General features: G+C 56.3%; 11 protein-coding genes and 1 non-coding gene across 17 annotated transcripts; 3 read left to right on the top strand and 9 right to left on the bottom strand.

Moving 5' to 3' along the window:
* TRNAG-CCC lies at nt 1,365-1,436 on the bottom strand. Its single transcript has one exon. It is a non-coding gene; the product is annotated as a tRNA-Gly (tRNA).
* Nucleotides 40,152-46,450, bottom strand: LIF (leukemia inhibitory factor). The gene is made up of 3 exons (XM_005691625.3): nt 46,283-46,450; nt 44,401-44,579; nt 40,152-43,657 (listed from the first exon to the last, which is right to left on the bottom strand). The coding sequence occupies exons 1-3, from the start codon at nt 46,299-46,301 to the stop codon at nt 43,247-43,249; spliced, it is 609 nt and encodes a 202-aa protein (XP_005691682.2). The 5' UTR covers nt 46,302-46,450; the 3' UTR covers nt 40,152-43,246.
* On the bottom strand, nt 61,683-65,640 carry OSM (oncostatin M). Its single transcript, XM_005691626.3, has 3 exons — nt 65,563-65,640; nt 63,797-63,930; nt 61,683-63,268 (listed from the first exon to the last, which is right to left on the bottom strand). The coding sequence occupies exons 1-3, from the start codon at nt 65,594-65,596 to the stop codon at nt 62,717-62,719; spliced, it is 720 nt and encodes a 239-aa protein (XP_005691683.2). The 5' UTR covers nt 65,597-65,640; the 3' UTR covers nt 61,683-62,716.
* GATSL3 (GATS protein like 3) lies at nt 80,166-84,820 on the bottom strand. The gene is made up of 9 exons (XM_018060993.1): nt 84,553-84,820; nt 83,917-83,987; nt 82,394-82,581; nt 82,153-82,285; nt 81,759-81,885; nt 81,203-81,316; nt 80,956-81,038; nt 80,759-80,853; nt 80,166-80,670 (listed from the first exon to the last, which is right to left on the bottom strand). The coding sequence occupies exons 1-9, from the start codon at nt 84,663-84,665 to the stop codon at nt 80,602-80,604; spliced, it is 993 nt and encodes a 330-aa protein (XP_017916482.1). The 5' UTR covers nt 84,666-84,820; the 3' UTR covers nt 80,166-80,601.
* On the bottom strand, nt 87,047-115,720 carry TBC1D10A (TBC1 domain family member 10A). The gene is made up of 9 exons (XM_018060992.1): nt 115,435-115,720; nt 97,760-97,859; nt 93,599-93,706; nt 90,169-90,275; nt 89,480-89,594; nt 89,343-89,408; nt 88,574-88,763; nt 88,297-88,451; nt 87,047-87,852 (listed from the first exon to the last, which is right to left on the bottom strand). Exons 1-9 carry the CDS (start codon nt 115,641-115,643, stop codon nt 87,406-87,408), a joined length of 1,497 nt encoding a protein of 498 aa, XP_017916481.1. The 5' UTR covers nt 115,644-115,720; the 3' UTR covers nt 87,047-87,405.
* Nucleotides 125,788-144,427, bottom strand: SF3A1 (splicing factor 3a subunit 1). Its single transcript, XM_018060984.1, has 16 exons — nt 144,216-144,427; nt 140,508-140,629; nt 136,295-136,502; nt 134,936-135,193; nt 133,848-133,922; nt 132,674-132,824; nt 132,113-132,306; nt 131,155-131,272; nt 130,706-130,891; nt 129,886-130,007; nt 129,545-129,790; nt 128,825-129,032; nt 128,163-128,317; nt 127,129-127,230; nt 126,946-127,017; nt 125,788-126,294 (listed from the first exon to the last, which is right to left on the bottom strand). The coding sequence occupies exons 1-16, from the start codon at nt 144,276-144,278 to the stop codon at nt 126,193-126,195; spliced, it is 2,382 nt and encodes a 793-aa protein (XP_017916473.1). The 5' UTR covers nt 144,279-144,427; the 3' UTR covers nt 125,788-126,192.
* CCDC157 (coiled-coil domain containing 157) lies at nt 144,470-158,313 on the top strand. 4 transcript variants are annotated; one of them, XM_018060987.1, is made up of 12 exons: nt 144,501-144,608; nt 147,546-147,677; nt 148,681-148,939; nt 150,625-150,796; nt 151,684-152,308; nt 152,948-153,034; nt 153,405-153,595; nt 153,947-154,123; nt 154,205-154,373; nt 155,440-155,579; nt 156,005-156,093; nt 156,189-156,522. In XM_018060987.1, the coding sequence occupies exons 3-12, from the start codon at nt 148,692-148,694 to the stop codon at nt 156,436-156,438; spliced, it is 2,148 nt and encodes a 715-aa protein (XP_017916476.1). In that variant the 5' UTR covers nt 144,501-144,608; nt 147,546-147,677; nt 148,681-148,691; the 3' UTR covers nt 156,439-156,522. The 4 variants fall into 4 exon arrangements, with proteins under 4 accessions (XP_017916478.1, XP_017916477.1, XP_017916475.1 ...); XM_018060989.1 differs by lacking the exons at nt 147,546-147,677; nt 156,189-156,522 and adding an exon at nt 157,654-158,313 and having other exon boundaries at nt 144,470-144,608; XM_018060988.1 differs by lacking the exon at nt 147,546-147,677 and having other exon boundaries at nt 144,470-144,608; nt 152,948-153,013.
* RNF215 (ring finger protein 215) lies at nt 158,369-162,467 on the bottom strand. 2 transcript variants are annotated; one of them, XM_018060990.1, is made up of 9 exons: nt 162,127-162,467; nt 161,742-161,885; nt 161,153-161,224; nt 160,987-161,072; nt 160,394-160,550; nt 159,871-159,990; nt 159,634-159,777; nt 159,290-159,392; nt 158,369-159,200 (listed from the first exon to the last, which is right to left on the bottom strand). In XM_018060990.1, the coding sequence occupies exons 1-9, from the start codon at nt 162,415-162,417 to the stop codon at nt 159,178-159,180; spliced, it is 1,140 nt and encodes a 379-aa protein (XP_017916479.1). In that variant the 5' UTR covers nt 162,418-162,467; the 3' UTR covers nt 158,369-159,177. The 2 variants fall into 2 exon arrangements, with proteins under 2 accessions (XP_017916479.1, XP_017916480.1); XM_018060991.1 differs by having other exon boundaries at nt 159,634-159,990; nt 161,992-162,218.
* Nucleotides 177,244-201,193, top strand: SEC14L2 (SEC14 like lipid binding 2). Its single transcript, XM_018060983.1, has 12 exons — nt 177,244-177,455; nt 179,586-179,661; nt 184,454-184,497; nt 184,844-184,903; nt 185,440-185,628; nt 188,804-188,899; nt 189,037-189,097; nt 189,506-189,589; nt 193,450-193,556; nt 193,644-193,783; nt 193,931-194,100; nt 199,570-201,193. Exons 1-12 carry the CDS (start codon nt 177,402-177,404, stop codon nt 199,698-199,700), a joined length of 1,212 nt encoding a protein of 403 aa, XP_017916472.1. The 5' UTR covers nt 177,244-177,401; the 3' UTR covers nt 199,701-201,193.
* On the top strand, nt 202,951-206,206 carry MTFP1 (mitochondrial fission process 1). 2 transcript variants are annotated; one of them, XM_018060982.1, is made up of 4 exons: nt 202,951-203,156; nt 203,928-204,055; nt 204,417-204,649; nt 205,596-206,206. In XM_018060982.1, exons 1-4 carry the CDS (start codon nt 203,090-203,092, stop codon nt 205,666-205,668), a joined length of 501 nt encoding a protein of 166 aa, XP_017916471.1. In that variant the 5' UTR covers nt 202,951-203,089; the 3' UTR covers nt 205,669-206,206. The 2 variants fall into 2 exon arrangements, with proteins under 2 accessions (XP_017916471.1, XP_017916470.1); XM_018060981.1 differs by having other exon boundaries at nt 204,414-204,649.
* SEC14L3 (SEC14 like lipid binding 3) lies at nt 210,764-220,426 on the bottom strand. The gene is made up of 12 exons (XM_005691630.2): nt 220,293-220,426; nt 219,350-219,425; nt 219,040-219,083; nt 218,871-218,930; nt 217,455-217,643; nt 216,486-216,581; nt 215,554-215,614; nt 214,252-214,335; nt 213,319-213,425; nt 212,787-212,926; nt 212,515-212,684; nt 210,764-211,649 (listed from the first exon to the last, which is right to left on the bottom strand). The coding sequence occupies exons 1-12, from the start codon at nt 220,344-220,346 to the stop codon at nt 211,528-211,530; spliced, it is 1,203 nt and encodes a 400-aa protein (XP_005691687.2). The 5' UTR covers nt 220,347-220,426; the 3' UTR covers nt 210,764-211,527.
* LOC102169408 (SEC14-like protein 4) lies at nt 232,975-245,420 on the bottom strand. Its single transcript, XM_018060980.1, has 12 exons — nt 245,297-245,420; nt 243,610-243,685; nt 239,600-239,643; nt 239,254-239,313; nt 238,938-239,126; nt 237,281-237,376; nt 236,897-236,957; nt 235,919-236,002; nt 235,491-235,597; nt 235,277-235,416; nt 235,008-235,177; nt 232,975-233,294 (listed from the first exon to the last, which is right to left on the bottom strand). Exons 1-12 carry the CDS (start codon nt 245,348-245,350, stop codon nt 233,155-233,157), a joined length of 1,221 nt encoding a protein of 406 aa, XP_017916469.1. The 5' UTR covers nt 245,351-245,420; the 3' UTR covers nt 232,975-233,154.

Raw genomic sequence — 245,861 nt, 5'->3', positions numbered from 1 at the left:
CTGACTGCTGCCATGAAGCTCTGCATTGGCACCAGCTCTCGCCTCAGCCTGACACCTGCTCAGGGGGCAACAAGGGTCCTGAGGTCCTGGAGGCTCACAAGGATCTTGTGAAACAAGGGAGGGAAAAGGGGGGGCTGGAAAGAAACTCCAGAAATGGTCACAGTGGTCTTGAGCTCACATGAAGCGATAGCCAGGGAAAGCGCCAAGTTGGGAAACTCTATGTGGGTCCTTTCATTGAGAACTGCGGTAGCTTTGTAGTGTCCTAGGAATACGGATGAAGGTGGTGAAGGCAGGAGTGAAGATCCCTGAAAATGGGCTTCCTCCTCATCTCTGAAAGTCCAATCACAGAGAACTTATAAGAAAGGCCCGGGTCTCCTTGATGGCTCAGCGGTAAAGGAATCCACCCGGCACTGCACGAGACCCGGGTTTGATCCCTGGTTGGGGAAGATCCCACATGCAGTGAACAACTAAGCTGTGAGTCACAACTAATGAGCCTGTACACCTGGGGCCCGGGAGCCGCAACTCCTGAGCCCACGTGCCCCAGAGCCCATGCTCTGCAGCAAGAGAAGTCACCGCGATGGAAAGCCCATGCAGCGTTGAAGACCCAACACAGCTAAAATAAAGAAATAAAAGTGTTTAAGGGAGGTGGTGGGCAAAGCCTGAAATCCACATAAGTCCTTGTTGATAGCTGGGAGCCCAAATTCCATTCTTAGTGGGAAAAAGGGATGTAAATTGCCTTGAGCAAGAAGAGAGTGAGGTAGGAGGGGGAAAGGAAGAGGGGAGAGGTCAGGGCTGACCCAGGGGTGAGTTTTCTCTCTCTGCCTGGAGTTCACATGGTGGTCGTAACCATCGGGCAATTTCCCAAATATTTGGGGAAGTTACTCATGAAGGAGAAGCCACCTCCAGACAGCCAGTTGGGAAATGTGGAGAGTCAGCCGCCTGGGTGGTTTTCATACTAATCCCAGATTTGTTAAGGTCAGAAAGCAAGCAGCAGAAAGGGTTTGATAATCAGAGCCGTCAGTGTTTCGATAGAAAGGAAAATTTCTCTCTGGTCTGAGGGAGTTGGCCGTCTCAAAGGGCTGGGACGAGGGAGGGCTCCTTTAGTGACTGGAGGGGCAGAATCGCTCCCTTCTAAGCTCCCTCCCCTGAAGGGTACAAGGCATTCCATTGCAGTTGAGAGGGAGTGGACTCGAAGATCTGAAACAGCTAACTCCCCCTCACCCCAACCTGGTCCCCAAGTATGGTGTGACCCAACATCAGCACCTTCACCAGATTCTTTTTTAAAATATCTACTTTTATCTATTTGACTGCATGGGGTCTTAGCTGCACCATGCAAACTCTTAGTTGAGGCATGTGGGATCTAGTTCCCTGACCAGGGATCGAACCTGGGCCCCTGTGTTGGGAACTCAGAGTCTTAGCCACTGGACCACCAGGGAGGCTCCCCTCTACCGGATTCTGATGCTGCTGCTGTTTGGGGTGGGGGGCGGGGGCAGTTTAAACAGGAGGATTTCATTTTATAACATTGACTTTTTATTCCAAAGTTATATGGAAATTAAATTGTTTTAGATCTATAAAGGTAGTTCAAGAAACCCGACTGGAAATCTTTTTGTAAATCTGTTTCTGAAAGGCGGAAAGTATTTTGCATGTGGCTCTGATTTTTGATTCATCTCCTTTGCCTGTGCAACATTCGGGATGTTTTAAGTGTTGTATTTGGACCATCTGTGTCATGACCTAATCTTGATTTCCCAGACTGTTACATCAACCAGGTTGGTTTCCCTTAGTTGATGATCCAGTAAGTCTATAGCTTCCTTGGGATTTTACAAGATACTGCATTTTTATTCTTAAAAAAATTTTTTTTCACACACTGGAAGACCACACCACCTGGCTCTAGAGCACAGCTTAGGCTGAAGTTCCAATAAAGGGCTAATGAGTAGGCATAAACGGAAGCTGGCTTTCAGTGGTCAACTCAAGCCATACACCTTGTTGGGAGAGGGCTTGGTGTGAGGCCAGGCTGAGCATCATGAGAGGAAGATCCGAAAGTCTGCCCAGGTGGCAGCAACAAGCCCCAAGGAGGGATGTGGTTAACGAATTCCACGAGGACCCAGAGCACAGAGAGACCTGGAATGCGGAGGGGCCCCCTTCCAGCTAGATCTGGAAAGGAGGTCAGGGTTTAGCTACTCAGAGCCGGACAGGAAAAAACTTTCCTACAGAGGTGTGAGGATAGCGGTGTTACATTTGAGGACAGACAATAGACACATGTGGCAGGGTTTCCAGGAAGGTTAGATCCTGGAAACGATACAAAAGAAATTAAGAATTAAAGGTTTGCAAACACTTATGAGAGAACAGTAATTGTTAGGAATCACTAAGCATGGATTCACTAAGAACGAGTCATTTCCTGTTTTTTCTAGGATCACCAGACTGGTAAACTAGAGGGTGTTGTCAAGGAGATTCTTGCCATTGGCTGGAAGTCTCTGTCGTCCTGGGCAGGAGTGGAACAGGAGGCCCTGAGTTCTAATGTGTATCTCATTTCAGCAGGGCACTTGACACAGCCAGGCTGAGTGAGATGCTTATCAAGAGTGGGGTTTGCATGAGAAAACATTCATTCCCAAAGGCAGCTGGTGCCAGACTGACGGCTGGATGGAGCACAGGCTGCAGTATGGACAGGGGCTTCACATTTGACCCCTTTTCCCCGTCTCCATCAGTGTCTTCCAACAGCAATAAGGAAACACACACAGGCTGATCCATCAGGAAAAATAAATGTATTAACTGATATATCAAAGAAAGGTTTTGGGGACTAGAGCAACGTTTAAAACAAGCAGCAGAAATACAATAGGTATTCAGCATAAAATGCTGGATCTGTGGCCCAAAAGTCAACTTCTTAAGAAGCAGACGGAGAAATATGTCTTAGGAAGAGTTGCTGCAAGAAGAGACACGGGGCTCTTAGTTCACGGCAAGTGAGACCAGTGTGACGTGCTTGGAAGACTATATTCAGGAAGCATCCAGTGTCTATATGGGGCTACCTTGATGGCGTGGCTAGTAAAGAATCTGTCTGCAATGCAGGACACACATGAGACGAGGGTTCGATCCCTGGGTCGGGCAGACACCCTGGAGGAGGAAATGGGCAACGCATTCAATATTCTTGCCTGAAGAATCCCATGGACAGAGGAGCCTGGTGGGCTACAGTCCAAAGGGTTGCAAAGAGTCAGACACCACTGAACGACTAAGCACGCAGTGTCTAGATAATCTCTGGTTCAGCAAATCCTTATTTAGCCATGTAGTTTGTGTGTCAGGCACTGACTGAGTTGGGCAGTAAGCACACCAGAGGACCGTTCAGGTGGGGTACCTACCCGCACGTGGTCTATAGTTTTCTAGGGCAAAGCAGCAAATGCCCAGACTTGCTGAAACTTGTGACGGGGCCTAGGAGGAAGGGGGCCCATAAACGAAGGCTGGAAAGAGTGTGATGAGGGATGTACTTTTCCTGGGGTGGCCAGGCCAGGCCGCTATGGGAAAGCGGCATTGAAGCCAAGGCCATATGAAGGGGAAAGGGAGACAGGGAGATGGAATATTCCAGGCAGGACAAGGGGTGCATTGGCGGTGACCTGGAAGGAGCTTGCTGTCTTTCCAGAACTGAAAGCCCAGTGAGGCTTGTCCATATTCGTGGCTGCCAATGTCCTTTCTCCCGTTCTTCCCTGGGGATGGTACCACCTTTCCCAGCCTCCTCTGCAGCTGAGTACCTTGGGCTGAGTTCTCAGCAGTGAGATGCTAAGAGGTGGTCTGTGTTGGGAGCTGGGGTCCTTACGAGGTGGACACACCTCCTCACTCTCTGGGTTTCCTCCTGGTTGCATCTGGGACCCGGCAGCCAGGCAGCCTGACCCCATAGACAGCGTCGCTCCAGCTGGAAGGGGCCTGGGTTCCTGAATGACTGCAGAGGACCGGGTCACTTGCCAATACCAGGATCGCTCACCTCACCCAGGTACTCAAGACAGAGAAAAAACATCCTATATTCTTTAAGTCACTGAGTTGCTGTCGCATCTCTTACCTGACCTGTTACAGAAACACAGGAGGCGCACCCACGGGTGCACATTTAGAACACTGCATTTGGTTCAAAGTCTCACTGTTTTTTCTTAAGGGACATTGACCATCTGAAGCACGTAAAGCACAACAACATTTAGGAATCCAAAAAGCAAGTCAACGAAAATCTGTTTAAGACACCACAGTTGTTTAGACTGGAAAAGAGGTTTCTCAGGGGTGGCGCGTCTTCAGGCACTGCGAAAGAGGAATGAAGCTGAAATGGAGTGACTGCTACAGGGGCGATGGGTGGTTCGGATTTACTCCACGAGGCAGGTTCTGAATCAACAGAGGGGAGACGTTCCTAATGATCAGGGATGATTCGGAAAAGGCCAGATGGCTTCAGGATCCGAGGTTTCTCCCTGCTGCTGTGTCCCAGCAGGGACTGGCTGCCCACCTGTGAGGAGGTGTTTGCAGGACTGATTCTGGCATCACTGGATTTCACAGCCCACACTGGTCATTTGATGCTTGCACCAGCATCGAAGTAGCCATTTAAGGAAAGCCGAGAGTAAAGAATTCAGATTTTCATGACTTTATTCTTGAGATAATCCAAAAAATATTTGGGGACTAGCATTTTTTTTTAACTTATCTTCAGAGATGAATGATCTATTTAGCCCAAGGAACTCAAAGTACTTTACACCCTTGTCTCATTCAGGCTTGTCACATATCTGAGCTGCTGTGTCAGGGGCAAGACCATCAAACCCCCTCTCTCAGATAAGGAGAAGGACTCACAAAGAGGGCCAGTGAGTTGTCCAAGGTCACGGTGAGTCACGGGCACGGTGCTAGGGCAGGCTCCTCACCCGAGGTCTCCCACGCTGCCATGAGCCCACGCAAAGGGGACCCTCAGCTAAGAAAGTCTCCCATGGACAGGAGGAACCAACCTAAACCAACAGTCTTTCCAGAGTTGGAAATGACTGGAGACATTTCAAGTTCAATCAATTTCATTTCGCAGGTGAGGAAACTGAGGCTTACATGAGGTCACCTGGACTAAGGCAGAGCGAGGACTTAAATCCAGTGCCCAGGATCACATCCTGCCTACTCACAAATGGCCCGGGAACAGCCCCCTACACAATTACCTGGAGTCAACTGGGTCATCACCATTAGCTCTGCTGTCTGGAAATCTAAAGGCTTGTATTGGCTTTGGCCACCAAAGAGAGGAAACAGTCTGCAGTGCTCGAAGACTCAGCGGAGGGGGGCGGGGAGCATCATTTGTGCCTTGTATTACAAAGTCCAAAGGCAAAACATATGTTTCCCATTTGTCCTGGGATGGGAAAGAAAAACTTTTCCTTTCGCTTAATCTTGGTTTAAACAAACAGAGAGACTGCCCTTTTTGTAAACTCACCCAACGTCAAATATTGTTCACTCGCCCAGCATCGGCTTACTAAGCCACTACACAGCGCCTTTGCCTCATGTAATCCCCTTATGAGAAGGCACTTCAGCTCGAAGAGGGGGCAAGTAAGACAAGACACGTTTCCTCTGATGAAATGAACAAGAGTCAGCTGATGGGAGTCAGGTTTCCAAATCTAGAACCTCTGGTTTCAGCCAGAGATCCGAGGCAATCCGGCTTCAGTTGTGACTCAGGGTTTGGGTAGTGAAAGCAAGCACGTCAAGTGATGTAAGAAAAATCCCCCCCATTCCCCCATCCCCCTGGCATCCTCCTCCCCCAGGGAGCTGGCGGGGCGGGGGGCGGGGGGGGGGTTCAGTCTGGGAGCCTCCGGGACAGCTGCAGCCCAGGCACTGGGTCCCATCCCCACTGTAGTGGCAAAGGAAGTACTCAGTTACAATTACTTTCCTGTTGGCCTATGAGCTCGGATAATTGCTTTGCGGTGTGTGTGTGTGTGTGTGTGTGTGTGTGTGTGAGAGAGAGCAAGCGAGCCTCATAAAGTAAACCAAGAAACAGAAGGGCCAGGTCTGGCCTAAAGAGAAGTGTCAGGAGAGGGAGGGAGGCTGGTGATGCAAGCCTGCCTTTGAAGTCACTTTGTTTGTGAAAAGTCTGCTGTGCGCCTCTCTTAAGGAAACTCCACTGGAATGAGGTTCCTGTGCATGTGGGGTTTAGGGCTATTGTTTTTGGCTCCGATGTTCACCTCAAGCCCTAGCTAGGACATGTATAAATCTCATAACAACAGCCTGACATGAAATTGCTCACCCTCGCATTGCATCAGGGGACTTTTACTCAGGCGGAGTTTGAATGGCTCATTGTTTAATGGGACAGGAAGTTTACTCTTGATGCAAATGAAGAATCTTTTTTTTTTTCTCCTTACCTCCTTGGAAGATTTTCACAGAGGCCTGTCCTGCCATCCCTCGCTCTTTCCATGGGAGCAGCTGTACCCAATTTCCTTCTCAGAGTCGGGTTTTCTTAGGACCGGAGGGCCAGTGTGAGGCAGGCTTCTCCGTCCGTGAAGGGAACACTGGGAGATGGGCCAAGGGCCCCCAGGAACACAGAAGGGTGGGTCTTCTGAAAAGGGCTGGATGTTTCTCTTCTCAGTTTCTTTCATCCTGATCTCAACCTCGGTTGGTTTCTTCTACATACAGAGAGGGAAGCCCCATCCCCAAACCTTTTCAGGTTTTTTTTTTTTTTTCTCTTAAGCTTAAGCACCTGGTGACCAGCTCACACTGGGGTCATGGGGCTAGGACTCTGGCATCCACAAGAAGATGCCTCATTCAGAACCATGACCCTCACCTTCCACTGGAGCAAATCCTTAAGATAGAAACTTCTAGAGAAAGCCTTTGGGGGTTCCCCATCTGTGCATACTCTCTAGGCAAATTCTCCAAAAGGCATTAGAGGATCCCTCTTAACCTTCTGCTGATGCCCCCTGACCAAGAGACCAGCCAAGAGAGACCCCCACAGAAAGAAAGGGTTCACTACTTTCAGTCAAAGGGAACCAGATCAGGATCAGGATGGGTGAATGGCAGGAACGCTGACCCAAAGCCCTAATTTACTCGGTTCCGTATTTTCAGAATCTGGTTTTGAAAGGTACATCCTATACATCCAAAAAGAAATCGTTCATGGGAAGGAAGGAGGAAAGAAAGGAGAGAGGAGGAAAAAAAGAAAGAACTCGCAGGCTACATAGGCGACGGAAGCTACGGGGGGGAATAGCCTAAGGTTGCAATTTCACTGCAATTGTCTTCAGCCCCAAATTCATCAGCGCGTTCCCCAAAGTCACAATGCTACCTGATAACATATATGCTAGATTTTGTTTGCTTAAGATGACAGGGTTTTTCCATGTCTATATGCACGTATGCGGGTGTGTTTTCACTGTACCACATCAAGTGCAATTAAGCAAGAAGGAACCACCTCACTCCTGGCCAAGCTCTGTTCTTGCTGGCTCTCCCCTTGGTGTCCCCTGCAGATCCTGATTTAATCAGGCAGTGCTGCGACCTGGAAGCAGATTTGTTTTTTAAGCTCTCAGGTCACTGCCAGGTGCATCCAGGGTGACCATCCACTGCCCGCGGCCAGCCCCCGCGCGGCCTCCCTGCACGGGCCCATAGTCAGCCACACGCCTTGCACAACTTCCCTCTTACTCAGGCACTGGCACTTCTCTCTGTGGTCCTCACCCTGGCTTCACCCCATCTGGGATCTGGCATCCCCTGTGACCATCAACCAAGGCAAAAAAAAAAGTTCTGGAAATGCCCGCGAGCATAATTTCACATTCGAAGTTACTCCTTCACACTCAATAAAAACGACTGTGTTTGTAACACATCTGGTCATTCTCACATGAGGAGGTGGGAAACACCAAGCCATGTTCGGTGGCACTTAACAGCCTGGCTGCACCCTTCCTTGGCAAGTGCGTGCCCCAGCGTCCTCGGGGGGCAGTGAGAATCCATCCCGTGTAAGGCACACATCACGATCTGTCGCCAACCTTCTGGGCTCAGGGCCTGGCACATCAAAGAGGCTCAGCAAACTTCTGATGAAACAGAGACGACTGAGTCTGCAGATTCTGGGTGCTTCCCCAACCTAATTTAGGTCTGGAAACTCAAACAACTGGGTTGAGAAAAAGATGTCCTGGTGATTACAAAACCCCATCTCTGAGAGCACAGCAATGGGTAGAACCAGCCAGGGAAATGCAGCAATGATCAGCAGATATGCAGAGATTTCACCCTCCCTGCTCTCTCCCCCTTTCCAGCTCTTTCGGGGGGGTGGGGGGTGGGAGGAAGAGCCTCTCCTGTCTTCACAAGGCCTTCTTCCCCATGAGCGCATCTGCACATCTCCAGAGCTTTTTGTAAGGATGCCAGTCACTGAATCTGGGGCCCACCCTACCCTAATATGGGTTTCCCTGGTGGCTCAGACGGTAAAGAATCCATCTGCAACACAGGAGACCTGGGTTCGATCCCTGGGTCCGGAAGATCACCTGGAGAAGGAAAAGGCAGCCCACTCCAGTATTCTTGCCCAGGAAATCCCATGGACAGTGGCACGTGGTAAGCTACAGTCCATGGCGTCACAAACAGTTGGACCAACTGCGTGACTAACACTACTCCAACGTGGCCATCTTGACTGGATGACATCTGCAAAACCCCCTACAAAGTCACACTTACAGGTGCCAGGGGTTAGGGCTTTAACCTCCTACGACATCCAGTATGCTGGTCTCTGATCAGGCTACACCTAGAATTCTGGGTCCAGCTCATGAGGCATATTTTAAGATGTCCAGTGGAAAAACTGCTTACATTTGTGTGATATGAGGAGCAGTTATGGGATCTATATTCAGCTTAGATCCAGGAAGCATTAAGAGTAGTACGTGTCTAGAAAACCATAATTCGAAAAGATACAGGCACCCCAGTGTTCACTGCAGCATCATTTCCAATAGCCAGGACACGAAAGCAACCTAAATGTCCACTGACAGAGGAATGGATACAGAATTCGTGGTATATAATGGAATATTACGCAGTCATGAAAAGAACAATCAAATGCCATCAGCAGCAACATGGATGGACCTAGAAATTGTCATACTGAATGAAGTCAAAGACAAATATCATATGGTGCTGCTTATATGTGCAATTTGTTAAAATAGTAGAAATGAACGTATCTAAAGAACAGAGATGGAATTACAGATGCAGAAAATTTATGGTTGCCAAAGGGTAACAGGTGGCGGGGGGATAAATTGGGAAATTACTACTATATATATAGTAGGTAACTTGTAACAACCTACTGTGTAACACAGGGAACTCTACCCAATACTAATGGCCTATATGAGAAAAGAATGTTAAAAAGAGTGTGTGTATGTATGTATAACTGATTCATTTTGCTGTGCACCAGAAACTAACACTGTAAATCAACTGTACTCCAACAAAACTTTTAAAAAGAAAGAAAAATAAAAGAGGAGTAAATGTGATCAAACCAGTCAATCCTAAAAGAAATCAACCTTGACTATTCACTGGAAGGATCAAAGCTGAAGCTCCAATACTCTGATCACTTCATGCAAAGAGCTGACTCATTGGAAAAGACCCCGATGCTGGGAAAGATTGAAGGCAAAAGAAGAGAGCCACAGAGGGTGAGATGGTTGGATGGCATCACTGACTCAACGGACTTTAGTTCAAGCAAACTCCAGGAGATAGTGGAGGACAGAGGAGCCTGGTGTGCTGCAGTCCATGGGGTTGCAAAGAGCCGAACTTAACGACTCAAGAGTATGCTTGCCTTCATTTAGTTATGGCTTTTGTGGTACACCTAATCTGCATTGATTGAGGGAAACATATTTTGGCTCAATAGAATTTTCTCAAATATCCCAATGATCTTTGGATGAAGGCCATCTACCAAGGGCTGTCTACCCAGCAGTGAGTTACCGCAGCCTTCATTCATCCGATAAACTTGTACCAAAGCCCATTATGCAGCCACGCAGCAGGCTCCTGGCCAGACGTCTGGGGCAGCGACAGGTCTTGCTCTCAGTAGTCTTACCGACTAGCGACTCCAAAATGGTCCAGGCCACCTGGGTGGGCAGATGCTTAGGGCGTTACCCAGGAGGTTCTCCGCGGAGAGGGTGTGGACCACCGCATCCCCTCAGAGCTAAGGCACTGCACTCTTTATGATCCCTGAGAGGCGAAATAGAGAGGAAATTGGAGGTTTGGAGCCGGAGTGCAGGGGCAGAATGATTGAAGGAAAACATTTTAAAGGGTTTCAGTGAGCCCAGAGCGGTTTTCCCTGGTGGAACACGTGCAGAGAAGCGGGTTCCCTCGCACCATCACGCAGAGGAGGGTTTTTATCTCACAAGCCGGAGGCTCCCTCTCTCCACCCACCCTTAGGAGCAGACACTCAACAAACAGCCCAAATCCACCAGGGCTGCTAGAGCTCAGCAATGGAGAAACGGAACCCCTCTCCCCACTCTCAGCAGACAAAACATCCCAGGCCCTAGGTGCTTCCCTCTGCCGGGACTCCCAGCCCCGAGGAGCAGAGCGAGAAGCTCTAAATCAAGTGTTTTTCAGCAAAACCAGGAACCCGGGGTAGAAGGGAGAGGCCTGCACTCTCTGTGGCTGCTCCTCCATAATGAGCCTAAACAAAGCCGGTGCCAGGGAAGTTAATCTGCGCTGAGATAGGCGAGCCACGCCCGAGGTGGAGCGGGAGCCCGGGCCCGGGCACGGCGAGCTCAGGAAGCTGGGCCCACAGAGTCCAGCCGCTGGCAAAGGTAAACCTTCCTCTGCGATGCCCAGGGTGGGCGGGCCCAGCCCTCCAGGAAGAGAAACCCCCTCTTTGCCTGCATGCTGTCCTTTGACCACGTGAGAAGATAAATACATTTTTTAAAAAAAAGAAAAGGAAAAAAAGATCTGTCCTCGGTGCTGGGAAGCGCCTGGTACAAAACACCAAGGAGGTCTCGCAAAACAAGGAAACCATCTGGTCGCCATTACAGCGCTCCGCCCCGCACTGTCCATCCGCGCCCAGCTCTACACGCATGCGCAGACGTCCTCACGTGCGTGCGCAGCCGCACTCGGGAGCACACGTCCTCACACGTGTATGCATACGTACACACGGGCGCGCACCAGCCTGCCAGCGTTCACCTTGTTCCACCCTGGCACACACACTGCCACACATATTCTCACACATACAGGCACATGCCTTCACACAGATATGCATACACACCCACACGGGTGTACACACCCACCCTCACACAGGACACACGTGTGCACGCACATCTTCGAACACAAGGCAAAGTGGCCTCACCATGCACAGTGTTCTCACACACCTGCATCCACAAACATCCACTGTGCACACACACACAGACCCTCAGTCTTCATGCATGTCTGCCCACTTGCATTGCAAACACACCCTCACACATACATGCACCTTTACACAGAAACACACATGTGGGTACACATTTTCATACCACAACATGTCCTCACATGCAGCAAAGGTTCACACCCATATGCGCTTCCCCAGACACACACACACACACCCTAATATAAACACACATCCTCTATTGTACAGTACAGAGAACTCTGCTCAGTGTCACTGGGCAGCCTGGATGGGAGGGGAGTCGGGGAGAACGGACACATGTGTATGTATGGCCGAGTCCCTCTGCAGTGCACCTGAAACCATCACAATGCAGTTAATCAGTTATGCGTCATGCTCAGTCACTCAGTCGTGTGTGACTGTGACCCCATGGACTGGAGCCCACTGGGCTCCTCTGTCCATGGGATTTCCCAGGCAAGAATACTGGAGTGGGTTGCCATGCCCTTCTCCAGGGGATCTTTCCTATCCAAGGATCATACCCATGTCTCCTGCATTGGCAGGCGGATTCTTTACCACTGAGCAACCTGGGAAGCCTGTAATCCGCTATTCTCCAATACAGAACAAAAAGTTTAAGAAGAAAAAAAAGAGAAGTAACTAATAAAGCGTGAAACAAGTTAACAAAAACAAAACACACCCTCACACCTGGACGCACACTCACCCTCATGTGCACGCACCTGTCCTTTGCTGCTGCTTCCCGGGCCTCCAGCACATCCAGGGGAGGACCAATGAAATGCTAGTACTGAAAGCCGGTCATGCTGTTGCTGGTAAAAGGGGCATTTTACGAGGTATCTGGCTATCCTTCCCGGGAGGGCCCTCCCTTTGTGAAGTCTGGCCAGTTGGAGGAAAGAGAAGCTGCAGGAAAGGAGAGCCAAAGGAGCGGGACCTGAAAGAGCTCCACAGCTGCTGCCTGAAACATCTGGAAGTACGGGAACGGGCATGAGGAAGACAGCCCGGCGCCAAGCCACCTCCTGGCAGGGGCGCCAAGAGCCGCCCTGGGAGCTGGAGCTCCTCTCTGAAGCCGCCCGGTGCAGGGGCTGAAACACCGAATTGTGCTCTGAATTCTCTTCCCACCAACCAACACCGCCTGGCCTGTTTCTCGGTCTCTAAGGCGAGAGGCTCGCAGGGACAATGACCAAGCCCATACTTCTGGGGAAAACATTGGAATAGCGTGAGTGCCAGGCACCCCGCTGTGCTCTGCACTCACATCATCTGGTGGTTATTAGCATGCCCATTTTACAGGTAGGATAACTGCTCAGAGAGGGTGTCCGCCTTGCCAAAGATCACAGAGCTGGCGAGGGGACAGAGTGAGGATTCAAACCCTGAGCCACTTGTCGCCTAACCTCCGTGCTCTCCTGCCAAACAGGCACAAGTGTTCATCTGGCCGGCTCTCTGCCGCCCACGGGGGCCAGGAAACCCGAGGACTGAGCCGCCGGAAATGGATGACCTCAGCCAGCCTCCTGTTTCACAGACAATGGGGAAAGTGGAAAGGGCCAGGGACTGGCCCAAGGTCTCGTCCTGCGTCCCATCCTCATTCCCGGACTTCACTCTCCCCGGCAGCCCCCGGAAGGAGCTGGGGAAAAAACCTTCAGAGACATCCCTGGGGAAGACAGCTGGAAGGCAGGGCGCGCCAGCGCTGTAATGGTGTGGTGATGAGGTGGTGACGATGGGACTGCTTCCCCCTTTTGAGAAATGCTCTGGCGTCAGACAAGTCCTGGGGGGCGGAGGTAAGAGGAATTTGGCAGGATCTGGTTGGAAGGCATCTGGAGGCCGTGAGTACTAGAAAAGCCTCTGCGGGGCCAGTGTGGGCTCATTCCTGAGCATGTGCACAGCCCTCTGCTCCTGGAGGCTCTGCGGGGACAGGGGAGAGTCAGAGAGTGGTGGCTCTACCCACAATCCCAGGCCAAGCAGGGACATTCTCCCCACCTGTCTTGCAGCCTTTGTCCTGGAGGGCCAAGCGGGGCCCCACTGCACACTTGCCTGCCCACCTGGGAACAATCTCCCGTCATTGCCTCGAAGGGGTGGGGCGGGGGTGGTCCTAGCGCAAGTCACTATTGTTAGGCAATTCTGTGCCGCGACTGTGACCCGAGTCTTACCCACATTCTTGCTTCATCCTCACCACCGCGCGTCGGAGGTGGAACCAGTACTGCCCTCCCACCACCACCCCATTCCCCCTCCAGGGCCCTGAGACCCAGAGAGGTTTCATGAGGCCTCCCAAAGTGATAACGATGGAGCCAGAACTCAAATCCTGAGGTTGCTGAGGTCCCGGCCAGAGTTCCTGGCCACGACGTCGCGCTGCACCTGTTTCACTATTTCCTGGCGCCTCGAGGGACACCTGAGCATCCCTTAAGCCAAAAAAAAGCTTGAATCCGGGCCATCGCCCCTCCCCACCCCAGCCCCGCTTTCCCTTCTGAAGGGAGGGGGCCTGGTGAGAGGCAGACCCCAGGAGATTCCACCCGTCCCCCCGCGTTGGCCTCGCTCACCCACGGATGAGTCAGCTGGAATTTTTGGACACCTCGGGCTCACAGCCGCGGTACCAGGAGCTGTCAGGGGGCTGGAATGCACGGAACGCGGCTCCCTGGGCTGCCGCGTGCCCCCCGCCCCGCCCCGCCCCGCCCCGCCCCCAGGTTGGGAAGGTGAATGACACAGTGTTTGTCAAGGGCTTGGGATGACAGGTGCACGCGAACATGAGGACAAAGACCGATTCTTTTCTGCGGGGCTGCAGCCACAGTTTCACGTCCCTCCCACGCACGTCCGCGTTCCAGGCCCGGATGCTCCGCGCCCCGGGCTCCGGCGAAGGGCAAGAAGCCACTGATTAGGCAGCAAAAAGGAAAAGGAAAAAAAAAAACACGTCCCGGCTTCTCGAAGGACTGAATGTTCGACCTCTGCCTAAGTCTGCCTCGGCCCTGCAACGCCACCAAATACACGACTTGGAGTTTGTCGCCTACCTGCTCACAGGGCTCGGCGCGCGCCTTAAGGTGGTGGAGAAGGCGGCCCAGCCCTTCCCTCTCCAGCTTGCTTTCTAGAGGCAGGTTGAGAGAAGAAACGTGTGAGCGTGTAATTACAGAATGGAATCAGGTGAGGAAGGAGGCAGACCAGGTGCAGGGTGGAAAGGGGCAGGCGGTTCCTTTAAAATGAAATCTAACCCTTCAGGGCCGCGTAGGGCTGGCTAAATTTGTCACCTGTGTCTGAGGCCTTAACTCCTGCCAGCCACCCAGAGCCCGTGGCCTGCCTGTCACTTTGCCGGGTGGATCCTGGCTCACCTTCTGAACTCTCTGCCTGCCTGGTGAGCCCCTTGGGAGCCAGGAAGCCTGGTCATATCTCACACTCTGGAGACTCATGGGACTTCCGTCTAACACATGTGGCCCAGATCCCTTTGATTTCGAGGCCAGGCACTGGGGAGACACATAAAGAATAATTCTCGAGCGGATGGGCGTCCCCACACTCCAGCTGACTGTAGGAAGGACAGGAGGGAGAGGGGCTGTGAGCAAAGGAATCGTGTTCAAGAAACTCTCCGTGCCGGAAGTCAGCCCCGGAACCCCACTGGACTCAGAAAGGCCACGTCACACACACAGGCTGGTTAAGAGAGACGAAGGGTTGAGGACAAAAACCTGACTGATCAGCCTCTCCTCCAGAAGTTCAGGCCCACAGATGTTGCCTCGATTACCTATCGCAAGGAAGAAATGCCAGAATTCACCCAGGCCCTTGCTGACGCAGGGCACTGGAGAGAGAGAAACCGCTGGGCTGATTATCTTGGCTTTATCCTCCACATCTGTTTCAGCTCAGCATCTCTGCTTCTCGTCTTTAAAGAGATGGCTGCAAGGCTAGAGAATCTCAGAGCTGGAAAGGGTCTGAGAGACCTCACATCTCACCTCCTTCTTTTGGAGATAAGAGCCGTGTCACTTGAGAGGCCGTGACTCACTCAAGGCCACACGGCGTGGAGGGTGGGGGCTGGGGAGCTGGGATTGCAGCTCTCCCTTCCCAGGCCAGAGCTTTTCCCGGTTCTCCAAGCTGTCTCTCGGATCCCGCCAAGTCGTTCCCACGCTGGCCTGGTTTAGGCCTCATTAGTAAGAAAAGCTGGCTATGGTCCTTTCTCATTCCCCTCTCACTGCCTCTCGAAAAAGGAAGGAGATGCTCTTCCGGAAAAGAGCCAGTATGGTTTTGCTTGTCATCTGATGTCTGGGAGTGCCCATGCCAGGCTCCACTCCAGGGGTGCAGCCCCTTGCCCTCACATGGTGTCATGGAAGGATTCACCCTCCTGCCAACCTTGAGCATAGGAGGCCGTTTCTCAGCTGGGAATCAAGCCACCTCGAGGGCCAAGACATCAGACAGGCTGTGCTCGGCTCTTACCAGCTGTGTGCTCCTTGGCCACGGCCTCGCCTTGAAAGGCAGGTGCTCCCCAAGGGGTCCCAACCCCATTTCCTGGCCAGTCACCTCCACCCAAGCCAAGTCGAGAGTCTCTCTGGAAGGTGCTCCACATCCATTCTGGAAGGGAGGATTAGTCCCACCTCCAGTCCTTTTTTTATTTCCGGCCACACTTCCAGTAGTCATGTACGGATATGAAAGTTGGACTGTAAAGAAAGCTGAGCGCCGAAGAATTGATGCTTTTGAACTGTGGTGCTGGAGAAGACTCTTGAGAGTCCCTTGGACTGCAAGGCGATCCAACCAGTCCACCCTAGAGGAAATCAGTCCTGAATATTCATTGGAAGGACTGATGCTAAAGCTAAAACTCCAGTACTTTGGCTGCTTGATGTGAAGAACTGACTCCTTGGGAAAGACCCTGATGCTGGGAAAAATTGAAGGTGGGAGGAGAAGGGGACGACAGAGGGTAAGATGGTTGGATGGCATCACCCACTCAAAGGACATGAGTTTGAGTGAGCTCTGGGAGTTGGTGATGGGGAGGAAGGCCTGGCGTGCTGCAGTCCTTGGGGTCCCAAAGAGTCAGACACGGCTGAGCGACTGGACTAACTGACACTGCATGGCTTATGGGGTCTTAGTTCCCCTGTGTGCGTGCTGAGTCGCTCCAGTTGGTTGACTCTGCGACCCTATGGACCATTGCCCGCCAGGCTTCTCCATCCAAGGGATTCTCCATCCATGGGATTCTCCAGGCAACAATACTGGAGTGAGTTGCTATGCCCTCCTCCGGGGACTTTTCCCACTCAGGGATGGAACTCCCATCTCTTGCGTCTCCTGCATTGGCAGGTGGATTCTTTACCACTAGCGTCACCTGGGAAGCCCCTTAGTTCCCCTACCAGGGGTCAAACCCAGGCCCTTGGCAGTGAAAGCACTAACCACCGGAACACCAGGGAACTCCCCCTCCCTATTTTTTTTTTAACAGATGTGGCAATCCAGGTTCAGAGAGGTTAAGTTACCTGCCCATGGTCACCCAGCTAGTGAGGGGCAGAGTCAGAATTTGAACTCTGGTTCAAGCCCATCTCTTTCTGTGGCAGCCCTCCACATGCCCCAGAGGAGCTCGAGGCATCTCAAGACACCCTTCTGGTGCTCAGAAGTAGTCCCCCCTGGCTTGCCTGGATGCCTGAAACACCCCCCCACCACTACAGTCATCTGCTGCTGACCCCAGCCTTTTAAGCAGGAAAGGCCAGGGATGGAGAGGGAGAGGTTATACAAAGGTTTGATAGTGGTTGGACCAATCTGGGCCCCCAGGGCTGAGGACTTGGTGGGGCAGGGGAAGTGGCCCAGGGGAGAAAAGGCTGACTGAGGGGCCAGGGCCCAGAGGCTGGCAGGACAGGGCATGAGGGAGCACCAGTGGGGATGAGGGAGGCTCCCTCCAAATCCCACAGGGCCGGCTCTGGGGCAGGGACTGGCTTTCGGGTGGAAGGGCCCAGCATGACTGGGAGGCATTAGTCAGCGGTGGAGGTTTATGAAAGGAGGAATTGTCCAGAGCCTCCTTACTCACCAAGCCAACTGGGCTGTCCCCAGAGACCGGGAGCAGCGCCGGTATCAGAAGGGGACCGGGAACTCCAAGCTGCTCACTGCCCAGGTTGAATGGCCCCAGACATCGGGGGGCCACGCGTGGGGGCCCTGCCCGGCCTCACAGCTTGTGAGTCACAGCCCTTGGCTGGCAGGCTGAGTATCTTCATTGTCCTCTCGGCCAGGGGACAGTGGGGCCTGACTCCCTCCTCCTAGGAGAAAGGACACTGATTCACCAGTTTATCACCCTGCTGCCCCCTCAGTCCGAGGCCCCCAGCTATTCACCTACCGTCCCTTCTTCAGTCTTTCGTGCAGCCATTCTTTTTCTTATTGTTGTTTTGGGTCAGTCTTCATTTTTCCAGTTTGCAAAAGTAATCTATTGACTGTTACTCAGCCTTAAAAGGGAATGAAGTACTGACCTATGCTACAGCACGGATGAACCTCGAGGACACTATGCTAAGTGGATAAGCTGGCTGCAAAGGACAAATTCTGTATGAGCCCATGCATGTGAGGCTCCTAGAATAGTCAAAATCTTCAGGACAGCAGTTAGAGTAGAGGCTGACAGGGTCAAGGGGAAAAGGCACCCGACTTTGTGCTTTAAAGGTGCAGAGTTTGAGTTAGGCAAGGTGGAAAGCATTCTGGAGATGGACAGTGTTGATGGTTGCAAAACAGAACTGATGTACTGAGATCATGTGTGTTCATTTTTAAGTGAACATACACTTTAAAATGTCTAAAACCATAGAAGTTTATATTTTGTATATTTTTATCACAAAAGCAAAAATAATCTATTGTTCAAAAGATACAGAGAAGTAGAAAAAGTAGAGACTTCCCTGTTGGCTAAGACCAAGCTCCCAATGCAGGGGGCCTGGGTTCAATCCCTCGTCAGGGAACTAGATCCCACGTGCTGCAACCAGGAGTCTGCCTGCTGCAGCGAAGACTGAAGGTCCTGAGTGCCGAGACTAAGACCTGGCTCAGCCAAATAAGCACATGAATTAAATTTTTTTTTAATGTTTTTAAAGTAAAAGGTAAATGTCCTCACCCCAGCCTCTGGAATATTTCAGACTTACTTCTGTTCCTGTACAATCATAGATGTGACTTTAACAAAAAGTCAGTGTGCAATGGGAAGGGTGCCCGCCACACTCCTGGTCTCTCTCCCTTTGAAGGACACACGCGTCTCACTAACCCCAGGTGCCAGCCCAGGGCCAGGTGGCAAGGTCGATAACCACCGTCTGGCAAGAGCTCAGCAGTGTCTCCTGTGGGACTTAAACCCTCACTTAAACTCACTTCATCCTTCCGCCATCGTGGTGAGGAAGGGGTCGTTCATGCCCTCCTCAAAGCCCCTGTTCATAAATGAAGACTCAGAGGCTTTCAGAGTTGAGGGATGTGCCCAGATCGCATCGCTAGAAGGAGGCAGAGCAGGAGGTACTTCCCCCGTGAGCCATTAGGTTGTACTGCAGACAGAGATGGGCCACGAGCAGAGTGATCATTTATAGCAGGGGTCCCCAGCCTCCAGGATGAACTGGGGTGGGGCTGAGGTCATGACAACAGAAAGAAAGTGCGCGGTAAACGTAAGGTACCTGAATCACCCCGAAACCTTCCTTCTCCCCACCCCGAGTACAAATTGTCTTCCACGAAACCGGTCCCTGGTGCCAAAAAGGCTGGGGCCGGCGGGTTTACAGCACATTTGCTCACTTCATAGTAATCCCTTAATTTCTGGCTTCCCTGGGGTAGGGCTCCTGTGGTCTCACTAGCTAATTGGCCCTCCTCAAGCCCTGGAACACAGTAGGTGTTCAACAAATATTTGCAGAGAGACTAGTTCTCATTCGTGTCTCTGTCTGATCATCCCCCACAGCCCTGTGAAGTAGATAATTAGGAAATCTGATGGCTGCCGGTCTTACTCATCCGGCTAGCCTGCGAGATGGTCACACGGCTGGGCTGGGCCGCTAAGGTGCAGCCCCGGTCCTCTGGCTCCCTTCCCAGGCCTTTCCAATTCGGCTGTCAAGGCCTGGGCCCCTGATGTTACAGAACAAGGATAATTAATTGGGAGCAGGAACCCTCTGAGTCATAACCAGCAATAATAATAATAATTGCAGTCATACTCATTGTAATCTTTAACTCGTGTAAACCTGTATCAATAGCACTATTGATGAGGCACTAATGTTATCTCAGGGCTTCAGTTAGGCCTGGAAGTTCAATGATAAGTGCCTCAACATCACACACAGCTCAGAGGCGGCAGAGCTGGGATTCAGGCTCCATCCGGCTCCAGGGCCCAGAGGCCACACACCACTAAACACTTGAGGACCGATTAGCATCGTCAGCTGGACCCATGGCGCAGCCATGCTGAACCTTGGAGAGAGAGAGGGCCGAATCCCACCCTCATTCATTCTATTGGTCGGCAAGCCTGTGCTGAGCCACACCCGTGAGCTCGACCAAGTGTCTGTCCCCAGGACTTGACCTGACCGGGATGGAGGCTCGCCCCACCTCAGCAGAGCCTTTGGCCTGGTGAGAGAGGCCGATGTCATAATTACACGGCTAGTTGTTTCATTAGAGCAAAGATGAGTACCACTCAAAGGGTTTGGGTTCTGCCAGCCTCCTAGGGCACAGGCCTGGCCTGGGGACTGGGAACGGCTGCCCTGGGGGAGCTGACATCTCTGCTGAAATTTGAAGGGTGGGTCGGGATCAGGTGAGCAGAGTGGGAGAGCTTTCCAAGCAGAGAGGGCAGTGGCGTGGCTCTGAGTGGAACGAGACCGTTGTGTCTGGAGCTGGTGAGAGGATGGGAAAGTAGGGGGTTGGGGTTTTGGGAGTGTGGGGGCCAGCACCTGAGTCCTCCCCTAGCGACTCGGGCTCCTGCAATCAGCTCACTGGCGCTGTCATCCTTAAAGAGCAAGTGTGAAAGGGAACATTAAAGATTCCCATTCCTCAGGTCTTCCCTGGCAGTGCAGTTAAGACTCTGCACGTCCACTGCGGGGGGCGCAGGATCGATGCCTGGTCAGGGAACTAAGATCTCACCAAAAAAAAAAAAAAAAGTTGCATTCCTCCCCAGTTGGTGGGGCTGGATGCGTCCTCCCATAAGCCTTGACTCCACTCCCCACCACAGGTCCACACAGCTGTTTGCACTGGACACTGTGCTTTTGGTCCTGTTCGACCCTCGTGAGCACGTGGAGAAAGCAAAGTTGAGCAGGGGTCATTCCCCATGCCACCCCCACACAGACAGGAAGAAGGGCCGTGCCTCTGGGTGGGCGAGGCAGGGGAAGCCCCGGGGGGATGAAATCTGAGCTACACTTGGACCAAAGCTTGGCCCTCGGGAAGGGAGAGCAGGTTGAGGACTTCGAGGGGACACCTCAGATGGTTAGGTGGGTGTCCCCCGGGGGCTGGACCGACGGAGCTGAGGCTGACACGTTAGTGAGGGGATGGTGAGCGGGTGTGCAGGGGGATTGGGCCTAAGGACCACTGCCTGGACGATCACGGTCAACATAGCCACGACAGACACACGCCACATCCTTCAGTGAGCCCAGTGGAGCAGATCCTTGTGACGATAGCGTTTGTTTGGAATTCTGTTCTAATTATACACACAAATGATGTACAATGTGGGAAAGAGCGGACGCAAACACACACCGCGGGGAAAGTGTCCAAATCATTTGTAGCACACACCCCCCACCCCCACCCACCCGGATAGCCCTGGTCATCCCAGCAGAGCACATCCTCCGAGCCTGCTGTTTGTAGGCCGAGTGCTGGGAGGGGGAAGCCTGGGGAGGTGACGGGCCTGGGGCCAGACTCCGGGATGGCTTTGGGAAGAGGGTGAGGTTCAGATGGGCCCTGTAGGAGGGGCAGGGTCTGGAAAGACCAGAGGGCTTCCAGGCCAGGGGACAGCACTGCTGAAGCACCGGGCTGGGTAAAGCGCGTGAATAAATGGCACCTTCTCGCGTGCTGGCCTCTGCTCTCACGAGAATCACGTGTGATCTCACTGGATCTTCTCACACCCCGTGGGGAGCGAGACAAGAGAAGCCCCATTTTTAGGGCAAGCAAATGGAGATGTGGCCGTGGTCCTGACCCGGGGCTGGCTTGGTCTCGAGCCCAAGGAGCCAGGAAGGGGGTTGGGGGTTTGCTGCGGGAAGAGATCCCCCTGAGCTCCGCGCCTGGGACCCTGGGGTGCTGGCTCTCCTCACGGGGAAGGCAAGGGAGCTTAAGCACCCGGGGCAGTCGAGGCCAGCAAAGGCAGGGGCGGGAGGCGCCCTTGGGTTGTCCGGTCCCATGCTGCGGCGGCTTTATCAGGGCGCTGCAGGCCCTGATTATCACCCTGCCCATCTACAGTCCGGCTTCCCGAGCAGGGCCTGCGACCCTGGAGGTGATAAGGCAGCCCTGATCACGGGGCTCTAACCGTCAAAGCCACTGCAGAACCGAAGGCCGGCTGGAAGGGAAGCCCTTCCAGGGTCTTCTGACCGCCTACCCAAGCGACCTCCCCCGACCCTTCCGCAGGGACCGGGGCAGAACCCGAGGAGGAAAACTGTAGTAAGAAGGATCCTCCAAACCCCTGCTGAGTGTGCCTTTTGGTTCAGAAAGCGCTTCTACATCCCATTCTCAGCACGAAACAGAAGGGTAGGGCCTGGGAGCCGAGCTGGGGTGATCCAGGCCTCAGTTCACCCCTTTGCTGGCCTGTGACCACCAGACCTCACCTCTCTGAGCCTCAGTTTCCTCCTCTGCCCAGTGAAGGCAGCAACGCCATTTCTCCCTTCCCGCGGCTCATGGCTGCGTGTCCAGCCAGCCTGTGGCTGCCTCGCTCCTGGCCCTGCTGCCTCCTTCCCCCCTGCCAGGGTGCTGCCTTGCACCACACCAGACACCCAGCCTTTGCCAGGCGGGGAGCTGACTCAGACCTCGGTCCAGCAACGTGCTGCCGGGGTGGACGGGCCCAGACAGCCAGGGGATTCTTGTCCCGACTCCCCTCCGGCAGCCAGGCAGCGTTTGGCAGGCCCGGCTGGGGCCTGGGTGAGAAAGAGGCAGGCAGGGAGAGGAGCCCCCAATGGGAAGGCTCGGATTTAGCCAGCGCAGGCTTTTGTGTTCTGAAATGCCAGGCCAGGGCAGTGAGCTCTGCCAACGAGGAGACTGGCCTCCAACAATAATGTTTTTCCCTGGGTTTCCAGAAAGCATCAGCTGCTTTCTAATTCAAACCATCAGGAGGAGGTTCACATGTGCTGAGTCTCAAAAGCCCGGAGAAAGAACACGGCTCCCCCTTGCCAGACAAGAGCTGACCTGGATGGGACGGGGGAGTGGAGGTAGGGTGGGCATGGCCAAGGGGTTCCTGGATGCGAGACTGAGCACCTCCCTGGGCCCCGTGTGTCCAGCTCAGACCAGCAGCTGGGATCTCCCCAGGGCTAGCTTGTCACTGGCCACTCTGCCCACGTCCACAGGGGTCACTCCCCCTTGTGCCAGAAACTGCCCCGCATTGGAGTGGTCACTGTAGCTGTCCACCAGCATTTGTGCCCCCTGCTCTCCAGCCTCAGTCTCTGGGCCACCTGATATTATTCCATTCTACGGACTAGAAAGATGTTAGTCTCAGCCAGGTGAAGTTCCCCAGCAGAAGTGAAGAGCCGGGCTTCCAGCCCTGGGTCTGCCTCCAGCGCTCCCCTGCCAGGCCTTGCTGCTCGGCACATAAAAGATGTAAGACTCACCACTTCACAACTACTAGGTTGGCAAGAATCAGAAAGTCAGATAATAACAAGTGACGGCCAAGATGTGGAGAAATCCACCACTGCACGCTGCTGGTGGGAATGGAAAATGGTTCAGCCACTTTGGATCACAGTCTGGCGGTTCCTCAAACAACTAAACATAGAGTTACCATATGACCCAGCAATGCCACTCCTGGGTATCTACCCAGGAGAAACCAAAACACATGTCCACACAAAGACTCTTATGGGAAGACTCATAGCAGCGTTATTCATAAAAGCCAAAATGTGGAAACAAGCCAAAGGGATAAACACACTGTGGTCTGTCCGTACAATGGAATATTATTCAGCCATACAAAGGATGAGGTGCTGATACACATTACAACATGGATGAACCTTGAAAACATTGTGCTGAGTGAAAGGATCCAGTCATAAGTCCACATGTTGCATGATTCCATTCCTATGAAATACCTACACTAGGGAAATCCACAGAGACACACAGGAGGTTAGTGTTTGCTCAGTGTCAGGGATTGGGGGTTGGGGGGACCATGCGGGGTGGGTGAGACAGCCAAAAGGTCCAGGCTCTATTTTTTTGGGGGGGGGAGTGGGTGATGATCAAAATGTCTTAGAATGGACTGTTATGGTGGTTGCCCAGCTCTGTGAATAAACTAAAAATCATTTCAACGGGGTAATTGCATGGTGTGTAAATTCCATCTCAGTAAAAATGTTTAAGAAAGAAAGGATTTAAGGTGTAGCCTTTAAGGAGCTCACAGATGAGAGAGGAAAGCAATGAGAGAAACGCCGGCAATTCCACTCATGACCCTAGAAAGCACAGGTCATTCCGTCTGAGACCTTGAGGACACAGTGCTATGGGGAGAACGGAGGAAGGTCTCTCAGCCCAGGGGGCTGGAGCACACGGGGAGGCAATCCAGGGACGCTTCCTGGAGTAGGCGACACTGGACTGCCTCTTGAAGAATGAGTCGGACAAGAAAGTGACGGGGTGGGAAACGAAGTCCCAGGTGAGGGGGGCAGAAGCATCCCCAGAAAGTGTCCCGCGGGGCGGCAGTGAGGGGCGAGCTGAGACAGGGTGTGGGCCTGGCACGGAGGGAAAGGCAGGGGACTCCCACCCACCCCCTACTCGTCCAGCGTTGCCCCAGACAAGCCCTTGTCTGTCCCTGGGCCTGGATTCCAACAGACACGCTCCTGTCTGAAGCTGTGAGTGGGTCTCAGAGCCGGAGATGGAAGAGGGCAGACTGATGGGGAGTCAGAGGGAGAGGAGGTGGCCGAATATCAGGACCTGGAACAGGGGGCCCACGGTTCCCAGCCTGATGGGTGGCTGTCCGCAGGCCCCAGCCCCTGCCCCGCCCTGACCTCCCCAGGAAACCCGAGAAACAGGAGGCCTGAGGGGAACTCGAAACAGAAACGCAGGTGTCTCTTCCTGGGCAGATTCCAAGAAAGAAAAGAAAAGTGGCTGGTGAAGGAGAGAATCTGTGAGCTTTGACGTGAGGAAGGAAGCAGGCCTGGAGAGGAAGCGGAAGAGGAGGGGGCGTGTGAAGGAGGGGCAGGTGCCCTGGGCACGGATGCCCTCCACCCCGCGCAGGTGAACCCGGGCTCCGGGCAGCTTCAGAGGGAAAGCGAGCGGTGGGAGGGAGTGCTTCCCAGAGCTGGCGCCCGCAGCCCGCGACTTCCACGCCGCCCTCGGCCGCTGGCTCTGCCCCTCCTGGTGCTGAACTCGGCCCGAGGCCAGATAACAGGGCTGCGTTTTTTAATTGAGATATAGCTGATGTGGGAGATTGTGCAAGTTTCCGGTGTACAACACAGCGATTCACAACGTTTAAAGGTTACACTGCATTTGTAGTCATTAAACTATGGGCCATACTCCTCGTGTTGAACAATATAGCCTCATAGCTTAATTTATTTTTCAATCTCTTTATTTATCTGGTTGTGCCGGGTCTCAGATGCGGCCTTCAGGAGGAGAGCTGAAGCATGTGGGCTCTAGGTCCTCAACCAGGCATGGAACCCAGGTCCCCTGCACAGGGATCTCGGAGTCTTAGCCACTGGGCCGCCAGGGAAGTCCCCACTGTAGCTTCTGTTCTATATGGCAGCTTGTACTTTATCTCCTACACCTATCTTGCCCTTCCTCCCTTTTGTCTCTCCACTGGTTACCACTAACTTATTCTCTGTGAGCCTGTTTCGTTTCGCTATATTCGCTAGTTTATTTTTTAGGGTCCACATAGAAGTGATATCATAGAGTATGTATCCTCATCTGACTTATTTTGCTTAGTGTAACACCCTCTAAGCCCACCCATGTTTTTGCAAATGGCAAGTTTTCACTGTTTATGGCTGATTATTGAACAGTATCCCACCGTAGGGCTCTACTGCTTCTTCTGTGTCCATTCATCTGCTGATGGACACTTAGGTTCCTGCCGGGTCTTAGCTGCAGTCTCTGCCCCCTCAGTTTACTGCTGTGTGAAATGGGATGATGACGGCGGCTCTTCCTCTGCTATCAGGGAATAGGAAGACCGTCACATACGTGAAAATACCCGGCCCACAGTGGTAACCTCTTATCCTGTTCTGTGCAGAGTCTTCTCCTTTCTAAATCTTCCCACCTACTGTCGCCATTGAGCATCGGGGCACTAAGCGAAAAAAGGCCAGGCTGTCTTCCTACCCACTTGACAGGAGACAAGACTGAGGCTCAGAGAAGCCACATGACCAAGAGCATCAAGTGGCAGCAGGAGAGCCCAGGGACATAGGGCTCCTCGGGTCTGACCTCACCACCAGCGGGCCCCGCTCTCTGCCAGCCCCTCTGGCTCCCGAGCTGGGGTGCTGAGATCCTTCCGCTTTTCATAGAGATAGGAGACCACCCCACAGCCCAGGTCAAGCCTCGTGATCACGCGGAGGGGCCTGAAACAGGGAAGATTCACAAACATTTGAAGGCGTGTCAAGCTGATGCTCACTTCCCAGGTGGCTCAGTGATGAAGAATGCACCTGTCAAGCAGGACACCCGCGCTCGATCCCTCGGGAAGATCCCCTGGAGAAGGGAATGGCTACCCACTCCAGTATTCTTGCCTGGGAAATCCCATGGACAGAGGGGCCTGGCGGGGTACAGTCCATGGGGTCACAAAAAAATCAGACACGACTGAGCGACTGATTCAGCAGCAGCAAGCCGATGCCTGGTTTGGGCTAGCTCTGAGGTGGGAGCTAGAAAAATGCTTGCAGGTTAAAGGAACGTGAGAAGGGATTTCAAATCATGGTGGAAAGGAACTCTGCAAATACACTGAGCTTACGGATAGGAACAGGCTCCCTGGCGGTAATGAGCTCCCCGCCCCTGGGGGTGCTCAAGTGCAGGCCTGACAGTCAGTTGGTGGAGCTGGTTCAGAGAGCAGGGAATTTTGAGGGAGGTGGGCTTAAAGCCGGGCTTCTCAACCTTGGCGCGGTTGACATTTCTTTGAGGTGAGGGCTGTCCTTAGCACGTGTACAGTGTTCAGCAACATCTCTGCCCTTCATCCCTAATGCCAGCAGCATCGCCCTCCCCAATTTTTGTGACAATCCAAAATGTCTCCAGACATTGCCAAATGTCCTCTGGGGCAAAATCATGCCCCATTGCCCCCCCTTCCTGGTTGAGACACGTTGGCTTAATTATTTTTACTTTTTTTTTTGGCCACACCATGCAGCATGTGGGACCTTATTTCCCCTGCCAGGGACTGAACTCATACCCCTGCAGCAGAAGGGTAGAGTCTTAACCACGGGACCACCAGGCATGTTCTCTGAGAAGCACTGGCTTAGATGACCTTTAAGATCTCCCGAGAGCCCATGATTCCGTCATTCTGGACAAGGAGCCGCAAGAGTCACTCATTTTCAGGGCCCCCTGCGGCTGCATTGTGAGTGTCTTACACGCCTCGCCGTATTGTAAGCAGCCGTGGTCATCCTGTTTTCTTACGTCATCCTCCCCCGCTCCTCTGCCTGGCTGACTCCCGTTCCTCCCAGATTCAACGTCACTCTCCCTGGAGTCCCTCCCTGTCCCCTCATCTCATCTATGTCCCTCTTCAGTGTTTCAGTCCAGCTCCCCACGGCTCCCCTAAATAGCATCCGAGCGCCTCCACCTCTGTCTTCCCTCTGGACAGGGGGCTCCTGGAGGGTCACTGAGTCTTGCTCACCTCTGAGACCCCACATGGCATGGGCTCCACACACTCACACACACACCCCTAGGGAGAGAGGCTGAGTGTTAACTCGGTGCCTCACTCAGCCGCTCCCGCCAGTGGTCAGTGGGGCTCCTGGGACCACCCTGTGCTGCTCTCGGGAGCCCCGAACTCCCACTCAGGACACTAGCAGGCCCTTTCCTTCAAAGCTGGAGGGAGGTCCGTCTGGGACACCCAGGGAAGCCAAGCTGAGTCCCATCCGGGGGTGGGCAGGGCAGGGCAGGTTACCACTGTGGGCCGGGTATTTTCACATATGTGACGGTCTTCCTATTCCCTGGTAGCAGAGGGGGAGCCGCCCTCATTCCCGATTAGGTGGGCATCGGGGTGCAGGATGGTGGGAAGCCCACTGCCCTTCATGGGCTTAGGCCAGACCTGGGGGTCCAGTGATCAGACTGCAGGTGGCCAGGTGGCCTCAGCAAAGGTGCTTAGGGCCCCAGAGGTGTCCTTTGTCAAGTGAGGAAGATTTGAACTATGTTGGTGGTTTCTGACCTTTTACGGGTGGTTTCATTTTGTTTTTAGCAAAAGAAGCCCCCCTCCCTAAGGAAAAAAATCTCACATAATGGCCCGATAGATAAGACCCTGAGCTCTGCCTTCTCAGTGCGCCCAGTGCCCCCCTCCCCCCGAAACAGCCCTGGGTCACTTCCCTGCCCCACCAGGGCTTCTCGGGGCCCAGTTTGAAACCCACCAGGGTTTCTCTGAGGTCCTTCTAGCTCCCGTGGTCTGTTATAGAACAACTGGCCCCACCAAATGGTGAAACGCAACCAAATGTGCCAGGGACGGGGGTGGGGGGGAACGTGGATGTGATGGCTCCTCGGGGTGTCTCGGGGCCCAGAGGATGGCCTGGGACCGGCGCTATCCTCCAACATGCTGAGATGGAAAATTCCGGTCATCCGAGTATGGTGTTTACTTCTGTGGGTCTCGGGATAAACAGGAACGCACAGTACCCAGCAAGATAAACGTATGGAACTCATTACCCCAGAGAGGGTGACAGGCCGAGGACGTGAGCACACCCAGGCAGGCCCCGCTGTCTCTGGATGACAGACACCCAGGGCTGGCCCAGCCGGGGCAGCAGCCACGGTCCCCAGACAACAGCTGTCAGGGGGCCAGGAGGCCGCAACTCCCTGCGAGAGGCTGCGCTAGCAGTTTCTCAGCCCTTTGAGGTTTGCTGCACTCTCCCCACCCCCCATCTTTTTAACTGATTAAGAAACCAAGGTTCAGGGAAGTAGCATCGCTCGCAAGCGGCTGAAGCCAGAGTTCTCACCTCCTTGCCTGGAGGAGGTCGAGGGCCTCCTCCAAGCGCCCCGGAGCAAACCCGGGCTCAGTCTTCTAACCCGGACGCTGTGGGGTGTTTGACGGGAAGGCGTTTGGCTTCCCATGAGCACAAGGGATTGCTCAGGCGTGGGGACTGAGTGAGGCGCTAATGACAGAGAAATGAACAGACGTGGCCCCTGCCTCATCAGAAGGAGGAGGGGCTGAGGCTTTACTGTGCCAGGCAGCAGGGGCGCGGGGTGCGCGTTCGGAGAAGGTTTCATGAAGACGGGGAGGCGGGGTTTGAGCTCATCGAGACGCTGAGTAGTCAAGCGGCGGATGGAGACGGTCGGGACAGTATGCCCCCACCGGGCCGCCACGGAAGTCCCATAAGGCGAGTGTTTCTTAGCACAACCCAGATACTGTTCAATCTCGTACATCTGTAGAAGAGGGGAGAAGCACGGAGAGGTCCAGGAACTTGCCCAAAGCCACACAGCCAGTCTGTGGTCCTACACTCCCCTGCCGGGGACGCCATGTGTCTCCTGTTACACATTTGTGAGTGCCGGCCTTGGAACAGTCCTGTGTGGAGCTCTGATAACGCCAGGATAGAAGGGGGCCTCAGAGACACACATGAGTGTTGGGGAGGGCTTCCCTGGTGGCTCAGTGGGAAAGAATCCCCAATGCAGGAGACACGGGTTCAATCCCTGATCCGGGAAGACCCCACGTGCTGCAGCGTAGCGAAGCCCTGCGCCACACCTACTGAAGCCCACGCGCCGTAGAGGCCGTGCTCCGCAACCGGAGAGCAGCCCCCGCCCACAGCTGGAGAACAGCCCACGCACAGCACCACCAAAGACAAATAAGTAAATAAAAATTGGAAAATAGAATGTTGGGGAGACACCAGCTTGGGGGTACAGGAGAAATGCTCACAGGAGAAGAGGCCCAAGTAGGAGTCCCAGTCAGGGGGAATGACATCATAGAGAGATAAATGAACTCGAAGGATGCTCCAGGCATGGAGCACAGAATGCTGCACGCACGGAGACAGGGAAGCAGGGATAAGCACGGTGGGTCCTGGAAGCACAGGCGATGTGGTCTTGCTGGAGCGTGAAGCAGGTGATGGGGACTGAGGCTTGGGGTGGGCGGTGCACAAGCTGAGGCCGCGGACTTGATCCTGAGGGTACCGGGGAGCCACCGAGGGCTTTAAGCAGAAGGCGCATGGGCCAGTTCGTGTTTCAGAAAGGTTACTGGGGCCCCAGCCTTGATTCAGGGCCCCGGGGCCAGGCCTGGTGCGTCTGGGGGCATCTCTACAGGGACCCTTCGCAAGGGCACCATGAGCCTGCCCCGAAGGTCAGCTCCGGTCCCTGGCTTAGCAGGAGGGAGACCAAACTGAGGTTTGGGGCAGAAGGACCTGTGCCTGGTTGGCTCCCCTCTGTCTCTCTGTTCAGGAAGCCCAGGTCTTGCGGGATGTTTGGGAAAGTGGAAGAGAAGAGGCTGCAGACAGAATTCATGTGGGGTAGGCAGGCGGAAGCCTCCAGGAAAGATGCCTTACAGGATGCTCAAGGAAGTGGGCAGCTCAGTGCTCCCCAGACTGTGTCCATGGAATACGGTTCTAGAAGATCTATGGAATGGTGCACACTCCCCTCTCACCCGACCTAAAGGCTCTGATGAGTCCTGTGACAGTCGTCTTTTCCATTTTGTTTAATACAGTGTTTCCCAAACAGTGTTTGATGTGATGTCTTTTCATTCTCTGAACATCAGTGCGCTTCCCCTGAGGGTGAAGAGCAGGAGATTTCGCCCGTCCTCCTCCTCCCCGGGGCCGCGCTGGTGCCTTGCAGGGACACCCGCCACATCTCTGAGCCTCCACTGCCTCCTCACCGTCCCCTTTTGAGCAGCTGTCTTCTGTGTCATGGGCTTCCCGGGTGCCGCTAGTGGTAAAGAAGGCGCCCGCCAATGCAGGAGACGAGAGATACGTGGGCTCCATCCCTGAGTCGGGAACATCCCTGGAGAAGGGCACGGCAACTCACTCCAGTGTTCTTGCCTGGAGAATCCCGTGGACAGAGGAGCCTGGCGGGCTACAGTCCATGGGGTCGCACAGAATCAGACATGACTAAAGGGACTCAGCACACGTGCACGCTTCTCTATCACGGTGTATGGTATATCTTCTGTACTACATGGCCTCCTTTTAAAAGGGATCTTGTTTGTATTTATTTAGTTTTCAGTATTTGTTTGTTTATTTGCTGCAGTGGGGCTTAGGTGCGGGATGTAGGCTCCAACTCCCCAACCGGGGATCGAACCCGGGCCCCCTGCATTGGGAGCTCGGAGTCCCAGCCCCTGGACCACCAGGGGAGTCCCTAAAAGGGATCCTGTGTTTTCACCCCCGCCTCCCCACCCCACCCCCGGGGTTCTAGTACCCGGCACAGAGCCAGGCATTGAATAAATACATGAATGAGAGTCTCAAATGAGACCTGACTCTTCAATCGGGCTATTAGGAAATTAAGCAAATGAATGCCTATGAGATGAGTTCTACATTAGTAAACTTTATAGCCCTGCTCACCTGTAAGGAACTAGTTTTTCATACACACTGTAATCCAAGGGTCTTACCCCCTACAGACTTGCCATGTGTCTAAAATTCCACCATTAGTCACTCATTTGCCTTAGGGCGCCACAGACCCCAATTAAACTGTAAATGTGTGACTTAGAGGTGTCTCCTCTGAGCTGCCAGCACCCCTTGGCACAGCATCGTGCCATCATCATTAGTAACTCGTGCATCAGATCGATCCAGCAGAAAACCAATCCAAGTGAAAGAATTCAGAACTGAGAGGCTCCTCAATGGAAAAGGGAATAAAGCCATGTTGCCGGAGATTCCAGGGGCGCAGGGAGCACGGGTGGGGCTCATGGCAGGTCTGATGGCTGTCACACACCCTCGTCAACTACTGCTCCCCTCCAGACAGGGATGGGCGGGGTTCCTGACATCCTAGGGTGTCCAGGCCAGGCCTTCGGAGGGGGACAAGCCAAGGCTGGGAGGAGCCTCTGGCCCACTCTGCCTGGGGCTGCGGGTCAGCCCAGGGGGTCTGAGCTACACTCTGCAGGAAGCCCCAGTGAAGCCCTGCTGGTCCCCTGGCCTGGCCACAGGGCTGAGCCCAGCTTGGCCAGCTACAGGCTCAGGACAGGACACTCCTGGGAATGGGCGCAGGAAACCAGGAAGAGGGTAGCTGCTGGCCACGATCAGAATTCGGGCCTTCCTCCATTCCCCCAATCCCCGCCTCACCCCACTCCCTTGAGGGAGCAGCCCTGCTGGCCAGCAGCTTCTCTCCAGACCAGAGGAGAATGTGACAGGTCCCCCTCTTAGGGTTCTGATGCAAAGGGGCTTAAGAAAACGTTGGCTCTTGGCCAGAGTCGATCCCTTCCTGCCCTCAGTGGCCCCCAGGAGGCAGCAGGTGGGGAAATCGGGGGCTCCTCCCCCATCACGGTCTCCACTCACGCATCTCTTCCCATCCCCAGGTCTGCCGCCGCTTCCTCGTCCTCACCGCTCCTGCTGACACCAGCCTGCGGACACGTGGGTCTGATTATCCTCTCTTACCCCCGGAAGAGCAGGGACGCGGGTCCAGCGGCATCTGTACACGTAGGCGGTTCATGTTTAATGACCATCCGTAGAGCAAATGAAGGAAGTAAGAACTGGGCCCAGTGGGGCTGCCCTGGCAGTCCAGTGGTCAGGACTCCGAGCTTCCAAGGCAAGGGGGCAGGGGTTCGCCCACTGGTTGGGAAACCAACATCCCGCAAGCCGTGAGGCTTGGGCCTGGGCCCAGAGCAAGGAAGGGCCTTTGCCAAGGTCACTTGAAAGTCAGCAGAGGGCCAGGTACAGAACCCTGGCCTCTGTTCCCTGAGGCCAAGGCACTTTCTGATTTCTTGCAGGCTGTGGCCACAGGGTAAATGTAAGGGCCCACCTTCCTCTGCATGCACCTTCCCACACTGCCCAGAAAGGGGAGCAGCTCCTTCATGGGCTCTAGACACACTCCCACTGCCCTGAAGCAATCATTCCCCAACTTAGGCCAGGGTTCAGCATGCTTTTCCCTTAAAGGGTCAGATACTATTTTAGGCTTTGCAGACCATTCAGGTTTCCGACTCTTGTTATAGCACAAAAAGCAGCCCGAGACGATGTGTCAATGAACAGGCAAAGCTGTGTCCCAATAAAGCTTTATTTGCAAAAGCAGGCAGCGGGCCAGAGTTAGCAAATAAAAATACAGGACATCCGGTTAAGTTTGAATTTCAGTGTGCTGGATTTTATCTGCAACCCCAAGCTGCTGGGTTGCAGCGTGCCGGCCCTGGCAGAGATTCTGGGTTGGCATGAACCTCATAAGTGACAAAGGGCGCCATCAAGAAGTGCCTGCCACAAGGCAGCAATGGGCTGGGAGGCGCCTTCTGTGTACCATCTCCTTTCATCTTCCCAGCAGCCCTCTGAGACAGGATGTGGGGTCCCCACTTTACATACGAGGAAATGGGACTCAGAAGAAAAGTAATGAGCCCAGGTTCCCGTAGCTGGCGAGGAAGAGAGCCAGGATCCGATCTCACGGCAGTCTGGCTGAAAGCCTGCGCTCCCTAAGCCAATCTCTCTGATGCAAAAACCAAGGCTCAGAGAGGAAAGGGGGCAGGTCTGGGGCACACAGAACCAGGACGAAGGCCTCCTGGCCCCCCATCCTCGCAGCTGCCCAGCACTTCTGTGTGAACTAACCTTGTTGTTGCCCTCTCGGATCACTTCCTGTGTGTTTGCCTACCTGCATGTGCTCACACAACACAAGGCCTGAAGCCACGGTCAGTTTTGGGGGGCTGCATCTTGTCCAGGAGCAGATTAGATGCCGAGAGATGAGGGGTTTGTTTGATGGAGTCATTTTAAACTGGTCTGAGCCTCTGCGCGTTTGACACTGGGGCCCACGAGTCCTGAAAGGGGGGCCATCCTGTGGTTTATAGGATGTTTAGCCACAAACCTGGCCTCTACTCTCTCGATGCCAGTAAGGGGCACACCCACCCAGCTCTGTGTGACAACCAGCAATGTCTCCAGGTGTTGCCGAACGTTCTGGGGCCGTGGGGAGGGGAGGGTTGGGATGAAATCATCCCAGCTGAGAACTACTGATCTTGACTAACTCTGAGATACACATGTGTGTGCTAAGTCGCTTCAGTAATTGCATCAGACTCTGTGATCCCATGGACTGTAGTCTGCCAGGCTCCTCTGTCCGTGGGATTCTCCAGGCAAGAATACTGGAGTACGTTGCCATTTCCTCCCCCAGAGGATCTTTCTGGCCCAGGGATCGAGCCCACGTCTCTCGCATCTCTTGCGTCAGCAGGTGGATTCTTTACCACTAGCGCCACCTGGGAAGCTCCAACTCTGAGATTTGAACCTCCTCGAAAGTCTCCTGAGGTTCCCCGTGCTCACCCATCCTCCAGAGGTCCACGAACCCCCCAGGCCTTTGGCAGAAACATTCTGGCTATCCAGACCAGTGTGGTGGGGAAACCTTAAAAATCGGGAAGAAGACTTTATCTTGGCCAAGCTGTGGACACAGAATCAGCCCAGCCAATGCAGGCCAGGTTTTGGAGGCAGCAAATGATGCCTGGAGCTGGAGGCTCTGAGCCCTGTCTGTGCCCTGAGCACCCTAAGCTTGTTCAAAGGCCCACTCTGGGCCTGTCTGCATGGACCCACTCAGATGCTGAAAGGTGGTCTGGAAGGGCGTCTGTCCCGTGTTTCCACTCGACTCACCCAGGTCCATGCCTCCAACAGGTGTTTGGGAGCCGCTCCTGCGGGCCCCTTGGAGGGCAGGGAGTGGAGGGAGTTGGGAGCCCAGGGCTGCCTAGGAAGGAGGCCTGGATGGGGGACTCCAGGATGGGGGTTGTGGGAACCCTGCCACGTGGGTGGTGCTTCTCTGCCTTGGGCTGGTCTGGTGGAGAGAATGACCTCACCTGCTTGGAAGAGGCCTCGCTGGTTGCTTGGATCTGGGGTCGGGGAGGGGTCCTCAGGGTGAGACGGAGAGGAGCTGGGGGGCTGAGAACGCCTCCCCCACCCCTGGCAGTGGCCCAGCGTGGCTGCCTGTGGTCTGGCCCTGGAGCAGGGACAGACCTCCGCCAGGGCTGGCACCCACTCAGCGGCCTCTTCCAGGGAAAGTGAGAGGGGCTGACGTGGGGGCTGACCTCATGCCCAGCCCCCACCACCCCTCCAGTGCTTCCCTGGGGGTTCACTGCTGCTAGGAAGCGAGACCTCCCCAGGGGAGGGTGTCCTTGGGGGAGGGGCGGTGACTAGAGGACGCAGCAGGCTGAACTGAGTGGGGGCTCCTGGGGTCCCTAGCCCAGGCCAGGGGTAGGAGGGGGAAGATGAAAAGGCCCCCTTTGCACCCCAGTACCACTTCTGCAGCCTCCAGGACAGCCGAGGTTTCCCGCAGGAGGGTCGCCATGGCGGGGGGCTTTCGGAAGGTCTGGAAATCAATCCAGAATAGACAGTCCTTGTGGTCAGGATAGGAGGAGGCAGCTAGGACTCAGATAATCAGATGCTACCTGACTGGCCCACCCTGTGGGCTGAGCATTATGGCCTCTGTTCCTCGCAAAGGCTGTCAGAGAGTCACGAGACAGAGGAGGAAAGTGAGGCCCAGCGGATGGCAGAAACTTGCCCGAGGTCCCCCAGCTGGAAAGGGCTGAGCCAGGATTCAAACGCAGTGTGTCAGAGTCCTGGCCCCGTGCTGGGCGCTGCAGGTCAGCCCTTCTCAGACTCCAGTGAGTGGGATCCTCAGAGACCTGCACGGAATGCCGCTTCCAGCGGGCTTGTCCGAGGTGGAGCCATGACTCTGTGTGGTGGCCATTCATTCGGCTGCGCGGGGTCTTACTTGCGGCACGCAGCATCCCTAGTTGCCACGTGTGGGATCTAGTTCCCTGACCAGGGATCGATCCTGGGCCGCCTGCATTGGGAGTGCGGAGTCTCAGCCATTGGGCCGCCAGGGAAGTTCCAAGATTCTGTATTTCTTAGCTCCCAAGAGCTGTGGACATGGCTGGCCTCACTTTACATAGTGTAACATGGTTAAGTGCCCAGCATGGGCCTATTATTTTTATTATCCATGTAAAGTGCCTACTGCGTGCTCTGTGCATAGTAGGTGCACAACCAACAGTAGGTATCATTATCCTTGTGAAACATGATCATATAAAGGAAGAGTCTGGTGAATTCTGGAGCCCTGTGTGAATATACGGTTGGAGCTAAAACGGACTTAGGACCGTCAAACTGAAGGAGTCAAGGAAGACTTCATGGAAGAGGTGATATTTGAGCTGGGCCTTGGAGGACCGGAATTTCCCACGTAGCAAAGGAGGAAGGGCGTTCTCGACAAAGGCAAGAGCCAGAGCAAAGGTGTCGTGTGGTGATCAGACGGGACCTTTAACAGACCACCACGCCACGCGGCCAGAGGGAGGGAGGCGGCCGCGTCGGGGAGGTCAGCGGAGAAGGTGAAGTCGGGCAGGGCCGGAAGCGTGATTTGCAAAATGAAAACGCAAGGCTCCTTCGAGGGGGTAGGCGGGTGTGTGAGTGTGCTGGGGCGGCTGTAACATTCCCACAAACTGGGTGGTTTGAACAGTTTCCTCTCTCACAGCTCTGGAGGCTGAAAGTCCTAAATCAAGGGTTGGCAAGCCTGAGCTCCCTCTCGAGGCTCCAGCGGAGGATCCGCCCCGCCTCCTCCAGCTTCTGGTGGCCCCAGGCATTCCTTGGCGTGTGGCTGCATCTGCCTTCGCCTGGGTCTCCTCTCCTGTCCTCTGTGTGTCTCTTATAAGATCGCTTGTCCTTGCGCTGCGGGCTCACTTGAAAAGTCCCGAGATGAGCTCACCTCGAGATATCCCTAACTCAGTGACATCCGCGAAGATTCTTTTCCCAAATACGGACACGACTGCCCAGGTTCCAGGGATTCTGACGTGGACGTGTGTTCCCGGGGGTGCGGGGGGGCACCGGTAAACCCCTGCCGTGGGTGATGTCCCCTCTCCAAGGCAGGTGGAGATGGAGGGCTGCCAGCATCTGCTCTTGGCCAGTGAATCACTCCTCTTTGAAGAGCTGTCCTCCTGGGGAGCTGGAGTATTCCAGCTGGCCTGGTGGGGCTGGAGAGGTGGGGCCCTGGTGAGCAGTGGGGCCAGGAGAAAACCTGCTGACAGGTAGGGGCCCCTCCGGGCTTTGATTCATTGACCGTCTGGGCAGGAGCTGGACGGAGCCTCTTGGAATTGCAAGAATGCCTCACACATATTTTCCTCCCAGCCAGCGGTTTTGTTCTCAGCCAGCGGAGAGGGCCTGTCTGCTCAGCCTCTCATTCCCTCTCCCGTCTGCGGCTCCCCCCGCATGCCGCCCACCGCTCCCGCCGGGGACATCCTCTCCTCGCCGCCGTCACTGAGGCTGGAGTGGGCAGGGCCTGACCGCGTCCTCATAATTGAAATATTTGGCCCCTGAAGCCCGGCCAGGGCAGGGCGGTGCTTCCCCCAAGTCAAAGTGACAGATTCAAGCTGGGCTCTGCTGGGGCCGGAGGGTGCAGGAGAAGTGTCCTGGATGCTGAGTCCGGGGGCCTTGGGAGGAAGTGGGGAGAGAGGCTTGAGGCCCACGGACCCCCCAAACGCCCGTCTTCATCACAGCGTCTCCATCCCACCCCGTCTCCTCATGCACAGCTGGCATCACTCTGGCCTCACAGAATCCTCCAGGAGGAAGGAACTCATCTGAGGTCCCTTAGATGATGTAGGCATGTGATACAATAAAATGTTTTCAGGAATTCTGGGGATGGGGGAACTTCTGAGGCACGCTCGGCACTCTTGGGACCCAGCAGTTCACTCCTGGGGTCAGGTCAGGGCCGTGGTCTGTAACTGTGTCGTCCGGAACTCTCACTGAACCGCATCACTGGATTAGTAGTAGATACTGAGCCTTTGCTTTTGCAAAGACCAATGCAGAAACAGCCCCCAGGAATTCACTTGCTGCAGGTGGGACCCATCACATCACCCACTACACCTGTGGGGCTCCAGGGAGGAAGCCCCTTCAGAACACAGTCCCAGGATAGGCTGTTTCCCGTGAGGCTCAAAAAACCTCCTCCTTTGTAACGATGAGAATTGCATAACAGATCACGTTTCCCTTTTTCCTTCCGCTGCCAGGAATCTCAGAGCCAGCTCTGAGACTCGGCCATGGCCATTATGCAGCCCCTTGTGATGGGAAACATGTATTTTCTTTGTCTCTGCAGACTTCGTTTTCTCTCTCTGTCTACTCCGACGTTGATCCTCTCTGTCAGTATTTTTATGACGTGCTTTCTGGTGTAAGATGCTTTCTGTGCTCTTTAGGACAAAGAGGACTATAAATAAGGAAATAAATATTAACTGTTTCCATTATGACATTAATTTTACGACTGAAAATGTGGTTGCTTAGCATGATAACATGGGTCCCTTACCGCCTAGTCTGAATTTAGGGCAGAGGTGACTGGGGAAAGCCTTTTTCTTTTTTTATTGTGGTAAAAGTCACAGAATATGAAACATACTATATTAACCATATTTAACTGAACAATTCAGTGGCCCTGAGTCCATTCACATTGTCGTGCAGCCGTCACCATCATCCGTCTGGCCTGGGAAAGTCTTCCACCCCTAACCCTCGATCTCCTTGGGTATATAGCCCTGGCCTGTAGAGTCTTCACCAGGTGAGTGGACAGATGGTGATCATAAGGATGAGCAAATATAAAAAGCCTCTCTCAACAAGCTGTCTTCTCTGTCCCTTTGCCTCCTGGGGCCTCAGTTTCCCCATCTGTAAAATGGACTTGTTATCTAGTCCCATCCTCAGAATGGTTGGGAGGATCTCCTGACGGGTAAGAAAATGCACTGTAAGCTGTGAAGTGCAGGGCCATCACAGAGCTTGTGGGACTGCGCCTCCAGCAGCCTCTCGGGATGAGAGGAGAGGGTCTCTCCTGTTGACCTCCTGAGAGCCAGGATGGGAGAAAGCTCAGCTGGGCACCCAGGCTGCCCTGGCTCCTCTCTGGGCAGGTCTTCTCCAGGCCTGTGGCTCAGGGTAGCATCGGAGGACCGATCCCACGAAAGTTTGTCTGCCCTGCTCCCCCCACTTCCTCAACCTGGTCCCCAGCCTGGGACTCAGCGTTATCACTCACTCCTGCCCTCCCTGGGGCGAGGACCCCCCTCTCCCCAGCAGAGATGGCCCCAGGGTCTGAGCTGGGTTCTCTTTTCTCCATCTCCTCCCACGGCTTCATCAGATTCATCACAGCGCCTCTAGCTCCCTGCCCACGGGTGCCTTTCGGCAGCCTGCAAAGTCGATCGAGAGACGATTCACAGATAAGAGAGCTGAGCACATGCGGGAGGTCACAGGACCTGCACGCACGGCAGCAGCACCACGAGGACCCGGGCCTCAGGGCACGGCCTTCCCAGCAGAGCGGGGGGCAGAGGAGGGTGCTTTCTTTCTCCCCTCCATCAGCTGTTTCATCTTTCACGGGAGGGTCACTGATGACCAGTTAACCATCTTTGGTTCCTCTGGCCAGGATGGGGCACGGCAGGGCAGAGAACAGAAAACCTGCCCTCTCCTGGGGTGAGAACTCCCCTCAGAGGCGAGGACAGACCCCGGGGCTGGGCCCAGCCAGCCCCCAAGACGGCACTGAGGGCCTGATGCCCCTGCGCCTCCCTCCTGTCCGGGCTCTGGCGTTCACTGCGTTTCTCTCTAGTAAAGGTTTCTTTCCAAAAGCTTCAACCTTGTCTCCTGCAAGAGACGGAGAGCTGCGGGATGCAGAGGGCTGTGGCCTGGGGAGGGGGTTCAGCCAATCCCCTCGCCCCTACCAGAACTTTTAAGAGGAAAACCCACAAACAGCCCGGGTTTGGGGGCTCTCAGGGGGCCCCGTCCTCTCCCTTCTGGGCAGACCCCTCCCTGTGGCCCTGGGAGGCTCACACTTGGCATCTTGGTGTCCTGGCAGGCTCAGGAGGAGGGAGAGGTTGAGGAGGGGAGGACAGCCCTTCCTGGTCTTTAAGGTGCACTCGATCACCTGGGCTCTTCTTCAAGGGCAGATTTCAATTCGGCAAGAATCTGCACCCTCCCTACCCAGATGTGCCAAATTGAAACCTGCCCTTTAACAAGGAGCGGAGACGAGGCCTTCGGGATCCCCGCCAGGTGAGGCCAGTGCGGCTGCGAGTCCGGGCCCTTCACTGCCCGGAGAGCAGCAGGGAGCAGAGCAGTGCTGGGCAGCGCGGGCGTCTCCACCTTGCTCAGGGGCTTCTCTGTGCCGTTTCCATCAGTGAGCGCGCGCGCGCGCGCACACACACAGTCACTGTCCCACTGGCCTGGGAGCACACACAGACACACGCACGCACACACTCAGTCACTGTCCCACTGGCCTGGGAGCTTCCAGAGGCATGAACTCTGTACTACGCACCTTTGGAAACCTACCCGTGACCTGCCGTTGACAAACATCCCTAGAAAGCGGCCCACATCCCTAAAGGAATCTCAGCTGAGGGAGCCCTGGACCCAAACCCCAGAGCAAAGGACCAAGAGACACCTGGAGACTTCTCTGGAGCCCCCAAATCTGTAGCCATCCGGTTCCAGACTCTCTTGTTCCCCAAGGAAGGGGTCCCAGGTGGCTGGGAAGGTTACAGGGAAAGGGAGTCCCCAGGTGTGAGGCAGAAACAGGGGTGCCAGTGGGAGAGCTGGACAAGGCCTCCTGGCAACACCCACTTTGTCCTGACTGTGCCCGCTATCTGCCTACCCTGCCCCCACCCATGCGGACACCCTGGCTCAGTGGAAGCACCCCCTCTTCCCACCGGCCAGTCCAGCCCCGTCTCCCCACAAGAATACAATCCAGAAAGCTTGCCAAGAGCAGATTCTTTATTAATTTCTCTTTTTTTCTTTAAAAAAAAAGTATTCCTTCAGTATAAAAAATAAATATTTTAAATATGGACATTGAATAAATAAAAATAATCTGTCAGTATGAAACATTCCCACAGGGTACATTCATCAAAGAGGAATTTGTCCCCCAAGGCCAAGTCCTTTCCAGCAGAAAGGAGGGAGGGAAGCAGGGAAGGACACGCAGAGCTCACTGTGTGGATGGGAGCGATGCCCAGGTATGGGGTCGGGGGGCGGGGATGTGGGGAGGTGGGGGGGATCCAGAAGTAAAAGGCATCTGTACCATCTGAAGGGAAGCTAATTTCTCGCTTGATTCTGGCCTCCAGCCCCACGCGCAATGTCTATTGTGGAGAGCCCCAGGGTAGAGCTGGACTTCTATCTGGGGGCACGTCCCCAGGGAGGGGACAAGAAGAGGGGGACAAAGGCAAGGAGGAGGAGGGACAAATAAATAGTGGTGCTTTCTCATTTTAAATTTCTTTTTTAAATAAATAAGGTCCCCAATACCATTCTTTCAGTCAACTGCAAAAAAAAAAAAAAAAAAAAAATGACAGTCCCACCTGCTGCCCTCTCCTCTGCGGGCTGGGGTCGTGACCCAGGATACAGGTGCAGGGCAAAACCAGCAGATGAAATAAAGGAGGAAGTGGACAGCTTCCTGCCCTGCCAAGCTTTTCCCATACAAAGGCTCCAAAATTCAGAGATGCTGTGCAAAGTGGGTGCCCATCTGCTAGATGGGGTCTGCAAAGAACACTGAGGCTGGGGTGGGGGCAGGTGAGAGGCAGAGCCGGGGCCGGGCCTGGGGAGGGGTGGGAGTGGGGTGAATTGCTGGTCCCCGGAGCCTCAGAGGCTGCCCGGCGCCGGGAGTCTGTGTCCAGGGGTGATGAGATGACGGGAGGCCAGGTGGCCCCAAGCCGTTCGAACAACATTCACAGGAGGAGCAGAGTGATAGGGGGGACAACAGGCTGAGATCCTGGACAAGGCTGGAGGTGACCCTCGTTAAAACGGTGTTGGAAAACACGTGGTCTGCTCTGCCACCCGCCGCAAAAGTCTTGCCAGTGGGACGGGCAACTCCCACCTCCAACCCCAACCCCAACCCCGGGTCTTGGGTCCTGCCTGCCGCCTGCCCACCTTGCCATCCCGAGGGGCACTGGGCACAGGTAAAGTGCTTAGAGGTGACAGAGAGGTGCAAAGTGAGTGCAAAAGTACCATAATCGCGCTGGCTGAACGGCAAGGCTTGCCGCCCCACTCAGGGTTTGAGAAGAAGCCAGAACCCTGATCTTAGCAGCTGCCCCAGCTCCCAGACCGGAGGGCGTTGCTCAGCGCGCCTGGCCCCGGCACAAAGGAACAGGATCGGGTTCCCTGCCTGGGAACCCAGACATGGGTGGGGGTGTGGGGGGAGGTGGGGCAGGAGGGACCACAGCTTCCTGGTCTGCGTCCCGGGGCCTCCTCGTCCTCCTCCCCTGAGCAGGGGCCTCCTCCCCGGGGCCGCCCCGGCTTCCCGAGAGGCAGCCAGGCCCCCTCGCCCTCTGCGGGTGTTCCGGCCACCAGAGAAGGCGCCTCTCACTGGGTGCTGGTCAGGACGGTTCTGGGGCCGCTCGACTGCTGGTCTAGAGGTGGCCAGGGCAAAAGAAACAGCGGCAGCTTGTCTTGCCCAGGGCTTTGTCTCCGCCGTGAAGGTTGCCTCCAGCAGCACAGTCCCAGGAGCACCGAGAACGCAGTGTTAAATGAGCCCCTTGGAGCCAAGGAACATGACGGCCCCCAGAGCCAGTCACAGTTGCAGTGGGGGTTGCCGTCGGGTCCCCTGCCCGCCACCCACCCAGACTGACCAGTGCTCTCAGCTCCTAACCCTTCTCTGAGCTTCACCCGTAAGGCTCACCCTACCTTGTAACATCTTTGACTTCCAGACCAGGTCCTGCGAAGGCCTGGCCCCCAGCTCCCATAGGAGGAGCCGTCATAGTATTTCCGTTGGAGAAAGGGGAGCAGGGAAAGGGGGGTGAAATTTTGCCATCTGAAGCACCAATAAGTTAATATAAATAGGGCATCAAAATAAATAGACAATCATGCTGAGTCAGGCACATGGCGCTCTCGGCTCTCAGGCTTCCTGAGACCCTGACCCCAACTGCCACCATCCCCCTGCCCCAGGGACCAGTGACGGATGGCCTCTGGTGCCCCTGGCATACCTCTATGTGACCTCACGGGGCCTCAGTGGGCCTCAGATGGGAGCTGCCACTCTGACTTACTCCATCCGCACACCCTCGCCCACAAGACTCTGGATCCCCTCAGAACCTCCTCGCCTGACTTTCCAACCTGCCCGCCCCCACACACCCCACCTCCAGGTCCAGGCCCTAAACCCCGCAGCCAGCAAGGATGGCAGGACAGACTTTGGGCTCAAGGAAGGGGAGCCCGCCAAGCCTTTCAAGGGCCTCTCTTCCTTCCCTGGCCTGCATGTGGCCTCTCTCTGCCTTCCCAAGAGCCTGGAGGGCCAAGTGGCCTCCTTCTGGAACCTTCCACCTGAGAGCTGTAGGCCTGAATTCCCCAGTCTCACCCAAGTAAGGCAGCATCTCAAACCACAGCTCCCGTTCCAACTCACCATACCTGTAGGAGCCAAGGGTCCTTCCGGATCCCAGCCCCTCCGGGCTGCCTGAGCTCCAACCAGACCGTTTAAGGTCAGCCAAGGCACTGATGGTGGTCATTCTGCTTGTGTGTAGGGGGATGCGGGTTAGTGCCCCCAACCCCTGCTGTCTTGTCCCGTGGTCAGGGTCGCCAAAGACAACTTGTGCAGTTTGCTCACAAAGACCCTGGCCGAGGGGACAAGTCGGGGGCCAAAACCCAGCCCGTGCCTGGCTGCAGTCTCCCAGAAGAAGGGGCACCTTCCTTTCTAGTTGGCACCACATATAGACTCTGCCTCTGGGAGTTCTAGCTCTGCTCGGCATCGTGGCGGCCCACCCTGGAGGGGAGTGGACCGGCCAGGAACCCCCCCTGGGGTCTGCCAGGGGCCCCCACTCAGGTCTGGCGGTGCTCTGGGCCACGGCCACAGTTGGAGAGTCCCCTACTATCTAAGACCTCCCGTCTAGAAGGCCTGAGCCAGCACGGCAATGACCTGCTTGTACTTCCCCAGGAGCTGACAGCCCAGCTTCTTCTTCTGGAAGATGTCCTTGCCCGAGGTGTCAGGGCCGTAGGTCACATCCACATGGCTCACGTGGTACTTGCTGCACAAGCGGCAGAGCACGTTGCTGAGCAGGCCCCGCAGGACATCAGCCGTGGCGTTCAGCTTGCTGTGCAGGCCGTGGGCGTAGGGGTTGAGGACCTTCTGGTCCCGCGTGATGTTGCCCAGGGAGGCGCCCAGGTACGCGATGATGCGATACAGCTCCACCAGCCGGGCCTTCTCCGTGCCGTTGGCGTGGAAGGGCGGGAAGTCGGTCACGTTGGGGCTGCACAGCTTGTCCAGGTTGTTGGGGAAGGGCTCCCCCTGGGCCGTGTACTGAGGAGCAGAGGGGCAGAGGGGCGGTGAAGTGGGAGGCAGGGACGGCTGCTCCAGCCCTGCCGCCCAGCCTGTGGTCAGCCCTTGGGCGTCAGTGTCGACCCCCCCCATACACACACACACACACACACACACACACACACACACACACACACAGGCTTGAGAACCCAATCACTTGCCCTGCAGGCATCTCGGGACTGTCCCAAGAGCCAGAAGTAGCAGTGGGCGTGAATGCAGTTGGTAAAGCATCCAGCCTCTGTCCCACGCAAGGAGGCACCCTCCTCCTCACCCTCATCAGGACCACAAGGGAGAGGAGGGAAACACCCGGTCTCACCTCCAGCCGTGTGCACCACATACACTTGCCCTTTCACCCACCGCGCTCACCCTCTTCCTGGGCGGCTCCGCCATCTCTTTCAACAGCACCTCCCAGTCCCTTCCACCGCCTCCCTCTCTGTCTCTCATCTGCCTCCCTCCACCAGGTGGACCAATCCCAAAGCTACAAGTGCCAGCCCTGCCTGCCGCCTCTTCTCCAGGCGCCTCTGGCCCCCCATCTACCTTGGCACCCGGGGAAAGAGGCCGGGCCTCGGCCGAGGGATGGGGAGAAAGCTGGGGGGGATCTGGGTGCGGTGGGACAAAACCCCACACCCTTCCCTTCTCTGACCAGCCGCACCAGCCAAGGTCCCTGCTTGCAGACCCCAGCCCCTCCCTGCCTTGTTCCTCGGCACCCTGAGGGGGAGACTTACATAGAGGATAAAGAGGCTGTTGGCACTGCTGTTGAGTTGTCCCAGCTGGTTTCTGATCTGGTTCATGAGGTTGCTGGGACAGGGATGGCGGGTGGCGCAGGTGGCATTGACCGGGGTGATGGGAAGGGGGCTCCCAGCCCCGTGTTTCCAGTGCAGAACCAGCAGCAGGGGCACGACTCCTGCGGACAAGAGGTGGAGAGCCATGAGCAGGGAGCGGGGGGGTGGCGGGCAGCGGTGGGCAAGCCAGCTTGGGGGAGAGGCTGCAACTCTGGTCCTGCGGAGATCTTCCCCTCTCAGGCTCCAGCTCTCTCTTCTCCAGACCTGGTGGTTTCTGATTTTGGTGATGTCCCTGCATTTACCTCCCCAGATTGCTAAATCTCCCCATTTATCGCTCCCTGCTGTCTCCTGAGGGGACAGGACATGCACTGTCCCTATCAGCTGGGAACCGGGTTCAGAGTGATACCAACCATCCAGGCCTCCGCCAGGAGGGGACAACACCCCAGGTCTCAAGGAAAAGATCAGTCCTTATCTCCCCAGGAAGGTCCAGACTCCTGTGTTACTCCATGCTCTTGTCTCCCAGTGCGGGCTCCCACCAAGCCCACAGGGAGCGGGAGTTTCTGCTGACCCTCATCTCCCAAACTTGTCTCGGTGATGTGGGCTCACTGGGCCCTTTCCCCCCCCTCCCCATCCTGTCACCTTTCCCCGACTTCTCTGTGGTCCTCCTCCAGATACGGCCAGTCTCCTATCTGGGACCCTGGACTCCACCCCAGGGCTGCAACTCTGCCCCCTCCTCCAGCGCCAGGGCATCCTTCAGAGCCTCCCTTCCTGGCTGCCCGCTGCTCCTGGCCTCCGCGCTCCACCCCCCGCCCCCACCCCCACACTCTTGTTCACTGGTCCCCGTCCCAGGTTGCGCGTTAGGACAAGGAGAATCCTGGGCTTCCACAGACGCCCCCAGAGCCTTCGAGAGGGAGAGGGAATGGAGCAACCAGGAAAGAAAAAGAAGGGAAAAGGGCGCAGGCAGCCAGGTGGGCGGGGGAGGGAGGGGAGTGAAAGGTGAGAGGGAGAGGGGAGAGCTGTCCAGGAGTGTCCAGGAGCGCCCCTCCCCGCCAAGGAGGGCAGGGGGCCCCTGCTTGCCACCCACCCCCCTCTGTGTTCCTGATGATCCTGCGGCAAGGGCTGGGGTCGGGGGACCTGTGAGAGCTGGAGAAGCCAGGAGACTGGAGGAAGGGGAGGCGCTCTGGAGCCCGTTCCTCGGCTGGGACAGTGCAGCCTCGACTTCACTTCTGGGTCCCCTGTGCCTCCTAGCATCTCCAGGCAGGGCTCAGGCCCCAGGATGGCTGGCAGGGGGGCGAGGGTGCCCCACACCCCGGCCTCACCTAGCGCAGACCACAGCTTTCCGGGCTCTAGCAGATGGAGGCGGCACCTGCTCCCGTGCCGGGCCGGAGTTTGCGAGCTGCTCGGGCGGCCGGCGCCCCTCCCAGGGAGCAGCCGGGGACGCGGTTGGAAAAGAAAGCGGAAAGAAAGAAAAAGAAAGAAAAGAGGGAGGGTGAATCCCGAAGAAAGCTGAGCGGGAAGAGCAGCGGCGGGGAGGAAGAGGAGGAAGGCAGCGGCGCCCCCTGCCTGGCCCGCCAACCTGCGGGGCCCCGGGCGGGCTGGGCGCGCGGTGCGGGGACCATGTGCCCGCGCTCGCCCCCGGCGGCCGCCGCTACTCGGCGCCTCCGGCGGCCCCGGGCTCCCGGCTGCGCGGGCGCCCCAAGTGTCCGTGTGTCTGCGGCTGGTGGGTGTCCCGTTCGCGTTCGCCAGGGGCCCCAAGTTTGCCGCGGCGCCCGCGGCCGGGGCTCCCGGCGGAAGCCAGCCCGGGGCGGGGGGCGGGTGGATTTACCTGCCGCCAAGACCTTCATTATGGGCTGCACTCCAGAGGGCCTTGAAGGAGACCTTAGATGCCGGCAGTTTTCAGAGGTTCATGCTCAAATGGGGAATTTGCCTGATTTATATACTGGAGCCTGTGTTGTAAGACAGAGAGAGAAACAGCTATATTTAGCAGGGATCCCCGGTCCAGGAAGTTGTTTGAGGTGCATCATAGGAAATTATGAATGGAAGAAAGTGAGAGTGAAGGGGGGGGCAGTGAGGGGGGAGGGTGGGGAGAGCAGACTTTTTCCCTCTTCTAAGAATTTGATTGATAAAATTATAATGAACTCTTCAACAAAACACCCTGCGGTTTTCCTGAGCGGCTTGCCCTGGGACTTGTTTGAAGATGGGGAGGGGAGGGAGGGTCCCCGAGTCATCAGGGTCCCCCCTCCCCCGGGGAAGTGGGCGCCCCAGACAACCCTGACTCACCTGGGTTTGGGGAGGTGGCTTGAAACTAGGCAAGGAGATGGGAGCTGACACCTGCAGCCCCCTGGTCAAGGGGTTTGGAGGGGGGCAGTGGGGAGGAGGCAGGCTGGGGCTTGGCTGAGAAGGAGGTTCCAGGAAGAGGGGCTGGGGCCCTGGCGTGGACTTTAGACGGCAATAAAGCGAAACTGAACGTGGGCCCTGGAAGCCTCCGCGGGGATGGCCTCCTCCATCCTGCCCGCTGCCACCGGGCAAAGCGGGGCTCCCAAGGGGACAGGTTGCCCAGGGTCCCACACAGTCAGGCCTCCTGAGCGCCATCAGCAAGCAGGCGCTGCTGACCACCGGTGGGGCCCAGGAGGGGCTGGCAAGATGAAAGCTGAGGGGCTACTGTGACTGCCTTCTCTGGGGAGACCCTGGGGAGGAGCTTCAGGGAAAGTGTGGTGTGTCTGGCGTTTGCCTAACCTCTCGGCTCCCTTCCGGGGAGGGTGGTCCTGTATTTCCATATTGAAAGGACATTTGAGGCAGAGACTTAGCCAACTGAACCCGGGCTTGCTCCTCGGGATGCAGAGAGATGGTAGGGGAGAACAGAAGCAGCTTGGAGGGCCCTTGGGGCCAGAGCAGGGTGATGGCCCCCTAAAGGCGCTTCCGGAGCCTCTTAGGCAGAGTCACAGATTCTTGTGTCTTTGGTGGCTGGTAGGTTCGGAAATGAATGAGGGGCAGGAAGGAATGGTGAGGACTAGGGAGAATGAGCATGGCAACCCCTCCCCATTAAAAAGCATTCAAAGCAGAAAAAACAGAGGTCAGGGAGTGCCAGCCAGGCACACATCTGGGGCCACACTGTCCCAAAAATTGCCAGGGGCGCCCCCATCCCAGGAGATTCTCCTGCCCCTGGGATCCACCACAGCCCTCCCACCTGACCCTGAGCAGCGAGCGTGGCGGGAGGGTTGGTTCTCCAAGGCCGGGGAGCCCTGCAGCCTTTCCTTGGCTCCCAGTTCCCTCAACCAACCCCCCCAACCCCCAGCCCGGTGCCCCCAGCTCCCGCCTCTTGCCACATCCCGGACCTGCCCAGCCACGCGTTCCTTCCTCCCGCTTCGTGCCAGGACGAGCCCTCCTGCGGCTGCCATGCCCCCTCCCCCCACACACGCCCTGCCCTCTCCAGACTGCTTCCTCCCGCTCCCTCTCCCAGCAGGGCCTGGACGTGGGGCTGATAAAACTGCCCGTCCCAGCGGGCACTTCCCAGCAGGGGGAGGAGGCCGGCAGGGCCCACACTGGCCTTCCTTCCCCTCCCTGTCCGCTCTGCACCTTGTGTCTCCCCTGGGGGCCGCAGGAGGCCCCGCCTGGCACTTAACCCCACTCCGACACCTGCTTTGGGGTGCGTGTACACCCCAGGACATCCCAGGTCACCTCCCTCTCATCACCGCCCCACCCCGAGTCTCTCCTGCACAGGGGCCTAACCACTCAGGATCACATGCACCACCCCCATCTCCCAGACCCCTGTCGTCTGACTCTGCCTGACTCTTTGGATGGGGACCCCCAAATGCATTTGAGGCCCCCATCTCTGGATCTTCTAGTTCCCCAAGTCTCTCACTAGGTGCCCTGAGTCTCCTTCCTGCCCCACTGCCTTCTGGGCCCTGTCCCTCCAACCTCCTTCCCAGTGGACTCTGGCTACCCAGACCTCCCCCTCTCAGCCCTCTAAAACACCCCCCACCGAACGCCATGTCATCTCAGCCCCACCCTACAGGAAACAGGAAGTGGGGCCGAGTCTGCAAGACACTTCACCACCACCCCCACGCCCTGACGGGCCCCCTCCCCCTGCCTCAGTTTCCCCTGTCACGGTACCTGACTTGGTCCGTGCTCCCCAAGTGTTCCGGGCCCCTCGGCACCCCAGGCCCAGCCTCCCTCTCCCGTCCATGTCCGGCCACCACCTGCGCCGGGCCTCTCGGGACGAAGGCCGAGCAGGGTCTCGGAGCCGCCTGCAACGTGGCCGCGGTCCCCGGGAATCGGCAGCCCAGGCCGCGCTCCAGGCGGCTTGGTCTCCTGGAGTTTGTTTTCTTCCCTCCCTCTCTGCGCTGCTGTGTGTGTGTCTCCCCCCCACCCCAGCTCCCTCACGGAAGGCAGCCTCCCTTCTTGGCCGCCTGCTCCCAGGGTCGTGACCCCAGGCCCCACCCTGGAGTGGCAGCCCCAGCCCGGCCCCTTCCAGCTGTGACTTCATCCCCAGCCTGTCCTGCTCCTGCACCACTGGGCCTGCTGGGGATCTGACCGGCCTTGGGTGAGGGGGACACTCGAGCCCACACGGCTGGGGCTGGGGGATGCTCCTCTGGGCGGCCGCGCCATCCACCTGCTCATCTCCTTTCTCCGGGAACCAAGTCCAGGGCTGGCCTGGGGCCTCCCAGGGCCCCTCGGAGCAGTTTCTCTCCCACTCGCTTTAGCCACCAGCCCCTTCCTTTTCTGTTGATTCTCACTCACCAGCCACAAGCCTTAGAATGTCAGATGTCTTATTTTTCCGACAGGGAAACTGAGGCTCAGAGAGGTGAAGGCACTCGCCCGGAGCTGCACAGAGAACCGGGCCTGGGCCCCCAGCCTCTGGCCCGAAAGAGGGCCGCATGGATGTTGGCAGCCCCTCACACTGAGAGGGGAGTGAGGACTGGTGGGCTGCACTTGGGCCGCTTCTTCCAGGAAGCCTCCCCTGGCCTCTCATAGCCCAGACTGGCTGAATCTGCCTCATCCTGCCCGTTCTCCTTTCAAATGGGAACAAGACTCATTCCTCGCTGTTTGAGTGCGTGGATAGGATCTGATCCACCATTTGGACTCCTGAAGGCACCTGGCTCGGGGTTACATCAGAGTAGATGCTAAGTATTTTTTAAAAGCATTTTAGTTTCCAAAAGCTATCTGTGCCAAGTCTCTTGTGCCGAAAAGACGTGAAGTCTGTGGGTTGGCAGCGTGGACTTCAGCCTCAGTCACACTCGGGTTAGAGGTTTGGCTCTGCCAGTGTTGAGTTTAGAGACTTTGAGGAAGCGACCACCTCCTGGCCTCAGTTTATTCATCTGTAAAGTGGGTACAATGGCATCTATGCTGTGGGTTTGCTCTGTAGGCTCAGGCTCACTGCAGGTCTGGCCACCCAGCAAGCCCCTTTACTTGTCAGCATCATTCCTCCTTATTGCCTCCCTGTTCTTGTCCCCATTTTACAGATGAGGAAACTCAGGCATGCTCCAGGGCTAAAGCGGGAATGCGGGACAGGAGAGGAGCCTGTTGATTCTCTCCTGATGGATAACAGAAGCAAAACAAACCTGAGCCTCCAGCTTCCGGGATGCCCGAAGAAGATCAGATGGGTTGTTGGGCAAGGGGTGGCATGGCAGTGGGCTCTCTCTCCCTATAGCCCATCCTGGCCCCTGACCACCCCCATCCCAGGCCTGAGCTGAAGAAACAGCAGCTGACCCGGCCTCACCGCCCCCAGGAGCTGATTCACCCCCCGGCCCCATCCGAGAAGGAAGGAGACATAGCTCAGCTCAGAGGGGCTTGAATCACCAGCCGCCCCCTGCAGAGCCCTGGGGAGGGGGGAGTTGCGGGGGCGGGGGACAGCACCCTGCCTGTCTGTCTCTTTCCTGGGCCCCGGGGCATTCAGGGGAGAGGGCAGCGTGGCAGTGGCCATTGGCAGGGGGTGGCAGGGAGGTACCCTTGCAGCCAGGCATCCTGTGTGGGCAGCCAGCAGCAGTTACTCACCAGGTAAGCAGCTCGCTGGGCACCGGGGAATTCCCCGAGACTAGTGACCCAGAAACTGAGTCCTCTGGGCCACCTCCACCCCCCAGGCCAGCCCCCCTCCTCCCTTCCCATATCTCTTCCCTGTCCCCAGCTCAGATCTCAGTTCTCTGAAACCCAGCAGCTGCTGTCAGCATCAGCGCACGCCCCGCTCCTCGCCCTGATGCTCCCACCTGGGAAACGAGCACAGGGCAGTCAGATGGGCCCAGGCGAGGAAGCTGGGGGTCAGAGGGAGTGACCTGGGACCAGGGCTGGCGAGGGCAGCCAGAGGAGACAGGAGAAGTCCAGGGATTCCTGGCACAGCCCTGGCAGTTGGGTTTCCTGTCCCCAAAGGCAAAAGCACCTCGTTATTTGGCACTTGAGAAAGGAGGACGTATTAGTAACTACACCTGCGGGGCCGCCCGCCTCCACCGTCCACAGACTCTCACGTAAGCTCTCAGGTACTTGCCCGTGGCTTCTGGCTCAGTTTTACAAGTCACCTTGGGCCCTCTGGGGCCCCGGGTGGTTCTGGTACCCATGGTAAGGGTGTGGCTTAGAGCCAGGCAAGCTTGTATTTGAACCCTGCCCACACTGCAGGTCACTGTGTGACCTGGGGCGACTGGCTTTCTCTGAGTCTCCGTTCCCCCGCTGGGAGTGGGAATGCTGTAATACTGGGCTCATGGGTCGGTCATGGGGATGTTAAGTGGGAAACACACGGCGCCTGCCACGTGGCAGCTTTTCTCACCAGAGTTCTGCAATGGACACAGGAGGGGCTCAAACCCCAGCCTGAGTCAGGGGCTTGGATTGTGCCTGGGTCCGGGGATCAGTGTACCACCTGTGGTCTGAGAGTTAAGCCAAGGAGGGCTCATGGGACCTCTCAGTACATGGAGCGTGGCATGGATCCTTGGGGGAACAGGCAACCTCCCAGAGCCTCCACGGGGGGACAGGAATACTTCCCGCCTTGGGGATAAGCGGTACTTCCCTTCCAGCTGTCTTTGGGGCACTTGAGGTCCAGCACCAGGGCCTCTAGTCTGCTCTTCTCACCCTCATCCCATCAAGTCTTGGTCAGGGGCCAGCCACGTACCCTCGGGAGCTGAGCAGGAGCTAGAAACCACCCCGGTCTCCTGCCAACTGCCCCCAGCATCACCCTGACATTTCCTGACTGGTTCTGCGTCAGGAATCACCCCCCTGGAGGTGAATCAGAGTGACTGCATTTTTTTTTTCTTCAATTCTGATAGAAATTGCAAGGGAAGCAGCAGCCCACAGAGCTCTGATCATCAGCGGGGTCAGAGCCTTGCCTCTGGGGTCCACGCCAAGTTGCACGGGGCCTAACTGTGCTTGGGGCCCTGTCCTCCTTGTGTCCATCTGGAGAATGGGTGTCTCTCTTCCCAGATTGTTCTTGTATCAGCCCTTCATGGATGTGGTATGCTAGCCTCTGCAAGCACTTTGGCCTCCCCCAGGTTCTCCCTGAGTTTCAAACTAGCTTGAGACCGTCACAGGCAGAGAGAAAGAACAGTATTTCCCCACTGTAGATCTCTGCCTCTTAGTAGATGATGGATTCAATCTACAGAGTTGGCGCCAGCACTTTTAGAAGAAAATGGAATAGCGAAGTCACTGGGCATCGCCCAGAGCAAGGGCAAGCGCTGCTCTGTGAAACTTTTCTCCCCGTTGCCTGTGTGTGTCATAGCGTGCATCACCTCTGGTTGCAAGGTGCAGTGTTTCTAACTGTGGGTCGCAGTCAAAAACGTTTGCAAGCCACTGGTACCGATGATGAAAGCCAGGCCCTGAAGGGCTGAGGAGTGACTTGCCCATGGTCACTAGGCAGCTGGCAGCATGGGGCCCCAGACTTACTCCTCCACAGCCGTCCCTTGAGGACCAGGAGTGGCAGGAGGTGCCGCAGGTAGGGTGGGGTTGGGCGGGTGATCAAGGTGGGGGGGTGGGTGGAGGCCTGGCATCACCGGTGCTGGTGCAGGGACAAAGGCCCTCTCCTCTCACCATCCGCTCCCTTCCGCAGCCTCACACCCCCGGGCTCCCTGCCCTGCCCCGCCCCGCCCTGCCCCGCCCCGCCCGTGTGGGGCCCCGGAACAGTCACAGGCCCCTCCTCGTCAGCCGCAGAGCCCTTCATCCTTTGCTTCAGGCAGCGGGAGGGGCAGGCAGCGGGAGGGGCACGCAGCCGGTCTGAATCCAGGGCAGCCCTCAGGGGCTACCGTCAGCCCTCAAACAGTAAGGAATCTGCCTGCCACGCAGGAGACCAGGGTTTGAACCCTGGGTCGCGAGGATCCCCTGGAGAAGGAAATGGCGACCCACTCCAGTACTGTTGCCTGGAGAATGCCATGGGCAGAGGAGCCTGGCAGGTTACGGACGATGGGGTCATAAAGAGTGGATAGTGTGGCCCCCAGCCCCAGAGGCCCAGCCTGTGTCTGGGAGTGCCCGCCGGGCTCCGCGTGGGTCTGTGTCTCCCGGCCTGGGTGGGCATTCGCAGGCACGTGGGTGTGTGTGTGTCTGGTGAGACCCCTTGTGCGTCTGCACCTCTGCCTCGGGCTGCGTCTGGCCCTGTGTGTGTGAGGGGGGCTGGGAGGGAGCTGGGGTGGGCCCACCACCCACCCCTGGCTGAGCCCCTGTGTGATTCCGCTCGTGTGTGTGTCGCCGTGTGCCCGGGGCCTGTATGAGTCTGTGCGGGTCTGTGCGTGGCAGGGGTCTCTGGACACGAGTGGGGCGGCTCTGGACACGAGTGGGGCGTGCGTGCGCGCACCCCCGAGCGCGTCTCCAGCGCCCCTGCTCCGCACCCGCCAGCCCCCGCCCCTGGGAACCTTGCGGCGGCCTCGCGTCACGTCACGGGGCCACCAGCAGCTGTTTCCTCCCCACCCCGCCCCAGCGCCGCCCCCTGCCCCGGCCACCCTGACTCTTGGCTCAGGGACAAAGCTGAGGTCAGAGCTGAGCTGACAGCTTCCTTTTCCCACTGGATTTTCCAAAAGAGAGAGAGAGACCACAGCTCGGCTCCTATTAAATAATCGCGGGGCCGAGGTTGGGGGGCAGGGTGGGGTCGGGGGTGGGGGGCTGAGGATATTTCGCTCAGTGATTTCCTGAACTCGCAGGCCATAAACAGGACAGGAAGCCGTTCCGCAGACCCACTCGGCCTGAAACGGCCGCCCTGAGGTGGAGCCCCGCCTCCCTCCCCCAGCCGAGCTCCAGCTCGCTGGGCCACCCTGACCCGACCCCAGAGATGATGTCAGGGAATCGGCCGGGCCCTCTCCCCGAACCGTCCCTGGGCGCCTGTGGGGACTGAGGAAGCGTCCAGAGGATGGTGGGTGGGAGGTGATGTGAGACTCGGGCCGGGTGATAAGATGGAAAGAGCAGAGAAGCCCAGTCCCAGCGGGCGGGGAGGACGGAGGGGACGAGGCCCAGCTGGGCCCGAACTGCTCTCCTGGAGAGAGAAGAGGAGACGCGCTCCCTGAAGTCAGGGGAGGGCGGCCGGGACCAGGTAGGGGAGGGCCAGGCCGCCTCCTGCATCCTTCCGCAACCGCCAGCCAGCCGGCACCGTCCCCCAGCCCGCCCCGCACACGTGGGCTACTCTAGCTCCGCTTCCTCCGCTTTCTGGGGCCCGTGGCTGGCCCAGTGCAGACCCCACAAGCCTTCATGAGCATCCGTCCCACTGCCTCCCCCAAGCAAGCAAAGCGCCCACAAAACTCTCTGGTTATCTACAGCCCGGACCCCTATTCCCACGGGAGACCTTTGAACCCTGATTTTACATACATGGAAACTGAGGCTCAGAGAGGGATTTGCCTGAGGTCACCCAGGGTGTGATGGAGATAGCTCTCCACCCCAAGACCCCCCACAACCTCCCTCAAACTGGAGCAGGAGGCCAGCTGTGGTCTAGGGCTCACAGGCAGCAAGGGGCCAGGGGGTCCCTAGGATGAGTCTCAGCCCCACCCCCACCCCGGGGAGCCCTTCCTTCTGTCTGAACCGCCGCTCAGCTGCTTATCAGCTGCAGGACTCCATGACACAATCCAGCTCTGATCTCCTGCCCAACCGGGCCTCCTCCACCCCCGCCCCGCCCCAGACCCTGTTTCCGCTTCCTCCCTTTCTGGGTGGGACCGAGCCTGCCCCCGGATCACAGTGAACTGTCTACAGAGCCAGAATCCTACAAGCCCCTCCCTCAGTTGGCTGTGGTCTCCCCAGAGCCCACTCTGGCCAGCAGGGTGACAGCAGGGGACCCTCAGAAGGAAGATGGTGGCCTGTAGATCCCCACCCTTAGGGTCCCCTCCAAGAGCCCACCTGCCTCCTAAAGCGCCATTAGCCTGGGGAGCTTAAGGACCGTCCTGGCTTCCTCTTCCTCTGCGCCCTCACTTGTAAAGGGAAAAGGTTGGAACGATGAGGCTGCAAGGGTGTGAGGTTGGTGGTCTCTGTGATCAGCCAGGCCGAAGTGCAGTCCTAGCTCGGCCACTCATGACCTCAGGCAGGTGACCTCATTGCTCAGACCCCAGTTCCAAGAGCATAAGGACAAAGTAGGACAAAGTGAAGTCGCTCAGTCATGTCTGACTCTTTGCGACCCCATGGACTGCAGCCTACCAGGCTCCTCTGCCCATTGGATTGTCCCAGCGTAAATCAGGACAACTGTCAACCTGTGAGGTTAGCAATTGCCCTCTGGAAAACCTGAGCAGGCACCAAAGACAGGCCTGAGTGACTGACATGATTACTATCGGAGCTGTTAAAGGTGCTTCCCAGGTGGCGCTAGTGAAGAACCCACTGCCAATTCAGGCGACATAAGGGTTGCATCTCAGGGTTGGGAAGATCCCCTGCAGGTGGGTATGGCAATCCACTCCAGTATTCTTGCCTGGAGAATCCCATGGACAGAGGAGTCTGGCAGGCTACAGTCTCCATGGGGTCACGAAGAGTTGAACACAACTGAAATGACTTAGCATGCATGAGTTAAGATGTCACAGGTGGGACCCAGAGAGGGGAAGTGACTTTTTCAAGGCCACACAGCAAGTTAGTGACACATCCCCAACAGCCAGGTGAGCTGCTTGCTTCCCTCGGGTCCCAGACAAGGAGTCCAGAAGCCTGGGTTTTAGTCCTGATTAGCTGTGAGGGTTCCAGAAAGGTTTTAGGAGTCTCAGTTTCCCCATCTGTAAAACCGGTCTAAGAAGAAGGCCATCGGTCTCAAAGGCGCTGGAAAGGCTCTCTGAGGCGTGGACTACAAGGTGGGGTGGTGGAGGGTAGAGAAATCCTCCCAGGAGTCCTGCAAAGCCGGGCCCAGCGCCGGTGAGGGCCAAGTCCCCAGCTCACCGCCCCGAGGTCTCCAGCACTCAGTCGCAGAGCTCAGCTCCAAGCCGCGGGCTGCAGCGCCCCCCACTGACCAGCGGGCAGCAGGCACCGTGGCCGAGGCACCATCAGTCCCAGGTCCGCCTGACTGGGTCAGTACCTCCCCGAGGGCTGGGCAGGGCGGGATTTGGGGATTGAGGAAGTGGGCAGAGATGCGGGGGGCTGGGAACGGAGGGTAGGCCGAAGAGGCCGTCAGCCCTGGCGCGGGAGGTGGCAGGCAGGGGGCTCCTGGAGGGGCGCGCGCCCTGCTGAGCACCTGGGATGGCGGGGGCGCGGGCCACAAGGGGGCGCCAAAGACCACATTCAGCTTGGGGAGGGGGCTTGGAGAGGGGGCTTCTGTGCCTCCCTGCAGCTGGAGCTCTGGGGATGAGGGTGGCGGGGAGGGGAGGTGAGAGACTGCTGCCCCTTCCCACCCACCTCAGGCCCAGGACTACCTACCTAGTCCGCACCCAGGACCGGCCGGGAACAGTGTCTCCGCCCCCCCTAGCTGCCACCCCTGCAAACCTCTTCCCAGTCCTGGGGAACCGCTGATGGCAAAATTGGGGTCCAGCCCCTTGTCCAGTTATTTATGCCAAGGGGCCCTCCCCACCTGGTGCCAAGCTCTGTGCAGACTACTTTTCTCCTTCCACCCCTACGTGGCCCCAGGATCTGCGGCCCCCACACCACAGTTAAGCCCATCTTACAGAGTGAGCAAAGCACACAGAGGTCGAGTCCTCTGTGGGTCAAGGTCAAAAGCACAGGGGCCATGACCTTGACAGACCACACACTCCACAGCCTCCCATCAGAGACTTCACTTTAGCAAAGATTCTCTCTCTTCTCCCCAAAGCAGAGGCAGGCAGGGGGCCACCACGTGACCCACTGCAGCCCCTTCTGGGAAGGACAGGGACCCTCTGCCAGCCAGGTCTCCATCCCAAGGGAAGCTAGGCCATCATGGGCTCAGACCCCTTCACTGTTCTGGGGAAAAGGGAACTTGAGGGCCCTTTGGGAATCCTGGAATCCACACCCCCACACCAGAGGGGTGACCCCTTCGGAATGACACAAAGCCAGCGTCCCGGCCTCCCCATCCAGTGCTCTCTCCTCTGCCCTTTAACCCCCCAGGTGTCTGCATGAATGACACTTTCACATCTGATCCAAACTACCTCCCTGGGCTGAGAGAGCTTTGCAGGCACGTCTTACCATGCCCATTATGCAGATGGGGAGACTAAGGCCTGGAGAGCCGGGTGGGCCACCAGGTACCCCCGACACAAGGGGACGGGTGAAGCCTACCTGTGCTGAGGATAAATTGGGGGGAGCCTACCGTGGTGCAGGGTGCGCTGGACCCTTGGCTGTCTGGCGGGGTGCTGGCTGGGTCTTCAGTGGAGCACCATCGACGTGCGGCCCGGCCCTCTGCTGCTTCCCTCGCCCGCTGAACCTTCTCTGGAGACGTCTCCTCACTCCGCCCCCGACTTGACTTCCCGTCCAGGGCCGGGTGGCCCGGAGGCTCCCCCCACTTCCACCCCCCCCCACTCCCCCCCACCAGCTGAAGGGCTGGGGGCCACGGGGGCCGGGCGGCCCAGGTTCCTGGCCAGACTGCCCCTGACACAGGTGGGCCAGGCTCTTCAGGCCCGCCGAGGAGAGAAGAGCAGCCAGGGCTGGGGAGGGGGCGACCCTGTGCCCGGGCGGCCCCTGCCCTGTGCTGCGTGGCGAGGCCGCCGGGGCCTGACTCACAGCTGACTGGGCCGCGCCCAGCCTGCCAGGGTGATCCGGGCCGGCATAAGGCGATGACTGGGCAGCCCTCCGCATGACCAGCCGGGGTCGGCCTTAGGTGTTTTGACTCAGACCTGCCACGGGCCGTGTGCACTGGGGCCACGTCCCCTCGTCCCCATTGCTGGAGGAGTCACAGGGCTGCAGCCAGCCCCCAGCCCCGGACACGGTGCCCCTCGAGCCACCTCTCCCTGCCCCGGCACCCACCTCGGCGCCCCAGCCCGCCTGGCCCGTCTTCCTCCACGGGCAAGGGGCCCCACCTGCCCAACCCCACCCCCTCCCGAGACCTTCGCCCCTCCCCGAGCCGGCGGAGCCCCAGGCCGGCAGCTGCGCCGGTGAGCCCGGGGCCTCCCCACTCTGACCGTGGACTGTGACCCTTTCCTCGGCGTGGAAAAGGCGTTCTGTGGGCACTCCGGGTCCCAGGCCTGGCGTGGGCAGGGGGGAGAGGCGGGCGGGGAGCGGGGGGCCACGGGGACAGAGAGAGAAGGAGAGCTGCGAAGAAAGAAAAGCAGCAAGGAAAAGGGAAGAAGAGGGAGAGAAAAGAAAGGAGACTTGCCCGGGCACCTGCTTGATGATAGCCTCGCAGGCCCCGTGTTCCACTGTCGGGGAAAATGTCTGCCCGGTCGGGAGGCGGCCTGGAAACTGAGTCAACCGAGCTGCCGGGGAGGCCGAGGCTCAGCCGGAGGGTGCACAGACCCCAGGGCGGGGGCGTGAGGCCGCTCTGCCGGCCCTCCGCATCCTCTCCCATCCCGAGAGAGAGAGAGAGACGGCGCGGCCCGGCGAAGATGGCAGGCGGCGAGGGTGTGCAGGCGTGGGGCCCAGCTCTGCCCCGAGCCCGCCGGGAGTCTCTTCTGGAGACAGACTAAGTGCCGGGCCCCCCTCCCTGCCGTTTCCCAGGGAACTTTCCATCCGTGTGTGTGTGTGTGTGTGTGTGTCACGTGCAGGGTTGACTGAGGGGCTGTGACCGTCACCCTGAAAAGCTTGAGGCAGGAAAGAAAACCCGGCTCCCAGTCGATTCCAGCAGCAGAGCTGCCAGAGGCTTCCTCTCTCTACCTGACCCTGGGCTAGCGGGCCCGTGGACGGCAGCCCATCACACAAGCCTCCACCACGGGGAGCTTGCGCTGTGTGCGGGCCCGTGGGGCACTGGGAGTCCACGCACGCTGAGGTGCAAAAGCTTTCCTGGGGCCGCCGCGCTGAACCCCAACCTCACACAGCTGTGGCCACAGGGAGCGGGGAGGGGAGCTGAGAGGGCTTCTGATTCCAGGCACAGACGACAGAAATGACCCTCAGACGGAGGCTGCAGGCTGCGGGAGGTGCGAGGTACGCTGGGCTGCTGGAGCACGTGGCACGTGGGGAATGGGAAGGTGCAGGCCTGGGGCTGAACACGGCCTTGAGGCATCCACAGGGCACCCGGCCGACGTTCTGGCAGCCGGGTCTGTGGCTCTGGGACCGAGCTGGAGATGGTGGCACCTGCAGCTTGGGGCCTCCTCGGGAGACAGCGTCATGGAGGTGACATGTCCTCACTGACGGACCCCTGAGGTCCCCACCCCAGCATCTGGGGGCTCCCTGATCTGCTTCCTGCCTGGTAGGTGCCGCTCCGCTTCAAAGGCAACCCCAGACGCCTTTCCAGGGGCCTAACCACAGAGTGGAGGTGGCTGGCAGGGGGGCCAGGCAGGGCGGAGAGCTGCCACCCTGGGCTTGCCAGCTCGCTTGCCAGCTCTTCCTCGCCCAGAACCTCTTCGGCCCACTCTGCAGGCAGCTGCAGAGCTTGATCCCTTTCCGCTCAGGGAGACTGCAGGTGCCTGGCTCTCCGGATCTGCCCACCTCCCACCCACAGCTTCTCAGCAGCCTGGTCCGAGAAAAGACCACCCCCACCAGCACCACACGCTGGAGCAGGGTCGCAAAGAGCGAGGCCGGCCGTCTGCCGTCAAGGGCACCTGGGGAGCACCAGACCAGGCTGGGCTCCCTGCACGGCTCCTCACTGCTGCGTGCTTGGGCTGAGCAGAGAAGACAGAGGTGGTCTCTGTCCTCGGAGGCTCCAGGCTAGCAGGGGAGGCGGACAGGCAGTGAAAATGTCACACGAGCTGAGGCCCCCGCCGCCCTGTTTTGAGACACTTTTGAGAAAAGTTACCACGTTGCCGGACCCAGCCAAGGATGAGCTAACCAGAAGGAGCATAGCAGTGCAGTCACAAGAGCACCAGCAGGGGCCTTGTGGTGGGAGGTCCCCTGGGATCCAAAAGTGGCTGGTATGGCAGGAAGCCCAACAGCCAGAGGGAGCCCCAGTGGGGCCAGTGGGCAGGGGGCGGGGGGCAGGCAACGGAGAGCCTTCACTAGGTACTTTGTAAACAGCCTGGAATACAGAGGGTGTGCCCTGGCTGGGCGTAAGAGACCTGGAGTTCTAGGCCCAGCCCTGCACTGCCTTGCTCTGTAACCTTGAGCAAGAGGCTGTCCCCCTCTGGGCCCTTTTGATAAATCAGCAATACCCTCACTCATTACACCCTGATCCTTGAATGCTCAGAGCATTCTTTGCCCCAGCCCTTCCCGCCACCTAGAGGCTCCACCCCTCCTCCTGTGCGTCATTCAGGCTGCAGAGTAGAAGTCACCTCTTCCAGGCGCCCCGCTGACCACTCACGTCTCCAGACTCTCACTCTTGTTTCATCGCCGCTTTGTTCTTGCCGAGCTCAAGCTTGCACTGCAGCCTCAGGTGCCCCTGTCGTTCTTTTGCTTGTCCGTCGTCTGTCTGCCCCCCTCTTCTGGGAGCTCTGTGCCCCGGGGGACTCGTGAACTTGTCAGCAGAGTTACAGAGGTTGAAAGGTGATGGGAGGATGCTCCCGCCCTGACATCCAATGGACCGGAGTTTGAAACGTGCTCACCCCCGGGAAATTGGCTCTGAGGACCTGGGCAGGTCACTCAAACTCTCTGAGCCTCAGCCTTATCATCAAAGTGGATCATATCTATCCCAGCATGTCCCACACAGAGTTATCATCACCCCGTGTTAAGTCTTGTTCCCACCAGAAATGGGGGTGGCCAGGGACTGATCTAGGTCAAGTTCACCTGATTCTGTGAGCCCTTCCTTTGTGGCTGCCACTTCGCATGTCACTGATCTATAGATGACCTTCCGGGGGTGAGGCCCTGAGCATCAGGGGGCAGCCAGGTGGAATCCCTACCCGACCTGGGGCCCTTCAGGAAGCAGTTTCAAACACCTACCAGGTTGTAGGCCATGTCTGAGACAAGATCTATTACTGTCTTGCCTGTTTCACACAACACACCGGGGGCTTCCCTGGTGGCTCAGATGATAAAGAAACTGCCTGCAATGCAGAAGACCTGGATTCTATCCCTGGATCCGGAAGATCCTCTGGAGAAGGAAATGGCTACCCACTCCAGTATTCCTGCTTGGGAAATCCGACGGACAGAGGAGCCTGGTGGGCTACAGTCCATGGGGTCGCAAGAGCTGGACATGACTTAGTTAGTGACTTCCCTGATAGCTCAGTTGGTGAAGAATCCGCCTGCAATGCAGGAGACCCCGGGTTGATTCCTAGGTCGGGAAGATCCGCTGGAGAAGGGATAAGCTACCCACTCCAGTACTGGGCTTCCCTTATGGCTCAGTTGGTAAAGAATCTGCCTGCAATGTGGGAGACCTGGGTTTAAACCCTGGGTTGGGAAGATTCCCTGGAGAAGGAAAAGGCTACCCACTCCAGTATTCTGGCCTGGAGAATTCCATGGACCGTATAGTCCAGGGGGGTTGCAAAGAGTCGGACACGACCGAGTGACTTTCACTTCACTTTGCTGTTTCACACAACACCCACAGCACACATACCCCCAGCCACTCACCCACGAAGACCGAGAGCAACCCACATCCTCCATCTTTCCCCTGTCCCCTCTGGTTCCCAAACCTCTGGTCCCCAGCTTCTCAAGGGAGACCCACTCAGAGAAAATGGGCACCTTCTCTGAGATGCCCCCACAGTCAGAGCCCGCAGCTGATGGGGGTGTGCGGCTTCCCTTCCCGGATAGAGCAAGGACCCCCAGCCCAGCCCTCCAGTGGTGGATGCTTGTGGCCTTGCCACCTAGGGACCACCCCCATCTCCAAGAGGCTTCCGCAACCCCCCCGCCCCAAAATGCAACAGAGACACACAGGGGCTTTAGAAACCACACAAATTTTAAATATATGTTTGCACAATATTAACATTAAATACACATCATAAATAAGCCTTATAAATAGAAAACAGATTTTTAAAAAACTGATTTAAAAAAAAATCTATAAATTAGTCCTGTCCCTCCAAGGAATTGGCCCAGAAGCTTCTGGGACCGCCCCCTCCAGGAGGGCGATGATTTCAGCACGAAAAAATACCATGATGCACCACCAGGGGGCGCAGCGGCAGCCGAGACCCAAGACCAGGCGCTCCCAGGCAGTAGGTCTCCAGAGAGCGGAGCCAGTGCCCAGGGGCGGTCTGCACCGGGTGTCCCTATGTATGGAGAGAATCTGATATCCACCCTGTGTCACAGAGTCCCAGCAACTGACAACAGAGAGGGCTGCACGTGGTCCCCAAGCCCTTCGAATCACAAAGAGAAAACTGCGGTCCTGAGAAGCAAGGTGGCCTTGATGAGGTCACATAGCGAGTTGGAGGCCAACCTCGGACCGACCCCCCAACACCGCCAGTGCTCCTTCCAGCGCCCTCTGCTCCATCACAGCTGCCTAAAATGAGGCCTCCCAGGCACCCAGGGATCTGGCCCCAGGCACGATGAGGCATAGTCGGCCAACTCAGGCCCTGACCCCCACCGCCTTGGAGCCGGGCCACTGGGGTAAGGAGGAAGTACGGGGGCAAGAGCTATGCAGTCATGAGGGGACAGTCCGGCTGGTCTCCGGGGAGCAGAGCGGGGGTGGGGGGGCGGCCAGTCTGGCCATGAGTCAGCCTATGTCATCCGACCCCTGAATCAATGGAAAGTTGGCCCCGTATGGACCTGGCCCGGCCACCCCCCGAGAGCCAAGGAACCCAGGGCTGGTGGCGCTTCACAGCCTGACCGCTCCCCTGCAGCCCAGCCTTGGGGAAGCTAGACGGGGCTGCCCGGCTCACACCCCTTAAAGTGCACTTCGGAGAGGTGGGGAGCAGAGAGGAGATGGGTGGCGGCGGCCTGCCATCCTGCATGCCACCTGCTGACCTTTCACCTGGCAGGGGCGCCCCAAAGGCTACCGGGGCAGCTGGCCCCTGGGCGAGAGTCTCCTGACCTCCAGGAAGGGCCGTGTCCTGCGGGCCCCCCTCTGCAGGGCCCGGTGGGGGCTGTGTCTGCGGCTGCGGCCCTGTCTTTCCCCCCAGCCCCAGAGGACCTGCCTGGCTGCACGCATGAAGCGGTGGTAGCCTCGCAGGAACCTGCAGTTCCTGAGCTTGCGCTGGAAGGTGCTGGAGGGCATGGGCGGCAGCAGTGGCGGCAACGTGGGCCCTGGGCCCGGCTGGGTGGGCTCAGCGGCCTCTGGGTCCGAGGAGCCGCGCAGCAGCTGGGCCATGCAGTGGATGTTGTTCCCGAACCCGCGGACATTCATCTCCGCCTGTTGCTGGGCTGCTTCTGGGAGGTCCTGCTGCAGGGCACCCAGCATTCGAAGGACGAGGCCCAGCGTGACGTTGAGGGTCCGCAGGAAGTCCTGCCTGCTGAGCCTCCACAGGGCGTCCTCGCTGGGGAAGTCTCCCGGGTGCTCCCTGCAGTGTTCCTGCAGTTTGGGACTCTCCAGGCCTTGGAAGCGGATCTGGGGAGAGGGAAAAGGACAGTCCAGAGGTGAGCCCTGGAGCCCTGACCACACACGCACACACACCTGCTCAGCCTTGAGCTGCTGGACCGTGTGCACCCTTCCACGATCCAACCCTCCCATTGTACAGAACAAGAAACTGAGGCCCCAGAAGGGAGAGGACTCCCAGGTCACTGCAGGCGGGGCTGACCACACAGGGGGTGATGGTGGCGTGAGGTGTGTCGTTGTGGACTGTTCACTGCGACGACCCGGTGCCTAGAACAAGGACCGTGGTAGGTGTGCAATGAGCATGTTGGGCAAACACGAATGAGGTATTGGAGTCAGGGTTCACCCTCCAGGCCCACCCACTGGTTCCTTGGCATCTCAGGGTTAGACCCGGGACAGTCACTGTGGCCCTGGAATAATGTGGAGTCTCAGTTTCCCCACCAGCCCCAGGCTGAGCGGGTCCTCTCTGGGGACCGCTCCAGCCCCAGCTCCACCGACAGTTCTCTGAGACGCAGGTGCCCCCCAGGGGGGCTGGGCACTCACATAGGGATCCACGAGTGTGCTGGTGTCCTGCATGAGGTCCGCCTGGCGCTGGAGCTGCAGGAGAAGCTCGTGGTACTTGCCCGAGCACTTGCCCGTGGCCACTGTGCACAGGAACAGAAGTCTGAGGACCAGACCTGGGACAGAGGGAAGATGAGGAACCGGCTTCAGTCTCTGCCGGTGGGCGCCCTGCAGAGGGGAGGGCGCTCACGCGGGCCTCAGAGGGCACAGCCCATCCCTCATCCACATGGAGCCCGGGGCTGGACACTGCGCGTGCCCAGGGATACCTACGGCGGCCACCACCACCGCCCAGAGAGCCGCTGCCCTGCACCTGAAACAGTGGCTGCGAGCCTTCTGAGAAGGCTCAACAGGCAAGCATTTTGAGAAGAGGTGGTGGGGCCCAGCCGGAGTCTAGGCTCCCAATCTCGGGAGCTGACCTGTGGGGGCCCAGATGGGGCCCACGAGACCTCTGGGCTAAGGATCTGCCGTTACTGCAGGCCTCAATACCCCCAACCCCACAGGGGGCCTCCAGAGGGGTTTGCAGCCCCGGCCCTGAGCTCCATCTGCAGAACCAGGAGGGGCTGCCTTTCCACCTGGAGAGGATGCATGAGATCAGCTCATCCACGCCCCTGTCTGACCCACAGGAGAGCCAAGGCGCCAAAGGAGAAGGGCTTGTTCAGGTCATCCAAGGCCACCCCCTGCCCCCATCTCTCGGCCCTCCCTCCTCCGGAAACTGCCACTTCTTTCAGGCGACCCCCCCCTCCACCCACCCACCCCCACCCCCCGCCAGAGATGCAGTGAGCCAGAGCGCCCCCCGGTGGGCGGGCACCGTCACGGCTCCCCCCCACACCGCCTCCCGCCACCCACCCACCGGGCACCGCCAGCCACGTGGTCGGAAGGGCCTGTGGTGCAATGGCCCGGAAGGCAGTGACACCACCTTCCCTTCCTAGGAACCGTGGCCCCTTGGGGAAGACGCCGCAGCCGGGGCCCAAGGGGCTGGGTGCCCGGGAAATGTAGCCACAGGGCACTCCCTGCCGCCCCCCCAGGTACCTGCTGCTGGGCTCCGCAGGTGGGGGCTGGGGTGAGCCCCGAGCACGTGGGGCCAGGGAGCCTGTGTGGGTGTGTGTCTGGGTCTGTGCAAGGCCCAAGGGAACGGCCGCCAAACACGGCCGGCCGTTGTGACCCATCGGCCACAGGGGCCCCAGGCTGCGTGCAGGGCTTCCCAGATGGCTGAGACCAAGGGCACCGGATGACGTCACGCGGCTCTGTGTGCCTGTCACCCTGTGGGTGTGGCTATGGGTGCTGTATGATTGTGTGGGCTCCTGGGCCCCCAGACCCGGCTGAGAGTGCCCATCCATCCCAGGGCCTGCGAATCCGGGCCAAAAAAAGGAGGCACCCCACCGCCCTTCCAGACATCACGCCGCGATCCCACTCAGTGTCCCCGGCCTCCTCCTCAGCCCCAGCACATCTCCCGCCTCCCTCCTGCTTCTCTGGCGTCTCCTGCAGTGGTGATCTCCTTCCCTCACTCCCTTGCTCCCAGAGTCCACGAGTCTGCATCACCTCCACCTGGAAGCCCTCCGGGAATACCCTTCTCCTCCTGTGAAGATGCTGTGTTCTCAGTGGATCCCTCTCTTTGCCTGCCCCCCTGGCTCTCTCCCCTTCTCAGCATCCTTCTGCCCAGTTCCCAGAGGGCAAAGGGTGGCCCTGCTCCCCGCCAGTGCCCATGAGCCCGGCAGGCAGTTGCCAGCGGGGAGGAAGGAAGTACTCACTGGGCAGTGTTCTCTGCATACGCTGTGCCCGCATGCTGGGTGACCGAGCTCCGGCCTGCGCCCGCTGGGGGTGACACCTCCCTGCCTGGAGCCCTGAGGGCTGGCAGCCACTTTATGCCCGTCGGGGTGATTGGCCAACACCTCGTGAGGTGGGTGGGGAGGGGGTGGGGGAGGGGAGGCCTTCTGGGAACATGACCCTAAAAAAAACCAAAGTTTCTGCCGGCGGCCAATGGGCGCCCAGTGCGGTGGCATGCCCGCGCCTCCTCCTGTTTTCTTCGAATTCATTCTTCGAGGTCAGCCCCCCACGCCCAAGGATGATGCAAACCACAGCCTCAGCCTTCCTGGGGTGAGCGGGGAAGCGAGGGTGTCCGTGCCCGCTGCAGGGGGGCTGCGTCCGAGATGGATGGGAGGGTTTGCCAGCCGGGCCCCTGGAGGGCCCATAGCCGGGTCCCTGCCCAGGAGCCGTCGGCCTTCAGGCCACTGTGGTTTGGGGGTGAGGGGAGCGAGACATCTTCCTTCTCGGGTGCCCTTCCCGCCCTCCCGCGGGGCTGTTGGGACATCTGTGAGCGGAAACCACGGGGCTCCGGGCACAGAGCCAGACCCAGGCTGGCAGCCCCGAGATTGTGATTCTGGCCCCAAGACCTGCATCCCTCAGTGGGGCTCCCCGCCATCTCCTCTCCCCCATGAGGCACCCCTCATTTAACCAGTGTTCCCCATCCCAGGCCCCTCGAACCAGGCGCCTGGGGCAAGAGAAAAGGGAGATCGGAGCTCAAGCCCACTGACGTGCTGTGTGACCCAAGGCAAGTCACTTCGCATCTCTGGGCCATGGAGGCCCTCATCACCTGTAAAATGAGGATTTGGAAAGTATCTCGCAGCTACCTCACCTGGCTGCTGCCGTCATGGACACAAAAGGCAAATGCCCTTGGAAGGAAAAAGGAGCAATGAAGCAGTCTGATTCCAAGTACTGGCTGTCAGGGAGGCGGGGTAGGGGGGCGGAGGAGATGGGGAAGCTGTGAGCTCAGAGGGGAAGCTGGAGGGGGAGTCGCTGGTGACGGGTGGGGGCCAGGTTTCACTTTCTCTGAAAGATAGTGATCTCGAGTAGGTTCTCTGCTTCTCAAAGAAACGAGAGGAGGGGCCCCGGAGACAGCGCCTCCTGAGGCAACCTGCTGCTTCCCCACAGGATGGACGGTCACCTCGTGAGAGCGCAGTCAGAGGCGCGCTGGCCCGCACGCCATGCCTGGCCACCTCAGCACCTCCAGCAGACGGGCTGGGGGTCCTTGGCCTGCACCCTGAGGATTGCCGTGGGGAGGAGGGGTGTCAAAGGCTGAGGAGTGGGGATGGGGTCCCTGAGGGGGGCGTGGGACCAGGGAGGCCTGAGCTGCTTGGGCCCCGTGGAGCCTGGAACAGGAACGCCAAGGTGGCCAGAAGGAGGAAGGCTGGGCACCCACCCCAGCACCCATCAATACCCCCAAGGCCATTCCCAGCAGCCCGCCCCTTGCAGACACGCCCGTCTCGCTCATTTATGCAGTCAGCAAACATCTTTTCCAAGTGCTGAGGAACTAGCAATGGGCAACACCAGGGGCACCCCACCACCGTAAGCCCCAGAGGCTTCTCCTTACCCCCTGCCTACTCCCTGGTCCCCATCACACCCTCACCACCCCCAAGGCCCAGTTCTGGAGTCTCCTCCTGGGAACGTCACTTCTGCTCGATTCCCCCTCCCGGCGCCCACTTCCAGGAGGCGGCTTCCTGGGCCCAGGCCAGGCCCAGATCCTCGTTCATTTCACATCTCTGATCTCATCTCGCTGCAGCCCTGGGAGGGACACCGGCCAGGCAGGCGTGCCTCAGCTCCCTTTTTAAAATAGTCGTTTGCTTTTTTATATATATATTTTAAAAAAATGTACTTATTTGGCCGTGTTGGGTTTTAGTTGCAGAACGCGGAATCTTTTGTTGCGGTGAGTGGGTTTCGAGTGTGGTGCCTGGGCTTAGTTGCCCTGTGGCTTGTGGGATCTTAGTTCCCCAACCAGGGATCAAACCTGCATCCCCTGCATTGGAAGGGGGATTCTTAACCACTGGACCACCAGGAAAGTTCCCCGGCTCCTGGTAATGAGAGAAAAACCGAACCTTGGAGAAGCTCAGGGCTGGGCTCCAGGTGGGAGAGTCATGTCTGGCCAGAGAGCCTCATGCCCCTCTCACGGGCTTCTTGCTAAGCAGCCGCCACGCTCAGGGGACAGCCCAGTGTTTTCACCCCTTGGTCCAGAAGCAGTAGGGTCTCCTTGGTTTGAAGAGACCTCCAAGACCCAGAGATGTTGAGATCGCCCCACCTGCGGTGTGCCTTTTATAAAAACATTTAGGAGGAGGGTGCCTTCACATCTGAAAGAGCTGGCTCTGAGCACGGAGCTTTAAACTTACATATGAGTTTGCTGGAGCTGCCGTAACCAGATACCACAGACAGAAATGATCCAAAGGTCCTCACAGTCCTGGAGCTGAAAGTCTGAGCCCAAGGCGCTGGCTTCATCCTGAGGCCGCCCTCCTCGGCTTGCAGACGGCTGGCTTCTTACCATCTCCTCCCACGGCTGCCCTGCTGTGTCTGTCTGTGCCCAGATCTCTTCTCCTTTTTTGAAAACTTATTTGGGGCCGGGCTGGGTCTTCACTGCCGCACGGGCTTTTCTCGAGTTGCGATGCACGGGCTTCCCTCACTGCAGCGGCTTCCCTGGTTGCAGAGGACCTGGGCTTGCGGGCTTCCGTAGCTGCGGCTTGCGGGCTTTTGAGCACAGGCTCAGTAGCTGTGGCGCACGGGCTTCGCTGCTCCCCAGCACGTGGGGTCCTCCCGGACCAGGGACCAAGCTCACGTCCCCTGCAGTGGCAGGTGGCTTCGTTACCACTGAGCCGCACCAGGGAGGCCCCGATCTCCTCTTCTTCTACGGACGCCTGTCACATTGCAGTGGGGCCCACCCAACAGCCCCACTTTACCCCGATTACCCCTTTCCAGGCCCTGGCTCTGTGCACACTCACATGCTGAGGTGCTGGGGGTCATGACCTCAGTGCACGCACTGGGGGCTGCAGGGAGCGGGGACACTGGGGAGAAGCCGGGAGCTGGGCGGGAGGAGGCCGAGGTGAGGCGGCCCCACAGCCCATCCAAGCGAAGTGTAAGGGGAAGATGCGTCAGCGTTTCTGGTGAGGTCAGCGCCTGGTGACGTCCCTCCTGCCAGCAGGAAAGGCTTGCGACATGGCCCCCGCCGGTATAAATAGGCTCCACGACCACAGGGGCCGGGCTGTCCCCGCTTCCCGGGCCACGTCAGCCAGGTCCGCGTGATCCGGAGGGGAAGAGAGGGCCCGCTTGGTTCCTCAGAACTGCTGTTTCCTCGCCGTTCCGATTTACCCTCCAGCTGGGGAGCTCCCCCGCCCCCCCCCCCACCTTTAAACACAAGGATAGTATTTGGTGTGACCTGAGGGGCAGGTCAACAGTGGACGCAGGAGGCCCCTGGGTGCAGAGGCCTGCAGGCTATAGGCAAAGACCAACCCAAGTTCCGGTCTCCATCTGCTTGTGGGCCCAGAATTCTTGGCCCAGTCACACCCCCCTTTTCTGAACCTCAGTTTCCCCTCTTATAACCGCAGTGCCACAGTTTAACAATAGAGAAGACAAACCACCCCATTTTTTAAATTAAAAAACAATTTTTTTTTGACGTGGGCCGTTTTTAAGTCTCTATTGAATTTGTTACAATACAGCTTCTGTTTTGTTTGTTTTTTTTTGGCTGCGAGGCATGTGGGGTCTTTGCTGCCCGACCAGGGGTTGAACCCACACCCTCTGCATTGGAAGGAGAAGTCTTAACCACTGGACCATCAGGGAAGTGCCTACAACCCAATTTTTAAACGGGCAAGGGATTTAAAAAGACTTTTCTCCAAACCGGACACAAATGGCCAATAAGCATGTGAAAAGAAGTCAGTATCATTAGCCATCAGGAAAATGCACGTCCAACTACACCGAGATGCCACTTCACCGCCAGTAGGGCATCTGCAATCAAAGACAGACAATAACAAGTGTCGGAGAGGACGTGGAGACGTTGGAGTACTTGTGCATTGCTGGTGGGAATGAAAGAGGGTACATTCAGCCACTTTAGGAAAAAGAATGTTTCTTCCTCAAATGGTGAACGTAGAAATCTCAGACAACCAGCAGTGCCACTCCTGGGTGTGTACTCAAGAGAACTGAAATCAAATAATCACACAAGAGCTTGTACACAGATATTCACAGAAGCATTCATTCACAATAGCCCAAATGTAGAAGCGACCCAATAGTCCATCAACAGAAAATGGATTTTAAAATGTGGTCTGTCCATACGATAGAGTATCATCCAGCCAGAAAGAGAGATGAAGTACTGATGCATGCTACAACGTGGATGAACCTCAAAATCATTATGCTCCGTGAAAGTCAGTCAGAAAAGGCCACGTATGATCCCTTTATGTGGGATGTCCAGAATAGGTGAATCCATAGAGACAGAGAGTGGATTGGTGGTTGCCAGGGGCTGGGGGATCTGGGGACAGACAAGAAGTGATAGCTTATGGATAGGGTTTCATGGCGGGGGGCGGGGGGGATGAAAATATTTCTTTAACTATCAAACAGATGATTTCACCCTCATAAATATACTTAAACCACTGGATTATGCTTTCTATTCTATTTACTTTTTGTTTATTATTTTTGGCTGGGCTAGCTCTTTACTGCTGCATGCAGGCTTTTCTCTGGCTGTGGCCAGCAGGGGCTACTCTCCATTTGCGGAGAACAGGTTTCTCACTGTGGTGGCCTCTCTTGTTGCAGGGCACGGGCTCTAAGGCACGCGGGCTCCAGCAGTTGGGTATAAGTCCATGACTTATATACACTTTAAATGCACTTGATGGGGACCTCCCTAGTGGCACAGTGGATAGGAATCTGCCTGCCCACAAGGGGAATGCAGGCTCGATCCCTGGCTCGGGGAGCATTCCACATGCCTCGGAGCAACTAAGCCCGTGTGCCACAGCTGCGGAAGCCCTCGCGCCGAGAGCCGGCGCTCCGCAACAAGAGACGCCACTGCGGTGAGAGGCCCACGCGCTGCAGTGCAGAGCGTAGTTCCCAGCTCGCAGGGACGGAAGATGGCCCGCACAGAGCAACGAAGACCCACAGCAGCCAAAGACAGACAGACAAAGCAAACTTCAATGCACTCGGTGACGTGTGAATTGCATCTCGATTGTGGAGCCGCAGGGCCCAGTGCTGCCTGCTGACTACAAGGCCAGTGCCATAATCCGCGGACGGGGCACGCCAATGCCCGGCCCACAGCGAGCGGCCAGTGAGCACTTATCCACCAGCCACTGGGGCAGACGACGGCACACAGCTGTTTATGTCACAGGGTGACTCTGAGGGCGGTTGGGAAACTCACGTTACATAAACGCCGGGTGAGCAAGGATCTTCCAGGGCCCCTGTGAGGTCAGCGAGGTCACCCTTGGCCTGGGGGTCATCTGACTCAAGACCTGCCAGGATTCTCCTGGGACCTGGTGTGTCTGTGGGGATAGGACTACATGCCCTCCCCTACACCCTGTGGCTCCCCTAAATTGGGTGACTGACCCCCGCTTCCAGGAGCCTGAACACCTATTCAGGGAAGTGCAGAGAGAGAGAAGAGGGACTTACTTCTCTGCAGCAACCTCACGTTAGCCGTCAGCCATCAGCTGTCAGCTCCCAGACCAGGCCCTGCCACGGGGAACACCACCCCCAGGCCAAGGCAAAGGCTACTGGGGGCTGCTTCATCTACTCTGAGGTGCGACGAACAGGAGCCGAGAGTGCAGATGACCCCCACCCCCAGGCCACCCTCTTTGAGCCCAGGGTCTCCTCTGTGAGGTGCCGGGACAGGAGAGATGACCACAGAGGGTCTACAACCCTATAAAGTGCTATGGTGTCCCGTGGAGGATCCAAACACTGAGACATCGCCGTAAATAAAAGCAATCCTAAACATCCAGCCTCCTGCTGATGCAGGAGACATAGGAGACTTGGGTTCAATCCCTGGGTCAGGAAGATCCCCTGGAGGAGGGCATGGCAACCCACTCCAGTATTTTTGCCTGGGAAATCCCATGGACAGAGGAGCCTGGCAGGCTACAGCCCATGACCTGGCAAACATTCAGCAGGATCAAGGAGTCCAGCAAACGGAATCCTGGCTTTTCTCATGATGACAACACATGAGGCCTATTTTGAAACATCACATTCTTGCCAAAAAGGTTTTGGTGCCCCAGGCACGTGCTGTGTGCCCAGTGGTGAAATCGCGCTCATTTCTGCAGCTCTTCTGGGGACCGGGACCAGGACTCCCTCCTGGGTCAGCTCCCTGCATCCTCAAAACCCCCTAGTGAGGCAGAACCCATGGTCCCTGCCCTGCAGGTGGGGAAACTGAGGCCTGAGAGGTGGGAGCTTGTGGAAAGGTGCACAGTGGGGAGGAGGCAAAGATGCCACATAAACAAACGCCAGCGGTTCCCAGGGCGGGGAGCTGGGAGGTCCGCTCTCACGGGATTGGCTGCCTGGGGAGGTTGGGGGCTGAGGTGGGTATTTCCGTGGGTCTGCACAGACATCGCTGAAATTGTGAATTCCACAGTGAAACCTGTAAAATTCCAGGTTTCATTGGCAGAAAGTCAGATAAATGCTACAAATTCCAGGTCGAGAGAATTGCAAGGGCAAACTGGACCTCATGGAACAGTTTACAGGATGAAGGGTGTGGCTGGAAGTTGAATGGGAAGGTTGGGGGGTGGGGGAACTATCCTGGAGATCTAGAGGTTAAAAATCCCTCTCGCAGTGATGCCTGCAATGCAGGGGACCCAGGTTCAATCCCTGGTCATTGAGGAACTAAGATCCCACCTGCAGCAGGCAACTAAGCCCGCAATGAAGATTTTGTGTGCTGCAACCAAGACCCAACACAGCCAAATAAATAAAATTTTTTTAAAAAGGGGGGACATCAAGCCACCCTCTGAAGGGCTTGTACAACACAGCCTGGTCTGATTCTCTTGCTCAAAACACTCCCTGGCTTCCTGTTGCCTCTTGGATAAGGCCAAAGTCATCACCACAGCCCCCAGTCCCTGCCCACTTCCCCAGCCTCACCCAACACCTCTTCAGCCTGCCCGCCACTCTCCCTCACCTTCTTCAGCCCCGAGAGGAGCCAAGCTCTTACCCCAGGGCCTTGGCACCTGCTGTACCCACTACTGAACTGCCATCGGACACCGAGTTTCAGTTTTTCAAGTGGCCTTCCTCTACCCCAGGCTGGTTTCCACACCCCCGCCCCCGCCCAGAGTACCACATACCCCTCTCTGTAGCACTCTTCAGAACCATAAACTTTGACAACTGTGGGGTTGTGTCCCCAGCCAGACTGTAAATTCCGAGAGGGTGTGAAATGGTGCTGGTGGTTCCCCATCGCCGGTCTCCAGGGCATAGCAGAGGCCTCGGAACGTAGCAGTGGAAGTGAAAGCATTGCTTGCTCTGCCGCGCCTGACTCTTTGCAGTGCCATGGACTGTGGCCCGCCAGGCTCCTCTGTCCATGGGATTCTCCAGGCAAGAGTACTGGAGGGGTTGCCATTTCCTTCTCCACGGGATCTTCCCAACCCAGGGATCGAACCCTGGTCTCCTGCACTGGCAGGTGGATTCTTCACCATCTAAGCCCCAGGGAAGCCTTGGAATGCAGTAGGTGCTCAATAAATCCTTGATGAATGGATGGATGCATGACCATGCAGATGCAGCTATGGGGCCCAGGCGTGTCCCCAGCCGCCATGCAGAGCCCGCTGCAGCCGGGCCTCTACGAGTGCAGGCCCGCTTCACCGCCGGGTGGGACCAGGCCTCTTGGAGCCTTTCCAGCGCCCTCTTTTCGAGGAACGTCAGAATCACATCACTCCTGGTACACAAAGGCACGTGATCCCTCCTTTTCAGGAAGCCTCGACGGTTAAAGTGAAGGAGGAAACAGAACAGGCTCCATCCTGAAAGCAGGACTCTATCTTGGGCCGAACTGCGGACTTTGAGCTATATGCCCAGTATCTATGGAAATGACATACCCACTGGAAAACCAGGCCCCCAGGATGGAAGAGCCCCAGGGCTCATACCTAGACTCTCCATTGCCTAAAAGAATACCCTAATTATCTTCGTAACCAAATAGAATCATAAATTCTATTATGCTTATTGGGGTATGACCACAGGCCTATTGATAATTGTCCACTGTTAACTACCTAGGCTTAAGACATATGAATCATGGGTTAACTTTGATCGTATCTCTCTTTTACCTTGTCCAGACTAGTTTCAAGGAATTTGGGGAGGTGGGTTTGGGCACGTACACTTAGGGTATTATAAGGTTTTCACAAAAACTGGTCGGGGTCCTTGGCTAAGAGAAGACTCTGCCTTGGGCCCGCGGGTGTAATAAGCTGCGCTCCGGTATCTGCACTTCCTTCTGAGTAAGTTTGTTTCCCGGAACACGTGGCTACAACAAAAGACGCTGACTTTTTCTTTTATGATGATTTTTCAAAAGCTAATTCAACGTCTATTCTTTCAGCCTCTGCAGATTTCAACACTTCCCTGCAAAAACAAACTGAAAAGGAAAAAGCCAAGGCATTTCTCCCACTTCCTTTCAAGATTGCATTTCAGGACAAATTCTACGTAAGCGTTATAGAAAGGCGCCAGCCTTCATTGGAGGGGACAAGCCTACCGTCCCTCGCTCAAGCTCTAGGTAATAAAGAACCTGCTGCATGTGTGGGGCACCAGGCCAGGTGCAAGGGATAAATCGCCAGCCAAGGCTTACTCACAGGTGAGTGAAATTACTGTGAAGCCTTGAGGGACCTGGAAGACTCATTTGCCAGGCTGCCTGTTTCTTGCTATAGGAGTGAACGCTGACCCAGCCTGATCTTCGTGGTACCCCAGGGTCTAGCAATGAGCCTGCATCCTGTCTGCCCCCGCTCCCCATCGGAGTCCTTCCCGGGACCGATGGTGAGACCCAGGAGACACGCCTCCCTGGTATGGCTGGAGTTTCTGAACTGGGATGTCACAGGTGAGAGTGGGGTCCTGCCATGCAGGTGAGAACGTGGCTGGTGCAGCCAGAGAGGCCGAGGGATTTTCCTGAGCCCCTGGTCCCCGCACAAAGTCCAGTTCCAGCCACACAGGATGTGCCGAGAGGCCAGTTCTGCTGGCTGAGCTGGTTTCCCAGGCACCTCCGGGGAGTCCTCAGTCCTCAGGGCGGAGGGCATGGAGGGAGGAAGTGGGATGGCTGAGCCTGCTCGGGGTGCCAGCTGCAGCCCAAACACAACAGCTTTGCTTGATAACTGGAAGGAGATGGGGGAACAGGCCAGGGGCCCAGTGTCTACAAAGTGGTAAAGACTTGAGGCAGGATTCGCTTTGCAGAGATGCGGATTACAGGCCCTGGAGGAAACGCCCTGGGGTGGGCACTGGGAAGACTTGCTCTCTTCCGCCTCCTGTTCTTGGGGACGTGCTAAGGACACTCTGAGCGTTCATTTTGATATGGAAACAGAAACACCCTCCAGGTCCGAGGGGAGAAAATAGTTGCTCTGTCCAAGGGCCAACTGGTTGGTGGCCATTCAGCTGGGTGACAGAGTGTGTCCATTTGGGACCATCCACAGCCAAGCACGTGAGGAAGAGGATAGCAGTCACCAAACACAACTGCTGTGCACCCCATGGACAAGAAGGCAGGGCTTAAACAGGCCAAAGGTGGGGGCAGCCCGAATGCCCATCAACGAGCAGAGGACGAAGAAAGTGCTTATGTCATCCACACTGCCGGGTATGAAACAGGTAACTGGTGGGAGCCTGCTGTGTAGTACAGGGGGCCCCACTCCGTGCTCTGCGGTGACCTAAACGGGGAAAAGTGTTAGTCACTCAGTCGTGTCTCTCTGCAACCCCATGGACTGTAGCCGGCCAGGCTCCTCTGTCCATGGGATTCTCCAGTCAAGGATACTGGAGTGGGATGCATTTGCTTCTCCAGGGGATCTTCCCGACCCAGAGATCGAACCTGGGTTCATCCTGCGTTGCAGGCAGACTCTTTACCGTTTGAGCCACTGGGGAAGCCCAGCCTTAATGGGAAGGAAATCCAGAAAAGAGGGGATATAGGTATACACACAGCTGATTCACTTTGCTGTAAAGCAGAAACTAACTCAACATTGTAAAGAAACTATACTCCGGTAAAATCTTTAAAAAGTGGTTATGTCTGAAAAACATGATTCTGTCCAAAAACATGATTCTGTCCATGCACTGGAATATTATTCAGCCACTGAAAAGAATGGAGTGCTGACCCACGCGTTCACCTGGATGTGCCTCAAAAGCAGCACGCTGAGGGAAAAGGCTAGACGTCAGAAGTCACATATGAGATGATTGCATTCGTAGGAAATGTCCAGAATAGGGAAATCCATAAAGACACACCAGTGATTGCCAGGGGCTGCGGGAGGAGAATGGGAAGTGACAGCTGAGGGGTATGGGATTTCCTCTTGGGGTGATGAACGTGTTCTGGAATTAGATGAGGTGACGGTTGCTCAACACTGGGAATGCGCTGAATTCCCCGGAGGCAGCTCTTCACTTTTAAATGGTCAACTTGACATTGTGTGAATTTCGCCTCAGTTAGGAAAAAAAAAAAAAAAATTAAGGCAGAGTTAAGAAACACCACTCCAGGAAAACAAAGTCTGGGAGGCAGGAAGTGGGCTCCAAAGAGGCAGGAGAGAGTCAGGGGGTCTCCACAGCCCCTCCTGTGCTGGTGCCTGGGCAGCGCCTGCATATTGGGCTTGCTTGTCAACCTAGGAAAGGAGCACGTGGGGCCTTCTGTGGCGGTCCAGTGGTTAACACTCCATGCTTCCAGGGCAGGGGGCGCCGGTTTGATCCGCGATTGGGGAACTAAGATTCCACATGTCACACAGTCAAAAAAATAAGAGAAAGAAAGAAAAGGCGCATCTAAATGTACAAGGCCAGGGTGTGCCCGGAGGAGACCCGGGCAGGGAGACCAGCTGCAGGTCCGGGGCAGCCACGCTGCCGAGGACAACCCTGGGCTGACTTGCGGCAGTGGGGCTGGGGCCCTGTAGAGAGCTCGGGCTGAGGGCCGCACACACTAGGGTCCAGAAAGCACAGCCAGGCTCCCTTGGGGCTGCAGGCAGAAAAGGAGGGAAGGAGACCTGGCCAGAGGGGGACGAGGGGGTCGGAGAGGCTGAGGGTGGAGGCGGGAGGTGGCCAGGCAGAGGGCGGGGGTGGGAAGGGCAGCACAGCCCACCGCTCCCTGGGGGGACTGCAGGGGGCTGGGCCTTCTGCCTCAGGGAGAGGTGAGGGGCCCAGGGGGATGTGAGTCCATGGAAGGAAGGTGGACACAAGGGCACACAGGGGCAGACGGTGGACATGAAAACAAAACATGCAGACATGTGCACGCACACACGGACGAAGGAAAATGGGCCCAGCCACAGGTAAAAACAGACACACAGAAACACGTGCCGCAAACGCTCACCCACGCACACAGCGGAGCAGATGCACACGCCAGCCACGCAACACAGGACATGTGCCGAGAGAGCCAGAGACACGGCTGAGGGTTACAGGTGGCTGGGTGCACGTACAGCCATAGACACCCAGACGTCCGACGCGGGCGCGCAAGTACACAGACGCACGGACACTCAGAAGCATGTGCAGACAGACAGACACACGTACACACTCTCTGGCCAAAACAGACTTGCTCGCTTGTTTTGCACAAACAAGGCCTGCACACCACAAGTGCACACACCACCACCACCCCCACGCCGTGCAGCACCATGACTGATCCCCTCCCCTTGGGGAAGGGAGCTCTGGGCATCCCCCTTTGAGACACCCCTGGATTCAGGAACCCCAGCACCAGGGCCCGCCTGGGAAAGGGAGACACAAACCGCAGCCGTTGCCCAACACCCAGCCCGAGGTCAGGGAGGAGCCAGGGCCGGGCCGCGCGTGCCTGCCCACGCACTGGCGGCAGACGCCCAGCCAGCCACGCAGACAGCCGGGATTGCGACGGAGCTTGCAAAATCACCCGGGTCCCTCAGGGGTCAGCCACACTGTCCCTGCCCACCCCCCCCCCAGCCCCTCATCCCACCCCAGGGACCTCCCCAGTCCCCATGGGCACTATTGACCTTGTTTAATTCTGGTTCTGCCATGCCCAGCTGTGAGACCTTGGCTAAGCCGCTTCACCGCTCTGCGCTTCCTTTCCCGGTAAAGGGGGCCGATGGGAGCGTGTGGTGAATATGTGAATTAACGCAGCATGCCACGCCCCTCCCCCACGCACAGCTGGGACCACGGCCTCCCTGGGCGCCCAGCGGGCCTGCTGCAGACTGGGCTGTTCCTCCTGCCTCCTGCGTGGACCCGTCCCACCCAGTGGGACCAGTAGACCATGCTGGGGGAGTAGGTTTGTCCTCCCCTCTGTGTAGGAAAAGAAACCCTCTTTGCAGCAATTTTGCAAGCACCGGACCTCACGGCCCAGCCTGGCCGAGGTGCAGGTGAGTCACCTTAAACCTTGAATTTCTGTTCAAACGCTTGGAGGAGGGCTGACGAGGTCACTTCTGTACGACCATGGAGACCAGAAAGCGTGGAAATGCGCCTTGGGTTCTTCCCCTCTGAGGTGTGTTCAACCCCTGTCCCCACCACCCAGAGCCCCCGCCCAGGCTCATACCCCCCTCCCCCCCGGCAGAGGAGAGACGCGGGGCTGAGGGGCCCGGCCTCCACCCCTGGGCACAGGCTGATCTTTGAAAACAAGCGTCGGGCCCTGAGGTCTGGGGCCTCAACCTTGCTCTCAGGAGTGGCCACCCCGAGGCTCCGGGTGTGCCAGTGAGGGCCCCCGGCCTCAGTTATGAATGACCCAAGCCCAGACCTGGGCTGACCAAACTGACTTCCTTCGCCCTGGAACTCTCTGGGGCCTGGGAGGCTAAGAAGGTCAGTCCATGAGCCACCACCCTGCCGCCCACCGGCCTGAGACACCGGCCTGGACCCCTCCGTCTGACGGCACCCATAGCATCAGCTCTTCGAGAGGGCCAGAGTCACAGCCCCGTCTCCTAGCTGCAGGCGCTGCCCAAGCCCTGTGGGTCTCAGTCTCTCCATCTGTAACCTGCCGAGAGCCAGCCCAGTGACCCCCAAGGACTCTTAATGCCCCGAGAGCTAACGACCCCCTCCACACACACACGGGTGTGCAGAAGATGCAGGCTGGCACGCTGGCCTCGAGGCCTGGGCCTGAGTCAGGCCGGCCCAGTGGGGTGCCTGTGGCTCCTGCCTAGGCCAGTCCTGAGGGCAGGCCCCAAAACTAACCGATGCTGTGTTAAAATCCAGTTTGGAGGACCGGGAGAAGCCCGACCCACTTGGAAAGCTGGGGTGACAGAAACACCCAAATAAGGCAGTGACTCACAAACAGAGAGATAGAAAGACCCCCCCAGAGCTGGACAGGCGGCCAGGAGCCCTCCAGATGCAGGTCAGGCAGCCCCGGGAATTCTGGTTCTAAAGCCCCCATCTCAGCCCAGGACATCCCTTCAGCCAAGGCCCAGGGTGGGCCCTCCAGGGAGAGAAGCAAGACTCCCCTCATCCCAAAAACAATCCACAGACAAATGCCCCCTCCCCAGGGCCCAAGGGGTATTGGATCCTGAGGGGGCTACCTCCCGGGTCTCCAGGCATTGGGGAAACTGAGGCCAGGGGGAGGAGGGAAGGGGCTGGCCTGGGCCCCCGACCGCCACTCACCGGGCTGGGCCGTGCTCCCTGCTCCTCTGATCTGCAGCCCCCAGGTTCCCAGGGGCAGGGCGGGCGTGCTGCCAGAGGCCTGGCCCCGCTCTGGCTTTTCTGGGGAGCCACCACGACCTCTGAGTACCCCGAAGTCACACCCTTCTTCCCTTTCTGTGCGCGGGCGGGTCTGGGCTGAGAGCACCCGATAACCTCCCCCGTGCATCTGTAGGGCCCCACCAGGTCACAGCAGAATCCCAGCCCACGGAACGGGGAGGTGGCCCCACAGAGACAGGAAACCCAGGCCCAGGTTTGTGGAGCCTCTGGCCACAGAGGCTCTGGGGGGGCCTCTGGTCCCCTGTCCGGTCCGCGTGGCCGAGCCAAGGCCAAGCCCAGTGTGGACTCTCAGCTGCCCATTCTGGCCGGCCCATCCCAGCACTGCTCCGGGAAAGCCCTTGGGGCAAGAACTGAGTGATCACTCCCACCAGGGATGGCCAGGACTCAGGCGTGGTCCAAGAGAAAGCCGATGGCAGGCCGGCCACAGCCAAGGTGGCGGGGGTTGGGGGGGTGGCTGCAGGACCCCCACCCGGGACAGGAGGGTCTGGGAGCCTCTGCTCTGCTCTGAACCTCCTGGGTTGTTCAGACCCAGAAAGGAATGGAGAGAGAGCCTGAACCTCAGAGCTGGGCAGCCCTGGAAGGGAATCACATGGCCCTGGCTTGGGTCACTCCCCCTGCCGGCGCTCCAGTCACTTTGTCCTGAGAATGGGGCCGCTGGCTCTCGAGGTGAGCACACAGAGGGAGGCTGAAGCGAGCCCAGCCCAGAGCCGGTTGCACAGGATGGGGTGGGAGAGGAGTATAGTCCAGGACCTCAGGCGGCAGCCCCGTGGCTGAGGCTCAGACAACCCCAAGGACCACAGCCTGGTCTGCTCAGTATAAGCTCTTTATTAACAAGTTGATTTAAAAAGGAGAGAGAGAGGTGTAAAAATACTTTTCTTGGAGACTCCAGGAAGGGAAGGCACGGTCAGAACTCCTTTGCTGGGTCAGGCAACCCAGCTGGGGGCAGCGCGGAGAAGGGGGAGGCTCAGGCCTCAGGCAGGGAATGTGCAAACCCCGAGGCCCCGCAGGGAGGGTTGAGGGCTTCCTGGAGGAAGCCCCGAGCACCACGTCCCCTGCGTTGGGCAGACACGCGGCACCCACATTGAGAGCCAGCGTCTGCTTGCAGCTTCCATACACAGAGAGGAAGGGGGGCGCCCCCCGGCGGGAACATCCCAAAGCTGGAGCACACAGCTTTGAGAAGTCTCTGGAAGCCAGAGGGCAAGGGGAGATCCCGGAGGCTGTTGTGGCCTGCCCCCGGAGCCTCAGGAGCCCAGGCCGTCCTGCCGGCGCTGGAGGACCTCGATGACGCTGCCGATGCCATCCTCGGGCACCTGTGGGCCGGCGGGCACAGGGAGGCGTCAGGGCTGCCCTGCCCCCTCCCCCTCTCCCCAGGGCCCCCTCCCCAGCCAGGGGGCTCACCAAGGCATGGTCAAAGTTGAAGGTGCTGATGTAGTAGGCGGAGATGTCAGCCGCAGCCAGGGGGCCCGCAATCTGGGCCACGATCCCACACTCGTCTGAGGGTCGAGGAGGGGCCGTGTGGGTCACCCCAGTCCACCCCCACCCCCCCCCAGGCCCCAGCCCTTCCACAACCCGTGACACAAGGCTCAGCCCCTCACCAAAGCCCAGGGGCTGTCCGCCGATGCGCACCATCCTCCACAGCTCGCCCGAGGAGCTGGTCAGCAGCAGGTCACTGGGGAACCTGAGGCAGCAGGAGGGCGGTGGGCGGGGGTACCACAGTTTACCCTTGCCCCCACTGTGAGCCCAGGAGGTCAGCCTGCTGACCTCAGCGTCGGACGCTCTAGCTGCCCCCTCCCTGGGGCTGGCCGAGGGCCTGTGCGCCGCCTGGGGTCAGGGATCACTTACTTTTTCTGCGTCTCAGCATCCATGACAATGGAGATGTAGCCCTCGATGAGGGAGAAGGCAAAGAAGGTGATGGAGCTGGATCCCGGACTGCCAGAGGCTGCCTCCCTAGGGGGACTGGGGAGGATGGGAGGCTCAGGTGCTCTGCCCACTCCCAGTCGGGCTTCATGCCTGCGAAGGGGCTGGCACAAGGGGCCCTGGGCAGACCCTCCTGGCCCCCTGCCCTCCCCCCTCGTCTCAGGGTCCTGACCTGCTGGTATGGCTGGGGACGGGAGAGGATGTTGAACCCTGAATGTGACAAAGAGGATTTTACCCCGAGTCCAAAGGGCCTGACCAGGGCACAGCTCACGTGGCTCTGCCCACACCAGGGTGGGAAGGGGGCCCCAGCTGTGGCTTTGGGGCCTGCCTGGACCTCAGTGCAGGGCACAGGGGTGTCACAGGCAGCCAGGAACCCCAGCCATGGAACAGGACACAGAACTGCAGAACCCAGGGGTGGGCGGAAGGTGATGGGAAGGAGCCCAGGAACAAGGTGTGTGGACCGAAGCCAACGAGGGCCCACCTATGCGAATAGAAGAGGACGTCGATGAGGGTGGTGGCGATGGCTGGCAGAGTCTCGGGGTCCAGCGTGAGGACGCAGAATCGGTTTTGTGGGCTCTGGATGGGGTGCACGGTGGGGCTGGGCCCTCCTGGGGAGGGACCAGATGGTGGCCAAGGTGAAAGGCCGACTGTGGGCAGGGGCGCCCCCTGGTGGCCAGCCAGAGAGCCGGCCTGGGCTGGGAGTAGGGTCAGGCAGCACCTGCAGGAAGCTGCCTGGGTTCTCCCGGCCCCCTCTTGAGAGGGGCATCCGTGTCAGCTGGTCTTCCCAAACCCACAGCCCCAACTGCACAAGGGAAGGGCCCCGGGTGGGAAGAGGAGCCCCCGCCAAGGCCCGGGTGTCAGAGAGCGGCCCTCACCATGCTGGGCACGGGGAAAGCCGTTGCTGGAATCGTCCCTGGCAACAGGCACAGGCTCCCCGCCCACCTCTCGGTAAATGTCGAACTCCCGGGCCAGCGTGTGGATCACCACGGACAGGTCCTGCTCCCGCACCTGGGCCAGGAGAGGCACAACGCATGGGTCCCCAAGCACCCATGGGGCCCACCCTGCCCCGCACCCCTCCTCCCCCCGGCCCCAACCCAGCACCTGCGGGAGACTCACCAGGATGAAGTCTGTCTGGTAGGTGGACAGCATCAGCACGGACACGTGGTGCTCGGCCAGCGGTGCGATCACTGACCGGGCGATCTTGGTGACCCCGGCGGCCTGCACCGCCGCACCGCTGGGAGACGACACGTTCAGCACCAGCCACGTGGCCTCGGCCACTTGCAGGAACTCGGACGGGGGCAGCTCTGTGGGGCAAGGGGTACAGGCCCGGTCAGAGCCTGCAGGGCAGACCCTGCCCCGCTTCCCTGTCTGAGCCTTACGGGCAGCTCTACCAAGGTCGGGCCAGGTCTGGAGACTGGAGCTGTCTTCCTCCCCCAAGTTCTGCTCCTGAGACCTGCATGTCTGCAAGAACTGAGAGGTGCTTCTGGTGTTGGCCTGTCAGGGATTGAAACTTCCCAGTTAGGATCGGAGCTCCGAATTCAGACAGAGCTGGGTTCCAATCCCAGCCTCACCATCTACTTTCTGTTGACCTGGGCCAAATGATTTAACTTCTCTGAGCCTCAGTTTCCTCTTCTGTAAAATGGGATAACGGTATGGACCGCAAGACAAGTGTTCCGTGGGCGAACAGAAGCCTTATACCACGTGGCACCACCAGGGGGAGCCAGCAGACCAAGTTGGCTAAGGGATGCCCTTTACTCCGAGCAAATCCGAACTTTCCTGCTGCACAAATAGGGAAACTAAGGCCTGAAATGGCAACCCACTCCAGTATTCTTGCCTGGAGAATCCTATGGACGGAGAAGCTTGGTGGGCTACAGTCCATGGGATCGCAGAGTCGGACACGACTGAGCGACTCACTCACTCAAAGGCCTGAACCAGCGCGATGCCTGCCGATGAAGCCCCAGTGATCTGGCCTGAGACTCCAGGCCTGTCAGCATGGGCCAGGCTGGCAGGAGTAGGGAGATAGGTGTCAGCTTCAGGGATCAGGGACGGACCAGGCTGGCGTCCAGTCCGGAGCAAGGGCCACGGCCAGGGTGGCTGCTAATTGCCCAAGCACAGCTAGGAGGCCCGCCAGGACCCTGCCCTGGGCTGGCTGCCTGCTCCTCTGCATTCCTTCCCCAACCCTCTCAGACTCCTGGAGCCGCCAGACCAGTTGCGGAGGGGGTGACACACACAAGAGAGGAGAGGAGTCAGTGGGGGGAATAACGGCGGGGGTGGGGCGGGCTGGTGAAACAGCCACAGGAACCCAATTCTTGCCCCAGAACTGTAACTGAGGCCCTGCTGGCCGGCCAGGGGCTGCTAACCGCCCTTCACACACAGCCCCGTTTATAAAGCCCTCGAGGGACTCTATTAGATCAGAGCCGTAACTATTCCATTTTACCTAAGAGGAAACAGCTCAGAGAGGGGAGGTGACTTGCTTAAGGGCACACAGCCAGTGAGAAGTGGGAATGGATTAGAAGCCAGATCCATCCGCCTCCGGCCCCCTAGCTCTTGCGACCATGGATCCTAGCTTTCGGTGAGAACCTCGCAAAGGGACGAGCGCAGTCTCCTCCCTTAGGCCTCCTCCCCAGCCCAGCCCCCACCTTTGAAGCCCTCCTCGTCCACCATGAGCGTGTAATCCTCGGGGGTCTCCGTCAGGCTGAAGAACTTGCACCTGGTTGGGGGCGGGGGGCATCCTCAGCCTGGGTGGGGCGGAGGGGGCGGGTAGACCCCGGCCGGGCGCCTCCCTGCCCCCTCAAGCCTGTTTTCTCCCCAGGACAGTGGGGTGTGTGCCCCGTTTCCAAAACTGTGAACTGCTTTCCGCCTCCCCGACCTCCACGCCGGGACACGAGTAGAGGCTCGCCCGCGGCTACAAACCCAGGCCGTCGAACCTTGAGCCCTCTAGACCAGCCCCTCTGACCCGACGGGAGGCAAGTGGAAAAAGTTCCACTCAGCCGCCAGGAAAGAATGACCCCACCTGACACCACTCGGGTTAAGCATTGACCACCCCAGGCTGTTTGCGCCTTAACCGGCCCTGGGAGGGGGCCTCACGGGGCCGGATAGGCGGCGGTCCCGGGGAGGTTAGGCCCAGGCCGGATGGCGGCCGGGGCGGGGGAGGGAGGAGGGCAGGGAGGGCTCTCCCCGCCGGCTCCCGCTGGCCCCGACGGCCCTAATCTCCCGACCGCGTCCCAGAGCGAGTGCAGCCCACCCCCGTCTGTGCCGCGAACCCGGGCGCGCACCGGCTTCGGCGGGGCAGGAAGAGCAGCTTGATGAGCGGGTGGGTGTAGAGCCAGAGGCCGGGGCGGGCGAGGCTCAGCACCCGAACCCGGTGCTCTAGGATGTGCAGCTCCATCGCGGCCCGCGCGGACCCGACCCCGCGGCCCACAGGACCCAGGCGGCGCCGGGGGCGGGTCGCTGGGGCGGTGCCGGGGGGCTTAAAGGGGCAGCTGCGCGGCCGAGCGCACACCGCCAGCGACTCCAGCTCCCCGAAGGCCACGCCGTGCGGGCCTGGCGGCCAATCCAGGGTGGCCACGCCTCCTTCTAGCGCCGGAGCCTCACTCTGCCCCGTCCGGCCCGCCCTACCCGCCCCTGCTGGCTCCGCCCCACCGGTTTGGGCTCGGGAATCACCCGCTACACCACCCGCGTCGAGTCCTGCGCGGGGCGGGGGGCCCTGCCGTGCCTCGCCCCCTTTCAGGGCTCCGCGCTTTCCGTAGGACGCCCGCTGCGCTGGGGTCCCGAGCCGGCGGAGACTGGGAGTCGTATCTGTCCTTGCTGAGCCTTGGAGGCGCGCCTGGGACAGAACGCAGCCCCCAAACCCCTGGAGCGTGCGAGGGGCGGGGTCCGCTGCCGCAGGGTTCTCAGCAGAGAGCGTCCTGGTGCCTTGCCCCTCCTTCCTCTTGTGGCTCAGAGCTGGCAGGGCCACCAGAGCTGGCAGGGGTGGCGGGGACAAAAGTCCCCCAGCGAGGGCTGCCCGGGACTAGTATTGACACATAACCCTCCCTGCTTCGTGAGCCCCATGAGTGGACTGATAAGGTGAAGCTTGACCTGGACTCAGTGGCCTCGACATCTTCTCTCACCCAGCTTCCAGAGCGGAAGGGAGGGCCCCAGCCATTCTCTGAGCAGCATGTGGTGGGGAGGGGGCTGAAGGCCACCAGGCTGAACACTTGTTTGGGCCAGAAATGCCCAAAGCCCAACCTTTGGGGGGACAGGGCCATGCATCTGGGGCTCACTGGATCCTCAGGTTCTCTGCCGAGACAAGGCTGCAGTCGTGAGCAGGACTGACGTGGCCTGGGCACACCTAAACTTGCCTCATGCCCAAGGAGGCCCCCAGCACTGGCAGTTGCCCCAGATCTGAGGCTGGTGAGTGCCAACCTGGGCCCGTTTCCACATCAGGGCTGGGCTCCGCTCAGGCGTCCTCAGGCCCGCGAAGACCCCGGCGCGCACAGGCACGAGCACACGGAGGCTGGCCCTGCAGCAGGACAGAACGTGCTCCAGGGGCCCTTGCCTGGTCCGAGCATCCTCAAGTCCCACTGCCAAGGCTCTGAATCAAACAGGTTAGAGCAGGACTCGGGTCTGATGGACCCAACAGGTCCGAGCAGGCCTTCTGCCCGCTCGGCAGCGTTTACAGTAGGCAGATGGAGGAGGGGGCGGCACCTGCCCTCCCAGACTCTCTGGCTCAGTGGGTCCCCATGGAACAACGCAGCCACCGCATCCTGGCCAGTCCCTTGGAAGGCCAGGGGAGGGGAGTGTCCTCTGAGGCCGAGCCCTCATCTCAGGGGCAGGTGGCACAGGAAGCCACAGGGAGAGCAGCAGGAGGTGAGAAGTAGGCGGTTTGCCCTGAAAAGTTTCTGTGACCCTTGACCTCCTCAGCCTCAGTATCCCTGGTTCTACCAGAACAGGGCGTCCCAAGCCAAGGCCGCAGCCCTGTGATGCCTAAATGCTCCCAGGGAGGCTCTGCTCCTCCCTCCCTCTCCCCCCGCACCCCCAACCCAGCCCAGCCCAGCCTGGTGGCCTGCCAGGAACAGCCACTATTGTTTGACTGGAAAAGCTGCTTCCTCAGCAGAAGGGGGGCCTCTCCCAGGGACACCCTGTTCTCACCCTTGCTGGTCACCACACTGCCTGCCTGGGTCCTCAGTGCGGAGTCAGGTCACCCTAGTTGGGAGTGGTAGCGAGGGGCTCTGGGTCCCAATCTGCATCAATTTCACCTCTCCCACCTAGTTCCTCTGCTTCCTCCTCTGTAAAATGGGGATAGGGATGAAGCCCACCCAGTCGTCAGTCAGCCAGCCCAGCCTGGCATGTGCTCACCTCGGTAAGCGGCCAGCGGGCGCCTCGTATCACACATTCAGACTTCGCCCTGCACCCCTCTAACTTGGATGGAGGCCTAGGCTAAGCATGGGAGGGCAGTTCTTCACAACCACCCGCCCTTGGCACCAGCACCCGGCCCAGAACAAGTCCCTTACTGGGGTCCAAAGTGGCATCCAGGCCAACCCCTGGAGGAGCACTCCGGAAGGACTTATGGAGCCCCGCCCCTCTGTGAAGGGCAGGGATCAAGGCCTGGGGAGCAGGCCCTGCTCTGCCTTAGCCCTGGTGACCCTCACCCTTGGCAGGCGGTGGCCATGGGCCAGGGGGGATGAAGTAGGGGAAACGGGCTGGGATGAGGGCCTCTGTAGGGTGTGGAGAGATGCTGAGCCCTAGGGGTGGCACCCCCTTCCCAGTCCCAAGCTACGCACCAGCTCTCTACACAAGCCTGTTTATTTCTGTACAAAACCATGTTTCTATTTTACACAAAGAACCCCCACCCCTGCCCACCACATCCGTGCCCCAGCCCTGCGGAGCATCCCCCCAGGAGGGGCTGGGTGAGGCCCCACCCATAGGCCCGCACTTCCACCTGCCCTAGCTGGGCCGGCCCGAGCTCCACTCTGGAGAAAATAAATAAGGAGACTCAGGCAGAATGTGTGCTGGGCCAGCCAGACCCTCTGCCATGTGGGGCCAGGCAGCGGGCCCTCGGAGGGTGGGCGGGCCCTGGAGTGTCAGTCAGTCAGTGAACCATGTGGTGTGTGGAGACCCCAGCCCAGGGGCCTGAGCTGCCAGGGTTACAAGTAGGTGTCCTCACTCTCCTGGGACGTCAGGCTCTCCCGGGAGCGGTGGTGGGCTGAGTCCTGGGGGGCTGGGTCCTGCGCAGGCGCATCCTGTGGGGGAGATGCGTCTCCCGCAGCGGCCGCCGCCTTGGCTTGACTCGGGGTGGGGGGCCGGCCCTGCTGCCCACTCTCTCTCGCCGGCTCCCGCGGCTCCTTCTGGACCTGCTTGGATGCCTTGGACTTGCCTTTGGAGCCAGAAAGGGGGGCGTCCGGGGGCAGGCGGATGGACGGTGAGGGCTGCAGGCTGGGTCGCGGGCCTGGCTCTGCCTCCAGGATGGCCTTGGCGCCGTGCAGCCTGGGCGGGGACGGGCACTGCAGCTCCCCCCGCGTCTCCTGCCAGCGCCGCAGCTGGATGAGGTGCTCACGCTCAATCTGGCGCTCCGTCACTGGCAGCTCCACCACCTGTGGGGTGGCGAAGGTGGGGGGCATCAGGAAGAGCTGTCCCCTTCCACCTCCCATCCCGGGCCATGCGGGCTGACCAAAGGACGGTGGTCACAGGCCCCAGAGTGACTGCCAGGTGAGCCAGGCCCTCGAGGCCCACCGCCTCGGAGGAGAAAGCCACGAGTCCTCCTGTCTACCTGTGTATCACCTCACTACAGCCCCCAGAGACAAAGATCCACAAGAGAGAAAGATGGGAAAATAAAGCCAAGACTGTGATGGGTGGGGGCCGCACCTACTCGCATTCCTCTAGGTGGATCTGGGCCTCTCTGTGCCCCTCTCCTTGTTCAGACAGAAGGACGAAGTCTCTCCGCACCGTCCAGGGCTGCTGAGCACAAGGCCGCAGGCCCCCACCAGGGCCCTCAGTCTCCCCCTCCCTCCGGGGGTGAGGGGCAGGGGTGGCCGTACCTCCTGGACCAGGAAGGCCTCCTGCATGACCTTGGGACTGAGGCTCCGCAGCCGCTCGATGGTCTCGTACTGGCCTTGGCAGCCTCGGACCTTCTCGGGGGAGCCCAGCGCCTGCTTCAGCAGCACCAAGCCCACCCGGAAGATGATCTTGACTCCTGCGGGGGGGCAGGCAGTGAGTGCAGGCGGTGGGGGCTGCTCTGGGGAGTTTCTCTGCAAACAGAGGCCCCCCGTAAACTGGACTGGTGGCAGGGGTGCTGCCCCAAGCCCAGCCCAGTACCTTCACAGAAGAACATGTCCCAGACACGCAGCACGGAGCTCCAGGGCAAGGTGCGCGAGAAGGCGCACATGAACCACTCGGTCATGTAGAGCAGCGGGTCGATCTTCTGCTGGCTGAGGTGCTTGTGGGCCACGGGAGACACCTTCTGCAGCAGCGAGAAAAGGATCTCCCCGTCCAGCTGGATGGCCTCCTGGGGGGACAGGGAAGCCACCGGGCCGTGACCGAGGGCCCGTGGCAGCCGCCCCTGGGCTCCTCAGGTGGCTCACACCATAGGGTGCCAAGCTCCTGCTAGGTGCCGGGTGCAATGATAAGCACACCAGACACAGCTAGTCCCCCTCTCTGAGCGTGCCGTGCAGAGAGGCAGACAGACACGAACCACAGAAGCATCACGGGCTGAGGGCGTAGAGGGAGGGAGGGGGCTGTGCCCCCTAAGGGCACAGCAGGAACAAGACCCTGGGGGTCGTGTGCCAGAGGTCCCGCCTGTCAGGTCAGGGAACGCTCATGGGTCATGGGCTGAAAGCTGAGGGGAAAGAAGAGTTATCAGAGGAAGGAAGGGGCGGAGGATTAAGCCTACTGGAAGGCCAAGGCAGGAGGAGCATGGTGCCCTGGAGGAACAGCCACAGTGAGGCAGAGGTGGAGGGAGGGTGGAAGTGGGAGGCCAGGAAGGACTTCCACGGGCGCAGAACGGCTGCGTTAAGGTCTGGAGAGGCCACAAAGGTGTCAGGTCTGGGCCGGGTCTCAGGCCAGGGCCAGGCTGGCAAGCACTCACCAGCTTCTCACTGTAGTAGCCGGGCAGGTACTTCTCACAGATCTGCACCAGGCACCAGAAGGCTTGCTGTGGGGAGGAGAGGCGTGAGGCCTGGCTGCTGGGTGCTCCCCGCCCGCCCGCCCGCGGCCTGGGGGTACCTCGGCCGGCATGTGCATGAGCAGCACGGCGGCGATGGGCGCCTGGGCCTGGCAGTAGCCTTCCTCGGGTCGGTAAAGCGTGTAGGCTTTCAGCACCCGGAACAGGTCCTGCTGGCTGCGGAGAGGCGAGTGGGGAAGGGCTGACGGGTGGACTCGGCCACCCACAGGCCTCACCTGTGCCCCAGTGGGTCAGACCTGACTCAGAGGCTGCACTTCCCTGCAGACTGGGGTCACCAGGGGTCAGTCCCCCACTGCAGCCCCTGTACCCTCCTTTGACAGGTGAGGGCAGAGGCTCAAAAAGAAAGCAGGGAGCAGGGCTGGGGCAGGGCGTGTGGCCCCTCAGCTAGGCCAGCCCCGTCCCAGGTCTGTCTCGGTCCTGGCCTGGCCGCCACGTCTCTCCTCTCCTGCATACCTTGTACCCACCCAGCTTTCTCCAGCCTTATTTCTCCCCACTCAATCTATGCATCTTCCTGTTTCCAGAGGAAGGCCAGGCCAGGCGAGCCTAGCTCTCTGGGAAGTACAGGATGAAGTGCCCCAGACCTAAGAGGACCCATCAGACTCAAACCAAAGAGGGAACTAACAGTGCAGTCAGGACCCTCCAGCTTCCGGGACCCCCAGCGTCCTGCCAGGTCCATTCTACCTCCTCTCTCTGAGGGAAAGGGACAGCCCACCAGGCCCAGCCGGCTCACCCGTGGCCCCCCCGGGACACAAACATCTCGTGGAAAGGGAACTGCCGGTGCAGGTCACGCTCGATCACATCCAGCCACTTGGGGTCCCCAGGGGACATGTCCAGCTCCTGGAAGCAAGGTCGGGAGCATCTCTTAGGGTTAGGAGGGCTGGGAGGATATCACTGTCCCAGGCTGTGGAGGAAGCCCCATCACCGGGGACAATGTCCACCTGATCCCATCCTGACTGGGCCTCCCCGAGGACAAGTCAGGAAGCTTGGGCGGGGCAGAGACGAGCGGAGCAGAGTCCTGGAAACCCTGAGGGGCTACCTAGGCTCCAGGAGGAAGACCCACGTGGGTAAGAGTGCCTGACATAGCTGTGGCTTGAGATAACCTCCAGGCACTTCATTCAGGACTCAAACACCTTGTTACCCCCTGAAGATGGAAGGCAACTTGGAAGCAACGACTCCCACCTGGGAGGACCACCCTGAGCACCACTTGAGATGGCACATGTGGGCCTCGCCAACTGTTCTCCTCAGCCCCCCAAAGACAGGTCCTATTGTTACACTGTTCACAGGTGAGGAACTGAGGGTCAAAGAAAAGCCACTTGCCTGATGCCTTGTGGCTAGAAAAATGATGCAGCTGGGTCTGGAAGCCAGGCTGACTCGGAGCTGTCAACCCCAACTCCTGTGCTACCCGCCTCCCTGTGCAAGCGGAGCCACCTATTCCTACTCAGGAAGCGTGTGCGCTCGTGTGAGTGTGTGCGCGCGTGCGCGCGCGTTCTGCTGCACTGAGCAGTGATAGGACATCTGTCACACCATTGGCCCCAGAGCCGTCTCTGGCTGCTGGGGTTTCAGCAAAGTTTTTCTCTTTCCTTTGAACGTCCATGAACATTTCTGCATGACTTCCATTTATGAAAACAAAGCTACTACACAAAAAAAGATCCTTTCTCAATTACTTGAAATGTCCTTTCTTATTTGCTTGTTGGTTACAGGGGTATGTATCATTTGTCCAAATTCTCTGAACTGTGTGCTTAAGATCTGTGCACTTTACTTTATGTAAGTTCATAACCTCAGCTTTCAAAAAAGAAAGAGACAACTCAGTGGAAAGGATGCCTGGAGGGCTGAGCAGGGAAGCAGACAGAGCCCTCGTTGTCTGCGTGTTGGGCAGCGCAAGGAGGGCCCCAGGAGGAAGGCTGGGGCCACAGCAAACACATCAGTGGGCATAGGCCCAGGCCCCTGCCCGACAGGTGACTTCATCCAAGTCCCTTTCCCTCTGTGCCTCCTCAGTGGGGGTATCCCAGGATTGGAACTTGATACAAGAAGGTGAACACTGAGACAAAAAGCTGATGCAGTGTTGGAGGCTGGAGGGAGGGCCCAGGGCTGGACAGTAGGCCCTGGGGCGGGTGCACAGCCACAGACGTGTGCACACAAGCTGCGCACGTGCAGCCCCCCAGGAGGGCCGCAAGTGCCCTAGGCGCCTGCAGGTCAGGGTGCTGTCCTGACCCGAGACACTTTCTTGAGTACAGTGCAGGCCTGCTTCTGTCAGGAAGGAAAGGAGGGCCACAAGTTCTCCTGAAGGCCCCACTGAGGCACGGACCTGGGAACCCAAGGTTCCTAGAGCACGCTCATGGGGTTCCTCAGCAGCCCACGGCACTCAGCCACAGAGTCACCACCCCTCAGAAAGGGAAAGGTGCAGCCGAGGGCCTGCAGGGAGAAAGGGGGCCGACAGTCCAAGGCAGGTAGGGGCCGCTGGGGGCGACGCAGTTACCACAGCCCCCACAGAGTCTGCAGATACTGCAGATGATGATGAAGGGAAACTGGAGAAGAAAACCAGGGAAGAAAAAGACTGGAAGGTCCTGTCCTGCCTGAGGAAGAAGCGGCCACGCAGAGGAGGAGGAGCTGCTGGGGTGTGGAGCCTGTGCTGACGGCGGAGGCTGGGGTCAGCGCAGGCCTGCAGGGGCAGGATTGCTGCACCCTTGTGACGCCCCTGCCTCTGGCCTCTTGCCCCAGCAGCCGGAGGCAGCTTCTCTCCCCGTCCACTTCCTCCACCCCACAGGCAGGCAGTGTCCCTCCTGCTGTGCTCACAAACCACTCTTCTGGGCCCCAGGACCACTTCGGGGCCCCGCCACTAAGCTTCAAAACATCATGAAGGGCTTTCTGGGCCAGTCTACTCCTCCCACAAGCAACCTTCAGACCCCACAGAGGCGGCCAGCCCCTCTCGGGACGCACCACTCCCCAGACACACACAGCACAGAGAGCTCTGCACTCCGCTGCTCATCAGAGGCACTCACGTCTGCTAACTGTGCAACCAGGAGGCTGACCGGGCCCCCAAGTTCCCTTGGCTCGCAGGCTATGCTCTGGCGGCTGAAGGTAACCTAGGGCCTTGGTGGTGCTCCCACCCCACCCCTGAGCCTCCCACTCTGCCAGAAGGCAGCCCCCTGACATGGAAGTGATGTAGCCAAGGAGGAAGGAAGGGAGGAAGACTCTGGAGCCAAGAGGCTGCCTGAGTGGGCATGACGTCGGTGCTCTGTGGGACAGCCCGATCCCTGATTCAGGCCTGCCCTCAGCCAGACACTCCAACAACCCCTGTCCCCTGGGCCACCCTCCCCACCTCCGGTCTACAGCAGCAGCTCCAGGAACAGGTTTGGCGGGAGAGGGCTGTTCACTGAAGCATGAATTTTGTCAACAGGGAGCTGCTGACTGACAGCTCTCTCACTGCCTATCATCAGTCCCAAGAGCCTGGGAGGTGCCCTGAGGCCTGGGGCCAAGTCTGGCAGGTGAGCTGGGGCAACCTCGGGAAAGCCAACTGACTCCCCGAGTTCCCTAGAGGAGCAGGCTAGAGGAGCAGCCCGGGCCAGGGGGAACCAAAGAAGCCTCAAGAATGGAGGGGTGTTCTTCACCTTGGCAATCTGGGGTGGGGAGCAGTGGGAGGGGAAGGCATGGCTGTCAGAGGGTATCCCGTCTGACCCCTGACTGGCTTCTGAACTCTAAGGACACTGGTTTGGCTCTGCCACCCCTGGAATAGACAAGCCCATAAGCAACATGGGTGAACCCTGTCTAGCTGGCTTGGATGAGGCAAGAGAAAGTAGAGAATGGGAAGTCAAAAGGTGTTAGAGTCCTGGGACCCTGCTGGGCAGCCCCCGAAGACCCAGAGCTCAAGCCCCAGTTGGTCAGGGAAGGGCTCTGAGTGTCCCTCCCAATAACCAAGAGCTGAGTGAGAGGTAGCCCACCAAGTCCAAGAGAGCAAATCTGGGGGGCTGCCAATCTGTCTACCCCACTGAGGCCTGCTCAGGGCTGGCGCCTCAGATGAGCAGAGGCCCCAGAGTCACAGACTGACCAGGCCTGGCAGTCGGCTCTGGAGGGGAGAGGTCCCCTGAGCACAGAGGATCACCGCCCCCCAGAAGATGTCCAGAGATGAGGAAGGGAGGGCAGGGGAAAGAAGGGCAACTCACGTCGAACTTTCCAGGGTTCTGCTGCAGCTTCACCTTGCCTCCTGACAGGTACTGCCAAGCGCGGCCCCGCAGAGAAGGTGGGATGCCTTTCTGGCACCGCAGCCGGATCTGGAAGTCAAAGGGAGGCCATACCTGTGCATCCAGCCAGGCTGCCCGCTGCCCCCTCCCAGCCCCCAGAGGCTAGTGCTCATCAGGCCTCCAGGGAGCATGGGGGCAAGAGCCGAACGGGGGGAAAGCGGACTCCACTCTGTTGCTCCAACACCGCACCGGGTCTGCTGCCAGCAGGTGAGGGCAGCGGCCCCGGTTCCCTGGCCTAGTGACACACAGGGGTTCTTCAAGTCCACATAGGATTATGAATCTCCATCTCCATTTTCTGAACCCAAATGGAACCAGACAAGTTAGAGGAGCCCCTGGGATGTCACCAGGAAGGGATCTGCACGATGTGGAACATGGCTCAGCCACAGGGAAAGCAGCTCACAAGATGACTCGGAATGTGTCCAGAGACGTGTCCTGGGTGCTTTCATGGGAGTGTTTAAGCAGCTGTGTGGCATGATACATCCAGCCTAGAGAGGAAAGATCTCAGCAGAATTCAGGAAGAAGACAGGAGCTGATCAGAATGGCTCCCCCTTTGTTTGGTCAAGAATCCCCTCTCTTCTGTTCTCCCTGACCCTGAGCTCTCACGATTTCCAGACCAGGGTGGAGGCAACTGGTCTGGGTGTGAGTCCTGATCCCAGGCTAAACTGGCGCCGGCCTTCCCCATCACGGGCTGGGAGAGGGGAGGGAGGAAGTGTCTGGGGAGCTCACGACCCAGAGCTAGTGCTCAATGCATACGCTTGTTCTCTTCAACAGAAAAAAGGCTTCCACTGCCAAACCCGGCTTGAGAAAGCATCACGCTTCTCAGATGGAGAAACTGAGGCACAGAGTTGGGACAATATTAAGGTCATTCCATCAGGGATCACGCCAACTTCCAGCCACACCACACAGGCTGGAGGACCGAGCCCTGGGTGCTCACTTCTCAGGCCTCTCCAAGTCACGTGAGGAGATGAGCTTCCTCTGGACTTGAGGGCAGAGTGAGGCTCGAAGGCAGGTGCCCTGATCATCCTTGACCTCAAGGCCAAGGGTCAAGGAGACTGAGGGCAAAGGCAGAGGCACCATTCCTCTGGAAAGAGGGCAGAGGACTCTCCGGTGACACTGCCCTCGGCCCCTGCACCGAGCAGCCTGGCCTGGGGTGGAGATGAGAGCACAGGGCAGTGGGAAGTGGGCGGTGCCTGGATGATGAGTTTGAATCCAGCGCTGACCTCAGCCCATCACCTCTCATCAACTGTAAGATCAAAATAGTAACAACTAGGATTCTATCAGTAGTGGTGCAGGGGCACATGCCTAGCACGGCACCTGACACGGTCGATGTTAATAAATGATGGCTTCCTCTCTGCCCCTCCAATCCCGGGAGGACACCTGAACTCAGAGGCCCTGGGCTCACTCCTAAGTCCCCTTATCTGGAAACCCCCTGAAAGAGTCCCCTGGGAGGCTCTCTGAGGAGGGAGCACAGGAGGCCTGGGCTTCCTAATGACCAGCATAAACAAGAGAAAACTTTCCAAGGGTCAGAGGGAGTCAAGAACCAGGAAGGAGACAGACAGGCAGGCTGAGGGCAGTGGGGGAAGAGCAGAGTGGCTGGTCAGAGGAGCCAAGTTGCGCTTCTGGGACTGCCTGCAAAGTGGGGAGAGGAAGGGAGCAGAAGGGACTGGCCTGCCTCCATGGACACTTTCCCGCTGCTGTGGGACCAGGGTCTCCTGAAGGAAGCCACGTGGTCTGGGCGGGCTTTGGCGAAGGGGTACACATGACCTGGAACCACAGGCCCTTCAGGTTCCCCAGGGCCAAGCTAGGCTGAGCTGGCCCCCACATATCATTGCAGCCCCATTACCCTTGGTCTGCTCAGGACCGAGAAGAGTCCAGGAATACCTTCAGTCCACTAAGCTCTCAGAGCAGCCCAGCCTCACCCAGGCCCAAGGTTGGGAGGCGGGGATGGAGAGCTGGGAATACAACCAGCTTCCTTGGTGGCTCAGTGGTAAAGAATCTGCTTGCAATACAGGAGATTTGGGTTCGATCCCTAGGTCAGTAAGATCTCCTGGAGGAGGAAATGGCAACCACTCCAGTATTCTTGCCTGGGAAATCCCATGGACAGAGGAGCCTGGCGGGCTACAGTCCATGGGGTCACAAAGAGTCAGACACGACTGAGCGACTAACCTTCCCCCTCTGGCCTCTGGCATCCTCCTCAGCTCAGGGTGCTGGAGATGATAACCTCTTAGGGAGAGGCAGAGATGGGGATGAGCAAGGGTAAAGCCAGAGAGAGTGCTCAGCAAACAGAAAGCACAGGAATTGCCATTATCTGAGGTAAGGCCTTGGGAAAGGAGAGTTCTGATGACAACTGAGAGAAGCCACACCTAGCCTGCTGAGCTCAAGGAGGGCGGGGCAACCTTTAAGCAGAGCCTGACAGGGGAAGACAGCATTCCAACCAGCACCTTCTCTCTGCAGGGCCTGGCCGGGTCCTGGGGACTCAGGATCAGTGCAGGGGGTGTGGGTCTGGATCCACTTCCGGGTGCAGGTGTGGCCTTCCTGTGCCACCACCTCCAGACCCAGCTGGCATGGCAAGGCAGTGAGAGCTCGGGGGCCATAGTGGCAGGAGACAAGCCATGCACTAGGGTCCCTGGGGAGGGTGGAGTGCAGTCTCCTCTGGTGGCCCCGGCTGGGCGGGTAGCCCTGGTCTCTAACCGCAGTGCCAGGGAAGCAAAGGGCAAGAGGAAGTGATGCTGGCTGCTCTGCGGAGAGGAGCTCCCCACGGCTCCCCTCTGGAATCCCCATCTGTGAGGAGGCAGTGGGGTGGAGAATGCTATCTCCCTGCCAGCCACGAGTCACCTCCGCAGACAGTGAGAGGAGCTGAAGCTCAGGGTAAAGGCCCAAGGGCTGAGGAAGCAGGAAAACAGACCCCAGAGTCAGGCAGGAAGCAGCTGGGCAACAACTGCCTTAAAATAGTATTTTTTTAAGTGAAATTTTTCTACTAAGCCAAAACTGAAAGCCCCAAAGTTCACAGAGAACAGTAAGAAAGAGCCCCGGTCTGGATGCACCTCTCCTCCCACAGGCACAGGGCTTTACAGGAGGAGGCTTGCAACAGGACGCTCATTCCCACTTGAGCAGGGAAACTGAGGCTGGGGGAGTGAAGGGATCGCCCGAAGTCACTCTGCTAGCCATGGGCATGGAGAGCTGGGGCTGTGTGGCCGAACCTAAGCCCAAATGTGACCTTTGGCCCTGGGTTTCTGCTAAGCCCTGCAGTGGCTGTGCCAGCCTGGGCCAGACCAGCATGTCAGCTGACAATGCAGGCCAGGGGGTCACTGTGCGCTGGGGACTTGTGCAGAGAGACCCCAGCTGCGGGACTGCAGACAGGCCTCCGCTCAGCCAGGGAGTAAGCAGACCCTGCCAAGGTGAGCAAGAGTATCAGCACATGTGCGGTGGACAAGGATGCGCCTACAGTGCGGCAGAGCTGGCACCTAAATACAGCCCACCAGAAAAGGACCACTGGCATGTTCATTTTTATGAGACCATTAAACTGTGAAGTCACTTTTCCTTCTTTTTGCTTTGGCTAGGGGACAAGAGGGAACTCATCAAATTAATCTAGAGGGTAAAGAAGGCCCCTTATTGTGGTGGCAAAGCGTGCAGGCACTAAAGTTAGACTCCTGGGTTCAAACTTTGACTCTGCCGTCAGTCATAAGTGGGGATACCACCACCACCAGCCTCACTGGGGTGCTGTAAGGATGACCCAGCTAAGTGCCCAGCACACCGTGTCAACATACATTAGCCACTATTAGCATATCAAGTCCTCCCCTAGGTGGTGGGCAGTAGTAAAGACTTGCCCCAGGAGTGCTGGAGGAAAGGTGCCTGAAGGGCCTTCAGCTGAGAGCGGCTTTGAAGTGTGACCCAAGGAAAGAATTCTGCGCCAGTCTGAAGTCATCTGGGAGGACCAGCTTCTGTCCGTATTTCCTAGCCGGTGGGGGGACACTGGGCGGCTGGAGGCCCTCCTGCTCCTTCGAGTGATGCAGCCCCTGCCTCTTCAGCCCGTGTAACCCCCACTGCGACGTCCAGCCCCAGGCCTACGGCCAGGTCCCTCACCTTTTTGTGCTTCTTGGCCATCCACTTGTCCCAGTTGTTGAGCATGTCCAGCCACTTGGACTCCCTCTGCCTCAGCACCTCCAGGGGGACTTCCTCCAGCCTGTGGAGCAGAGGGCAGGGCCTGTCAGAGGTGCCGAGAGAAGCAAAGGCCCTGGCTGAGGTCCCAGGTACCAGCCTGGTCAGTCCCCGTCCCTCCCCTGCCCCTCATCCCGCCCCTCATCCCACCGTTCCCTACGGGGCTAACTCATGAACCCTCTAACACAGACGCGAGGGAACACAGCGCCCTCCCTAGAAGGCACAGGCTGGAGAGACAGAAGGTTCAAGCGCTCACTCCCCCATGTGTCAAGGGACCAGGGGCCCCAGTGCCTGCACCTGTGCACCAAAGCACAGCATTCCCACCCTGGCTCTGTGCCGATAAACAAGCCTCTTCAGAGAACCAGCATGCATGGTACAGAGCTGGACGGAAAACTAGTCAGACAAGTACAGGGATACCACGCTCACCTGAGCATTCTAACAAAACTAATTACTCATGGTTTCCCCAGTTACGCCCTGGCCCTGGCCCCCTCTCAGCCTTTGCTCATGCCAGTCCCTTTGTGGGGACTGGAACACACTCCAAGTTGTCTCTGCCTATCCAAATTCAAAATACACTTCAAAGCCCCATCAGACACCACTCGAATTTGCGCACCCACTCACGGAACCGCTGTCACAGCTATGTAGGTGGAGCTCTAGGGCCAGGGCCTCCGGGTAAACTGTGGGGAACAGTCGTGTGACTAGAACAAGTCCCAGCCCTCACGGCACTGACATTCTACAGGCTCTGAATGCCCACAAGAGCTGGTGGGGAAACACCTCAGCTTGGAGACCTACCCTGGGCAGCACCGAAGCAGCTGCGGCAGGCTGGGCAAGACCCCTGGCTTAGAGGGTGCTTTGAGTGAGTGAGCTCCTTCCAAGGAGGGAGTCCCTGGAAGTTCCTGAGTTCACATAACCATGGGGCAAAGAGAAGACGACTAGCATTTTATTTTACTTTTATTTTTGAAGACTAGCGTTTAAAGGCTGTGTACTCTACGTGTGCTTCCTGTATTCAGCCTACAGAGCAACACTGGTAAGAATGAGAACAACGTGCATGTGTCCTTCTCTACACACACATACACACTCTCAGAATTATTTTTAAAGCAGTAGACTGTGGATCTTTTAAATTTCTTTCTTGTGCGTCTCCCCCTTCTTTTCCAATTAAAAAATACTGGCATTATTGCGAGGTAAGATACCCAGGAAGAGTATACTGCTTAGAGTCAAACAGCAAATCAGTGGAAAAACCTAGACTCAAATCCAAGTCAGATCGTAGCCAAGGGCCTGCACTCAGCACTGCCTGACCTCCCAGAACGCAGCGCAGGGTGGAGGCTCTCAGGAACAGGACACAGCGGGGCCAGGGTTTGGCCCAGGCCTTGAGTCTCTGATTCTCTTTCTACAGGAAGGAAATGCTCTGCTAGAACTTTTACTGGTTGGACGAGCAGTGGGAGGGGCCCTGGCAGAGCAGAGCTCCCAGACACAAAAGGGCAGGTCCTCTTCGGTTTTTTATCTGGAGAACTGCACAGGCCTGAGAGCAGCGCTGGTGCTGATCAGGCGAGGAGAGACGACAGCCCTTCCACACAGGCCACCTGCCCACCCTCTCACCACCTGGAGGCAGAACCGGGGCACAAGGACAGGCTCCTTCCTATCCCTCCCCTCAGGAGAAAAGCAGAGACCACAACTTTAGATCAGGTAATCTACAAAGAAATGTATGCACATCTCCAGGCAGCCCCCAGCCCAGGGAGCCCAAATCAAAGGCCCAGCATCACAGGCCAGGTCACCTCCCATCATACAGCACTCACTCACACATGTCAGGGGATGAGCCTTCTAGTTATCTAAACTAAAGGAGGTAGCCACAGGGAGTCAACAGGAAGTTCTGGCAGCTATGAATGTGGCTATCTGATCCAACTGCCCCATTGAGCAGAAGAGAAAATGGAGGCTCATAAGAGGGCAAGGCTTTTGCCTGAGATTACCACTTTCCAGAGAATTCCCATATGATTAAATACATACCCATCTGACACCCTGACCCTCTAGTCTGTCTCTGTTGATAAGATCTGATAGCAGGGCCTCAGAGATACCCAGTCTCCCAACTACAAATACACAGGGGAACAGGTTCAAGCTCAGTGTTCTTTTAAATGATGCCAGATAACACCTTTTGCAGTTTCAAAGACCCAGCATCAAACCTCAAACCGGAATTTCAAACGGGTACAAAACAAACTACCGTATTTCCTGGATTCTAAGGCACTACTGATTTTAAACTACACCATTGATTTGGTAAGATCGTCTCAGAAACAAACAAAAAACCCACTACCACTTTAAACGTACATGTTCACTGAAAGATCTATTTTTATTTTCAAAACCTTAAATTGAGAAATTTTGGAAGAAAGACGGTCATTTGAGTGGCCTCTCCTCCAACAGCAAAGGAGTCCAACACCTGCTGGACCCGGCACTCAGCACTTCACCTTCTAACTACAGTGAACTTCTCTTCATATACAGAATGTGCTTCTGAATGGCTACACACTACCCATTTTCTTAAAAATCAGAAGGTTCACATCCAGTCTGGTGGGTCAGGATCTCAGAAGGCATCTGATCAGACTGCTGTCTGATACAGAAATTCCTTCTGCCCTCTTGCCCTCTCTGAGCCTGTTTGCTATACAACTGGATGGCCTGCCTTGTGAACTGACCCTCAAAAGATGCCCAGAAAGGAGCCGTGATGTGGACTGGGGTCTGGGCATCTCTGCAGATGACATGACAGTGTGGAGGCCCTGAGGTGGCTCCCTCCTAATAATGGGGGGAGAGTGTGAGCCAGTTTCCAGTGACAGGGAGACCGACCAAATGGCCAACTTAAGGGACCAAACAGCCCATAGGGATGCTTCCGGCCTGAGAGTGTCACTCACCCTTTCAGAAAACTCCTCCGTCCTTAAGGTGGCCTGAAGGAGTCTCCGCAACCAGAAGAGTCTAATGAGGACAGTCTCTAGTGGAACTCCTCAGGGCTGGGCCTTCATCATCTCCAGGTGAAGTCACCCTCATTGCTGAAGCCATACTGTTAAGCTTTCTGGTACCTTCTGTCTACCGTAACACCCCCTTCTAAGGCTGCACAATTCTCAGCCAGATCAGCCTCATACTAGACAAATGTAATTCTCCCTCATCACTCACCTACCCCTACCTGGAATGCCTTTTCTTCTCCCCTCTCCAAGTCACAGCAACACTTCTGTGGCCCAACATAATAAAAATGACAACTTCAACAATAACAGCAGCAACAGTAGTTACCATTTTTATATCATTTACTACTTACCAACATCTTTCAAAATATTTATATATTACTTAAAATACTAATATATATATACACACACACATATATATACATGTGTTATTTTCACGTATCTTTCATAATAACCCAACCATAACACTCTCTCCATTTTCCGAAAGTAGAATCCAAGTCTTAGTCAAGTTAAGTGCCTTGCTCAAGGCCATGTTTGTTGTCGTTTAGTCTCAGTCGTGTCTGACTCTTTTGTGACCCCATGACTGTAGCCTGCCAAGCTCCTCTGTCCATGGGATTTCCCAGGCAAGAATACTGGAGTGGGTTGCCATTTCCTTCTTCAGGGGCTCTTCCTGACCCAGGGATTGAACCACGTCTTCTGCTTGGCAGGCAGGTTCTTTACCTCTGAGCTACCAGGGAAGCCCCCAAGGCCATGCAAACCCAGGCTTGCCTCACTCCACAGTGCATGCTCTGAACCCCAAAGTCAAGCCCTTAGCCTCCACACAGCTGCTGTGCCTGCCCAGATCTCATTAGCTGTCTTCCAACCTGAAGACCTTCATCTTGACTACTTACAACACCATTTCTCCAAGTTTTTAAACTGAAACTCACAGTATGAAATACATTTTGTACTGAGACTATACACACACACACATAACCAAAATACATTTTATGAAACAATTTACTCCTACATGTACTAAAGCACCTGATATTTCAGTTCAATTTTTGTATTATTCTATCCTACTTCCTACTTCTTTTTTATTTTTATGCTGGTCACAATCCCCTAAAATCGATTCCAGCACTAAATCACCAATGAATCAAGACGTGATGTGAAATGAGCAGCTCATTACAACTTGGTCATGTTGCTCAGCCCTGTCCCTCCCTAACCGGACTGGGTCTTGAGCTATGTAACTCCCGTTGTGTACCTGACGCATACCAACAGATGCCTGCCTGGTTTTCTCCATGACATCATTCCTTTCATCTATTGCCTTCAGGGCTACAAGCCACTGCTGCCTACAGCAACTGTATTTGTGCCCCTCATAGCCCAGTGAGAGCCTCAGAGATTAATTACTATTTCCATTGGACCCATGAGAAACCTGACCCAATCAGAGAGATCGTATGACTTGGGCAAAGTCACAAAGCTATTAAGTGGCAAACCAGAGCTCCCCTTTGCCCCAGTGACTCCTGTGCTGCTCCTCCCTCCCCTGGGAAGACTGGGAGGAAATCAGGCCGCTCTCCAGATGCCACTGCGGGGCTCTATCTCTGGCCCTCAACCCCCTGGAGACAGTCTAAGCCTTCCTCCAGTGCTCTGACTGTCCCAGTGAGTGGCCTGCCCAAACCCAGCAAAGCTCAGCAAGGCCAATATGCTGGACGGGCAAAGCTCACAAGCACACCCTTGACCACCCCCTCCTGGGGAAGGAGGCACAGAGACAGAAACATGCAGCCAGAGGGTGACTGAGCCCAGATTCTGTTGGGCTCTCAGCTAAGCTAAGCTTAGCCATGCTGTGCTGTGGCCCAAGGCAGCAGTGACAGCCCGCTGACACCAGCCTCCCAACCTTCTCCCCAAACCCAGAAGCTGAAGACTTCCAAGAGACGAGATGGACAAGACCAGCTCCCAAGGCTACCTGAGACCCAGGCTCTCTCCTCCTTGTCCCTCCAGCCACGCACTTTCCACCCAAGAGCGCCGTCAGCCCCTCGGGCTGGCAGACTCAGTCAGGTGTGGCGCCTGTGCCCATGACCCCTTTATCCAAAGGTGTCAGATAAAACCTGGTCCCAAGGAACCAATGTAACCCCCCTCCGCTAAGCCTCCCTCTCCAAACCAACCCAAACAAAAAGAAACAGCCCAAGCATAAAGCCCAAGGTCGAGACCTCGGGATGAATTCTCATCTCAACCATTAGGAAAGCCATGTGGAGTGTGGGAGACAGTAAAAAGAGTGGGGACCTTGAAGCTAACCAACCGAGGGTCCATTCCAGCTCCTCTACCTGGGAGACAGACCTTGAAGTCTCAACTTCATCTTCAAGTGGGACCACACACATAAGGTCTAAGTGAAGAATACATGTGTATAAGGACCCGCCTGGTGGGTGGCCAGCTAATGGCAGCTCTAAGGTGACCAGCATTTGCAGCTTGCCTAACACTTTCCCACCCCTCTTCTCATCTGACTGGTCTACACCCACACACACACAGCAGGGCAGGACTATCCCCATTTTACCCACGAAGCACTGGAGACCCCAAGAGATTAAGCCGTTTACTCAATGATACACGGACTGTAACTCTTGGCTTCCGACCCAGCTCTGCCACTCTGTGAGCTTCCAGATCTCCACCTGTAACATGGGGCAAGGCCCCCCTTCGGAGGGCAGCAGTAGAGACCACATGAGACAGGAAGAGCTGGCACACTTCCAGCACCCATTCTGCACCACTTCTGCCAAGCACTACACAGGCGCACAGTTCCCCAAGGAAGCAGCTTTTATCATCTCCACTTAACAGACACGAAAACTAAAGTTTAGCACAGCTGAGTAATCTGTCCAAGGTTACACAGCCTGGAAGTAGAGATGCCAACTGAGCACTAAGCCATCCAATAAGTATAAGGTGATCCCCATGTAGCAGGGCCTCAGTACCTATCACATTCCCTTCCTCTTCCCTCACCCCCCAGGAGACACCACTACTCTCTCTGTGCCGAGACGGCAAGAGTGAGCAAGATGCAAGTGCGGAAAACTGGGAAGTGGATGCGCAATCACAGATCCAGGGACAAGGGTGGGGGAACTCCCCTCTCCCACCCAGAGCTGGAAGGAGTGAGGCTAAACAAAAAGGCTGACCTACTTTGCACACTGAGTAACAACCTCTGGAGTTCATTAATCCAAGTGGTGGTAATGACTAAAAGTATAAATAGCCTTTATGCCAGCTCCATAATCGCACCTGATAGGAAACAAGAAGGCAGGAGAGGGTGGGCTGGTGATCTACAGATGGCCAACAGTCAGGGCTGGGAGGCCTGTGAGGTTCTGGAGTGAGTCCCCAGACAGCTAGGGAGGCCTAGGAACTGAAGGGCATGCGGTCTGCCCGAGGTCGCGCTAGGAGTCAGTGTGGGGAAGCAGGGTGGTCTGCAGCAGCCTGGCGCTCCCTCCTGCGGCCTGGCAGCCCCGCTTGGAGGCAGGGCAGTGCAAGGGCTCCCTGTCTAGGCGAAAGAGTCCTGCTTGCTTCACTCTTCCCCAACACCCGCGCAAGCTAGGTCTGGGCCTGCCTCCCTTTCCCACAGGGAATTCCCTGGCTTTGCTCCTTCCAGCCCTGGGTCAGTGCACAATGGTAAACAGGTTCTCTCCACCCTTCTCTGGCCTCGGTGCCCTGGGCCTCTGCCCAACTCTCCACTCGGCACAGCCCCACCCCCCTTGTTGTCAGGGGCAAGAAATGGTTCCTTTAAGCACCAGCCTTGCTGGCTCCAAAAAGCAAGGAATCCCCCTCCCCCGACTCCCACTCAGCTAGGGAAAGGCACAGACCAGAGCAAAACCCCCCAGGGCAGCTCTCTCTGACCAATGCGGACAGGTATGGAGACTATTCGGTATTCCCTGGTGGCTCAGCAGTAAAGAATCCACCTGCCAGGGCAGGAGATGTGGGTTTCACCCCGGGTCAGGAAGCTCTCCTGGAGAACTGGCAACCCACTGCAGTACTCTTGCCTGGGAAATCCCATGGACAGAGGAGCCTGGCGGGCTACAGTCCATGGGGTCGCAAAGAGTCAGACACAACTGAGCAACTAAACAACAACAAAAATGGAGACTATCCTCAACTGGAGACATCCCTTCTCCAAGCCCCCACCCCTATCGGGCAGAGTATTACTTGAAACCCCCACTGGCAACTGGGTCCTCGGGTCACAATCTCTGTGGGCACCATGACTCATGCACAGCCCCCCTCACCCATCCTTACAAAACTGCTAAATTTGATTGATAGATCTTATCAATTTTGTCTTGACTCTCTGTTTATCTCTGCCAAGACTCCTGCAAGGCTCCCTACTGCCCACCTTGTTCAACAGAACTTCAGGCTCTGGCTCCCAGGCCTTCCTAGTCCCTCTGCACACCCCCCAGCCCTATTTCTAGACAGCCCTCTCTCTAAGCTGCCCACCCTCACCCCTACCCCAACTCCAACTCAGTCCCACTTGTTTCCCGAGGCCTCATTCAGAACAGCCTCTCATCTCTACAAAGTCCTTCCTGCCACTGAAGGAACAGAACACAATCAGCACCGCATTACATTCCACACACATCTCTCCAGAGCCTGTGCTCCAGGCCCTGAATCTACAAAGCTGAATAAAACGCAGGTCCTGCCCTTGAGGAGGTCAATCTGGCAGGGGAGACAGATGGGGGAGTAAATAACAAGCCATACAGAGGTGCTATCACAGAAGCGAGGAGGGTGGAAGGCACTACGAAACTGCAAGAAGGCCCCAGGTGGGGGTGCAGGTGTTCAGGGAAAACCTTGAAGGGAGCTGACTTGCTGGGAGGATCCTTGAAGGGTGACAGGAAGCAGCCAGGCTGAGAAAGGGGAAACAGCACAACAGGCAGAAGACCCAGGATGAGAAAGCACACATTAATGGAAAAGAGCCTGGTGTGCTTGGAGAATGTGAGCAGTCCAGTGGAGCGAGTCTGGCTTCTCCACCCAACTGTCCCCTACCGCTTGCTGAGGCAGCATTCCACGAGGTGTGCTCTTGGGGGCAGGGACTCTGCCAACCACTCTCCCCAGTGTGTCCTGACTCTAGAACAGAGCCTGGGGGCCTGTGTTAGTCGCTCAGTCTGTCCGGCTCTTTGCGACCGCAAGGACTGCAGCCCACCAGGCTCCTCTGTCCAGGGGATTCTCCAGGCAAGAGTGCTGGAGTGGGTTGCCATTCCCTTCTCCAGGCCTGGGTGGTGCCTAGCTGGTGCTCAATAAACATATGTTGACAGGTTCAGTGGCTCTGTGACCTCGGGCGCTCTAAGTTTCAGCTTTCTCCCCAGTGAGATGGGAATACTATCCTCTGCCTTGAAATCAGAGGGGAAAAGCACGAGCACAGAGAGCGCTTGATGAAGGGCACTCCCTCCCCGGCCTGAGTCCAGCGATGGATCTTCCTTGAAGCCCAGCACAGGGCTGAGCCCAGATGTGTTTGATGATGGCCTTTTACAACGTTATAATTCTATATTCAATTAACATAATTGAATGTCTGTTAGAACCTTACCAGGCACTTGCTATGGACCAGACATGGTGCTCAGCACTTAGATTATTTCACTGAATCCTGACAACAAGCATATGAAATAGGTCCTCTAATTATCACCTCCACCCCACCCTTGGGCAGATGTAGAAACTCAGGTTTTTCAGCAAGCCAGTAACTATGCACTGTCCAAGGGGAGCAGAGGACAGCTCTGGGAGGTGTACCCAGGCCCTTCTGCTCTGTCACTCAGCTCTGGCACTGACTGCTCTCTACTCGGCTGGGTGGGTGCAAGCCCTCTTCCCAGGGAGCTTGGAACTCCCTGAACTCAGAGCCATATGCTGTGTGATGCTTGGCAAGTCACTTCACCACTCTGGGATCTGGGATCTACCGCCGTAAAATGGAGATGATGATGATAACAGCTACATCTCACGGAGTTAAACACGGTGGTCTTGGTGAAAGCCTGGTCCACCATGCAGGCACTCCTGCGAAGTGGCATGATCAAGTGACTGTGCTAGGGGGACAGAGCAGGTCACTGAGGGGCAGGACAGGGAGCCCAGGGTGAAAGTCCACAGGGAGCACAGGAGGGTGGTGGCATTATGAAGCACCCTCCGACTCCTTCCCCAAGTGACTATCTCCACCCAAGAGGGCAGAGGCCCCAGGCAGCCCTACGACTGCATGCTTTGAATTGAATCTTTCAGGAGACCCACCTCTGTTCTCACTTCCGCTTTATCTTCATGCCAAAGAGAAGACAAGGCCCTCGCATCAGGGGCCTCAGAGTCAGGGTCACCTGCAGCCCTGTTCCAGATGACTCAATGAGGAACTGACTGGGGGATTCCCAACCTGCCCTGGCAGGTCAGAAAGCTCCAGACCACAAGCTGAGTGGGACTGGCTCCCGTCTTACCCCCAGGGTCCAAGGGTATGTAGGCAGAGCACAAGGAGGAGTGTGGATCTTCAAACCCAGGCTGCCTTGTTCTCTCACCATTAGGCCAAAGGCCTGAAGTAAACCTTAGAGGATAATTCACACTCGAATTATAAGAGCCACCATGTACCATGGAACCCTTACTTGGTGGTAGACACTGCTGGGCACTTGACCAACATCATCTCCTTAGTACTCATAACCATAGCTCGCATGGGGCCAGTTCCCACTCCCAACACCACCATCTGGCTCATTTGCAGACTCAGAGAGGTCACATGGCTAGAAAGTGACGGAGCCAGGGCTTGAAGCCAGTCTGCTGGTGTCCTGAACCCAGGATCTCCCAAATTTAGGTTCTCCTTTTTTGAAATCAAGACAGAGAGGGAATCATCCTCCAAATGTGGCTGCCTAGGAAGGACCGCTTCTGGACACACAGAATCCAGGGCCCAGAGGGCAGAGAGGAGGAACAAGAGTTCTCCATTCTATGTTCCTGGGCTCCCTTAGCATCCAGCTGCTCCTGCCTCATCTTGCGTGAGGTGCTATGTGTGGAGGACCTGGGATAGGAAGTGTGCCATCCCTTATAACAACTCAACAACAAAAACAGGACTTCCCTGGTGGTCCAGTGGCTGGAACTCCGTGCTCCCAATGCAGGGGGCCCAGGCCTGATCCCTACTCAGGGAACTAGATCCCACACGCCATAATTAAGACTCAACACAGTCAAATAAATTTTTTTTTAAAGAAAGAAAGAAAAAAGCCAACAAAAACAACTTGAGAAACCCACTAGGAGAAGTACAGACATTTGGAGCTGGACTGAAAGTCCTAAGTCTGGGACAGGAAGAGGGAGGAGCGGCCACACAGAGGCGACCAGCTTTGGTAAGATGGAAAAAATTGGAAAGGCAGAACCCTGGCTGCCAGGCCCAGTTTCCTTGCTTGTTCAGCTTAGGTTTCCCTGTCTGTAAACAGGGCAAAATAAGACTTACCCTTCTGAGTCCCCACTGCTCCTGTTAGGGTCACTGCAAGGCAGTGAGAAAGAAAGCACTGTGCAGACCAAAGAGCCAGACAGACCGAGGCATTCTTTGATTTGACTGCACTCCCGAAGACATGAGGGCCACTGGTCTGACAGAGAGAGGTTCTCTCATAAGAGAAACAGAGCACGCTGCAAGCTTTGGCCTCTGTGGGCTGTGCCCTGACGACCCCGTGCACTTATGAGGTGCCTGACAGAAGGAAAAAGAAAGTGAAGTCGCTCAGTCCTGTCCAATTATTTGCAACCCCAGGTACTATAGCCCAGTAGGCTCCTCCGTCCATGGGATTTTCCAGGCAAGAGTACTGGAGTGGGTTGCCATTTCCTTCTCCAGGGGATCTTCCCCACCCAGGGGGAAAAAACTTCTCAAAGCCCTTTTCGTATACTCCAAGGGCAGTCTCAGTATGTTAGAAGCAGGAGAGCTCTTCAACTTCATTCATTAAGGCTGCCTTAGTTTATATGTAAGGGAGACTGAGGCTTAGAAAGATTAAGCAAATTTCTCAAGGTCACAGGGTTAGTTAGGGGCCCAGTGAAGCCTAGGACCTGGGTTTCCTGATCCCTGGTCAGCAGTGTTGCTTACACATGCTCCTAATCCAGTTATCTTATTTGATCCTCATCATCAGACCACACGGGTACCTCCTGGCCTGCTGTGCTCCAGGTCCTGGGAAGACAGAACCAAGTCTGCACCCCCAGAGCCTAGTACACAGCTTCACACGCAGCATGTGCTAGGTGAAAGCAAGGAGCATCAGCCCTACGGCCGATGAGAGGACATGCTTACTCACAGACCACCAGGGTCAGTGGCGGAGCCAGCCCTGGCACCTTAGTCCCTGGGTCCAGAAGCCTTTCCCGTACTAGCATAAATCCACATGTCCCGCCAGAATCATCTCTGAGAAGTGCATGGTGGTGCCCGTAAGGCCTGAGGGGTTCATGTTCTCATAGGCACTGGACTTGCTTCCACTTCCCAGCTGAGGCACCAGCTCCAGGAACATAATGAAGACTGGAAGTGAGAAGAAGTCAGCCCTCCACTGCCAGGCTGCCTCCTCTATTGTTGTTTAGTTGCCAAGCTGTGTCGGACTCTTTATGTCCCCATGGACTACAGCCCACCAGGCTCCTCTGTCCATGGGATTTCCCAGGCAAGAATGCTGCAGTGGGTTGTCATTTCCTTCTCCTGAGGATCTTTCCGACACAGGGATCGAACTAGCATCTCCTGCACTGGCAGGCGGATTCTTCACCACTGAACCGGGCGAGAAACCCCCGATGAGCTTATGCTGTCCCTGAAAGCCCCCAGCTACACACTGCCCTAAGGGAGGTTTTCCATGCCCTCAGGGCTTCCTCCTCTGCACAGAGAGGTGGCTAGCTCTTCTGATAGCCTTCCTAGCTCAGCTCCACTCACCCACCCCCTCCCAACCAGGCCAGCTAATCCGCTCTTACTGGAGAGATACAAAGAACCCCTTGATGGGCCCTGAGCGTGCCAGCCTTGCCAGGCACCTCAGGGAGCCCAGGGCTGTGACAAAGCAGTCAGCAGCAGCCCACTGTCTGCTTCAAAGGAAGGTTGCAGATGGCCTTCCTTCCCTGTGGTCAGAGGCCCTGGGATGGCGAGGGCCACTTCAGCTTGGCCAAAGCCTTCGCCAAGTCCCTACAGGTCCACACAGCTGATCAGGTACCATGTCCTACTTGCTGACCTCCATCCTCTCAGCTCCAGAACCTTCTAGACCTCTCTGCAGCCCTTCTGGGCTGTCCCAAACTCCAACTGCTTTCACTGCCTGTGATCAGCTCCTCTTCATACCATCTTCCATGCCCGCACCAGACTGACCTTAATGAGACACAGGAGGCCTCAGTCTGACACTCAAGGCCAGTCACCTCTGCCCAACCCACTTCCCTACCCTCCCCATGCTTCACCTCATCCTCCCACCTCCCATTCTTCCTGTCACCTCTTGGCATACATTTCTTAAACAGCTGGCTCTTCTTCACACACTTGCCCTCCCATACCACGGATTGCCCTTCCTTGCTCCTTCCAAAGCCTGAATCAAATGCCACTTCTTCTTTCTGACCTCCTATGGGTGGAGCTGGCTGCTTCTTCCTATATATTCCCATATTAACCACAGGCTTCCTGTCTTGGATGTGGGGCCTCAGGGATGGTGAGCACTTGGCACCCTACCTGCTATACCTTAGCAAGGCTTAGTCACTGGATTCAGTGTCAAGAAACAGGTTCTAGTCCCAGTTCTTCCATTTACCCGCTGGCAAACCTTGAGCGCTTTCTTCTCAGAACTTCAGTGTACTCATCTACAAAATGGGATAACCACGCTTATCAGAGGAAAGTGAGGGTTCATCATGGGTTAGGGTTCACTCCTGCTCACAGGGGATGGTCTCACTGATGCTCATCATCACATCCGGAGATGGACAGTAGAAAATGAAAAGACAGGACCACCAGGTTCTCCAGTCTCTCTGAGGAGGCAGAACATTCACTGAGCAGCTAGTGTTGTCAAGCTCAGTGCTGTCAGTGTTGCAAGCATCAGTTCTTTTAACCCCCAGAGCAATCCTGCAAAATCAGTGTTATCATAACCATTTCACAGTGAAAAACTGAGGCTCAGAAGAGTGAAGCAATATGTCCAAGGTCACACAGCCAACTGGGCCCAAAGGCTTAGGTGTGAGGGCGAACAGAGCACCTTCTTTCCCTTCCCTCAGTGTAAACAGACTGGGAGGCTGGTCCAGAGCCAGGCCTCACTGGCCCCCCGAAGGTCCTGTTTCAAACCTAGATGCTGGGAATACAAAACATCAAGCAAGTCCCACTGTTCTATCTCTTTCCCACAGCTTAGAGTTTCCTAGCAGGCGGCACACAGGCACCTTCCCAGGGCAGCAGCTGGTGATCTGGCCCCTCCTTCGCCAAGTCAAGTCTTGTCTGAGGCCCCAGAACACCCACAGGGCTACCAAACTGGATTTTCCTTTGAAGCTGGAGGAAGAGGGGGAGAGAGAATGAAGGACGTGTGGGCCCGAGTCATAGACCAGGGCCCCACATGTGCAATAGTCTCTTTCCAGATGGGCCACCCAGGGACCACGCCGCGCCCAGCTCTAGGCTCTCCTGGGAACTGTAACAGCTCAAGAAAAGAGGATGTCCTAAACTTACAAACTGGAGAAGGTGGTGGGAAAGCAGGGAGGCAGGACCTGGCCTGTTAGGAGGGCCCTGGCACAACAATAACTGGCAGAGACCAAACTATAGGGATGTCAACTGAGCCAGTTACATGATTTCCAAAGTCACAGTTGACTAGGAATAGTGGAGGGCCCAGGGGACAGGGGAACTGCTGTTCCAGATGTTCCTCCCTGGGCCCAGTTCAGATCCATTTCTCCCCTAACAGGAAGCCAACACCCACGGGATCCCAGACAGCACAGCTCCTCACCTCATCTGGCCTGAAGCACTGTGCACAGTGAAGCTGAGTGGGAAACCCCAGCTTCAAGAGGCCAGTCTTGGCAATCACATAGGAAAGGGAGGGGGAGGGCAGGGACCCACCCCTCTCAGGCCAGAGACCTGGTATCCTTCTTTCCTTTCTTGAACAACTCCAAAAGGGAGTCCCTCCCCACAAACAGGTCTGCTCTTCCTGTCCCCAGAGTCCTCTGGCCACCTGTCCCTGCTGAAGATCCTTCTTCCTTCTCCTCTGGTCCATCCTGGGCTTCAACAAGCAGCTCAGCTGCCAGCCACGCTGACGGAGCCAATGCTATCAGCACTCGGTCTGCGCCCACACCACCCCAGGGCCCTTCACTGGCTGGCTGCCTTCTTGCCTCTCCCCGTCACTGGCTACTGCTCCACGGCAGGCAGGGACCATCTCAGGCCCCACAAAGGTTCCCAGCAGAGTAGACTCAAAAGACAGACAAGGGGAAGTAAAGAGGGCCTAGGGCTGGGAATCAGGAGTTCTGGGTTTACTTCCGGGCTTTGCTCCCAACTGACTGAACAGGTGAGGTTAATCATTTCCTTTAGGCCTCAGTTTACCTATCCACAGGATGATGGCCATCTCTAAGGTGGCTTTCAGCTTCCTGACTTGAAATGTGTGTCAGAAAATGTTAACTGATCATTTACTTCTCTGCAGGCCTGAGAACAAAGTGAATAAGCCTGGTCCCAGGGAATTGCCTGGTGGTCTAGTGGTTAGGGCTCCGTGCTTTCACTGCCAAACTGCCAAGGGTCTGTGTTCAATCCCTGGTCAATCCCAACTTAAGATCCCACAAGCTGCAGCCAAATAAAAAAGGTCTGGTCCTAGTTCTGAAGCTCATCAGTTTAATGAAGTGTAACAAAGTGGTAATGACAACACAGTCTTATCCTTGCTGGACCATCTCTGTGGACCTCTCACACTGCTGAGGGAGTCAAAAGTACTGAGCTAAGCCAGGGAAGGTAAGGGCACACAGGTACCTGTTAGGGACCTTCTGTTCTACCTGTCCAGGACTTGGTTTACTGCTGGGGCCACCAGGCCATATCAGTGGGTGGGAAAGGCAATGGAAACTGTCCTGACTTGGGAGTTAGAACCTCTGGTTTCAAGACCTGGTTCTGCCACTGGTATACTGTGTAAGCTTAAGCAAGTTCTTCTCTTTTTGTGATTTCAGTTTCCTCGTCGTTTAAGAAGTTAGGATTACACTGGTCAAATTCTTAAGATCCCTTCTATGGGAGGGATATAGGTCTATGATTTTATGATCTACTCACAACAGGCACCAAGCAGTCACCTGAGGAGGTAGCTTCTGATCTACTTTCCTCCCCTACCTCCACTAGCCCCTGGCAATTGCCAAAACTGTCTTAAGACAACCTTTGGCCCAAGATGGCTGAAACAGACCTTTAATCTGGAGCCAGAGTCCTGGCCATCTCCACTGCAACCATCAGGGCTAATGTTTCACTTCTCTGGGCTAGCACATGGACTCTTAGCCCTCAACCACAAGACTGGGTTCAGGGCGGTCACTCTGAAACTTCCCATAACTTCCTCTCTTATGGCCTTGGGGAGGGACTTACTTTTGGCTATTTTTTTTGAACCATAATATTGACTCTACAGGGAACATCCAAGTTTTCAGACACCAGAGATTTTAGGGTGGCCAACAGGGTCAAGAAAGTGAGGCAGGGAGAGAGGAAGAGACCTGGAATCCCACCTCAGCCCCAGCCCCACTGACACCAAAGATGCAGAGGGCGTCTGCAAAGCCCGGGTTTGCGGTTGGAGGGTGGGAAAGACAGATGTCTGGCTGTTTGGTTGGGGACTATAGCCAAAGGGAGGTACTCCCACTGGGGCCGCTCTCTGTTCACAAATACCAGAGGTATGCCCTCATTTTCTCCTCAATTTTCAGACCCTTAGAAGGCAAAGAAAGGAAACTAACATTTTCCTAGGCCACTGCTTGCACCAGGCACTGTGCTAGGCACTTCTGAATACTTAATCTCTATAGTAATCTTGGAAATAGGTGTTACTGTTGCCCTTTACAGTGAGTAAACAGGCTCAGAGATTCAAGCTCTTTCCCAAGGTCACACAGCCAGCAAGCGTGATTTCTTCCTAAATCTGGCCTTTTCCCACTATTTCACACTGCTTTGTACCCTGAGATCTAGTTAACTTCCTGATAAGCATGTAGTAAGAATTTTAAGTAGGAATTTTTATCTCCCAGAATTCACCAGCAAATCTTAACTCTTCCTTCCAAGCACCCACAAATACAATTGGTAACTCCTTTCCCACTTTTCTAGAACTCATCCCTCCCAGGACCCTAATCTCTGGTGTTTGCTCTTCAATTCAAAAATATACCCTAAGTCCTCTTTGGGTTCTCACAAGCTACTCCCTGGGGAACTGTGACAAAGCTTCAAGTCAGAGTGAAGGATCATAATAAGGGGTGTTCTCTGAGTTCTGGACTGGACTAGGCTTGGCTTGCTCTGAGCAAGTGGGAAGAGGCTGGAGGAGAGAGATCCAGTGGGTAAAAGAGAACTCTCCTTAGGGGAGGGGCCTGCATTTCTCTCCAACTTTCCAAATGAGAAGGAGGCCTGGTGAATACGAGGCTTTGGGACTGTGGAAAATCCCAGAAGTGAACTTTATGGGGTTGCTTGTGTAGGGTGGGGATCTTTCAGATGGTCAAGGCTCTTCCATAAGTCATAAGAGAGGCTGAAAAGCCTTAGACGATCATAGCTGGTCAGAGAAGGGGAAGAAGGACCCTCTGGAATAGGGTCATGGCTGAGTCCCGTAGGCTCTCCCAGGTGATTGTGTGGTGCTCTCTATTGAAGGGGAGGTACATCTCAAGGGAGGCTTGTCAGTTCCGGGCAGAACACTGGTCTCAAGTGACAGGACAGCTGGGATGTGAGTGGGCTCTGGAGTCCATCTTTCCTAAAGGGATCACCAACCCATACATATGATCCCTGTGAGGACTGGACTCAGGGAGTACTCTGAGGGCAGAACGTGGCTGCTCAGCTCACCCCGCTTAGAGGGAAGGTGCTGCTCCACTGCCTCACATTGCTCTGCCTGCCAGCTGGGGGCCCCTGGGTGTGGGAGATCTAGATGTGCTATGAGCGGGGACCCTGCTGTCTCCTTGCCTGCACTCTAGTCTGCGTTTGAAGAGAAAGCCTCGACAGTCTGTCCTGGAGGTGAGGTACCGTCCCACTGTAGCTACTGGGACGGCGCAGTGCCTGCCCACCTGTTGCTGGTGACAGGGAGAAACCTGCCTCTGAGGGGGAGGGGGGCACTCTCTGTCCCTTCCATGAGGGGAAGTGACTCTCTATCCCAAGGTGGGAGGAAGGTGACCAGTGTCAGTCTATCTAGAGGTCCCTGTGCCTTGAGAGGAGGGTCAGTCTGTGCCCGAGCGCGGTGGGGGCAGGGCAGCCCGTCCCTCTGAAGTCGGCCTAAGGTGTCCCCCTGATGTGGCGGTGGCGGCTGCTGAGACAAGGACGTCAGTGGGTCTTGTAGGGGGCGGGATACGGAGGATACCGCGCTGTTGGGGGAGGGGAGACCACCTGTGAGCCCGTCAGGAGCTGGCCGAGCCAACCAGCCCTAAGGAGAGGGTGGCAGCGCTGGGGTTGGGAAAGGTATCAGCCGACCTGTGTGCCCCGAGGAGAGCACTCTAGGCCCTTCCTAGGGGCGGGTCAGTCCGCGGGGGGTGGGGGTGGGGGGAAGGCGCGGGTGGGGCAAGGGAGATAAGGGATTGTTGTTCCTGGTTGGAGGGAGACGTGTCTGTCCTTCCTGAGAGCGGCTCTGTCAGCGTCGAGGCGCCGCCGCGGGTCCTGCCCCAGCCCCGGGTCCCCTGGCTCCGAGCCCCAGCGATACTCACGCGCCCTCGGCGCCCTGCGAGCCCACGATGAAGCCGAACTTGTCGATGCGGCGCTCGGCGAAGCCGTTGGTCTCTGAGTCGGAGCCCAGAGAGCTGAGCTCGTCGGCGGCTGCGGCGTCGGGGCCCGGAGCCAAGCTCTCCCGGGTCCCCGACAGGCTCCCCTCAGCTGCGGGCGCGCGCGGCCCGTTCTCTTCGAGGCTCTTCGCCATCCTGGCCGCGCCCGCCGCCTCAGCTTCAGCGGCCACCTCAGCCGCCTCAGCCGCCCGACCTCCGCCGACGCCGCCGACGCCCCGCCCACGCGCCGCGCCCATTGGTCGCCGCAAAGCCGGGGGCGGGGCCCTAGGACTTCCCCGGCGCTTCCTCCCTGCAACGCCCAATGGGTACCGCGGACCCCAGGGCCCGCCCACCTCCCCCAGGCTGGCGCCAACAGGCCCGACGTGAGGGGGCGGGGCAGCCGTCACCCGAAGCCCTCCCCCCGAGCTGCCAATCACCGAGAGCTCACCTGAAAGAGCTTTAGGGCTTTTCCGGATTAGCCTATGCTTGGCGTATACCTGCAGCACCGCGCAGGCAGAGACCGAGAGCGCCCTCTGGAAATACTAGCCCTCTCCTCGCGAGACCTTAAGGACGTGGGCGAGGATTGTTTTCCCATTCATTTATGAGTAGCTCTGAGGAGACTCGGGGTGGGTTCGGGGACTCGCCCAGGGACATGGCAGCTTGAAGAGGTAGGCTGAGATAGAAATTCAGCAGCCCTTTCCTTCCCCTGCTCACTGCTTCTGGGGCCTATTCAGTTCAGTTCAGTCGCTCAGTCGTGTCCGACTCTTTGCGACCCCAGGAATCGCATCATGGCAGGCCTCCCTGTTCATCACCAACTCCCTGAATTCACTCAGGCTCACGTCCATCGAGTCAGTGATCATCCAGCCATCTCATCCTCTGGAGACCTAATTAATAAGAATGACTTCCTGGTGGCTCAGACGGTAAAGCGTCTGCCTACAGTGCTGGAGACCCGGGTTTGATCCCTGGGTCGGGAAGATCTCCGGGAGAAGGAAATGGCAACCCACTCCAGTATTCTTGCCTGGAAAATACCATGGACGGAGAAACCTGGTAGGCTACAGTCCATGGGGTCGCAAAGAGTCGAACACGACTGAGCGATGTCAATGTCAATGTCACTTAATAAGAATAATGACCAACGACTGTTGAGCCACTCACTGCCCTGAACGACTTCTACCTACTTTCTCTTATTTTTCCAAGAGCCTTATTGAGACACCATAAAAATCGCCCATTTAAAGTATATAATTGTGTTTTAAGTATATTTGTATTGTTGTGCAGCCATCACCGTAACCTAATTTTAGAACGTTTTCATCACTCCAAAAAGAAATTCATTCCTATCCTTACCAGTCACTCCCCATCATTCCTCCCCCAGCCCCTGGCAACAGCTAATCTGTCTCCATAGTTTTGCTTTTTCTGGACATTTCATATAAATGGAATCGTACAGTATGTGGCCTTGTGTCTGGTTTCTTTCACCTCAGATGTTTTCAAGGTTCATCCATTTTCATTTCTCTTGGGTAGATAGCTAGGAGTGGAAATTGCTGGGTCTTTAACCTTTTGAGGAACTGGCAAACTGTTTTCCAAATTGTTCACACCATCACACCATCTCTTGCAATCTTCCAGCAAGGAGGTAAATACTATTTTTAGGTTTCGCTGGTGGCTCAGTGGTAAAGAATCTGCCTGTTAATGCAGGAGACTCAAGTTCAATCCCTGGGTCTTGAAAATTCCCTGGAGAAATAAATGGCAACCCGCTCCAGTGTTCCTGCCTGGGAAATTTCATGGATGGGCTACAGTCCATGGGGTCACAAAAGAGTCCAGCATGACTTATCAACTAAACAACAACAGAGACTATTTAGTCCCATTTTACAAGTAAAGAAACTGAGGTGCAGGGAAGTGATATCAGCTGCCTGAAGTCTCAGAACTAGCTTGTGGCAGAGCCAGGATTTGAATCTAGCTCTTACCCACAGCATTGTTGGCAGCAGATATTCTTGCCTGGAGAATCCCATGGACAGAGGAGCCTGGCGGGCCAGAGTCCACGGGGTCGCAAAGAGTCGGACACTGCTGAGTGACTGACACTACTACCACTACTACTTACCAACAGCTTCTATTGGGAAGCACAGGCTAATAGTATTTATATAGACTCAGCTCCTGGCAGCCAACTTCTTACCCCAGGGATTATCAACTCGTAGAATCGTAATGGTAACTCCTCACCTCAGTCCAGTACTTTATGGCTCATAAGTCACAACCATATTGTCATGACATTCTCCTACGGACCTACTGGGAGACAGACTTAGAGAGGAGAAGGGACCAGAAGACCCAAGCCTGAGTTGCAGAGCCTGGGACAGGCTGCTAAGGGGCCCAAAGCAGCCCCAAGAAGGAAGGTCTTAAGCCGTGTCTTCACCAGCCATTTCCTTAATGCCGTGTGGCTCAGACATTCTTGAAGACTTCACTGTGCAGTCTTGACATTCCATAGGCTTCTGGTTTTCCATAAACAGGGCAATAACAGATACAGGGGTGAGCACATGCTATTTTGGTCTTAAACTCTCAATCTGGGAGGATGTGTTCCACCTCTCTAGCAGTTCCAGAGTGGTGGGCTCTTAGTCCCTGCTCCCAGGAAGGGCAGAGTACACCTGGCCAGAGGATGAGGGCCTATCCCAAGGGAGGGAGAAAGAGTCACATGCCTGGATCAAATGTGCAGCCCAGGTCTGGCAAAGTATCCACAGCCCTTTGACTGCAGTTCTGGTTCTACACTCTTATCCCAAACACTCTCAGCTCTCTGAGGCGCCTGTACAGTTCACTTCAGGGGCATTTGGTGGGGGCGCGGGGGCAGGTTAGAAGCATCCGGTGTCCTTCCTTAGGAGACTGGATAGATGTTGATCTCAAGTTAAGGCCTTGAGGCTCTAGCTTCTAATTTTCTTACATAAGACCATCCAAGGGAGCTCCCTGGTGTTCCAGTGGTTATGATGGCACTTTCACTGCCGAGGGCATGGATTCCATGCCTGGGCAGGGAACTGGGATCCCACAAGCCACAAAGGGATGGCAAAAAAAAGGACCACCCTTGATTCGAATCTGCTGTCACTGTGTGAACTTGAGCAAATCACTTCTCTCTGAACCCATGTCCTTACCTGTAAAATGTAAATAAATGAAAAAATGTCTCCTTGGAGTTGTTGTCCCTGAGACTTTTAGTGTGATAGTACGTGGTAAGCATCTGGCACATGGAAATACCCAGTCAACGGGAGCCAGGAGTGGTGGCATCTGTAGTTTTCCAAACATTTGCAAATTCATTATTGTCTTGAGTGTCTCCCACCACAGTCTGTGGCTGCAGCAGGGGAGTTTTCCTAATTTTTGGCTTGGGAGACTTCGCTTCATGGCTGTGCCCCTTGGTAACTGGATGTTCTCATGCAAAATTGCTTAGCTTGGGACTTGGCTGGTGGTCCAGTGGATAAGACTGAACTTCCATTGCAGGAGGCGGGTGGGTTCGATCCCTGGTCAGGGAACTGAGATCCCACATGCCCTGCATTGTGGCCAAAATTTAAAAAAAAAAAAAAAAATTGCTCAGCTTTCCTCTTCTAAAAAATAGGAATGTCAGTCATTATTGGTGAAGAGTTGGTGGACCATCTCTGAAGCCTTCAGCATACAGTAGATAATAAGTAAATGTTACAGTTCTTTACTTCCGACTCCAGAGCTCTAACTTATCTGATGTTACTCTAGTAACTCTGGGGGAGGGCTGGGGAGAAGTGGAGGCAGAAGGAAATGAGGAAGTCTCTCTGCAGTGCTCTGGGAGAACAGTGTGCAGCGAGCAAAAAGGCCCTGAAAGGGAAGCAGGTTCAGAAGACGGTGTAGTTGAGTGGAGTAAGAAAGCAGAAGTGAATGAATGGATGGTTCAAAGGAATGCCCTGCACAATCACGTGGTTCACTGGAGCACAAAATAGGCGGCCTTTGGCAAGATTGTGAAATACCCTGGTAGACAAGCTGCAGTATTCTTTAAAGGATAAGAGGTGCATGGCCAGGCCTACCGGAATGTGTTGAAAACCTACGAGTCTCATCTTACTGGCATCATAAGTAGGAGTGTATGAGGCCCTGACACAGTCCTCCAATCAGCACCCTGACCTGGATCCTGGAATATGCTCAGGAAATGTCAGTGTTCGCCAGGAGCAAACAGATGTCCAGATACCATAGTCTTTATAATGAGAGCAGAGCTGACGTTTGTAAAGTAGATAGCTGGTGCCCAGGAGCCTATGAAGAGCAAACAAACTATAAAACCTCTTTATCCCTTCGGTTCAGTTCAGTTGCTCAGCCGACTCTTGCCGACTCTTTGCAACCCATGGACTGCAGCACGCCAGGTTTCCCTGTCCATCACCAACTCCGGGAGCTTACTCAAACTCATGTCCATAGAGTTGGTGATGCCATCCAACAGTTTCACCCTCTGTTGTCCCCTTCTCCTCCTGCCTTCGATCTTTCCCAGCATCAGGGACTTTTCCAATAAATCAGTTCTTTGCATCAGGTGGTCAAAGTATTGGGAGTTTCAGCTTCAGCATCAGTCCTTCCAGTGAATATTCAGGAGTGATTTTCTTTAGGATGGACTGGTTGGATCTCCTTGCAGTCCAAGGGACTCTCAAGTGTTCTCCAACACCACAGTTCAAAAGCATCAATTCTTTCAGCGCTCAGCTTTCTTCATAGTCCAGCTCTCACATCCATACATGACTACTGGAAAAACCATAGCTTTTTAGTTAATAAAGTCTCTCACTCTTTCCATTGTTTCCCCATCTATTTGCCATGAAGTGATGGGACTGGATGCCATGATCTTACTTTTCTGAATGTTGAGTTTTAAGCCAACTTTTCCACTCTTCTCTTCCCCTTTCATCAAGAGGCTCTTTACCCCTACACTGAGGATAACAGTTAAGACTGTTTTGGCAGACAATAGAAATGGGGTTAGCATAAAAGTGCAGTTAGTAGGTCCCACAGCTTAAAAACATTCACTTTTTTGTATATAAGCTTCAGGAGCAGTTTGATTCAAAGGTTGTCACCAAGAATGTCAGCCTTGTTTCCCCCTTTTCTCTTTGTCCTCCTTCCTCTGGTCACTTCATCCTCAAGCTAGAACTCCTCATGGTAGCAGCTCCAGGCTCACATGTGCTGGGAGCCAGTGTGAGGAATCCCGCCCGTGACAAGGTCATGAGGAAGGAAGCTGACATACGCAAGGCGTGCTCAGACTTCAGGGACCCCTCTGGAAATTCCTAAGCATGTACCCCAACAAAAATCTGCCTGCTTTTGTGCTCTGCTTTTCCACTCTTCCGACATTTTCTGGAAAAAGTCAATTCAGGGCTTTAGTCTTCTGCATTTGAAAGAGTGTTTCAATCCAAAAACCCCTCTGATGGCTTTCTAGCCTGCCTGCAGGACTCTTACAGCTGCGCATGTGATTGTTTGAGGCCTCCTGACCGCAGGAGGCACAGGAAGCTTAAAACATCCTAGGAATGTAGGGGCTTCCGAGGAGTCAAAATCACTAGAATAGGACTGATTAAAGGTTTCATTTGTTGAGTCAATGCTTGCTGCCAAATTTTCATATCCTTTATTTTTAGATATAGTTGGTATATAGAAATACAAGTAGTGGACCTGGTATTAGCAACATTAGATCTTTGAGTTAAGTACCTTCTTTGTTATATCCCACTGCACCTTTGTTCTATAGAGATGTAACTTTAATGCTTTAAGGAGATGCAGATTAAAGAAAAACACTTCAGGGGAAACAAAATTAACATTCATTAAGGAAGAGAGCCAAAAAGTGTTAACAAGCCTCTTGACCAGAAGATAATGTAAATCACCTGAGACCTTTTGTATACAAAATGATGTATAGAAAGAGTCTGGGCTGCGAACGCTACATAATTTTGTGTTATCCATTGATCGCCATATTTTATCAAAAGTATAAAAGGCCTTCTGAACAATAAAGGAGGGGGCCAGGGGCCGGGGGACAGTTTCGGGGACCAGTTTCTCGAACCAGTTTCTCGAACTAGGTCTCTCGGCCTGGTTTCTTGGGACTCTGGCTCCCCCCATGTCTTTTTCTCTCTTTCTTCTTCTCTCCCTTTCCTTCTCTCTGCTCTTTACTTTAACTTCAGGCTGAATCTCCACCTGGGGCGCGGAGGCTCGCCAGGTGTACTTACTTGCCCTGGCTGTTGAGACCCGCACGAAAGGGAGCTTAAGGCGAGGCACCCTTAGATATTCAAGCGGGCGCCGGTGGCCCAACGTAGATGGTGCAAATTCCTTGTCTGGAATTTTATTGGCCTTCTGCGTAAACCAAGCTATTCAGCCCTCTTCCTCCACTTAATCTTCTTACTACACTATAGTTTCTTAATCTAATCTTACATTAATAAACAAACAAGTCTTTCCACGCCAACGCCGTCCACCCTTCGAATTCCCTGGATCCACCGGGGCTGGACCCCGGCACACATGCTTCCTCCATCCATCCATCCATCCAGTGGATGACTCTTCTGGTAGCTTCTGTTTAACGGTGGGAAAGGAGTACGACAAGGCTGTATATTGTCACCCTGCTTATTTAACTTATATGCAGAGTACATCATGCGAAATGCCGGGCTGGATGAAGCACAAGCTGGAATCAAGTTTGCTGGGAGAAATATCAATAACCTCAGATACACAGGTGACACCACCCTTATGGCAGAAAGCAAAGAGGGAACTAAAGAGCCTCTTAATGAAAGTGAAAGAGGAGAATGAAAAAGCTAGCTTAAAACTCAACATTCAAAAAACTAAGATCATGACATCTGGTCCCAACACTTCATAGCAAATAGATGGGGAAACGATGGAAATAGTGAGACTATTTTCTTGGACTCCAAAATCACTGTAGATGGTGACTTCGGCCATGAAATTAAGACACTTGCTCCCTGGAAGAAAAGCTATGACCAACATATTAAAAAGCAGAGACATTACTTTGCCAATAAAGATCCGTCTAGTCAACGGCAACCCACTCCAGTACTCTTGCCAGGAAGGTCCCATGGATGGAGGAGCCTGGTAGGCTGCAGTCCATGGGATCGCTAGGAGTCGGAAACGACTTCACTTTCACTTTCATGTGTTGGAGAAGGAAATGGCAACCCACTCCAGTATTCTTGCCTGGAGAATCCCAGGGACTGGAGAGCCGGGTGGGCTGCCGTCTATGGGGTCGCACAGAGTCGGACATGACTGAAGCGACTTAGCAGTAGCAGCAGTCAAAGATATGGTTTTTCCAGTAATCATGTATGGATGTGAGGGTTGGACCATAAAGAAGGCTGAGCAATGAAGAACTGATGCCTTTGCACTCTGGTGTTGGAGAAGACTCTTGAGAGTCCCTTGGACTGCAAGATCAAACCAGTCAATCCTAAAGGAAATCAATCCTGAATATTAATTGGAAGGACTGATGCTGAAGCAGAAGCTCCAATACTTTGGCCACCTGATGTGAAGAACTGACTCCTTAAAGACCCTGAAGCTGAGAAAGATTGAAGGCAGAAGGGGACGACAGAGGAGATGGTTGGATGGCATCACTGACTCAATGGATGAGTCTGAGCAAGCTCCAGGAGTTGGTGATGGACAGGGAAGCCTGGCGTGCTGCAATCCACAGGGTTGCAGAGTCAGACACGACTGAGCAACTGAATTGACTGACTGTATTCCTTCATTCTGTACTAGGACACAGGTCTCTCTAATTTAATCATCGCCACAGCTCAGAGATAGGGAGCACCAACTTGTTTAGTTGACCTCAGCCTAAGACAACAGCAGTGTCCTCTCTTTTCCAATGCTGCAGTCCATGGGGTCGCAGAGTCAGACACGAGTCAGTGACGGAACTGAACTGAACTGAGTAACTTCTCTACACTACGATAAGGAATAAGAGTGTGTCCTGTCGTGCATCATGGATTGTATGACTCGGGTATCAGAATTGTTCACTTACATGTATTTTAAAAATAAAACAACATACACAGTTAAGATCAAATCCCCATATCAGATAGTTAATAATCTTAAGAACTTACATTTCACTTTTATTTTAAAGTAAACTTTTTAAAATCTTACATACTAATTCATGGACTTTTAAATGAGCTATATTGTATTTTTTTTGCCTTTTTGATTTCTTCATTATAGGAATAAATGAAATATTACCTATAAGGATGGCTGTAATTACAGTGTACTGCATATTTCAAGTATTCTAATTTTTGTACACATTCTCTTAATACATAGTTTTAGAACGTGAAATGGGTCTAATCATTAGTGGCCTCCAATGGGCTACATGGTTTTCATTTCAAGCAGCTAGTGGAACTGAAATTCCTTAGTGTCTTACTACTCATAGAACCCTCTTCTTGCAAGTCTTCAAAATCAGTGAGGCTGAAAGCACCGCGCCAGGCTGTTTTCCCAGAAATCTCACAGCAGGAGCATGTCTCCCCATTTCACAGTCCGGCAAGGTGTGCGGATGCTATGGCCACCAGGAACACAAGAGCAGCTTTAGCCTTCCAGAGCCCTTGCTGGCCTCGGGGTATCCATCCTATCTAGAAAATGGGCCAGATAGTCCCCAGAGGAATGCAAGTGAGGTCAGAAAAGCTGTGCAAGCAAGGGGCTGCCTACACGCTGCAGCTCTACACAAGAAGTGCAGAGCTGGGCTCCACGCTGGGCCTGCGGCCACTGGCGACCACAGGGCCGCCTGGTCAATGGGCCTTCTGCGACTGAGTGAGCCAGAACAGATGTTCATTCAGGAGCTCCGGGAAGCTGAGATCGGGCCCTGGAGGGCGGCTCAAAGGACCCATTCACTGACACTCCACCAGCAGCATTCCAAACATCCAGGCGCAGCCTCAGTCACGGAAGGCCTGTGAGATCTGCCCGTCTGTGGAGAGGCTGGTCCCAGAGCCATACTGGGAAGAGAGGAGAGCTTGGAGTGTGGGACTCCCCCAGCTCTACTAACCCCCTTCCCTCCTGGAATAAGACCCAGGGACTGTCCAGGGGGATTTCTGGCGTTGGTCATGGAGAAGCAACCAACAGCTGGCTTACTTCTGGCACCCAAACCTTGGAGCTTCAGGAAGCCACATTTCAGTCCTGGCCCCTGGGGGAAATTTCTAGCTACCAGGTGGGAAGCAAATGTCAAGAGTGAGGAATAACATCCCACTGACCAAGTTACAAACGTGAGCAGTTTGTAATGGAGCCACGTAACAGGCACTGTCGAAGGGCCACTTGAGCCCAAGGTCTAGAGCTGGAAACAGCGTGGCGAGGCAGCAGAGGGAATGGTGACTAGGACTCTGGGACTTCGGGGATGCCCTCACCCCTCTGGGCCTGGGAAACGCCTTCTCAGGATGGAATGGAGGCACTGAGAGGGAAAGGCACTGGGAACTCTCGGGGGGAAGACACGAGATCTTCAGAACGAAATCAACATGAGGCCTAAAAGCAGGAAATGGTTGTCAACAGGCTCTCACCTTCCTCCCTGGGAACACCCACGCACAGCAGCGCCTGCCTCCCTGTGACAGCACAGCTTCGGGAATACCCGCCTGAGCCTGGCCTCACAGGGGTGAGGGCTGTGGCACGTGTTTTGCACACATTCTCTTTTTATCGTCTCACTGTGCGACAGCGGGCATGTGATTCAGCCTCTGTGTCCAGTTCATTCACGTGTAAAACACATCAGGAACGCCCACATCAGGATCACATGATTCGGGGAGCTCCCTGGGTGGCCTGGTGGTTAGGGTTCTGGGCTCTCACTGCCTTGGCCCTGGTTCAATCCCTGGCCAGGAGCCAGGGTCCTGCAAGCCACACAGCACTTCCCTGATTAAAATTGATCAAGTGCTTGAAACAGTAAGGAGTAGTTGGATAATTTTATAAAGTTTAACAAAAACGGTTCATGGCCTCAGAACAATGAAGTAGTTTTAAAATAAACACATTTTTTGGGAAAAAAAAAAATCTTATCATATACTTGTGCTCACTCCGCATAAGCCACTTGCTCAAGGTCACTTATCAGGTGACGAGTGAGTCCTGGCCTGGGAAACCACCACCCTCTGGTCTCATCTGCGTGCTGCCCACTGACCCAGGAACTGCAGCCCAGTGCTCTGTTCTGGGGTCCTGGCATGTTGAAGGTGTTCCGTGTTAGTCTGTTATACGCACAGGGCTATGCCTTTTGAAGATCCGTGTGTTTCAAAAGGGCAATAAAAACATACCTAAGAAAGAGTCATGGAAAACTCGATGGAGGCAAGAATTCAGTTAGAAGCCCAGCATTTCTCAGAGCAGAAGAGGAGCCACGGGCAGCGTGCCGTACTCCTAGGTCCAGACAGGGCACGGGCGGCCGGGAGACAAGTCTCATGCCACTGATTTCACAAGAGGGGTTGGAGAGGTTTATTAGCCCACGGCAAAATACAAAATGATCGACGATGACGACAGCCACATCTATGAGCCACTTGGCACTGTGGTCACATCCTACAGGACATCGCTGGTTTCACGTTTCCTAACAGGCTGCCTGAAGAAGTGAATGCCCTCAAACCAAGACCAGAGCACAGAGGGATTCCAGGGACCACTGGGGAGGAGAGAGCCTGAGAAAGCCCTCTGCGATCAACATTGGGGGATGGGGGTGGGGAACTCTGTCAGCCAATTTGAATTTCCAAACTTAGTAAGTAAGAGGGACACAAATGTGCAAGTCAGGGTCTCCTGGCTCGGGGCCAGGGGGTGGGGGGCAGGAGAGGCAGAGCCGCAGTGGCAGGACCTGACAGCAGGTTTCTCCTACTTCTTCCTCCCGCCTCTCTCCTTGAGCGCCAGGTGGATGACGGCACCGTTGGCCATGTTGTAGTAAGCCAGCGAGTTGGAATCCTTGATGAAAATGCCCTAGGAAATAGAAGGAATGCCTCAGCCCGGGGCAGTGTGAGCACACTGAGCTGCTTCACAGCTCCCAACACTCTTAGCACACACAGGGGCTTGAAGGCAGGAGGGGCAGGAACAGGAGTGGCACAGGGCGGGAGTGAAACACGCCCAAGAATCTGGCCCCTGATCAACCTATGAATGCTGACTCTCAAATCATAAGATCTTGAGAGGCCAGCTACTCCGAGCCTCATTTTACAGAGGAGGAAACTGAGGCCTGGAGTAGGGATCAAAGTCCAAAAAGGGCGAACACAGCAGCCCCTGATCTGGCAGCGCCAGGGTGGCTGGGCCGCCACCTGTGTCCCAGCACAAAGCCGGGCTGCCCGAGGCCAGGCTCGCTGGGGTGGCGCCACCCCCGGGGCAGGAACCTGCTAGAGCAGCCCAAGTCTTGTCCCCAGATGTCACTGAGACATCCAGACCCCACACAAGACTGTGCTGTGACCCTGCCAGAGCCTCACTCACCCTGTCAGACTAACCTGCCCCAGCACCCGCCGCCAGCAGCATGGCTTCTAGGATGGATTCACAGGGCCACAACCAGACGTCTCCCCACTCCTGATCCCACAAATGACTTAGCTTCTGGGACAACAGCGAGGACACGGGCGGCGACACCCAACTCACCTCGTACTGCAGCTTCTGTTTCCCTGCTGGCATGCCTGTGGCTTCGTGAATCTTCACCTTGATGACAGAGACCTGTGGGACGGAGGAGCGGTCAGTCACCCCTCACTAAGGTCAGCTGGAGGAAGTGTCCCCGAGGCCTTGGTGGCCCTGCGCCTGAGGCCAGTTGGGGGCAGCAACTCTTACCTGGTCTGTGAGGGGGAGGGTGAAGACCAGCACCTGTCCGTTCAGTTTCCATTCTGTCTTATCCTGCATGTTGGGCACCTGGACTTTGATAGACACTGGACCCTGCAAATCAGGAGTGGCCATTACGCCCGGGAAGTCCTGGGTCAACCAGGAGCTACGCTCTCTAGTCCTGGGCCCTCGAGACAATGTCACTTGCCCATCGGGACTCCTGGACTCTGGCCTGATTCACTACTGACACCAGCTGTGACATCAAGCAACTCACTCCCCTTTTCAAGAACTGATCTCTTTCTTTAGAATGATCCCTAACCTGCCTAACGGTGAGGCTGGAGCTGAAAAAGGGACATGCAAGTGCTCTGCAAGCCTCAAGAAGTACCACAGGGGAAAGAACATGAACTGTGAGGTCAGAAGACCTGGGTTCCCAACTCAGTGAAGCAGCTGATCACAACTGCGGGCCGGTGAGGCTGCGAGCCTTCAGTAAAAGGTGTGGTTCTATCCCAGCACTTGAGTAGGTACTCAAGAAAAGGAAACTACTGTCAGAAATGAAAAAAAAAAAAAAAAAAGATCTGCTCAAATGCCCTGGGGCAGTGGGGCTGGGACTGTTTCTGCCTCCTCACTAGAGCCTGCCAGCTTCCCCAGGCCCCGGAAGTGCCGAGGTTCCCAGCTCTTGTTCCTAGTACCCCAACAGGATCCCTACAATACAAGACTCCTGAGGGCAGCAACTGGAGGCAAAGGTCACAAAGAAACGAAGAACTGTCCCCAGGATTTCCTCCTGTGTCCTGAGCCCCATTCATACTGGAGTCCGGCTGCCTGTGCAGCTGGGTCCAGGGGGGCCGCTGACAGCTGATGGCTGACCCCATATTAGGCATGCTGGGCACTTGGAAGCCTCAGAAGCCTCCTGGGCCTCCAGCAGCTGACCTAGGTCCCAGCAGCCAAAACCACGGGAGCAGCTCAGGGTGGGCCAAGGCGTGTAACGGGCGGGAAGGTTCCCCCGACCTGTCTGGACACTGCAGTGTGGGCAACTCTGGGTCACATGCCTTGTTTCTGCGCAGAAACTCCTCCTCGGGCATGAGGCTGTCCTCGGTCTTCAGTTTCTTAGACGCAGGCTCGTCTTCCATGGGAGGCGGGGGGTGGACAGGCGGCATGGGGGCTGGAGCAGGGACAGGTGCCACAGGCGGGGCGGGCACAAAAGCTGCAGGGCAGGAGCGAGCAGCCACATGAGTGGGAGGAAGGCGCCCAGGACCCTGGGGGCTGACGGTGAGGGGAGACTGCACAGGTTTCCACCTTCTCCCCGTCAGAGGCGTGAAAGACCACTCCTGGCTGAGTCTGGCAGCCAGTGAGCTCCCCGGCAGAGGACCTGGGCACCTGCCCAGACTGGGTAGCAGGAAGCTGGAGGAAGGGCGGGACTGACGGAAGGAGCAGGGGCTGCCCACAGGATCCATCGTCAGGCCTCAGCGCCCGTCCAGGCCTGACCCCACTGGGCACACATACCCCAACTCTGCCCTATCAGCCTATCTCCCCCAGGAGCCAGGAGCCCAAGCCCCTGCACCCCAGGGATCTCTCACAGAGCTAAGCTAAGGCTCTCCTCTGGGCTGGAGCCACAGCTGGAACAGCTGGTGCTCCCCTCAGCCACTGCCCTGCTCAGGGCTTGCCCTGTAGCACCGACCCAGCGGCCTGGAAAACGACATGAGACACTGACCTGTCGGCACAATCATGGGTGGTGGGCGAGGTGCCATGATAGGAGGGGCCGAGGGAGGCATGGGCACCACGTTGATCCTGGGTGCATGGATGATCGGCGGCATGGGGGCGATCACCGAGCCTGGGGGCAGCCGGACCACGGACGCCATCGGGGGCCGGGGCATGACGGGTACTGCGGACACAACCGTGGTGCGGACGGGAGGCGGCATCTGCGGGCGGAAGGGACCCACGGGTCACAGGAAGCCAAGGCTACACCCCAGAGCACACCAGGCGGCAGCTGACCCCCTGCAGCCTCTGGGGATGGCGCTGGATAGCCTGGAGCTGAGAGCGCAGCCTCACATGGGGCTCTGACAGAACCACACGGAGAGAGACCCAGAGCGACACTCTTGCCACTTGGGACTCCACCCACGAGAGAGAAACTGAAGATGCCCTTCACTCAGTCCACTGGACTCAGGCCAGCGGTCCTCCAAGGCCCCTTCAGTCCTCCTGGCCTCCCTGACCCAAGCCTGCTTCTCACATTTGCCACCCGCCTCCCTCCCAGTTCCAGCCCTCCCACACAAATGGAAGGCCAGGCTGGAGGTTCCCACTTCTAACTAAAGGGTTCTTTTCTCGACTTGACCCATTCTGCCCTCGGGCTCTTGTGAGACCACTGCCCTGGGCTGGCACCATCCAACCCAGGGAACCCAACTTCAGGGGCCCGTCGGGGTGGCTGCGGGCTAACCGCGGGCGGCCGGGGCACCGACGTAATAGGCGGGGCCGAGCTGGGGATGTTGGTGGCTGAGGACGGCGGTGGCGGCTGCTGGGGGATCTCGCTGGGCTTGCTCGGGCCGATCTTCTCTTTGGTGTCATCCTCTGGCACCAGGCCCTTCGCCTTGTGGATGGCCTCAATCTGCTCCTGGAGGGTGATGTTGGCCTGGGCAGCCTGCTGGGTCCGGGCCATGCTGCCAGAGTGGCCGTCCCAGGTCACCTGCACGGGAAGCAAGGCCACACTGGTCAGGGTGCCCGGAACTGAGCGTGAGCGGGGTGCTGGCAGGGAAGGCGGGGGCAGTCACCGAGCCGCACCTTCTCTTCCGGCTTCTGGATCTCCTCCTCGCCAATCTTCTTACCGATGGCTGTTTCCTCCACACCAAAGATGTCCGTACGCCGCTCGGCCAGCTGCTTCAAGCTGCTCTCGATATCCAGACCTGGATAGAATCAGGGAACAGAGAGGAAACTAGACCCGGTGCCCGTCCAACAAGATGGCAGCTCAATCATTGCAGGTGGAGGCTGCTCTTATGGGACACAGCTGTCTGTGGGTGCCAGGGCCTTGCGCCGGCCCTCTGAGCCTGGGGAAGGCCGATTGATGACCACTACGCCTGGAAACTGGGGTGTGTCCAACCCCCACTTGACGAAAAGCATCCAAGCGGACAGGGCCACACGAGCAGTGTGGCAACGGGGAGAGTGTGGACTCTGGGAGGGGCCTCCAGCCTCCGGGACAGTCCCTCCCTCCCTGCAGGGCTGCTCCTCACAGTCAAGGGGCCAGTGTGTCTCGGTTCAAGACGCTCAGCGCCCTCCAGCCGCCACAGCCTCTACTCTAAGACGGCCTGGGAGTGAGCACCCCTCCCGGCTGCAGTCAGATCCTGCTCCAGGATGCCGATGGGCACATGCCACCCACCTCGGGTGCCCGCCTCTGCAGGAATCCTCTGCAGGGTTTCTAGGAAGCCGGCGGTTCTTTTGTGGCTTCCTAGACCACACCTATCCTCAAAAGCTCTTGGTGACCTCAAAGCTTTCTACGTTTGATTAAAGCACGTTGACTATTAACTCAAGAGATCCCAGTGGGCCAAAGAGAGTTAGGGCTGAGTCAAAGGAGGGGTGTGGTCCGAGTGGGGAACCCCCGCCTTACCTGGCGCGTACACCTCGTCGTCACTCTGCTTCTCACGGATGGAGCGATCCCGTTGCTCCAGCCACCGGGGGTCGAGGAGCCCGATGCGCATGTGCTCCTGCATCTTGCTGGCAGGGATCTTCTCCCCAGTGATGGGGGACACGAGATACTCGTCGGGGGCGGGGGCCGGAGGCAGCGGCTTGGAAGCTGAGAGGCGGCCGAGGTGGCCGAGTGAGAACCCGGGTGGCAGCCCGGGCTGAGAGGGTGCTGCTTCATCCCTCCACTGCCCACGCAGTGCCATGCTTTCCCAGGCCCTGTGCGCTGAGCCAGGGCACCACAGATGACCAAGTCCCACGCCCTGCCATGAGGCCCACAACACAGGGGCTCTCAGTGCCTATGACAAGCCCCCTCCAGCCATCCTGGAAACAAACACAGGTCTGAGAGACACGAGGCATAAAAATGGAACCCACCTTTTGGGTCATAGTCCTTCCGGACAATGACCTGGTCTGGAGTTGGGGGCAGAGGAGGTGGCATGGGCGTCTCCGGGGGGGGCGGCACTTTCTGCCCTTCCTCTTCATCATCTGAACCCTGAAAAGCAAGGCAGCAGTGTGACTCAGGGCAGGAACGAGAAGCCACCTCCCTGCAGCGGAGCCTGGCAGCTAGCAGGGTGGCAAGCAGCCGAGGCCCCTGCCGGCCAGCATCCCTGTGCTAAGCTCCCAGGGCAGCCGGGGCCAGCCGGCAGCAGGCCAAGCAGCTCCCTCACAGCATGAATGGCAGTGCTGGGGGCCGTGGTGCTGACACTCTGCCCAGGCATTTCCAGCAGCTGGCACCAAGCAGTCCCAGGAGGCCAAGGGCACTTAACGTGCTGGGGAGGGCCACAGAGGGCGAGTCAGCGCTCAGTGGGAGCCACGCAAGGAGCAATGCTGGGAGGGAGAGAAAAAGTCAGTTCCCACAGACACGTGGGCCTTTCTTCTCAGGCTGCACACAAATTCTTTCCGAGAGGAGGAAAGCGGCTTGGCTCTGGAGACTCTCAGCCTGTGGGGAGGCCTGGCTCAAAGGGGCAGAGGCACCCAGAGGAAGCACAAGCTACAGTCAGAAAAGCTCTGGAAACTGCTAATCGTTTGGACCTAGGTCAAAACATCCAAGTATCCGGGACAGAGGGTTCCCTAAGGAAAGCCAGCCTGGGGGCGATAGTGAGCGGGGCCTCTGGGCAGAGGAGGACGGTCACCAAACAAGCCGACGCGGCTCGTGGACCCTCGCCTATAAAGGAATCCTTGCTGCCCGAGCTGGAAAAAGGGGCGCCTTACTCAGGACCCAGGCTTGCTCTCAGGGTTCACGAGGGGGCTGGCACACTCACTCTGATGGAGGAGCGCACCCCTTTGCCCTTGGCTCCAGGGAAGAGTCACCCCAGAACCCCCAGGAGCGCACCTCGTCCATGTCTTGTACTTGGGTGTCCTGGTCCAGCTGGGACGGAGGCTCCTCCGCCTTCTCCTGTTTCTCATCCTCCTCATCGGACTCGACCTCCATCTCGACCTCCTCGCTCTCCCCAAACTTCTCGTAGCGCTCCTGAATGAGGATCCGGGCCCCCAGCTCCTCCGGGGTGGTAGGCGGGGGGAAGTTCCCTGGCAGAGGGTGAGCAGGAGTCAAGGGAGGGCTCCACAGACACTCCTGTCAGAGGCCCGTCAGGCGGCCTGCCCCACGCCGTCGGCTCTCACGGCTGGGGCCGCCTGGTCTCTCTCCCAACCCCAGAGGCCCACCCAGGGCCGGGCACAATGCTATCTGTTGAACTGTGAGTAACTGGGGCAGCGGGAGGACCGAAGTCCTCTGGAAACAAGGAGGAGACAGAAGCCTCACCGGGATCCTCCCGCTCCCCGGGGACAGCCTGGCCTGCTCCCCGGGATCCTCCTGCTCCCCGGGAACAGCTTGGCCCACTCCCCCAGGACGATGGCGCCAAGCTCCTGGCTCTGCCAACAGGAGTCATAGATCAACCTTGCTCGTTGGGTTGGAAGTCCACTGTTTCCACCACCACGAAGTCATGCCAGTCGATCTGAGCATAGGCGACCCGCTCCTTCTCCTTCTCCTCCTCTTCCTTCTTCCTCTCACGCTCCTGGAACTTGGCCCACTCCACGCGGTAACACACCTGAAGGGAGGAGAACGGCGCGATGCTGAGCTGAAATCAGGGTTGGCTCCCAAGGGGGCTGTCAACTCCAGGGCCTTCACCAGAGTCAGCGTCTCCTTCAGAACAGGAGGCTGCTCTGCCCACCAGGGGGACTTCCTGGAACAGACTATGGAACCTGCATCTGGTTTTAGCTAGGCCCAGAGTCTGGACAGGATGAAAATCTGAATGCCAGAGACCTCTGTCTGGTCCCCAAAGGCAGCTCTCTGTTAGAACCTCAAAGTTTTCTGCTTGAGTTGGTGGGTGGCGAGCAAACTCCTCCCTCCCAGGAAGTCTGTGTGACAACCACATGCCCACAGGAGCTGCGGCAGCCTGACCGCCTGCACAACAGAAGGCTTCAAGCAGCCTCCCAGAACCGCCAGCATCAACAGGCCTGGTCTCCTGACTCTGAAAACCGGACTTCAAAACCGGACTTGGGCAATTGTCGTCCAAGAATGCATTCAAAAGCTGGCTTCTAGCAAGAGAAGAAAACCGGAGACCAAGAGAAGTGAAGAGGAGAGTGGCAAGTTAGGGACCAGGGAACCCAGGTCTCTTTGGTCTTTGCAGCCTCAGTGCCCTTCTTCCCCCCACGACTAAGGTGTCAATTCAGAGACCATCTGCAGACACACAGCAGGACCCACACGCTGGGACCTGTGCTATTAGTAACCGGCCCTAAGAAATGCAGTTTAGGACTTCCCTGGTGGCACACCTGCCAACGCAGGGCACGTGGGTTGGAACCCTGATCTGGGATGATTCCTCACGCCTCAGAGCAGCTAAGCCTGAGCGCTGGAGGGCCCATGTGCTGTACCTGCTGAAGCCCATGCGTCCAGAGCCTGTGCTCCGCAACATGGGAAGCCCCCACGCCGCACCACAGAGCAGCCCCCACGCCGCACCAAAGAGCAGCCCCCGCTCACCACGAGCAGAGGCAGCCGCACCAAGTGACGGGACCCAGCACAGCCACAAAGAACAAGACGATCAGAAAGGAAGAAAGAAAGACGGTCAGCCTACCTGGTCCAAAACTTCCCGGGGGTTCTCTGCCTCTTTCTTGAGTTTGGTAAATAAGCCTTTGGGTGGAATTAAGATCTGAAACACAGAAGACGTAAAGCAACTGTCAGTGCAGCACAACACGGGACAGAGTGGCCTGCAGAGGAGAAGGGAGAGCACGGGATCTCAGGACCAACCTCACTTAGCTGGGCAACGCTAGGCAAGTTCCTTAACCTCTGTGACTCGGCTCGCTTCTACAAAACGGTGACACCGCCACTTAAACGTGGCACTGTCAACTTAAAAGGCTGCGAGGATTCGCAGGGAGTAAGCGAAAGCACCCGCAGATTACCACGCACATCGTCAGCATGCAGTGACTGCCCCCCGGGGCGGGTCTGCCTTTCCGCTTCTGCACACGCCCCCCAGGATCCCCAGCGACCGTGCTGAAGACTGCAGCCCACAGGTTCCCCCTCCCTGGACTTCCACGCCCTGCTTTCTCTGGAGCATTTTATCCATGGTGTTTATCACCACTGGACACACACTAACGGTGCACTTGCATGTTGCCCCCTCACTAGACCAGTCTCCACAAAGACAAGAGATTTCTGTCTTCAATTCACTGCTGCATACCCAGAGCTTGGAACAGGGCCTGGCACGCAGAGCTTACTTGCTGAGACAGCAAATGGTGGCCTCATGTAAAAGAGCCACTCTTTCCAACCAGCCCAACCGTACCCACGCTCACTGGCAAAGCGGCTCAGCCCCGCTCCACCCTACTTGTCCCCCTTCCCCAGAACCACATCTGTTCCTGGAATTCCCGAGTCCAGAGCCACATCAGCACCCTCAGGTTAGAGTGCTAAAGGTCCATACCCACGCTCTGCGGGAGAAGGACCAGGAGTCACCCCGGAAGCACCCTGCTAGGGCTGGGTGTTACCCAGCTAGCACCCAGCTAGCCCTGGAAGTTAACCCAGGGCCCGCTTAAAATTGACACTGTAATCCTAATAACCCTCGGGTCTGGTGACCTGAATGACTGTTCAAGGCCCCACCCAGGAGCGGGCTCCCTGCAGGCGGCGTGGACGGCGCACTGGCAGCAGTGTGTGCTCCCCCGGCCCCCCAGGCACCTTGGTGTACTGCTCCACCAGCTTCGTGAAGTAGTTGAAGAGGCTGTGCTGCGGGCGCAGGAAGTCAAACTGGTAGTTGCGCTGCTCTTTCTGCATCAGCTGGGTCAGAAACTGGCGCCCATTCCTGGCCACAAACTGAGCCGTCAGCTTCACCACGTCCAGGTCGAAGGCTGAGATGGAAGGGGGGTCTGCGATGAACTCAAACTCGGGAGGGGGCTCTTTGGGCACAATGGTCTCTTGTATCACTTGGGCTTGAACCTAAGATGCAAAGGGAATGTGAGGCGAGAGGCAAGGGGTGGACTGGCTCCAGAGACGGGGCACGCACGCACCACCGGAGGATGGCATGGCCCCCTACTCCTCTGTCAATCACACGCATGCCCCAGCACGTGGCGGGAAGAGAAGCCCAACTCAAAGAGCGTCGATGTCTCGGCCAAGTGTGGCCTCGACTTCCTGATGGCTTTCTAAGTGAGAACCGTGTCTCTCTGCGTATCCACTGCTGCCCTGAAACTGAGGACCGAAACTGGGTGGCAGAAGATCCAACAGGGATGGTTTATTAAATCCCACCCAAAGGGGCAGAGGATGTAGGAAGCCCTACACGTGTGCAGAGGACCTCCCTTTCTGGCCTCCACACGAACAATGAGGTGGCCACAAGTACTGTGAATTCTTTCTATACAGGGGCAAACTGAGGTTGCCTGAGGCACCAGGAGTAATCAGCTGCAATGTACGGTCTCAGAACCTTCTCCAACCTTTCCTTCCCACCGTCACACAAGGGGCAGCCTTTGCCACCACGGCTCGGGAGGCAGCAAAGAGAAAGGCCCAGTCCAGGTCTACACAGGAGGCAAAATGTGTCTTCACTGATAGCCTGAGCCACCCCCAGTGCTCCGAGGGCATGAGGACAGGCCACACACAGGGGCCCCGGGAGGCAAGACAGGAGCGAGGGACACGCAAGAAGGGGCCCACAAGCCACGCCGTGGCACTGCCCGGACGCCACGGCCAAGGCAAGGAGCGGGGACTGGGAGCCTGGGCTGCAGGGTCGTGACTCCGCGGCCCTGGGTAAATTGTGCTTCCCTGGGCCTCAGAGTCCTCGTCTAAAAAAGGGTCATTTTACTGGCTTCCTCCCGCAGCCCCTGTGAGGCACCAGTCAGACAAGGCCGCCAAAGCTCTGCACACAGAGCTGGACAGGCCCTCAGCCAACGCCAACTGTCAGCAACCCTCTGCTGTGAGAGCCTCAGCACGCACCTCTGTAAGATGCAGACAGAGGCCTCACGTTTCTACCCACGTTGGCTGGGGGGTGTGGACAGCAGGTCATCGTCTCCCTCCCTCACCCCTGGGGCAGCGAGGCACAGGGCCGGTTCCCACCTTCTGGGGCAGCTGTTGCTGGGAGGCCTGCTGCTGCTGCTGCATGACCTTGGGGATGGCGGCCGAGGGCTCCTGAGCCTTGCCCTCCTTGAACTCGCTGACCTTGTGCCGGTAGTAGGCATGGTAAGGGTCGTTGGGGTTCAGGAAGTTGAACTTGGGGTTGTTGATCTCGTTCTGTCGTATCCTCGCTTCAAATTCAGGTCCATTTCTAGTAAAAGGGAAAAAAGAGAAGCATCGATACTACAGCCCTCTCAAGTGCTTCGACCAGAATACGGCTCACTCAAGTCCCATTCTTGCCACCACCTACCACTCAAACGGGCCCCTCCCTTGGCTGGCACAGCAGGTCACCTCCCTGAGACTCCTGGCATCAGCGGCCAGCGCCCCCGCCTCCTGCAGCCCATGCAGGCCCCAGCGACCCCAGGGCCTCAGACCTCCGTCATTCCTGCAGCACCTCCGCTAGTCTCACCGTCTGCAAAACCATCTCATTATCGCTCTTCTAATAAAATGTATTCACTTCAAAGAAAAGTACTTTAAAAGGAAGGCATGGGAATCCCCTGGCGTCTAGGGGTTAGGACCCCATGCACTCACTGCACTGCAGAGGGCTCCGGGGGGGTGGGCAGTGGGGGTGCTGCAGGGGGAGGGGGCAACAGGGGCAGGAAGGCGTATGTCACTACTTCAAATAAAAGTCGTTATGGCTTTGCTGACAAAAGGCAGCCACACCAGGCAATACAATGAGAGCAATGCAGCATGGTTCAAGTTCAGTTCAAAGTTTGCTGAGACTGAAAGCAGTTCTTAGTCGAAAAGCAGGATGACTGAGTGCTTGGGAGGCATCAAGGGTGTGTTAACGCTAAACTGAGATAGCGTCCTCTAGCTAGCAGGAATGGGGAAAAAAAAAAAGACAATGTGAACAGGATTTAACACCTTGGACAAGTATTGGCTGTAATCATCTCCTTTACTACTGGGTGGGACTCATACAGGAAACACTGCTCTCCAGGCCCGGGGCGAGCTGCAGCATAAAGCACGCTCACCGGACAGCGACGTGACGTCAGGGAGGCCCCTGTCTCTCTGTATCTGGAGGAGTTTCCCACACGCACCCTATGTCCCCAGTGTGTATGCCTTTAAACCCTCAGAATGAAAAACGTCCCTCTCATGATGTATAGGGAACCCTGATTTTTTAATAAAGAGTCCCAACAGTAACATTTCAAGGTGTCACACATCCACAATACCCGTATCAGTCAGAAAGTGCACTCACCTTAAAGACACAAGATATGGACGTGTTCAAGTTTTGGGTTCACTGCTGACTTACCAAGTTACTGAACATCTTTTTGACCCAATTTCCCATGGTAAAATACGGCTAAATACCACCTTCTCTCTCTACTCTGAAGTATTGAGAGAACTGATTAGTGAACGAGAAGCCAAAGTCTATTGAACCGCACAGGCCTGAACACCCCAGGGCCTGCTGCTCTGAAGGCTGGAAGGGGCTGCGCTATGAACAGGAGAGGTGACTTGGGAGCCAGGAGATGTCTCAGGGCCTCCCTCACTCCTCTGGCCAGAGCCCTGCTCTCAAGAGCGCCCCGGACACACCAAGGGGTGGCTCCAGAGGCCGGGGGCAGCCAGGCTGGCCCCCGTCCTCAGACTTGCACGCCCTGGCCTGGCCAGCTGAAGAGGAGGCAGGGCGCAGGCAACGCGGCACCCCACCTGAGCCGCCGTCATCAACACCCCGGCCAGCTCCTCTGCAAGTGCTGGTCACGCTCGGCGGTGTGACTAACACCACGAGGTCTGGGTGTGACCGTGTGCTGGTCCAGCTGAAACTCCATGCTCGAGGAAGGGTTCCCCCACCTTAAAATAATGTGAACCACACAAGGTCGATGTCCACTTAAATACGGCTAAACGAGGCCACCACCCAAAGGGCTGCTAAAAAAGGGGCTCTGGTTGTCTCCTCTACCACCGCCTCCTAAGCCATAACCTCACATCTGCTAACAATCCGAAATATAAGATGACGAGAGGACAGGCATGCTTACTCCAAGCTACTCTGTTGCTTTAAATTAGCTAACTGCTATGTTTAGAATTATATTCTCTAACATAAGGAACAGATTTCAGCAGGAAAAAAGAAACATGAGTCTGACTCAACCCAGCTGGTGGGACTTTTTAAGGGTAATTTCCACTTCAGTTTCTTGACAGGAAAATGCAGGGAAGGGAAGACCAAACCTAGAGAGAAAAAACTCCTTTTTGAGAACCACACTGGGCTGGTGAATTTTACTCACTCAATACATGTGAACCCCACACAAGTAAAGCCGAGGGTCCTGCATGTATGCTTTAACCCAGCCTGAGAAGCTGATCTGTCCCTTCATTGAAACACTAACGAAAGCAAGTTCACAGATTTCAGAAATGCTTACAAGGCCATCGGGGCTTTGCAGGTGGCAAGGTGGTAAAGAATCCATCTGCAATGTAGGAGACAGGGCAGGAGCCATGGGTTCAACCCCTGGTTCAGGAAGGTCCCCTGGAGGAGGGCATGGCAACCTGCTCCAGTACTCTTGCCTGGAAAATCCCATGGACAGAGGAGCCTGGTGGGCTACAGTCCAGGGGGTCACCAAGAGTCAGACACGAGTCCAAGTCAAGATCTAGAGATGCGGACGTACAGATTTATTATTAAGGGAACTTGGAAAGAATTCTTATTTCTGTGGCTGGCACAAAATGACTGGAAAGCTGTTTGGCAAAATGTTTAAGAAATCTTTAAAAATGCTCTTTAGGCCAGCAATGTGCCACACAGAGTTTTCTTCTAGGAAAACATTGAAAAAGGGAATGAAAATGCTCAGAGACTTCCTCCCAGCTTTACGCGCCAAACTGAAATGCTGGAACAACCTCCAAGGAAGACACAGAGCAGCAGGCCAGGCCAAGGAAGGCCTACGCGCAACATGGTGCGTCTTCTCCAGAGGGGGCCGTGCAGCAGACCGGGGCGGCCCGGGAACACGCGCACAGCACAGGCAGGTGGGGAAAGGCAGGGTGTGACAGCACCGCTACCAGTACAAGAGCCTAAAAAGAACGCCCGGAGGAAACAGGAAAAAGTGAAAGCAGCTGGGAGAATCGACTCTGGTTGTGAGACTGGCGATTCGTCCTCTAACACCTTCTTCCTGTTTATTGTCTTCAGAATATCTGGGGAAAAGGGGAAGAATGAGTGTTGCTCTGAGATATTAAAGTTATGCACGCAATACCTGCTGCCCTAAATCAGACATGGCCTGATAACGTTTAATGAGGCATAGAGCCGTTTTAACCCAGTATCCAGGTTAATCAAAGCCTTGGAAATGTGGAAGGTTAATCTATACGGAGCCTGACACAGTGAAAGACGTCAACCAGAGGAACCTCTTTCTATGTTTCATTTAATAAGAAGAACCCATCTACTCAATGATGTTCTTGCCTTAACCAAAGCTAGCCCACTCCTAGACGGGGACACTGTCCCGGGGTCAAGGTGTGGTTCCCTGGAGAGCACAGGCCTGACTGCGGGCAGCGCTCTGCTTGAGGCCGGCTACCATTTCCATGCAAGCAACCGTCCAATTCAGCAGCAGCCAGAAATCCAGACTTACGGTGCAATCTCATTTCTAAACAGTGACAACCAGTTCAAAAGTTAATGCCCTAAACCAGGGATGGTTGACCTTTGGAGTCAAGTGGCCATCAAGGAGACTCCATCTGAGGAGGCATGGGTGTGCTCAAGTATAATGGAGAGGGACAAGAGGAAATCCAGCTGACTCCATGCCGTCTGGGCCGACAGCCACACGATGCACCGACTGCACCCAGGCCCCTCTCTCCAGCCTCGCGGTAACTCTGTGAGGGGCATGTTATTCCATTCCGCGGCTGGGTCGGGAACGCAGTCCTTGCTCACGAGACGGTCCACTTCCTGTTCTGTCTTCCTCAGGCCAGCAGCTCAGACACGGACACACATCTCTGACAGAACAGTCTTCCAGGCACTTCTTCAGGCCTGGTTAGGAAGCACGGGTTCTTGGTGACGCTGGAGCTGGGTGGGCCTGTCCTCTGCCACTGCCAGACCGTGTTAGAGATGCCAGTTCTGCCCACAGCCAACCTCACAACACACTGTGGTCTCCAATGAGCTGACAGGCCTAAGCCGATAATGCCACTCTAAAAACCCAGGTGTTACCCTCGTGAGAATTCAGTTCTGTGCTAAAACTGTGACGCACGCGAGCAGGAGCAGCTACGTTACCTGGCCACGAAGCTGGCAGTCTTGTCAACGATGTTCCTGACCTCCGGAGGAGGGTAAATAATACCCACCACGGGCTTGGAAGGGGTAGAATCCTCCTTTGAAGATGCTTCTTCTTCTGTGGGCTGTGAAAACAGGAAAAGGAAGGCCTTAAAGTTTCTGGCTTAGTGTCGGATGCCCACAATTAAACTCCTCTAGGATGTTACTGAGAACACAGACTCTCTCCAGTTCAATTCATCACGACTTCCTACAGTTAGGAACCTCTGCTCCAGAAGAACCATTTCTCTCAACTGCTCTGGGCCTGCACAGGACTCTCCCAGGGACCAGTGAAAAGAGCAGCCTCCCTGGCTCCGACTCGCTGGACTATCTCTGTGACACTGGGAGTCTGCATTTTCACCAAGCGTCCAGGTGATTCACATGTGTGGGCAGGGGAATGATGGGACATGGATCTGACCACATTCTGAGAAACCAGAATCCAGAAGGCCATGTCTGTATCCCCACATCCTTGGATATGCCTAATACAGGATATTTCACCACCGTCTGCTGAATAAAGAAATGGGAAACTCCTTGCTGGCCACTCCTGCCTTGAATGCCCTTTCCCTCTACACCCATTCCACGGTCTAAACCACCATTCAACGTTCAAGAGGTTTGTGAAACCATTGGAATGCTCAGCGTTAACTGCCCTGTAAGTTCCAATCCTCTTTCCTCACCAGCTTCTTCCTCTAACAAAGGGTCAAGCCTCTCATGTTAGAAATTTCCTCCGCCGCCCTCACATTCCTGACTGCCACCACCTTCCCCCTGCCTTCCTCTGGTAGCTCAACAGCCCGTGTGCCCTCAGTCTTGTCGCCCCCACTTCCTCACCTCCCATCTGATCCCCATTCCTATCAAGGGCTCTTGCCAAAGTCAGGAAAGACAGCCTATGGCCAGCTACTGTGGTTATCTGGCCGTGAGACCAGTGACCACCCCGTCACAAGAGCCTCACCTCCCGGGCCCTATCCTCACCTGTCTCTCTTGCCCACCATTCCACCCAAGTCTCCCTCCTGGCTCCCATTTCACCCCCTGACCTATATTGTGAGCGTCCCCCAAATTCTGTCCTCTTTTCAGACTCACACTGTCCTCGGTAGGCACTGACAGCACATCCTCCACTTCCCCAGCATCTCTAGGCCACACCATCCTGCCCACACCAATGCCCCCCCGTCACTCTCATGTGGCCACAGAGCTGTAAGAGCCCACGGTCCCGGGCACTTTCATCTCTAACCACCCTCCTCATGGACGGCCAACCGTGCCTCCAGTCATCCAGGGCAGAAACCTGGGTCTCTCCTTTCCTCAACCTCCACATTCAGTGATAAGGAACACTTCTGAAGCACAGAGTAGGTTCTACATCCTTGTCTGAGCACCTGAAGCAGATTACATCTATAAGCCTTACAGGCCCGTGACGTTAAGCATTCACACTACTGTCATTCTACAGATGACAAGCTGAGAAATGGAGACCCCTCCCTGAGGAAGCCCCCGTGGCAGAACCAGGATCCCAGCGCATCAGTTCAGAGGGAGAGCTTGCACATCAGCCCTTCCGTGACGTCAGCGTGCCAATGCCCTCTGCCCCATGCCCCAGCCACAGGGTAGGCCAGGTCCTCAACGTCTTTCAAATAACATGACCAATCTTTCCTCCGAGCAATTCTCCACATCACTGTCTATCTCCATTTCTGCAACACAAACACGTCAGTCTCCAGCTTACATCCGCTCTTCTCCCAAAAGCCTGCTAGAAGAGTTCAAATCGCCAGTAATACAGCTCTTAAGTACCACTTTCCCAACTCCATGCTTTAACCTTCTTTACCCTTGACCAGAAGCACTGTCTGACTCAGACCTCGGCATCTCTGCACTTAGGTGGCTTTACCTGGCTTATTTTTCCACGAATACTGGGAAAATGCCAGGGTTACAGAGGTACTTGCAGTGGTCAACAGACAGGACAAGCTCAATAAATAAATTTGCTGAATGAATAAAGAATGGTATTTGCCTGCCCCATCACCTACCTGGTGAACTGACTCATCCTTCTAAACACAACTTAGCTTACATCCCATGGGCCTCGCCTACCTTACGCTCTCCTCTAGCCCATCAAAGCCACGTGGATTAGCATTGCTGCCTCCACGGTTTAAAACAGCCAAGATGTGGAAGGGCTTCCCTGGGAGCTCAGCTGGTAAGGAATCCGCCTGCAATGCAGGAGACCCCAGTTTGATTCCTGGGTCAGGAAGATCCCCTGGAGAAAGGATAGGCTACCCACTCCAGTATTCCTGGGCTTCCCTGGTGGCTCAGATAGTAAAGAATCCACCTGCAATGCAAAAGACCTGGGTTCGGCCCCTGGAGGAGGGCACGGCAACCCACTTCAGTACTGCGTGGAGAATCTCCATGGACAAAGAAGTCTGGCGGACTACAGTGCATGGGGTTGCAAAGAGTCAGACACAACTGAGCAATAAGCACAGCACACAGCACAGGACATGGAAGCAAGCCAAATATCCGCCGACAGACGAATGGATAAAGATGAGGTACATACATATGATGGAATATTATTCAGCCACTAAAAAGAATGAAATGATGCCATTTGCAGCAACATGGACGGACTCAGAGAGTGTCATGCTGAGTGAAATAAGTCAGACAAAGAAGGAGAGACACCGTATGGCCGCCCTTATATGTGGAATCCAAACTGAAATGACACAAACGGACTTACAAAACAAAAGGAGACTAACAGACTTCGAAAGCAAATGTACGGTTACGGGGGGAGGCACAGTTAGGGAGTTTCCAAATGGATAACCAACAAGGACTTATCGTCTGTCACAAGGAACCCTACTCGAAGTTATGTGGTAGCCTGCATGGGCGTGGGATGTGGGGGAGAGCAACTGCGTGGGTATGCACGGCTGAGTCCTTTGCTTTTCACCTGAAAACCTACCACAACACTGATAATCAGCTATATTCCGACACAAAATAAAAAGTTTTAACGTTTAAAAAAGAAAAGAATTCCTGCCTCATTCCTAATACCCTGCAATTATCACTCTGCAATTATTGACCCCGTCTCTCCTCCTTAGCTGAATCTTTTTAAGGGCTGTCTGAAACAGTATCATTTGTGGTGACTGAGACGATATTTACTAGTATTCTCTCGTATCTGTCTCCCCACTAGTCCCTGAGCTCCCTAAATAAAGCACGAACTGTGTTTCACTCATTTGGCTAATATCGTAGCCTGGCACGGTGCCGGGCTTACGGTAAGCAGAAAACAAACGCTGAGAGTTAACATTCAAAGATGTACCCTGCAGGCTGGGTAATTAGGGACTCCAGAGCAAAGGCGGGGGGCCGGTGGGCCCAATTAACCACACGAGACCGGAGGATGCGCTAGAACAGGGCTTCTCAAATGTTAATGAATCACCGTGGGATCTTATTAAAAACGCAAATTCTGATTTTAGAAGATCTGGGGTGGGAAATCAGCATTTCTAATCAAATCCCATTTGCTGCTGGTCCGCGGACTTCAGTTTGAGAACCACGGCACTAATAAGGCTTCTTCCGCTACCCGAAGGCAGGCGGGAAGCGCGCTGCCTGCTGGGACTTGGAGTCCCCCCAAATCCTCCTAAACGGCAGCTCCTTCCTGCACGAGATAGGAGCGCCCGCGTCGGAGGCGAGGGCCCAGGCCTGCTCAAGCGGCCGGTGGAGGTGCAGAACTCGCCGTACCTGTTTGGGCTCGGTGGCCGCGGGCGGCGGCGGGGGCACCGCCTGCACGGGTCCGGCCGGCATGACTGCGACGCTCAGGGCTGCCAGTCCGCCTCGGTGTAGGTGAGCGGTGCGGCGTCAAAGCGCCTTCCCGCACCAACAGTACAACAAGCTCTCAAGATGGCGGCGGCCGACCGAGTTGTCGCCGAGGGGGAGAGGCTGACGCACGTCCGGGTCCGCCCCTTCTCCGTGACGTCACTTCCCGCCCTCCCCACGAGCGAGACGCCGTTGCCATGGCAGCGGCAGGGGAGCAGGGCTAGGTTTTGCACCGGATCGCCGGAGCTGCAGGAGCGCCTGGGGGCAGTTCCAAGAACCCGCCAGACACAGGGGCTGAGGCTGCGACGCCGGAGACTGGTGAGACTTTTTACATCTTCCGCCCCGACGCCCGGATCCCCCTCTCCTTTACTCTGCCAGGCCATTTCCCCTCTCCCTCCGACCCCCGCCTTCTAAATCCCGGGTTCTCTCCCACTGGGCTCCCACTTTGGCCAGATCTCCTCCTGCCTATTCTTCCAAGCTCTTCTATACTTCAGGTCCGCATCTCCAGACCCCTTCCCAAGTCTCAATCCCTAATTCCCACTGGTCCCTTTTCCCGCGGTCCTGTCTTTTCCAGTTCCACCCCCGCCTTCCGTAGTCCCGCCCTCCAACCGGGTGGACCCACTCAGATCTAGGTTTCTTCTTTAGGCTCCACCCCTCACGTCCGCAGGTTGGTCCCCCACCCCCTGGCACACCACGATCCCCCTCTTTTCGCTTCTCCTCCTGGGGGCTTCTCTTCCCTTTCCCCTCTCCCCTCCCTCCTAACTCCAGAATGTGTCTGGCTCTGAAGCCTTGCCTGGACTTCAGTTTCTTCACCGATGAAATGGGGGTGTGGCGGGGGGAGTGATAGGAAAAGATGCCCTCCCAAGTCTCCTCTCGTGTCTCTTTCTCACACCATAGCTGATTGATGTTAGTGTTACTATTAACGTTGAATTATAACGATAGTTAGGATTTGTTGAACATGTACCATGAGCCAGACTCTGTGCCAAACACTACATGCATTCCATCATTTGTTTCTCAGAGCAACTCATTTACAGATCTTCAATTTACATGGTGGAGTGGGAATCCAAACCCAGGCCTTTCTTACTGTTTACTGGTGCACTTACTTGGTTACTTGCTTTGTCTTCACTGGATTCCTTCAGTATCCCCCCGGGGTATCCAGGCAGTTAGCAATCCTGAGTCAGAGACTGACGCTGCTGTATAGATGGGTTTAGAGTTTCCAAAGCATTTCCATGGGTGCACTGGTCAGGATATGTGAAATCGCTCAGTCGTGTCCGACTCTTTGCAACCCCGCGGACTGTAGCATACCAGGCTCCTCCGTCCATGGGATTTTCCAGGCAAGAGTACTGGAGTGGGTTGCCATTTCCTTCTCCAGGGGATCTTCCTGACCCAGGGATCGAACCCAGGTCTCCCTCATTGCAGGCAGATGTCTGAGCCACCAGGGAAGCCCACTGGTCAGGAGGTAGGCATAATCTTTACCTGAAGGGTAGGGTCCCAGGGCTGAAGACAAAGAAGGGACTTGAATGTTGAACAGAAGCGAAGGAAAGGTTCCTTCACTCCTCTGTGGGTTAAAATCCACCTTGGGCTGAGGGACCTATGGAGAGGCAAGGTTACCAGCTGCTCCCACCCCAGGCTAGTGGTGGCTCAGTTAGTGCCATCACTTGTGTGACCTCAGAAGCAGTGCAGGGCTGGAAGCTTCAGGCTGAGGATTCTACTCAAGACCCAGGAACGATGGAGAAAGCTTGTGTCCAATGCTCCTTCACTTGACACACACACACACGTGGTTCTCAAACCAGGCTTATATGTGCAAATTCCCGCTGTTCGGAAGAAATGGTGCAGGGTAACCTCGGATGTCTTTTCAGTGTTGTGTTCTCCTCTTGTATATTCTTGCGGCTTTGGCATTTGCTGCTGCTCATCAGGATCAGAATCTGGGGCCTTCCCTGGTGGTCCAGTGGTTAAGAATCCACCTTCCAGTTCAAGGGTTGCAGGTTTAATCCCTGGTGGGGGAACTAAGATTCCACATACCAAGGGGCTAACTAGGCCCACCCACCACAGCTACCAAGCCCAAAGGCCACAACTAGAGAGTCAAAAATAAATAAATTTTTTTAAAAGAACCATAATCTCACATCTGGCCCCAGAGGGCCACTGTAGTTATTTGAGGGCGAACAGGTTATTGTGTCTTTGTGTCTACACAAGCAAGCTCCTGAGTTCCAGGTCCTTTACCTCCTGAGAACCCCTCCTCCCACGGTGGGATTTCTTGTTTGCTTTATTTATTTCCTTCTTGCCGTTCCAGGAGGGAAACCCAGAATATTTCAGTCGGTTTTTCCATTTGTTTCTGCCTCATCCTTTGGGGACATAACATCTCATGGGTGATGTCTCAGGAGACGTCACCACTGGGGCAACATATGTACGTGAGACGTTGACCTGTGTGTGTTTGTGACCTGTGTGCATTTCCACCCGTATCACCCCAGCTGTGGGAGAAACTGCTGTACTGACACAGCCGTGACTTACTTCCTGCAGAGACCCTCACCAGCTTGCTGGTGGCCTGGGCTGTGTGCCCTGCTCTGTTCCTATTCTTTAAAGACAGTGCCCAGCACATAGTAGCTACTCAGTCACCATTTTTTTTTTTTTTTTTGCTTACTGAACACTGGATCTGACCCCCGCCCCCTGCTCTGTCCAGTGCAGTGGCCACCAGCCCCTGTGGTGCTGTATTTGAAAGTGGTGGCTGGCCCAAATTGGGATGTGCTATGCATGTCACATAGACATTGGATTTTTAAGACAATATCTTTATACTGATTTCACATTGAAGAGATATTTTCAGTATAGTAAGTTAAATAATATATGTTATTAAAATTAATTTACCTCTTTTTACTTTTTTTTTTTTAATGTGGTGAGTATAGAATTTTCAGTCCGGAATGTGGCTCGCATTGTATTTCTTTTAGACAGTGCTGCTCTAGAAGTAGCACTGCCTGAAGTCAGAGCAGAGATGTTGGACACAAGAATGCCAGCTCCCTGAGTGACCTCGGCCTAGCCCCCTAACTTCCCAGAGCCTCAGTTCCCTCATCTGTTTAAAGGTGGTGGATTTGGGGAGTGACACCCAGCAGGTCTCATGGTCAGAGCCAGCGGCGCCCCGAGCTCAAGGCCAGCAGCCCTCACTGCTCCTCCCGCTTGGGGTAGCCCACTTCTTCCACGGCAACCTCCTCCCAAGAAGCCCTCCCAGAGTGCACACTCCCTCACTCTCCGTTAATCTACTCCCAGGGACCGAAGGGCTGGACCCGGGAAGCCAGGCAGCTGGCTGAGCATCTGACCTTAAGCCCCAGAGCCTGCAGGCAAGTCTGAGAGCCGGGCACACTCAGATGTCCAGCTGCACGGACAGACACCTGTAGAGAGGTGAGGAGAGGGCCAGCCCTCTGGGAGGCTGGCTGGCCCTCAGGAACTACCCTGGGGCCCTCTGGGTTTCCCTGCCTCTGTGGGTACAGGCAGGCCCTAGGGTCCCTGCCCAGGTGGCCAGGTCACACTGCAGTGGGAGAGGTGTGACCCAGAGGAAACGGATGGGCACAGGTTCAGAAACGAGTGCCCGCATGGGAGCTGCTGCTTGTAGCTGACGGTGTGCGGAGTGGAGGGGACAGGGGAGCGGAGAGAGGACAAGGGGAGGGGTGTACCGACGGGCGGCCTTTCTCCCCAGGGCCAGAGAGAGTCCCAGGGGGCTGCCGGCCAGTGTAATGTGGTCAGATAGGCTTGGCCCAGATCTCCATAGCAGAAGTGGATCAGATTCCAGCGGGTAGGCCCGTGGCCCAGCTGGCAGCTGCAGCAGCGGCCCAAGTAGGAGGCGACAGTGGCCAGGGGTGGCCCAGCGCTCCCCGTCATGCTGTAGCTACAGCTCTCTCTTAGTTGTCAGGGGCCTGTCCAGGGTTTTGCTCAGAGAGGGGTGGCCAGCAGGTACATCCTCCTGCACAGCTGTATAAACAAATAAAAATAAACGGGCTTCCCCAGTGGCTCAGAGGTAAAGAATCCACCTGCGATGCAGGAGACACAGGAGACTGAGGCTCGATCTCTGGGTTGGGGAGATCCCCTGGAGGAGGAAATGGCAACCCACTCCACTGTTCTTGCCTGGGAACACAGCTGTTAGGCACCCAGCATTTAGCAGGGGCCTGCCACACAGGTCCTCAGAGGAGCTGTGGACCAATGGACTCGGCCATGTGGGCATGGGGTGGGGTGGATAAGAGGGAGGCTGGTGAGGTCACCCACAAGCAGGTCCCGAGGGGGCCAGGCAACAGTCTTCTCCCCGCTGTCAAGGTTAGATTTCAGCAGGTTTTCTTGAGCTTCCAGAAGCTTCCCCCAGCAGCAGCCACATGGCTTTGGCTCACGGGGGGCCCTCTCTGCCCCACCCCAGGAGCCAGGAGGATGGCGCACCTGCTAGGCAGCCCGGCCTGCATGGACAGCCTACGCAAGGACCTTACCGACCTGCAGGGTGCCATCGTCGACGTGTTCTCCCGCGCCGGGCCCGTGCGCTTCCCCTCCTGGAAGTTCCCCGACCGCGCGGCCTGTGACCTGGATATGGTGGCCCTGCTGGAGCATTACGACCACGTGCCGGGCGACCCTGAGTTCACGCAGCTGGCCCACGCTGTGCTGCTGGAGCTGGTCATCGACAGGTGAGGGCCTCACCCGCACCCGCTCGCTGCAGGATGCCAGCCCCCACCCTGCAAACCCCAGCAGCAGCCCCGGGACCCCCCTCCAGCACCGGCGGTGACAGCCATCACCTTTGAGTGCGTGCCGTCCAGGGCTAGGTCAGCTCAGGCCCCTCAAGGCGCCCGCTTCTCGTGCCATGTCGCGCCGTGTCTCACCATCCATCTTCAGGGAGTTGCCGGCCACCCCGTTGGTGCATGTGGCACCGCGGCTCTGCCACCTGCTTCTCCAGCTGCCTCTTAGGGTTTCTGCACGCCGAGGATGCTACATCTGCTGCTCAGAGTCTCCACCGCAGGCTCTATCCTGTCCCTTCTCTGTGTCATGTGACCAGACACGGGGTGCACTTGTCCACACCCTGGCCCTGCTGGGAAGAGGTCACTGGACTCCCCTCCTGCAGCACCATCGCTTTTATAGCGTCGTTCATGTTAGCAGGGTCATCAGCCTCCACTCCCTGGGGACCGCAGCCCAGGCTCCAAACCTTGCATGCTAACGAGGTCACGGGGCCCAACAGGCGGGGACCGCAGGGGCTTGGGGATGACCTGCCTGGGGACAAAGAGGCCTGGGGTAACTAACCACTCAGAGGCCTAGAGGAGCTGTGGGCGGGAAAGCGCTTCTGGGACCCTATGAGGGGCGGAAGGGGTGTGAGCCCAGAACACACTCTCCTTCCTTCGCTGCTGCACCCTCTCCCAGGAAGGCCCCACCCACTCCCTTCTGGACTGGCCAAGGCCGACCCGCCCGGCACAGCCCAGTCTACCCATGGCCCTCTAGGAAGCTGATGCTGACATGTCTTCCCAGCCCTCGCCTGGCCGCTCTGTCCAGGCCACCCTCCACCCGCCGCACCCCACCCCCAGGCTGCTCATTCATTGTCACAATTCACAGAGGAGGACACCTTGGCCAGAGAGGGGCAGGGCTGGGAGGCACCCTCTCCCCCAGGCCCTGTCTGCCCAAGGCCCTGGGGGGTTTGGACAGCCCTCCTGTACCTGCAGCCACTAAAAGTCACTTTTCTGCCTGGTCTGTCTTATAAACACAGTTCTTTCGTCTTCTTTTAAAACAGCCAGGTTCCCATGCAAATGCCTGTGTCTCTCCCCAACACCCCTTTACCTTAAAATTAGCCCCCTCACTCAGGGGAGGAGAGGGACCTACCTCTCTCCCTCCAGCCTCTGCTGTCACAGAAGCAGCTCGTCACACAGGAGAAGTCCCCCCCCCACCCGCCACAACACACATACACACACCTAGAATCAAGAAACCACAGGGCGCACTGCCCCGCACCCTTGCCCTGAGGCGTGTGCGGCCTCCCCCATGCGCGGCTTCATTGGTGTCCTCTGTGAGGTAAAGACTCTGAGCCCTGTGAGGGAAGGCGGCCACTCAGCCAGCACGTCGTGAGCATCCAGCCTCCCAGAGCCTCCCAGTCCAGTGGGGAACAGCCGGGCAGAAGTGCTACCACCCAGGAGGCCCCAGAGAGGCCCCAAGCTTAGCCTTCAGAGAAGGCTTCCTGGAGGAAGTGGCTCTTGGGTTGTGCAGAGCATACTGTGAGATGCTCCAAGCCCCTGAGGCCCAGGCCAGTCTCACTGGCCGGAAGCCACTGGACTTGTGGTGCCAGGGTGCGTTGGCACCAGGCTCTGCCCCAGTCGACCCTACCGTCTCCCCGCAGGCTCTTGCTGCTGCTTCAGAGCTGTGCGAGCTACCTGGAGAACCTGACCTTGGAGCAGATAGTGCCCCCAGCCCGGGCTGCAGGGCCCTGCATGTCCGTGGGGCTCACAGTACGACGCTTCTGGAACAGTCTGCTGAGGCTGGGCATGCTTAGCCAGCAGGCGGCCCTCCAGGTGCGTCCACCACTCCCCTCCCCCAGCTGTGGTCACCCTCACGCCAGCCCATCAGCCCCAGCTGCCTCGTCCACCACATGAGCACCGTGCCCACTGCTGGCTCCACTCTGGAAGTTAGCAATGCAGGCCTTGAGGGTCACGCTGGGGCCTCCCGGCTCTGTAGTGTACACTGTGGGACTTTGGAAAACTCCTGCCCACTCTGAACCTCAGTTTGTTCATCTGTGCAGTGGGAGTGACGACAGTCCTTACCTCCCAGGGCGTGTTTGAGTAATGGAGATTATGAAAGTGTTAGTCACTCAGTCATTTTTTACTCTCTGCGACCCCATAGACTGTAGTCCACCAGGCTCCTCTCTCCATGGGAATTCTCCAGGCACGAATACTGGAGTGGGTAGCCATTCCCTTCTCCAGGGGAATCTTCCAGACCCAGGGATGGAACCCGGGTCTCCCACATTGCAGGCAGATTCTTTACCATCCGAGTCCCCAGGGAAGCCCCGATGGGGTTTACGATGAGCCCCATTTGTCCCGGGTCGCCCCGTCACCCTCACAACCACCTGTGGGCAGGACCACTGTCACCATAACGGGAAGGAAGCCAAAACCGAGAGTGGCTTCAGTGACACACGAGCAGATGGGTCCACTCAGCAAGGGCCCCGCGCCCGGCAGCTGTGTCCGTCACCGTGTCACTCTCCCCGTGCCAGGCGGGTACCTGCATTGACCTGGGCTTGGTAACGGAGGCAGCAGAGAGGAGAAGCGCGCTCCCATGCACGCTGCTGCCTGTATCCCAGTGCTTGAGCATTGGGCGAGGCTGCTGTCACAAGAATCCCCAGGGAGCCGGTCACCACCCAGGCCTGTCTCCCTCATCTGCCTTCTCTTTCTTTCCCTGACCACAGAAAAGGGCAAATCAAGGAGAGACCCTCACCTCCAAGCCCACAGCCAAGGGCGAGCCTGCCAGGAGCCCGGAACTGGGGACCGCCCAGCTTGTCAAGGCACCCTCCCCAGTGCCAGGCCTGCCCCAGGCCTGCCCAGAGCAGGACAGCCTCCCTGTCAGCATCTCGCTGCAGCGTCCAGGCGGGACGGCCGAGAACACCAGGAGTGTCCACTCCCAGACTGTAGAGACGGCCCTGGTGCCCTGTGACGCGTGCACCAGCGTCCAGGGCAGCCTGCGGGAGGTGGGCAAGGTGGTCATCAACCTGTGTCAGAGCCAGAACCTGCCCTCGTCGCTGGGCCGCTTCCAGCAGCTGGTGCAGGACAGCATGGGGCACAGGCCACTGCCGGCTGCCACCGTGGGCCTCTGGGCGGCCGAGCAGAGCAAAGACCTGGCGCGCCTCAGCAAGCTCATGGGGCCCCTCAGGGCCCAGCTGGAGGAGGCCGAGGGCCAGAAGGACGGGCTGAGGAGGCAGGTGGGTGAGCTGGAGCAGACCCTGCAGCAGGAGCGGGCGGTGCGGCAGCGGCAGGCCGAGGAGGCCGAGCAGCGCCGGGCCCAGTGGGAGCGCGAGAGGCAGCAGCTGCTCGCAGGTCAGCCCCTGAAGCCAGGCCCTGGCGCCATCCAAGCGTGGGCTCCCCCAGGAGCCAACCCTGCAGCAAGGGGGTGGAAGAAACCTGGGCTGGAGACTCAGGGTAGAGAAGGCAGGGAAAGGGGTGCGCTCGCCAGGCTGGTTACCCTGCCGGCAGCCTGAGCCCCATCCCACTGGGGAACGCAGGAGCGTAGAGAACAGGAGTCGTCCCACCAGAGGGGCGAGGGGGCCGGGGGATTCACACACTCCTTTGGGTCACTGAAGGGAACTCATGGGAGCTCACCCCACTCTGGTACCCCCAGCCAGCAGAGGCGCCCCTCTGACCTCCGCAGAAGCTGTCAGGCAGAGAGACATGGCCTTGGGCCTCGCAGCGGGCCAGCCCCCGTGGAGGTCGTGAAGCCTGAGGGAGCTGGGGCGAGCTGCCGCCCTTTCTAAACAACCCTGTTGCCCCCCGGGAGGACATGGAGGCCCAGAGAGGTGCAGACACATGGCAGCGCCCAAGAGAAAGCAGGGTGGAGAGGCCAGGCCTGCCAGCACCTCCCCAGAGCCCCTCCCAAGTGTCCCACCATGGCGTGGGGCGCACTAGGCATGAAACCCCCGCCAGGCCCTGGGGAGACTCTGAAGGGCCTCTCTCTTGCAGCTGCCACAGAAACAAGTGACCTCAAGACGAAGGTGGCCACCCTGGAGGGGGAGCTGAAGCAGCAGCGTGAGTCCACGCAGGCCGTGGGTGAGGAGTCCCGCCGTGGAGCCCGTCACCTGAGCCCTGCGCTCGGTGGCCAGACCACCAGCCCCCAGTCTCTGTCTCCCGGGCTTCGGGGGCAAAGCCAAGGGAACCACAGAGGAGGCTGGGACTGACCGGCCACACCGCTGGGTGATGCCACCTCCCACCCAGAGAGGGCCTTCTGTTTCCAGCACCCATCTTCGGGCAGGGCTTGGAGCCCCACTCTGTGGCTGAGGACAAACACCGAGGCCCAGAGACGTGCTGTGACAGTACCCCCCCACCCCCCTTCCCAGGTCCCATCCTGGGTCAGAGGCCATGCAGGGAGTCCCCAGTGCTCCCGGGCCCTGCCCCTTCCCACACGCGCTCCTTCCTGCAGAGAGCAAAGCCCAGCAGCTGCAGGCAGAGGCTGAGCACCGGTTGGAGGCCGAGCGGCAGGTGCGGCAGCTGGAGCAGCAGGTGGAGCTGCTGGCGGGGCGGCTGGAAGGGGCCAGCCAGCAGATCCGCTGGGCCAGCACGGAGCTGGACAAGGAGAAGGCCCGCGTGGATAGCATGGTCCGCCACCAGGAGGTGAGGCTGGGCCCTCCTCCGCGCCTGGGCTCCCACAACAAAGGGTCCGGGGAGACAAAACTCCACCGAGGGGGGACATGCTGGAGACCTCAGAATTCCTGAGTGGAGATCACGACTCGAAAGAAGTGGGCGGAGCCAGGCTGGCGGGAGTCAGCCAACTGCTTTCCAGGGGGCGGGGTCTGCAAGCCTAGGGGCCTGGCCTTGCCCGGGGCTGTGATTCGGCTCGCTTCGGCCCTCCACGCCTCCCACTGCACGCAGGTGCACAGACGGGATGCAGCACAAGGGGGTGGGCTTGGGGACGGTCGCCTCCCGTGTCCCTCACGGCCTGCCTCTCGCCCACCCCCGGCTCAGTCCCTGCAGGCCAAACAGCGAGCCCTGCTGCAGCAGCTGGACAGCCTGGACCAGGAGCGCGAGGAGCTGCGGGGCAGCCTGGACGAGGCCGAGGCCCAGCGGGCCCACGTGGAGGAGCAGCTGCAGAGCGTGCAGGGCGAGAGAGAGCAGGGGCAGTGCCAGCTCCAGGCCCAGCAGGTGCGGGGCGGGGCGGGGCCGGCTCCTCCCGGGGGCGGGGCTGCGAGCCGGTCCTCAGCTCGGAGCCTGCCCCGCCCCCAGGAGCTGCTACAGAGCCAGCAGCGGGAAAAGCAAGGCCTGGAGCAGGCGACCACGGACCTGCGGCTGACCATCTCGGAGCTGGAGCGGGAGCTCGTGGACCTGAGGGAGCGGGAAAGGCTGCTGGTGGCCTTCCCGGACCTGCACAGGCCCGCGGAAGCCCAGATCCAAAGTAGGGACCCGGGCTTGGTGCAGAGGACGCGCTGGGGCCTGGGGCCGGCGGGCGGCTGGGGGCTCGTCTGGGCAGGACACTGGGGTCTGCAGCGAGGGTGGTGGGGGTGCAGCCGTGTGGCCTCCAGAGCCCCCGTGACACCCGGGTGCTTTGTGTTGTCCACTCCTGCTGTGGACAGGGACACAGAGGCCCAGCAGTGAGGTGACTGCTCAGAGTCACACAGCCAAGTCCAGACACCGGCCTGGCTGCCTCTGCAGCCTGTGCCCTGTCACATGCCAGCCCTGGCTCAGCTTCCGTGTCCCCCATCCCGGCATCTCCCCAAACCACACCACGGGGCCAGCTCCAAGGGCGCAATGACCCCAACTGTCCAATGTCTGGGACCCCATGGCATGGGAGCGCTAGAGACCCAGCTCAGAAGACCGGCTGCCAGGCCACCTGGGTCCTCCAGCCCCTAGAGCTCTGGGTGAATCTGGTGCAGAGCTGGCAGGATGATCCACTGCGATCTAGCTGGTCACGTAGGTCATCAGTTCTGAGTGCTGGGCCTCGTGATGCCCTGTCGACCGACCCACAGGCAGGTGACGAACCAGGAAACGGATAACGAGCGGCAGCAGCTTGCCTGGTTCAGTCAGTGGGGAGTACCCATCCCCCAGCAGTGGGAAGGAACATCCTCGCTGAATTCCTGGCCCTCAAACCCAGGAGCTGGCCATGACTTTGGGCAAGTCACTGTCTCTTGTGCCCTCCAAAAACGGGTAGCCTTGGAAGAGCTTCACTTCCTTGCCTATTTGCTAAATCTTCAGTGAGCTCGAGTTCCCCCACCCCCACCCTAGCTCTCAAATTCTGCAAGGCTGCGGTCACCTCCCAGCAGGCAGGGGGCTACGGAGCAGGGGCAAAGCCTCAGGAGAAGGAAGGTGCGGGAGGCCCAGAGCACCGACCCCGCCCACTTCCCTGTGCCTGTGGGGCCACACGGCCCAAGGCACGGTACATCTGCCCTCGGAAGTGCTGTCCCGCTGGGCACAACAAGAGGGCGACCTGCTGGGTGTGCAGTGCCAGGCGTGCGTCCCCATAGGCTCTGGCAACGTCACGGACGACATGGAGAGGCAGGTGCAGGCCAACGACATCCGCATCCGGGTCCTGCAGGAGGAGAATGGGCGGCTGCGGTCCATGCTGTCCAAGATCCGGGAGGTGGCCCAGCAGGGGGGCCTCAAGGTGGGCAGCATAGCTCCCCAGCCCGAGAGAGGCCAGCCCCTGGGGACTCGGAAGAGGTCCCCTCAACCCAGCGGAGGTCTTGGGCTTCCCCAGGGAACCCACCGCCAGCCCTGCTCCTGGCACCTGGGGCCCTCCCAGCAGGTGGCTTTAGCTGTGCCTGCTGTGAAGACTCCCACGATTCAGCCAGGCGTGAGGGTGTCTACCCTCCAAGCCCCCTCCAGCCCTTTGAGCCCAGGAGCCTCATCCAAAAGCAAACCTTCCCACCCTTAAGAGCTGACAGGCCCCAGGAGGCTTCCCAAACCTGGCCCTCAGAGGAAGTTGTGGACCACAGGTGCAAGCCCTCCCCCCGACCCTGCCCTCTATGGCACCCTCTCTGGTGGGTGTAGAGGGGCCCTGGGCCTTGCTGAGCTCAGTTTTCTTTGCAGCTGATCCCGGAGGACCAGCTCTGGGCCCCTCGCGGCAAGGGAATCCAGGGAGCAGAGCCCCCAGCGCAGACCCCAAGGACATACCCGGGGTGAGTGAGGCTTTGTCAGAGGTGGGGCGCGTGGCAGGGGTGGGGGAGCCCGCTCGCTCGCTCACGGGGGATCTTGCCGTCTGGTCTTCCCTCAGGGTCCCGGGCAGGCGGCACTCGCCGGGCAGCAGGCCAGCCAGTACAGGCAGGGCCCTGCCGGGCCAGCCCCAGGCATCCCCGCCACTGCGGCCCCACAGCCGGCCCGGCAAGTCCTCCCCGGAGGATGTGACCTCCCCGACCAACTGCACCCAGAGCCCCATCCGTGCCTTGGCCAGGCTGAGGAGGAGACTGTCACCAAGCAGGGGCCGGGCCAGCCCTGCACACCAGCCCCAGGAGCGGCCCAAGTAACCTGCCAGTTGGGGGGTAGGCTGCAGGGCAGGCAGCTGGCAACCCACCAGGTGTAATAAAGCCCAGGCCACCTGCCCACGGCAACCTTGGCCTTACTGCCTTCCTCCCCGTTCCTGAGTCCCCAGTCCTGAGGGTCACTGGCTGGCAGAGGCCTGGCACACCACATGCCCTCCGTGGAGGGGAACCTCCCGCCTCCCTCCTGATGGGCAACAGGGGACAAGGACACGCTGAGGGCAGAAAGAAGCTTCTAGCATCTGGGCCACCTGAAAGGCAGTCTTTTGATTCGCTACCCCCCCCCACCCCCCCACCCAGAGCAAAGGCTAAGGGATAATGTAGACACACTGGCCCCGCCAACGAAGAGCAGGGTCAGAGTCAGGGGTGTGCAGGCAAAGGGGGATGGCCCGGTGAGGACCTCGAGGCAAGGAAGGGGTCAGAGGCAGGCAGGGGCCACCCAGCTGCGCACCCGGGGGTGGGGACACCAAGGACCCCAGAGTCAGCCTTCCTTTTACTGAGGAATGCCTCATCTTCAGGACACACGAGTGACGAAGGCTTTCTCTAAATCCAGGAGGTTAGTTCCCCACGAGGCCACTGGAGGCGGGGCAAGGCTTTACCTAGCCAGAGAGGGGCCACCGCCGCCGCCAGCTTGGCTGTCCCAGGCCTGTCCCGTGGGGCCCCAGCACCGAGGCCTGCAGGCTCGCCAGCCCTCAGGAGCCCGGTTTTCCTCACGAAGCCTCCGGCCTGCCCTGAGCCCCCTCACCTGTGAAGGGCAGGCGCTAAGGCCTTACTGAGGACTTCCGGGAGTGGGGGGGCTCTTGGCCTTCTGGGACAGTTTTTCCCGGGCAGGATGCCAACAGGTAGAGCACCTCTGTTTACAGAGAAAGGTCAAGAGGGGGCATGTGTGGTCAGGGTGTGGTTGGGGTGAGCCCAAGTCCTGCTTCTGTGGAGCCCGGGGGGCTCGCTGAACTAGGCCCTTCACAGGGCGGCTCGCTGAGGCAGGAGCCTGAAAGCCAGGGGCGAACCTGTCAGCTCGGCTCCGCTCTGCACCCGTTCAGCAGTTCACAGGTCCATATATCAGACGTCCGAGCCCCGCACGGCTGGGTTCTCTGCTCAGGGCCTTAGAATCAGGCCGAAATGAAAGCATCTGCCAGGCTGCATTCCTTTTGCAAGGGACTGGGGCAGATTCCAGGCTCCTTCTGACTGCTGGCCGCATTCCAGCTCCTGCAGCTGCCGAACAGAGGTCTGTTTCCTCGCTGGCCGCCGCCAGGGCCGCTCTTGGCTCCGAGAGGCCGTCTAACTTCTCGCCACGTGGCTCCTCCATCTTCGAGTCAGCAACAGAGAATATCTCAGGCTCCGATCCCCTCTACGCTTCAAATTCCTGACTTCCTCTTCCTCTACCAGCTGGGGGAAACGCTCTGCTTTTAATGGGCTCCCCTGGTTAGGTCAGGCCTCCCTGGACACCTGCCTTCCCACACATTAAGGTCAGCCATGCCATACAGCACAACCTAATCACGGGAGTAGACTCCATCAGTGTCCCAGTTCCAGGGTCACACAGTGTGTGTTCATGGGGGCCGGGGGCATCCTAGGGGCTGTTTTATTTTTTGGCTGCACTGGGTCTTCCTTGCTGTGTGGGGGCTTTCTCCAGTTGTGGCGAGCGGGGGCGACTCTCCAGTTGCAACGCAAGGCCTTCTCACCATGGTGGCTTCTCTCGTCGCAGAGCATGGTCTCTAGGGCGCGCCACCTTAGTCGCCCCGAGGCACGTGGAATCTCCCCAGACCAGGGATTGAACCTGTGTCCCCTGCACTGGAGGCGGTTCTTAACCACTGGGTCACCAGGGAAGTCCCCTTCGGAGGCATTTTAGAGTCCTCCACCTCCCACAGGCAGTAGACCCCGAAGGTGACTTGTTTATCTTAAAACATCCACACATTTTACATCTTATATTAAAATATATCCATGTTTATTTTAATACTAAACCTCTTTGAGCCCCAATTATTTTTTTAATAAAAATGGATGACCCTGGAAAATGTACCACATTTACTCTGTGGCTTCAAGTATCCTGGTCAGCAACCTGTAGCCCCACAGAGCAGCACAGGGCTAGATGGTTTCTAAGGCCTCTGGTCCCAGCCAGGCCCCAGATGGGAGCCCAGCTGGACAGGCCCTGGGACCCACGGCCCCAAGTGCCCAAAGGCCCAATGCCAGCAGGCAGTGGGGGCCTCTAGGTTCAACATCATAGCCTTGACCAAGGTGTGTCCACAAGATGGTCAGGCTAGGGTGCCTCCAAGGCCAGATGGCGCCTCCCCTGACCCACCCCCCAATAAATATGCACAGAACCTGGCCACTGCAGCCTCAGCCCTCAAGGATGCCCTGCCAGCTAGGCCAGGGAGCTCCCAGAGCTCTGGGAACAGGGGCACTGCCCACACCCTCTTCCCCAGATGCCTGGCGGGGGTCCTGGGAGCTGCCTTTGAGGAGACAGACAGAGACACCCCAGGATGGCAGACAAGGGCCCCAAAGCTGCCTCTCTTCCTGCCAGGTCCGAGCCGTGCACCCTCAGGCTGGGGACGGTGGTCCCTCCCTCCTGGTGTGGATGTGGGTGGGGGACACCTTGCCCCTGAGCAGGGAGGCCCCATCCCTTCCCCCACCCCAGGGCTTTCTGTCCTGCCCCCTGCTGCTGTCCTGTTCCAGGCGTCCAGAACGCAGGCAGGCGGGGCCCCTTCCCCGCATACAGAGACCCCGCCGGGGCAGCTAATCATCGGAGTAGCGGTTCCCTGCAGGAGAGGAGGAGAAATGACAAGGAGAGAGGCATCAGGTGGGAACCAGGTGGAGCCAGCCAAGAGCCCCCACCCTCGGTGCTCACCCAGGACGTTGAATTTGCACAGCGGGCAAGTCTGCTGGAGCATCAGCCAGGGGTCCACGCAGTCTCGGTGGAACTCATGCTTACAGGGCAGCACCCGGAGCCACTGCAGGGGTGGGGGGCATGGGCTCAGGCCACAGGGAAGGCCTCCGGTGGGGGTGCCAGGCCCCGTGCCCTCACCTGAGCTGGAAACCGAAACCCCTGTGGCCCGCCACGCCCCCTCCCCAACCCGTTCTGCTTCCCAGATCTCTGGTGGGGCAGGAAGAAGGCTGGTGGGGGCTCTTCCCAGGTGTGTTGGGAGCAGGGCAGGCATCATAGCCCCGCTGCCCTCTGCCCAGGGCACCAACCTGCTTGTTGCAGAAATAGTCCAGACACACAGCGCATGTCTCAGCACCAGGCTCCGGGGAACTCTGTGCCGCCCGGCCCAACCGGCACCTCCGGGTCTTGAGGGATGCCAGCCTCTGCACCACCCGGCGCTTGAGCAGCTCCACCTTGGGGGGGGGGGCAGGGAAAGGGCAGCACAGTTCCCAGTGCTGGGGACATGGGCCCCCCTCCCATGGGTCCCCCCAAGGGCTGGCTCCCACCTGGCCTCCGGGCTCCCGCCGGCTCTGCCGGGATGCCTGCCGCTGAGCCTGCACCACGAGGCCCGTGCACAGGAGCATGGCCACCAGCAGAATGGCATTCCACAGCTGCTGCAGCGGCTTCTGGGGAGGGAAGCCGGGCATCAGGGCCCCTGGGGCCACCCCACCCCGCATCATCCCCCAGTAAATCCACCCTAAGGACCAGGCAGGCGAGGTCCACGGGCATCACGACCCTGGAGGCACCTGGCTTCATCTTCTGAAGACTCTGTCCTTCCTGGTTTTCACAGGAGAAACCGTGAAACCCAGGTGAGGAGTCTGAAGGGGAGTCAAGGCTTCCAAGAGGCAAATGGATGTGACAAGAGCAGCAGCTAATGCTGACTGCGTGACCCCGGGTCAGGCACCCACCCAGCCCCTGAACCCTCAGAGCAGCCCTGGGAGGTGCAAGAGGTGGTCTCCCTACCTGGGGAGGAGGAGGCCACAGGACTTGAGACAAGGCATGTGTGTACCCGGCCCCCCAAGTACCCACCTGCTCCTGGGCCCGACTGCCTCCCAGGCACACCAAGTCCTGCCACCCTCCGTAGCCATCCTTAGAGAGGCCACAGGTAGTCCACAGGGTCAGCTTCCACTCGATGTTGGCCGACAGGGACTCTCCGCTGGTGATCTCAGCCGTGGCCTGGGTCCTCCTGGGAGGGGAAGCCAGAGGTACCGGACGGAAGGACTCGGGAGGAGAGGCTCAGGCCCACCCGCCCCAGCCTTCTGGGAAGAGGATCCCCTGAGTATCACCCCACAGTAGCCCTTCTGCTTTGGCTTCCAGGCCTGTCGCAGCCACTGGTTTCTCCAGGTCTCGTGACAGCCGGCCAAGGAGGCCCACAAGCTCAGGGAGGAGCCCATCAGGAGCTGGCTTCCTCCATGTGGAGACCAATCCCCTCTGCCGAGAAAGCAGCCTCCTCGCTCCACGCCCTGGCACCTCGCTCCGGTCTCTCCACCCATTTCTCAGGCCAAGAGACTACAGGCTCAGATGAACAGGGAAGGGCCCGGTCCCAAGACCCCTGAGCTCATGGCAAAGCCAGGGAGCCTAGCACCCAAGCCCCGTCCTTTGGAGCCCATGCCCCAACTCACTGCAGCAGTGCCTCCAACAGCTTGGTGACGTTGGAGGAATAATGCAGGACGATCACTGGCCTGAGCAGAAGCTGGGAAATGTCCAGCTGGAGGGGGACAGGGAGGTCAGGCAGCCCGGGTCACCGTCCCCCCAGCCCTGCCCCGCCCCCAGCCTGACTCATTTTACCTCTCGGACCACGTTGTGGTTCAGAACGAGGAGCAGCAGGGCTGAGGCTCCCAGGAAGAGCGCCCTCCGCATCTGCAGGGCAGAGCCAGAGGTCAGCACACAGCCTGCCCACACGCCCACCCCACCACCTACAGCCACAATTGTTCTTGGCTCCTGGTGAGCACTTCCCCTGGACAGACCAGCTGTAAGCAACTTGAGGTCAAGGACAGAAACCCTTATTCCTCCCACCCCCACCTCCAGATGCCCTGTGGGACCCAAACAGCCTGAGCCTTCCCTGGTCCAAGCAGAGCAAGCCTGCCCACCGCACACCCCCCCCCACCCCCCGCAGAACTCCCCATCGGATACTCTCAGAGCCTAGTCAAACTTCTGGACTCTCTCTGGCCTCCTGCCACCTCCCTGCTGCCAAACACCCTGACCCTCGTCTACACCTGGGAGTCCCTTGCCCCATACAGGCCCAGGGCTTCTCTGGAAGGTCCTCAGAGGCCCATCGGGTAGTCTGGCCCTAGTAATTGCCTTGAAAACCCTTTCTCCAGCCCCTCTTCCACATACCACCACCCCTGCTACCCCCCACCCCTCACCCACCCCGCACCTGCTGAACCAGAGCCTTGGGATAGGCCTGTGGGCCAGCGCCCTGACTCTTCTGGTGAATCTGGGCCTCCTGCTCTTTGCCCACGTATGCCACCGCAATCCAGCCTTCTACGGGAGCATCCTGCTCAGCATCCACGATGTCCATCTGTGGGGCGAGGAGCCGTGGGTAGAGGGAGGGCGGGGAGGAAGGGGATCGGACGCAGAGCGGATGCAAGGCCAGGGTCTGGGAACGAGTTTGCAAGAGAAAGCACCCGATCTCAGGTTCTGGAAACCGGAGGGCTGGGAGCCTGGGCAGTCTGGGGGAAGGGGCGCTGGGCTGCCAGGGCTTGGTCCAGGATGAAGACCAGATGTGGGTGCAGGGTCTGCGGCGGCTCAGCGGCGCTCACCAGCAGCAAGCGGCCGCCCAGCGGGGGCGCCGGGTCGGCCTCGGGGCCGATCCTCACCCCCTGCAGCACCAGCGCGTCCTGCCGCGGCAGCCTCACGTCCACCCGCACGGCGCGGGCCCCGCCCCGCCCCGCCCCGGCCGCGGGCTCGCCGCCGTCCGCCGCGGCCCCCGGCCCCGCCAGGCCCAGCCAGAGCGGCAGTAGGGGCAGCAGCAGCAGCAGTGGCGACGGCGGCGGCGGCGGAGGAGGCGGCGGCGGCGGCGACCTCAGCGCGGGGCGAGCGGCGGGGCCCATGGCGGGACCCGGGGAACAGACGACGCGGGAACGCCGGGGCGGGGGGGGTGTCCTGGGCGTGGGGGGGTTGTCCTGGGCGTGGGGGGGAGAGGGGGAGAGGCGGGAGCGAGGGCGCAGCCGGACGAGGCGGGGCGCTGAGGGGCGGGGGCGGGGCTGCAGCCGGACGGGGCGGGGCGCTGAGGGGCGGGGCGGGGCTGCAGCCGGACGGGGCGGGGCGCCGGGAGGCGGGGCGGCCCCTCGGCGCCGCCAGCACCCAGGCTGGGCCTCGCGCGCCCCCTGGTGGCCTCGGAGAACGCGGAGCGAAGGCAGCCACGCGGAGGTGGGATGTCAGAGAGCCTGCGCTCGCAGTTTTCCTTTGTCCGATGGCAGAGACCAGAGGAAAGGACCCCGACAGAGATAGGTGAAAAATAGTTGGTGACTCGGGGAGGCCGAGGCACGCCGGCGGGCCCAGAGGGCAGCAGCAAGGAACTTCTGGGGGTCTGGACACTGATACTTGCTCTTGAGCGGCCTGACCTGCCGGTCACAAGGTCGGCCTGGTTCTCCAGTTCTCTACCAGACTGAACTCCCGGAGGCGGACCAGGGACTGGTCTGGCAGGCGGGTGGGTGATGGAGAGGGGGAGCTTGAGACAAGAGTCTTGGAGGGGCAGAGAGAGGTGCCAGGCGTTCCCGGCCCCAGGGGCCCAGTGCCTCAGAGGGGCCCTGAGGCTGGGTCTTCAGGCCAGTCACTTTCCTGGGCTTCGAAACGGGCACGGTAGAAGACCAGCACCGTCACACCCCTGACCAGTCATCTCTTGATGCCTGCAGCAATCTGAAAATTATGTGAATGGTCGCAAAACTTGTCCTTTACTCCCAGGGGTTGCTGCTGCTGGGAGCTGGCTCAGTCTAAAAACTGGGCCTTTAGAAAAACTGTATCGTGATAAAATAACAAAGCCCTAAAGAGGCATGACATTTTATTTTGAAAGTTTTATTTTGAAAGATTTCAAGCATGCGGAAAAATGGAAAGAATATTGCAGGGGACACCTGTGTAACCACCAACACTGAACCACCAAGATGCTCCTGAAGAATTAGTTGGAGAGAATAACACATATAATAAAGGTGCAGTAATCAAAAACAGCATGGGAAAGATAGACATATAGACACGCGGAATAGAATTGGGAGTCCAGAAATAAACCCAGAGATCCACAGGCAGTTGATTTTCAACAAGGGCGCCAAGACCATTCAGTGAGGGCAAGAACGTTCTCTTCCACACATGGTGCTGGGACAACTGGCTATCACATGCAAAAGAATGGGACTCCTACCTCACACTGTATACAAAAATTAACTCAAAATGGACTAATAGTGGAAATGCAAAATGGTGTTGCTGCTGTGGAAATCAGGATGGCGGTTCCTCAAAAACAAACAAACATAGAATTACCCTCTGATCCACTTCTTGGTATATCCAAAAGAATTGAAAGCAAGAACTCAAACAGATGTTGGTACACCAGCGTTCATAGCGGCATTATTCACAACAGCCAAAAGATGGAGACAGGTTTGTTTTGCTTGTTGCACAAGGTGAAACGCTGAGACACTGAGGTTTGCAGCAAAAACAGCCAGGCGAGGAAATAGGAGAACAAGCCTTGAGTCTGCCTCCCCGAAGGCCAGGGGCTCAGGGTATTTATGGCATGAAAATCAAGCAGCAGGGTGGTCTGGGGGTGGGGGAGCCCAGGGAAAGGTGACCGGGGAAAGGGGCAGCAGTCTTCATTCTGCGCAGGCGCAACTAAGCTACAAGCCTCTGCAGGTTCATCACATAATCTGAGGGAGGAATTATCGGCTCTCTGAAATCAAAAGGTTTCGAAGCACAAACCCAGCACGTGCCCAGGTGGAGGGTCAGTGGTCCTATCCAGTCTTAACCAGCTTAGCTCAAACTCGACACGGCTGACTCCATTTCTAGAAAACAACTCGGGTGAACATCTTATTGTTTACACCATGTGCTGCTTAGAAGACATGCATCTCAAAATGACCTTGGTTAGTGAAGGCTGGTGAAATGGATTGACTCATCACCCTCAGTTTCACAACTGAAATGTCCATCAGTGGATAAATGGGTAAACCTCAGATATGCAGATGACACCACACTTAACGGCAGAAAGGAAAGAGAAACTAAAGAGCCTCTTGATGAAAGTGAAAGAGGAGAGTGAAAAAGTTGGCTTATAACTCAACATTCAGAAAACTAAGATCATAGGATCTGGTTCCATCACTTCATGGAAAATAGACGGGGAAACAGTGGAAACAGTGACAGACTTATTTTTCTGGGCTCCAAAATCACTGCAGATGGTGACTGCTGTCATGAAATTAAAAGATGCTTGCTCCTTGGAAGAAAAACTATGACCAATCTAGACAGCAAATTAAAAAGCAGAGACATTACTTTGCCAACAAAGGTCTGTCTAGTCAAAGCCTTGGTTTTTCCAGTAGTCATGTATGAATGTGAAAGTTGGACTATAAAGAAAGCTGAGCGCTGAAGAACTGATGCTTTAGAACTGTGGTGTTGGAGACTCTTGAGAGTCCCTTGGACTGCAAGGAGATCCAACCAGTCAATCCTAAGAGAGAATATTCATTGGAAGGACTGATGCTGAAGGTGAAACTGCAATACTTTGGCCACCTGATGCCAAGAACTGACTCATTTGAAAAGACCCTGATGCTGGGAAGGATTGAGGGTGGGAGAAGGGGGCAACAGAGGATGAGATGATTGGATGGCATCACTGATTCAACGGACATGAGTTTGAGTGAACTCCGGGAGTTGGTGATGGACAGGGAAGCCTGGTGTGCTGCAGTCCATGGGGTCACAAAGAGTCGGACACGACTGAGCGACTGAACCGAACTGAGTTTTAATATGTCCGTATCATGGAATATTATTTAGTCACAAATAGGAATGGGGCTTCCCGGGTGGCACGGTGGTAAAGAGTCCACCTGCCAGTGCAGGAGATGCAAGAGGCTCAGGTTCAATCCCTGGAATGGGAGAATCCCCTAAAGTAGGAAATGACGGCCTGCTCCAGTATTCTTGCTTGGAAAATCCCATGGACACAGGAGCCTGGTGGGCTTCAGTCCGCAGGGTCGAAAAGAGTCGGACACAACTCGCAGTCATGAGCCACTGAGCACAGCACAAATAGGAATGAGGGGCTGACATCCATGACAACATGGATGACCCGTGACGACTTTATGCTAAGTGAGAGAAGCCGACGCGAGAGGCCATGTGTTAATATTATTGTGTAATGTGTCCAGAATAGATAAATCAGATGGGAAGCAGATGAATGGCTGCAGGGAGGGGGAAATGGCATGTGATAGCTTCATGGTTCAGGGCTTCCCTCGGGTGACAGAAAGGTTTTGAAACTGAATAGAGAAGCTGGTTGCCCACCGTTGTGAATATACTCAATACCACTGAATTTTTTACTTTTTTGATTTTTTTTTAAGATGTCAGTTATTTTGCCAATAATCTTTTTTTCAATAGTATTTATTTACTTACTTACTTTAATTTTTGGCCTCATCGTGGGGCGTGCAGGATCTTAGTTCCTTGACCAAGATCGAGCCCAGGCCCCCTGCATTGGGAATGAGAAGTCTGAGCCACTGGATCACCGAGGAAATCCCTGAATTTCTTTTTTACTTTAAAGTGGTTAATTTTAGGTTGTGTGAATTTCATTTCAATGAAAAAAATAATGCAGGCCTGGCTGTATAGTAACAAAACTCTAAAAATCAAGCAATGAGAGACAGGAAGTTCAGATTGCCAGCGTGGAGTTTTATTGTGAAGGCTGGGTCCCCGCAGTCTCAGTGTTGTGTTTCTAAGTCACTTGATTGTTATATCATCCTGCTTTGCATAGGTTACTAACCTTCTTTTGTAAGGTATCATTCTTCCTAAATTGCGCAGTGCCCTGGGGAGGCCCTGTGCGGTCCATGGAGAGTCTCGCTTCTCCAGTTCTGTGAATGTCGCAGCCTGTCTGTCAGCCCCAGTGACAAGGTTGCAAGGACAGAGCCTGCAGTCAGCCAGGCTGTTGGCTCCACTACCTCCCTGTCCATGTTCCCACCACTGACTCCCTGTTCCCACACTTCTTCCCAAGGCAGGGGGTCCTCACGGCCCCCCAACACACACACACCTCCCAGATGCAGACCTTAGCTCACACCCATCCCCACCTGGAACACACCTCTGCTTCCCTACCAGTGTCCATATCCTAGCCTCCATCTGAGGGAGCCTGAGGGCTGCTGTAAACATGGCGAGCCGTCTCTGCCTGTGGTCTCTCCTCCCATGGGCAACCCTGGTGATCCTGGGAGAGACAGAGGCCTGCGGATACAGTCTTAATGTGGGAGAGTGTAGCCCAGGCCAGGCCAGCCCAGTCCAGGTCCTTCTGCTGCTGGGTGGGGTGGAGCTGGGGGCTGTGGGGGAGCAGTTGAGATCAGCTTTCTTGCCCTGGGTCCCCAAATGGGAGTTGGACTAAACAGTTGTTGGCGGGTAGGGGAGTTCCTTTCATCAGGCGTACTGTGATCCCAAATGGCTTGTGTCTTGGTGTAGAAGGTTTCCTGGCCCTGGGCTGGACTGTGAACTGTGTGGAAGAGGCCCCCGTGTCCCTCACCTTTCCTCACCCCTGCTAAAGTTGCAAGGGGACAGAGGAAGAAATGAAGCTGTTAACGAAAGTGTGAGGTGTGTGGGGTGTTTTGCCCTATGCGCTAAAGGGGTGGGGGCAGGGAAACGATTGAGACTTGGTACCAGGAATGGAGTACGTGGGGGGGCGGTGGGTGGCACGGGCTGCTTTTCCTCTGCTGTGAAATGAATCCTTCAGTGTGACTCCAGGCTGTGCATATAATGGGCAAGCATCCCGTGAGTCCAGGGATGGGAGTGCCGGCAGGATATGGAGAGGGCAAGCCCATGTTCAGAATACAAGTTGGCCCCAATGAGCAGGAACCTTGGCCCCTGTGATGGAGACGCGGCAATGTGCCGAGGCTACCACTAGGTGGCAGGCTCGTCCCCACGGAGCGCCTCTGGGGGTGGGGGTGGGGCACACTGGGCCCGGTGTTGGTCTCTGCTGTGTTGACAAAGGGGGCCTTCAGGAAGGCTTCCGCGGGCGGCACCGTGGTAAAGACTCCACCTGCCAATGCAGGAGACGCGGGTTGGATCCCTGGGTCGGGACGATCCCCTGGAGGAGGAAATGGCAACCCACTCCAGTATTCTAGCCTGGGAAATCCCGTGGACAGAGGAGCCTGGCGGGCTACAGTTTAGGGGATGGAAAACGAGTTGGACACGACCTAGTGACTGATCCCTCCAGGAGGGCAAAGCCTTGCTCACAGGGACTCATCACCCGCGGGATGAGGATACACAGGCTGCTGGCCCCCGATCCTCGAGGTGCAGATCAAAGGAATGATTCCAGCGAGCCCAGACTTGCATCTTCCCAGACACAGAAAAGTGCTAAGTCCCTTAACTGGAGGTATCCAGTTTCTTTTATTAACAGTAATCTTCTGATGTTCCAACTGCCTGGGCTTTGTCACAAAAGCTCCTATCCCTCTTGGCTCCCCACTGCTTCCTCTTTGAAGAATTATCTGAGATGCTGTGTTCTGGGCTTAAGCCCTTAGATTTGACCACCAATTTAAACATAAATTTTAGGTTGTGCTTTTTTTTTCCCCTCCCCTAGTTGACAGGGGCTTCAAAGCCAGTTGCAACAAGAGAAGGCTAGATGGTGGCAGGGAGGGCTGTATTTTCCTTGAGGTCTTCACGTTACAGGCACAAGCCCCAGAACACACACCGAATCGTCTCAGCAAAATCTGAGGCTGTCCCTCAGTTGCCTCGTGTCTTTGCCACCTCCTTCCACTCATCCAGATGCCCAGTGAGGGGTGATGACTCACGTGAGGTCACACTGGGCAGGTGAAGAGTGGCCGTGTAAGTGTGAGGTGGCGAGGGGAGGGGCTGCAGCGTGGGGGGCAGCCAGCATGCTCAGGGTCCAGTCCTCGGGGGACAGAGTATTGGGTCATGCCCACAAATGGATGGCCACCCCACTGGGGTTTGAGGCACTGGGCGTGTAGCTGTGACCGTGACCAGCTGTGGCTCCTGCCCTCAAGAAGAAATGGTCAAACATAACCACTTATTTCATACCTTGGTAAGTGCCACAGAAGGAGAGAAAATGGCATTAGAGAGTGACCAGGGCTGGGGGGCCACTTCAGCTTCAGTGCCAGGGAAAGAGGCCTCTCCAAGAGGGGGGTGGTGAGGGTTAAGACCTGAATGGCAGCGGCTTCCCTGCTGATCCGGTGGCTAACATTCCACTTTCCCAGTGCAAGGGGCCTGGGTTCAGTCCCTGGTCAGGAAACTAGGTCCCACATGCCGAAACTAAAAGTCTCGCATGCCACAGGGAAGCTCAAGGCTCCCACATGCCATGACTGAGGGCTGGTGCAGCTAAATAAGCGTGTAAAAAACTTTAAAGACCCGAACGGCAAAAATATCTAGGAGAAGAAGCAGGAAGTTCAAGTAAAACAACTGATACATTTCCTATGTTCCAGGCCCTGTTCAAGAGAATTGCATGAGCTCACTCTAATCTCATCAGCACCACATGGGTAGGAAGATTGTCGCCGCCATCTGTGAGGGAAACTGAGGCACCGAGGTCAATAACCCCAGTCGGTAATGGACCCTACCTGAACCCAGGTAGTCTGGCTGCAGAACGGGCTGCTCCGCTTCTCAAAAGCATTGGCAGGGAGTGAACGAGCCTGGTGGTGGAACCCGGGTGCAGGGGTGTGGGTAGAAATGGCAGACCACTCCTCCTTAGGGAAGCCTCCAGGCTTGCGCCAGCTGGCGCCAGAGCCAGGCAGGGTCTCCAGGACCCCTCCTGCCCTCCCCTCCTCACCGCTCCCCTCTGGGAGCCCTGAAATGCCTGCTCCCTGCCTCCAGCCTCTCGGTTCACAGCTAACTGGGCCACCTCCTTCTAAAGGGATTTGACTCCTGAAGAAAACAGGAGACTGGTGAGAAAGGGTTTAGGGATTAGACAGCGATACCCGGGAAGGTAAGGGACTTAATTAGGGGGGCTCGGGTGTGGGAAGTGGGGCGGGGAGAGGATTTGTGTCTTCGCAAAGCCCGGGTGGACTGCGGAAGTGAGGAGGAAGGGGGGTCCTGGGGAGGACGGGCTGGGTTTCTTACATTCTGTGTGCCTTCAGGAATAATACAGAAGAGATCAGAGCACTGAGAAGCCCTCCCCTGTGTGCACCCACCACTGTTCCGGCCATTAGTTTGTTCGGAATTCTCAGCAACCCTGGGAGCAAGGTGAGGATTAGCTTTCTCCCCAGGTGACTGACACCCAGAGAGGGCCGGCGACTTTGCTGCCAGCGGAGCTGGGTTTGGCTACCGGGCTCCTCACTGCTGCTCTGGTCTGAACTCACCCTGTCGGATATTCCACTCTTGTCCAACCTCCAGGATACCCCAGGTCTGAGATGGAGAAAGACCAGCCACCCCCACCCAGCTCAAGGATTTCAGAATAGCTCCTTCCCCACTCTGGGTGACAGAGGATGAGATGATTGGATGGCATCACTGATGCAATGGACATGAACTTGGGCAAACTCCGGGAGGTGGTGAGGGACAGGGAAGCCTGGCATGCTGCGGTCCATGGGGTCCCAAAGAGTCGGACACGACTGAGCAACACCGCTCAAGGGTCCTTCCCAACAGCCGGCAGCCGGCCCTCCTACCGCCACGCCCCCCAAGCCCTGACTCTTTATGTGGCCCCCACGCCCTACACACTTCTCCACAGCCTGATCTCAGTCTGGGTGTGCCCTTCTCCAACACTGTAAGTTGCCATAAGGCATCTTTTTACTTCACAATTAGCACAGTGCTCAGGTAAATATGTACCAGACGCGTGAATGAACGGGGCTTCCCAGGTGGCACAGTGGTAGAGAATCCGCCTGCCAGAGCAGGAGATGCAGGTTCAGTCCCTGGGTCCGGAAGATCCTTTGGAGAAGGAAGTGGAGACCCACTCCAGTATTCTTCCCAAGATAATCCCATGGACAGAGGAGCCTGGTAGGCTGTAGTCCGTGGGGTCACAAAAGAGTCGGATGCGACTGAGCGCACAGACATGAGTGAGTGCGTGACGCACACATGACTGAGTGCGTGAATGGATGAAAGAAAGGTCTCCAGACCTCCTCTGTTCCCTCCTGTCTGGCCGACTCCTGCTCAGCCATGGGGGCTCTGGGGAATCTAGGATGTCCCTACCCCCGACTGGACAGGGACCCTCCCGTCTGCCCCTGCTAAGGCGGCGCTGACCACTCTGTACTGAAGGGCCTGTGGCCTTGGCCATCTCCCTGTGGGTCAGGAACTCCCCGGAGGGCAGGACCTCTGACATGTCCCCCAGCCTGGCCCCACTCCTGCCGCCTATGTGCTTGTGGAGCCGAGGTATGACAGGTGCTCAGGCTCTGTGCTCCACTTGGGAGCCTGGGCCGCCTGGATGGGGCGGGCGGGTAGTGGAGCAAGACCCACATCGCAGTGGCCTCCGCCTGCCGCTGTCCCTTCCGCTGTCCCGGGCGGTGCAGATCTGTTTATTCTTCCCCGACTTGTGTCAGAAGAAAACTTGAGGCAGCACGTGGCAGGGCTGGAAGAGGCTCAGAGTCTGGGCCTTTCTGCATGGCCTCCCACAAACACAAGGGCTTTCCGGAGAGTTCCAGCTGCCCCAGCCCCCTGCAAGTAGAGCGTTGCACAAATATTTGTTGAAGGGTTTAAAGGACTGTTCTCTCTGACTCTCGAATCACCATGCCAATCTCCGCACCACCCCTTGCCCGTTGGCACCACAGAACCAGAGGGGAGGGCACCCTGGGGCCTCTGACCTCCTGGTCAAGGCCCTTGTTTCAGAGAAGCCCAGAGGTCAAGGGCAGAGGCCCTGAGGAGGCCCCCTGCTGAATGGTCACTGTGCACATCCACAATTCTAAATGAGAAGGAGTATAAACAATATACATAAGTGTATAACTGAGTTCCTTTGCTGTACAGTGGAGATTGGTACAACACTGTAAATCAACTATACTTCAGTTAAAAACAAACAAGGAAACATGACTTCCCTGGTGGTCCCGTGGTTAAGAATCTGCCTGTCAGTGCGGGAGACTCGGGTTCGATCCCGGGTCCCGTAAGATCCCACACGCTGAGGGCCAGCTACTGAGCCACAGTGGCCGAGACCACTCGCCGCAAGCGTGGGCTCTGAAGTGTGGACCGCCGAAGCCTGCGTGCCTAGAGCCTGCGCTCCACAGCGAAGAGTAGCCCCCACTCACGGCACCTACAGAAAGCCCACATGCAGCAGTGAAGACCCGGCACGGCCAAAAATAAGTGAATAAAAACCAAAACAAAACTAACAAAACGTAAAAAGCGCAGGCTCTGGACTCCTGGTCCAGGGCTCCTGCCTGGGTTCAGAACCGCCTCCCAGAGGACTCTCCAGCTCCGGGTATTACCTCTCGAGACTAAAACTGTTACCGCACACCTCCTCAGGCTCTGGGTCCCAGCAGCCTTCTTTTCAGCTGTCTGCACGCCCATGCCGGCGGGATGCCCTGGGAACAGCGCACCCATCACAGAGGTGGCAAGAGGCAGGGCCTGGATCGTGCTTCGGGCCTGCCTGCCCCGCGAGGCTGGGCTCTTTCTGTAGGGCCGGGCTGTGCCTCATCGTCACCACTACAGTACACAGCGGTCAGTGTCAAGGCAGGCACAGGGGGGGCTACTGGTTGGCAGAGGCCATGCTGGGCTGGGAGGATCCGGGCGAGGTTGCTGGAAACAAGATTGGATCAGGCTTTGAAGGCTGGGGAGGGCCTGGCAGGAGGAAAACAACTCTGAAGAGGCGGGAGGGCAAATCTGAGCAGCAGCCTGGGGCTTCTCTGACGGAGACGACAGTGCCCAGCAGGGAGGAGCAGCCATCGAGGCCACGGGACGCCGCATGAGCCGCGGGTAAGGCCCTGAGTGCAACTCAGGGAGGCTGGGCTGACCCCTGCAGAAGGCACTAGGGAGTCATTGCGAGTTCTTGAGCAGACGAGCCACATACTCAGACGGGGCTCGGGGGGTGGAGAAAAGGTGGGGACGTGGAGGAGCGAGTCTCACTGAGTAACCAGCCTGGAAGAGTTTCATTTTTGTAGATAATAAAAAGCAGAGACATCACTTTGCTGACAAAGATTCATCTAGTCAGGGCTATGGTTTTTCCAGTGGTCATGTATGGATGTGAGAGTAGGACCATTAAGAAGGCTGAGTGCCGAAGAATTGATGCTTTCGAACTGTGGTGTTGGAGGAAACTCTTGAGAGTCCCTTGGACTGCAAGGAGATCCAACCAGTCCATCCTAAAGGACATCAGTCCTGGGTGTTCATTGGAAGGACTGATGCTGAAGCTGAAGCTCCAATACTTTGGCCACCTGATTCGAAGAGCCAACTCATTGGAAAACACCCTGATGCTGGGAAAGATTGAGGGCAGGAAGAGGAGGGGGGCGGCAGAATATGAGATGGCTGGATGGCATCACTGACTCGATGGACATGAGCTTGAGCAACCTCCGGGAGTTGGTGAAGGACAGGGAAGCCTGGCGTGCTGCAGTCCATGGGGTCGCAGAGTCAGACACAACTGAGCAACTGAACAGCAACAAAATATATAATAAATAAATATACAATCTAGATTTTGATTCCAGGACTTACATGATCAGATTGGCCATCCCATTGGGCTGGAGATAGGTAAGTTTCAGTGGACAAAGGAGAAACAGGCACCCCCAAGGCTTGGGAAGGATACTTCATCTAGGCTTTCATAGTAGGTAACTCCAGATACCCTGGGAGAGGGGGGTTGGTTGGGGCTGGAGACCGCTGCTGAAAAGTAAAAATGTTAGTCGCTCAGTCGTGTCCAACTCTTTGCAACTCCATGGACTGTAGCCCACCAAGCTTCTCTGTCACCGAATTTTCGAGGCAAGACCACTGGAATAGGTTGCCGTTTCCTCCTCCAGGATTTCTTCCCGACCCAGGGATCGAACCCGGGGCTCCCACATTGTGGGTAGATTCTTTACCACCTGAGTCATGTTTGCTGCTGGGGTAAATGTTTTCCTTGTGTTTTCCTGGGCAGTCTCTCCAGGAAGCTCCCAGGGTAGTCCACGTTCATGGGCACCTGGGAGCATTTGGCCCAGAAGCCGAGGACTTGGGTTCAAGTCACAACTGTAGACACTCTCATGTGACCAGATTTCCCCCTCGGGTTCCTCAAGAAGTCGCCTGATCTACCCGCCTTAGAGGATCATCATGGGCTTAAATGACAAGCCAGCTCTGAGAGAGCCTGTCGTCTGTAGAGAGCTGAACCCACATGAGCGGTTGTTCCAGTTTCCTTTGAGTAGGCCCTTCACTGAAAAGTTCACCTTGCACCTGAAAGGGTCTTAAAGAAAGATCTCAGCCAGGCACGCAGCAAGACAGGTGGCTGTGCCTTGCCTGGAGCCAAAGCCGATGAGTCTGTAGCCAGGGCAGGACTGCAGGGGATCTCGGTGGCCTCAGCCTGCGATGACATGGAGCGGGGCTTGGGTTCCCAGCTGGGTCTCTGCGGTGAAAGTACCAGATCCTAGGTGCTAAGCCAGTGGTCAGTGACAAGAGCCCTGGCCCTTTGGCTTTGCAGAAAAGAATTCTCACAGAGACAGGAAGTAGTGAAACAATGAAGTATTAAGAGGGGAAAAAAAAAGTACATTACATTTAGATAGACAGACGTATGGGCAGACTCAGAGAGAGTCCCTGAGTTATACCCTCGAGGCACTTTGAATTACTTTTATGGGGGCACTTCTTCCCGGTTTCCTTTGATGAGTCATTTTAATTTGCCTGGTTCACAGTTCGTATTGGTATATCTCAGGATCCGCCCACGTGTGTGCACGCATCTCTTAGCCAAGATGGATTCTACCGAAAAGGGGTCTGGGTAGAACATCCTTTGACATAACTCCCCTTTGGCCTCCAGGGAGCCTTTCTGCGCATGTGTGGTCAGGGAGGTCTCCTGTCTTCAAGAACGAGAAATATGTGGTCTGGGCAGGGTCCAGCCCCCTCGCTTTAATTGTCCCGCTATTCTGGTCTTGGAGTTTCAGTTAATAGGGAATGAATCTCCAACTTCCTTACCCTGGGGGGAGGGGAGGCCCATGTACCTCCTGCCCCACTAGGACTGCCTGAAAACGCCTTGCAGGGGTGGGGATGGGGGCCTCTCAGCCGCCAGGCTGGACCCAAGACCTTCACCTTGTGCCCAGCTGCACACCTCCACAGCGGAGGCCATGCCAGGCGCAGAGCGAAGTCCTCCCACGCGCCTTTCAGAAGCCTTCTGCAGCCTGCCTCTGCCTTCTAACCCAGAGAGCCGGGGGCTGTTTGCTTCCCACTCTCCCAGTGACAGCTCAGAGGTGGCAGGGCCTGGCTCTGGGCCCCTGTCTGCGTGAATTCCAGCCAGCAAAGGGAGGGTGCAACTCGCCAGGCAGCGGGCAAAGCTCTCCTCATCAGTCACGCCACTGATGCCTTTGGGGGCAGGCCAGGGCCTTTTCGGGCCTCAGTTTCCACAGCTGTTACGTCAGGTGAGTTACTTGCTTGATCCTTGAATGATCTATGTTTAAGGCTGCATCCCCGGGCTCCCAGCTCGGCGCCCATGAGAATGTTCCCCGCTTTCACTCATTCGCTCTCTTAGTATTCATTCATGGAGCAGCTCCCGTGTGCAGCATGCTGTGCGGGGGAAGGGGCTTGTGGGGATTCAGGGGTGAGTAAGACAGGGTCCTGTTCCCAAGAACTCCCGGTCTAACGGCACAGATGCCCCTGAGCAAGGCCACATCAAGGTCCCGCTGGGCTTCCCAGCTCACGCCTTCTCTCCTCTCCTGTCTGGTTGTAGCCATGCTTCCCACCTACCACCAAAACTTTGTTCGTGCCATTATGCCAGCATGGAATGAATCTCCTTTCCATTTCCTTCCACCCCAGATCTTCTTTTAACTTAAAAGTTTAATTATTTGGCTGTGTCAGGTCCCGGTCGCGGCACGTGGGGATTTCATTGCGGCACGTGGGCTCTCTAGTCGTGGTGCACGGGCCCTGGCGCTCACGAGCTTAGTTGCTCACACGGCACGTGGGATCTTCGTTTCCCTACCAGGGATAGAACCCAAGTCCCCTGCATTGCAAGGCAGAGTCTCAACCACTGGACTGCCAGGGAAGTCCCCCACCCCAGGTTTTTAGGGCCCAGTCCAATGTTGCTCCCTCCATGAAGACTTTGAGGATGCTTCCAACCCAAAGTCAGGCACTTGCTGGCTCTCTTTGGGACATTTATCTCGCCCTCGTATTCTAGTTCCTTAAGGGAGCCTGAGTATTAGTGATCCGTGGCCCAGAAGATAGGCCCAAGTGCTAGACATCAGGGTGTGCGTGTGTGCATGCTAAGTCACTTCAATCTTGTCAGAGTTTGTGCAACCCTATGGACCATCGCCCGCCAGGCTCTTCTGTCCATGGGATTCTCCAGCAAGAATACTGGAGTGGGCCGCCATGCCCTCCTGCAGGGAATCTTCCTGACGCAGGGATCGAACCTGGGACTCTGGTGTCTTCCGCACTGGCAGGCAGGTTCTCTACCACTACCGCCTCTATTGCCTGTGTGTCATTTGGGGGAGTGCAGGATGGCACCCTACTCATTTCAGCATCCCCAGAACAGCACCAGCGCCTGGCACGCAGCAGGGGGAAAGAATGGCTGTGGCATGTGACCCGCTGCTACCCTGGCCGTAGGGTTAGTGTGGGGGAGGGGGAACCCGGGCAGAGAGGGAGGTCTGGTGAGCTTGGAAAGTAGGAAATGGCTTCAGTGTATGGGGAGGGGACATGGCAGGATGGTCAGATGGCTTCTGTCCCACAAGCCAGGCTTGCAACTACCGGGGGAACCCACAGCTCTGGCCTCTGGGTGTGGGCGGGGGAAGCAGATAAGCTTTCACTGGGCCATCGGCTTTCACTGTCGTTTCCTCCATGTCCACCCTGTATCCCCACCCCAAGGCCAAAGCCTGGCCAGGAAGGCATCAAAGGCAGGCTGAGTAGAGAGGATGAGGGCGGTGGTCACAGAGGGGACCCCTGGGCTAAGCACTGCGCTCAGGGCATTATGTACGTTAGCTGGCTTTATCCTCTCCTGCTGACCCGAGGTCCAGATCATCCGAATCCATTTAGTGAACGAAGAGGCTTGGATTCAGAGGTGAACTTGCTCCCCGAAGTCTCATAAAAAGAAGGGGAAGATTTAGGATTCAAACCCAAGATCTTCTGATTCCCAGAGAGGAAGCACTCCTCCATGCCAGCGGAGGGTGCCAGCACCTTGCGAGCCTCTCGGAGACCTGAGAAGGTCAGGAGCAGAGGACAGGGCCCTGGGTGGGGAGATGAGGTCTGGGCTTCCCTACCCTTCAGACTGCCTGCCCCACAGCAGGAAGCAGAAAGGCTGTTAACTCCTGCAAGGCCCCCAGTTGGGTTGGCAGCAGTGGCCCCAAATCCATGGCAGGACAGGAGGCGGGCAAGGACCCTAGAGAGAAAAAGCCACTGTCCTGGAGGTGATGGCTAGTCTTAGGGGACCTGGCCCCCCGAGACAAGGGCATCAGGCAAGCTCCCTCCCGGGTTGGCGGGAGAAGTCTGACACCCTGGGGACCTGATCTTACAAGAAATCATTAGATAGTACTCAGATGCGGTCACACGGCCCAGAGAGCTCAGGTGTCTCCTCCAAGGTCACACCGAGAGCTAAAGGTAAATTTGGGACTGCAACCCAGACTTCCTGCCCCACTGCGGTCCACCGGCCTCGGCCCCGGGTGGGCACTCGCGCGCACCCTTCCCGCCCAGGTCTCGGCTTCAGGAGGGCGGAGGGGACCCGCCTCGGATGCTCCCGCGCCCGGCGCATCGCTCCCTACTCCGCCCCTTGGGATTCTTTAAGAGGCGGGGCTTGGCCGCCACACGCGGCCCGGGCAAAAGGCTGGGACTCGACTCCGGCGGCGGCGGCGGAGAACGCGTCGGTGCTCCATCTGCTGCGGCAACCGCCGCGCCCCGAGCCTGAGCCACGATGAGCGGCAGGGTGGGCGACCTGAGCCCCAAGCAGAAGGAGGCGCTGGCCAAGGTGAGCCTCGCCCCGGCTCGGGCGACGATGGCCGGCTCCTCCTCCGGCGGCGGCGGGGGGCCGGGGAAGGGGCTGGGCGGGGGGCGAGCGCGCGTCCGCGGGCGGCCGGCGGAGGGAGCGGCGGCCGCCGCGCCGAGCTGCCCACGGCCGCCCAGCCCCGCGCTCCCTGGCTCCCTCCGCCGGCCGAGGGGACCCCGGGGAAGTTTGGCCGCCGCGGCCCCATCCCCGGGCGAGTGCTCGGCGCTGCCACCTGGGAAAGAAGTGGTTGCTGGGGAGCCCAGGGAGCCAGCTGGAGGTGGGGGCACGAAGGCGACGCGGATTCGCAGGCACTGGTAGCCGGGCCCCGGGGGCAGGGGCAGGGCCCCAGGTTCCCTTCCATTTCCGGGAGGTTTTCCTCTGGCCGAGAGGGGCAGTGAGTGGCACATGGAAGGGGCCTCCTCCCGAGGGCTCCTTGGGAGACTTGGATGGTTTCTGCTCTGGCCCCGAGGCTGTCTGCGACCTTGGGCACAAGCGGTCCTTCTCTGCTCGCTCCTTGAGGGAAGATATTGAGGAGTTTGCACCTGCTGGTGCAAAGCCCGGGATCCTACCAGGGCCAGACTGAGTTGGGGTTAGTTTGAGCTGAGACCAGCTCCTCACCCTTCACCCCAACTCCCCTGCCCTGCCACCCAGCCCCCCGCCCCCCGTCCCCCCCCCTCCCCGCCTGGGGACTCCGGCTGATGCTTTTCAGGAGGCAAGGAGGTAAGCCAGGCTTTGCCTTGGTGCCTGGGCAGAGGAAGGGAACAGCAGTTTCGGAGCCCCACCCTCTCCCACCAGCTGCCCTTGGGAAGAGGAGAGAGTGGCCATTCTTGGGACCGACTGGGTCCAGCCTTAAGGGCTGGAGGCTCCACAGCTGGGCACTTTTCCACTGCTGAGAAACTGGGGGAGGAGGGTTGGCAGGTGCCTCCTGCCAGTAATAGTGGGGCCGGGGCATCAGCCCCATGAAGGTGTCGCCATGGGCCGGGCCTCCCCATCCCAGGAGGCTGGGGGGTAGGGAGGTTTCAGATATTACTGCTGACCTGCAGGGGAAACCAGGCAGAGAAGGGATTAGGTGGTGATTAAGCTAGGAACCGGGGGCTGGGGAGGGTCCTTGGTAAGGGGTGGCGGCACGCCAGAGTCCCTGGGGTTCTGGGAGCTGTCTGGGGGCTGGGATGGTTTCAGTCCCTGGCTGACCCCAGCAAGGGGCAGAGGTGGTGGGTCCTCATTGGTTCGTCTGTGGCTGCCCCATAGGTCAGTGACTGGGAGCAGGAGGCCTGGGGACAGAACAGGACGAGGGGGCGTGCTCACAGGGTTGAGAGAGGTGGGATGTGGGCGTGGCCATCCTTGGGGTCACTGTCCAGCTCCTGTTTGGCCCTCGCCGCCCTTTCCCCCTTTGTGGCTTCTGCCTGGAACTGCTCCCTCCACCCGGATTGCTGCCTCTGGAGTCCTTCAAGCTCAAATGCCATTATTATATGAAGTCATATGAGACACCCCCCCCTTCCTGGCCCCAGTCAGAATCTAACTCTACCCTCTGCCCCCCAGCACGTTGCTCAGCATTCCATCGCTAAAGGGGGAGACCATGGTGGACAGAGTGCCTGCTCTGGCCTGGGACAGACTGGGGGGTTTGCTTACCAGCTCTGCTGATTACTAGCTGTTGACCTTGGGGCCGTCACTTAACCTCTCTGGGCTCTAATTCCTTCCTCTGTAAAATGGGAGCAGTTATAACGTCTAGGGACTCTGAGTGAAGCGTGAATCAGTGCCAAGTTCAGTGCTGGGTGCACCAGAAATGCTTGGTAAACAGATGCCTACGGTGGCACACCCCAGGCTGTCTGCTGTGACAGTTATCTAGGGACATGTCTGCCCATCGGCCACGAAGGAGTGCGTAAGTGCCTGCAGTCAGGCCGGGGCGGTGTCGTACTTCCTGCCCACCTCTTCCTGCTACCCACCTCCCACCAGCACAACCCACACAGGGTCCCGAGCCGCCCAGGTGCTCAGCCTGTGTCTGCAGAGTTTCCCTGTACTGAGCAGAGGCCCAGCGAAAGCCTCTATGGAGAGCCCCGGGCAGAGGGTGGTCAGGGTGGGACCTTCCGCTCACCTAGCTGCCTCTCGATGCAGTTTCGGGAGAATGTCCAGGATGTGCTGCCCGCCCTGCCGAATCCAGATGACTATTTTCTCCTGCGCTGGCTCCGAGGTGAGGGGAGAGGGGCTGCAGGAGGGAGGCTGGGCGAGATGCTTGCTCTGGGTCACAGAAATGGCACCCTCTGGGAACCCTGCCCCTGGCGTGCTCAGAATCTGGAGGATTCAGCCTTTAGAACCAAAAGGGTTCTTGGCTATTAGATAATTTCAACTCTCCTATTGGATAGTATTGGATAGATAATGACACTGAGGCTCAGAGAGGTTGAGGTCACTTGCCCCAGGTCGCACAGTGCTGAGCTGCAGGCAGAGGACCAGAACCCAGGTCGGCTGGCTCCCAGCCCTGTGCCCTCTCTGTCCACTGGATGAACACACTCTGCCGATGGATGTGGGGAAGCAGGTTGAGGAAACGCCGAGAAAGGCCCCACGCTGGTGGGAAGTTGGAGGCAGAGCCAAGTTCGGAACCAGAGTCTTGGCCGTGGGAACGGCAGGCCGCCTGCTGCCAGAGGTTCGCGTGTCATGAGGGAGGGGCAGAGTGTGTGGGGAAATACCATGGGTGGCATTCAGCCCAACTTAGGTTTACAAAACTCCCCTCAAGCCACCGTCTGGTTCCAAAGCCCTGAGATCTCTTCTGGCTCTGCCTGGCCTGTACCTGGGCCAGGGGTGAACCTCCTCCTCAGCTCCTGTGTGGGAGAGCGGGACGAGATCGGGTGTCCCGCCCACTGCAGGGTGGGACATGTGGTGCTGTGCAGGCGGTGGGGAAATGTACACGTTTCCGCTAGCTTCGGAGTCCAGCTCAACCCCACGCTGCAACTCCTGAAAGCTTTTCTTTCTTCTCCTCTTCTGTGATTCAAGTCAGGTGCCACCCTCTCTCTCAATTCTTGTGACATATTTTTCTTTTTCTGCCTTTGTAGAAACTTTATCGCCAGACATAGAAATAATAGAGAACATTTCTCTGGGTTATTTTAGCGGAGATTAAATCGGGACCCAGAATCATGGTGGTTTAGTTGCTAAGTCGTGTTCGACTCTTGTGACCCCACGGACTGCAGCCCACCAGGCTCCTCTGTCCATGGGATTCTCCAGGCAAGAATACTGGAGTGGGGATACAGAGTCGTAGCCCCCAGTATTAAAGTTAAGTCCTGGCTGATTAGTTGTTCATAGACACAGGCACGTACGTCCCCTACGAGTCTTGGGACAGGCGGAGAGACATGTTTTTCTGTTTCAGTCCAAGAACTGAATAGCTGGGGCACTCTGGAGAGGCCGCTGGCAGGCCTCCCCGCCCCGGACAAGTGCCATCAGGAGAGCCCCCTGTGCTTCAGAAAGTGCCACTTGCCCTCCCCCGCAAAAAAGCTGTGAACCGCCCCCTACCTGCGCCCACTCAGACGGGGTGGGGGCCAGCGAGGGGGGGTGGCAGTGGAGTCAGTCCAGAGTGGGAGGATATTCTGGCCCAGCCTTTACTGAAGGGCTGCAGCTAGAAGGGGGTGGGTGGGGAGAGTGGGCCGACAGCCTTTACTGAAGGGCCAGCTGCTCGAGGATCAGACACACCTCCCAGCTACCTTGAGGGGCGGAGATTGTGGTTTCAGAGAGCCGTTGAGGTGAACAGCATCGCAGCTCTCTTTTATCTAAGAGAAACCAGCAGCTGGTTTCCCAGGCACCCCAACCCCCCAGTCCTGGGACAGCCCCTGTCCCTCTCTGCAGAAAGAGAGGAGTGCAGTCATCCTCAGTTGCCAGATGAGAAAACTGAGGCTCAGAGAGGGGAGGGCGCTTACCTGAGGGCACACAGAAAACGTGAAGCAGAATCAGGGCAGCAACCCCAGCCCCTGGTCCCCAGGCCAGCACCCTCTTGGGCCAGCCCGCCTCTCTGCCCGGCCAAGCTCAAGCTCCGCCTCTTCAAACGCAGGACGCATCTCCTCTGCACATCATTCGTGCCCCACATTTTCCTGGGCAGGAGCTCAGGCCTGGTCAGACTCTACTGTGAATTTCAACTAGGCTTTTTTTGTCCCCTTGTTTTTCTTTTCCTTTTTTGCTGTGCTGTGCAGCATGCAAGGATCTCAGTTCCCTGACCGGTAATCGAACCCGAGCCGTTGGCAGTGAAAGCTCAGAGTCCTAATCACTGGACTGCCAGGGAATTCTGCCCCCCCCCCCACCTTTTTAAAAAAAACTTTTTTCTTTCTCCTTTTCATTCTAAAGAAAACATTTGCAAGACATCTGCCAGCCAGATGTCTTTCTCTAGCCTTAGGTGTGAGAGGGCTTACCCGACAGGGCTCAGCTTTCTGCTGGCCCTCAGACCCTCACACATCACTCTCTCCCCTACCACCCACCCTCCCCTCCCCAGTTCTGGGCACCTAGTGAGGAGGAGGGTCAGATGGCAAGATAAAACCAGGAGGTGGAGGAAACCTGTGAGCCCGGCAGGGCAGGGCTGAGCCTCCTTGTTTCCCAGGACTAGGAAGGGATGAAATAAGAACCCAGGACTCCGGCTCCCAGGCCCATCTTTCTGGCAGTGCCCTAAGCGTGCCCTGAGCTGCCCCCTGACCAGGGAGCAGAAGCCCCGGGGAGGCCTCAGGCCCGTACTGCCAGAGGCAGTGGCAGCCTGGGGAGGGCCCTCAAAGACCCTGAATATTGGGCCTGAGCCACTAAGGGTTAACTGGAGAGCTTCACTGAGATAAGGGGCTCACAAGTCACTACCACTCCTGTTCCCCAGGAAGATGACTTCACAGTTGGGGGTTCCCTCCCTTGCCTGGAGGATTCCCACTTTCGGGTCCGACTGCGTCCCCCCGTCATGACAGCGTGGTGCCTTGTGTCTTCCAAGTGCTTTTTAGCTCATTGGGTGATTCGGCCAGAGATGCTGCGATATCTTGTCCAAGGTCAAACAGGAAGAAGGCGGAAGGGCTGAGATGCAAACCCAGATCGTATTCCTCTGATAGCTGCCCACCCCCTACTGCCATGACGGCACGTGTAAGGGGACCACGAGCGGGAACTTCCCCAGAGCCAAGGCTGCTCATTTCTGCAGGCGCATGTCTGGCCCAAGTGATGGGCGTGGCTTTGGGCATATCTCTTGTTGCATCCTTTGGGTGCAGGAGAGTGGACTGTGTTTCAGGGCAGCAGAGTCAGGGAATGTGCCCGGCCGCTCCCGGAGAGCAGCGATTAAGGGGCCGGTGGCGGTCCAGAGGGCAGCCTGTCTGGCCCCGGTCCCGGGGCTGTCAGCAGATCTGAATGTCGATGTGACCCACAGAGGACATCGAGCTGGGAGGGGCAGTTCATAGGCCGCATGGCAAAATTGCTCACAGTGTGGCTCTCAGAAGCTCTTTAAGAAATGCAACGTGGCTGACCATAACGAGATGAAATCTGATAGGGAGAGATCCAGAAAACCGCCTCTCAGCCTGTGGGATAGAGGCTTCTCAGTAGCCCAGGTGAAAAGGATTTGGGGGTTTCAGTTGACAGGAAGCTTCACTTGAGTTAAGGACCTGGCCTCTTGCTGAGGAAGTTCTTAGGCTTAATTGGAGAAGGGTAGGTAACACCTGTGCTCTGGCCCACACACACTAGGAGAGGTGCTGGGAAACTGGAAAACCTCCAAAGGGAAGTGGATGGACTTGACACCAAGCTGTGCCGGATGGTTAAAGGATCCATGATGGGCAACATGTTGGCAGGCGGAGATTCAGGATGGCAGAACAGAATTTGCTTGGAAGGGTTGTCACGTGGCTGAGGAAGTACCCCCTCCTCTCTGAGGGTCTCTGCAGAAGGGTCTCTGCTCAGAACAACAGTGAGGGCCAAGGGCATGTGGCTGCCCGGATTGTCTGGGAGCAGGTGGCCTTGGTGGGCAGAGAGGGGTTTATGTTGAAACGTGAGCAGGACAGCATGTCGAGGTTTGTGCGTGAGATAGAGTTGACCCAGTTCAGTTCAGTTCAGTTGTTCAGTCGTGTCTGACTCTTTGTGACCCCATGGACTGCAGCACACCAGGCTTCCCTGTCCATCAGCAACTCCCCGAGCTTGCTCAAGCTCATGTCCATTGAATCAATGATGCCATCCAACCATCTCATCCTTTGTCATCCCTTTCTCCTCCTGCCCTCAGTCTTTCCCAGCATCAGGGTCTTTTCCAGTGAGTCAGTTCTTCTCATCAGGTGGCCAGAGTATCGGAGCTTCAGCTTCAGCAGCAGTCTTTCCAATGAATATTCAGGTCTGATCGCCTTTAGGATGGACTGGTTGGATCTCCTTGCTGTCCAAGGGACTCTCAAGAGTCTTCTCCAACAGCACAGTTCAAAAGCATCAGTTCTTCAATGCTGAACTGTTGACCCAGGGGAACTCTGATTCTGAAACTTTCTGGGAATCCTGGGAGGAGGAGGGTCTTCTGTCCCCATGGGGTATGCGTGGGTCCTTTGATGACTGGAGGCTCATCACCACCACCCCCATCCTACTGGAATGGACTGCCAGTCCTGCGCCAGATTACTGGGCAGCTGTATTCATCTTTGAACCCAAGGTCAGTTCTTACCACAGAGTGTTAGACCCTGCAGGAGATTAGCTTTTTGGAAGGAGAAGGCTAAATGATAAGGGAGTCCAGGGTTCACTTTTCCTGAGAGGAGATAAGATTCTTCACTTGATTGCATCCACTAGGAGAGAACTCTTCTGACCCTGAACCTGCAGGGCTGCTCCCATCTGCCCTGAGCCTTGACCTGCTCTCCCTGCAAGCCCAGGGGTCGAGGTGCTCCCCAAACCCTCAGTGAATGTCTTCACGCCACCTCCGCATGCGGGGTGATCTAAGAGTCCCCAGGGCCCCAGCACAGGAGCAGGAGAGTCTCTCGGTCTTCAGTGCCCAGGCTACTGGCCTAACCGTTGTTCACGTTTCCCTGTTGCAGCAAGAAACTTCAACCTGCAGAAATCCGAGGCCATGCTCCGGAAGGTGAGGCCCATTTGTCTCTTCCATTCCTGCCCGTCGGAATCACACCGTGCCTGGACTTCTGTCCAGCCCTCCCACCCTGATCACAGCCTGTACTGCCTTATCCTGAGAGACAAAGTGCAATCCCTTCCCGAGAAGCAGAGCTTTCAAAGTTCTGGGCCAACCAAGAATTACAGTCTGTGCTGCTGAGACCTTGGAGAGAGGCTCCGCCTTCTCTTCCTGCCAGTGGCTTTCTCGTGACTTACCTGTGGCCCGTGGTCTGCTCGCGCTGTCACCGTTGCCAGGTGCCTATTACAGGCGGCCCTCTCCCCTGGCCCACTTTTTTAAAGTCCCAATTATGTGTTTGCAGCACGTGGAGTTCCGGAAGCAAAAGGACATTGACAACATCATGAGCTGGCAGCCTCCAGAGGTGAGGACACATTATCCCGCCCCACCCCATGTGAGGAGGCCGGTTACAGCCATAGCCTGTATCCTGTGTCCACGGGGCTGGATACAGACGAAAGGTCTGACGAGGCTGAAAGCTGACCGATGGCTCAGCGTGTGAAGAATCGGCCTGCAGTGCAGGTGACAGAGGAGACTCGGGTTCTGTCCCTGGGTGGGGCAGATCCCCTGGAGGGGGAAATGGCAGCCACCTCCAGTATTCTTGCATGGAGAATGCCGTGGACAGGGGAGCCTGGTGAGCTACAGTCCATGGGCTGTGAAGAGTGGGACACACCTGAGGGACTGCTGTAGGACAGTACAGTTCCCCACGTGAGGGCTGTTAGGGCCACAGTCCTGGGACCAGGGGCCTGGGGCCTTCAGAGGAAGGGTCTGATGATGCCGAGTCACTGAATGAGTTTCCACTGGCACCCAGGGGAGGATGAACCCAGAGGAAGGCCCTGGACACGGGGAAGGGGTGGCTGCCCTGGGCCTGCTGACCAGGCGGCCCCCTCTGTCTTGGCCCAGGTGGTCCAGCAGTACCTGTCAGGGGGCATGTGCGGCTACGACTTGGAAGGCTCACCCATCTGGTACGACATCATTGGTCCCCTGGACGCCAAGGGCCTGCTCCTCTCGGCCAGCAAGCAGGACTTGTTCAAGACCAAGATGCGGGACTGCGAGCTGCTGCTGCAGGAATGTGTCCGCCAGAGCGAAAAGGTGGGGGCCAGCATGGCCGCAGAGGGGTTTGCCCGGTGGAGTCGGTCACGCCGGAGCGGGGATGTCATCTGTGGCGTGAAGCGCAGCCATGGGTGGATTTCATTGACCAGTGAAATTACAGAGTTTTAGGGACTGACCTGTGTGGCCAAATTTCACTTTTTTTCCAAGTAAGGACTGAGAAAACACTTAGCAGCTATTATTGCCATAATTAAGCCCCAAACTATAGGGAGGGTGTTGTCTCAGAACAGAGGGTAGAACTTCAGGACTTGCCTGGCAGTCCAGTGGTTAAGACTCCCTGCTTCTACTTCAGGGGGTGGGGGTTCGATCCCTGGTCAGGGAAGTTCAGCATGGTGCAGTGAGGGAAAAAAAGAGACAGTCCTTTTATTTATTTTTCTTTCTTTCTCACTTTTTAAATTATGAAAGTATGATGATACATGTACAGGAGACTTGGGAAGTACAGAACAAAGTCACCTACAGTTTCACTGTATATTGCAATTATTGCTTTAAGGAGATAAATTACGATTTTTAGTTAGAATTTCAATATCAGTTCAGTTCAGTTCAGTCGCTCAGTCATGTCCAGCTCTTTGTGACCCCATGAATCGCAGCATACCAGGCCTCCCTGTCCATCACCAACTCCCGGAGTTCACTCAGACTCACGTCCATTGAGTCAGTGATGCCATCCAGCCATCTCATCCTCGGTCGTCCCCTTCTCCTCCTGCCCCCAATCCTTCCCAGCATCAGAGTCTTCCAATGAGTCAACTCTTCGCATGAGGTGGCCAAAGTACTGGAGTTTCAGCTTTAGCATCATTCCTTCCAAAGAAATCCCAGGGCTGATCTCCTTCAGAATGGACTGGTTGGATCTCCTTACAGTCCACGGGACTCTCAGGAGTCTTCTCCAACACCACAGTTCAAACGCATCAATTCTTCGGCTCTCAGCCTTCTTCACAGTCCAACTCTCACATCCATACATGACCACAGGAAAAACCATAGCCTTGACTAGACGGACCTTTGTTGGCAAATTAATGTCTCTGCTTTTGAATATGCTATCTGTGTTGGTCATAACTTTCCTTCCAAGGAGTACGCGTCTTTTAATTTCATGGCTGCAGTCGCCATCTGCAGTGATTTTGGAGCCCCCCAAAATAAAGTCTGACACTGTTTCCACTGTTTCCCCATCTATTTCCCATGAAATAATGGGACCGGATGCCATGATCTTCGTTTTCTGAATGTTAAGCTTTAAGCCAACTTTTTCGCTCTCCTCTTTCACTTTCATCAAGAGGCTTTTTAGCTCCTCTTCACTTTCTGCCATAAGGGTGGTGTCATCTGCATATCTGAGGTTATTGATATTTCTCCCGGCAATCTTGATTCCAGCTTGCGTTTCTTCCAGTCCAGCATTTCTCATGATGTACTCTGCATATAAGTTAAATAAGCAGGGTGACAATATACAGCCTTGACGTACTCCTTTTCCTATTTGAAACCAGTCTGTTGTTCCATGTCCAGTTCTAACTGTTGCTTCCTGACCTGCATACAGATTTCTCAAGAGGCAGGTCAGGTGCTCTGGTATTCCCATCTCTTTCAGAATTTTCCACAGTTTATTGTGATCTACACAGTCAAAGGCTTTGGCATAGACAATAAAGCAGAAATAGATGTTTTTCTGGAACTCTCTTGCTTTTTCCATGATCCAGCGAATGTTGGCAATTTGATCTCTGGTTCCTCTGCCTTTTCTAAACCCAGCTTGAACATCAGGAAGTTCACAGTTCACGTACTGCTGAAGCCTGGCTTGGAGAATTTTGAGCATTACTTTACTAGCATGTGAGATGAGTGCGATTGTGCGGTAGTTTGAGCATTCTTTGGCATTGCCTTTCTTTGGGGTTGGAATGAAAACTGACCTTTTCCAGTTCTGTGGCCACTGCTGAGTTTTCCAAACTTGCTGGCATATTGAGTGCAGCACTTTCACAGCATCATCTTTCAGGATTTGAAATAACTCAACTGGAATTCCATCACCTCCACTAGCTTTGTTCATAGTGATGCTTTCTAAGGCCCACTTGACTTCACCTTCCAGGATGTCTGGCTCTAGATGAGTGCTCACATCTGGGTTGTGAAGATCTTCAGTATCAGACTCTTCAAAAACTACTAGAATGAATAGAAAAGTAGAAGGATATGGGTGAAATGGATGGTTTAGTCGCTAAGTCGTGTCCGACTCTTGCGATCCCACAGACTGTAGCCTGCCAGGCTCCTCTGCCCATGGGATTCTCCAGGCAAGAATACTGGAGTGGGGCGCCATTGCCTTCTCCGCTGGTCTCTTAACACTGTGGAATTATGTTAGAAATCAATATCAAAAAAGATTTGGAAATAACCCACATATTTTCAGGTGCAATGTGACATTCATCATGAGAGATCTTTGACTCAGCCATTGAAAGAAGAGGCAGTCCTTTAAACTGAGTGAAGTTCAGCCTTGTAAAAACATACTATGTTATCATTGCTTTTCTCCTGTTGCCCTGGGCACCAGTGGAGTCTTTGTCGGGACCACCCTATCCTTGGACGATTATCTGGGTTCCGCTGGTGTCCGTGAGCTCAGATTCTGTGCTCGCCTAACTCAATTCACAGAGAAGGACAGCTGACTCTCTTATGGGAAAAAGACTGAAGAGCAAGCTGGGGCCGCCACGGTCTTCTCTCTTCCCCTCCTCCTCAGCTATTGTAAACATGCAATCAAATGATGTGATAGGTTGGGGGACATTCCAACAGTGTCACTGAGCACCTAGTGTGTGCCGAGGCGTGGAGAGAAGCGTTAGATGGGGATGCCCCTTTAGGGCTCCCGTTGGCCGGAGAGCATCTGTGCCTGCAAGCTACGTGGCCACGTGGAGCGCAGAGGAAAGGGGGCAGCCACCAGGTCAAACTGCAGAACAGAAGGGGCCTCAGATGTCATCTCCGTCTACCCAGTCATTTACTGGACGAGAGCAGGGCGATCTAGACGGGAAGGGGGCCTTGTCTAGGCCACAGTTCCGGCCTGGGGGTAATTATCTTGATTTGGAAAACTCTAGGTCTGGCCCTGCCCAGATCTGGTTGCCGTGTGGGTGCAAGGCACAATCAGTGTCTCCCCTGAACCAGGCTGGCCTTCGGTGTGTGTTTCTGGGGGCGGGGCCGCGTGATGTGACTTTCTGCTCTTGTGCCCCTGCAGATGGGGAAGAAGATAGAGACCACCACCCTGATCTATGACTGTGAGGGCCTGGGTCTCAAGCATCTCTGGAAGCCGGCCGTGGAGGCCTATGGAGAGGTGAGGGCCAGGGCTGGGGTGGGGTGGGAGGGTGAGAGATCGGGGTGCTCGGAGGCCCTGTGGGGTGGGGGAGGCTGGAGGAAGCAGAGCCTCTCTCCTTGGCACTGAGTTCTGAGCCTGCTGAATTCTTTCCACAGTTTCTTTGCATGTTTGAGGAAAATTATCCCGAAACGCTGAAGCGTCTTTTTATCGTTAAAGGTAAGTTGGGAACTACCTGTGATGAAGTCAGATGGGAAGGAGGGGCAAAAAATGGTCCTGGGACAAATTCGGGGGAGAATAAAATCAGAATGAGCCAAAGGTTGGGTGGCGGTCTTGGGACACGTTTCAAAGACTGACCTGTGCCTGCGCAGACGGCTTCATAATTGGCACGGCTTTCAGTGTTTACATCCTTGGAGCCTCCCAGCCTGGTGAGGAAGTTGGAGTATTCCCCCCGGTACAGACGGGCCAGCCGAACCTCACACAGGCGGCCTACGTGGGCTCCAGGGTCCCGGGAACGCATGGCCCGACGCTGGGGGCCGTGATGGACGTGGTTAGGGATGCGGGGGGTCCTCACGAGGCCATGGTTAGGGATGCTTTGGGGCTCACATGGCCTGGTCTCCGTTGCAGCCCCCAAGCTGTTCCCTGTGGCCTACAACCTCGTCAAACCCTTCCTGAGTGAGGACACTCGTAAGAAGATCCAGGTCCTGGGAGGTGAGTAGCCCAGACTCTGAGCCCTGGCTGCGTGGCAGCAGCCCCGCCAGGGATGGCGTCACAGGGAAGGCCCAAGCCGCCAGGGCCAAGGCTCCCTCTTCTGGCTGGGGCGCAGTGGGACCCCGGGAGCAGGCTGGGCCCCGGCAAGGGGCTTCTTCCTCTCTGTTTTCATGAGAACTCTTCCTGTAACACTCTGGGGAAAATCAAAGGCGAATGAAATGCCAGCCCTCATTCTCAGTGAGCTTGCAATGAAACAGGAGAGGGCCCTTTAAGAGAAAGCTGGGACACAAGCTGGAAGAGGCTCTGGACGCGGCCGAGCAGGGGGTCCCAGGAGCAGAGCTGGCCGCGTTGCACGGGCGCCTGCTGTGTGCCTGGCCCTGGACTCGGTAGGTGTCAAGGCCACAGAAGGAAGACAGAGTCCCTTAAAGAGCTGGTAGTCTCTCGAGAAAGGGAGACACAACAGCTGGATCAAGCGTGAGCATGCATGTGCGCTCAATTGTGTCTGACTGTGAGACCCCGTGAACCGCAGCCCCCCAGGCTCCTCTGTCCGTGGGATTCTCCAGGCACGAATACTGGAGTGGGGTGCCACTTCCTTGTCCAGGGGATCTTCCAACCCAGGGATTGAATCCACATCTCCTGTGTCTCTGGCATTGGCAGGTGGATTCTTTACCGCTGAGCCACCTGGGTAAAACCGCAGCAGTGTATGACGTTACATGTAAAAGGGAGGGGTCCATGGGAACACTGAGTGGGGCGCTCAGCCCACCCAGCCTGGGTAGGGGGCGATGCCTCCCTTAGCTGCAAGCTATGGAGTGAGTCGGGTGGCTGGATAAAGCGAGGCAGCAAGCCGTTGGGCAGAGAGAAGGGCACTTAGCAAAGACTTTGCACACTGTGGCAAGGGTGGTTATAGCGTGCACCGCAGGGTGTGGCAAGAGATAATATGGGGAGGGAGCCGGGTGCTAGGAGCTGGGTGGCAGAGAACCCAGGGCACTGTGCTGGGAAGCTGGGTCTGACTGCAGGCTCCTGGGCACTGGAGAGGAATCTGATCAGGGGGCGGGGTAGGTGCCAAGATCTGATTCTCTGTTGATTGTGAGGGACGAGATACCATTTTTGCACACCACAGCCAAAGTCCACATACCTGGAGTTGAAAGGCTGAGCAGGGCCGGGGGCAGTAGGGACAGAGAGGAGAGGATGGATTTCAGACTTCTGTAGGAGGTGGAACTCAATTGCCTGGAGGTAGGAGGGGAGAAAGATAAACCTGCAATAGCTCCCTGGGGTCTGGCACAAGTGACTGAGCATTGCAGTCCCTTCCACTGGGGAATAGTACAACCAGAAGGAAAAGCTCCAGGTTGAATTTGAGGAGACTGTGAGATGTACAGATGTTGGGGAGGCCTGGGCCTGAAGCCTAGGGGCAAACTCCAGTCAGGAGTTCTGGGACTTTTCAGAAAGAGGGTCAACCCTGAAGGAAATCAACCCTGAATATTCACTGGAAGGACTGATGCTAAAGCTCCAATACTCTGGCCATCTGATCCGAAGAGCTAACTCATTGGAAAAGACCCTGATGCTGGGAAAGATTGAAGTCAAAAGAAGGGGGTGACAGATGATGAGATGGTTAAATAGCATCACCGATCCAATGGACATGAATCTGAGCAAACTCTAGGAGATGGTGGAGGACAGGGAAGCCAGGTGTGCGGCAGTCCACGGGGTTGCAAAGAGTCGGACATGACATAGTGATGGAAGAACAACAAAGATAAAGGCAGATGAGACCTTGAGAAGGAGATGAGACTGCCCGCAGAACAGAGGGTGACGCGTGGTGTATGTCCAGGCTCGAGGGCAGGCAGAGAAAGAGGAGCCCGCCAGGGAGATGGAGAAGTGGTTGGCAGGGAAGCCGGTGGACGTCAGGGGCCAAGGGAAAGTCAAGAGGGAAGATGCTCAGAAATCAAGGCAGCCAGGGACAAGCAGGGGGCAAGTCTGGCTGGAGCATGACGTGGAGTGGTGGGAGAAAAGCCTTGAAAAGCAGATCGGCTTCATGGGTGGCGTAAGGCTACCTGTAGAGTTGAATTTGCTGCTGCTCTGCTGCTGCTAAAGCGCGTCAGTCGTGTCCAACTCTGTGCGACCCCATAGACGGCAGCCCACCAGGCTCCCACGACCCTGGGATTCTCCAGGCAAGAACACTGAAGTGGGTTGCCATTGCCTTCTCCAATGCGTGAAAGTGAAAAGTGAAAGTGAAGTCGCTCAGTGGTGTCTGACGCTTGGTGACCCCATGGACTGCAGCCCACCAGGCTCCTCTGTCCGTGGGATTTTTCCAGGCAAGAGTACTGGAGTGGGGTGCCATCACCATCTCCGGAGTTGAACCTGGGGAAAGGGGAATTCTGAAGGCTTCTGAATGCTCACCTTCAGGCACCACGTTGAACATGGAGGTTTTGCAAACGTGCTGAGGCCTGGGTGTGGCACAGAGCAGTCTGGAGGGCACAGGGCCGCTGGCTTTTGCTGCTGGCTCTGGCGCAATGAATGCTGTCCTTGTTGCCACAGTTCCTGTCTGTAAGATGGGAAGAATCCTCCTGGCCGGATTCCAGCCCTCCAGCTGAGCTGGGGGAAGAAGCAGTCTGAGCGAAAGGCTCTCGATGAGTTTTGGCTTTTCTGTGGCTGCCACCCACCACATGCGTGAGCCCAGTTCGGTTTCCTGGCAGCAGGGCCGTGGAGGAGGTTCAGTATGTCTCCCACCCACACCTGAAACCTTTCAATCGAACCCGCCTTGGGCAGGGAAGGCACGGATCGTCAACAGAGAGGAGGCAGAAATTCACCCTGGGCTGCAGCTTAGCACAGATGGAAGCACCCTGAGACAGGGCACATGTCCCTGGAGTCAGTTAGTCGCAAGTCTCTAGATCCCTGCAGGCTGGGAGCCCCTAGACTGTGCTCGGGGGTTTCCAGGCAGCACTGGCCACACAGGATGCTGCAGGTACCCTGTGACTTGGAGCTGCTGCCTGTGTCTGTAGTCAGCACAGAGAGGTTCCCAGGGTCAAAACACTGTCCTTTGGCTGACACTCGTTTAGGAATCTGAAATGGCAGAGAAGTGGATCTCAGCCTTGGTTGCACTTGAGGCCAACTCTTCTAGCCAGGAAAGGGTTTGATTACTAACATAAGAGAAAAAAACCCAAATCACCGGTTGCCAGACAGCCTAAACAAGAGCAGAAGTGAAAGCGTGTCTGGGGATAAAGCCGAGGGAGCTCTCTTAAGAGGTTAGTCTACAGTGACGCATTCCCTTAGTCATGACTGAGCACAGTGGGTGATGGGGCGCAGGACCCCCGGTCGGGCCCTCCCACCGGTCTAACCAGGGCAGAGCGCGTTGGCTCGGGCCCTCCTGCCTGGCGCGCCTGCCGTGCCCTCTGCATGGAATGCCCTCCCTTTTCTCTGTTCCTTCCTGCTTGCACTTCAGACGTTTGTGTCCCTTTCCTGGGAGTGATAATACACTCTCCTAAGGATAGGGCACTTACCAGTTTAGGACAGACACCTCCTCGAGTGCTTAGTTTACTTCCCTCCCACCATGATCTTGCAAGGCGGCAGGAGGACGTAGGCTCAGAGCAGACTGGCTTGCCTCAGGTTGACCAGCTGGCCAGAGGCCATGGGGACATGACCCTGCTCTAGTTTCCTGGCACAGCGTAGGGCAAGCCTCTGAGTGACAGCCCCTCTCGACCGCCCTGCAGAGCTGCGTGCACATCCTGTGCTCCCAAGGCCCGTGCTTGGTGTGCGGGGGCGCACGGGTTTTGTTCTGCCTCTTGTCTGTAGACTGCCAGGGCTGTGATGAAATCCTGCCTAGTGCTGATCCTTTTCTTTTTTTCCTCCTTCCTTCCCTTTCCTGCTAGCAAACTGGAAGGAGGTTTTGCTGAAATATATCAGCCCCGACCAGTTGCCTGTGGAGTACGGGGGCACCATGACTGACCCTGATGGAAATCCCAAATGTAAATCCAAGGTACGAGCTTCCCCGGGGGGACCGGAGGTGACCGGGGAGCGCCTGGCTCCAGTGCTTGTTCCAGCGCATTCCGTGCCCCGCTTCTAGATCAACTACGGGGGTGACATCCCCAAGAAGTATTACGTGCGGGACCGGGTGAAGCAGCAGTATGAGCACAGCGTGCAGATTTCCCGGGGCTCCTCCCACCAAGTGGAGTACGAGATCCTCTTCCCGGGCTGTGTCCTCAGGTAAGGGCCTGGGCCCTCCCGGGAGACCGGAGCCTGCCGCCCTCGGTGCCGGTCGGCGGGCTGGGGCGAGAGACGCCTCGGTGACAGGACCCTAGAGAGGGCACGTGTAGACGGAATCATGTCTGAGTGGGTGGTTGTCCCCTGCAGGTGGCAGTTCATGTCGGATGGTTCGGACATTGGTTTTGGGATTTTCCTGAAGACCAAGATGGGGGAACGGCAGCGGGCTGGGGAGATGAAGGAGGTGCTGCCCAACCAGAGGTACAACGCTCACCTGGTGCCCGAGGATGGGACCCTCACCTGCAGCGATCCTGGCATCTGTAAGTCTCCCAAAGCCCCTGCTCTGGCTGTCTGCCTGTGAGCTCCCTTTCTCCCTGGATTTAAGCTCACAGACGGTTAGCACTAGAAGCAGAACTCCATCAGTTCCACCCTCTCTTGCATAAGTGAGGAGACCTAGGATGGAGGGGTGAGAGGGCAGGCTCAGGGTGACCCAGCTGGTTAACAGCAGGGTAGGACTCTGACCTGATGCTCCCAGGTAAAGGTGAGTCACAGTGCTAGGTGACTGCAAGGGTTCAGAACGCCTCCTCTCTGGTTCCAGGTCTCCCTGGGACTGTGACTGCCGCTATCAGACATTTCCAGGGGATGCCCTTTCCCCAGACGTCAGAGAGGCAGAACAGGCTGGGCAGGTGCAGGGATCACAGGGTGAGCAGAACCCAGCCTAGACTCTGCTGAGCTTCACTCATCTCCAGCTTGATCAAAAAGTGACCACAGAACATGAACAGGAACTTTACTCGAGGAATGAAAATGGTAACTTGGCACGGGGACAGGTGCCTAACCTCACTTAGCTTTGCAGTATTGATCAAATTCCCTTTGACTCAGCAACTCTACATCTGAAAATTTATCCTACAGAAATATTTATACAAGGACACAAAGATACAGGTATACAGGTGTTCTTAGCAGTTTGGTATACTGACAGTAAGTTAAATGGCTTTATTAAATAAATTATGGTCCATAAATGGCACCCCACTCCAGTATTCTTGCCTGGAGAATCCCATGGACAGAGGAGCCTGGCGGGCTACAGTCCACGGGGTCGCAAAGAGTCGGACATGGCTGAGCGACTTCACTTGACTTCACTTCATACAGTAGAATACCATATCACATTAAAGAGAATAAAATGACATATAAGATATCTGAAACTGAAAGTGAAGTCACTCAGTCGTGTCCGACTCTTTGCAACCCCACGGGAGCCTGTAGCCCACCAGGCTCCTCTGTTCATGGGATTTTCCAGGCAAGAGTGGCTTGCCATTTCCTTCTCCAGGGGATCTTCCCGACGCAGGGATCGAACCCAGGGATCGAACCCAGGTCTCTTCCATTACAGGCAGACTCTTAACATGTTAAAAAAAATAAGGCATGAAACATTCCATATATGGTATATCCTCACTTTGACTAAAAAAAAAAGGTCAAAAGAATTCTGCGGATTCTATGCTAACGCTAGTGGTGGTTATCTCTGGGAACTTAAGAAAACATAGAGGGCTTTTGTTTTTTCTATACTGGTTCTGCAAATACAGTTTATGTTACAAAGAACATGTACTATATTTCTAGGCAGAAAAGTCACACATACACACACAGAAAATCCCCCTCAAATCTCGTTTCCTCTCTGAGCCGAGGGGCCAGGCATGGAAAATCAGTAACAGTAAGGGCTTTGTCATCAAGCTGCAATAGACTTGACCACTGACTAGTCCTTAGGCCAGTGACTTGGCCTCCCTGAGCTTCAGTCCCGATTGCTACAATGGGGACCCCTGCTGATGAAACGTGATCAGGTCTGTCCAGCACTTAGCATCATGCCTGCTGTACGGCACTCAGCACGCCCTGGCCACCATTGTTATTCATCAGGGCGAGACCCGGAGGAGATAGTGCCAGAGAGGGGAGAAGCCCCGCACCCTGTTTCCATGGCAACACCACCTGTTCTGAACTAGTCCCACAGATGTCTCTGTCTCTGTACTTGTCCACACCACCGCCCCAAACCTCAGATCCTGTGTCCTCCCCCGCAGCCCAGGCAACCTCAGTCTCTACCGCCCCCTCCTCACAGATGCTCTGTGGTCTGGCTCCCCGGGGAGGAGAGCTGTGCTTGTTAGCGAGCTGCCGGGTCCTGAGGGAGAAGGCGGTATACCTTGTGCTGCAGCAGCCGTCAGGTGTAGCGCCAGCCTAGACACTGTCGTCCTCAGGGCATAAAGCACTTTGTCCATGCAGGCCTGAGTTTCTTTATTTTAAAGGACAGGGAAGCTGAGGTATAGAGAGGTATACTGTCCCACAGTGTAGCGTGCATAGACACCAAGAGTCAGATATAGGCAAGAAATGGGGCAGGATCTCGTGACCACAGTCTGCCCTAGAGATGGTCACGTGACAGAGGAGAGAGCATGGTCCCCGACCCAGGAAGTCATTGGCCCAGGAGCAGAGCCCAGCCCATTTTCCATTACTGCCCACTGCCTCTCTGTAGTACCACGTAGGACCATGAACTCTTTAACATAATCAGGCTTAGGTTTGCAAATCCCAGATTTTAGTTCCTTGTGGATACGTTGTCAGATGGAGTGTTTACCTGCCTGCGGGGCCTTGACTAGGAGCTTTTTATCATCCGTTCTCAGGAGGCACAGAGCCCCAGCATCCATGCCCCCTGCCCAGGTTTAAAGACAGCGAGGTGAGGTCAGCTGTTGCCTGGGCCATGGCTGAGGTTAGAGCTGAGCCTATGAGAACCCGATGTTAGGTTACAAGCTCGCCTGTGGGAGGTGATGCCTTGGGGGAACCAGGCAGCCTTCTGTAAAGTAAGAGCATAACCACCCAGTGGAGAAATTACAGCTCTGAGTCCAGTGGTAGGAGCCCATGAACCCCTCCCTGGGCTGTGCCGGTTATTTCCCAAGTATACTCAAAGTTTGCACTAATTCCACTTTGTTTTCCTCCCAACTAATATATCCTGAGGCCCTGAGTGTAGAGTACTTGTCTAGGAAAGAATAAGATTCAGAAAAAAAAAAGATCTGAACTCTGTCTGCTGGGAGTGTGCAGTGTGGTCAGAGAGCTGAAACATGTAGGGAGGTTAAACAGCCCAGCTGGGCACCAGGGGACCTGGTTTCTGAGTCCAGCTTTGCAAGTAACCCTCCAGGTGTTTTGAGCAACTGCTTCTGAGTAATTAGATTTTGCTCTTTTTTTCCTTAAAATGAGGGGAGTAGGCTAGAGCAGGAGATCTTAATCGGGTCTGTGGCTCCCCAGAGCAGTGCTTTTAAATCTTAAAGACCAACCATCTCCCTTTTATAATAGTATTTAATGTCTCCCCTACTATCCTGAAATGAAATTCATACATATTATAACCCACCTACACACATAACTAAAAATGTAATACACTCTCCTATCTGGAATATAGGGCTTCCCTGGTGGCCCAGACATTAAAAAGAGACTGTCTGCAATGCAGCAGACCTGGGTTCGATCCCTGGGTTGGAAAGATCCCCTGGAGAAGAGGATGGCTACCGACTCCAGTATTCTTGCCTGGAGAATTCTATGGGCAGAGGAGCCTAGTGGGCTACAGTCTGTGGGGTTGCATAGAATTGGACATGACTGAGCAACTAACACTGTCACTTTAATCTGGAATATAAAAGAGAAATTAAAGGACACTAACTGAGACTCTTTCACGAATGAGAGGGCACGGTTACCCCCAGCACCTCTCTTCAGAATGGTCACTTTCCTCCTGGGAACCACTGCCCCAGAGGGTCCATGATGGGCTCCATGGAATCTGAAATTGTATGCTGTCAGATTCTCAAGGGGATCAGTTCCCCTACAAAAGTGAAGAAGCCCTAGCCTGGAGGATCTCGGGGGCCTCTACGAGTCCGTGAGTACATAATTAGTGTCAAAATGAACCACTGCAATTCATGACCTCCGCTTCCCTCAGGCCTGGGCCTAAGAACAGCCCTTGCCTTGTTTCTGAGGGCAGAATGTCATGCTAGGCAGAGTCGTCTCAGCCCTGGTGCTTGGTCCAAGGAGCTCAAAGACCTCTCCTCTAGCATGACTGACTCTGGCTGCTAAGGCTCTGTCATCCAGGGCAGAGAGGACGTTTCCTTCTTTCCGGAGGCACCACTGGCCCTGAAGAACTCTGGCACAGAGAGAAAATTGATGACTGTTATTACTCAGCCCATACCATGAAGAAAAAGGTGGGCAGTATGTCTGCCCTTGGTCTAAACTATGCATTTTATCCAGGGTCAGAAAAGGGGAAGATTGCATCTCAAGATTAAATACACAGGGTATTTTCTGGCGGGGAAAAGAGAGAAGACAAGGTGCAGAAAGAGCAGAGCTAGTGTTTTGTTTTCCCACCCTGTTCTCTGGAAGGGGTGTTTGACTGGAATGGAACAACTCAAAAAAAGACGGGTTAGATTAAAAGCAGTCTGTTCGTTGGCCAAGGCTTGGAAGCCTTCTCCGCCAACTGCATGCCCATTTTCTCTCTCCCAAGGAAATCACTAACAGGTCTTGTGAATTATCCTACCAAGTATTTTCCATCCCTTTAGGAGCATTACATGTCTCCATAATATACAGGACATGTGCCCACACATACACATTCACAGGAATTAACATCTGTCATTCAGTGTATATTTGAAGGCGTTTTGACACTGTAAAACTTGTCAGTGTAGGTGGGCCAAATAACAAAGACAAAAAAAAAATTTTTTTTGGTCATATTAACAAAAGGGGCTTCCCCAGTGGCTCAGCGGTAACAAATCCACCTGCAATGCAGGAGACATGGGTTCAATCCCTGGGTCGGGAAGATCCCTTGGAGGAGGGCATGGCAGCCCACTCCAGTAATCCTGCCTGGAGAATCCCATGGACTGAGGAGCCTGGTGGGCTACAGTCCATAGGGTCGCAGAGTTGGATATTAACAAAAATGTTGTAAACCGTCTACAGACTATTCTCCAGTTTGTTTTTTTGGCCTAAGGATATATCGTCAACAGTTTCCCTGGTTAATTCTCATGAAGCTCACTTCCTCCTTTTTATCCAGTATAGTATTTCAATAAAAACTTTTAAAGCAGTTCTCCTTTGAACATTTTAGTTTTCCTCATCTTTTATGATTACAAATAGGGGTGCATTGAGCATCTTTGTCCATTTATCTTTCTGTGGGATAACTTTCTGGTTCAAAAAGTTTGCCTAAAAAAAAGGTTGCCTCTTTTACTTTTTTTCAGAAACTGAACAGGATTGGGCTTTCCAGGGCCCAAGTCAGGCAGCAGTGCAGACCAGAGGGAAATTCCAGCTCCATCCCTTCCTCACTGTGTGACAGTGACTTCCTTTTTCTATAAAACAAAACTAATGTTGAACTCAAGAGTTATCATGAGTAATATAGATTGCCAACCCTTTCCTGAGTCACAGGAATAGCCGATGTTACCGTTACTATCACTATACCATTACTATTAAGTATTGCTGCTACTAACTCTGTTCCCCCCTTTCAAGACCCAGTTCACCTCTAACTCCTTTAAAAAGTCTTTCTCATGGTTTCAGGCAGATAGGGCCCCCTCCTTCCAAGCTGTTAACAGATGTGACTGTCTCTGCCACTTACCTGGCACTTGGCATGTTCTTTTTTTTTTTTCTCCTCTTCATGAACATCTTGTAACCCACCTAGACTGGGTTTCAGAAGGTTAAGGACCATTGCTTATGCCACCTTCATCCTCATTACCTTACCACACTGACTTGCTCAGTCAACAAAAATCGCCGTCTCTAAGCCCTGTGGGGACTGCCTGAATGTCTGTCTTTTTGCCTCCCCTCAGATGTCCTGCGGTTTGACAACACCTACAGTTTCATTCACGCAAAGAAGGTCAGTTTCACTGTGGAGGTCCTGCTTCCAGACAAAGCCTCAGAAGAGAAGATGCAACAGCTGGGGGCAGTCACCCCAAAGTAATGCCTCCCCCCACAGGAGGCTTGGCTCCCTCAGTGTCTCCCCCTCAGTTTATGCCCCTTGTAATGGTCATTTTCCCCAGCCTTCAGACACCCAGAAAAACTGGGCTAGAAGAAGGGCCTTGGGGCTGGATCTGGGGAGCCTTCATTTAAGAATAAGAAAGACTGGGAGCGTAGCTGCAGTGGGTCTCCTTGCCTCTCATATTACTAAGGAGTCCCAGGGGTTGGGCACCGAGATAGTATCTGCCTTGTAAACTGTGCCAACTTCATCTGTCCAGTGTCAGCTGAGGCAGGAAGGCAGGTGCCATGGGGTGGCGGGGAAGAAATCAGGAAAAAGGGGAGAGATTGAGACCTAACACTTCAGGGAAGCCAGCTGCAGGGGGTGGGAACTTGCTCCCAAATGAACATGTAAATCTAGATGGTAATGAGGAATAGCAAGGTAGCCAGTTCCCAGAGTTGCGGTGGGGTTCTGAGGCTCTTCTGCCCTTTGTCTCCGAGGCTGGGCTCTTGGCTTTTCCCAGGTCTTGGAAAGTGGCCTGAATCAGCACAGATCTTCCCCTTTAAGGGTGAGAGGCAGGCCTCTCCCTCACCTCGAGGAATTCAGCAATCCCTGGGTCCCGCTGGCTGCCTCTGATTACTAATGATTGTCAGTGACTCAGAGCTTCCTGGGATGGTGTGCTTTGGTACCCAGCCACTGTCCTCCGATGAAAACAGAGCGCAGGGACGTCACCTCCCGAGATCCCAGCTCCAGGAAGGGCCAGAGAGGCTGGTGGTGGGTGCGAGTTGAGAGGCTTCCAACCCCTATTTTTAGAGCCGCCAGGCTTTCATCAAGTAACTCTCCATTTGAGCACCCCACCCAAAAGTGACAGATGGGATCGAGGCAGTGAGGGCGCTGAATCTCCCAGGGTGCCCGACAGCCCACTTCCTGACTGACCTGAGCGAGGCCTTAGCAGTCCCGTCTCTGGGAGGCACATGGTGGGTGCCGCGGGTTCTCGGTGCCTACTGGGGAGGCTTCCACGGCAGGGGCTCAGGGCAGCCACAGATGGCCTCGCGGGCCCCCACCCCCTCCGCCCACGGTGACGAGCGGGGATGGCCACGGTGGGTAGGGGGCGGTTAGGAGTGGCGGGTCGGCGACCAGGGGCTGCAGGTCACAGGCTCTGCGGGCAATCACGACCCTTAACGCAGTCCCACGTCTTCCAAACGAAGGCCAGGCCCTGGGCTGCACAGAGCAGGGGAAGGCTCCCTGCCCGGGCCCTCACTGCCCGGGGCATTCCTTCCCCTCAGAAACCCAGGCCCTGGGCCAGCCTGGGGAGATGGTCTGGCCAAGCTGAGGGAGCAGGAGTAGGGCGGAGGCTGGCGCTGACAGGAGGCCCGAGGCCGCACAGGCCCCAGCCAGACCCCTCAGGAGGACATCCCGACCTTTGTTTACAACGCTCTGTTAGGAAAAGTAACCGATGAATAAAGAATGTTCAACGCGCAGAGCGTGGACGTCTGCGCCGTCTGCCTCGCTCCTCACACTCCCTCACTACGGCGAACTTCCGCCTCTGGACCCTAGCGTCTACCCGCCAACAAGCGGGGCGCATGCGCAGCAGCCACCTGCTACCCTCGTGTGAGCGCCCCCACGGCCAGCTCGTCCCCAGATTGGCCCGGCCGGTGGGCTGTCTTCCGCCATCTTTGCTAAGGGCACTAATGGTCCTGATGGCCTTCACGGTCAGGGCGGAGGCCCCGCCTCGCTCCGCGCCGGCTTCTCCAAGCAGCTACCTAGTGCGGGTCCGGCGAGCGCGCGCAGAGCTTGTGGTGGGCCTGGATTGGGAGGGTGGCGGAGAAGCGACGATCACGTGGCGTTAGGGACCGTCGCCTAATTCCGTGCAGGCACTACCAGTGTTTCCGGGGCCGGGGATCGCCTTTGGGTCCCGAGCCCAGCTTCCTGCAAGATCCCGCTGACCTGGCTGCCCTGCACGATCCTACAATGATAAAGCCTCCCAGGGCTGTAAACAGGGCTCTCAATGGGAGGCTGTGCTCTTTATTTGAAAATAATAAAGCTAATTCTTTAATGAGCATTTCCTGGGTACCAGGCCACAGCCCTGTGCTTACCTCTTAGCGTTACTGCAAGGATTCAAGGAAACAATAATAGATGCAGAGGGCTTAGAAAGCCTGATACAAGTGTACGCTCCGTAAATGTTGGCTGCTTTTCATTTCTTACGGACCTGGCTGACAGTTCGTAGGTGGCACAACTGGGATTTGAACCCAGGAGTGCCTGTGTTTAAAGGCTATGCCTTTGTTTGCTGATACCTAACCCCGCTCCCCAAGGGATTCACAGAGCTTTAGTGAAGTGCACTCCTCACGTGGGTAAACTGAGGTCCAGGTGGCGAAGAGTTTCCTCTTCAGTGATCAGTAACCCCATGTCCTGTCATTCTGTTCCGCTCATTTCCCTGAAGTCTTGTACCCCAACTCTTGTTTCCCTGGCCTCATTCGTTTATTGTTCATTCGAGGTCCTGCCCGGAAGGAGGGAAGCCCAGGGAGACCCCGGTGCTTGAGAGCACGGCCCCTACGGGGAAGGGTCTCCAGTACGAGTTCAAGCAGTGACTTTGCTGGGGGTCCAGTTGTTAAAACTCTGCCACACTTCCAATGTAGGGACGTGGGTCCCGTTCCTGGTTGTGCAACTAAGATCCCACATTCCCCGACACAGAAAAAAAAAGTCCAAACATCCACCTCAGTGGGGTTCTCACCGTTCATCCGCCCTGCCTTAGGAGCATGGGAACTGGAGCCGCGCTGCCTGGAATCAAATGCTGGCTTCACTACTCAGCAGTTTTTTGTCCCAGGGAAGTGATCTATTTATTCTGTCTCTATTCCTCACCTGTAAAATGGAGCGGGGTGGGGGTGGGGGAGGCTGGTGGGAAGGTTTAAAAGAAGCAATTCATCTACTCTTTAGCCAACCGCCTGGCCAGTAGTAAACTCAGCCAGTGATGACTGTAATTAATCCTGGAAATCGTCCCAAGAATAAACCTGTCCTGTTCCTCATGTAACAAATGAATAAAGCGAGGCTCAGAGAGGTTACAGACTCTTGCCCAAAGTCACACAGCTGTGCAGCGCAGCATCCCGTATTTGAATCGCCTTTCTTTGGCTCCAACACCACAGTCAATGGTGGAAGAGGATGGTGCCAATCTCTCAACTCCAGAGAAAACCGTGAAGAAAATTAATCTGTAAAACCCAAGCCAGGGAGAGGGGCTGCGGTGTGCGGGGGAATTTGCAGACGCTCCCTGCTGGCGGGGACAGCACGACCTGTCCTTCAGTCCGGGACCTTCGGCCGGTCCCGCCGCGGCGAACGGGAGAGCTGGTGGAAGCCGACGCGGTAGGACCTGCAGCAGCGGCTGAGACCTTGGCGGAAGCGCCATGTCCGAGCCGCCCTCGCGGGGGGCCGAGCGCGACCTTTTCCGGGACACGTGGGTGCGGTACCTGGGTGAGCTCCGGGCAAGGGGCACAGCGACCCCCACACCACGTGGCTAGGGAAGCAGGAATTGCTAGAGGCCGGTGAGGGACCTGGAGATGGTGGGAGGATCTTAGTTCTCTTTGAGCCGGGGGCAGAGACTGGGCACAGAGACTGGGCTCTGAACTTGCGCAGAGTCACACAGCTCTGGTCTGCCCAGCCCTGCCCTTGGGGTTTCTGCTGGTCAGCCTCCCAGCTGGAAGCTGCAGTCCAGCTCGGAGGCCGGGTGAGTGAGCTCTTCTGTATGGCATGCCCCCCACGGGCTGTGGAGCCAGGGTGTTAGGACCCCCATCTTGGCCCCTCACTGGCTCATCTGAGCCTGTTTCCTCCTCAGGGTAAAGCGGTGAACAGTGGGTCTCTCTCATTGCCTGGTAGTTGTAAGTGTGGAATGAGATAAGGTACAGAAAGGCCGGGAGTGTGGTGAGTGCCTGGTCAGTGGGGTGGCCCTTCGTCTCTCTCACTGCCTCTGTACCCACCAGCTCAAATGCTTCTAGAACCCAGGCTGTGAGGCAGCTGAGTGATGAGAAAGGTGTCTGTGCTCAGCTCTTCCACAAGAGGACAGCAGGGGTGGGCATCATGGGTGCCATTTTATAGGTTGGGAAACGGCAGCTCACAGGGGTAAGATCCCCAGGCTATCTACACAGTCACCCAGCCGCTCCTCAGCAGGCTGAGAACCAGCTGGCTCCAGTGCCCCCTTGTGGAACAACCCAAGGGCTCAGGAACTGACTAGCCTCTCCCCACCAGGCTACGCCAATGAGGTGGGGGAGGCCTTCCGCTCCCTGGTGCCGGCAGCTGTCGTGTGGCTGAGCTACGGCGTGTCCAGCTCCTACGTGCTGGCCGATGCCATTGACAAGGGCAAGAAAGCCAGAGATGTGAGTGTTAACCTGCCCCTCAACCCCTCACCCTGGCCCGCGCCCCCTTGTGGTCAGTCCATAGCCTTGCACATGGTTGAGTCCCTTGTAGGACAGTCAGTCCCCACAACCTGGCCTGGTACCCTCTCCTTTGTAGGTAGTGACCCCCGGCCGCAGTCCTGCGGGTGACATAGTCCATACCCTGGTCCTGGATGTGAGTCCACACTCAGCCCTGAATTGGGAGAGTCCAGAACCCAACGCTGATGTGGCTCTGTCCCCGCCCCCACTTCCCTTCCGTCTCCCTGGTCCAGTCTCATGCCCCCTGTCCACAGGGTTTCCCGCCTCTGCCCCTGCTGGGTTAAGTGTCCCTTGTGCCCAGCAGGTACCGGGCCCTGAGGCAGGCCGCAGCAGCAGGGTGACCGTGGCCGTGGTGGACACCTTTGTGTGGCAGGCTCTGGCCTCCGTGGCCATCCCAGGCTTCACTATCAACCGCGTGTGTGCAGCCTCCCTCTACATCCTGAGCTCTGCCACCCGCTGGCCTCTGGCCGTCCGCAAGTGGACCACCACCGCACTGGGGCTGCTCGCCATCCCCGTCATCATCCACCCCATCGACAGGTGGGTGCGCCCCCCAGCCCCAGGGGTCGCCCACTCCCGGCAGAGCTGAGCTTTGGGAGGGGCGGAGTGTAACGCCTGCGGCAGAGGCAGCGCTGCACCTGCGGCTCCTGAGGTGGAAAGGGCGGTCTAGGCCCTTGTCATGTGGTCGGGCATGTACGTCGGCAGTAAAGGGAGGAGGTGCCGTGAGAGTACGGGACACAGGGCAAGTCAGTTCCCAGAAAGAAAACTCAGAAAACAACCAGAGGTAGGCAGGAACAGGTGCACCCCGGAAGGGATGGGTTTTGAGGAGTTTTGGTGACAGAAGTCCATCTGAAACTGGGTTAAGTAAAATAGGAATTGATTGTTTCATGGAACTGAACAGTTCAGGGTTATGCTGCTTGGGACCAAGAAACCAACTGAGGCCCTTAGGCGTGTAGGTCTCTCTGCTGGTCTTCTCCCCACCCTATCCCGTGTTGGCTTTAGTCACTTTCCCTTCCTAGGAGCAGAGATGGCTCCCAGCAACCCCTAGCTCCCCTCCCACCAGCTTAGCAAGCCCATAGGAGGCGTCTTAATAGTGACAACACAAATCCCAGGGAAGGCTGTCATTGGTCCATCCCAGACTGGGTGCCCACCCCTGAGCCTGTTTCCATTTTCTGATTGGCCAGGCTTGGGTCATGTGTCTGCCCTTAGAACCAGAGAGGGGACCAACCGAACCAAACCAACATGGAGTGGGAGGAAGAGTCTTTCCCCACGGGAACAGAGCTGACCCTGAGGCCCTGCGTGAATCTTTTACCTTTTTGGGGTTTCAGTTTTCCCAGCTGGGTAAGGAAGAGGGTGATGGCTGCCACCTGGATGGTGCTTGTGCCCTGTGTCCAGGAGTCCCTTTCCTAGCCCTGGTCTCCTGCCTCCTGCTCCCCCATTAGCATCCCTTGGTCAGCTTGGGTCATGACCCCGCACTGCCCCACAGGTCGGTGGACTTCCTCCTGGACTCGAGCCTGCGCAAGCTCTACCCCTCGGTGGAGAAGCCCAGCTCCTCCTGACCTCCCCCGCCATGCCTGGCCTGTGGGCCGGCCCATTCCCTGCTCGTTCCCACTCCCTCCTCCTGCCAGGGGATGCGGACGCCTGGCTCTCGGGTCGGAGGCCCTGGCACCTGAGTGGGTTTAAGCTGCTCGGAACCCGAAAGACAAAGACCTCAGAGCGGCAGCTGCAGTGACCCACAGACAGGACTTGACGCCCGTCCGCTTCCATGGAATCTGTGATACTGAGCCGGACTGGACTGAGTGGGCCCAGCCCTGTCCCTTGACAGGACAATAGCATCCTCCCATGGAGGGTAAAGCACCTGAGGCCCGGACAAGGCGAGGAGCATGGCCAAGACCACCTAGCAAGCTGGGGACCCAGGACTCCCAAAGGCTCAGCCAGGTCACCCCGATGGCGGAGCAGCAAGTCACTCAGAGAAACACGGGATTACACCCGCGGGGACCCTGAGGACGGATTCTCTGCCCCTTCCTGGTGCAAGGCCTGCTGGGGCCTGCTGGACGGCATGCCAGCTCTCAGTCCAATAAATCCTCAAGACGTTGAGTTTTCTCCTTTTCTGTTGGGGATGAGCAGGGACACGGTGAGAGGGGGCAGGGCAGGGGCCTCAGAGGTGGAGGCTGGTGTCTCTGGAACGCACCGCTCACAGTGGCCAGCAGGGGGCCTGTCTGGTACCTCCAGGCATGTGCCTGGAATTCCACCTTGGTGCTGCCAGCCTCCTCTGGGATGGGCCTTGTGCCTTTTCTGCAAGTCTCCTAAGATACACACTAGGAGGGGAGTCTGTTGCGCAGATACCACCTGAGCCTGACTTCAGCCCAGTCTTCCCTCGGTTCACCCCCTCAAGATAACCTGTCTCCGGAGCCTCCTCCGGGCTCCCACCACTGCTGTGCTTATAGCCCCGCCCCACCCCATGTGAGTCCCTAGGGCCAGGGCCTCCATCTGTCCTAGAAGCTGCAGCCCCAGTGCTCCCCTAGGTCCCTGCACACATCAGCTCTGTGCCTCCGAGCCAGCGGGGGTTTCAGTGGCCCCAGCGCACGCGTACCTGCTCAGTTGTGTCTGACTCTGCCACCCCATGGACTGTAGCCCACGAGGCTCCTCTGTCCATGGGATTTTCCAGTCCAGAATACTAGAGCAGGTTGCCACTTCCTTCTCCAGGGGATCTTCCCGACTCAGAGATCGAACCTGAGTCTCTTGAGTCTTCTGCACTGGCAGATGGGGCTCTTTACCAGCTGAGCCACCAGGGAAGCCCCCCTCGGTGAGCTAGGGTTAGCAGACTCCTACCAGTTTGTGAGAGCTGACCTGGGAGGCCCAGAGCACCAGGCACAGAATGGGCCGTCGCCCCTCCCGGTTCTGCACTGAATGCTGCAGGGTAGGGCTGCTGGCTATAACAAATGAAGTAACAGGATGCGCCATTAAATTTGTTTAAACAACAAATAAGACTTCAGTACAAGTATGTCCCTAATATGGTATGGAATGTATATGCACTGAAAAATTCTTCCTTGTTTATCTGAAATTCAAATTTAACGAGGCATCCTGTACATATCTGCAACTCTGCTCCGGGGTGGCGGGCATCCATGGAGCTGGAACACCTCCCCCAAGCACCCCAGCCCTCTAGAGGTAGGAAACAGTCTCCAGCTGCCTCTTTCCGGGACAGGGGACAGTTCTTTGTGACTGGACTAACTTGTGTTATCCCATTTGATGGGAAACAGGCAAGAGAGGTCAACAGGACTGGAGGTGGCAGATGCTGGGTGTAATAGGAAATTGCTTTCATGGGGCCTAAGAGGATAAGGCAGACCACAGATGAGGTTGGGGGAGATGTCTTTTCCCCCCCGGGGGGTCTGGTGGCCTTTGACCTGGGGCTCGCTGGGACTTAGGTCCCCCAGGGGCCGCTTCATGCAATGCTCAGGACTACCACAAGGAGGCAGCACCTCCCAATCCGCCCACCTTAGCTGGTTCAAACAACTTTCAAGATTACTGAGAAGCATACACGTTATTGAATCGCCCCAGTAGGCCTGATTCCATGCTAAGTGTTTCCTGTGATGTGGCTTATTTACTCTTTACAATCACATTGTGGTCGGGTCTCTATTTCCTGGAGTGGGAGTCCCTTGAACCCCCCATCTCCCCCATCCCCCTTTCCTGCTGCCTTCCAGCCCATGATTCTCTGCAGACTCAGACGCAGAGCTGACTCACAGGCTGTGCGACCTTGGGCAAGTTACCTAACCTCTCTGAGTCTTGGTTCTCTCACTGTACAATACTCCTTAATGACCCTCTGAAGCTGCTGAGAGGGATAGAGAAATGGCTTGCAAATTCGGCCGGAGTGGGTCTCACGGAGGGGGCTATTTAATCAGTATTATGACTATAGCAAGACACATCCGCTTCCGGGACACGCACAGTTGGTGACTGTGCCATCAGATGAGTAATTTAGAGAGCAAGTATGCCAATTACACGGTTCAGGAACTCCAGTTGTAAGAACTTATTCAGAGGAAATAATTGGATGGTGATTTGAAGATGTGCCTCTGAGGGTGATCGTCGTGGTTTTATTTTTATACGAGAAAGTCTTGGGCGCTCCTTAAAGGCCCAGTGCGTAAAGGAGCACTCTTCCAATCTGATCCTGCTTGTTACTGAGTCTCCCCAAGTCCTTTCTGTGTCCTGGTATCTCCTATGACTCCTGGAAGTCCCCGGGATCCAGTCTGAACATCCCAGCCCAGATTTCAGAGCCTCCCCGCCTAGGCAGTCTCATCTCTCACCGTGACACACCCTGCACCTCTGTCCTTGCCTTCCCCTGACCCCTCCAGTCTCTGAGCCTTTGCTCAGGTCATGCCGCCTGCTGGGAATGCCCTCCCCACCCCCGCTTCCCTCTGTTCTCAGCCTTCAAGATCCATCTCTAATGGCACCTGCTCCTTGAACCCTCCCTGCCACCTTCCCCCCTCACCGTCATGCAGCTCCCTCTCCTTGGACAAGAATCATCCAATGTCACCCACGGAGAACACAGCTGGGGTGCTTACTACATGCTGGGCGCTGTGTTACGGAGACTGTCATGGCCTTTTCGGTACCTGGTGCCACCGTTATCATCCTACAGATGAGAGAGTGAAGTCCACGTGCGGTGAGCCTTCCGTCAGCAGTTAACTCTCACTAAATCCCACGTGAGTGAGGAGGCTTCAGAGCCTTTTCTAACAGGAGGCGTTGCAGGCAGGTGGTTGGGGGGGCCTGGGGTGGGGGAACGTGCACGCGCTCAGCCTGGTCCAGCTTGGCCGGGCCCTGGGCTCCCGTGTGGGCTCCAGATGAGGCTTGTTCCTTCCTCAGCCTCCTCTGGGCCAATTTAAGGAGGCTAGGGAGGGGGGCAATGTCTCTTCTCATTATGGCTGCCCCCAGGAGGCTTCTGCGGGTTGCTCAGGTCTTGCTTCTCCGCAAAGTCTGGGTCCCCCCTTCACACACAAGGCCTCCATCTTCCTGCTGCTATGCTGCTCCCTGAAATGGGGGTGCCCACTGGCCAAGGCTAAGCAGGGTCTCTTTCTCTCCCCATTTCACCTCCTGGACACTCAGAACAAAGCACCTGGCCCCGGAGTGAGACTGAGCACCCGGAAGCTGGGAGCTGGAGGGCTCCTGCCCGTTGACTGTGGTTGTGGGTTTGCCATGGCTGGGCATCGGCGATTGCCAAGGGGCACCTTTTGGCTCTTGGCTGCAGCCCTAGCCTAGGCTTTCTGTGCTACCCCTGCCCCCCCGTCCTGGTAGCAAGTCCCCGCCTCTGTCCAGAGTGGGGTCTGTGAAGTGTGGTCGAGGGGCTGGGACAGATGCAGATAACCTGACAATACAGCAGACTCGGCCCCAAGGGTGGAAAGGGCCACCCCTTCTTCCTCGGCACCCCTGCTGCCGCCTAGAGTGAGCAAGGGTGAGACCCGATGCTGAGCCTTCCTCCCCCACCACATCCTTGCCCCACCTGCAGACACTGCCACCATCTTCCAAGAGCATGGATCCATCCGCCTCTTCTCTGCCTACCTCCCCATCCCTTATTTGTAGGGTGGCCAGATAAAATATAGGACACCCAGTTAAATTTTGGTTTCAGATAAATAGCATGTCCCAAGTATTGCTTTTTTTCTTCTTCTAAATCTGACAACCCTTTCTTCCTCCTTCCTATCCACCCCTCTCCCAGCCCCCTGCTCGGAGAGTCGGCGGTCTTGTCCTGTTCTGGCAAGTTGCTGCAGCAACGGGAATTAGTGGTGGGAGGGTGGGAGGCAGCAGGTGGGAGGAGGGAGGCTTTGGTTCCAGTCCTATTTCTGCCACCCATGGGCTGAAGGAAACGAGGCCAGTGCTGTTTTTGATCTATAAAATGTATCCCTAAGTGCAGATGGAAAATACTGGCTGCTGCTGTATGTGAGCTTGAATGGTCTCGGACTCAGGCCTCTTCTGCCCGTGGCGGGGCTCACCCCAGCAGGCTGGGCTCTCAGCTCATTCCCAAGGAACCTCAAGTCCTTCGGTCCCCACCCACCCATGTTCTCTGTGGAACTCCTCTCCTCCTGTCAAGAGATGTATCAGGACCTGGGGCTCAAGCCAGCAGCTCCGTGTCCCCGGAGCAGAAAGCTCCTGGAGCTGTGGCGTCTCCCCAAGTCACCCAGGGTCATGAGAAGAGGCCACACTTCTCAGTGGCCATGGATGCTGGGCTCTGAAGCACAAACCCTGCCTGCTCTGCTGTGAGTTTCCTTGGATGACCTGCTTGATCAGCATCGGGGGTTTCCATTGTTCCAACTGCTCAATGGGCTTAATCCTCTTCTGCCCAGAAACTGGGATTGGAGAGGGTGACATCCAAGACGTTTCCACTGGACAATCTAAGATATTCCTTCTTCTCTGTAAAAGTAGAGTCTTAGGGGGTGGTATTATGGAGCAATTAAGAGCAATGTCTTTGGAGTTAAAAAAAAAAACAAAGACCTGGGTCTTGGATGCTGTGTGGTGTCAGGAAAATGACTTCCCCTCTCTGAGCCTTAGTTTCCTTACGCACATGTGACTGTGATATGTAACCCCAGGGCAGGCGTGAGCGTGAAATGAGCTAAACTCATAGAGCACTTGGCACCGTCTATGGTACATCGAGAGAACTCACTGAATGACAGCTGTGATTTTTTTTTTTTTTTTAATTGTCAGGAAGCAGCTAGAGCCAGATGTGACTTCCTTTGCTTTTAGGGAAGTGCTTGAAACATAAGCTGTGAGTTCCAAGGGGAAGTGGTAAGGGTGGGAGTGAGGGGTTGGGAAAGCTGTGTGTTTTGAGTCAGACAAACCCTTCTATAGACAGCTCCTAACTACCCCAGGGGGCAGCCACTGCCAGAAATCTGGGGGCTGGGTAACGTGAGGCTCAGGAGAGACCATCCCTGCCACAGCCCCTGTCCGAGGTGCTGAAATCTCCCCTTGTAGACTTCTTTTTATCTTGCACACCCATTTGCTCCCTACCTCCATTCAACTTCACATTAGTTGAGCATTTGCTTATATAAGAGGTAGAAGTAAAAAGAATTTAGATACATCTCTGACCCAAGTTGCTAATAACTCATGGGGAAGAAATTCAAGCATACAAATGCCTCAGGAGAAGTGAGGACAAAGGCCGGGAGATTCCTTTTTCTGTTTCTTGGGTTGCAGGGACATCCACCTCTTGTTCCTGCCCTTGCTTCTTCCTCTTCCGCAGCCTCAGCATCTTCCAAAGTGGTGTCTCCCCTACTTTTCTGATCTGATCACAGCGCCTGAGTTTTCCCCAAGGCAGCCCTTTCTCTTCTGACTAGTGTCAGAGTCAAGAGGACTACTGAACAATTTTTGGAGGGAGGTGGGGAGAAGTATAATACAGAGACAGAAAGCAAAGGGTCAGGGTCTCTGGGAGGTGAGGGAGCTGCCTAGACAGGGGTGAGCTCTTTGTCGTATTTCTGCATGCCCTCATCCGGGAGCAGCACCTCCACTGTGAAGCTGACCTTCTTGGCATGGACAAAGCTATAGGTGTTGTCAAAGCGCAGGACATCTGGGGGGACAGATGGAAAAACGGGTAGTTGGGCCTGACTCCATACTCCCTGCACCCTGCCCCAGCCATGGGGGAGAAGAGGTTGTGTTCTCACCTGTTGTGTTTGCTAAGTGGGCCAAACTCCCCCAACTCTTCCTCTCTCCCCCATGGGAACTACCCCTCCTGAGCAGGGCCTGTAAACAGACCCTGACCTCCCCCTGGCACGTGCCCAGCCTGGCTTTAGTTGCACCAACTGGCAACGAGAACAATGGCCACTGCATCCCGTAGTCTCCACACCTGGACACTCACATGGTGGGGTGTCCTCGGGGGGCAGTTGGGAATGTCAGAGGCTTCCCAGCCCCCGAGGATGAAGCGGGGTGCTGGGCTAGGCCTGCACACACACCTCCTGCCTCCCCTACTTACAAACCTCCTTACAAGCACCCTGAGAAGTAGGAGTCGTAACCTCTGCTTCACAGGTGAGCAAACCAAGCCTCCAGGTTGGTAAGCCTTTCAGGATTTTTGCCCAGGGTTATGCTGCCACCACCAGGCTGAGCTAGAACCCTGGCGCCACATGCAGCTGTGTGGCTCTGAAGCTGACTTGCCTCTCAGAGCCCCGGTTTCCTCCTGGGGAAAGCCATCTCCCCTGCTGTCCCTTGCCTGTGACCTGCGACGCTCTCAACCCCTTCAAGGCCTATGTGGCTCCCTGCACACCGCACGTGCGCTGGAGCGTGGGCCGCATGAGTAACTGTGGATGAATGGCACTGACCTAGGCTGTATGTCCCTGGCGGGGGCGGGGGTGGGGCACTGCCTCTCCATTACTTTCTCTAAACCGCGGGACAGGTGGCTCCATCCTGCCAGAGCTGGGGCCCACCCAGGGCGGACTCACAGACGCCGGCTTCCGTGCAGGTGAGGCTCCCGTCCTCCGGCACCATGTGGGCGTTGTAGCGCTGGCTGGCCAGCACCTCCGTCATCTCTGCAGCCCGCTGCCGCTCCCCCATCTTGGTCTTCAGGAAAACCCCGAAGCCGATGTCCCCTCCGTCCGACGCAAACTGCCACCTGTGTTGGGGGGAGGGGAAGGAGCACGGGCTGCTGCCGAGTCTGAGAGACCCCCGAGGGGTGAGGGTCCAGCTGGGGTGTGGGTGGTGCCCTGAGCCTTACCTGAGAACACAGCCTGGGAACAGGATCTCATACTCCACCTGGTGCGAGGAGCCGCGGCTGATCTGCGCCGAGTGCTCGTACTGAGTCTTCACCTGGTCCCGCACGTACATGGACTTGGGGATCTCCCCACCGTAGTTGATCTGCCGACACAGAGCAGGATGGGCTTGCTCCCCGCTCCCAGCCATTGCATCTTTCTGGCTGTGTCTCCTGCTTGAGACGTTTCCCCATCTTCTGGAAGTATTCTGCTCATCCTGTCCTCCCCAACCCCGCAGCGGGAAGCCTTCTGTGTCCCACCAGCCTCAGTCAGGGCCTCTTCCAGGAATTTCTCTCCCAGCTCATCCCTCTGGGTCAAAATACACCCCTTTCTCATTTGCCTGAACAGCTGCTGAGAGCTCTGTTGGGGCAGGGCTGGGACTAACTCAATACCTGGCTCACAGGTGTCTCTCCACAGACGCTGGTGGAATGAATGAGTGGATGAGAAAGGAACCCAGCTCGACTCCTCTACCCTCCCCTGTTCTGGGGCTCTTCATACCTTGGTTAAACATTTGGGGTTCCCATCTGGGTCGGTCAGGGTCCCCCCAAACTGGGCAGGCAGTTGCTCAGGACTGATGAGCTTTAGCAATCCTTCCTTCCAGTTGCCTGTGGGCAGAGGGGTTGAAGGGTAACTATTGAACATGGAGGGGTCCCGTCAGCACCCCCTATTCCTACCAGGAGGGCCTGAGCTTGGCAGATAGGGGAAGCCCTACAGGAGCTGGACTGCCAGGGCTGATTCCCCAGCCTTTCGGGCCTTGGGCTGTAGAAGTGTCTTCCGGCATTGTGTTGCTATGGAAACATGTTTTCCCTGGCTGATTGGTTTGCCCATTTTTGATGGTCTCCCGGTGATGAGTAGTCAAGATTAATGTTGTCTAATTGCCTTAAGGAGACTTTAAATCCCAATGAGGTCAAGGACCATGTCGGGGGCCAGGCAGTGTGCAAATGGTCCTCACAAGTCAGACCTCTGGGTGGAAGAGGGGCAGCCTGGGGCCTTTGGAAGGACCTCCCCGTCTTGCTGCTTCATCATCACAGTCATAAAGCCCATTACTCTTCTTCACGCCCCGTGCAAAGCTCTGTGTTCTGGATTCTCAAGTGTCACATGGCCCCACCCCTATAACCAATCCAAGTTATTCCCCCTACATGGCCATAGAAGGTTAATATAAAGAAACTGAGGCCCGTAGCCCAGGGGTTGACCAGCAACCAAACTGAAACTGATAAGGAGGAAGATGTGGAGGCCTTAGTTGCCAAAGAGGTATGGCAGGGAGTAAGATGGAGGCAACTGGATAGACCCCATGGTGCAAGGCCCACTACACCTTTGAAAAGGAGGAGCCTCTGACTCCAGGTGATGTGTGGACCTCCAGATGGGGGTGATGGAGCAACTTTCTCCAAAGTTCATGAATAGAGTTCAGGGGATGGAGCTGGAACGACTTACTTCCCAACACTACAATTTTCCTGCGCGTGTCCTCACTCAAGAAGGGCTTCATGAGGTTGTATCCCACAGGGAACAGTTTGGTGGCTGGAGAGATATAAGCAAGTATAATGGGGAAAAAATAATTCCATCAGGCCACTCTCTCCAGAGCCAACAGCGTGGAGGAACCATGAGTTACGTTGGCAAGTTTCAATGCCCTGCACCTGACAAGCCATCCAACCAAGCCAACAAGCAGCCAACAACCCACCATCCAACCACCCAATGTATCAAACAGCCAGCAGACCAGCCAGCCAACAGCCAACTACCCAACCATCCAATCACCCAATGTATCAAACAGCCAGCAGACCAGCCAACAACGAATCAATTCTCACCAACCCATCAACCAGCCTACCAATCAACTAGCCACCCTACCAAATAATCAAACCCTACCAAACCAACTGACATGTCAGTCGATCAGAAAACCAATCAGCCAGTTAAACAACCTGCTAACTGCCCAACCAACTGCCTTTTCCAGTCAGTCAATCATTCAAATAACCAACCAGCCAACCATCCAAACAACCAGCAGTCAACAATCCACAATCCAGCCAAACCAAGTAACCAGTCTGCCAACTAGACACTCACCCTCATAGGCAACCAAAATACTAACTAGTCACTCAATCAGTCTACCAAACTAACAACTATCCAACCAGCCAATCAGATATGCAATCAACCACCAGGCAGTCAACTAGTCAGCTGACCAACTGGCCAGCTAAGCAGACAACAACCTGAGCAATGAATCACCCAGTCCAGTCAACCATCAGCATACAACCCTCTCCATCAGTCCACCCACCCAAATAAAAACTATCCAAATACTGTTGAGTTCCCACCTGGCCCCAAGCCTGTGAGGGATACAATAGAAGTGAAGAATCGAAGCCTTTGCCTTCAAGGAGTAGACAACTCAAGGAAAGCGGGATGAATGCATAAGCTAACTGCAGGCTCAGAAGGCAGTAGGCAGGAAAGGCCAGGCTGGGCTGCGCCGGCTGCCAATGGCAGAGGCAGTTTGAGGAGGGAGAGATAGACGTGGGTAGGAGAGGTGAGGGGGGATTCCTGGGCAAGCTGGGGTTGGAGCTGCCTTTTCTCGCAGGAAAACCAGCCGTAGATTTTACCGTTTATGGAGCACTTACTCTGTTCTCGGCACTCTGAGTGATTCGCATGCAGCCAAGCAACCAACCTGCCTCTCTGCTTCCGGGAAAGGAGGCACTATTACTGTCCCCAGAGTTCAGATAGGGGACTGGAGGCAGAGGAGAGCAGTCACCTGCCACACACCTTTCACAATGAGCATGAACTTCAGGGTCTCTGGGTAATTCTCTTCAAGGAGGCTGAAGAACTGTGGAACCAAGAAAGACCCCGTTAGAGGCCGTACCTCCTCTTCACCTACCCCTGTCCCTTTGCAACCTCCCCTTGGAGGTTTCAGAAGGCTGCGGAGGGATTCCCTTCCTTCCATCACTTCCATGGTCCCTGGAGGAAACCTCTCCACAGACTACTGCGACCACACTCTCGTAACACTTACGTAATATTAACCAGCTTTGGAGTAAGTCTATGGCAACAGTAGTACAGTGATAATGGTGGCTACTGTTTGCGGCATGTTCACTCCTGGGGCTCCCGGGTGGCACAGTGGAAAAGAATTCACCTGCCAGTGCAGCAGAGGCAGGAGACGCAGGCTCGATCCCTGCGGTCGGGGCGGTCCCCTGGAGTAGGAAATGGCAACCCATTCCAGCATTCCCATCTGGAGAGCCCCAAGGACTGAGGAGCCTAGGGGGCTACCGTCCATGGGGTCACAGAGAGTCGGTCACGATGGAGTGAGTGAGAAGGCACGCTCGTTTGCCAAGCGTGGTGTGAGCAGTTTATGTACCAACCCACAGAAGTGTGGCTATGTCCCTTTGGAGTGCAGACAATCAGTGCCCCCGTTTTGTAGGTGAGGACAATAGAGCATGGAGGGATAGAGTGACTTGGCCGTGTCACAGAGCAGAGGTGACAGGCAGGGGACGGTTTGTTGGAAGCTGGCCCTGCGGCGTCAGTACGTGCCGTTCCCGAGGCCTGGTCTGTGCACTCTTCGGGAAGCACACTGATGGGGCCCGGGCTGCAGTGGTGGAAAGGCCACCGCCGGCCACTAGATCCTGGTTCTAAGCGAGCAGCCAGGTCACTGCTGGGCAAGCTGGTGGTTCAAGCAAGCAGGGGCGCCCGGGGCCTTTGCTCACCTCCTGGTACACTTCCACCAGGGGTTTCCAGAAGTGCTTCAGCCCCAGCCCCTCGCAGTCGAAAATCATCACGATGGTCTCAATCTTCCTCCCCAGCTGCAAGGACAAGAGCAAGGATCAGGGTGCAGGCTCAGAGCTTGGGAGACGGTGCCTCAGCTCGTGACCCCCCAGGACTCCTCCCAGCTCCCTGCTCTGTCCCAGAGGAATGAGCAAACAAAACAGTGAGTGCATTTACCATCCGTCCATCCACGGTCCATCACCCGTTCATCATCCATCCACCCTCCATCTGCCTGTCCACCCATCCATTAATTGACCCAGCTATTCACACCCATCCTTCCCTTCATACGGCTGTTCATTTATCCACTCATCCCTCCGTTTGTCCAGCTAATATTTATTAAACACCTCTTTTGAGCCAGGCACTGAGAGTATGGCATGTAGCTCAGTAATCCAGAGTTCTTATCTTTAGAGTTCACAGTCTGGTTGGGGAGACTGACCAGCAACCGGGTCACCACAGTCCCGAGCTGAGAGCCGCGACTGGAGGCACAGAAGGTGTGGGGACGCTCGTTAACCCAGTGGGGGCCTCAGAGACGGGGACAGTCTGAGCCTTGCAAGATGGATAGGGCAGAGCCAGCGGAGGCGTGGGGGGGGGGTGTGTGTGTGCACTAGGGGTCAGATTATCCCAACAGAAGGAGCAGCAAGGGCAAAGACTCAGAGGGAAACGTAGTAGCTGGCATTGCTGAGAGGCCCCCAGGTGCCGGCCACATGCTCATGTTCTCTAACTTCATCTCTGCAACCGTTATTATCGTGTCAGTTTTGGAGGTGAGAAGACAGGCTCAGCGAGGGGGGAGGTGACTTTCCAAGGCAGCACAGCCGGGACGTGTCGGAGCTGGTGTGTGAGCCCAGAGCCCTCTGACCGTGACGTTGAGGGCGCAGGTGTGTTCCTGGGGCTGCGGGCCCGGGCAGCCTCACCCGCTCGGTCTGCAGGTCACACTCGTGCAGGATGCGCTCGCAGTCCCTCATCTTGGTCTTGAGCAGGTCCTGCTTGGTGACCGAGAAGAGCAGGCCCTTGGGGTCCAGCGGCCCGATGATGTCGTACCACACGGGGCAGCCGTCTCGGTCATAGCCACACAGGCCTCCAGGCATGTACTTCTGGATCACCTGCGCGAGGACGGACACATGGAACTGGGCAGTGTGCAACCTCCCAGAGACCGCCTTGGGCTTCCCTGGTGGAAAAGAATCCGCCTGCAATGCAGGAGACCCTGGTTCGATCCCTGGATTGGGAAGATCCCCTGGAGGAGGGCATGGCTAAACCACTCCAGTATTCTTGCCTGGAGAATCCCATGGACAGAGGAGCCTGGTGGGCTGCAGTCTATGAGGTCTCAAAGAGTTGGACACGAGTAAGCCACCAAGCCCAGAGATCGCCGCCCCACCCCCGCCCCCTCGCCAAACCAGGCTGCCCTGGGTGGTCTGAGCTTATACACACCATGGTACAAGCACCTTCCCTTCTCTGGAGGGCGGCCCTACTGTCCAGGTGAGAAAGCTGAGGGGCTTGCAGGGAGGCCCTTGCTCACGGCAGATGCACAGCAAAGGCAGGACTTAGCCAGGCCTGCCGGAGGCCTCTGGGCTCCTGAGTTCTGCCCGCAAAGTCTCCCATGCCCGTTTCCATGGAGAGGGGTTGGGTTTAGTGATGAAAAAGATGGATACTGAAGATGAACAGACTTGCTTCAAAAAACAGATGCGGCTGCTTCCCTGCTGAGCACCCTTGAACAAGTGACACCACCTCTCTGAGCCCCATTCCCCCTCCTGCTGGGGAAAGTCCCCAAGATCACACTGGCATAGCAGCCTGCCTGACTCAGAGCCTGTGCTCCGCAAATGAAACCAGGACTGTTGTTTAGCTAAGGCACCACAGTGGGTCTGTTCTTCCCGACTCCTCAGTGGGCGAAGTTTCTTTCCCACCTAGACAGGATGCTTTGAGCAAGGCTCCAGGGGGTAAGGGCTCAGAGCCACGAGCTAACTGTGCTGCTGAAGAGCCTGTGTTTGAAGGCTTCAGCTCAAATCCCAGCTCCACCTAGGGGCTCTGGGACTTTGGGTGGCTGCTTAACCACTGCTGGGCCTCAGTGTCCTCATGTGTACAATGGGTACATCTGTATCCACCTCAGGCGTTTGTGAGGATTAAATGAGTTCATGCAGGTAAAGTCTTAACCCAAGCTTGGCTCTTAATAGGAAATATTCATAATTATTACAGGAGAGTTGGCTGCAGTTTCCCAGGGGTTCCACAGGCCTCTTAGGCTTGCTGCCCTCTACTCACAGTCCCCAGTGATGCTGAGGCTGTTGGGTGACATGTCTGTCAAAAACTGGGGGTGTGGGGGGGCGCTGTTGGCTTACCTCGGGGGGCTGCCATTCAAGGATGTGGTCAATGTCCATGGTCTTCCGGAACTCCATGTACTGAAAGGGAAATGAGTGGTAAGGAGGGGATGGAGGTAGAGGCTGGAGGCAGGAATTGCCCCCAACAAACACCCTCACCAAGTTTTCTGGGGCGGGGGATACGTCTCACCTTGCGGAGCATGGCCTCTGATTTCTGCAGGTCGAAATTCCGAGCTGTGGGAAGATGGAAGGAAGGGGTGAGGTGTGAAACAGGCTGCCTTGCAGTCATCTTGTCCTGGTCCTGGGCAGGAGGTGGGGCTGTGAGGGGCACCAGGGGCCTTAGAGGGGACCTTCCTTTCCTGTCCCCTCCCCTCTCCAGGACCTGACTGTGAGGCAAGATGATGTGGTCGGATCCTGAGAGCCATGGGTCCTTCTGGAGCAGTTGGTACCAGGTCCCTCTTGCTGCCCCTTGCCCTGACCTCCCCCATGTCCACTCTCACCTCGGAGCCAGCGCAGAAGGAAATAGTCATCCGGGTTGGGCAGGGCGGGCAACACGTCCTGGACATTTTCTCGGAACTGGGAAGAGAGACGGTGGTTGAAGAGGTGTTCACACTGAGCCTTGAGCTCAGACTCAGTGATACTTTTTTTTTTTTCAGTTTCTTTCCTTCTCTTCCAGTGCAGTCTGGCCGGCGGTTATGGAAGGTGGGCGGGCGGAGGGATGGGGAGGTGAATGGAAGGTTAGATGGGTGAGTAAATAGAAGAAAGGAGGGGTGGATGGACGGACGGATGGGACAAAATGAAGAGGAGACCAGTGAATGGAGAGATGGGGGCGTGAATGGACGGAGGAGGAGAGATCGTTGGGTGGGGCGGGGTGGGAGGAGGAATGAAGGAAAAGATGGCTGGGTGGGTTGGTGGGCAGCTGGGTGGGTTGGTGGGCAGCTGGGTTGAGGGGTGAATATTCTTTGTTCTTTTCATTCGTTAGCCCCCCAAAGCGTCTTTTTTTCCATCCCATTTTCCGTGAAAACACGGCTGGTAATTATGCATCCTTTTCCCCATTGACCGTGGGGATGACATACACACTCTGCCCTGACTCTCAGCTCCTACAGACAGGTAAGAGCTGTCAGGGTCCCGGGGAGTGAAACGGAACAGAGTCCGAGGGCAGAGCCTCAGCATCTTCAGCTCCTACCTACGGGGAGGTGGGGAGGGGGCAGGTCAGATAAAGTTCTCCGGGTCTGGCACCTGCCCTACCGTCTGCAAGCGGTGCTGTTCCCCCCCGCCGCTGCCCTGGACAGGGCGGACGTCACAGGACACCGTAGGACCTGACCCCGGGTGAGGTGACAGCCAAGAGACAGTGTTGAGGACGTGCTGAGCCCAGCACAGGGGGAGGGTTCTGGCCCCCGTGCTCCCTCAGCCCCTCAGCCCTTGCCCCTTGCCTCAGCTCACCTTGGCCAGGGTCTCTGCCTGCTTGGGACTCAGGTCTCCCACTCGGCCGCTCATGGTGCTGGGTGAGGCTGCAGGGATGGGGGCCACTGCGGTCAGAGGCCGAGCCTGCTCCGTGGCCCTGACCAAGCCAGGTCTTTTGCCCCAGCTCCTGGGCGTGGCTCCAGGGCGCCTCCTCCTTGGCTAACCGTCGGATTGCACGTTACATAATTGGGATTAACTGAGGTCCCATGCTTGGCTCTGGACGATTCTGGGGGGTGGGTGGGGAGTAGGTGGGGAAAGCAGGGTGTGTCAGAGGTCCCCTGCCAGGGACAGGAGGCTGGGAGGGAATGAGGCTGGCTTCCCAAGGTGTGGGTGTCCAGCTTGAGTGCCTGTTGAACCCCCTCAGTGCTCCCAGGCCTCCAGGGGAACTTCAGGGGGAAAGAGTACTAATCCGGGTGCTGCTTCGCAGGCGGCAAATACTAACAAATCAATGGGTGTGCTCCCTGCAAGCGCTGTCCTCTCCGACCCTCTCACTGATGAAGAAACCCTGCACCTACAGTCTGGCTAGGATCACCCTCACCCAGCCCTGCCGGCTGGCAGTCTCGTAAATATATCAGTCATTCTTTCGGGGTGGGAGGCTCGTGGCTTTTTGCAACAAGTGTCCATATTCAAGAGGAGGCAGGCTGGGCAGAAAAAATGGAATTCAAAAGGTGTCCTTGCTAAAGGCTTGTTTTTCTACGGGGCGGGTTACTGCTCTTCCTGTCTTTCAAATTCTCTCCTGCGGTGCCCGTCCTGCGCCTTCAGCCCTGCTGACCTCCCTTCTCATGGCAGAGGTCACGAGGACACAGGAGGCCTTGTCCATGATCCCACATCCCCTGGGTCCTAAGGGGGAGGAGGGGCATGCTGATGCCTGGGAGGTGGTACCGGTGTTCCGCAGGATTTTAAACATCTGATCAGTGAGGGGTGCCCCACCACTCTGCCAGGTGATGAATTAAACCCAGAAGTTTCCCCAGTCCTTTGACTAAGACATGGAGACTGTCAAGGGTGGTGCACCTCTAAGAGATTTATCCTCCAGCTATCGGAAGCGTCTGCTGCAGACCACAGTATAGCTACATGGCTACCTCTTCCAGGCCTTGGGAGGCGGGTCCAAGTGGGCTGAAACTCTCCCCTGGCCTAGCCTCGGACCCAACAGCTGGGCTAGCCCAAGGCCCTGTTTCCAGGGCTCTCCCACCCTCAAGACACTGCAGGTCCCCATGCCTGGGCTATCTTGGGACCGATTTAGCTGAGGCGGGTGAGTGCTGAAACCTCCCTGCTCTGGGCCCTGACAGAGTCGGGTGCGGGAGAAGGGGAGCCGTCCTTGGCCATTTCCCTCGGTCCAGGGCGTCTGCTTCATACACTCTGGAGCAGTTAGGTAATTCTCCACCCTCTGGTCCCTCCCCTCTTCACATTCCAGCCTCTTTCTGCCGCCACCCACACCCACCTCCTGCCAGGCAGGCAGCAGGCAGAGATTGGGTTCCTCCACTGCGCTCTCATTAGCCCCTAATCCTGCTTGGTTCTCACCAGTCTCCTTTCTCACCCTAATCCTCCTGATGGGAGGGTCTCCGATTACCCCTGGGGACATCAGAGACTGGGCAGGCAGGGCCAGGTGGAGGAGTTGGGGGTCCCCCCAGGAGCTATGCGGAGCAGAGGGGTATTAGAGATACCCTTAAGCACTTTTCCTGACCCAGACCACAAATTCATGATATCATCATCATAACTGACAGCACTATGCGATGGAACTTTCTTTAGCGATGGGAATGTTCTGTATCTGGGGGGGTTTCCTAGTGGACATCACTGGTAGCCAGTTGTCACATGTGAAATGCGGTTGTTGTTGTTCAATCACTAAGTCGTGTTCGACTCTTCGCAACCCCGTGGACTGCAGCATGCCAGGCTTCCCTGTTCCTCACTATCTCCCGGAATTTGCCCAGACTCGTGTCCATTGAGTTGGTGATGCCATCCAGCCATGTCATCCTCTGTCACCTCCTCTTCCCTCCCTGAATCTCTCCCGGCATGTGGTTAGTTTTAATTAACTTAAATTTTGATTAATTTATTATAGATTGTCCCACATGGCTACCATATTAACACAGATCTACAGTGTTTATTGAAGGCTTTGTACATGCCAGGCCCCAGACTAAGTGCATCGCCTCATTTAAACATCACCTTCTGGGTGATGGACAGGGAGGCCTGGCGTGCTGCGATTCATGGGGTCGCAAAGAGTCGGACACGGCTGAGCGACTGAACTGAACTGAACTGTCATTAAGTCCAGTTTACAGACAAGCAAACAGAGGTAGAGAGGAAGCTGGTGTCCTATCCAGAGAGATGCCCATGCAGTTCGTCCCTTTGTTGTCACGCTGGAAGCCGCCCCTCTGCCTCAGCTCTGGAGGCTCCACCCTAAACAGGGAGAAGATCCAGGCATGGAAATCACCCCAGTGGGATGCAGGTGACATTGAGCCAGACCTTGAAGAAAGGGCGGATGTCAATTAGTGGAGACTGGGGTAGAGGAAAGGGCAACCCCCGACACCGCGCAGAGGGGACGGCTGAGCCATGGTGTGGAGCGGGGCGGGTGACATCTGGGCTGTCTCGGGAGGGCAGAGCTGGGGAGGTAAACACGCTGTAAACACGTGTTTGCAGTAAACACGATGGATCGGGTCCCTGCCTGCATGGAACTCTCAGTCTGCCATTTCTGTGCTGAGAACATTACAACCTTATCAAACCACTTGGAAACAGGTAGGGGTATCCTCATTTTATAGTTAAGGATATGAAAAACCCGAGAGATTAAGAAACTTTTCTGAAGACTCACAGCCCAGAAATGGGAAGCTAGGATTTGAACCCAAGCCCGTCTGACTCTGAAGCCTGTAATGGAGCCACCACCCCTTCCCCCAAAGGGCTCAACGTTGTACTTGGCCATGTAGGAGGTCGCTGGGTAAAAGCGAATAATCATCGTGTGTTAGGAAACCTGGATCCACTCACCTCGGGCTGCAGGGTATTCTGAGCCCAGGAGAATAGATTTCCCTACCTCGAAACAGAGACCTCGGTGAAAAAGAATCACCCTGAACCCCCACCCACAGTACCAGCTTCTCCAAGTCCTAGTTTGCCAAGCTCTCAGGGGCCCATGGCAACAACCAGGACCCAAGCAAACAATCGCGGGGGGTAGACAGGGCCGCTCCGCACCCTGGACCCCTCCTTCCAGACGCTAGTTACTAGGAAATGCGAACTGCCACCGCATCAGAACCAGTTGGGTGAGTACACCGGGGGCCCCGGGGGGTGAGCGAGCCTCGCCATGGGGTGAGCGTTGCTGGGGAAGAGGCCAGGGTGGGTTCAGAACACAGTGGGGTGAGGTGGGGGGCCTGAAAAGGAGAGGTGGAAGGAGAAGCGCCTTGCCCAGTCCCAGCGGTGGTCTGGGTAGAACCCTGGGATGGTCCACTTTCCTTATTTCCCCTCTGGGCAGTTTCACCTCCTTCTTATTAGAGTGTGAATTCACATACAAGTTCACCATTCTTAAAGTGTAAAATTATATTCACAAGGTTGTATAATCTTATACAATCACTGTCTAGTTGCAGAATATTGTCTACAAATATGTATTTTCTATTTGGCTGGGTCGGGTTCTCAGCTTCGGCACACGCAGCGTCCTCCTGGAGCTGGCAGACTTTCTCTAGTTACGGCACGTGGCTTCCAGAGCACGTGGGCTCTGTAGTTTTCGCAACATGGGCTTGGGCGCCCCGAGGCATATGGAGTCCTAGTTTCCCCACCAGGGATGGGACCTGCCTCTCCTGCATTGGAGGGCTGGATTGTCAGCCGCTAGACTACCAGGGAAGTTCCTAATTGCAGAATATTTCCATTATCCTCACCTCAAACACTGCTGCACCCTCTATCAGTCATTCCCCATTTCCTGCTAATCCACTTCCTATCTCGATGGATGTTCCTGTTCTGGAAATTTTACATGAATCGAATCATATAGCATGTGATCTTTTGACCGGCTTCATTAACGTAGCATAATGTGTACAAGGCTCATCCGTACTGGAGGTGGCATCAGTATGTCATTTCTTTTCATAGCTGAATGATAATTTTTTGCATGAATATACCACATTTTGCTTACCCATTCATCAGCTGATGGACATCTGGTTATTTCTACTTTTTGCTGCTGCTGCTGCTAAGTCGCTTCAGTCGTGTCCAACTCTGTGCGACTCCATAGACGGCAGCCCACCAGGCTCCCCTGTCCCTGGGATTCTCCAGGCAAGAACACTGGAGTGGGTTGCCATTTCCTTCTCCAATGCATGAAAGCGAAAAGTGAAAGTGAAGTCGCTCAGTCGTGTCTGACCCTCAGCGTCCCCATGGACTGCAGCCCACCAGGCTCCTCTGTCCATGGGACTCTCCAGGCAAGAGTACTAGAGCGGGGTGCCATAAGGCTGCTATGAACATTTTTTGTACATATTTTTGTGAAAACATGTTTTCGCTTCTCTTGGGTGTATCTTTAGGAGTGGAATTGCAGGTAGTAATTCTATGTTCAACCTTTTCTTTTTTTAACATGGACAGTTTTTAAAGTCTTTATTGAACCTGTAACAATATTGCTTCCGTCTTATGTTTTGGTTTTTGGCTGCAAAGCACGTGGGAATCTCATGCCTGACCGCACCCATATTGCTGACATTGGAAGACCAATTCCCAACCACTGGACTGCCCGGGAAGTCCCAAGATTTAGTTTTAGCTCTTATATTTAGGTCTCTGTTAAAAACATTTTTTTTCTATCGTGGTAAAATATGCCTAATATAAAATTTTCCATTTTTAAGAGTGCATTTGAGTGGGATTAAGTACATTTCCACTGTTGGGGAGCCATCACCACCATCCATCTCCAGAGATTTTTCATCTTCCCAAACTGAAACTCTGTACCCATTAAACATTATCTTTCCATTGCGTCCTCTCCTTAAAGCCCCTGGTGTCATTGGCAAAGCTCAGGAACAATTCTCGGGAAATTAAAATAGAATGTGGGTAATGAAATAAAGTCTAACCTTTTTTCCCTTTTTCCTCTGTGCTTAGTCTAGTTTCAATGGCTAACAGGGGGCTGCATGCAGAGAGCTTGCTTCGGCTCTTCAGACCAGAGTTCCTAGTGCAAAATGGCTGCGGCAAGCCCTCAGCTCAGTGGGCCATGTGCAGAAGTGTTGCACACGACACTCAGTTCAAGATGGCAGCAGCGAGCCACGTGCAGAGATGCTGCACCCGGCCCTGCGATCTGAAGCCGGGAGCAGCGCAGCTCTGCAGAACTCCGGCCACTTCCCCCGACCCTATAAAGCAGCCCTGCCCGTGGCCTGTCAGGAGACCCTGGACTCCAGAGCCTGAGCTTGCACCTCTCCATCCTTTGATGAAAGAAATAAAGCTTTCCCGGGTGGCACAGTGGTACATAATCCACCTGCCGATGCGGGAGATGTGGGAAACGTGGGTTGGATCCCTGGGTCGGGAAAATACCCTGGAGTAGGACATGGCAACCCGCTCCAGTAATCTTGCCTGGAAAATTCCATGGAAAGAGGAGCCTGGCGGGGTTTAGTCCACGGGTTTGCAAAGAGTTGGACTCGACTGAGCATGCATGCAAACTTCTTCTTTCAAAACTAAACTCTGTCTCATTCTTTTGACTTGAATGACAACAGGTAGGGGGACCCTTGTTGGGGCCTGACTGGAAAGGTCAGTAACCCTGGCAACCACCATCCTACTTTCTGTCTATACAAGTCTGACTACTCCAGGTGCTTCTTGGGAGTAGGGTCATACCGTATTTGTCTTTGTGTCTGGCTTCTCTTGCTCAGTTTAACGTCATTGAAGGTTCATTCAGGTTGTAGCATGTGTCAGAATTTCATTCCTTCTTAAAGGTTAAATAATATTCCATGGTATGAACAGAGTACATTTAGTTTATCCATCCATTTTTTAATGGACACATGGGTTGTCTCCACCTTTTGGCTATTATGAATAAAACTGTTATGAATATCGGTGTACAAACACCTGTTCGAGGCCCCAGGTTGCAGTTCTGCCCAGAAGTAGAATTTCTGGGTCATAACGTAATTCTATGTTTAATTTTTTGAGGACCTATCATACTGTCCTGCACAGTGGCTGCACCATTTTACATACACCGTAGCCAGGCACAGGCGTTCCAGTTTCTTCACATCCTCGCCGATACTTAGCATTCTCTGTTGTTTGACAACAGCCATCCTCAGGGGTGCGAGGTGGTGTTTCACTGCGGTTTTGCTTTGCTTTCCCTAGTAATCAGTAATGTTCAGCATCTTTTCATGAGCTGTTGCCCCTCTGTGTATCTTCTTTGGAGAAACATCTATTTAAGTCTTTTATTCATTTTTAAATGGAGTTTGTTGTTATTGTCACTGACTTGTAGGAGTTCTTTATGCATTCTGGATGTTAATCTCATCAGCTACATGATTTGCAAATATTTTCGCATTTCATGGGTTGCCTTTTCACCCTGTTGATAGGTCCTTTAAGGCACACACGTGTTAAATTGTAATGAAGTCCAGTTCATCTGTCGTTTCTTCTGTTACTTGTGTGTTTAGTGTCGTTTTCAAGAAGTCATTGCTGCCAAATCCAAGGTCATGAAGCCGTCCCCCGTGTTTTCAGCCAACATGCCCTTGCTGTTTACCATAGGAATGGGTTGCTATGGTGATAGGAGCATGGAGTAGGGCTATTAAGGAGGCTGCAAAGTGGAGGAGTTTGTACACTGTCCAGGGCCAGAGCTGGCATACCCCTGCTCATGATACCAGGGGCCACCCTAAGGGCTTGGAGTGTTCCAAGATTATGCCAACCTGGTCTCTGCTTTTATTGCCATTCTTGGGGAACCTGGAGTGCCCAAGACTGCTGAGGGGCAGGCTGAGTCTGGGGGTGATTGCAAACAATCACCAGCAGCTGTAGTTCCTCTCCCAACATTGAGCAAATCATCCTCAAATGGTTCAAAAATATATGGTGCTGAAACAGCCGAGTTTGAACCTTGGCTTCCCCTCTAATGTGCTAGGTGAGCTTGAGGGTCAGATTTCTCATCTGTAAATTGGTGCTAATAATATTCCCTTCTTGTAAGTTTGCTGGGATGGTTAGAAGAGGCCAGAAAGGCATTTTATACCACCTCCCGGCACATGATAAGTGATCAGTAGACCTGGTTTTAATGGTTATGTTTGGGCCGCTCACCCCGCCTGCCCTCAACTCCAGGACACCGACATAGCGAGCCGAGCCCATCCTTTCTGGGTCCTTCTCTGTCTGCGGCTGCCCCACCCAACCCTCTCCTTGGGTCTCTCCAGAGTGCTGAGTCACGCTGCCAGGTTCTGCCCTCCTCCAGCCATACTCCTGGTATGACCCAACCTCTGAGGGTAGATGGGTGAGGAGGACACAGGGCTCTGGAGCCTGACATCCCAAATTCTGAGCCTGGCGCCATCACTGAGCAAATGAACGTGTCTCTCAGCCTTACTTTCCTCCCCTGTAAAGCAGGGAAGACTATGTTTATTTCTCAAAATCAACACAAGATAGTGAGGGTGGGGATCAACAGGAGTCAACACGAGGCAGGTGACAACTCCACTGTGTGATGAGCGCTGGTCCTGTCGCTCCGAGAACACAGAGAAGGCACCTGAACCCTGCTGGGGGCCAGGAAGAGGCCTAGGGAAGGCCTCTCGGACGAGGGCTCCGGGAGCCTTGAGGGTGCACGGAGCAAGATCGGGGAGGGGTGGACCTCCCCGGTGGTCCAGTGGTTAAGACTGCGCTGCCAATGTAGGCGGCCTGGGTTTCATCCCTGGCCAGAGAACTGCATGGTGTGGCCAAAACTTTACAAAAAAGATTGGGGAGGAAGTCCAGGCTGAGCAAAGGCAGGGAGGAAGGACAGAGCTTGATGAACTGGTGAGTTCAGGTTGTTGGGGTGGGAGGAGATGCAGTTAAGGCCCATTGTGGTCAAGTCGCAGAGGGCCTGGTCAGCCACCACTGAGAATGACCCCTCTTGAGGGGGAAACGGGTAGCCAGTGGAGGGCTTATGGAGGGAACCATGGGATCAGATGTTCATTTCAGGGATTTTTTTCTGGTTGCCCTGTGGAGTGTGGACAGAAGAGGGCAGGAAGAGGCATAGAGAAACTCACAGGCTCCTTTCTAAACATCCAAGCAAGAGATGACAGACGCCCAGACCAGGGCAGTGGCCGCGGTGCTGGGGGTGGAGTCCAGACGTATTTAGTGAGCAAGCCAGCAAGCTGAGAACCAGGGCGTGAACCCCGGTCGGACCCCCTCTTTCTGCCTCTGCAGACGGCCCCAAACAGCCCAGGGCCTGCTGAGCTTGGCTTCTTGGGTCTCAAAGGCACTGCATTCCTGAGTGGAGTGCCGAGAGACCCAGTTCCTGCTTCCCAGGGGACAGAGGCCCTGCCGGCCCTACACCGCCCTCTGACGGCCGAAGGCGAGGTTGCCGCAGTCACCGCAGCACTCCCTCAGCCCAGGCCTGTCGTAGCCGCCTTCTCTTTGAAGCCTCCTGATGCAAAGCCCATCCACCGAGCGCGCTCAGCAAGCTCCGTGCTGTCTGCACAGATGGCCCTGGGTTCACGTCTCATCTCCTCCTCTTTTTTTTTTTTTAAAATTTATTTAAAAATTAAATTATTTTTGGCTGCACCAGGTCTTCATTGCTGCGTGCAGACTTTCTCTCTAGTGGCAGCGAGTGGTGGCTTCCCTTGTAGAGCAAGGGCTCCAGGGCGCGGGGGCCTCGGGAGTTGCAGCTTGCCGACTCCAGAGCTCAGGCTCAGTAGCTGCGGCTCAAGGGCTTAGTTTGTTCCACGGCCCGTGGGATCTTCCTGGGCCGGGAATCAGGCCTGTGCCCCCTGCACTGGCAGGAGGGGTTCTTAACCTCTGGGCCACCAGGGAAGTCCTCTCCTCCTCTTCATGTTGCTCATCGACCTGAAAATTCCCTTCCCGCCCTGATCCTCACTTTCCCCAGCTTCTGGAGGTGAAGCTTCAGCCCAGGCCTGGCGCCCAGTCGTGGGGGCAGAGCTGGAGTGGAGTCATGTCCCACTGAGGCACAAATGTACAGGCAGCTTTGTCCAGACCCTGGGAATCTCCACCCCACCCCCAGGAACCCAGCTGTTGGCCCAGTCCGGCTGTGTGCCCCCTGCCCCAGGCTGGAGCTCCCTGGCCGGGGCCCACCGTCCCACATGGACCCTCCCTTGCCCTGAGAGGCTGGGCAGGGCCCCTGCTGGGACCTGACCGAAGTTCTGGATCCACCTCTGCCACTGGACACGGAGCTTCTGGCCTAGGCTCTCCCCCTCCCTGAGTCTTGGTTCCCAGACCTGTAAAATGGGCTGTAATTCCTGGGTGCTTCAGGGTTGCATATAAAGGCTCTGTGCAAACTGGAGTGCCATGCCACAGAGCGCTGGTGAAGCTGGCTGTCTCACAGGGATGCCCCCTTCAGCCGGGGCTTTTGGAAGGTGAGTGGACAGCAGTGGAGATGTGAGGGGCACGAGAGCCTTTCCAACTACATCCAAAAAACCCCTGTAGGCCCCTCGCCTCTATCCCTCCCCTGGCCGCCCCCCGCGGCACCCCCCCCCACCCCGCCACCTCCCCACCGCCCCCCATCGCCCCCGCCCGTCAAGGTCTTGCGGCTTTGCAGCCAGGAGGAGGACTCGGATGGCAGGCCCCGCCTCCATCCCCCTGAGCAGGTGAGGCCTGGGAGATTTGCCATCCTTTCCTGACAAACAACAGGGCCGTTTTGCAACCTGCCTTAAAAAATGGTTTTGCTTTGTTAATAACTGCCATGTGTGTACACACAGAAATGACAAACATCAGAGAGCCATTAGCAGCGCCACCCAAGAACCCTTCTGGCTTCCCTCCAGCCTCAAACACCCCACAGGCGCCCTCACCCCATTCCTCCGTCTGGAAGGCCCGTTGCATCTGGCTCCTGCCCCTCCCACTTGATAATCACAGGAGTTACTTCTGCCTCCCTCGCTGTAGGCGGGCTTCCCATTAGCGGAGTCAAATCGGTCCAGGGTCCCCAGGATTCCCACGGCCTGCAGTGCCTGGCACCGGCACTCAGTAAACATTGATTAATGAGTGAACAAACAAGAAAACAAGCTCCGGGTAAACCAGCTCCTTTCTGGGCTACTTCCTTTTTTTTTTTTTTTTTTCAAAAAGAATTTTTTTTGGCTGCACTGTGCAGCATGTGGGATTGTAGTTCCCTGACCAGCGATTGAGCCCAGGCCTTTGGCTATGAGAGCACGGTGTCCGAACCACTGGGAATTCATCCCCATCCTTTTTTTTTTTTTTTTTTTAAGTGTTAAGACACAGGGATGGAGGTTGCTGAAGACATGCTCCCTCTCTAGCTCCTGAGGTGCCCCCTCCAGGTAAGCAGATTCTGCCCTCACGGCTGAACCGATGCTCTCGGCCAGCTCCGGGATTCAGAGTCGCTGTGGCAGCACCTGACCCCCACGTCACAGCCATGTCTGTGTAAATTCTTTGTGGTCAGAGCTTCGGAAAACCTCTGTGCTTGGGACAGAGCAGTCTTTGCTGCCTGCAAGCAAACCACGCGAGGCAGTGCTGAGGGTTAGGCAGTCGGCTCTGGGTGGTTAGAAAGGCCAGGGTCAGCGTTCATATCCACAAACCAAGGCGAGGGACATGAAGGTGCCAGGAAGGCACTGGGAGTCTCCGTCATGACAGTTGTGCCCAGTGAAACCTGGCACAGGGTCGCCCTGCCGCCGTTGGCTGTGCCCTCCACAGCCTGCCATGGGCGGTGGGAAGATGACCCTGGGAAGCCAGGACCCCGAGGGCTCTAGAGGTCCCTTCAAGTGGGAGGCTGCACAGAGGGTGACCTGTGCAACTGGGGTGATGGGAAAGCCTACCACATCCGGGATGTGAGAGTGCTCTTGGACATGAGATGCTGTGTGACTTTTCTCCTGATGGCCCCAGGCTGCCCCCTTGGTATGGTGAGGCTTTTTTTTTTTTTTTTTAATTTTCTTGCCAAATGATTTAAACACTCCTTTGAACCAGAGTGCCTTGCAGCATTGGCTTGTGACATTCCGTTTCTTTCCTTCTTATTTTAAAGATTTTTGATGTGGACTATGTCTTTTAGTCTTTATTGAATTTGTTACAACATAGCTTCTGCTTTATGCTTTGGTTTTCTAGCCCTGAGGCATGTGGGACTTTTAACTCCCCGATCAGGGATTGAACTCACACCCCCTGCATTGGAAGATGAAGTCTAACCACTGGACTGCCAAGGAAGTACTGGCATTCAGTTAGTTTGCCTTGCATGGCTGCAGAGACCTTGCTCAGACTCTGTGCTCCATCGTTTCTGGTGGATGGGGGACTCGGTCCACAGAAGGAGGCCTGGGGTCTACAGGACCTCACCTGGCTCACCGGAAGACCTGCATCTTCCCAAGCATGATTATGTCCTTGCCTAAAAGAGGCTTTGGGAGATCAAGAAACCTCTTATTAACCAGGGAAGACGAGAGCACAGAGTTTGAGAGTGGGGAAGGGACCAGAGGCGGGCTTCTTGCTGGCAAAGCACCTAGAGAGTGGGGCTCAAGGAGGCTCCCAGTCCCTGGGAAGGGCCTGGGCGGCCAGGATGCTAGTGCTTGGCAGCAAGGACCCCTTTCACAGGGACGTCTGGCCACTCACTCCCGGGGACGTCACCCGAGTGGCCTGCAGGGATCCAGAGCCGGGGGTCGGGTCTTCAGAGGTACTGGAGGCCGCTGACCTGGCCCAGCCAGAGGGCAGGGGGCAGGGTGAAGGCTGGCAGGGCGGCATGCCCATCCAGCCAGGTGGATGGCTTCACTGACAACTAGAGTCAACCCCAGAGCCCAGTCAGCTTGGCAGCTTCCTGCTGGGTGCAGTCCTTCCAGCAGAGCAGGCAGTGGTCCTGACTGTGGGCTGAGGGCCCGGGAGAGCCAGCCATTGAGGAACAAAGCCTTCACTGGCCTGCTGCTGAGTCGCATTTGGGGAGCGGGAGGAGGAGGGCTGGCAGCCGACCTTCAGCTGTCCCCCTGGTGAGACGCAAAGATGGAGGAAAAGCCTGATAGTTCTCCTAAGGAGCAAGTCCGAGTCCAGGCTGGGCGCCCTGGGATGGCAGCTCCACTCTGCACCCCAGCACGCCCATTGCATCTCCCTTCAGCTCTGCTTGGGTCCTGGCCCCACTCAGAGCCAGAAAGAAACCAGGCTGAAGGTCGGCTGGATCACAGTGGGTGGGGGCGGGGTGGGGGGACACTGGGAATTCCCGAGAGACTCGGCTCTGTGGAAGGCTGTGTGTGGCTCTTCCCCCGATGGCTGTCCCTGCCAGGGCTCACTCTCTCTTTCTGATTTTCCCTCCAAAGGTGGTAGAGCCAACCCGGACAGCTGACGCTCTGTCAGAACAGAGACCACCCCCCGCCCCAGCCCCGCTCCAGCCCTGCCCATCCCTCTCCCCAGCTGCCTCCAGCCGGCCCTGGGGCACATCCCTGCTGAGCCCCTACTTGTGGAGAATGGGGCTTCCCTGCTCTTCCGGCCTGAGCAGTGCTCCCTGCAGCTGGGGCTCAGGCACACCCCCCTAAACCAGGGTCAAGTGTGGATGCGCCCTAGGATGCAGGGACCTGGTCGGGAAGGACACAAGGGCAGCTTCTGCAGGCAGAACCTTCCCTCCTGGACACCGGCTCATCCTCAGGGTTCTCTCTGTGAACAGGGGATCTTCCCGTGATCCACATACTGGGGGTCCCCTTCCTGCTGGGCCGCTGAGCCAGGCGGGCCCACAAGGAGCTGAGACAGCAAGGTGAGGTGAGGTGGGAGGCTCTCTGTGGTCCCTTTCAGCACCGCTCTGCCTCGAAGGGCAGGGACAGGGCAGGGTGCTGAGGGGTCAGAGAGCTCGGGCACAAGGGCGGCGGGGTCTTCACTGCAGTGGGGACTGTCTCGAGTCCTCGAGACCCTGAATCTTCTCCTCAGAGGCCTTGTCGGGCAGCAGCACCTCTACGGTGTAGCTGATCTTCTTGGCGTGTATCAGGCTGTAGGTGTTGTCGAAGCGCAGGACGTCTGCAGAGACAGAGGAGGAAGCAGACAGAGGAGGAAGCAGGCATAGCGAGCCCGGTGCCCTTGGGAAGGGGCCGCCCAGGACCGTGGGTGGGGCGGGCGGGTCAGCCATGGCCTGGCTCCCAGCCCATGCCTCCCGACTATCTCCTTGGCTGATGCTTGTGCTAACTGCAGGAGTCACAGTAACTGCCAGCATGCATCAGCCCGTCTCTGGGCATCACGTCAGGGCTCACAGCTCCCTGAATCCTCAAAGTGGCCCCACGGGAAGTACGATCATAGCCACGTTACGGATAAGGAAACGGGCTTACGGAGGTTGATGAGACCTGATGATTCCAGAGCAAGGGAGGGGAGGGACTGGGATTCCCTTATCCTGATGTTCCAACCCAGAGGGGATCCCTACTTTCCCCATCAGTCACTTTCTCGTGTCTTTAAAAAATTTTTTTCTTTAAATATTTTTATTTTACTTATTTGGCTGCACCAGGTCTTAGCAGTGGCATGGGAAGACTTTTCTGTGGCATGCAGGATCTAGTTCACCGATCAGAGATCGAATCCAGGCCTCCTGCACTGGGAACGCAGAGTCTCAGCCACTGGACCACCTAGGAGGTCCCTAAAATTTTTATTATTTAAAAAAAAAAAACTTCTGGGTGGTGCTGTGCAGCATGTGGGATCCTAGTTTGTCAACCAGGGGGACAACAAGATCTTATTTCCGGGCTGTGCGCTCAGATAGGCATGGCGGCCCTCTCATACCTGGGCATTGTTGGGAGGGGCCCGGAGCCCAGGCAGGTGGTGGGCTGTGACCCCTGCATTGGAAGTGCAGAGTCCTAACCACTGGACCACCAGGAAGTCCCTCTTATGTCTCTTTTAGAGGCATTTTGTTCACCGCCAAGGTCCAACATGAGTCTGGATCTGATGAGTCATCCAGGGTTCTGTCTGCACCCTTCTAATCCCTGCTTTGCACAGAAAAGTGAACTGAGCATGCCTGGCCCATACACTCAGTTGTGTCTGACTCTTTGTGACGCTACGGACTGTAGCCCGCCAGGCTCCTCTGTCCATGGGATCTCCCAGGCAAGAATACTGGAGTGGGTTGCCACTTCCTCCTCCAAGGGATCCTCCCGACCCAGGGATCAAACCCATCCCACGCCTCCTTCATTGGCAGGTGGATTCTTTACCACTAGCGCCACCTGGGAAGCCCTGGTTGAACCCATTCTTCTCCAGGCACCATCAGCCTTGTGCTGTTCCCCACAGAGGCGGGAGGTCAGCGATAGCCCTGGGCAACACCGCTTCTGCCAAAACCGGCCAGCCCGAGAGGCCTAGGAATGGGGGACAGACACCTGGAAGGGTCATCTCCTCGGGTGGTCCACGCAGGTGGGCAGCCTGGGAGCCCTGATGCTGAGCCCATGGCTGTTTTCCAGCTCTCTCATTTAGCCTGTCGAGTGCGGTGAAGGGTCTTCCCAGGAGCTGAGTCCACGGGGCTGCCAACCCTGCGCTCCACCACACCTCTCCACTCTTGCACACACACCTAGGAGCCTCTCCTCAGATCCAACACCTGAAGCTGATGCCCCGGTGTCCAGGGTATCTTGGGGCTTGCACAGAGCCCCACACCCACCCCGAGAGCTGGAAATAGGAGCAAACAGAGGGGCCAGACTGGCAAGAGATGCCAAATCATTTCTCCGCCGTGAGGAGGAAAGCGACCCCGGCGAACCCTGTAGCTCTTACAGACGCCGGCTTCCGTGCAGGTGAGGCTCCCGTCCTCCGGCACCATGTGGGCATTGTAGCGCTGGCTGGCCAGCACCTCCGTCATCTCTCCGGCCCGCTGCCGCTCCCCCATCTTAGTCTTCAGGAAAACCCCGAAGCCGATGTCCCCTCCGTCTGACGCGAACTGCCACCTGCAGGGGACAGGGCCCCACTGACCGCCACCTGCCTGGGCTCCAGGCCCCTCCCGACCGCGCCCAGGTGTGTGTGTGTGTTGGGGGCGCCGTGCCCACCTGAGCACGCAGCCCGGGAACAGGATCTCATTGTCCACCTGCAGGGAGGAGCCTCGGCCCACGGTCGCCTGGTGGTCGTACTGCACCCTCACGTGGTTGCACAGGTAGTAATGCTGGGGCACGTCGCCCCCGTAGTTGATCTGTGGGCGAGGGTGGTGAGCAGGCACCGCACCATGGCCATCTCCCCTTCCTCCCCGTCCTCTGGGCACCGGACCTTGGTCAGGCACTTGGGGTTGCCGTCGGGGTCAGTCATGGTCCCCCCGAACTCCACGGGCAGCTGGTCAGGGCTGATGAACTTAGGCAACTCTTGCTTCCAGTTGCCTGTGGGGACAAAAGTGGAGCTCTGAGGGGGGTCAGGGGCTCAACAGAGGGCAGTGGGGCCAAGCCCAGGGAGAGACCTGATGTGTCCTACATGGCTCCCCTGGGCACCCACTCCTGAGAACACCCAGGAGCTCCGCATGGCCACCCAGGCCATCGTCTCGGGCCCGAAGCCTCGAATGAGTGTGCAAAGTTCACTGAGGGTCGGGCCAAGGTCAGGGCCTGAGTAAAGAGGAGGAGCTACAGAGAAGTGGAGCCTCTGGCATCAGCCTCTGCTTCCAGGCAGATGCAGAGGCATCACAGCTGGGAGGCTGGGTCACTCACCTCCCAGAATCACCATCTTCCTTCGGGTCTCCTCGCCCATGAACGACTTGACCAAGTTGAAGGCCACGGGGAACAGCTTGGGGGCTGGAACATACAAACCCCCTTGAGAAGCTGGACCGGAGAGGACCTGGATACACAGGTCACAGCCAAAGGCATGGGTGGGACATGGGCTGGACAGACCCAGATGCTGCCATTTCCTGCTGTGAGACCTTTAGCTACTCACTCACCCTCTCTGAGGCTTAGCACTCCTAACTGAAAAGTGGAGATCAAAAGAAACAGTAAATGGTTGCCTCCTCTTCCCCTGTGGTAGGGTATCAGCAGTGTTGATTCCCCAGGGGCGCCTCTTCCTTTCCACACTCTCAGCTTGCCCACGTTGCCTTGGCACCCTCTTGGGTGCAAGTAGGTGGCATCTGCACTCGACCTCATGTTCCAGCAGGATGACTCAAGCTTGCTGGGTGCTTTCTATGGGCCAGGCTCTGTGCTACACTTTCCCCACAGACTATCTCATGTAACCTCACAGCTGTCTTATACGGAAGGTGCCACTGTATCCCCATTTTACAGAATGGGAAAACTGAGGCTCAATAAGGTGGCATTGATTTGCTCCAGTGACTTGATGGGAAGCCAGATCATCTGACCCTAGAACATGTGCAGCGAGCCCTTTGTCACATAGCCGTTGCAGGCACGGACTCTTTCCACTCCATGGAGTCTCAGTCCATGGACTCTCTGGTGCCAGTCCCCAACCAGGTCGGTAAAGAAAATTACAGTAAACATTTAGAGACATGGTGTATTTGATGTTGCTGCAGACACGAGAGTGTGATTTTATATATTCCAAAAGAATCAGCGAAGGACTGAGCTGAACAAAGACCCATTCTCCACTCAGGAGGGTTTGAAGTCCTTGGTCGGGTGGCTTCCCCGCTGTCCCCCTCCCCCATTCCTCACCCTTGCCACCCGAGGAGGTCATCCTCATGGTGGGCTCACCTCGAACAACAATTAAATTCTTCATCGTCTCCGGGTAATTAGCTTCCAGGATGGCAAAAAACTGTGGGGTCAAGAAGAGTCTGAGCGAGGCCAGCTTCCAACACCTCCAGCCCCCAGATTTCTGCGGCCCCTGATGCTGCTGAGACGTGAGCCCCCAAGAGCCCCCTCCCCCACCTCAGGAGCCCATCCCGTCCTCCCAGGGAGCATGGCTGTCATCCTCAGCGGAGCTCTTGTTCAGACTCTTTCTCCTTGGAGGCTGGATCCCCAGGTCAGCTTCACTGGCTGCTGGCTGGGGCCCCTGGGAAGTGACCCTGCCTCCGTGGACCGGAAGCTGGTGTGGGCAGTGTGGCTCCCTGTTAGCTTGGAGCCAACGGCCAACCTCACCTGCTGGTACACCTCCACCGCTGGCTTCCAGAGGTGTCTCAGGCTCAGCCCTTCCATGTCAAAGACCATCACGGCTGTGTCGACCCTCCTGCCCAGCTGCACAGGGCAGAGTAGGTACTTGGGTCAGATGACGGCTCCAGCCAGGAGATCCTGGGCAGAGAGTGCCCCCGAGGATCCCTCGCTCCACTGACCCGCCCCCTCCCCCAGCTGCCCACAGCATTTTCCAAACAGACAGAGCCCATCCAGGGTCTAAGGAGGTGCCACCTCTGAGCCTTAGCGTAAGGGCCCTCACACACTGCTCAACACTGTAGCCTGGAATGAGTTAACTGTAATTAAAGACATCATTTGTTCACTGGGCATCTTCACGTCCAGTAGCATCCTTGTCAGCCAGTGATGCAGCCCCACAGGTGAATCCAAGCCAGAACTGCTGCTGGGGGGCTGTGTGGCTTTGACAGTGTTAGTCGCTCAGTCATGTCTGACTTTGAGCCCAGGGACTGCAGCCGGCCAGTCTCCTCTGTCCATGGACTTCTCCAGGCAGGAATACTGGAGTGGGTTGCCATTCTCCCCTCCAGGGGATCTTCCCAATCCAGGGATCGAACCTGGATCTCCCTGCATTTCAGGCAGATTCTTTACCATCTGAGCCACCAGGCCTTGGGTAGATTTTTAACCCCTCTGACCCTTACTTTTTTCCTCTGTAAGATGGGGATAATTCCAGGCCCTGAGAGATCAGCTGTGAGGATTCAACGAACCCAGGGTCCGGTGCTTGGCCAGCGCCTGTTTAACAGATACTAACTAGTGCCACCGTCACCTTAACTGCTGGCTCCAATTGGAAACGTCTGTGAAGTGGGAGACCCTGTTTTGAGCCTATAAGTGAGCCATCTACATGAGAACACACAGGCACGACACACAGCATTAGGGATTCTCTCCTGCCTGCCACAAATCTCGGTGGAGGATCTGTTTTGTGCCCTGCTCTGTGCCAGATGCTGGGGATGCAGGCCCTGTCCTTGTGTGGAGTCCCATGGGGACACATACATATTAGCCATAATATCCCACAGTGCCATAACAGCTTTAGACACTTAGACTCACAGAACCAACCCGGCCACACTTGGCATTAGATTCCCTCTGAAGGCTAGTGACCAGGAAGCACAGAGTCAGGGGCCATGAGAAGCCCTGCAAAGGTGGGTGCGGTCCTTCTTGGCTTGGAAGCCCCGTGCCCCACATATTTTGGTAGCAACTCCCTAGAGGCACCAGGGATGTGCCCAGATTGAAGGGTCACCAGCTTTTGGGGATGCCCAAAGCAATGGCTCCCCCATCAGGATTCACAGTTACACAATCAAGGGACATCTTTTCTGTAAGCAAAGCTGACCACACATTGTTCCCAGGGATCGGGGGGAACAGAGCTGGAGGATTCGTAGCACCAAGGTCAGCGTCTCACCCGAGGTCAGAGGGGAAGGGCTTTGGCCACCCTTGGTGTGCACCAGCAGAGAATGGTGCACGTGTCAGACGCTCGTGCTAGACGCTCGTGCAAGTGTGACGGCAGGAGAAGCAGAGCCCAGTGTGCGGGAGGCCAGGGAGGAGCGGGTGCCTCCCTCGCGGGCCCTGGTGCCAGCCTTTAGACAGACGGGACCCGCCACATGCCCTCTGCCCGCTCGCGTACCTTCTGACTCTGCTGCTCACACTCGTGCAAAAGCAGCTCGCAGACCCTGATGCGCTTCCGGATCAGCTCCTGCTTGGAGGCTGATAGGAGGAGGCCCTTGGGGTCCATGGTCCCGATGATGTCGAACCACACGGGGCAGCCCTCGTAGTCGTAGCCGCACAGGCCGCCGGCGTCGTACTGCTGGACCACCTGGACGCGGGGTGAGGTCCCGACTCGAAGCAGCCCACCAGCCCAGGTCCCCACTCCCTCGGGCGGCTGGACGCGGTGGGCGAGCTGAGGGGGCAGCAGTGGCCTGGGGGACCCCACGTGGGCTCACCTCTGAGGGCTTCCACTCGAGGATGTTGTCCAGGTCCTGTTGCTTGCGGAACTCCACATGCTGCGGAGGCAAGGCTGGACTAGCAGACTGCCTGCCCCAGAGGTCACAGGCCACGCCCCTCTGCCCACGGACACCAGGATCCCGCCAGAGCCACCCCAGGAGCCACCAACATAGGACTGGGGGTGGGAACGCCGGGATGAGGGCTGTGGGGGACCCGCATCTGAGGCAGAAAGGGATGGAGGGGGAAGGACTGGGCAAGAGTCCCCGGCCTCTGTCGATAATCCCTGGGGATATTCCGGGGGTGCAACATGTAGGAGACAGGATGCTCGTGAGCACGGGGTCTCACCTTACGGAGCATGTCCTCTGATCTCTGCAGGTCAAAGTTCCGGGCTGCAAGAAGGAGTGGTAAGAGGAGGCTGGAGGCAGAATGCAGCCTAAGCTATTCTCTAACAACTCATAAAGAGATAAGCTCCAGGGGCAAGGAAGGTACACCTTCCTGATGCTCCAGGAATACACTGGGAGTCTGGAATTTTTTTTTTTTTTAAAGCAAGGATCTTTAATCCTCTCGAAGACTGTGGAAGGCCCCTGATTTCATTTTCCAGGACTTAAAAAAAGAGATTTATTGAAGTATAGTTGATTTATAATGTCATATTAATTTCTGCTCTACAGCAAAGTGATCCAGTTATACATGCATATATGTTCTTTTTCATAATGGTTTACTATAGGATACTGAATATAGTATCTAGTAGCAGTGGCACCCCACTCCAGCACTCTTGCCTGGAAAATCCCATGGACGGACTTGGTGGGCTGCAGTCCATGGGGTCGAGAAGAGCTGGACACGACTGAGTAACTTCACTTTTACTTTTCACTATCATGCATTGGAGAAGGAAATGGCAACCCACTCCTGTGTTCTTGCCTGGAGAATCCCAGGGACGGGGGAGCCTGGTGGGCTGCCGTCTCTGGGGTCACACAGAGTCAGACACGACTGAAGCTACTTAGCAGCAGCAGAAGCATATACTATCCAGGCCTTTATTTTTTAGATATTTATTTATCTGGCTGTGCCGGGTCTTAGCAGCACACAGGCTTTTGAGTCTTTGTTGCAGCATGTGGGATGTTGTGGCTGCATGTAGCATCTAGTTCCCTGACCAGGGATCAAACCAGGGCCCCCTGCATTAAGAAAGAGCTCAGAGACTTAGCCACTGGACCACCAGAGAAATTCCTCCAGGCCTTTTAAACTTGTTCACTCTAGAGCTGATCTAGCCTGCAACCTTTAACATCCCCCCAGGAAGCAGAGATGCCCCTGGTGTTAGGAGGGGTAAGAGCATGGGCTTTGGAGTCAGATTTGAGCTTAAACTCTAGTTTTGTCCTTTTATTTGCTGTGCAACCATGAGTAAGTCACTTACATTCTCTGAGCCTTAGTTTATCTGGGACTATCATTTTAAGAGTTATTCAAAGGATGTCATGAAGGACTTTTGTCTTATAAATAACATTTGAACCTTTCTGATGCCCTTTTCTGCATCGAGATAGCCATATAATTTCTTATCTTTAACTCCATTACTGTGTTCGATGACACTGATAGGTTCTCCTTGCTTGTCTTTTTTTTGGCTTCATGACTTGTGGGATTGTCCTGATGAGGGAGCGAACCAGTGCCCCCTGAAATGGAAGCTCTAAGTCTAACCACTGGACCACCAGGGAATTCCCTAGGTTTTCTGATGTTGAACACTTCTTGCATACCCAAGATAAACTCTCCTTGATACTATTGCATAATTTTAATACCTTCTTGGATTCTGTTATGCAATATTTTATTTAGACGTCTTTACATCCACATTAGTAAGTGAAATGAGCCTAGAATTTCCTTTTATTGTCCTTAGCTAGCTTGGGAATCAAACGTGCCCAAGCCTCATAAAATAAATCTCACTCTTTCATATATTTGAAAACAACTCAAACAATTTGTATACCTAGAAATTAGCTGGTATTAAAACTGGAGGAATTCACCTGCAAAGCCATTTGCGGTCTGAGTTTGGAGGGGAGGGGACGTTTTTATTACCATTTAAATGTCTTTCATATTTACTGATCTGTTGAGAGCTTTCTTTGTCTTCTTCCAGGAATGTATCCATTTCATTTAAATTTTCAAATTTGTTAGTGCATAAATCATACCTGATATTCTTTTATTGACTTTAAAAATATCTGTGAGATGTCTCTAGGAGATTTTTCTGCTGAGAACCAGAGAGTGGTTTCTGGTCCTATAGACAGTAGTTTGGACACTGCTACTAGGTCCTCAAAACTTTTTTACTATGTGTCAGACTTGGAGTACCGGGCAGGCACAGTCCCTGCCCTCGTGGAGGTGGCATCCAAGAGGGAGAGATGGACCCAGACGAGGGATGGGGACAAAGGAAAACAAAGGAATCGGCCTCAGAGGGTCAGGAAGGCTCCTCCGCCTCCGGCTGAGCTCAGCCCTGGCCTTTGACCCTGTCTGGAGCCTGTGAGGCTGGGAGGAGAGCTGAGCTGAAGGGGGCGGGGCCGCATCAGCAGATCTGCGGCACTGTGAAGGGGAGGCGTCGGACGCCTGCACCCTCTTCCCATCTCAGGTCCTCTTCCTTCCCCTGACCCAGCCGCCTGCAGCGCATACGGTTCCACTCTTTTATCTAAGACCCACGAGGTACCTGAAAAGCTGATTTTTAAACCCAAAAAGATTCAAAGGAGGAAGGGAGAGGTCTGAGGCTGTATCAAGTGGCTTTAAGAAATCTACTGTCCCCAAAATGGTCCAGATGAACCTACTGGCGGAGCAGGAATAGAGGTGCAGATGTAAAGAATGGATGTGTGGACTCAGGGAGGAAGGGGAGGCTGGGGCAAACTGAGGGAGCAGCCCTGACACACATGCTCGCTGTGTAAAGCAGACAGGATGCAGGATGGGGGTGGGTGCTCAGGGCCTGATGATCTAGAGGGGCAGGATGGGGGGGTGGGTGCTCGGGCCCCGTGATGACCCAGAGGGGCGGGATGGGGGGTGGGTGCTCGGCCCGTGATGACCCAGAGGGGTGGGATGGGGGGTGGGTGCTCAGGGCCCTGTGATCGCCTAGAGGGGCGAGAGGGAAGTGCAAGGGGAAGGGCATGTATGTATATGTAGAACCGATTCACTTTGTTGTACAGCAGAAACTAACAGCATTGTAAAGCAATTATACTCCACATTAAAAAAAAAAGAAAAGAAATCTACTGTTCCAACTCCTTTTTTAGCTTGGGTGGGGAAAAAGACATTAAAATGACATTAAAAATGAAATAGGAACTGCCTCAGCCAAGAGGGCCTAAAAAGACAGGACAAGAAAGTGGAGTGTGGTGTCCTGGATAGGATCCCGGAATGGAAAAAAACTCAGCAAGTCTAAATAAAACACAGATCTTAATTACTAACCACACAGCAATAATGGTTCATTAAAGGTCACAAACATACATATGAAAGCAAAGTGTTAACGCACAGCATCTATGGGAACTTTCTGTACTATCTTCACAACTCTACTGTAAATCTTTATAGAATGGTTCTAAAAAATGAAGTTTGTTAAAAAAAAACAACCAATGATCAAATGAAACAGAACAGAAGGGAGGCCTTCCTCTGTGCAGGCTCTGTGTGTGCCCATGACCTCAGGTGTGACTCACAGCATCTTGAAGGTAGAGACCAGCATTACACAGGCCAGGAAACCGAGGCAGCTTGTATGGGCACCCGGCTAGCAATCACGGTTCTGTCTGATTCCAGCCTGGCTTCTGACTTCTCTCCTGGCTCAAGCTCAAAAGCCATCCCATGGGATATGCTGAGATGACATGAACTTGATCCCCTAAGTTCTAGGGTGGTTTCTGTCATTCTAACTATTCTGCACTACTGTGGCAATTTCTAGAGGAAATTCCCCCTCTGCCTTTAATTACACCCATTCTCTGAATGCTCACTTGACACTTGGTGTCAGGTCCCTGAGAGAACGACACCTGAAGCCCTGTCTTCAAGAAACTGGAGACAGACCCAAGGGCAAGGCCTGAAGACAGTTCAGTGGTATTTACTCAAGACCTGGCCAGGCCTGTCATCCTGAGAATGTCCCAGGTGTCATCCCTAACCCCACCTCACCCTGTTGCCCACCCATGCCAGGCACTACACCCTCTCATTTAATTCATAACACCCTTGGGGAGGTGGCCTTATGCTCACTTTATGGATGAAGAAACTGAGGCCCCGTAGGATTTTTGTGCTATGCTGATTTGGACGGGAACTGAGATTCCAGCCCACTCTTGAGGGTTGTCCCCCAAAGTCTCCCACCCGCTTTCCTGAAGCACCCTCCATTCCCTGCCACCCTGTCAGCCTCCAACGACCCCAGCTGGCCTCACCTCGGAGCCAGCGCAGGAGGAAGTGGTCATCAGCCTTGGGCAGTGTGGGGAGCAGGTCCTGAAGGTTGTCCCGGAACTGAGAGAGGGGATGAAATGGTCAGAGGGGCTCCCACAATCCCAACCCTGTCCCAGACCTTCCCAGCCTCAGTCTGCCGGTCAGTCCTGCCCAGGGACCCCGCAGAGTTAGCAGCACGTGCCCGGACCAGGCTGCGACCTGGGAATGGGCCAGCCCTCAGCCCACCATGGCAGGAAGAGTTGGATTCTTCTCAAACCTGAGGGGTTCTTTGTCCCACAAGACCCTTGTTCTGTAGGTTTGAGGGAGGGTTGTGCCATCTCTGTTTTTATAACCATCCCTGGTGAATCTGATGCAGGCCCACCAGAACATTCTGGAGACGTTGCCTGTATATTGCATCATGAGAGTCAGGACTTGGAAGCAAGTAGCTTAACCTTTCTGATACTCAGCTTCCTTGTCTATGAAGTGGGGATAATGATACATTTGTGCCAGTCAAAGGAGTCTGTAAAGGTAAAGGCTTTAGATTCAGGCCTGGCTTGCAGCAGGTGCCAGATACATGTGGGGCTCACAAACCAGGAGCCTCAAAAGAAACCCTTCTCCAGCGTCTGAAACTGCCCTTTCACAGACTTAAGGTGTGAGCCACGGCTGTGATTGGAGAAGGAAATGGCAACCCACTCCAGTATTCTTGCCTGGAGAAGCCTGGTAGGTTACAGTCCATAGGGTTGCAAAGAGTCAGGCATGACTGATGGACGGAACAGCAACAGTTGTGATGCCCCCCTGTCCCCCGCCGTTGCCACCCTGAATTCACAGCTTCCAGCCTCTGGCCATCTGCAAACTGATTTTTTTTTTTTTTTTTTTGGCCATGCCACAGGGTTGTGGGATCTTAGTTCCCTGACTAGGGATTGAATCCAGGCCACAGCAGTGAGTCCTAACCACTGGATTGCCAAGGAATTCCTGGCAAACAGAATTAATGCTGTAGCACCTAAGAGCTCCTCATGGTTAAGACACTACCAGGTGAGGCCCAGACTTCCCTGGTGGCTCAGACGGTAAAGCGTCTGCCTACAATGTGGGAGACCGGGGTTCAATCCCTGGGTTGGGAAGATTTCTTGGAGAAGGAAATGGCAACCCACTCCAGTACTCTTGCCTGGAAAATCCATGGACGGAGGAGCCCGGTAGACTACAGTCCATGGGGTCCCAAAGAGTTGGACACGACTGAGCGACTTCACTTTCACTTTCAGAGGAGTCCCATAGGACTGTCTTGATAGCACCAATCCCCCCACCCCCATTTCCCTTTAATGAAAACATTAACAATAGGGAGAAGGCTTGCCGCCTGGGGATTCAGAAAGCCGCGGAGAGAAACCAAGCAAACAAAGGTTGCAATCTGGGCAGGAGACCTGGCAGATTGCAGGTCTGTCTACCCAAGGCTGCCTCAGTGCAAAAAGCAGGGCCACCCTCCTCCACCTCCCTCAAGGGACAGGGCTCGGTGGCCAGGCGCCGGCAGAGGTGGAGAGCGGGACTGAGTCGCAGAAAGGCCCAGAGAGGGGGGCTCCTGGCCCAGGTGGGTGCCCAGCTCCCTGGACAACCTGTGCGCTGGAGTCGACGGGTCCCCTTTCGCGGCTGTGCCCCGGGGCTGCTCGGGCCCTGCCCCAGCCTCCCCCCTCCCAAGCTCCTCACCCGGGTCAGCGCCTCCTGCTGCTGGGGGCTCAGGTCCCCAGCTCGGCCGCTCATGATGCCCTGAGCGCCCGCGTCCAGGACAGGTCTGCCCGCCCCGCCGCCCGGCCTGTTTTTGACGGGCGGGTCGGATGTTGATCCCGCCCCCACGGCCAAAGAGCACCCCTCCTTCCAGCTTTGCGCCTCCGCTCAGGGCCTTTTCCCACAGTCGCGGAGGCACACCCTACCCGCGGCAGGGAGGTGACCCGCCCCAGAGGGATCCCGGAGCACAGACTCCAGGCGGGGCTTGGGGGGCGGGGCGGGCCACCAGGCTCCTCCCACCTCCCCGGCGACCTCGTCCCAGGGGCTCCCACAGGGTCCCGAGGGACAGGCAAGATAGGGGGGCATCAGAGACACGTGGGCAACTTTCAGGGATCATACCAGATCTCCTTCCCAACAAACTTAGTAAATTTGGTTCACCCCCCTGGTGGTCGCGTGCCTTTCTGCCCGCCTGCCCCTGGTCTTGACCACAGGGTGGGGGCTTGGCAGTGCTCCCTAGCCCGTAGAGCTCCGGGAAATGCAGAATGGT

This window comes from Capra hircus, chromosome 17 (assembly GCF_001704415.2).
Source record: "Capra hircus breed San Clemente chromosome 17, ASM170441v1, whole genome shotgun sequence".
Lineage (NCBI taxonomy): Eukaryota > Metazoa > Chordata > Mammalia > Artiodactyla > Bovidae > Capra > Capra hircus.
The sequence above is the reverse complement of the archived record's forward strand: the minus strand, read 5'-3'. Positions and strand labels throughout refer to the sequence as shown.

Excerpts from the sequence above, each read along its gene's own strand:
- LIF (XM_005691625.3), bottom strand. Across the intron at positions 43,658-44,400 it reads ACAGCCTCTTTATCCTCTAT|TACACGGCCCAGGGGGAGCC; the intron begins GTAAGTCTCCCC and ends TCTGCTCCTCAG.
- OSM (XM_005691626.3), bottom strand. The coding sequence starts at position 65,596 with ATGCGGGCACAGCGTATGCAGAGAACACTGCCCA. Across the intron at positions 63,931-65,562 it reads TATGCAGAGAACACTGCCCA|GTCTGGTCCTCAGACTTCTG; the intron begins GTGAGTACTTCC and ends CCTCTGTCCCAG. Across the intron at positions 63,269-63,796 it reads GCACACTCGTGGATCCCTAT|ATCCGCTTCCAAGGCCTGGA; the intron begins GTGAGTGCCCAG and ends CCCTCTCCCCAG.
- GATSL3 (XM_018060993.1), bottom strand. The coding sequence starts at position 84,665 with ATGGAGCTGCACATCCTAGAGCACCGGGTTCGGGTGCTGAGCCTCGCC. Across the intron at positions 81,886-82,152 it reads CTTTCCCCGTGCCCAGCATG|GAGGGCCCAGCCCCACCGTG; the intron begins GTGAGGGCCGCT and ends GTCCCTCCCCAG. Across the intron at positions 80,854-80,955 it reads CGGACAGCCCCTGGGCTTTG|ACGAGTGTGGGATCGTGGCC; the intron begins GTGAGGGGCTGA and ends CTCGACCCTCAG.
- TBC1D10A (XM_018060992.1), bottom strand. The coding sequence starts at position 115,643 with ATGGCGAAGAGCCTCGAAGAGAACGGGCCGCGCGCGCCCGCAGCTGAG. Across the intron at positions 89,595-90,168 it reads GTGTCCCGGGGGGGCCACGG|CCAGCAGGACCTGTTCCGGG; the intron begins GTGAGCCGGCTG and ends GCCTCTCCGCAG. Across the intron at positions 88,764-89,342 it reads GCTACTACAGTGAGAAGCTG|GAGGCCATCCAGCTGGACGG; the intron begins GTGAGTGCTTGC and ends CTGTCCCCCCAG.
- SF3A1 (XM_018060984.1), bottom strand. The coding sequence starts at position 144,278 with ATGCCGGCCGGACCCGTGCAGGCGGTGCCCCCGCCGCCGCCCGCGGCC. Across the intron at positions 128,318-128,824 it reads ACCCATGATTGTGCCGACAG|CTTTTGTGCCCGCCCCGCCT; the intron begins GTCAGTGTCTCA and ends CCTGCCCTGCAG. Across the intron at positions 126,295-126,945 it reads AACAGAAGCTGCAGTACGAG|GGCATTTTCATCAAGGATTC; the intron begins GTGAGTTGGGTG and ends TCTATTTCCTAG.
- CCDC157 (XM_018060986.1), top strand. The coding sequence starts at position 148,692 with ATGGCGCACCTGCTAGGCAGCCCGGCCTGCATGGACAGCCTACGCAAG. Across the intron at positions 154,374-155,439 it reads CGCGGAAGCCCAGATCCAAA|GCTCTGGCAACGTCACGGAC; the intron begins GTAGGGACCCGG and ends GCGTCCCCATAG. Across the intron at positions 156,094-156,188 it reads ACCCCAAGGACATACCCGGG|GGTCCCGGGCAGGCGGCACT; the intron begins GTGAGTGAGGCT and ends GTCTTCCCTCAG.
- RNF215 (XM_018060990.1), bottom strand. The coding sequence starts at position 162,417 with ATGGGCCCCGCCGCTCGCCCCGCGCTGAGGTCGCCGCCGCCGCCGCCT. Across the intron at positions 161,886-162,126 it reads TGGGCGGCCGCTTGCTGCTG|ATGGACATCGTGGATGCTGA; the intron begins GTGAGCGCCGCT and ends CTCGCCCCACAG. Across the intron at positions 159,393-159,633 it reads ACTATTTCTGCAACAAGCAG|TGGCTCCGGGTGCTGCCCTG; the intron begins GTTGGTGCCCTG and ends CCACCCCTGCAG.
- SEC14L2 (XM_018060983.1), top strand. The coding sequence starts at position 177,402 with ATGAGCGGCAGGGTGGGCGACCTGAGCCCCAAGCAGAAGGAGGCGCTG. Across the intron at positions 184,498-184,843 it reads CCGAGGCCATGCTCCGGAAG|CACGTGGAGTTCCGGAAGCA; the intron begins GTGAGGCCCATT and ends ATGTGTTTGCAG. Across the intron at positions 189,590-193,449 it reads GAAGATCCAGGTCCTGGGAG|CAAACTGGAAGGAGGTTTTG; the intron begins GTGAGTAGCCCA and ends CTTTCCTGCTAG.
- MTFP1 (XM_018060981.1), top strand. The coding sequence starts at position 203,090 with ATGTCCGAGCCGCCCTCGCGGGGGGCCGAGCGCGACCTTTTCCGGGAC. Across the intron at positions 203,157-203,927 it reads CACGTGGGTGCGGTACCTGG|GCTACGCCAATGAGGTGGGG; the intron begins GTGAGCTCCGGG and ends TCTCCCCACCAG. Across the intron at positions 204,650-205,595 it reads ATCATCCACCCCATCGACAG|GTCGGTGGACTTCCTCCTGG; the intron begins GTGGGTGCGCCC and ends ACTGCCCCACAG.
- SEC14L3 (XM_005691630.2), bottom strand. The coding sequence starts at position 220,346 with ATGAGCGGCCGAGTGGGAGACCTGAGTCCCAAGCAGGCAGAGACCCTG. Across the intron at positions 218,931-219,039 it reads CAGAGGCCATGCTCCGCAAG|TACATGGAGTTCCGGAAGAC; the intron begins GTGAGACGTATC and ends TTTCCCTTTCAG. Across the intron at positions 217,644-218,870 it reads TTGAATGGCAGCCCCCCGAG|GTGATCCAGAAGTACATGCC; the intron begins GTAAGCCAACAG and ends GTCCTCGCGCAG.
- LOC102169408 (XM_018060980.1), bottom strand. The coding sequence starts at position 245,350 with ATGAGCGGCCGAGCTGGGGACCTGAGCCCCCAGCAGCAGGAGGCGCTG. Across the intron at positions 239,127-239,253 it reads TCGAGTGGAAGCCCTCAGAG|GTGGTCCAGCAGTACGACGC; the intron begins GTGAGCCCACGT and ends CCCCGCGTCCAG. Across the intron at positions 236,003-236,896 it reads GAATTTAATTGTTGTTCGAG|CCCCCAAGCTGTTCCCCGTG; the intron begins GTGAGCCCACCA and ends TGTATGTTCCAG.